Source organism: Bolinopsis microptera, chromosome 7 (genome assembly GCF_026151205.1).
Source record: "Bolinopsis microptera isolate Bmic1 chromosome 7, MBARI_Bmic_1.0, whole genome shotgun sequence".
Classification (NCBI taxonomy): Eukaryota; Metazoa; Ctenophora; class Tentaculata; order Lobata; family Bolinopsidae; genus Bolinopsis; species Bolinopsis microptera.
Genome location: NC_087078.1, coordinates 19,481,745 through 19,702,828, shown reverse-complemented (window position 1 = coordinate 19,702,828; position 221,084 = coordinate 19,481,745). Strand labels below are relative to the sequence as shown.

Genomic DNA, 221,084 nt, shown 5'->3' with positions numbered 1-221,084 from the left:
AGATTCGCAAGATAAGCCTGTTTTAGGACTAGTACATGAATTTCCATCCAGATTGGTCAAAAATTGGCTGAGCTATAAGCTTAAAAAATATGCCCATATTTGGGCATACGCTTTTGCCCAAATTCGCTTTTGCCCAAATTCGATAAAATTTCAATATTTTTTAATGAGACTAACTCTATGTGAAAGATATATCTCAGTGTTTGTTGAATATAGTGGATACTAAGTAAAAAGACCTCCATGAACAAAATTGGGAAAATTGCACATAATATCTCGGTTCGGAATACTAGCCAAAATGACTTCATTAAAATTGAAATAACTCCATCAGTTTTCAATATTTTTTCAAGAACTTTTTGGAATCGATTAAGAATTGCATTGCAAGCTTATTTTGGGCAACAATTTTTGATGTAGGCCTCCAAGGAGATAGGGATATATTAAAGTATATTGTAGGTATATTAAAGTATATTAAAGTATATCCCCGGGTCAAAATCGGGAAAAATCCTACATTTTAATATACTTTAATATGGTTGCCCCCCCCAGAGTTAGTCGGGAATATGTAATAAACATTTGTAGTTCCGTGAGAGGATTACTTACTTGAATGTAGTTATTTTCATTGTTAACATACTTACGAAACCTTCTTCCAACCATTTGATTTGTTTACTTTGAAATGCTAATGGATGTAGTAAGTGGGATATAAAACTTTTAATTAGACCTAGATGGCCCACGACAGGATGACATGAGGATTGAGGATGCTCCTGAAGGAGGTTGCCGGAGTTATCTGTGTGGAGATGATGGAGGTAAAGTGGAGTAAGGGGAAATGAGTAGATGTTGAAATTATTGCCCTTTTAGTTGTGCACAAGCTGGGGCCTGGGCACTGTCCGAGAAGGTGCGAGACCGGAGACAGTCGTATCTTCATCGTCGTACATAGGACAAGCACTGGTGCTTGCTTTGCGTCTTACAAATGGTGTGGAGGTGTTTGTTTAGACCAAAGTGTCCCGTGACAATGTGCACACTGCACATCACTTCTGCAGTTTTGTCTGTTGTTATTGAGTGCAGTCTTAAGGTTTTTGATGATGTTGACATGCTTGGTGCCTTGTTCCATTTTGGTGTGTCTGGGACCATTAGTTGACCAGTCTTCCTGATTCAGTCTGGTGTCTTAGTCGTTGATCAGGCGTTTGATATAGGATTGTGGAATGGGACACTTCAAAGTGTCATGTGTTCGTTGGAGGTGCTGCCGTGCTGTCCAAGGTCACTCCTAGAAATTTAGCTGATTTGGACAGATAACACCTATAGTAATGTTGCCCACTATTATATGTTTTAGAGTCCACTTTCTATTCCAGGTAAAATTTGAGTTTTAAGGGCGCTGATAGATAGTTCTTTGGTTTGGCACTATTTCTCTATCGTGTTGATAGTTTTGCATGTTCTGTTCCAGATGATATCTAAATAATCTCTCTTTTCGATTTCACTCAATTATTTGAGCCAAAAAATCGTGAACATGTTCAAGACGTATAACATTTTTTCACTCAAATAATATGGTCGCTGCAGTCTGTAATTTAGCTTTGCCATACAGGACTCAGGAATTTTGTTCAGTCTCAAAACTCAAAAGTGGCTTGTCATAATATTGGCTGTGCACTACCCTGACTAATCTGATACGAGTATAAATACTGGGAGGTAAATTAATTGGCCGTGGAACAGGTTGCCCTGATGAATGTTTTCCAGAGAAAAAGTAGCAAAATTTATTTTTCTTCTTGTCCTACTTGGAACTTAAGGAGTTAAGGGTAATCCGCCCCCCTTATCTTGGTTACTACCTCTAAGAGTACTTACACAGTACACTGCACACGTCAGGCCAATAATCTGCCCTGTAGTTCACTCTTCATGTTAATCGGTTCAATTTTGTATGGATCTTCGAGGCAAAGTAGTACTAGTAGAAATATCAGATAACATGAATCTTCATCGAATCAAAAAATGTATTGTGAAGCCAATCTGGTGGCCGATCCTGAACAGCAAGCATCGCTCTAGGCAGTTGAGCCCGTAGAAGTATTAGGTATTAGCTGGAGGTTCTTTTTAGTTAGTGATTTGTTAGTAATTGGGATCGAGATCGGTCATGTTAGCGGGCGCGCACGCAGTGACACGTGGCGCCTCCCAATGAACTGTATCCCGGGATCAGCCAAAATGATTCTGAATCCTTCCCACACACCTGATGCTAACTCGATTCCCCAGAACCACTCAAACATCAGAACTACGTGACTTCCGGAATACTCCCTTCACTCTCTCGATATAAATATCCATTCTACATTATTTCTAACATGGCGGGAACCAAACAAAAGACGCCACAACGTCTCATCTAACCTTCAATACAACACTCGCACAATAGAGTTACTAGGATGTACTATAATATAGCAGAGTTCTGTGGATCCACCCCGCCATTGTGTCCGAGCTGGTGTCGAGGTAGCTGCTGCTTCGCACGCCTCCAACTTCACACTTGCTTCACGAATACTATAAATTGTAATTCTTGTACGATACGGCTTTGTGCGCTACGGTATTGTACAATGTAATAGGTTTATTGAATAAGATGTTTTTAGTTCTGTTGATAATTGGCTAGATGCGGCCTTGTGATTGTACAATGTACCTGTTATAGGTAAAATATTACACTATATAATATGTGTCTTCGTAATTCGTATGTGTTTTTATCGGTCGATTAAAGGATTGCTTGAAAAGTCTGTTAAAATATTAAACAAATAAAACCATATTTATTCCATGCAAGCTACGTTTTCTTTTTTAACTTTGCACTGCTATACGTACTGTTTAAATTGTTTTAACGGGAGATAATCCACAACTTGTATCGTGATTAAACTTTAAAGTATGATATTGTCCGATCGTCTTTTCCAACGATTTTAAGCCAATCTTCAAATCTACCAATAGAGATAAAATTACACAAGTGTGCTAGTTACCGTTAATTATTTTTCATTTCGTGATCTGTCTCTGTCTGTCAGACAGGTCCCTCTAAATTGGATTACAACTTTTGTTCAGGCTCACTTCCGGGTGTAATCTTTACACCAGCTCAGGATATAAATAAATATTCCACGTTTGTTCGGAGCTGGAGGTTAAAAAATAAATTCCTATTTGATGGAGGTTCTTAGTTTCGCATGCAATTACAAATGGAGTTGAGGAATGAACTAGCCACCTAATCCCCCCATAATTCCGCCTAATCAGATTTGGAGACCGAACCAAGCCAGAGGTAACGTAAAATACTTTACAATTAAGAACATGCCCCTTTTCCACCTCACCATGTGACGGTCTCATCGTCTCGTGACATCACTAAATACTCCGATCCAGCCTCACGTGTTATACCACGTGGTGATGACGTCACGCCACGTGGTCGCAACATTTGTCGGTAACTCATTACATTACATTTCTTCTTCCGCTTTATGGCAACTTCTCCTCGCTCTTAGACACATGCCAGTTTCTGTGTTATTTAACTCCAATTTGTGTTCTTTTAATCCGCTCCTTCGGACAGGTCTGCGTTCTTAAATTCCAACCTTAGCTCTTCCGACTCTTCTAATGTTACAAGTTACATTCACAGCAACATTTATTGTATCGTTGCTATTATATGACTATGCTTTTGAATGTTGCCGCTTCAGTTATGATTTTGAGAAGTCTGTTCCGGTTCAGCGTACACTTTGTGCGCTTTACAAGTATTTTAGTCCGGAAATTGTTCAGTTTTATGTTTATTTTGTCGACTAATATTTTAAGTGTTCAGCTTCAGATAGCTATGATTTGCGTTTCCCACCTTTCAGTTCCATCTGCTTGGAAATATGGGCGCGATTGTAAGAACATTAGCTAGCCAGCAATCCCTGGAAATGTAAAAATAGAATTTTCTGTTAGCTTTACCTTTGTGTGATTATGTGGGCTGTGTTCTGATATTGGTTGTGTTAATAAGATTCCTTGCTCGGTCCCCTCAGTGTGTTGGTTATCATGGTGATGAATATTGTTGAGTGTAGTGTTTTCAATTCTTAAAAGCCGGTGGTTGATTTAAATTTGTGGTCATTGTTGTTTTGGTGACGCTTTTTTAGAAAAATATTGGGGAAATGTGTGACGAATTGGGGTCTACTCATCACCAGCCACCACAGTCCACATTCAACCCAAACTCTCCACGTTTGCTGTTAATAACAAAACAACTACTTTACCTTTCTCCATGGTAACCCCTCTTAGTCTTCAGCCGTTTCCATGGAAATAAAATTTGTTACATAGCCTTACTGTCTGCTGATTTGATTGTGGTCCCACTCTGCAGTAAGTCCTTTTCTTTAAACATTCGATTATTCCAAAATGCTAATTCTATTGAAGAGACAACTACTTTAAAGCTAAGCATGGTCATTTCATAGGTCTTTAGTCAATACTATATAACATGATGGCCTCGTTTTGATTTGTATCGAAAAGCCTTAATACATGAGTATGAGATCAAAGATCCAGAAGACTGCCGGTAAATACTGAAAATCTAGTTTTCAGCCCATTTCAACCGGTCAAACAGACCTTAATGTTGCAGAAAATAAGATCGCTCTGCCCTGGAATTCCAAAATTAGATGTTTCAATTTGTCATCTAAAGGCATTTGCATTGTAAAAGATTCTAATTATGTCCAGGATTTGCTTGCTTGGGTTTAAGCGGTCCAACTTACGAAGTTATCATATTCATAGCAATCTTAGGAAAATTACAATTTTTGCGTTTCCAATTAACGTACATATCCTCAAAATGTTATATAAAATGTATATCGCTTAAAATCCTGGTTTATTCATCTTTTAAACCAGAAATGAGAAATCTAGAGTGGGTACTAGATTCCAGTCTGGAATACTAGATTAAACTCGTGATTTCCCTAACCTAAAAAAGATTATCTGTATCACTATCAGTATCAGCGATAATCTGGACGGTAGTTATTTGCGAAAGATAATGGTCGCAAATTGTATTTCTACCGTTCAGTATTTATACTCAAATGAGCCAAACATCCCTTTCGGTGCATGGTTGACTAAAGGCGTTCATATTTTTACTTTTAACCATACATTCGCTAAGTCCGTCATTAAATCCTCTCACTATTTAAACTGCCCAAATTATCACTCCAATTAGTATTCACGATCACTTCCCTATATCAGCATAGACGCAGAGGTAGCAGACAATATGTGTGAATACCACAGTGGTAGACGCAGGGGTAGCAGATAATATGTGTGAATACCACAGTGGTAGTGCTTCAACCGGTTCTCATATAATTTTCAATATTCCTGATCACTTTTGGCGAATAATGGTAGTGGCCACCAATGTTGTCTTAAGAAACTTTCACCACTGTATTGCCAGACGTTGCGAATAATGGTAGTGGCCACCAATGTTGTCTTAAGAAACTTTCACCACTGTATTGCCAGACGTTGCGAATAATGGTAGTGGCCACCAATGTTGTCTTAAGAAACTTTCACCACTGTATTGCCAGACGTTGCGAATAATGGTAGTGGCCACCAATGTTGTCTTAAGAAACTTTCACCACTGTATTGCCAGACGTTGCGAATAATGGTAGTGGCCACCAATGTTGTCTTAAGAAACTTTCACCACTGTATTGCCAGACGTTGCGAATAATGGTAGTGGCCACCAATGTTGTCTTAAGAAACTTTCACCACTGTATTGCCAGACGTTGCGAATAATGGTAGTGGCCACCAATGTTGTCTTAAGTAACTTTCACCACTGTATTGCCAGACGTTGCGAATAATGGTAGTGGCCACCAATGTTGTCTTAAGAAACTTTCACCACTGTATTGCCAGACGTTGCGAATAATGGTAGTGGCCACCAATGTTGTCTTAAGAAACTTTCACCACTGTATTGCCAGACGTTGCGAATAATGGTAGTGGCCACCAATGTTGTCTTAAACTTTCACCACTGTATTGCCAGACGTTGCGAATAATGGTAGTGGCCACCAATGTTGTCTTAAACTTTCACCACTGTATTGCCAGACGTTGCGAATAATGGTAGTGGCCACCAATGTTGTCTTAAGAAACTTTCACCACTGTATTGCCAGACGTTGCGAATAATGGTAGTGGCCACCAATGTTGTCTTAAGTAACTTTCACCACTGTATTGCCAGACGTTGCGAATAATGGTAGTGGCCACCAATGTTGTCTTAAGAAACTTTCACCACTGTATTGCCAGACGTTGCGAATAATGGTAGTGGCCACCAATGTTGTCTTAAGAAACTTTCACCACTGTATTGCCAATCGTTGCGAATAATGGTAGTGGCCACCAATGTTGTCTTAAGAAACTTTCACCACTGTATTGCCAATCGTTGCGAATAATGGTAGTGGCCACCAATGTTGTCTTAAGAAACTTTCACCACTGTATTGCCAGACGTTGCGAATAATGGTAGTGGCCACCAATGTTGTCTTAAGAAACTTTCACCACTGTATTGCCAGACGTTGCGAATAATGGTAGTGGCCACCAATGTTGTCTTAAGAAACTTTCACCACTGTATTGCCAGACGTTGCGAATAATGGTAGTGGCCACCAATGTTGTCTTAAGAAACTTTCACCACTGTATTGCCAGTACCACGTGTGTTACCATGGTTACCGCGCCAGACGTTAAGTTTATTTTAAGAACGTTAACCTTGTTATCTTCTAAGCTAGGTTATTACGAACTTTTAGGTTTTAAACTGACAATACGTAGAAACAGACCAGATTACAATAATAATTAAATGTTTTTATGTTTTAAAAGTTGTTTCACTCGAAATGGTACAGGGGACCAGTGTTACAAGGTTTATATAGCTTGAATTTCTTGGAGCACTGCACATATGCTCGATGTTGGACGTTTCATGACTATTTTCATCGGCTAACGATCGTAACTAATATCTCTGATAATATCGTAATTATCCTACCCTGTCGGCATAATCAACATGATGACGAAGTAGCAATTTATTTGATAACTACTTGAATGTATGCCGTAATGTGAGGATATCGGAAAATTCCCCACATACCGGTGATCGGAGCCATTAGTAATACTTATATGGCATCAGTAATTTTCAATGTTTATCTACACCGAGCAGTTTGTATACTCCGTCTATGTTTGGACACTGCTGCAGGTTCAGCTGCGGTTTAAGCTTGAACTTTATAAGTCCGACTTAAATATTTTGACTTTGTTGTGTTGTTGTACGCCTACTATTAGTATTATTATCCCCATTATATTACTAGACTTAATTACCACAGCCGCGCTGCGTGTATTGATCAAGATGATTGCCGGCCAGCAGCTCGTGCTTTCTAATGAACCAGCAATTATCAGCTATAATTGATAACGGTGTGTGTAAGTACAGATATCGGCAGCTATGCAAGTTAGTGTCTACGCAACCGGCAGCTGATCATTATTATCCGACGTTCGTTCTAGTTGTGCTACGTACTACATCGTTGTAAGCAGCCACCGATCGACAAGACTCGTTATGTTAGACTTGTAATGGCGTACAAAAAGATAAGGTTAACTGTGGTTCCTTGCTCTAGACGGGTTGGTGGCTTGTTTTTTAGTGCGCTCTGTCGTCAAATCATCTCATCACTCTGGGATTGTGAGAGACCACCAGAATTTCGCTAAAAGATTGATCCTAGTAATCCGTCTACCTTCTATTCGAACATTACATGGTAATTCTACTGTTAAAGTTTCTGATGTAATATGTATGAATATTTATATTATGTATGAATATTTATTACATCAATGATTACAATTCATTACTGTTTTTGTGCTAACCATGTCCTATCCCGACCGGGGTATCTTTTATCTTTCGCTTCCCGTACAGTTTTTAATAGAAATCCTTCCTCGGCTGTCATTGATTTTACTATTTATACGGTTTTTCTTAAGAATTATTTATTATATTTATTACCTTTGTGTCCGTACCGATATTTTGTTTTAGATTAGGTTTTTAGATTGCGTAAATGAAAGCTATATTGTGGCTATGACTACAAATTGTTCTTACAAATTAATATTTTTTATTAAGTTCTTAAACAGTAACACGATTTGATTCCAGTAGTTAATTTTATCACATTGAATAGTCCGACTGAGCATTGATGAAAGATTATTATATGTGACAATAATAATGACCAAAATATCAGACTCTCTTCTTTATCTTAGCTGTAAAATTAGTAAAATTTATCGAATATTTCACATATGTAACAGAGTCGATATATTTTAATGTTGCCATGGGTTGGCAAGTGCCACCTGAAGTTGTTTAAACTTGTAGGTTTTCACAAACTATCCCTGTCAAATAAACACCTAACAGTAAACCTTGTCTTATGTAGTAGTGGGTAGGTAAACCTTGTCTGGACTCTTGAGACATGATAATGTCAAACCTCTCGCGGCTAGTGCCTTATAGTAATAACTGTCACTTTGTCATTGTGACCTTGTTGTAGCATCAGTTTTACTACCTTTCTTGTAAGCAGCTGCATCACGCAAATATTGGCCCGATTTGCCAAAAAACAACAGGTTTTTCTTCAAAGACTGCCAGTTCACAATTTATCACAGTGTTTCGTCCGGTAAAATTGTAATTTCAAGCCGTGTTGGCCTGCACCGTGCACACCTACAGTATCTTTTCGTGACCTCTTAATGACGTGAAATTCTCTGAATTGGTCCGTTAACAGCTCAGGATCACATGAGGTGGAGTTTACTTTCAATGATTACTGATGAACTGCAACAGTAAAGAGTAGTCTCACTGGTAGGATTGACGGGTACTTGGAGTGAACCAGCAGATTGATTACAGTGCGGTGTAATTATGTACTCATCCATACGTAGCTAGCAGCTAGTTAGCAACTAACTAGGTGTCACTTATTCTTTCCTTTCCCCTGTTTATTCTACACGTGTACACAGTGATTTCTACTCACAGTGTTTTGAAGTGGCCGCTGCTGGACAGGTAATACATCCTTGGTTTCCCTTGATTTAGTGCGAGGGAAATGTTTCATGCTGGCTGTTGGGTTCAAATGTCACTTTGGAATCATAATCATAACAAAGGTTGCCTGATGATAGATCTATAACAACAATTTTACTCACTACCGTTTTCCCATTACCCAGCACTATTAGTGTTTTAATCAAATTGTTGGTAATTTGTGACGCACGGAGGAAAATGATGGAATATGTATTGTAAAATCCGGATTGGAGTATTATTTATGAGTCGCATTGTTGTAATGTATTCTGGGTAAAATTATCTTTATCCCGGTTGTTGCGACAAGTAAAAATGCTCTTATTAGGGAAAGGAGATTACTCAATATGTATTGATATATTCGCACGGTCTCGGTTTCAATTTAAATGCGAGTAGAAGTGTGAAACTGCATTATTTCTTGAAAACATGCTAATTAGTAAAAACCAAACCACGTTGGCTGCCAAATGACATGTTACGCTACTGTGCAAAGGCTGAATTTTATGCTTTTTATCTTAACCATGATTTCAGCTGTCCCTCATCAAATTCTTAGTGGAATGTATTGTTATATAATGAGTAATGTGATTATCGTTGTTTACCTTCAAAGATCACTCCAATCCAGCGCCAGCGATACTAACATTTGTCACTTTTTCACCACCAAAATTTCTCCGGAAATTATGTTAAAAAATTTAAAACACTGTTGTTACAACTTTTGAGACAGAATCTGAATACTTTGTTCATTTTCAGAAGTGGCCAAACCCACAAAAATCTTTCCGTCTCAGTGATTTCAGACTTATTGAAAAGTGGCCCACAACTTTTATTTGTCACGTCCGGTTTTTGCTTTTGCTTTTTTATGTTGCCGTACAAATTTATACGGTCATTATTTTAGTAAAAAACTGTACCTACTTAACGTCAATGGAATTAATATTAATGGACCGTTATTATTACAGCGGTTATTATTACCACAGTAACGGTAGTTTCTCCAAGATATCGTCTTAATAATGGTCGACTAACCTTCGGAACCCTATGGAACCCTATGGAACCCTACGAAAACCCTTCCGTTTCATATTAGCGCTGTGATCGCCTAATATTTTAAGTGACATCACCGTCTACCCGAAACTTGTTAAATCTCATTTTTATACAAGCGTCTAGTGGGGAAAAGAACTAAAGAATGTTTCTTCGTGACCACTCGAACAATCACGTATATCTGTACTGAGTAGTCTCACTAGTCAGTACTGACGTATCATAGAGTATTCCCATTTCTCATACTTTTTCTCCCTTTTCTCTTTTTCTCTTTCAGGCATACATATATATTATGCATTACATAAACATACATATTATGCATTACATAAACATACATATTATGCATTACATAAACATTCACTAGTTTTTATGAATGACGAATATTCAATATAATCGTTTGTTTGATATAGCCTGCATCGTTGTTAAGGGGTCGTTCACATATAACGTAATCAGCCGAGGGGATGGGGATTGGGGGGGGGGGGGGGGGGGTTCCAAATGCTTACGGTTGATTAGGGGGGGGGGGGGTTTGGTCGTTGATTACGTAATCAACATTTTCTTTTTTACCCTCTAGAATAATAACAATTTGACAATATTTTAATTCAAATTCCACTCAATTTCACTCTAATACTAATAATGATAAAATTTAGAAATTGATCGAATATCTGGCTATAATAGTAAGTAGTTTAGAAGGTGCTTGGCTCGATATCATAATAGCAAGATCAGGGTAGCATGAAACGTAGAGAAAATTGTTTTTTACAAGTAGTAGTACGCGAGTACTTAGTACATAAGCTGCCACGCCACACGCGCCGCACATCTGACATCATAATCTGCCTAATCAGTAATCGGCATCATAATCTGCTTGAATACAAATTGCTACCAAAATGGTCATACTCATTTTAATGAATCTATGTTATCTACCTTACAAGACATATTTATTTGGATCATAATTCTGGGGATCAAAATTATTGGGGAACGAAAATATGGGGATTTTTTTTCAGAAATACAGTAATTCAGTACGAAATTTCAGGAATTCAGTACGAAAATATGGGGATTTTTTCCCATTTTTTCCAAAAATCCCCAAATTTCGTACCATACAAATATGTCTCGTAAGGTATGTCGTATGGTTGAAATGACAGATTTGAACGAAATACGCAAAACACTCTTGAGAAATACGTATTCGTATGCCGTACGTTTATAAGATACGCTACGTACTTAACATCCTTGATAGCCTGTCCATATTACCGACTATAATGACTAACCGTAACAGCAACAATGAGTGACGATTAGGCGACTTTGGAAAGCGAACAGTCTGTAAAAAATCATCAATAGTGCCATTCCGCCGTGGTTTACGTTTAGAACTTACGATAGCGGAATATGGATAATTCATTTGCTGAGAATGATCCTTTCTGCCGAAAATATTTGAGCTTTAATGAGAAAATTGTTCTAAAATTTAGCATAGATCTCGCAAGGCCGGGCGTGAGTTATTAACGTATTGTTGGGATTATTTCATTTTGTTTTACCAGTTTGCACTGGTTCGCATTGTCAAGAGCCGTGATGTTCCCTACAGATCATTAAAATGTCTAAGTACTCAGCTCACAGCTGAAGACGATTTACACATGTTTTTTGAAAGCTCCTGCTAAAACAAACTCTTCGTATCACTTACATGTTTTAAATAATCCCCTCCAAAATGTCTAGAATTTAGACAAGAAACTTAAAGATTTATCAATTTTATCGATGGGCCGTGGTACGCGAGTACGACAGTTAAAAAGAACAATGGATGCTACATTTAATGTATAAACGATCTCGTTGATTTGCAGGATAGCACATTCTTGGTGTCCAGCAATTTAGAATAGTCTATTTCTTGCGCTCATGCTCTTAAAACTAATTATTTATAGACGTTTTTAATTTTAGTTTGCAGGCGATGCAAATATAAAAAGATCGCCGTTGACGAGTATAATCACCAATTATAGCATTTGTCAATCATCGCTTACCGTGGTGTATTAATTAATAACACAAATCATGGCATTTTACTAATTTCATCCAAATCTCTTATTTCTCTGATCTCTCAATTACTGGGATACTTGCCAAGTTATTTATTTATAGTAAAAGTGATAAGTACATTAATTAAGCTATAACACTCAGTAAGGCTGTAAGTGAGTGTCATTAGTATTCCATTTACCGTTCAGAATGAACTTGGAGTGAGGTGGAGTGAAGCACGCCTGAATTGGATATTACGTAATCAGCCGAGGGGGAGGGGGGGGTCTCCAAATGATTACGCTAGTGTAATTTTGATACAATAGCTATGACTATGTGCAAAAATGATTACGGAGGGGGAGCTGGGGGTTAAATTCATTACGTAATATCTGAAAGACCCCTAAGAATGCTAGGAATCTTACAGTTACAGCTGTCTGTTATGATACGGATATTGCTATTCGAAACTTGGAAAACACCCAATATCATATAATCATGACATTCTTTTGTTTTATGCCCATATCTTGCTGTTTAAAAATAACCTCGTACGTTTTTTTTTTCAAGAACATTCTTAGATTATTTCTTCAGACAGTAGTCCAATTAAGAAATCAGTTCGAGAGTAAAATTACCGTGAAGAAAATATTTGTTTATGTTTTGAACTTTCATGTTTTATTTCACATTCCCATCTAAAATATAATTCAGTTAACCAGACTGCATGTTGTGTTGTGACTGTCCAACCCTGATATACTCTATTAGTGCTTGTGAGGATATTAATATTTGTTTCAAATAATTGAAGCCCACCCGACCATGTATCATTGACAAATAATAGTGCAATTATGATCGTAAAATTGGATATTAATTGAAGTATTTTACAATCAATTAATCATTCTACACGACCCTATAATTGGATAAATATTCTGAAATATTGGAGATTTTCAGCTAGTATTATGATTATGCGCCATTGGAAATATGTGACCAACCTGAAAATTTGTACATTTGGGGATATCGTGAAATATTCATTTACCGCAATAATTCGTTTTACCGGCTCAAACTGGCATTAAAATGTGCAAATAGTTTTATATTTTCGTCACAACTAATAATAAATCTGTGTTGCCACCCTATTACTGATTTCAAGATATGAGCTTTTTTGACAGGTCGAAAACTTGATGCTTTCGTTTTGCCCTTTTGTTTCTTGAACAAAACCCTCTGAAGGACTTCTATTTTTCGGACAGAACTTAATTATTTTCTAGCCTTTTTGATATTTCCTCAAGCACAGTGGCGTAACGACCGCCCCTACCTTGGAAAAGCGAGTAGAGTAAGATGCACAAAATACATAACAAATTACAATTACAATGAAATAGACGATACTTAATTGTAAAAGTTATAGATTTCATGACTAAACAGTCTTTGATCGAATAGTCATTAATTGTATCCGGTTAAAACAACTACAAGTAATTGAGGATATAAGTAGCGTTACAAATACAATAATCTCACTTTAGTGATCATAATGGCCATTCAGAAATTAAGTTACGAATTAGTGTAATTTGCAGGTCGACCCTAGTCTCTAAATGATTCTTTAAGAAAAGCATTATTTATGTTACATAAATCGGTCCTTGCTCTCGAAATTTACTCTAAAATAAGAAGCAACCTTGGGAGGTTTGTCTGTATCATCTTGTGCTTAGTATACCTCTGTTCTACAATGTTTTCACTATGGTAAAAATTTCGATATTAAACTTGAATAAAATTTATTAAAGCTTTTTAATTTCTGGCATATAAACACTGCCCACAATTATATGCCTTAATTTTAAAAGTCAATGTTTTGCTGATAATTCGTTTTCGGTTAAATATATTACAGAGAGAATATGTTTTGTTTGGGAATACTTAATACTTGGTGTTTACGTGATTGAATCGATTAACGAAAGATCACGATATCTTACAAAACATGACAATATTCGTTATATTTGCATGTGATATGCGGAGCCCACAGGTCTAGCGTTTAGCACGAGCAGACGTAGAGGAGCTCAGTTCTTTGTCTGGTTTTTCGTTTTGCATTACTAGATTTGTAGATTCCGCCGCCGTCTGTTCCTGGAATTTCTTACTGTGATTAAAAGAGAACCGAGAAGTTGTTAATTGAATAATTAGCGAGTTCACAACAATATTATAATGGTATTAAAGCTCAAACTCACAACGTCAGGTCACTTTAAATATTAAACACTGAGTAATCATTTTAGTACTTTTTCCACAAGTTGGAATCTCTTGCCATTTTCTGACACTGATCGAATCTAAAATCAACGTTTCTCTCGGCTAACTGCTTTGTAATATTGTACCAGATTAGGCTGTGAAAAGAAATGGACTGAAGTGTCACCTCAGATTATTTGTTAAATAGTAGTGTTGATAGAATAAATTACTGAACAATTTAATCTTTCATCACAACAATATAACTACAAATAATTTTAGGTGGCCCTACATTCTATGTTCTTTGCGGCTGTGGGCTGAAACTTTAGTGGGTATCACAGAATGGGCAAGCTTAGAGTTAGAGATGTTGATTCAGATATCAGATATTTTTTCCTGAGACTGGCTTATAACAGCAGTGCTAGTCAGTCATTGTTCCGTGCTAGTCAGTCATTGTTCCGTGCTAGTCACTCATTGTTCTTTCCTAACGTAAAAGATTATGCTTAAGAACAGCTACCTAGAATATGTACTGAATCTTATGACACATGGGTTAATTTTTGAAAGTTTGATCTGTCATCCTGAAAATTACCAATCTTACCGCTGTCATAACTGCTGGGACATTTTGAAATTCTTACGGATTGCACTTACAGTTTTTTCCACGAAGATTGGGTTAGACTTAGAGATTTAACCACAAGGTACGTTTATGATCATTTTCACCTTATTTCATCAACTTTTTAATGAAATAAGGGATGCTATCTGATTTCAGTCATAACTCACATAGCGGTGGGGCCTTTTAGGGTGCTTAGTTCCACTCTTTAGCATTTTTCACGTACGATTAAATTGTTGTCTTGGTTGTTGAGCGATTTTGTTCCGAGTCTTGGTGTAGAGTTAAGTAGACCTAGGCCTTTCTCGGCCTGGGACTTGGTATTAGACCTCCATCAAATGACATAGTACTCGGACTCTGCCGCAGTGATTCAGAGGAAGGACTATTTTGCTGCGGTAAAAAAATCAGTGCTTGGTTCGCCTTCTTTTTGATACAGTTTGATGTTTCACTCTCTGCTCTTTAATCGATTAATCTATGGTATACGGCCATCTACAATCTACATGGGACATCAGCTCTGTCAAATTTTCAATTCACCGAATATAAATATAATGTATAGTTTAGAATAATGTATAATGTACTATTCGCTGTGTACGATATACATTATGTGATACTCTTTGGATTATAAGTCATTACATTCTTTTAACACTTTTTATTGATTACTGATTGTGAAATAAGATTCTTGACTCCCTTTAGTTATACTATAGCTATAAAATCACATCACAACGTTGATAAGTTAGTCGTAAATAGTCTCTGAATTTTTATTCCAACGATCCCGCGTTCCTTCCACAATGATCACATAATGCGGCATTTTTCAATATATACTCTATTGATTTAATTTCAATATTTTGCAGTTGTACTCTATACATTTTCCCGTTTTTGCGATCACCTTTAACACAGCTTTATCTTTTAAGGCTTCAAAGGGTTGACTTCATTCTACATTTATTTCATTAACTGCATACTCCGTTATTTTGCTTGATGACAACTAATAACACACAATCATTAACTGCATACTCCGTTATTTTGCTTGATGACAACTAATAACACACAATCATTAACTGCATACTCCGTTATTTTGCTTGATGACAACTAATAACACACAATCATTAACTGCATACTCCGTTATTTTGCTTGATGACAACTAATAACACACAATCATTAACTGCATACTCCGTTATTTTGCTTGATAACAACTAATAACACACAATCATTAACTGCATACTCCGTTATTTTGCTTGATGACAACTAATAACACACAATCATTAACTGCATACTCCGTTATTTTGCTTGATGACAACTAATAACACACAATCATTAACTGCATACTCCGTTATTTTGTCTGATGACAACTAATAACACACAATCATTAACTGCATACTCCGTTATTTTGCTTGATGACAACTAATAACACACAATCATTAACTGCATACTCCTTTATTTTGTTTGATGACAACTAATAATACACAATCATTAACTGCATACTCCGTTATTTTGTTTGATGACAACTAATAACACACAATCATTAACTGCATACTCCATTATTTTGCTTGATGACAACTAATAACACACAATCATTAACTGCATACTCCGTTATTTTGTTTGATGACAACTAATAACACACAATCATTAACTACATACTCCGTTATTTTGCTTGATAACAACTAATAACACACAATCCCGTCAAGATTATGAGCAGGCCCCGTAATCGCCTCCGCAAACAATCCACCAGACCGGGACTCCTGCAGTGACCGGTCCCCATAGTAACAACATCGCCTTCTCAACCACTTGTCGTCAGCAAGTCACGTGACAATTCCGTCATCAGGTCCCATGGGGCGCCCTAGTCTAGAGTGGTCAACCCTCTTGTGGGAGGGCCTGCGGTCTCAGTTCAACAAACCTAAGTTCAGCGACCTTAAAGTCAATGTTCAGGTATGAATTTTATTTCGACCATTAGTGCATTTATTTTTGTCGATTCAAAACATCTGGCACAATAATTCATAAAAGAAATTATAGCCGAGAAAATGTTCCTAACTTTCAACTTTGTTTCGAAGGAACCGGAACCGCCATATTAGCATTCTGTGCCCTGTGGTCATAATCATATAACATATCGGCACTGACAGTAACTACTAAGAATGCACAGACCTCTAGTAGAAATAAAATTATTGAACGTTCTGGTCTATTTTGTCATGGCACACTATTTTAATAATCGATAGTTCGGGATTTGATTTAAAGGATACAAATATTCTTTCATCGGATGCATATTGATCGCACGCATAAAATTGTACTAATTATGTACTAATTATGTACTAATTATGTACTAATTATGTACCGATTATTTACTAATTATGTACTAATTATTTACTAATTGTGTACTAATTATGTACTAATTGTGTACTAATTATGTATTAATTATGTACTAATTGTTTACTAATTGTGTACTAATTATGTACTAATTATGTACTAATTGTGTACTAATTATGTACTAATTATGTACTAATTGTGTACTAATTAATTACTAATTATGTACTAATTATGTACTAATTGTGTACTAATTATGTACTAATTATGTAATAATTATGTACTAATTATGTACTAATTATGTACCGATTATTTACTAATTGTGTACTAATTATGTACTAATTGTGTACTAATTATGTATTAATTATGTACCAATTATGTACGAATTGTGTACTAATTATGTACTAATTGTGTACTAATTATGTACTAATTATGTACTAATTATGTACTAATTATGTACTAATTATGTACTAATTGTGTACTAATTATGTAATAATTATGTACTAATTATGTACTAATTATGTACCGATTATTTACTAATTGTGTACTAATTATGTACTAATTGTGTACTAATTATGTATTAATTATGTACTAATTATGTACTAATTGTGTACTAATTATGTACTAATTGTGTACTAATTATGTACTAATTGTGTACTAATTATGTACTAATTATGTACTAATTATGTACTAATTATGTACTAATTATGTACTAATTATGTACTAATTATGTACTAATTATTTACTAGTTGTGTACTAATTGTGTACTAATTATGTACTAATTATTTACTAGTTGTGTACTAATTGTGTACTAATTGTGTACTAATTGTGTACTAATATGCTCATTCAGGGGGACGCGGTGCACGTGCACAGAGTAGTTTTAGCGACGCAGAGCGACGCGCTTTCTGAGCTGCTACCCACTACTCCCTGATAACGGTATTATGAACTGGAGTGCGCACTGCAACGATATCAACGATGCTAAGGTTTGGCTTTTAAATTTTGGTCCTTGTAAATAAGTGTTTCAAATGTATCAGATTTAGCAAAATTAACCGCTCGACTTTTAAATTTATTTTACAATTTGTCTCTCCAAACTTAATCAAATCTCTTGTTAGGATTTTCTAAGGAGTTTGTACTACGGATATGCTCACGTGCACCAAGATAACGTTCTCGGCCTTCTCAAACTTGCTAAGATATACAATGTTAAGTGGCTCGTCGAAGAAACTGAAACGTAAGTTCGCAGATCATGAGATCATGTCACTATTTTAAATTTGTCGAATAACTTGACACAAAAGTTTTACTAGTACTACAACCTGTAATGTTGGGCTTTATACCTTTCTACTATTAACAGTTTTCTAATCTACTAATAACAGTTTTCTAATCCACTAATAGGTACTAATTACAATTCTACCCCTCAGTTTTGCTCAGAATCATCTGAACCATTCCAATGTTTTGGAGTATCTAGACTTTGCAGTATTCTACGAGTGCACTGAGCTTCAAGAGGCTTGTAGCAACAAACTCTTTAAGTTCAACAAGAAATATTCGCTAACAAGAATAGCGCAGCCGCTGGTCAAGACCTGGTTACACATCACCGCTAAGACTCTCAGTTACATCATCTCAAATGATAGGTTTGATAATGTTGGAGTGAGTTGTAGGTTTTGTTACATCATCTCAAATGATAGGTTTGATAATGTTGGAGTGAGTTGCAGGTTTTGTCCAGAATCTACTTTTTAAGGTTTTGGCATCTGCGAATATCAAGTTATATCAAAATCAATATATACGTCGCACAATCAACTGATTAAATAATGAGGTGATGAAGTTAGCAATAAAATAATGAATCAGTCAATGTTTCAATAGGTTGTGTGTAGAGGACGAAGTAGAAGTGTTCCAGTATGTTATGTGTTGGATTGAGGCTGGACAGCGCGAGATAACATCACCTCTTACTCTTGTTCGGTACATTTCATATGTTGACTATATATGTTGACTATATACTAGTATATATAATAGTATATATACTAGTTCAACACTTAGTTTCAACGATCAATCAGTTTAACACTAAGGGATTTCCTATCTCTGATTTATGGCTTTTGCATTTTATAGTTCTTAAAATTAACTTAGCAAGGACACGAGTTACAATCTCCAGAACCAGAACCCTGACCACTAAATTTGCAGGTACGGATACCTACCAGCTAACTTCTACGCACTGTTTGCTCTACCTTATGTTATGAAAGTAGACCCTCCTCTTGGTACCTACTTATCCGAGTCGGAGATATCCTGTCCTGTATTTAATGCTGACGATCTTAGAAAAACTTCACCCGGTGCCATGGCAAGGTTAGTTGAAAATTTACCAAACCTCGACCTACTCTTAAGAGTATAGGTAGTAACTTAGTAATCAGTCATTGTTAGAAACCGTATAGTAACTTAGTATTGGACTTTACTGTAAATCAAAATGTGATATTTTTCCTCAATCAGGTTCAAGATACCCCGTACATATCGGTACTTTAGAAACGATCCTTCTCAGTACAAAGAAGCCGTTATCCAGATATCTGAAGATTTTCTAGCCAGGGAGAAGTAAATCTTTTTACCGACTTTGAATTTCATTAGAATACATTCCTTTCCTAAACCCTACAGAGTGATACAAAGAATAGATCCGTTGCATCACATTGTAGCGATTGTAAATTAGTTTACAAGTGCACTTTGTTGAAGAAAAACCTTACAGATCAGTAAATTCCTCTACCTAAATTCCTCTACCTAATTTATCCACTGATTCCAATCACCCTAAATTGTGTAATTTTTTCCTTGACTCGGCTCTCATACCACAATCCTATTTACCTTATATCATATATGATCCAAATAATCGTTCTCAACAGGTTCAGAAAGACTTTCCCGATGTCGAACTTTACCCTCTGTATAGACGTTGACGAGCGAGTAACGATATCAGTAATACTACCCAAGAGGTCAAGTTCCTCGCGGAGTGATACAAGCAGTGCCGGAAGCAGAGCTAGAAGCAAAATATCTTCCACAATTCTCAGCAATCTAGACGAAGAAACTCTCGATGTTAGTTAGCGATATTTTATTTCAATTAAATTTAAATCTCCCCCAAATCTCCATACCTTTGTCATTTGTACTGCCTGCCTACCTGCCTGCCTGCCTGTCACACTACATTTGCACCTCCACATCTGTTTTACTGTTAAGTCACGCCCTACATATTGCCCCCTCCCCCGGCCCCCTACATAGTGTATTGTGTAACTACGCCCATTTTGTGTGTTCTGCCAGGCCCCCTGCCCCTATCCCCCTGCCCCTATCCCCCCTGCCCCTATCCCCCTGCCCCTATCCCCTGCCCCTATCCCCCCTGCCCCATATCCCCCCTCCGCTTCCTCCACCCCTGTGTTCTGACAGGCCCCCTATCCCCCTGCCCCCTATCCCCCCTCCGCTTCCTCCACCCCTGTGTTCTGCAGGTACCACAAGTAACAGAAAGTTCCCACAACCAGCTCGGAGCCTGTGCCACAGTGGACAACAACACGACGGCACCGCACGGAGTGTCCTCAGAGGGGGAGGCCACAACCAGTCTGGATAGCAGCGAGCTGAAACTACTCCTGGCTAAACAAGAGTCTCTGTCAGACGGGGCTCACTGTTTGGAGATAACTTCTCCCATCAGTCAGACTAGTACAGTGGATACTCCTTTGACTCCTATGAGCGCAGATAACGGGTAAGATAACGAAATATACAGTACAGATTATCTATATACTAGTGTAATACTTATATACTAGTGTAACCCGGCCTTCGACCGGGGTTTCACTGCCGCAGTTAAAAAGGGTAGGAGTATTTACCCACTGAGTCAAAACCCGCATTAGGTGAGCAATTCTATTCGGAGTGCCCCTCGGATCCAATAGTATTTAACATAATCGCATAATCAGTTCTTTCTCGTGGATAATTAAGTCATTATTAGGCCTCATCACTCCAGTATTGAACCGCTTTAAATCGTTTTAGAAATTAACCCTTATTAACTCCGCACCACACCCGCCTATTATATTTGAAAACATGCATTACATTGTCGTATGAAAGTATGAAAGTATGAAATTACACGCGGACAGACAGACACACACACATTCTGAGATTATTGTTTAAGATATACCGTCTTATCACAGTGCTGGTCTTCTGACGTATGCTGGCCTGATTAGACGGCCCATCATGGAATATTATTATATATATATTTTACTTTATGAATGTCATACTCTCTATAATTTGCCCCTCGCACCTGCAGTAGAACGCGCCGTTTTTTCTTTTAAATGAAACAACCCGAAACAAGCGCGTCACGCAGTACGTGAGTGGCTAGATTATAGATTGTTTTATTATAATATTATTTAATTATGTTATTTTGTTGTTATGTCGTGTAAGTTTGTGGAGTAGTAGCAAGAAGGTATCGTATACATTTAAATTTGTTCTCTTGATTATTTATTAATGATTTTATGTAGGGTCGGCACCAATGTTATTATGGTCTTACCACCGTGTTTTGGTTCAGCCGAAATAAATTTTACCTTGATGTTTTTACATATAATTGTTTCTCACTCCAGCTGAGTCTGGTAGTGTTGAGTATCATGAATATTTTTCTAGCTCTCTTTTTCCATGTTTTTGCTTCACAGGAGATATTGTGGTCTTTTTATTGAATATAACTGTAATACATTGATGTAAAGTTTATTTGAATTTTGAAATAAAAAAAATGACCCTTGCCATTATACTCACTATACTATTTACCCCCTTTTTCAGGCATTAAGACTCCCCCAAATTAGTCCAGCAGGCATATTTTAAGTTTGCGCAAAATAAGTTTGCGCAAAATACGCGCCAGCACTTACATACGAAATTCGGTAAAAAAACCCAAAATCGCTATATTCAGGTGCCTTAGAAACCATGTTAAAATTGAGTTAGAGATCTGGAATTTTGCAGGGCGTCTAGATGTTGCCCGATTCGACGGTAAAAAAGTTTCAAGTTTCAGGAGTACCGGGAAGTGGGTTTTCTGGAACCCCTGTTTTACAACAGATTGTCGTGAAGTATATATATATTTGACCAAAGTCCAAAACCCATAATCATGGGTAGAGTGGACCCATAATCATGGGTAGAGTGGACCGCTGCCAGTGTCTCTCTTTCCCAAACAAAAGGAAATCTTACTATATATAAAGCGAGGCGATATATATATATATCTATATATATCCGTAACATTTTACTGACACCACGGCATCAACTTTAACACGACGTTCCGCAAAAACCGTAAAAGATATAAAACTGAAACTTTTTTGACTGGGTCAAATGTCGCAATGGCCTTCAAATCAGCATGAAAAAAAAAAAAATAGGCCAAGGAATAAGAATTTTAGTGCCCAGAATTAGGACCCCAAATATCACCTCTTTTTGATTATAATGTCAGTGTACTTTACAAAGTCGAAATGTAAACTGATAACTTCATTAATAAGGAGCTAATTTCAACGATTTGGAAATTTGACCTTTGAAAATATTTCGTTGTGTTTAGATAAGCATATCTGTCGATCACTGACTGAATATGAAACTTTTTACTCATTCAAGTTGGCATTAAATTCATATATAATGCCATCTAACTGTCGTGGGCGGTGGGAAAGCAGAATTTATTCGAAATCACGAATGAGCAAAATTCTCACCTTTCGCACGTGCAAACTTTGAGCGGACGTTGCGTCCGCATACAATATTGAATCACCATAAATTTTTGAATATTGGTATTTTATATATAGTTTATTAAGCATGCAAAGTTTCAAAAGATTTCAAAAAGAACTTGCATCACAACGGGCCTCAAAAGTGATAAAAATGGTGAAAATAGCAATTTTCAGTGATTTTAGCAATTTTCTATCAATTTGGGTGTGTCCCCGCGTGTGCAAATTTTCGATTTTCAACTTTAAAACTAGCCTAGTGCATAATGTAGACCTATAGAAAGCAGAACTGAGGTCCACAAACCAAGGGATGGCCCAACACCATAGAATACTAAATCACAACTTTTGTATTTTTATAAAATTATTCTTTAAAAAAGCACTAACTTCAATAGCGAATATCTTTATGAAGGAGCAAGGTAGGAAAACGTTCCGGTAAATTTTTAGAATGCCTGAACAATTATCTAAATTCAATGTGTCTTCAAATTTTGAATACATTTATTTGGCGTCATCATAACTACTTGATGACGTCATCGAGTTGACCGTTTTTTGTAACTTGATTTTTGACAAAGTGATAACTTCAAATCGATGTTACGCCATCAAGGAGTTATTTTATTCAAAATTTGAGGACATATTGAAGTTAGATAATTGTTCAAGCATTCTGAAAATTTGCCGAAAGTTTTTCTTAGTTGTGATTTAGTATTCTCTGGTGTAGAGATGATATTTTACCAAAACCCAGAATTGGGTAGAGAGGACCGCTGCCAGTGTCTCTCTTTCCCAAACAAAGGTAAATGATATTAATTTGAATGACCGTCCGTAAATGCAAAATGATACCGATAATGAAATCGGTCGCTCGCTTTTCCCATTAATTTACAATTACAATTGTAATATATTAAGAAGAACAACCTGAAGGCAGCTGTACTCGGAAAAGCGAGCGATCGATTTCATTCTTGGTATCATTTTGCATTTACGGACGGTTATTCAAATTAATATCATTTACCTTTGTTTGGGAAAGAGAGACACTGGAAGCGGTCCTCTCTACCCGATTCTGGGTTTTGGTCAAATATACTATCATGTAAATATCATGTTGCTGGGTTTGAATTTGATGCTTTTTGGCGAAGTTCAGTGAACTTCATTTAGATGTTTTACGTTTGTACACAACTTAACATCTTCACTTATCAGTATAATTGCCCACAGGCAGAAGCCCCCGATTCCGAAGACCGACAGTGGTGGCAGTTCGAGTGGAGGTGGAAAAGACACACTGTTTTACTGTTACTGTCTCTCCCCGTCGACCAGACAACCCCTCGCTCTGTTCCGGTGGTGGAATTCCGGGGGCTGGCATAGGACTAACTTTGACATGTTAATCAAACAGGCTAGTGGGACGTTGGCACTAGGGGTGATTGTAGTGAGGTGATCTCCAGATCACCTCCACTGGGTGGCTTCAGTTTTAGATCAGATCGTGTCCTGTCAAGACAAGCATTGTCATGTGTGGTGCAAGTTCAGTGATGATATGACCGGATATTTAATATTAATGCATGATCAAGCTTACGATTACGACTGTTAATGGCAGTGTTGAAATAGATATGTTTTGACAAAGGTGCGCACTACTGTAACGAAACGATGAGAAACGATATAACACTGCCAGGATATCTTTGATGTTGTTCGAAAATATCAAAACAATGAAAGAACTTTATGTAGGACTGCTTTATGGACATCGACTATACTCACTTTTCCATTTCTACTAACCATGGGGCAGTTTTCTTAATTAACTTAGACAACAGATGAATATTCAACTGGACGATATTGAATCTGATTATCCTCGAGATTGTGGTTAGAGGGCCTCAATGAACTGTTTCTACGATACTAAATATTCGCTAATTTTATTTGTTCTACTTTTAGATTTAGCCTTGAATAAACGGTTATATTTTTTGTTTCTCTTACCTCAATCAACATTTTAGTTTATGGTTTATCTCCCGTAACAAATTAAGTTTAGAGTGTGGCTAACAATTATCCATTTTCTTTAGAAGAACTCAAACTGAGTCAATTGTGTTATGTCTAATTCCGCGAACTAAACTTATTCCACAATTGAAGATTCGTTAGAAAGACTAGAAATTGTTTACGTAGTATGCACAGTAAATGCAAACATATGTTTATTGTTCGTGGACAGTAACTTAAAAAACGACAGGAAATTTGAACAAGCTGCAGTAAGAGTTGTAAATGAAGTTAAAGAATTTGGTGAATCACGTTGCGACCCCCACGGTCGTTTCACTATGGTCGTTCTGACGGTACAGGGGGAGCCGCGCACTTTGTGCGCGGCGGGTCATACGTATGACAAAGAATTTGATGAATAGACAATGAGTATCAGTATCATCACGTTAAACTTGAATAAAATTTATTGTAAAAATCCTCTAGTTTTTGACGTTGTGATTTTTTTCGAGGATTGCCACACTCGAATTGGTAATATATCCACCAGCGGGCTATAAGTATAAGTATAATTATACTTATAGTATAGCAGCAGTGAGCATAGGGGCGCGCGCGCGACAGCAGCAGTGAGCAGCAGTTAGTAGCAGTGAGCAGCAGTGAGCAGCAGTGAGCAGCAGTTAGTAGCAGTGAGCAGCAGTGAGCAGCAGTGAGCAGCAGTGAGCAGCAGTTTCTTTGCACTTAGCCCCTCCTGTGAGCAGGCCCGCGCAGCCCGCTAGTTATAAAACCTGATATATCCCGGGCCGCTGTCACAGCCCGCTGATATTCAACAAGTGAGGTGATGAAGCTACTTGTCAGAGAGGAGTACCTCCCTGCTGATCTGGAATGCAAATATAATAGGTACGGAACTTAGATCATAGTTTTACTTTTAGTTTGGATATGTTAGAGTGTAGAGACAGATTAAAAATGTAATACTAATAGTTGTTCCTTCCTTGGGCACGGCGCGGTCGGAACTTTTATTGCATTTTGAATTTAGAAGATGAATAAATATGTTCACTCGAAACGTAAATTGATATAATTTTTATAATTTCATTAACCAACAATCCTCAATTTTGACATCAAGACTCAAGATATCCAGAAATAGAATTAAGGAGAGACTAGAGAGGTGATGATAACTTCTAGAATATCAGTGAACATTCATGTTTACGGATTAACTATTTAGTATTTTGGGTACTTTTCAAGCAGAATATAGGCTAAATTGATGTAGACTTTGGACGAAGATGTCACCGAAGAATTCACAAGAAAACAATTGATATTAAACAATAAACATTTGGCAAAAAAACTCACATAAAGAAGCTCAAGCAAATAAAGAAGCAAACATAGAAAAAATATATGAAGAAAGAGTATAATCTAAAAAAATTACTCTTTTCTAAATGAACAGATAGTAAAACGTTTTGGAAATAAATTCTTGGCCCTATTATAATTATTTAATTTCTAAATAATGTCTGTTTTCTCATAGATATTAAATAACCCTTTAAATATTAAATAACCCTTTAACACTTTAACACTTTAAAATAAACCATTATTAGACTGACTCGATCAAAACTAGAGTTAATTATTTATTATGAGTGCAGTTGTAAAACTCAGACCATTCAGTCATTGCTTTCAAGGTACGTATAAGGAAACTCGATATGAATTTCAGAGATGCTAGTTTAGAAACTCGAGATGAAGTTCAGAGATGATATAATTATGAAGAGCGCAGTTGCTAAACTGCATCGACCAATACTGGCCCTGTCCCTTGGTTGGTTATAGTATTCTCAATCTGCGAGAGAAATCATTGCGTTTATGATTTTATTGAGCTTGAAGTCTACCAACTTTAAGATATTTACCATGGTTACCATGGTTACGGAGTTATGAATTGCAATTTTATAGTTAAATAGTAACAGTTGTCACAAACCTGAAAGAGCTCAACTTGACCAAGTGATGTGGTGGTTATTCGCCGGTCCTTGCCTTCACGGTCACCAGCATTTACGTTCGTTTTAACCACGGTACCTGAAATATTCAATTCTATGATGGAATAATCATCATAGAATTAGAAAGACAAACAAATATTGCCTGGTTCATTGGAGGCCGAATCAATAACAAATAAAAAAAATCAAACGCTAAAAAGTGTTCGAACTAAGTTTACTAATTACTATTAGTCATGCAATAATCGGATAAGTTAAAAAGGTCCTAAAAAAGAGTTCAACGATTGAAAATAACCTCCCTAAAGACAGAATGAGTGTGAAAATCTGTCTGTGCGGAATGCTTCAACTTACCCTTAACTTTATACTTGGTACACTTATCATGCTTCGTCTTTACTCCTACATCCTTCTTATCATTGTCACTGATCAATCTACCAGGTCTTATTTTGACGATTTTCTTCTTTTTGCATTCTTTTAATTTTGTGTGCTTCTCTCGGACACAGCCTACACAAAACTCGTCAAACCTGAATTTGGAACCATTATTTTAGCAGTCCGGTTTCAGGTGCTCCATGAAAAGGCTCATGATATAGAACGACTTCTTATTTCTACACATTTAGATCCCAGACTCCCAAAGCGATATCTTTAAGCCCCGTCTCAGTAGTTATTACATGTATTACATGTATTAGGTGTGGCTCATTAACAATATTTCAACTCTCATTTTCACTCATATTAGATAAAATTATATTGTTATGTATCATATGATTTTGTTAACATTGGCGGGTGTACCAAAAACCGGTCCCCAAACAAAAAACAGGGAGGCTGATAGGTTTGCATTCTGTCAATAAAGTACCCTTTTTGGCTGTTTGATCACGGTCAGAATATTAGCATAAATATTTTTTAAATAAAATAAAACAAAGGTAAATTTGAAATCTTACGTGGTATGCAGCTGATGAAGGTCTATCTTGAGACAGGACAAATCAATAGCAGGGGCATTACAATCCGCCATTCGAGCAACGCTATTCACATGATCAGTATAATCAGTCGTGTAGTCACAATCCAGGGGGATCTTCACCAACTCCAGGCTACTTTTCACAAGACAAGACTGATTTGGCAGACACTCCTGCTGGAATAGGGGTGTTTATTCATTGTTTTTGAATACCTTATCGGACCTTATTTGGACGGACATTACTTGAACGGACATAATTATGAACGGACATTAATATGAACGCTAGAAGGCGTTTAAAACCATCAAAAATCCGAATTTTTTTCATCTTTTTTTTGACGTTTTTTAAATTTTAGCAAATGATTTTTAAATCCATTTTTCATACAGTAAGCAAGAAAAATACCTTGTTTTTATTGATTCAACGATATAGTTTAGTTTAATGATAGTTATTGAAATTGACTGAAATTAAAAAGTTGTCATATTCTGGACAAAAAGTTCGAAATGGAAAAATTTTTGAAAAAATTTCAACGGACTTTAACTTGGACAAACATTAATTGAACGGACTTTATTTGAACGGACATTAAGATGAACGTTAGGGCCTCCAGCGTTCAAGTAATGTCCGTCCAAATAAGGTCCGATAAGGTATTTCATCGTAAACCATGAAATCGAATCATATTAGAATTACAAGATACAGTGTCACACATCATATTAGAATTACAAGATACAGTGTCACACATCATATTAGAATTACAAGATAAAGTGTCACACATCACTGCAGAACCGATGGACTGATGTATGGTAGGTAAGGATAATGATAAATTGTGGACTGGTAGTCATAAAATTTTATAATCCGCCCATCTTACTATATATAAAGTGAGACGATATATAATTATATATATATATTTATCCGTACCATTTTACTGACACCACGGCATCAACTTTAACGCGAATTTCCGCAAAAACCTTAAAAGATATACAACTGAAACTTTTTTGACTTGGTCAAATGTTTTAATGGCCTCCAAATCAGCATGAAAAAATAAAAAATAGGCCAAGAAATAGGAGTTTTAGAGCCCAAAATTAACCATTTTAGGGTTATACGGGTTCCTACTATAGTATTAGTAAATATAATCCACACTTCATTGGTCCATTGGAGTACATTCTTGAAATTATTTCACGAATGAAAAATATTTCCTTGTGTTCCCATTCAGTGACCAACCTGGAAATCAGCACGAAGTTCATTCAACTCGTGAGCGTGTAGACAGAGGTGGTGTTCGTTAATGACAACAGAGAAGGACCGTTGAGCACCGCCGGCAGATGTCACGGAAATAACAGAGCTCCTTTTGCCAGCTTCAGCCCTTATAGCAGACACAACGTTAATTTGTAAATAATTGAAACGTGGGATTAAACGATGAGTGTCACGGTCGTGGACGAGTAGAAATTCGAGGAAATGGTTGAGTTGAAACCATCTTACAAAATGTCAAGAAATAATTCTGACTACGGACAAATTTAAGATATTACTTTAAAATATGCCATCGCCCACGCTTGTAACTAGACGCCTGGTTAAAAATATTAAACTTGCTTTTAATAAAGAATTCGATATTTGAAACTCACTTGAGAATCCGGGAAATACGTTTCACAAGAAACTCTCTTTTTCTGTAAGCCTCAACTGCTAGAAGGGCTCTGAACTGTTTCGACACCAACAAGAATAATGGGAACAAGCCTGGGTGGAATAATATTTTAAAAAGATGCTTAATTGATCAATTAATTGTATCTACCATCCGCGTCAAAAATCTTAATTTTAGTTGATCGTTCGGTTTGGATAAAAGGTGCTAAAACGTACTTGATTATAAAACAAGTTTCAAAATGAACCACCAAGTATTTTGTCAATAAACTACAAGTTGCTTATAAGTTATTTTTAATCAACAATCAGTCTCACCAACAAAGATATACTTGAAGATATCTGAAATCATCTTCAAGTTTTCTGACAGTAACAACTTGTGTAGTGCTTCTGTGTCACTGGAGGATTACGTTTGTAAATCAATAGAACTGAAACATGAAATGAACATAGTCCCTGATTATAATTTATCAATAAAATTGTCCCATTTAAATATTTCACTGATACCAAAAAACAATTTCTACCTCTGATCCGCCCACTTGAGGTTGGGCAGTATTTGCAGTCGGTAGAGGAGCTGGAGCATGTGGATGAAGTCTGAGGGCAGGTAGGTGCAGATGATGAGGAGGCACACGCTTGAGATGCAGGTTCTGCTGTAGATCGGGGTCCGGTCACTGTAAGTTTGTTATATTGTAAATTATCTGGTTAGGTTATTTAAAAAAAATAGATTAGAGCTTATTTAACTTTTAGGGCAGCACTACTTGACGAGTACTAGAGAAATACAGATACCAACATATTTCCTCGTTCAGTGTAATATTTTTAACAGAACAAATATTAGTCTAGAATTAACAGTAATTTTGTTTCAGTACGCATTATTAACATGAATTACCAAAATGAGGGTTACCTATTAGAGTTGACCTGACGACGCCATCTCATCAGGAACTTCCAGACAATGAGGGATATTGGAGCGACAGTACAGAGGTTGCAATACAGTGAGACAAGCACCAACTCTGACTGGGAACTGAAAAATGCGTTAATTAAGTTTTCATATTTAGTTAAATAACTAAAGATTATGACATCGATTTTGCATGAACGATATTTGTATGTGCCTAGGGCTCGTTCATATCAATACTAATATTCTCAAGATGTGTGTGTGTGTACTGTGTGTGTGTTCGTTCGTTTGCGTGTGATTTCCGAGCGGCCTAATCAAGAAAACAATAAGAGTTACGGGGCTGGTGTTTTCGATATAGTGCCGACAGAACTCTGAAGGAGCCGAATCATTAAGTTTTTTAAAATCGGCTGATCGGAAGTGGTTTTATTAATGGTTTTTTGTGTGTGTGTGTGGTGTGTGTGTGTGTGTGCGTGCGTGCGTGCGTGCGTGCGTGCGTGCGTGCGTGCGTGCGTGCGTGCGTGCGTGCGTGCGTGCGTGTGTACACTTTTGCCTTTTTTATGTATGGTGTAAAAAAGTGTAGTGTACCTCCCCCCCCCCACGCACACGTTTCAAAGCTTTTAAATTTCTTTTAACAAAATACTTTTAATAAAACATAAAATTGACCTCTCTGTTCGCTGTGATTTCTTAGGTACGTGGCTTATATAATACTTTAGTTATATCCATAGGTTTTTGTGACCATGAAGCCCCAAACTTTCCCAGCCGGCGCAAAAGGGATATGCATCATGCAACATGTAACAAAATTTGATTTTGTATGCTAAATTGAGCGACATGACTTATTACCATATTAATGCGTCAATAAACTTTTACTGCACATTTCTATTAGTAAAACAACGTTATTTTACAACTTAACTACTACTAGCCTGTGGTAAAAGAGACGCTACAGCTTCGACCAGTTACTCTGCATCTAATAGCCCTTAAAAACCTCCTGGACGACACGGGGGCGTTCACCATTGACGTTATTCCTAGACTTTAATTCTAGTAGTAGTATAACTAGCAGCTTATTAAGCTGGTGCGTAGAGCTACCATTGGTTATCAGGTTAGCTCGCACAACATGCCACAGTTATGAACATGTTGAACAGTCACCACTCCTGGAGCTGACAACATTGAAAATATAAATTCACTTCAAAACACCATCGACAACATCTCCATTGAGACGATCACCTGCTATAAGTATACAGACGGGTCACGCACATACTCAGGTAGCGGGGCTGGCTATATCATCACCACTGACAACAACAACACTACATTTATAGAGGAAAGATCATTCAAGCTTCCTGATTATTGCACTGTTTATCAAATAGAGCTCACCGCCATCTTCGAAGATTGCGAATATCTCTCAACTTATGCCAACAAGAGGAGTAGAACTACTAGAGACTGTTATGACCCCCTCAATGCACTCGAATCCACCAACAATCTAGAGATCCGATGGATAGCTGCACACATCAGATTGTGGGGTTATGAAAAAGCAGATGAGCTGGCCAAGACTTTGAAGTGCCCATCACTTCCCATCAACGTAGGGCACTAGGACCGTCGGGCCACTTCATATATCCAAACCTACACTAATGTCTACCCTAATTTCTTTCCTAATGTCTACCCTAATGTCTACCCTAATGTCTACCTTTATCACAGTGCTGGCAAGCACGACCGTTGCATTTATTGTGGGAATACTATGTTCCCCATTTACTATTATACCCCTTTTACTATTATACCCCCTTTGGTACACGTTACAAGCCTCTTTTGTGCACGCGAAGCGTGCACTCCGGCCGGAGGCGGCGGCCGAAGGCCGCCGCCTCCGGCAGGAGTTTTCCAGGCATTAAGACTCATCGGAAGTCGTTCAGACAGATTTATTTTTAGTTCAAAACATTCTAATTTGATGTCAAAGATGACAGGAATAAAAATTAGTTATGTTCAGATTTTTAAGAAATTGCATAAAATACTCACCAGCACTGTTATACGAAATTCGGTTAAAAAACCCAAAATCGCCATATTCAGGTGTCCTAAAAACCATGTTAAAATTGAGTTAGAGATTTGAAATTTTTCAGGGCGTCTAGACGTTGACCAAATTGACTGCAAAAAAAGTTTCAGGTTTCAGGAGCATCGGGAAATTGGGTTTTCTAGAACCCCTGTTTTACGACAGATTGTCGGGTCATAGATAGATATACATATATATTCAGGCGATAGCGCTTTGCAGTCAATTGTAGCCATATATTTAAGTGTCCATAAATTCAAAAGTATAAAAGATACAGCCATTTCCGACCACAGGTCTTGCAAATAATTGTTTACACTTTAGTTTACATTGTATAAAAAATTTATTTGACGTCATAAACCACCCTTGATGACGTCCATCAAGTTAACCGTTTTAAAACTTGATTTTTGACAAAAGTAATAACTTTTAAAATTAATTTAACCATTAAGGAGTAATTTTATTCAAAATCTGAGGGAAATTATCACCTTAGATAATTGTTCAAGCATTCTGAAAATCTACCGGAAAGTTTTTCTAGCTTGCCTCCTTCATAAAGATATTTGTCATTGAAGTTTGTGCTTTTTTTGAAGAATTATTTTATAAAAAACGTCAATTTTGCGATTTAGTATTCTTTGGTGTTGGGCCATGCCTTGGGTTGTGGAGCTCAGTTCTGCTTCTATAGGTATAAATTGTGCATTAGGCTAGTTTTAAAAGTTGAAAATCGAAAAGTTGCACACGTGGGGACACGCCCAAATTGATAGAAAATTGCTAAAATCACTGAAAATTGCTGTTTTCGTCATTTTCTGTCAACTTTAGAGTGCCGTTGTGATTACAGTTCTTCTTGAAATACTTTGAAACTTTGCATGCTTATCAAACTATATATAAAACAATTACATGCAAAAATTTACGGACGATTCAATGTTGGATGCGCATGCAACGTCCGCTCAAAGTTTGCACGTGCGAAAGGTGGAGAGATTTTGCTCCATTCGTGATTCCAACAAATTCTGCTTTGCCACGACAAGTTTAATGTCAATATATATGAATTTTAATGTCAACTTGCAAATGAGTATTAAGTTGGTATATTCAGAGTCAGTGGATGGACCGATATGCTTACATAAACACATGAAATGTTTTTAAGGAAAAATTCGAAATCGTTGAAACTTCCTCCTTATTATCATGGAGATCTCAGTTTATATTCGACTTTATAAAGTACCCAGGACATGATAATCAAAAAGAGAGATATTTTTACCAAAACCCATAATTCATGGTAGACGGGCCGCTGCCCAGTGTCTCTCCTTTCCCAAACAAAAGGAAATGATATTAATTTGATTGACCGTTCTCAAATGCAAAATGATACCGAGAATGAAATCGGTCGCTCGCTTTTTCCATTCATATTTACATTGTAATAGATTAAAGGGGGAAGGAACTAACCTAAGGGCAGCAGTACCTCGGCAATAAAGATTCAATTAACTTCAGCTAATGCAATAATGATAACTACCACCCTTACCCCGAAATACTAGGTACGACCCCCGAACGCCAACCCAAAGAGATTTTTACAAGCATCTGATATGCATGTAATCAAATCGAAATTATTACAAATCGTAAGCCGTGAATGATGGAAAAGCGAGCGACCGATTTCCATTCTCGGTATCATTTTGCATTTGAGAACGGTCAATCAAATTAATATCTTTCCTTTGGTTTGGGAAATGAGAGACACTGGCAGCGGTCCACTCTACCCATGATTATGGGTTTTGGTAAAATGTATACTATAATGTTTACCCTAATGTCTACCCTAATGTCTACTCTAATGTCTTCCCTAATGTCTACCCTAATTTCTACCCTAAAGTCTACCCTAATGTCGACCATAATGTCTACCCTAATTTCTACCCTAATGTTTATCTCTAATGTCTACCCTAATTTCTACCTTACATGTTTACCCTAATGTCTACCCTAAATGTTTACTCTAATGTCTTCCCTAATGTATACCCTAATGTTTACTCTAATGGTCTTCCCTAATGTCTAACCTATTGTCTACTCTAATGTCCACCCTAATGTTTACTCTAATGACTTCCCTAATGTCTACCCTAATGTCTACTCTAATGTCTACCCTAATGTCTACCCTAATGTCTACTCTAATTGTCTACCCTAATGTGTACCCTAATGTCTTCCCAAATGTCTTACCCTAATGTCTACCCTAATGTCTACCAAAATGTCTACCCTTAGTAGTCAGGCTTCTTGGTAAATGGTGCCATTAAAGGTAGTGCCCCTTGTATACGTTGAGAGAAAGTAAATGGTTCCATTATTCTCTTAGAAACAATATGTTTGTGCACCTGTAATAATTGTCGTTAATGCTTTTAAGTTTTACGTCAGTATAATAACTTTATCGCCAAAATATTCCCAGTACAGCATCGCTAATAGTATACCCGGTTTATTGGCATAATAATGTGGTGCTCGTGAGAGTGCCTGAGTTGCGGACTACGGTGGTCATCCTATTCTTAAGAGCAGCCTTGACCTTGTAGTAGACGCCAGTATACCATTATTGAAACTGTATTATCCATTTTATAGATAAATAATGGCGAGCGGTTATAAATAAAAGGTAGAACAAACCAAGAATGTCTGTTTGTTATAATGAACACTTAAATCTAAGACAGAATATTCTGAGAAATATATAGAATATCGTTTTGAAATAGTTGGGCAATGAACCATAGTCAATTCATTGAGTATGTATTAGTGTACCAGTTAACAACATAATATAGGTACTGGTAGTGGGTGAGTATTGAAATGACGAATTCTTCCTAAGCCTTATATCACTACCATACCTTTATTAATATTACTATTATTAGACTTGTCCTGGTTCAAGATTGCTTTAGGGAAGTTCCGTGATTATAACATATTAAAGTTTGGCATGGGCAATAAGTATCAGAAAGGAAAAATTCCACGTGCCATAAATAACTACCCAGGAGACGTGTTGACGATTCCAATAGAAGACAGAAGGTGACGCTAAATGAGAGTGACATCTGAAGAAGGACAATCTTGTAACTCAATCGCTTTACGTTCTGTGTCGAACAGTATATCATCCACGGTAGCACACCCAATATCTAGAAATGGTGGTTTAGCACACCCAATATCTAGAAAATGGTGGTGTTAGCACACCCAATATCTAGAAAAAGGTGGTGTTAGCACACCCAATATCTAGAAAATGGTGGTGTTAGCACACCCAATATCTGAGAAATGGTGGTGTTAGCACACCCAATATCTAGAAAATGGTGGTGTTAGCACACCCAATATCTAGAAAATGGTGGTGTTAGCACACCCCAATATCTAGAAAATGGTGGTGTTAGCACACCCAATATCTAGAAAATGTGGTGTTAGCACACCCAATATCTAGAAAATGGTGGTGTTAGCACACCCAATATCTAGAAAATGGTGGTGTTAGCACACCCAATATCTGAGAAATGGTGGTGTTAGCACACCCAATATCTAGAAAATGGTTGGTGTAGCACACCCAATATCTAGAAAAATGTGGTGTTAGCACACCCAATCTATAGAAAATGGTGGTGTTAGCACCACCCAATATCTGAGAAATGGTGGTATTAGCACACCCAATATCTAGAAAATGGAGGTTTTCGGACTATTTATTGAGTTTTATTCAGTCACTGGATTTAACAAGGTTACGTTACTCAAGTCAATTTATACGTTTTGATATAATAAAAATCTCGTTGAACAAACAAACAATTATCATTTTTAACCTTACAAATTTATATTTATAAACAATTTAGAATTATTTCCAAGTAGAATCTGAGCACCTAATAATTTATATTTATCCTACTTACTATGTACTTGAGAGCACCTAAAGTTATAATTTATCCTACTTACTATGTACTTGAGAGCACCGAGGACCTGGAAAATCAGAATCCCGGATTAACTGTGCTGTCATCTCTAAACGTCAAAACATCGCCTGAAAAAGTAAAACGTTTTTTACCATTAGGTTGAGATAAGTATGAGATAGGATTGTTTCAGCGAATATCATCAATGAGATTATGTTTTTATCTAATATGGAACACTACATACCAGCTTTTCTTTCAGAAGAAAGTTCCAATAAAGTGCAGGAAGACACACAGTAACCACAGCAACACATCCTCTTTTAACCGTCCAAATAAACAAATTACCTGTAAATGTCAAGTTTAAGGATTGTAAGATCACAAATCACGTGACCACCTTTAAGTGGAGTTACGTGGTTTATTATAATCTTTAAGTTAAACAATCAGTCAAGTTTCGCTGTGACGTGAGTTTCGTAGTTATGTCATCTGACAACCCTAATAGGGAAATTCTTTGACACAAAAACAAGAAAACAAATCGAATGTTCCCACAAAATATAAGTACACGTGACTTGGTCTGTTGAGTTTGGAGACATTCCGACTGAGTATGCCAGGTGAAGTAGTTGGGCACAACTGAAAATCCCAACAGGCAGAGACAGAAGTGAAACAGGTTGTCGAGGGACCACCATATTGGCAAGTTGCTGTTCATCAATTGTTCATGTGGGCTCCTGGAGTAAGTGGATAGTTAGGATGTAAGATATTGTGAAGTGGTACAGTAGCAATAATATCAGTAGCAATAATATCAGTATAAATAAAATCAGTAGCAATAATATCAGTAGCGATAATATCAGTAGCAATAATATCAGTAGCAATAATATCAGTATCAATAATATCAGTATCGATAATATCAGTATCAATAATATCAGTATCAATATATCAGTATCAATAATATCAGTAGCAATAATATCAGTAGCGATAATATCAGTATCAATAATATCATAGCAATAATATCAGTAGCGATAATATCAGTATCAATAATATCAGTAGCAATAATATCAGTATCAAAATATCATAGCAATAATATCAGTATCAAAAATATCAGTAGCAATAATATCAGTAGCAATAATATCAGTAGCAATAATATCAGTAGCAATAATATCAGTAGCAATAATATCAGTATCAATAATATCAGTAGCAATAATATCAGTATCAATAATATCAGTAGCAATAATATCAGTAGCAATAATATCAGTAGCGATAATATCATATCAATAATATCAGTAATCAATAATACAGTAGCAATAATATCAGTATCAAAAAATACAGTAGCAATAATATCAGTATCAAAAATATCAGTAGCAATAATATCAGTATCAAAAATATCAGTAGCAATAATAACAGTAGCAATAATATCAGTAGCAATAATATCAGTACAAAAATTTAACATTAGCAATAAATCAGAAATCAAAAAAAACCGAAGCAAAATATCATGGGCAATAAAAACCCTTAGCAAAAAAACAGTACAAAAATATCAAAACAAAAATAAAAAAGGGGTCAATAAAAACAGAGCAATAATAACCTAGCAATAATTCAGTATCAAAAATATCAGTAGCAAAAAAAATTCAAAACCCAAAAAAAAACCAAAAAAATTAAAAAAAATTAAAGGCGAAAAAACAGTATCAATAATATCATACCAATAATTTTCAGAAACAAAAAAAACATCCCAATTTAAAAACATACCAAAAATACAAAAGGGCAATAAAATCAGTAGAAAAAAATAAAAAGTTACAAAAAACTGTATCAATAATTCAGGGGGCGTTAAAAATTAAATTAAAAAATAAAAACAGTACAAAAATATCAGTAGCAAAAAATTTTCAGTATCAAAAAAATCATTACGATAATATCAGTTTCAATAATATCAGTAGCGATAATATCAGTATCAATAATATCAGTAGCAATAATATCCAGTAGCGATAATATCAGTATCAATAATATCAGTAGCAATAATATCAGTATCAATAATATCAGTAACAATAATATCAGTAGCAATAATATCAGTATCAATAATATCAGTAGCGATAATATCAGATCAATAATATCAGTAGCAATAATATCAGTAGCGATAATATCAGTAGCGATAATATCAGTATCAATAATATCAGTAGCAATAATATCAGTAGCGATAATATCAGTATCAATAATATCAGTAGCGATAATATCAGTATCAATAATATCAGTAGCAATAAATCAGTAGCGATAATATCAGTATCAATAATATCAGTAGCAATAATATTAGTATTAATAATATCAGTAGCAATAATATCAGTAGCAATAATACCAGTATTAATAATATTAGTAGCGATAATATCAGTATCAATAATATCAGTAGCGATAATATCAGTAGCAATAATATCAGTAGCAATAATATCAGTATCAATAATATCAGTAGCAATAATATCAGTAGCAATAATACCAGTATTAATAATATTAGTAGCGATAATATCAGTATCAATAATATCAGTAGCGATAATATCAGTAGCAATAATATCAGTATTAATAATATCAGTAGCAATAATATCAGTATCAATAATATCAGTAGCGATAATATCAGTATCAATAATATCAGTATCAATAATATCAGTAGCAATAATATCAGTATCAAAAATATCAGTAGCAATAATATCAGTATCAAAAATATCAGTAGCATTAATATCAGTAGCAATAATATCAGTAGCAATAATATCATTAGCAATAATATCAGTAGCGATAATATCAGTATCAATAATATCAGTAGCAATAATATCAGTAACCAAAAAAAATCAGTGGGGCGATGATATCATTAAAAATAATACCCAGAAGCGAAAAAAACTTTAAACAAAACAAAAGGAAATAAAACATTGCGATAATATCAGAAAAAAATAAAAACAGTGGGCAATAATATAAAAATTAATAATACAGTACGATAAATACAGTATCAATAAAACAGTAGCAATAATATAATAGCAATAATATCAGTACAATAATATCAGAAGCAATAAAAACAGAAACAATAATTCAGTCCCAATAAAAAATCAGTGCAATAATACCTTAAAAAAAAAATTTTCAGTACCCAAATAATATCTTTGGGCAATAAAAACGGGTAGAAATTAATACCCATTGGGAACCAATAAAACAAAGCGATAAAAACAAAACAAAAATTTATAAAGTCAATAAAACAGTAGGCAAAAAAAACAGTAGGGATTAACAGAAACAATAATATCACACATAATATCATAATCAATAATACATATAGAAAGGGGGGAAAAGGGTCGTTTTTAAAGGGGTTTCCGTTGGATTTAAATGTTCAAAAAGGATTTAGAAACCGGGAAATAAGTTAGAAAACCCCCTGCAACAAAAAATTAGACTTGTCACCAATTTTGTATCTCGACAGAAACACCACTTTTTACCACTTTTTACCACCTTTGGTACCACCTTTCTAGTTTGCCAAATATCTTTAGTTGTGAACGACGTGAAGGCTGGAAAATAACCTAAAATGTTTATCTTATCAAGGAGTAAAACTTTTTGTACAAAAAAGTTTTAACATCGACAATCACTATTGGATAATTACTAATTAGGTAATTACCAAAAAAAGTGAAAAATTTTTATTGCTCAAAATGACTAAAATCGTTTGAAACACGGAGAAATGTAGTTTTTAGAAAATTTCAAAACTTTTTCACTTACAATTTTTTTCGAGACTTGAAAATTTCGAAAATTTGAAGAAAAACAAGAATTTCGCCGCGGTTAGTGTTACACCACGCACGATTAATTTCCCTGCTTAAACCGTTAACATTTGCAACTAAACGAAAAGAATATTTTAATCGATTAATTAAAAATTAGATATTGGATTAATTTTGTTGTTAAAAAGTTGCAATTTTTCATCGTAATTTGTCATTGCGCGCGTGCAGGATAATCGAATATTTGATACGCCGCGCACAAACTTTTGGGGCTAATTTAATTTGAACGGCATCGTTTGACAATTGAAATTCGCGTTGGATACTGCAATAACTAACACATGCTGAGCGTCGCGCGCAGCATAACAGACGCTTCCTATACTCATAATTATAGGGATGTGGTCTATATTGCGAAGGAGCAGACTTTTGTCGTCAACGTAGGACCGTCGGGCCACCTCATATATCCATACCCGATTACTTATTCCCTACGATCTTTTTGCCTTCGGCAAGAGCAGGGAAAAAAATTTCCGCCAAAAGTGATCGAATTGCATGAAACGTGGATAAAAATGCTTTGCAGAAAAACTTCGAACCTTTTTAGATTGGGGAATACTAAAATCATCAATATTTGAAGTTGGAGTTCAGTAAATCTCGGCATATTTTAGTAATTAGGATAGCTTAGCGGAAAGGGCTGAACCTGAAAAACGTTAACCACACAATATTAGAGTTTCATAACTAATTACCAATACAGCTTTATCAATTTCCACATAAAGAAACAGCACAAAAGGACCGTTTAAGATCGAACCGATTTTACCTGCTGTATACTATCATTTTATTGATTTCAATGATCAAACCTCTCTGTACCGTCAATCTTGCCAATCTATACAGGGTATCTGAATGTACCGGACCTCTTCTTTGCCTTATAATAATTAGACCCAGTTGTGCAAGAAATGCGATTTCTCACAGGGGCTTCTTTTAACTGTGCACCTTTTGTCACTCTCGTGGCTTTTTTGTGTTGTGAATGCACATTGCACATGCCGCTTCGTTTGCTATGCAAGATACCTCGAATAACCCGCATATGTCATTGCCAGGGTCGGGATAGAGCTGGAGATAGCATTGGAGAGGTTGCTAGAAATAACTAGACTTAGAATAAAGGTCTAGCTATCAGATATTATGAACAGGCTGTTAAGCTTAGGGGTGGGGCCTGGCGACAATTGACCCCCGACAGTTAACCTCCGACAATTGACCCCCGGAAATATAATTTAATACAATTAATCCTGACCCTGACCCTGACCCTGACCCTGACTCTGACCCTGACCCTGACCCTGACCCTGACCCTGACCCTGACCCTGACCCTGACCCTGAAACAGGACCCTAACCCTAACCCTAACCCTAACCCTAACCCTAACCCTAACCCTGACCCAGGACCCTGACCCTAACCCATCAATTGACTCCAGTGTAATTACATGGGGGGTCAATTGTCGGGGGGGTCAATTGTTAGGGGGGTCAATTGTAGCGGTACAAGGCTCAGGACGTGATCATGATAGGTCGGATAGCTGTACCTGATTGGTTCCAGCCCACCGTGTCGCTTGGAATTAAGTTCTCACCCCACCTCTTCCAAAAATGCAGTTACCAGAGCAGAAACTCTTCTTCCCTCCTCTTCTTTCAACCCAAACACAATCAGGTTCCTGCTCCTCTCCTCCTCTGCAGCCACAATCTTATCTCCTTCTTCGGCGTTTTACTGTTGCAGACTGTATCACTTGCACTGTTCTTTTGCAGTACTCCTGCACTGTTACACTGTAGCTCTGTGTCCCTGACTCCACCGTGGTTTGCACTGCCCCTAAACTGCAATCTTAAGTAACTTTAGTTCCGGCACTCTTTGGCCATTAAAATAACCAACTCCAATGAAACCCCCGTGTAGCTACGTTCTGGCTACCATCCATGCTAGCACCACCCAGCTACCACCAGTTTATTCTAAGTCTAGCTATTTCTAGCAACCTCTCAATGCTATCTCCAGCTCTATCCCGACCCTGGCAATGACATATGGGGGTTATTCGAGGTATCTTGTATAGCAAACGAAGCGGCATGTCATTCACAACACAAAAAAAGCCACAGTGGATGATGGAAGTTATATTTACACTTCCTATACCCCCCTATAATACCGGGCCTCTTGCGAGAGTGACAAAAGGTGCACAGTTAAAAGAAGCCCCTGTGAGAAATCGCATTTCTTGCACAACCTGGGTCTAATTATTATAAGGCAAAGAAGAGGTCCGGTACATTCAGATACCCTGTATAGATTGGCAAGGATTGACGGTACAGAGAGGTTTTGATCATTGAAATCAATAAAATGATAGTATACAGCAGGTAAAATTGGTTCGATCTTAAACGTCCTTTTGGTGCTGTTTCTTTATGTGGAATTTGATAAAGCTGTATTGTAAATTAGTTATGAACTCTAATATTGTGTGCTTTTTCAGGTTCAGCCCTTTCCGCTAAGCTATTCCTAATTACTAAAATATGCCGAGATTTACTGAACTCCAACTTAAAATATTGATGATTTTAGTATTCCCCAATCTAAAAAGGTTCGAAGTTTTTCTGCAAAGCATTTTTATCCACGTTTCATGCAATTCGATCACTTTTGGCGGAATTTTTTTTTTTCAAATTTTCGAAATTTTTCCAAGTCTCGAAAAAAATTTGTAAGTGAAAAAGTTTTAAGTTTTTCTAAAAACTACATTTCTCCGTGTTTAAAACGATTTTAATCATTTTGAGCCAATAAAAATTTTTCACTTTTTTTGGTAATTAACTAATTGGTAATTATCCAATTAGCTGATTGTCCGATGTAAAAATTTTTCTGATAAAAGTTTTACTCCTTGCTAAGATAAACATTCTAGGTTAATTTCCAGCCTTCTACGACGTTCACAACTAAAGATATTTGGCAAACCAGAAAGGTGGTACAAAGGTGGTAAAAAGTGGTAAAAAGTGGTGTTTCTGTCGAGATACAAAATTGGTGACAAGTCTAATTATGTTCGTAGGGGTTCTAACTACCATATTCCGTTGCTAAATCCTTGTGAACATTTAAATCCAACGGAATGCCACTTTTCCCCTTACTAGTAGCGATAATATCAGTATCAATAATATCAGTAGCAATAATATCAGTATCAATAATATCAGTAGCAATAATATCAGTAGCAATAATATTAGTATTAATAATATCAGTAGCGATAATATCAGTATCAATAATATCAGTAGCAATAATATCAGTAGCAATAATATCAGTATCAATAATATCAGTAGCAATAATATCAGTATCAATAATATCAGTAGCAATAATATCAGTAGCAATAATATCAGTATCAATAATATCAGTAGCGATAATATCAGTATCAATAATATCAGTAGCAATAATATCAGTATCAATAATATCAGAGTTGAAGCGTGTGAAACTGGGTGCACGAACAGACAAGCTCCGGTTTACTGATTTACCCAATACCCCATCAGTTAAAGACGATTAACACAAGTTTTAAGATTTTTAAAGCTCCTTCTAATAAGACTTTCGAATCACTTATATGTGTCCAGCCCCCGGCAGTGTCCATATCACTTATATGTTTCCAGCCCCCGGCAGTGTCCATATCACTTATATGTTTCCAGCCCCCGGCAGTGTCCATATCACTTATATGTTTCCAGCCCCCGGCAGTGTCCATATCACTTATATGTTTCCAGCCCCCGGCAGTGTCCATATCACTTATATGTTTCCAGCCCCCGGCAGTGTCCATATCACTTATATGTTTCCAGCCCCCGGCAGTGTCCATATCACTTATATGTGTCCAGCCCCCGGCAGTGTCCATATCACTTATATGTTTCCAGCCCCCGGTCCATATCTTTGTTCATTTTTGATGTGCCAGGAAATTGTGCCTCAATTTGGACTCCATAAGAAAAGACGAAATTACACGATAAACAGAATATTTAACAAAGCAATCCACGACACACTGACACAGTTCAATCGGCATGCTTTTGAGCAGTGAGCTTCATCTTGCCAGAAACTGCGAGATCAGACACGCATAATATAATTGTGCTGCGAAATAGATGAGGTCGCAACAACATTATTTATAATGATATTTGTTTGAAAATTTGACAGCGCCGTTATCTCATTAATTTAAAAAATGTCTCAAGAATATGCTAAATTCTAAATTTACCCGATTACTGCTAGTGCTAATGTTGTTGATAGCCTTACCATCGATAGCATAAGCGCACGTATTCCAATTCACAAAGAATTAAGACTAAGAGGGTACTTACATATTGGCGAATCAGTATCATGTACCAATCACCGATATCAGCGAATCTTATATTACTTGGATATGGTCTGATTAAGACTTCAAATCATAGTGCCAGTATTTTTGTTAAAATGGGTATGTGCTAGCAAAGTGTGAGAACTCAAAAACTGTGTAATATCCAGACAAGTCTCCTTTGCCGCCTACATGAAGTGTGTACTCTATGTTATGAAGTACAGTTCGTTATAGTGTAGTGTTGTTTGCTTTGTCTACTTCTGCTGCTGGCTTAATTTAAAGATTTCGCTGTTGTTCAAGGACAATTAACATTTCTGCAATTAAATATATTAAATTGTCATTGGTTTATCAAACTTTAAGTTTCCTGTCCTTTTTGGGCTGACATAATACAGCATTAGGGAATTGATCTGGAAGTGGAAATTAAAAACTAAGAAGTGCGCATAATTCGGAATTTTTATTCTTTCATCACAATGCTGGCAAGCATAACCGTTGCCCTTATATTCACAACACTATGTACCCCCTATACTATTATATCCCCTTTATTGTTTTCCAGGCATTAAGACTCATCGAAAGTAGTTCAGCAGGTATATTTAAGTTCAAAACATTCTAATTCAATGTTAATGATGACAGGAATAAGAAATAGTTATGTGGAGGTTTTTAAGAAATTTGCGCAAAATACGCGCCAGCATGTTATACGAAATTAGGTAAAAAACCCAAAATCGCCATATTCAGGTGCCTTAAAAACCATGTTAAAATTGAGTTAGAGATCTGAAACTTTGCAGAGCGTCTAGACCTTGTCCAAATCGACTGTAAAAAAAATTTCATGTTGCAGGAGTATCGGGAAGTGGGTTTTCTGGAACCCCTGTTTTACAACAGATTGTCGTGAAGCTATATATGTATATATATATGTATATATGTATAGACGCTTTTGCAGTAAATTGTAGCCTACATTTAAGTGTCCGTAGATTCAAAAGTATAAAAGATACAGTCATTTCGAACCACAGGTTTTAAAGATAATTGTTTATACTTTAGTTTACATTATATCGAAAAATAATTTATCGTCATCATCATCACTTGATGACGTCATCAATTTAAGTGTTTTTAAAACTTGATTTTTGACAAAATAACAACTTTTCAAATCGATTTTAAAGCATTAAGGAGTAATTTTATTCAAAATCTGAGGACATTTTCACCTTAGATAATTGTTCAAGCATTCTGAAAATCTACCGGAAAGTTTTCCTACCTTGCTCCTTCATAAAGATATTCGCTATTGAAGTTTGTGCTTTTTTGAAGAATAATTTTATAAAAACACAAAAGTTGTGAATTAGTATTCTCTGGTGTTGGGCCATCCCTTGGGTTGTGGAGCTCAATTTTGCTTCCTAAAGGTCTAAATTGTGTTATAGGCTAGTTTTAAAAGTTGAAAATCGAAAAGTTGCACACGTGGGGACACGCCCAAATTGATTTAAAATAGCTAAAATCACTAAAAATTTGATTTTCACGATTTTATCAACTTTGGAGTCCCCTTGTGATCCAAGTTCTTTTGAAATCTTCTGAAACTTTTCATGCTTATCAAACTATATATTAAATAACACTATGCAAAAATTTATGGTGATTCAATATTTTATGCGCACGCAACGTCCGCTCAAAGTTTGCACGTGCGAAAGGTGAGAATTTTGCTCATTCGTGATTTCGAATATATTCTGCTTTCCCACGATATTAAAATGGCATTATATATGAATTTTAATGCCAACTTGAATGAGTAAAAAGTGCTATATTCAGTCTGTTATTGACAGATATGCCTACCTAAACACAAGGAAATGTTTTCAAAGGTTAAATTCCGAAATCGTTGAAATTACCTCCTTATTAAGTTTCGACTGTGTAAATTATCCTGACATTATAATCAAAAAGAGATGATATTTGACCAAAACCCATAATCATGGGTAGAGTGAACCGCTGCCAGTGTCTCTCTTTTCCAAACAAAAGAAATGATATTAATTTGAGGAACCGTCCGCAAATGCAAATTGATACCGAGAATGAAATCGGTCGCTCGCTTTCCCATTCATTCACGGCTTACGTATTGTAATAAAGCTTATTGAATGGGAAAAGCGAGCGACCGATTTCATTCTCGGTATCAATTTGCATTTGCGGACGGTTCCTCAAATTAATATCATTTTCTTTTGTTTGGAAAAGAGAGACACTGGCAGCGGTTCACTCTACCCATGATTATGGGTTTTGGTCAAATTTATATTAATGCTTTTCAAACAATGTTACAATGAATTCTTCATGTAGTGCAGTGGCGTAACGAAAGGCCCTGCTGACCCCGCTGTGCAGGGGGGCGCCGTCTTAGGGGGGCGCCAAATCGTCGTTTGAATGTGGGACAATTTAGAAAACTTAACTAAAGTACTAGCAAAACTGCGCGTTTTGCTCTAGATACACACTTTTTTAGAGATTTTACCGGCGTATTCTTTAAAATCACCTAATTTGTTCAATTTTAGGGAGGGGCACCAAAAGGGGAGGGGGCGCCAGCAGGGGGGGCGCTTTTTTCGGCAGGGGGCGCCAACAGGCAACGTTACGCCACTGATGTAGTGCATCCTGGGTTTGGACAGGATATGCTCGTTATGTTAAACCTGTATTTTTGAAATGCTTTGGAAACAAAATAAACATCAATTCAATCAAAGTTACACACAACAACAACAACGTAACTCAAATCAAAATAATGTGACGTAAATCAAAGGAAACAATCTAGATCATGCTGACCATGATTTGTAAGTTTGGTGGAAATATAAAAGACAATAATTGTAAAACCATTTTGAATAAAATCATAAAGTAGTTTTTGGACGCTCAATGATCATGAACGAACATTAATGATAATATGAAACGCGTGTACAAGTGACAATCTTGGAGCGCAGTTGATTGATATTTTGAATGTCTCCTGTTGTTGAATGAGGTCGTTGTTGACATTATATGCTAACTTGAACACGTACGTTATATTCTAAATTATTAAATTCGTAGCGGAATGCCGACTCAAAGGTGTACTGAGCTACGTGACGTTTATTCAAATGGAAATGTTTTAGTTCTTATACATATTAATGGATGGTTTCCTTAGATCACAAATCATCAAATTCAACGTAATACAGACACAGCCAACAGTTTCATGTTTTGGTAAGCTTCTGTCAAGTTTCAACGCATGAGCAACGTCAATTAAATGAGTGGTGATTCAATAGAATTCATACAGTTTTTCGGCAAAAAATTTCATAAATTTTTCGCACTATTTTTCTCAAATGTCTGTAGATGAAAATGGTTTTTTGAGAGAATAATCACTGATGCAATGCGAATTGGATAATTTGACATTTAAAGAGTGCCTATCAGCAATCAAACGAGATGGAGGATTTTTGATTTATGCACAATTCATAATAGATCACAAATTTTTAACAATCTGTTGAAAAATAAGAGAACCATACATTGCATGGTAGTGTGTCCCATCGTCATGACGGTACAAAAAATGTTGCTCTTGTCAGAAGAAAAAACAAGCATATTTCTGCAAATCAGAGAAACTTTATAGTCGCTGATTAAATTCACTTTGAAAGAACGCTGTTTCTCCCGACTAATCATAAAGATTGGACGCCTTTCATAGGACGGAATGAACCATCCCCATAAATACGGCCGCATATAAGCAAATGAGATATCGTCAGCAGAACTACTCGGTACCATAAGCACTCATACAGGCATAATAATGAAACCTTTTGGTTGAAAAGCATGTCCCCTTGATTGATATGAGACGCATAACAACGCGGTGTTCTTTATTAAACCCCAAAACGCGCAACTGCTATCACAAATAATGAGACACGCGACGGTACAGTGACTCACGCTCTCTCTCTCTCTCTCTCTCTCTCTCTCTCTCTCTCTCTCTCTCTCTCTCTCTCTCTCTCTCTCTCTCTCTCTCTCTCTCTCTCTCTCTCTCTCTCTCTCTCTCTCTCTCTCTCTCTCTCTCTCTCTCTCTCTCTCTCTCTCTCTCTCTCTCTCTCTCTCTCTCTCTCTCTCTCTCTCTCTCTCTTTCTCTCTCTCTCTCTCCCTCCCTCCCTCTCTTACTCTCTCCCTCTCTCTCTGAGATGGACCAGGTAACCTGTATCATTTCAGCCAATCGACGTCGAGTTTTTTGTACAGGATATCGAGCTAAGTGGGAGGTTTGGGGAGCAGGTTGCAACGTTACCAGACTATAATAACGCAACGCGCCCAGCTCCATTAAGTTAGTTTGCTGGTTCAAAACTTGAAACATGGACGATTCCTAGTTTGTGGTACCTGAGATTCGGAGCCGAGAGCAATCTACCGTATATTGTGCTGGGTAACTGCCAAACTAGCACAATTAATGTTTCCGTGATGATTTCTTTAAAATGGAGCTTTTATAATAGGATCGGTATTTAGAGGCTGTATAGACTTAGAGAGGATTAGATCACTACATTACTCCCGGTTCCAAATATAAGAGTCCCGAGACGGTTCACCATATAGAAACCAAGGTGCATGCTGGACCAGATATAATTATAACTTGCGACGAGCGCAGCAATATACATTTTACCGATAACACATGTTTTGAAGAAACAAAAAGACAATATCATTTTCAGTTGACATGACGCTCGTAGTCTAGATCTACTAAGCTTAATTAAAAACTATCTGGTGAGACATCAGAAAACTTGCGAAATATCTAGCTAATATTTAAAGCTTGGCATGCATTTTGACAATAGGGTACAAATTTTAACCAGAAATTTACCTAAAGTATAAGTTTTTCTACCCTCACCAGTGCATTCTTACATTCTACATCCGGAAATTTCATGGTTCCTCAAGTAACTATATAAATTTACTGTGGCTCGAGGCACCTAATAAGACGTGATGTTAGACTTAGAGACAGGGTCTTAGAGACAGGGTCTCAGAGACAAGCTGTGTCATTACTCATTTCAAGATACTTTCATGATTAAGGAGACAAATTTTCAAAACTTAGGATGACATAAAAAATAACAGTGTTCACTGCAACATTCTCATATCGCTGTGAATCATGTGAATATGTGTCTGCTATCAGATAATTCGCAAGGTTAACTCATTTGAAAATGCACTTTCAGCGTGGACAACATTTTCTGACGCAGTCTTTATATCTTGTCAACTATTGTTCATAACCTAGGTAAACATGCGAAAATGGATTGATTTATTCCATTTGGCTGAGTCTCAGAAATGATGGCCATTTAAAATCCCAAAATTATTTTTGCATAAAACCCTGCATATAATTTTGAATTCTTTAAACCGGTGAGGATTGATGAGTTTACCCGGTATTAATGTGTTAACATTTTACATAGTTTGACAACTTTGACAGAACATGTGGCGTGAGTACCCACTACTACAGTCACTAGTAGTTACTACTATTTGCCTGCTTATTGGACTGGTGTCTTGTGGAGACGATGACTGTGAACTTAATAAATTATTCACCACTAAAAGCATGTAAGTTATTGTAAGACTAGACATTCATTGAATCACACCAAACAAATCGCATTAAACTAAAGGTCAATATATTTGTTTCTATCAAACTTTGTAATGATGCAACTTTTCTTCATTTCAGGTTCTCGAAATTGAACTTGAAAATTGAGACAGAAGCAACTTATACCGAAAAGGATGGTAAGTACAAGAATTTTAACTATTTCAGTTTCTTTTTTCACTAAATCATGCTGTTCGAGCAAATCTAACTCATCTAACTTTTAAATATCTGAGTGGTGGTCTCCAGAAGCTACTAATCATTACTTTCCAGTGCAATGACATCAATTCTCAAATATATAAACATATATGACTATGTATATTGTATAATATGATGCGTTTGAAACAGTCATCAAATTAAGATGCAAAGACTTCTTTAATCAAACGAGGTAACAACTGAAAGTAACGATAATTTATCACCACCTTCCGAGAAACGTACGATCGCGCATTGTGGAGGTGTTTTCGAAGAATGAACCGGTTAAATCATAATTTGTGAAACATTCTTACTCTTTAGACATAAAACTGTTAAGATACAGTTTAATATGTTTCAATTTTTAACTCTCCCCATGACTAGATTTGCTTTTATTAGTCATTTCAGAATGATCAAAGACTTTAAAGAATTTGCGCATTTTCTGGATAGTGTAAATTTTTCAGGTTTTGCAAGTTTAATTTAAGGGGTTTAGCAAATTGGGGGTGGGTTAATCCATGATGACAGATTTTTACAAATAGTTTATAATTGGGGGATTTTATAAAACAATTCATCAGGAATGGCCAGATCTTACCGGTACCTTAATTCTGTATTATATTGAGAACTAATCTACGGCGATTCATTCAACACTTAGAGCTACAAATAATCACATTTATTGAGTACACTATGAAGTAGACTTAGTATAGTCATTATGGGCCTACCGACAGTTGTGTCCCCTTGGATCCAGTTCCCACACATTAACAAGTTCCCAATCAGATCACGTAGGATCTGATTGGGAAGAATCTCTTTCACTTGTTGATTGTTGAATATCTCATAGTATTGACACGGCACCGCAACTGAGCGATGTTGTAATTTACACCCTTGTATTATCACAAACACACCACTCAACCTTTCAGCCAGGTATTCAGGGCCTGTTATGGTACCACTTAAGCTGTAATACGAGTAAACAGCAGTTCCGTCATTTCAACTCCACAAGCACATTACTACACATTACACATTACTACTACACAACCAAAAACACAATACACATTATCACGCTCTAGAGCTGCTATGTTATCCCACTATTACCACTACTACCCACTATTACCACTACCCACTACTACCCACTACTACCCACTACTACCCACTACTACCCACTACTACCCACTACTACCCACTACTACCCACTACTACCACACCTACAAGAATCAAGATGTTCCAAAACTCATGTCCAAATTTAATATAATGACTATGAAACCACAACACCATGTCACTATCAACCACCTTACCATCCAAAATTCTTGACTGAGGTAAACTGCAGCTTGTCGCTGACACGGCAAACGGCAGTTAGGCAGTTAACTGATACATCTCGAGTAAATATTTTGATAATTCGTTTATATTGGGGGAACCAGCTGACAGTGGTTTTAAACCACTTTCCAACTGTAGGTTACCTGGAGGGAACCAGCTGACAGCGGTTTTAAAAAACACTTTCCAACTGTAGGTTACCTGGAGGGAACCAGCTGACAGCGGTTTTAAAAAACACTTTCCAACTGTAGGTTACCTGGAGGGAACAACTTTGACAATATTTTGTGCCCGACCCGGAGAAGTGTTTGTCAACAGCGTACGAAATATTCAAGGTTAGTGTTAGATATTTAAAACAATTGGTGGACAGATTTACAACTTAATTTCGTTTCCAACGAAGATCTTTAATTTCGGTTTCATTTAGATTTCCCCATTTGCTTTCACTCACAAATTGTCATATGACGTCGAACAGTATCTGCAGATTCAGTGATTTAGCATTAGTTTCAAGTAACAAGTTACAACTGTTGTAACAAATTGAAACGAACATTTATATTATCATCTTACTTTGATCATGAGATATCATAATTGTTAAAATATTTCTTGAGCATATTATTTGACAATGTCTTGAACCTTCGACTATTATGCAGCTAGCGTGCCCCAATCAATGAGACTAGACATTGTCAAACGTAAAGGTCCAATCGCAATAAACATAATCGCGGAAGCAAAGCACAAGATATCAAATTAAATTTTGTTTAAAGTTGAAGCATGTAATATGATCAGACTGACTGACTTTTAATTTTATCATACTAGCTAGCCTTCGAGAAAAGGTACGTTATTAACAACAACCAGACCATAGAGCTCCATTATCACGTGACACTCGTATATTCTGGTGGCTTAATCATGGTTACAAAGAAACTGAAATGGGTGATCCTTCAGGAGTTAACATAACGTTTATAGACGAAGATTATCAAATACCAACGATCTGCAGAAAGGGAAGTTTCTACCCAGACCTATTTAAAATTGGGGTAAGCCATCGATTCAATATAATTTTAAATTGGATTTAACACCGCTATCACATATAAAAAACGTATCTTAAATGGAGGATCTTGCCAGATGTGGACACAAAAGTGACAAACTAGAAGAAATCGAGCCGAAAGCAGTACAGAGGTCTATTGAGAACTCAGGAAATCCAACCAGAGACACCGAGCCTTGTATTCTCCGTACAACAGTCTCTTGATAACATTGGTCTTAAAAAGTTGGTTAAAGAACTTAATTCGGACATTAAGAGGTTATGTGGGGATGTACGGATAGTATCGCCACTAGGAAACACCCTTCAATCGGTAATACACTAGTGAAGAATCGACAACTGGGACAACTGGAAACCCTTGTAGTGTAACTATGGTAACTACCCAGTAGTACCCACTACTTGATGTAGAACAACAGAGGTGTAATGGACATAATTGGACCTGGCTGCAAAACTTGCCCCGTACTATTTGACAAGGACTCAAAGATCGTGGTCAACAACATAGAACTGGTGCTAGACGGAACTCTATCATGCAAGGACAAGCATGTTATCTATGTTGCCCAGTGTCAGCTATGTTGCACACAAAGCGAACGCGAAGACACTTATTTCGGAAAGATAGTAGACATTTACCCCATTTTACATCCGTCTTAATGGCTACCCTGGTAAATTTATTTTAGATGACCAAAAAATTTATGAACATTCTGCCTCAATGCTGTGAAATTCGCACTAAACGTATTATTCGAATTAAATTCGCATACGAATTTTTCTCTGAAAATTTCCGCATTTAAAAAATACGGCAGTTGTTTCACGATAGTTGGTTTTGTATGGTGAAATATTGCCAAAACATGTTCTTCCCGCAACGAAGAATCAAGATTAGATCGCAAGGGGTTAAATTTAGCTCATACCCAAAGACATTATGGAGTAAACTAACTTCTCTCCGCTGCATTTCACGAGCAGATTATGCTGGGCCTTCCTTGGTACACCAACATCTCTAATCTTCTCACCAAATATAACTTCCCCCACTCATCCTCTTCAAAATCCAAGCTCTCTACCCAAATCAGTCACAACATGAGGGAAGAATTTGTGGATACCTGGAAATCTGCCAAGGCATCCTCACCTAAATTAGAATTCTACAATCAAATTAAACATGATTTTGAACCAGAAACATACTTAGGAGTGGTTAAGATCCCCGATGCTCGGAAAAGCTTAACAAGGTTTCGTATTAGCTGCCACAATCTTTACATTGAGAGGGGCCGTTACGAAACCCCCCTAGTACCAAGAGAACGTCGATGGTGCACTTTTTGCTTTTTCAGCAAGGGGCTTAAGCCTATTGAGGACGAAATTCATGTTCTAACTGACTGTTTACTCTACTCCTTAGTTGGAGAAAAATTTAACTTCCATCCCAAAAACATTACTGACCTAGCCGGTTTGCTATCCGATAAAACACTAGACCCTACAAAATTTACTGCCACAGCAAGAGCAATCCATTCAATTCTCTCTGTGAACGAAAATTTTACAGCCTACTATAAGAGCCCAGATTTCCACTCAAATACTGGCCAATGCATAATGCTATAGGACCTCAAAAATAGTATTATATTAAACATTTCTATTTTATCCCTACACACCTGTAAATAACTAGAATTGTGTAACCTTAAATTATTTCAGAATTATAACTATTGTGAATTCAATAAAATAATTATCACTTTTGTATCCTTGTATCCTTGTATCCTTGTATCCTAACAGTAACTTCTCATAATAAACTTGAAATAACTCAGTTTCTCTCCACAGTCTACTTGTCGAGATTTGTAAGTTTGAGACTTGAAGTATAACGTCACATATCCAACTAGATTACAGATTATAGACTCGAGAATGTTACACGTTCCCACAGCCGCATTTTTACCAAATTTTTCTCGCATTTCTTGGCGAATTTAACAGCCCTAAAAATTAAAACTTGAAGTAGTAAATTGGCGAATGATTCGCTTATTTTTTGAGATCTCTAAATGCGCCGTATTTTTTGACGAACATTTGGCCTTGTTATCTATGCACTGTTATATTGAGCACAAAAATATTTTAATTTTGAAAATTTTAGATTTGGGATCGTAAAAAGAACAAAACCAATTTTATTAGACAGGGAATAAGCAAGATTTTGTTCAAAATTTAAAACTAACGTTTGGGGACTTAATAGAATAGAATGGAGATACAACGGTAATTTTTAAATTTGTAGACTTTTTATTTATTTCACACAGTGCATTTTAACAATTTTGTAATCTATACTTGCCGTATAATTATAAATAAAGCTGGTATGTAGAAGATATAATATTATGCTTTTAGTGTTTATCGTCACTACTTTAATAAGAATTCTTAACGTTATCAATTTACAGTAATGGGACACAGCAGTTTTAAGACCGATTAGTGCATTTTTGTTTGATAAGTAGTTCTAGTCACTGCTTATCAGTTTTACTAAAGTGTTTAGTTTGTTTCATACTATACTATAATTTTACGAGTGGAGTTGTACCCCAACCATAATTACTTACAGTTACATGCTACGAATTTTGACTGATTAAATTTTGCTTTTGATAACAATTTTACGTTCGAGTTAATAAAATATGATAATTATGTATGATGTGTACCTATGTCCTATGTGTGGTAAAAATGTGTGTGTGGTAAAAATGTTTCGGTGGCATATCCCCAAGGCTCCATGCTGCAAATTTCACGATTTATATTCAGCGCTTGATGCATATTGCCAGTGGGAAGCAGTAAAAGTTTATAAAATAGTTATAACGATATATTTCGTTATAATTATAATTTTACATTATCATTAATCAATTTGATAACCGGTGGGAAAGTAACCAATAAAAGTAACCCCCGAATCACTGTCGCAACACTGAACACATGCACCTTCACCACCATTACCCACATCAATTTATCGTAATATTACTGCGAGTACGGGTGAGGACTATTCTAGCTTCCCGGAGTTTAGGAGTTAACACTCTCCAAAGACTCTCCAGTTGTCGTGGCATTGATTAGAGTCAAAACTTGTGTCGGAGTTTCCATACATCTACAAAAGAGTGGAAACCTCACCGTTCATCATGCGGTATTTCACGTTGGACAATAGTTTGACAATAATACACATTTTGCCGACGAATTACTGAATCCAAGTTTGAAATGATTACAGCGCTAAGGAGTATAAACGTCTTGAGTTTGGAATTTTGTCATGACTTTAGTGCATCGTTATAAAATGGGCGTCGCTGAAAGTAAAGCATGGACTGTGTGAGCAAAGATGTCAAAGAATCTCTGCTGTCCAAAATTGAGCTGATATATGGGAGTATTTTCCGAGAATTTATAATGATACTATAGTAGCATAGTGTAACCCGTGCCTACGGCCGGGACTTAACTATCGCAGTTGAAATGCAAAAGTATAAACCCGCATATTATATTCTAAAAACCCATTTCATTTTCGTAGTTAAAACGGTGCGAAAGTATGAACTCGCTCAATCCAAACACACCGCAATTTAATTCTGAATGCCCTCATGTATCTAATAGTAGGTAATACTTGATAGGCAATCTTGAGGTCCCTTGCCAAATTACCTAATTATATAGCAAATCTGTTATAATTGGGGAGAGAGAGCGAGAGTGGGAGAGAGGGAGAGTAAGTGAGACACTTTAGTATCACATTTGGGTCACAAAATGATCAATTAAATCACTTACCACCGGCCGATTTAAAAAACCTTAATTATTTGGCTTGGTTCGGCACTGCCACTATACCGAAAAAATCAGCCGCGTAACTCTTACTGTTTTCTTGATTAAGCCATTCGGAAATTACACGAGAACGAACGAACGAACACACATCTTGAAATTATTAGTATAGATAACTTTAAATACTATAATATCTTTAAATTTGTTATCTTCCAATTCGCAACCGGACGGATAGTTGACGTATAGTTAACGGTTTTAATCCCGTCTGGTTACCAAAAAAACCGGATATCAAAACCGGAATTTAAAATTTAAAATTATTTCCAAAATTTGGCAATTTTAGCCTTTTTAGTATGAAGTCCAGTGACTCCTTGAAACAAAAGGTATAGCACTACCAACAAAGGTATAAAATAGACAAAAAGGGTATAAAAAATACAAATAGGGTATCAAATGGACAAAAAGGGTATAAAAAGACAAATAGGGTATCAAATGGACAAATAGGGTATAAAATTAAAAAAGACAAATAGGGTACCTATCAAATAGACGGAATGCAAAACTTTAAACTTACGGTGCTTGTCATGAGGTTTTTCTGAACTTGCTCAACTTTTCGGCAGAGTTCAACTTTTCGACTTTTAGTTGCCCTCTATTGATATCAGACGTGGGCGCCGCCGCCGGTACGCCGCCGCCGCCGATAAATTCGACACGCCGCCGCCGATAAATTTCGATCGGCGCGCCGAATGTCAAAATTTTGCCTAAACACTTAAACAGTTAAAAAATCGTAGCCAAATATCTGCTTGGTGCTGAACAGAGTATAAATGGTTGCTCTTTCAAATCGTCATTCAATTTTGAAATGAACCTTAGCATACAAAGTGTACATTAGCTTATAAGATGTCAGTCAGTGGTACAATGACTATGTTGCCAAAAAATTGGTTCCAGCCGCCGATACGCCGCCGCCGCCGAGTGAAATACGGCCTCACGCCGCCGCTGCAGCATTTTCGGCGGCGCCCACGTCTGATTGATATGACGAAAATTTTTCGGAATTAATGTATGTATCACTATCGCATATAGTAGTGTTGAAACTGATGAGAAATCAATGATTATTTTATTTTTTTCAGTATCAAAGCAGCAAAATGTTGAAAGGTTATCGGCACATCTACTGTCAACGTAAGTAACATTCGTTTTGTTTTTTATTTGTTAATATTGATAATACTGGGCGCTGAGTAAACTAGCTTATTTCAACGACAGAACGTTGAAGAGCCACCACAGCTGCGTCAAAACCGATGCAGCAATCTGGAATATTATTACCCGCTCAAGGATTTGCAACTTTACTGCAGAGTTACAAGAGTAGTCTGTAGTTATCCAACTTGACAGTCTCAGACGTAAGAAATGGTTTCTGTTTCTCATGAGTGAACTGTCGCAATCCGACATTTCCCGCTAAATAGTGTTAGTTGTCACACACTGACATTCTCCGCTATCCGGCTATCTAGCGCTTATAGATGTCGGCGCGTCAGATGTCGTCACGACATATAGCCCTAGATGGCGCTAGATGGCGCTCGATGTCGCCCACAAAATGAAATTTTATGCAAATGCGCTAGCTGTCGCCTGGCGACAGTGTCGCGTAATTAGCATTATATGACGCTAGATCGATAGCGTCATCTAGCGTCATCTAGCGTCATCTAACGTCATGTAGCGTCATTTAGCCTCATTTAGCGTCATTTAGCGTAATCTATCATCATCAGGCGACATCTCACGCTATATGACGCTATATGACGCTATATGACGCTATATGACGCTATATGACGCTATATGACGCTATATGACGCTAGATGACGCTAAATGACGCTATATGACGCTATATGACGCTATATGACGCTAGATGACGCTAGATGACGCTATATGACGCTATAAGTATATGACGCTAGATGTCGAATTTCAACTATCGGTAAAGGTCCAGTCTATAAATTCACTTGAACTTCAGTTGCCATTAAATTGAATATTTCATCTATATATATATACTACCATTTCTCAACACATAACTTGTATTGTTCATATTACAGCATATTAATTACAGCTGGATGCGACAGAGCAGTGGAGTATTCCCACAAGGTGAACTATCCAGAAGGGACCCTGACTGTTGAGAGGAACTCGCCCCCCGTTTTATTCTCCATCACCGAGGTAAAGTGTCATTTTGTGGTAAACTTGACACCTAGTAGTTGCATTCCATTCCAATGATTAAAGTTATTAGATTTTTAAATTAGGGTTTTTAACTCAAAATACTGAAAATGAAAACACTTAGTGCACAGTACTCAACTCCTCCCTGCTACTGGAGTATAGTGCTCTCCCCTTCCAAACATCATAATAACACAATCCACCATATCATGAAGCTCAGTTATTGGAGCCGAGGTAAGACTAAGATACCACATACTCGTAACTTTTAAGTGGTTGGGGAACTGTTAAGTGATTGGGGTAGAGTTCCAACTTTCGACACCTATCGCATTCTCGTTTAAATAATAAATACAGCGCAAGAATATCAGATTAAAGTGTCAATTTTCGTGGTAAACCTGTTTTCTGATAGAAAACTGCTCAGCCAATGATTCCAGTTGCAGTCAGCTTCAAATTCCCCCAGTGATCAATAATCAATATAATATGATAATATGCCTTCATCATTAATAAAAACACAAATTTATAGAAACACAAATTCTAATATCGCTTGCGCTTCAGCCCACCCACGTTGCAGTTATTGAGGTCTGACTCACATCGGAACTACCAGATCATCAGATCACCAGGTGACCATGAGAAGGATTAGGTCGGTTCCTAAGAAGGATTATTAACAAACTTCCAGACAGAGCAAACCGCTCTAGCTATCCAGTTGGTCTATTCAGCACGTGAGAATTGAGTACGAATGCATTAGAATCTCCATATTTAGTGCTGATATTTCGGTTCAGAGTTAAATATTTGAATATACGTCAGCAGCAAGAAGGAGTAGTTATAAGTTCCCAGTTTGAGGAGTTCTAAGTTCTAACTGGCCCATACCCTCGTCAAGGGGGGTACGGTTAAATCTTGTGATGGTTAAGTAACCTCTCTACTAGTAGAGCTGTAAATGAAGAGTTGCACGGTTACCACGGTTACTATTTAGTATTCACTGGTCTTGTAGGCTAAATCACCTGAGTTACACAGACTGTGTACCTGCCATTTTAAACGAGTCTCATGCACACGAACGGTGGAGAACTTGTTAAACACCGTTATACCATTACTGAACTTACTTGCATGACAATTGGCCACCAATATTGATGAAATACTGATTTTAATCATTAACAAGATTTCAAATCAATTGATTCACATTGATTTTTATCTTCGAAGAATTACTTGAGATAAGTGATCAAGCCGAAATTGACTACGGAGAAAAATCAAAATCTGAACACAATTGCAAATCGCAAAATCTAGATTTTCACCCCAATTATCTTTATTGCAGATACCACTAACTTGCAAAAACGGTTTTGTAAGAGCTAATGCTGACCTGATGTCGGCAGAGATTGTTTGTGGCGTGGAGGAGAAAGGCTGGGATCTCAACATGGGGGAGAGGATGACGTGTCTCCGTAAGTCTTAAATAGTTTTGTAAAATAATTTGTTTTCTAATTCCAAAGTAAACGAAATTAAAAATACACCAACATGCAGTATGAAAACAAAAACGACAAGGATAAAGAGTATGCGAGTATCAATATCATCAAAGACCTGCTAAAATTCCGAAAAGTTGGCTATAATTCTTGAATTCTACTAATCGTTTAATCTCGTGAGAACAAGAATTTTGTTTCTTTTATCATTCTCTTGTCTCGTTTAGGTGGGTGTAAAGATATAAGAGAAGCAGTTTCAAACGGGAAAACAGCAATGAAAGCTAATACCAAGCCAGAGATGCCACCTTTCATAGCAGGTTGAACTTTCAATTATAACCTTATAAGTTATAACTTACGTTATACTCATAATAATAAAGTTGAGACGCAATTTAAAAGTTAAATTAAGGTGTTTATAAGAAGCTAAGATGCAAATTATATTAGAATTGCAGCTAATGCATAATATAATGGTATTGGGTTCACTGGGTAATTTTAACCTTGACAGCAGAGTTAAGAGAGTAGGCCCTGTCATCTCGATGTAATGATAATAACGCAGAGTTAAGACTTTAGACACAATTAATAACTTTAGAATGCCTATTAAAGCTCGAAATTTGCAACAGGTTACGTGAATGGATCCTCTAGAATCTAGATGTTTAGTGAATCTCATAACTTTTAAACACCTTTTATATCCCACTCCTTCTTCCTCGACAACATGAATAGATCCAACAGTGAATTACTTCCTTTCTACTTCTTCAGTTCCTCCCTTTAAAATCAATCATCTTAGCATCTTATAGTTCTTATAACAATAATCTCTCTTACTCCGACCTTACAGCAAAACTAAGGCAGAACCGTCCTATTACCTATGATTGAAGACTGTTTTTACGGTCTAGTTTCAGTTTGTTCCCATGAGATTGCGCGATCCATTCTTTAGAGGAAACTGTTACCTCCCACCACAACAATTTCTTAACAATCTGAGTTTCCACATTTCACTTGGAAACTTATGCTATCCTTTAGACCGGATAAAACCACCAAATTTCCACTCAGAATACCCTGAGGGTAAGTAAGTAAGAAGGAGGGTATTACCCTCCTTCTTACTTACTTACTACTTCAGTTCTCTCCACTCTCCAGTCTTCACATATTCCGCTCTGCATCTCCATTCCCTCTTATCCTTTATCTTAACGGTAAAACCTTAATCGAAACGGCTAAAGTCCAATAATTACTAAACACTACTTAAAGACGTTCGGAGTTACGTATTTCCGAACGTTTTTGGGCGTGGAATGAACAATAGCAATTCGGAAACTATAGGAACAAAGGAGTGATTTAATATATACTGCATCTCTAAAAAGCAAACATATCCTTTGTGTTCTATTTATCGGATGCCTTTGAGCTTGTAAGGGGGATAATGGAATTTGATATGCTTCATATGGGGTCGTTCACATATTACGTAATCAGCTGAGGGGGGGGGGGGTTCTAAATGGTAGTGATGATGATCTGGTGTCTGTGACTAAGAAGTATGAAGAACACCTCTCAAGAACAAGGAGTTTCAGTGAAAGTGACACTGTTGAAACATCCCAAGAGACCTCCTCAACAGCTTCCACACCTAGAAAGAAAATATTCAGTTACACCAAGAAAACAGGGCCAAGCCTAGAATATCGCCTCGTCAAATTGAAAGAACTTGCTTTAGGAGCTAAACATGGTCCAAGTTCCAACCAGCAAATGCCATATGCCAAGATGCAAATGCTGCGAACTTGTCAAAGGCAGCCATGAATTCAAAGTGAACGGCAAGAAGGTTAAAGCTTCCCCTGGAAACTGCCTGAGTTACAACATCATTTATCTGTTCCAATGTAGTTTCTGTGGAAAGGCTTACGTCGGTCGCACTACTCGCTCTCTACGGGTTAGGACTGGAGAACATAGGGTCAAATATTATAAACTTTTAAATGGTGATAAGGTAGATGAAACAAGTGATGAATATAGTTTGGGCTTACATTTGTTGGATCAGGGTTTTAGACAAAGGGACGATTTTAACAAAAAAATTTATGTGTCAATTATTGATAATTCTAGTCCTAAAACTTTAGAAGTTCGTGAACATAAATATACTCAACAACTCAAGACTTTAAAACCTTTAGGAATAAACACTATAAATCCTTTTGGCCTTCCCTAATTACTCCTAACATCTTTATTTTAATTATATAACCGTTTTAAGAGTGTTCAGATTTTAAAAGGAATTTTGGGTTTACTAACTTTTTACAATTTTTAGGATTATGTCACCGAAAATGACGCCTTGCAACATGTTTGACGATAGCCTGTAAATTGATAGTTTGATCTCAGTATTTACAACAAATAATCTAGCTTGATTGATTCAAAGGGAGAATTAAATTCCTCAATCGGGTTTGGATATATGAGGTGGCCGGATGGACCTACGTTGTCGACAAAAGTCTGCTCCTTCGCAATATAGACCACTCCCCTATAATTAAGTGTATAGGAAGGGTATGTTATGCTGCGCGCGACGCTAGCCATGTGTTAATTAATTACAATGAAATTCCTCCTTCGCAGAGTTATTTTCCGCAATTTTCTGGATTTATTAAATGTTGATGCGCGGCGCTGCATTGGTGAAATAAATCGTCAATTTTTACCATGCACAAATCCTACTCATTTATAAAAAAACATTGCATAGTATGTAAATATGTTGCACTTTTTTCCAGTCACACTTTTCATTCAAAAGAATTGATGGTACAAGTACATCGTAGGGAAAATTGATCGTGTGTGGTTTAACCGCGGCGAAATTCTTGTTTTTACTGAACTTCCATATTAACTCCTATGACTCGTAATACGAGGGCCTCTCTATATTAAGGATTAATTGGTTGAGCAATAGATGACCAAGTAACAATCCGATTAAGTCTGAGTGAGTAAGAATTATGATTTTTGCCGACAAAATTGTAAATACTACCAATAGAAGATCATGGACAAGTTTTTTCAGCCGGATTTCTTGGAATTATAAAGTCATTTGCGGGAATAATCATAAACGGCTGTGTGGTGTAAAGGTGGATAATACCGCACTGCTTGTGCCTACTAGTAACGGTGTTACCAACTATAGAGCAAGGAGAACGCGAATAATAGGTGCTTGCACGGGGAAATTCCATAAATAGCTAAGTTATACTTATTATGGTCGATTAAAAAACTGAGGTATATTTGGAACAATATTCTCAATGTTACTACTACTAGTAGTAGTAGTAGTAGTAGTAGTTATATTTGGAACAATATTCTCAATGTTACTAATAGTAGTAGTAGTAGTAGTAGTAGTACTAGTTATATTTGGAACAATATTCTCAATGTTACTAGTAGTAGTAGTAGTAGTAGTAGGTATATTTTGAACAATATTCTCAATGTTACTACTAGTAGTAGTAGTAGTAGTAGTAGTTATATTTGGAACAATATACTCAATGTTACTACTAGTAGTAGTAGTAGTAGTGGTAGTTATATTTGGAACAATATACTCAATGTTACTACTAGTAGCAGTAGTAGTAGTAGTAGTTATATTTGGAACAATATTCTCAATGTTACTACTAGTAGTAGTAGTAGTAGTGGTAGTTATATTTGGAACAATATACTCAATGTTACTACTAGTAGCAGTAGTAGTAGTAGTAGTTAGATTTGGAACAATATTCTCAATGTTACTACTAGTAGTAGTAGTAGTAGTAGTAGTTATATTTGGAACAATATTCTCAATGTTACTGCTAGTAGTAGTAGTACACTAGTAGTAGTAGTAGTAGTAGTTATATTTGGAACAATATTCTCAATGTTACTACTAGTAGTAGTAGTAGTAGTAGTAGTTATATTTGGAACAATATTCTCAATGTTACTACTAGTAGTAGTAGTACACTAGTAGTAGTAGTAGTAGTAGTTATATTTGGAACAATATTCTCAATGTTACTACTAGTAATAGTAGTAGTAGTAGTAGTTATATTTGGAACAATATTCTCAATGTTACTACTAGTAGTAGTAGTACACTAGTAGTAGTAGTAGTAGTAGTTATATTTGGAACAATATTCTCAATGTTACTACTAGTAATAGTAGTAGTAGTAGTAGTTATATTTGGAACAATATTCTCAATGTTACTACTAGTAGTAGTAGTACACTAGTAGTAGTAGTAGTAGTAGTTATATTTGGAACAATATTCTCAATGTTACTACTAGTAATAGTAGCAGTAGTAGTAGTAGTAGTTATATTTGGAACAAAATACTCAATGTTACGATGGTTTTAGTGGGGCGGCGTGCAGCACTGTTTGGTGCCCTGCTGTGAATGCCTTTTTACTTAGAGATATTTGAATAGTGATAGTTAAGGCTGTTCTTAAGTCTTGGGTTAATTGAGTACAGTAATGCTAAAAATAAAAAATAGCTAAGAATGATAATGGTTAAAATCAATAATGGTTCAGTGAACTCCAAAATTCTAAAATACTGATTATAAATTGATTTAAACTGCTACGACCGCAATGGTTGATATAGAACTTAAGGCGAGAGTCTCGCCGCGAGACTTACTAGTATTTTATTCGCCCGTAAAGAGCAAGCGAGAAACCGAATAACTGACTGAAGGTCAGTCAGGCATAGCTCTTTTGCACGATAAATAGATAGGTACGATTTGAAAGACTGGCCAGCAGTAATGCATTTTAGAGCCATAAAGTGAAACTACTTAAAATCCATGCCAGCAACAAAGCTCTACAGTCTACAAGAATCTTATACAATAAAGCAAATCCACAGTTGGAATTGTATGTTATATAGCGGAGCTCCAAAATAATAGATAGAGAAACAGAAATTAACAATAGCATCGGTTTAAGATTTATAAGCTATAAGTTAAAATTTTAAATGGGCTAATTTCTATTCTATGGTTAATTTCAAGTAATTCAAATTTTAAATAGGTTACTGAGATTAGTGTTTGCAGGTTAACGGTCCTGGTAGGTTATGAACCTACAATTTGCAGGTGACATCGTAGCGTTCACATGTGACGGAAACAGAGCAATCAACGGCTACTCGACTGTCACGTGTAACTCCATCAACAAATGGAGCAGCGAGCTACCTTCCTGTGTAATCACGTGAACAGTTTCGTTACCACCTTATTTTGTGTTAATTTTCAGATTTCCAATTTGTTTTCAATGTATGTATTAACTTATTAATCGCATTAATTAATATTTATACCTTACCACTGGTATTGTCTTTTCTTTCAGTTTACATATTATCCTTATGAGTGATATTAATTTAGTCATTAGTATTGATAATTCTTAGACTCTTATTTATTTTAAGTCAATATAGTATATTCGACCTTTTGGTGCAGCCAGTCCAGGCTTGTCCGCCGTGGCTAAATGGATCGGCGGCGGCGTTTCACTAAAATTACAACGGCGGCGGCGGCGTACGCCGGCGTGAGCCGTGAAATCAAGGCCAACTAAATTGAGGTCTATGAAATATGAATATGATCATGTACTTAATTTGGGTAATTTAGACTTAACTTCAACAAATAATGTTGGTATATTGTTATGGTATTATCTGCTATCAAATAAAAGTTGAGACAAATTGATACAATTATTTAATTTAAGGTAAAATACATAAACAATAAATTATTGCTGAAATCAATGGATCTCTCAATCTTTTTTGTTGGAAACAAAATCATAGTTTTTAGAACAAAACAGTGTATATTTGAAATTCTTAACATTCATCCTAGATCGCTGACTAGAAAGAATTAAACCTGCAGCCGACCAGGTTCTTTCAATTTCCGCACTACTGGCAGGTATACAATGCACTATTCTTACTATGTTTGAGAGTATTGGGAAAGTTTTTTGCCTATCGGCCCAAAATCTTAAAAGTTCGAATTGTAAAATTTCTTCTTCAGTCAAACTTATGAGTAGGTATCTGCTCAGTTCTTCTGATAATCAATATTGTTAAGTTAGCTAAAGGTGTGTATCATGTGTGTGTTGCCCCTAGCCGCTAATCGCTATCAGTAACACTGATATCTTCAAATGAAGACAGAATTATTTTGAAGTCAGAAAATGCTCGCCGTACGCTGATGTACTCCGGGGTGTATCGGCGGCGTTCGGCGTGGCAAAATCACCCGGCGGCGGCGGCGTTCGGCGGCGGCGGACAGTGGACAAGCGTGAGCCAGTCCCCTACCGTAATATCTAGAGGCTGGAACAACTACAAGTTTGTCATGTTGGCGGGGACTAGCTCATGAACTATGTTGTTGAGTGCCATAATTTCGGTGACTTTTTCCGCCAAGTGACCAGCTTGAAAACATCATATACTAGTTGCTAGTAGAGTTTTCTGTGCCTCCGGCAGACCAAGGAGAACCTTGCCGTCGCTAACTTACGGCACAATAAAGTTCTCGTAGTTGTCAAATTCTGGACAAAAAGTTCGAAGTGGAAAAATCTTTGAAAAAAAATTCAACGAACTTTAACTTGGACGGACCTTAAATGAACGGACTTTATTTGAACGGACATTAAGATGAACGTTAGGGCCTCCAGCGTTCAATTAATGTCCGTCCGCGGCGCGTCCAAATAAGGTCCGATAAGGTAGTCATAGCGTGACTCGTGAGCCTAAATGTGGGCTAGAGTCATGACGTATCATAAAGCATGAGTGATGAGTCATGTAATGACCAATGTCCAATGACAACGCGTGTTGCTAATATAATCTGTTCGCGCACGTACAATTTCTTGATGTTGCTAAGCAACGGCGCCGTTTACCTTTGATAAAATAATGCCATTATTCTAACATTAATTTTACCTCACTTCCTTACTTTAGGTACTTTAGGTTGGTTTGGCAGGGATTGCTTCTGGACAACAGTAACTAGTACGTCCTCCATTCATTCCTTGTTCAGATCTTTCTGTAGATTCCATTCCAGGAGTGAGTTGTTGGTGATGGCGGTGTATCCTTTGGTTGGCAGGGTATCGGGAAACGTCTCCAAAAATCGAGCAAGTGATACCTTGAAGAGTCCTAGAGCAGTTAAACTGTTCACTTGTCGTGGGAGGAGGTTCCATAGTCTCGCTGCATTCACTCCAAAGGAATTCTCGTAATGAGTGGCCACTGATCGTTGCGATTTGTTGTTCAGTGGTGGGACTATGGCTTCTATGCCATGTCGAGCGTTTTCCTTGAATACCATGTTGATGTCATTTGGAGCAAGGTCGTTTGCCATCTTCCATGTATGGATCAGGATGTATCGCTCTCTCCGCCTCTGCAGGGAGAGCAGGTCCAGCTTCTTAAGACGGTCCCAATAGTCCAATTGCTGACAACCTTAGATACGGCGAGTGTAGTTCCTCTGGACATTTTCAATTGCTTCTATATCGGTGATTTTGCTGGGGTTCCAGACCGGGCAACAGTATTCTAGCCTGCTCCTCACCATTGTTTTGAAAAGGGTGAGCATCAGGAAAGGTGATCTGTCACTGAAGACACTGAAGACCCACGATGCTATTTTCTTAGCAGTTTTCAGCATCTGATGGATATGGGGCGTCCATGAGCAGTCATTTGAGAGGAGTACTCCAAGGTCTCTGACTGTTTGCGTTGGTTCGATAATTTCCCCGTTTGTTGAGCTGTAGCTGTAGTCTTCGTTGGAGAAGGGGAGTTCTCTCAATAGCAGGGATTTATTCAGCTTGTAGTTGATAACTTCAAATTTGGTTTCGTTTAGCTGCATGTTATTTTGCAGGGCCCATTTGATGACATTAAACAGATCTTCTTGAAGCAAACACCTTGCTACTAAATCAGTAATTTTGCTTATAAGCTTCGTGTCATCAGCAAAGACCTTTCCAAGAGCAGTTAATAACGTGTCCAGTTGGTCATCTATATACAGAATAAACAAGATTGGACCTAACACAGTTCCCTGTGGGACACCACTTATCACAATCTGGAAGGACGACTTTTCTCCTTCGAAATTCTCTCGAAATTCTCTCTCGAAATTCTCCTTCCGACGTTAATTATAGAAAAATCTGAAGCCTTAATCAAAATTCTAAAAATCTGAAGCCTTAATCAAAATTCTAAAAATGCTATCTCCTATTCGGCTTTTACTAATATAATTCGCTCGCCCAAAAATTATCACGTGAGTTTGGTTTTTATGGTCATACAGCCGAACAAAATGGTTTGACATAAACCCTAATCCCAACCCTAATCCTAACCATTAACCCCGAAGCTATCCATAAATCTAACCACAACCCTAACCCGAGCCCTAAACAATCGAATTCGTGTTTTACTAGCCTGTCACGTGACCAAAACAGTTTTTGCCCATAACTCTCCAGGGAAGCATTTTTACCCTCATAGGTGTGATTCTGAATCAGCGTCCAAAAATACACCCACTCAGATTACTTTCATACCCTCAGGGCCTTTTCACAAGAATTTTCTTAAAATTTGGGCGAACGATTTGGTGGGAGCGCTCCTACTCCTAGTCCTGTTCCTATTTCCTATCCCTTTTTTACAACCCTGCTAAAAATGGCGAGGTTCCAACTCCATTTGCGAGCTGAAATTGGTCACGCCAGAGGGTAATTTTTTGGTCAATTTTCAGTGTTTCTTTTTCTATGTCCCCGTTGCCGGGGGGATTTCGTCAAGTTTAAAATATAATATAGGTGTATTACTATTATAGAACTATATATCGATTCGAAAGCTACTCATTCACTGATTCACACAGACTATAATGAAGTCTATACATCTATAATAGTCCAAACCTTATTTTATAATAATACAGGGTCATACCAATTTGCCACAAGTAACTAGTAAGTAATACGAGGATCATGTCTTTTTATTACACTGTTAATCAGCTCTGGCTGCAATGTTTATATATCCAATCGATATTACCCATAGATCGTTATACATATTAGCACAAACAACTGTTAATTTTCATATATAATATAATATGTACATCTCAGCCGTGTTAAGTTCCCAGTTCCCAGTTTCCAGTTCCCAGTTTCCAGTTCCCAGTTCCCAGTTCCCAGTTCCCAGTTTCCAGTTCCCAGTTTCCAGTTCCCAGTTCCCAGTTCCCAGTTCCCAGTTCCCAGTTCCCAGTTTCCAGTTCCCAGTTTCCAGTTCCCAGTTCCCAGTTCCCAGTTCCCAGTTCCCAGTTCCCAGTATCCAGTTTCCAGTTCCCAGTTCCCAGTTCCCAGTTCCCAGCTCCCAGTTTCCAGTTCCCAGTTTCCAGTTCCCAGTTCCCAGTTCCCAGTTCCCAGTTCCCAGTTCCCAGTTCCCAGTTCCCAGTATCCAGTTTCCAGTTCCCAGTTTCCAGTTCCCAGTTTCCAGTTCCCAGTTTCCAGTTCCCAGTTTCCAGTTCCCAGTTCCCAGTTCCCAGTTTCCAGTTCCCAGCTCCCAGTTTCCAGTTCCCAGTTTCCAGTTCCCAGTTCCCAGTTCCCAGTTCCCAGTTCCCAGCTCCCAGTTTCCAGTTCCCAGTTTCCAGTTCCCAGTTTCCAGTTCCCAGTTTCCAGTTCCCAGTTCCCAGTTAAACAGTTTCCATTTTATAGCACCATTTAATTCAGCCGCTATCACAAAGAAAATCACAAAGAAACAACCGAGATTACTGGAGCACGGAACTGTGAAGTTGGAACTGTGTGTCTATCTCTTTGTGTATGAACCAAATTGCGTTTTTTAAGTGGCAAATTGAATATCGTCAACAAATATTCAAGATTTTATGATGCAATTGTGCTTCACGACTATTGCTCTATTGGGAGCTGAGAAAACCAGAAACTTAAGTTCGTTTAATTTCTGGGAAACCATATTTAAAAGCTTTGGGTATTTATCAAAGTGTATGAGCATCAACAACAACAATCGACAGTAAAATGTCATTGCGATTGAAAAAAGTGCGAGATTACAACAATGGCCAACTAAAAGCTATACTGATACATTGCAGTTTAACCATTCCCGTTCAACATCATGAGCGATGGCAAACCGGCTATGACAGTTAAGTGACATTTGTAGATAAGAAACGAATTATGAGATATAATTGCAGTTGCAAAATCTCACCATAATCAAATCATGATAATAAATGAGTTACAGCACAACAATCATAGTTTACCCCCGGTCAATTTCAGTTATATCCCTGAATTGCAGCTAAATCCCACGTACTACGTAGATAACTATCAGCCATTGGTCCAGACTAATTTAACGAGGTGAGGTGAGCTATCAGCACTGGCCTGGGTTCTTCGTCGCCAGACATTCATTTAGCAAATTAATGAACGAGGCCTGCGCTTCGCACTGTGAATATGAGATATCAATTTTAAGAATGAATGCTCTTGAAGCCTGTAAGTTAACATAAAACCAACCCTTCTGAATATTGGCCACTCCAGGTCTAATGAGATGTTACCCGTTAGATCAGCTATATTCACTCTCACATATATCTACCCAAACGAAAAGGGTCTTCGTTGAAAACGTCATATTATCATACTTTTTCAACCAGAGGATTCGCTAACAGCAATCAGTGAATCACTATCATCTTTATTCTTTAGTGGTGTTTGGTGATCTTTACCCTAAAGATTGATCGAAACCGTTCATTAATAAAAGATGTATAGTAGTACTAATTAATATAATTATGTCTGGTTTATGACGGTACACGAGCTTACAGCGGGTTCCTGAAAGGTGCTGCTTTGCGCCTGCATATTAACGTTGCAAGATCAAGTTTACAGAACGATTAAAATACGCTAAACGGTCTAGACCTTTAAATTTTGGTCCCAAGTTTAAAGCAAAAATGTACTTCTGTCACATTTATCGTTAACTGGTAGAGGTGATCACCAACTTTTGTCTCTGATGTTCTAGTAGGATGGGGTCCTTTTTTGCTCCATTCATTTGATGTGAGCATAAGTGCCCATAAAAAATACAATCTGAAAACTGAATCTTATAATCACTGTCATTAACAGACGAGTGAAAATCTTTACGGTTGACAATCTTAAAATCAGCCATACTTGTGGGTTATTAAGCTGGAACCTATTAAGTATCATAAACGAGTAACAACTGTATTATTTGCATATTGTGGTTTGAAGGTTTGAAGAGATTTGAAGAGGTTTGAAATGCCGAAGGCCACTGCTTATCTTAGGATTTGAGAGTGACCTGTGCTTGAAACCCCCTCAACTTAACCATCCACTACGTCAATATACTTATTATACAAATATAAAAAATATAATAATCTAAAATTACTTATTGGTATAGTTTGGTGACACAGGAGAGCCCAGTTGAGTTTTAGTTTAGGTTGAAGTTTTAAATCACAGTTTAAAAGGTTAGCCATGTTTCATGGCAGAGAGAGATATCATGTGTGCAGAGCCGTACCGGATGTAGAATTTGAGATATAATATAGATTAGTTACCATGTATTAGGGTCATCTCGATTTTGGAGGGATAGAAAGTGCTTTTAAAGGTTGGATTTAATAATACCTGACGAGGCTGAATTTTTGGAAGAACCCGGGATTATTATCCCATCTTCATTAGCATCACATATTTCGAATAAATAGGGGCTGAGATCATTCCAAATTTCCGTAGAGGTGTACAAAAAGTTCTGTTGGGAGATATCTAACCTCAGTAATGGGACGATCAGACGAAGTTTTTCATTTCTAGGACAGAACTTGAAAAGATCTTTAATCGACTGGGGGACATCAAATTTAAGAATTTTGAATAGTTCCATAAATGTATGGTACATGTGCAGATTCTCCAGGTTCATAATTTTCTGCTCAGTGAACAGCGGTTTAGTGTGTTCAAGACAGTAGTTCTTGCTAGCCATATGTTCATTATGAGTTCTTGAAGCTTTGATGAATATCATTTTAGATTCAATCGAATGAGTGACGATATAGCAAGTTATATCACATTATCAGATAGTCTTTCTGAGAAAGATCAATCTCAATTGGGCACTCGCCACTCATTGATTGAGTTATAATGGCCCCCTGATTAATATCATATGATTTTTAAGTGAGTGAGTACTCTAATTGTACTCGAGTGCCCAATACTGGAGTATTTCTTTTCATGCTGTCACGCTGTAGAAGTAAAATTGTTTCGCCAAGTTCCAACCGATTCGCCCAATCAAAATAGTGCCACTGTCATCGAAGTGATCACAATCTATCATATTCATAATGACTAAACATTAGTCTAAAATATTGCTATAAAAGGATGCGGTTTTAATGAAGATCGCACGTCACGCACGACTGGAGCCATCCATTTTCAACCAGTAAACCACTTCCTCGAACATGCAGTTTAAATAAATCTAAACTCTGTAACCATCTGCATCAGTACGGTGGAAATTGCAGAAATATAATTGTTAATGATATCAAAATTTGTGCGCCACGTCAATGTAAATCTAAATTTAGATTAATGATATTAAAATGCTAAAATTTAAATCAAAGTATGTCGACATCTCCAACCAATTTATAATTGTGAGTCGGGCAACTTGACCGGTAACCAGACAGATTCTAGGAAGGTTATAGTTTAAAATAGATGTTGATTATCAGGGGTGTAGACTGTAGGGGGCACCCCTGATTATTATGTTCATGGTTCATAAACTAGGCCATATCCATTTTCTAATGCCACTAGAGTATACCGTATAGTAACAACTTACAAAATAGTCAAGTAATAGAACATGCAATATATTAGAATACACCTAAAAGTGAAGGCTAAAATTATCATGATTATAAAGATATAAACGAATCGTACAATACGATTACCCGATTACGGATTACTTTTTTTTCATCACAAATCTATTGCTAATTAAAGTTTAATAACAAATTTATTACTTTAAGTTTTATGACTTACCTCAACCCTTAAGTTCCAATTCTGGGTAGGATGAGAGTGGACCCGAAGCCGAGTAAATCTTGTGAGCATGGCTTCATATTCCTGTTCTGGCAAGGGTTGGGGGTGCTGGGTGGCATTGCAATGTTCCTTTGGGTGGACAATGATATTGAATCCTGGTGAGATGTTATATTTAACTAATATAATATTGATTATATGATATTGAATCCTGGTGAGATGTTATATTTAACTAATATAATATTGATTATATGATATTGATTATATAATATTGATTATATGATATTGATTATATGATATTGATTATATGATATTGATTATATGATATTGATTATATGATATTGATTATATGATATTGATTATATGATATTGATTATATGATATTGATTATATGATATTGATTATATGATATTGATTATATGATATTGATTATATGATATTGATTATATTAATGCTTTTCATACAAAGTTACAACGAATTCTTCATGTTATGCATCCTGGGTTTGGACAGGATATGATCCGTTTAAAATATTTCCATCTCGCTACATCACATAATTCTGAAACAGATTATATTTACAATAAATAATGCAATCACAACATTATAATCAACCAAAAAAATGTAATCACAAATAATAAAATAATCAATTGATAAAAGGTAACTTTATAACTGAAAAACGATATATCGTTTTTCAGTTATAAAGTTATATATATGTCGATACAAATTACAAAATAATATGTTGTTATTTTGATAAACTAAGTTTAATCAGTGATAATAAGGTTAATTATATTATAATAAGTATAGCAGATCTAAATGCGACAACCTGCTAGGTACAAGAAATTAAAGACAGACAACTGGTTCCCTGTGGTGGACTTCTTCCTTCCGGCACATATTATCGGTGCAACTTTCTCAGGTAAACACCAAGGTAGAGGCCAGTAGTAGTAGTAGTAGTAGAGTATAGAGGCCATATTATAATCTGCAGTTCGTCAGATAAACAAGATTATTTAGTTTCGGTGACCAAAACAGAAATATTATATTGTTGCGAATTTCGATCATACATTAGTCATACTAGTTCCACAATAAGTCATACTATCACTATTCACTAATACTAATAGTAATGACACAAGAAACTCATATAATATTACTGACCTGTATACGCTGGTCAGGGGCAGCAGCTTACGGAGTTTGGAGGTATGGAGGGTTCCAGAAGCAGATAGTTAGACTTACTATTCATCTGTTCCAAACAGTACTTGCTATATGCTGGGTTCCCATCATCTTCAAATCTAGGGACCTTCTAGTGGTGGGTTTAGTTATTGTTCGTTAGATGGTACATAATGTACATTGTACTACACATTTCACTTTGATATCACGATTACTAAAACATTACCATGCAATATTACTTTTTTGAATATTAATGATCTGGTCTACTATCTAACCGTTGAAATTTGCCTGATCCCTAATTGACCCATCAGTTATTGTAATAGCATTTAACCTCTAAAAACCCAGGGTTTTGTGATCACGTTCCTAATACTAGCGATTAGTGTGGTCCGGACAGCGCTGTACTTCAACCTGAACGCCGCACTGGGCGGCCTGTGTCTACCCAGTGATATTTGGTACGGCTACTTATCAGCAGTAGTGTTGCAGCTCTGGAACCTCAACACTGAGTAGGAACACTGAGTAGAACCTCAACACTGAGTAGGAACACTGAGTAGAACCTCAACACTGAGTAGGGACACTAGTAGAGTTTTTACCTATCCTGCTAGTCTTATATTGCTCGCTTCTCTCACAGAAGCTTGTGCATGATGCTTGAAAAGAGCGCCACGCACAGGGATTGGCGTGCCAAGTAACTATGTAACTAACTATTAGTTCCCAAATCCCACTATACATGTACTTATTCCATTCAATGTGGCAAGTACTGAGTTCGGTAGGGACTGGTAAGACATTTTGGCATTTGCTTAAGACGATGAGGCCTGAGTAAGTCGTAAATTCTGATTGGAGAATGCATATTGCTGTTGTGAAGTTACCAAATTTACGTGAGTACTTGATTCTTTTCAGTCCCAGTTTATTGCTGTCCTACAAATTCCTTTAATGCCAAATGTCGTCTAAAACACCCTATTTCTCAAAATGTTTCCGGGGGCTGCGCCCTCCTAGCCCCGGCCCCCCGCCCAAGGCCCCTGCCGCAGCTTGCTCGCTGCGCAGCTGGGTTGGACGTGTCGCAGCTCGCCGAGGGCCCCTCCCAAAGAAAATTCCTGGCTACGTGCCTGTGTGTAACTATGGTAACTATGGTAACTATGGTGACTATGTGATCGCACGCAAAACTCACGCGTCCACGTAGTCTGATCCTTCGATATTTACTGTTTAAATGGGTCCAATCAGAAGCGAAGATCTCTGATAACTGACAGTGACACTACAACGTAAACAGCCCTTTTTAAGAGGTAAAGACTTCTCAGCGGGCCGGCTCCGAATATCGAAAGAACAATATTAGATTCAGTAATATGTGAACTACTTAATCCCATTGTATTTTTAATTGTATTGGCATTACTTATCAGCATGACAGTGTTCATGCATCACGATTAAGTCGTCTTAAAGATAATGTGGAAGAACATATGGAAATAATAACGCGGAGCCCCCTACACTCCCCTACACTCAACCCGAGTTAGGGACCGATTTTAAGGGGTTGTTCACATATATAATATTACGTAATCATTTCGTTTATTTTCGCAGATATGAAATTGAATTCACATAGCCATGTGTATACTGTATACGCGTACTGCGTGACGCGCTTGTTTCACTACTACTGCAAGCGAGAGGGCTCTGGTTAGAGCAAGAAATTGAATTCAGATCAACTTCATTCCAAAATATCAAATATGTGTTAGGACTTAGGAGCCATCTACTTAGGACGTCCGGCAAATAGGGAGGGGGTGCAGGTGGTTTTGGAATTTCGGACAAATCCGGACATGGGGAGGGGGGTGGTTTCTGAAAATCCGGAAATTTTGTCAGAATTAACGAAAAAGTTCCATTTATTTCAACTCTTCGACACTAATTACTTTGTAAGTTAAGATCCCTGTATTTTGAACGAGAAGTCGATTCCCAGAGCAGCTCATGAGAGCCGAGTTTTATTCGTACCCTTAAAAGTCGCTCCCACTAAATCGCTCGCCCAAATTTCAAGAGAATTCTTGTGAAAAGGCCCTGAAGGTATAAATGAAATCTGTCCCGGTGTATTTTTGGACGCTGATAGTGATTCCGAATCACCCCTCATGACGTATACTCTAGTAGCAGGGAGGAATTGAGTGTGCACTTCGATGTACAGAGTTTTTTGCTGCTGAATCGGGTTAAATAGGCCATTGGTAACTCAAATCACCGAGGGGCAAATATTGTCTCGCTAGTCCCAACCCTGTGGAGCCACGCCCATATTTCATATTAGGCGCTTATTTGGGAAATTCCTATCTCAGCTTCTGAAGTGCTTAGAGACTTGAAATTGGGCTTAAAATGACCGCAATACACATGTTTATATTAGCACTATGAAGGTATTAAAGCTCTCAGGGACTTACTTTTTGAGAAAAATGAAAAAAACTAAATTTTCACTGAGGCGCGATGGCAATGCCAGGCTTTAAGCTACTAAAATTCACGAAGTTGAGTATATAATATTGTGAAAGTTAAATATTTATTTATATTTTAAATAGTTCTGGGGTTTCCATGTAAGATTTGATGGTGCCAGGTTTGTTCAGGCGTACATGGAAATTATGCGATGAATATATAGGTATATAAAAATCATATCAATATAAAAATAGATCAAAAAATAGATCTAAAGATTCACACGGCAGTCAGGGAACTTCCAGACAGGATGCTTTTGAAACAGGTATAATTAGCGCTTTTGTAATACAAAGTAGAAATACCTACTTTGTTGCTGTCGTATTATATTCCACTGTGAAACATTGTTTCTTGATTGTACCGTGCTTACTACTAAATTACAATTTTTGAGTTATCTTTCACAACCTTTGAGATTAACCTACGTAACTGGATACCCTGCCTCTGGAATTCTCAACAGTACTCGACAGTTATTTTGAAACGTGTACCAATTTCGCCTACTTCTTGGTTCAGCAGTGAAACCTTGTCGTGAATATGAATGCTTGGTTTGTTGTCATTCCAGTTGTTACTCTTTGGGGTCTTTGTGTGATACTTGGTAAGTTTCAGACGTTACTTTAGCGATTATATTGTTGCTTGAAGTTAGTTCCTATAATCATCAGTGTATTTATTGATAAGTTATTGCTATCTACGCAGTTTGTATAATAAAGCAATATCGAAGAGCTAAGAGCATCGACTTTCAGGTTGTTTTGTGTTGATATTGTGGTCACGCAAACAGTGGCTTTTGAGAAGGCAGAGTGCTAGGAGGGTGACATATCATCGTGTTTCAATCAATGCTTTAGATGGTGTAAGTTTGATGGTCGACTCAGTTATTTCGAATTTCCTTAAATATTAAGTTCAGTATTGCACTTACTATGAATATCTCTTTCGTGAATATGATATTTTTGTATTTAATTACTTCGTGATGATGGGTCTAATAAATTTAGGACCTAGAGATTAGTATATCAGAAGATGCTGTTCCCAGAGTGTCTTCTCCACCTCCTGTTGACGATGAAATTCCAGGACCATCAGGAATAAATGTAGGTTAAAACAGTCTTCATTAATTACCTAATCAGTTGAGTAGGCTAACCATTTCAAAAATTCTATTCTGGAATTAATTAAATCACTATGACGTAGCTTTTAGACTCCTATAATTTACTCATTCGTGCTATTCGGATTTTGTAACAAAAAAAGGGTCCTTCAATGTCATTATTTTTTAGATTAGTGAAACGGGTCCTGAATCCAAATTCAAAGGAATAAGCCTCTTAAAAGAAAGAGCAAAACTTGCAGAAGGCACGAATGCAAACCGAGTATGTGTTTTATGTGAAAAAGAAGAAAAATATCCAGAGCGTGATTTACGAGGTAAAATAAATTTACTAAATTCTTACAGTAAAATTATAGTAAAGATAGTTACATTTTAGTTAAATACGAATCGAATCACGTTTAATTGATCTATGTTTGTTACTAACAGAGTAACTTAAAAGTAGTATTGAGCTTTACTACTGTTTTAAAACGTGACGATACTTAATTCTACAGGAGATGACGATAAACGAAAGCTAGTATACGAAGCTGCCATAAAAATGGGAGATAGTAAAGTTCTAAACAACATTGCTAAATGTCCTGACACTTTTCGCTTCCACAACCAGTCTAAGTCCAATAAAATGAAAAGTCCAAAGCAGTGTTTTAAGAATTATATGAGAACAACCAAACGATTTAAACCAAAATCAACACCGAAAGATCAATCTCCAGAAGAAGAAGGAAGTTCCTGTGAAACTACAAAGAGAAAACGTGAAAGCACCAGATCTAGATCAGCAAGCGGAGAGATACCTGACCAACTGAGTAAAAGATCAAAAGCAACAAAATGTTCCATCTGCCAAAAGCATCAAGCAGGATCATGGCCAAATCAAACCTCACATCTATACAGAGTTTCTGAGATGAAAATGGGAACCACACGGGCTTCAAAATTTTTGAGTGCAATGGCCTTTAACGAAGATCATCTCTACAGGCAATATATTTATTGCCAATCCATAGGTGACATCCTTGCAGCTGACATTTACTATCACAGTGCATGCATGTGCTCATACCTGCTTTCTTATGAGAGACAGGTTGAAAAACTTATGAACAATTTTCTTAGAGAAAGTGAAGAGAATATTCACGACGACGGATTGAAGGAGGTATTCGAAAAGCTTGATTTCCAAACTCAAGCTTACAAGCTGACTGATATCACAGACAGTATAAACAATGTTCTAGATCTTAATTTCAATAATCGAGCTACAAAATTCAATCTAATTAAATACTTTGGAGATGATATATCATTTTCCTATCCTAAAGACAGATCTGTGTCTCAGATAGTGTTCAAGTCATCAGTTCCAGTATCTGGAATTATTGAACATAACCTTAGAGATCGTGATGCAATTACGGAATGTGCAAAAATCTTGTCAGCTGAGATCAGTTCATACAAGTTTGAATTGGAGGACAGTCTGTGCTTGCCTAGTGATCTGGCTATATCTTTAGAGCGATTCAAAGATGCAAGACCGCCTCAATGGTTTAAGTTTATCTCAAAACTTTTCTCTGGCAGAAAAGTGACGCAGGGAGATTCGTGGTTTCTGAAATTTGATGCATCATTTCAGTTCTTTTCTTGTTGGATCTCTGGTCTTAAGACACCGATGCATTGTGGCATAACACAAGCTGTTCACTGTCTGACTAAGTCAAGAGAACTTATTGATATCATCAACAGGTTCGGCTTTGGAACAGGCTACGATTCAATGAAGAGAGACGATATTGAAATGGCTCAGACAGATATCGATACTGCGGGGAAGGATCGATGCCCAGTCAATAATTCCATAAAACGTGGAATTCCAATCCAAGGAGCTGTGGATAATTTCAACCACAGAGAAAGAACTGATAGAGGAGGAGATGTCAGCAACGACACCGTTCTTGTCATATGGCAGAATGCAAATGGAAAAGATGAAGATATGGAACCAAGGACTATGAGTAAGCGTGACACGACCAAATACGCTGTGGACAGAAAGCGGAGTTTGCAGCACACATTACCTTGCCAGCAGCTAATGACGTCGCAGCTTGCTAAAAATTCAGGAGAAATAAACGAGGAGTTCTCGCCAATAACTGATCACATACACAAGTACTCAATGTTGACTGAAGTGAACGACGATTTCTTTGCATGGTTTGTTTCCAGACTCAAAGGTGCAAATGATATTCCCAATTTTACTGCTTTGCTCAGTAAACTAACATCTAGGGAAGTTAGGATGATGACAGCGAAATCATTTATCCCGATACTGCCATATCCCGCAACCTTAATGGACAGCATCTACACTTCTATGAAACTTTTGGAGCACTATGGTGTGATGAAGGGGTGTACTGTCTCGCAAAAGACATACAACTACTAAAACCGGAAGTTTTCGGGTCAATATTTTTAGGTCTTGGCCCGTTCCATTGGAGTAAGATAATCATGGGTGCAATCGGAAAGTGGCTAATTCCCTCAGGAATTGGAGAAGCCCTAAAAAAGTGTGGAGTCTTTGCAGCTGATGTTGCACTGTCAAGTGTTCTGAAAGGAGGTGATTACATCAAAGCAAAAGATGGTATTAATATGATTGCGGAGTCTATTTTACGCCTCCAATATGAAGCTTTTCTCGAAAGCGATGAATTTATTTTATGCAAGGAGGAAATTAATCTTGACGATATAGAGTTTGACATTGAACAAGTATTAAAAAAAGTCTATGATAACTCTGACGAAAACGACTTTGAAAGCTGTTGGGAAAGTTACAAGGTTTCATTGGACAGACTACACAAGGCATTTCTTCAGTTTAAAGGATCTAATAGCGGAAATGAAAACTTTCTCTACTGGGAAATTTTTCTGAGAGACATGTTCCCATGTGCAAGAGACTTTGAGGTATCCGTCCGGACTGGAAACTGGGAGCTGTTTCTCTCTGCAGTGGAAAGGAGCTTAGGAATCTTCTTTGGCACAGGAAAGCCAAATTACAGTAGATATGGAGCCCTCTTTTATCAAGATTGTTTGGATATACAGAGAAAATTCCCAGCTCTACACAAGCACTTCAAAGACGGGAACTTTGTCTGTTACTTATCAGAGCGCAAAGGAAGTGCAATAGGATTTGACCAGGCCCTTGAAAAGGCATACAATTTCACGGCTAAGGCATCTGGTGGTATCATTGGATCAACTCGTCAGAAAGAAACAGTGGCTCTCTGGAATATCATCAAACATCACAAAGACTTGTTCGTCTCTTTCCTGAAAGAAACAGCAAGCATTGGTGAACACCAGGGAGAGCTGAACAATCTGCACCACGAGTTCAATCCAAAGTCAGCAGAGAAGGGTAAGTCCCGAGCAGATAAACTGGTTGCTTACATCAAAACTGTTGGCAATCCGTTTAAAGTTGATAGCCCTGATCAGCTGATTAATCTGACAAGTCGTGAAGTCGTGGCGAATCGAGAATACCTACTAGACTGTGTCGAATTTGGACGAGCAAACTATGGCGAATTCGTCCAAGACCGTTTATTTGATAAAAGCAAGAGCTTGCATGCCTCCATAAGCTTCAAGTATCAGTCTTCTTATATGTCCATTGAATCCAATGTAATGGCTAAAGAGAAGAAGGTTAAGGTGCTCACAGACGACCAACTAAATACATCTGCAGTGAACTTTATCGAGTATGCAGCATCCAGGGGATGGGGATTGGAGGAACTGATCATTTATCCTTTAACTTCACGTCCAGTTTATCTACTAGAGAAAGATTCACTGAAGCAAAAGAAAGCCCCCAAATCAGATCTTGCCAAGCAATTGTTACAATTACTTGACAAGGAATCGATTGTGGTTAACGAGACCAATCAGTTACCTCATGTAAAAACGACAGCAGTTGTAATTGATTTTATGGCGATTATCAGGAAATGGACATCAGTCAAGTTAACAGGTGTCAAAACCTTCGGCTCGTTCTGTGAGAAAATTCTGAATAACGTGACTTCATATGGGCAGCAAAGTGAGCAGATACATATTATTCTAGAAAACTATAAAGACATGTCTATCAAAGGAGCAGCACGAGTAACCAGGGCAACCAAAGACGGCAATTTGAATGTAGGTGCTGTTTGTGAGGTGGTGTCCGAGGAACAGTCCTTACCATCTCCTTTGGATGATTTCTTTGACAGACAGTCCAACAAAATCAGTTATCAGAACTTTTTTGTAGAATATTGCTCTTCTCACTACACATCAGAAAAGCCACTATACTTGGCAGGAGGCATAAAATCGGACCCAGATAAATGCACAGTGATTTCAGATGGTGTTATAAATGAAGCGATAGAATTTAGGGCATCTCACGAAGAGGCTGATGATCGTATTATGTTTTCGATCAGTAAGATTCATGCTTTGTCAACAGAAAGTTGCTGTGTCTCTGTTGTGTCACCTGACACAGACATTTTCGTAAACCTTCTTTACTATCTCCAAAGTGCATGGCATGGTCTTAATCTTTACTTGCTCAGAAAGGGTGATTTTAAAGTAAAGACAATACAGCAAAAAGAATTACATCCTTTACACTTGCTACTGAGCAAAGTCGATTCTAGTCTAGTGAGAAGCCTGCCAGCAGGACACGCATTGACAGGTTGTGACACTGTCTCAAAAGTTGGCACAAAGTTGGCTTTGTTGAAAGCTCTTAAGCAGTACAGCCATTTCATTACGGATTTTGGATTGGATGTACTTGACGAGGACATGTTTGAAAAGGCAGAACAATTTTTGGTAAAAGTAGTAGCTAACAAGGCATTCATGAACTGTGCAACTTTTGACGAACTTAGACTAAGAATGCGGCAGCAAACAAGAAACGTAAGGTTTGTGGATCTTCCATGCTCGTCTAATGAAATAAGGCAGCATATTCGAAGGGCATACTTCCAAGCAAGGTTGTGGCTCGAAGCTGCAACAGGGGATGCATCTAAAATCCTTGATGTTACAGAATACGGATACGACATCAACTTATCTCCCACTTGGTTTGTGCCTCCACAAAGACCAATTGATATACCTGAACCATGTAAATGTAAATCCTGTGTCAGGATCACCTGCCCATGCAGACAGAAACAATATGCATGCTCTAATTATTGCAAATGTGGTGAAATGTGCAAAAACCCAATCAATAATGTGGAATAGGAGATTGAACTTATTTTGAGTTATATGGGCAGATATTGTAATGTCTCTTTGTAAAAGTTCAGGTAAAAGATGTGTGTGTTTCAGTTAATCAGTTATTTTCATTTGTAAGCTTTTGTTAATGTTGTTGCTCTTCTGGCAGATTAAATCAGCACATTGGTTTCTTTTCACAATATTATGTACTCAACTTTATGAATTTTAGTAGCTTAAAGCATGTCATCCTCATCGCGCCCCAGTGAAAATTAGTTTTTTCCATTTTTCTCAAAAAGTAAGTCCCTGAGAGCTTTAATACCTTCATAGTGCTAATATAAACATGTGTATTGCGGTCATTTTAAGCCCAATTTCAAGTCTCTAAGCACTTCAGAAGCTGAGATAGGAATTTCCCAAATAAGCGCCTAATATGAAATATGGGCGTGGCTCCACAGGGTTGGGACTAGCGAGACAATATTTGCCCCTCGGTGATTTGAGTTACCAATGGCCTATTTAACCCGATTCAGCAGAAAAAAACTCTGTACATCGAAGTGCACACTCAATTCCTCCCTGCTACTAGAGTAGTAGGACAAAAATAACTTCCCTGGAAAGTTATGGGCAAAAAACTGTTTTGGTCACGTGACACGCTAGTAGAACACGAATTTGATTGTTTAGGGCTCAGGTTACCGTTAGGGTTAGGGTAGTGGTTATGGTTATGGATAGCTTTGGGTTTATGGTTAAGGTTAGGATTAGGGTTTATGTAAAACCGTTTTGTTCGGCTGCAAAACAATAAAAACCAAAGTCACGTAATAATTTTTGGGCGAGCGAATTAGTAAGAGCCCTTAAAAGTAGCTGGAAATCCGGACGTCCGGGGGAGGAAGGGGGTGGTTTTGAAATTTCGGACACACCCGGACAGGGGGAGGGGGTGGTCTGAAATTCTGCGATTTTGGCAAACGTCCTAAGTAGATGGCCCCTTATAATTTAAGTGTGTCATATTTTCGTAAAATGGTCTAGCACTTTTGTATTGGCTGTTGAAATATCATTTACAAACGAAGATTTCAAATTTATGTGATATTCATGTGATCGATCGATTTGAAAAACTAGTAATCAATAATACACATTCATCAAGGTGCTTATAATAAAATACCATATATATACTATACTTGTACAAAGTTATCATGGTTAAATAATGAATAAACGACCTTTATTGACTCAGGTGTTTTTAATGTGGACAATAAGTACCATAACCTAGCTGGATACTTGTAGGAAACGGTGACAATCTTAGTAGTTACCCGCTTTTCCAGTGGTACCATGAAATATGGTTCTGGTTGAGAAATCTCGTGGAAAAGTTTAAAATCTTTAGTTAATCTCTAAAATATCCATTCTGCAGGAAATAAAAAGAAACGTGCAAAATAAAGGTGAAATCTGCACGTTTATCATCCTATTATTTTGGGAAAATTGTTAGCTGTTTTAAATCAAGAAAACACAGGGGGGGAGCCAAGTGGATATTTGTAGATATTTGTAGATTAATGTAGAGTGGATAATCCACGAAAAAAGTGGATGACATTCTACAAATTTATACATTTATCTCCAAAATTTCAGTAGAATTTCTGGGCACATATTTGAGATTACATTTTTGTAGATAAATGTAGATATTTGTAGATTATTGTCAATGGATAATTCACGAAAATTCTACAAATTCTACAAATTTATACATTTATCTCCAAAAATTCAGTAGAATTTCTGGGCACATATTTGAGATATACATTTTTTGTAGATAAATGTAGATATTTGTAGATTATTGTAATGGATAATTCACGAAAAAAGTGGATGACATTATCCAAATATCTACAAATATCCACTTGGCCCCCCCCCCCCAACACAGCAACTAGTTTAGTGTACCTCCCCCCCCTCCCCAGCAACTAGTTTAGTGTACCCCCCCCCCCCCCCCCCAGCAAGTGTACCCCCCCCCCCCCCCCCCCCAGCAACTAGTTTAGTGTACCCCCCCCCCCCCCCCCCCAGCAAGTGTAGCCCCCCCCCCAGCAACTAGTTTAGTGTACCCCCCCCCCCCCCCCCAGCAACTAGTTTAGTGTACCCCCTCCCCCCAACAACTAGTTTAGCCACTGACAAACATCTCACTAACACGATTATTCAAGCTTTCCCATATTTTACTCTATTTGGACACACATTACAAAAATCATCTCACATAAACAACAAAGGTACCTTTAATATCAATTAAATGCTTGTTTAACTTTAACATATAGGTTACTGCTTCAGTAATATCATAATTTAGAAAACCCTATATTTTCTGGAAGTTATGTTATTGTTAATGACTAATTTCTTTGACCGCTTGTAACAGTACTGCATTATTAAAGAGAGATGAATGGCATGGTTACAATCCTGTCAGTTTAGTGGTATTATATGCTGTATTCGGAAACGAGCACTGCAATAATTCTGTTGCACATGTTTCACAGTGAATGCCCACGTATGTGTGGGTAGTAAGTAGTTATTATATAGCTTATTAAATTTGAGATTTATAGGAAATATTTTATAAGTCATTTTATAAGCCGAGTGTGAGAGGGTTAGAACAGTTAATGGTAACTAGTGGTAACTAGTGGTAACTAGTGGTCACTAGTGGTAACTATGGTAACTCTTTCGTTACTCTTCGTTAACAGCTCAATAACAAAAACAGGGAAAAAACGTAACTACACAGCACTGATATCTTTTTCAAATTAAAGTTAACAAAGTTTAAGTAAAAGCATGTAACATGCAATATCATATATATTGGTCTATCAATTTTATAAATTTCTCATAAAGCATAAACATTTCCACAAAATTTAAGAAGTTGAGCTGTTATCCTTGGGTGCCTCGCAGAAATCACGTCGAGTTTGCGCTCATGGGGCGGACGTAACAAGCGCCGCGCAGTGACGCAAGAGTAACCATGGTAACAAGCGCCGCGCAGTGACGCAAGAGAGTGACACGAATCCGGTTCCAACACCAGTACAACACGTGACTTAATATTGAGGCTTTTTGCAACATCTTCAGTAAATATCTTCGAATTGTGATCAAAACAGTAGACTAATTGCATACCACACATACAATGCAGTAACAGAGGATGACATATCGTAACTGATAGTCCGGAATCGGTGAGAAGCACCTTGTTTTTAAGTCCGAGGATAAATTGAGAGACATCACATTACAACCGATCACGAAAAGCATGACGAGTCATTATTACAGTAGCCAGATCATTTGAATTATGAATTTGAACCAGCCAAATTAATAGTACAGGAAGTGGAAATAAGTCTGAAACGGCCGATCACAACAGACAGCTGGTCTCCGTAGTGTCACCCGTCACAACAGAGCCAGAAAGAGGAGCCGCGCGTTACAGAGATTTGTGGAGGAAGCGAGGAGTTAGGTGGCTATGTGTTCTTCGTTTGACCCGCCTAAACCTATGAGAATGCTTTTGTTACGGTCAAATAATATATTAGATAATGTTTATGTCGGTATTATGAATGTGTGATTAAAATTTTGGATTTTCGAAGAATCGAAATATTAAATGATTACATTTATACATGTACCTGAGTCCTGTCTCGATTGAGGCTGATGTTTTCTGACTGCTAGCCCCTGTTCTGATGCTCCAGCAAGGTTTGGTTTGAAGGACTCTTGTAAGCTGAAAACAATATTGTAAGATTAGTGTATTGAACCATATATATATAAGTTTGACGATATAAATTTAAGGAATTATTCTGCGTTTTGTTAAACCGAGCAAGCACTGATCTGACTCATTTCAATTTAAATTTAAATAAAATGTTTCAAAATTTCGACTAAAACAACTAAACAGGCTGCGTTTTCAAGATCAAGAAAACAACAAATTTTTTCAAGAAAACAACAGATTTTTATTTAAATCAATTATAGCAACAATTTGAAAAACTTTAAAGTTATTCTATTACCAAGGAAAATACTACGGGTATGGTGACTTGGACTATTGAGTTTTTAAGTAGATTAAGATTAGTAAACATGCGCTTGCATTGTATTGAAAAAAACTAGAAATTAGGCTTCACGGTAAAATGGAGAAGCAGGCTGATCTTGGAGAGAGCAGACCGTAAAGTTTACGCACCCACCAGGGCTACCTTCCCCAGTTGTTCTTTTTGGTTTATCAGCTTGTATTGTTATATTTATGGACCCCAAGTCACCACACTAAGAAGAAGTTGTAATAAAATAAGTTAAGTTAATGTCATCATATCAGTTTAAAACAGTAAAAGTTAAGTTGAGGATTGAATTTCCTAGTTAATAAAACGGTTCAAACGGTTGGGAATGTAATAATGTTGGTATTTGTATCTGCTGCATTTGTCTACTATACACAATCTTCGCCACTTCAATAGATATTGGGTCGGCAATTTGGTGAGTGAGTGATGAACTGGTTTGGTCTGTGACTGAGTGAGGGGCGATGTGAAAGTTGTGGTAAGTCCAGGTATTATTATTGTTGATGGATTGGGATCCTAGGATGATAGTTTTACAGCGTAATTTAACCAAAGATACAGAAATAGTGAGGATTTCCCCATTCTCATTTAGAATCCGTTTATATATGTTATTCCAAAATTTGGAAGCTATGTAAAGAAACGTGTTGGTTTTTCTTGGGAGGATTATGACATTGCTTGTAGCACGTTTTGATGAGTCTATAGTACTATACAACGAGTATGGAGTGCGAAAATTCATAATTCGAAATATCTCAGATATACAGTGGTATTTGTACAAGTTTTGAACAGTAAGCAATTTTAGTCGATTAAAAATGGGATAAGATATTAACCAAATTGATTTTGTGAGCAATGGTCACTGTTCAGGCACAACATAGCGCAAATTTGTAAACACACGTGAATCTAGTTAAGTGATATAAATACGACAATGCACGATTTGAATACCATCCCAAGATATGGCCAGTGAAAATGCCTGCCAGTCCAATCTGCCAGCTGCCTCAAAGATCAGATCATAAATGTATTCTCTTCAGTTGAGTGACCATGGTTTTCATGTTAAGTACGATTATCTTGTTAAGCTGCATTTTTTATCCCGGTAAGTTAAAGATGCTTGTAAATTTAATTTTTCAGTGAATTTCAAATGTACCAATGTTCAATTTAATTTGGAGCGATAACAATACCATTTTGACAACGTAGAAAAACTTTAAACGTCTCTTTTTCAGGCTATTCCAGTTTTCTTTATACTGCTACTGCATGGACCTCAACCCCAGTTACAAGAACTAGTGGGTATACAATACGACCAACAGACTTACATTCTGCGCGAGAGTATACCTCAGCGGCCCCCTCAGCGGCCCCCTCACCCAGTCCTCAGGCAGTTAACTTTGCAATCAGGAACATTAGAAAACATACAGGGATTCTAATGTTAAATGTCAACGAGCGGAGCTGGGGTGCTGTTTGTTTTTGTGGAGATAGAGCCAAGGAAAGATTTCCTAGCATGTCAACAGCACAGTACATTTGTGAAAGCATGAATTTTAAAATGGTGAAGGAAGTTCGGCCAGTGAGAAAATATTTCAAACTTTCAGGGCAGTTAAATTCCAGGCGATCGAACATTCACAGGCTTCGATGCTCAAACGAGAATCCAAAAGGCTGTACATTCCAATTTGGTAGAGGTTGCCACCAAGCAAATAACAATCAGTACTACTACACAAGAATCTCGTGCTCAGGGTGTAAAGTAGGATTCTACCAGTCAGGCCAGACTTGCAAACCCTGCCCTAGTGGTTCATGCTCTTCTGGGAGTAATTCTTCCCGGTGCAGCTGCCCTAGAGGGTACTTTTGGTCTGGCGAGGATTGCACAGAGTGCCCCAGAAATTTCTTTAGTCAACCAGATAGCACTGTCTGTATTAGCTGTACAGAAAACAGCACTTCAACTAAAGGGTCCCACTCCTGTGTTTGTCCTGAAGGGTATTACTTCAACATGTCTCACTCATTCGGACAATGTGAGAGATGCTCTGAAGAAGAGTATGACAGCTCAGACTTTACAACCTGTAGTGTTACCATGGTAACAGTTAACAGTAACCTAGCAACTAACATTCCCTTTACAACCTGTAACAGTCCGACTGAAGAAACACATTCCCTGACACAGGTACAACTCAATGAGACAATGTTGACGTTGAGGAACGAAACTTCGCCACATGTGACTAGGCTAACCAATGCCATTACAAGGTTAACAACTAATTTTCAGGTTGTAATTCTCTCTGTTGCCATATTTATTTTTATTGTAACCTTCCTGTCAGTCATAAAGTGGAGATGTTTTAAAAACAACCAAGAAGGCGCGCAAGAACCTGTTGAAATGGGAGACATGGACAAAGAGGAGAAAACAAAAGAAGGACCACAACGTAAAGGAAACCCTGGCCCTGGTTCATCCTGCAGCTGCCCAAGTGATGAGTCCAACATTTACGCAGACCCAAACACCCCCCCCCCCCCCAACAATAAAGCAGGAATGTCCCTGTCCCAGTTTTAAATCATTACACGGTAAAACCTGCACTATTCCATAAAATGTGTATAGTGTACTTATTAACTGTTGTTGTACCCCCCCCCCCCCCCCTGTACTACAGTACATGGGTGTGTGAGTATACAAGTAAACTGTGTGTTGAGACGTTTTGAGGTATCATGTACAAATGGCTATACAAAAACTATTTGTACACTTAAATAGTAGGTTGCTACAAGGCTGCCTACGCAATTATAATAGGCTCCTTGCTATGATTATCTAATGTTCGTATTTATGATCACCAGATATATAATATGAAAATAGCTCTTAAATAATAGATTCCCTCCAAGTGGTCCGCGTGATCAGTAACATCAGGCCCTTCGCATGATCGACATGTGAAACTGTACCATCAACTCCCGGTGCTGGTACTGGTATTGCCGCCCTTTACCCGGGGGTCTAATTCCTCAACGGCTAAAATAATGTAATGTAGCTAGCGAGCTCTTAGTCGGATCCCAACCGTTCTAAAAGGCTATCTCGTTAGCTTTTCGTGTTAAAATCGATTTCTCAACGGTTATCACCTCTCTAGATGATTCTTAAAACATTTGGACACTATTGCATTTTTGAAAAAAATGCAATAGGGGTGTTTTCGGCCACACCCTTTTTCAGGGTTTCGCGGTAAGTCGAATTTTTGTATTTCAGCCCAGGAAGGTCTTAAAGACTATTCCGATACACCAAAATGTGCCTAATAGCCACATTTATATACAACTTATGAAGCAACATATACCTTAAAATGCTTCGTTTCGGACATATGGCCGAAAAACGGTTTTTGGCTAGACGCAGTTCATAATTTCCGTGATTTTTGGCATTTCCGCCTAGGAAGGTCGTAGAGACTATTCTGATACACTAAAATGTACACAATGGCCACATTAATATACAACTTATGAAGCAACATATACCCTAAAAGGCTTATTTTCCGAAATGTGGCTGAAAAACGGATTTTTGCCGAGGGAAAAATGACAATATTCACAAATGGGCTATTGGACTGTTAACTAGAAAAGTCTTAAAGACTCATGAGCAACATAACATAACATTTGTAACAAGATGTAAGATGACTCACTTTGTGTCCAGAAACACCTAAAAAAATTGGAGAATGATCTACTTTATTGGGCATCTCTCTTAATGGGCCAGGCCAGCAGCATATAATTTGTCTTACGAAAGGGTAATTTTTTCAAAATTACGGTTTCTTAAGGTCAAAGGGTCGGCTGCTAACAGCAAACTGTTTGCAATTGCCGACCCATGCACATCATATAGTTCTACTGAAAAACGCTCACTTTAGGAGTCATCAGTAAATAAGATTAACTACTGCATGATTTGTGAAAACTCCAACAATTAATTTTCATTGGCACCAATTTAAAAAGAATGTGTGCCAGACCAAAATTCAACTACAAACTTTTTATTTATTCATGCCATGAAACCATGATATATGTACCATAATAAATCGGCACTGGATCCGGGCCAGACTGTTGCTTGACCGCTGACCAGTACCCCACTTTATAATTATGATTGATTTCGCTGCCTCGACCAATATTGGTCTGTAATCCCTGGATTGAGATCTGTTGGCTGCAGTTTAATTTATCTAATTTCCTATAATACCGCAGTGGTTTGGTTCCCACTTCAGAATGACCCCATATTCTTTTTTTCAGTCGCATAGATTTTCCGGGAAGTTGGTCGTTTAGCTCCGGACAGTCTATGCAACGTCTATGCAACGTCCGTGCAACAACAAAAGAACCGTCTATGCAACGTCTATGCAACGTCCCTGCACAATGAACACTCTATGCACACTCCCTGCACGGTCAGTCTATGCAACGTCTATGCAACGTCTATGCAACGTCCCTGCACAGTACCATATGAACACCGGCTACTAGCCGGCTACTAGCCGGCTAGTAGCCACTTTTGTAATAACAGCTCCTCAACTTCACATTAACAACCGGCTACTAACCGGCACTTGAAAAGTGGTCACTAGCCGGCTACTAACCGGCTACTAGCCGGCTAGTGACCACAAAGTGGCTACTAACCGGCTACTAAGCGGTCACTAGCCGGCTATTAGCCGAGCTCTAAAGCAGACCTATTAGTAGCCGGTTCTAAACCGGCTACTAGCCGGCACTTGAAAAGCGGTCACTAGCCGGCTACTAACCGGCTACTAACCGGCTAGTAACCACCAAGTGGCTACTAACCGGCTACTAACCGGTCACTAGCCGGCTCTAAAGCAGACCTATTAGTAGCCGGTTAGTAGCCACTTGGTGGTTACTAGCCGGTTAGTAGCCGGTTAGTAGCCGGCTAGTGACCGCTTTCTAAGTGCCGGCTAGTAGCCGGTTTGGAACCGGCTACTAGTAGGTCTGCTTTAGAGCTCGGCTAATAGCCGGCTAGTGACCGCTTAGTAGCCGGTTAGTAGCCACTTTGTGGTCACTAGCCGGCTAGTAGCCGGTTAGTAGCCGGCTAGTGACCACTTTTCAAGTGCCGGTTAGTAGCCGGTTGGTAATGTGAAGTTGAGGAGCTGTTATTACAAAAGTGGCTACTAGCCGGCTAGTAGCCGGCTAGTAGCCGGTGTTCATATGGTACTGTGCAGGGACGTTGCATAGACGTTGCATAGACGTTGCATAGACGTTGCATAGACTGACCGTGCAGGGAGTGTGCATAGAGTGTTCATTGTGCAGGGACGTTGCATAGACGTTGCATAGACGGTTCTTTTGTTGTTGCATGGACGTTGCATAGACGTTGCATAGACTGTCCGGAGCTAAACGACCAAGTTGCCGATTTTCCCATAGTATGATATTGCGTGTCATTCCCTCGTTTTTAATCAAATGGTGACTGGTTAGTTCTTCTGTTATTACAGCTGTGAGCTGCCTCGAGATCTTTTCTGGGGCATGGGTTATATATATATATATATAATAGAAGGTCTCGAGATACTGATTTAGCTATTTAGGTTACACATGTGAAATTTTTCCAGCTTTGGGTAAAGTGGACTTTAGAGCGGGGAGGGGATCTTAATGACCAAAATCTGAACGATCTCTTACTTACGGGACACTACGGATCTCGGGCTTAATAGCTGGTTTTTAATGAGAGGCTGGAGTCTGGACCTAGATGGACAACGTGAGGATAGCATGAGGATTCAGCATGCTCTGCCTGCCTTTCATGGGGTTTTGTAACCCCGAAAGCTGGTATATCTTATCTCAATTAACCTTGGTTACATCCTGTGCTGTTTCGAATATATAATTAGATTTATAGGTCCAATATCAAGCAAAAAATTCTGATCTCCGGTAGTGATGTTACACTTACATGATTTCCGACGCGAGGATCTCCGAAGTCCGATCTTAAAGTTGGATCTCAGAGCCAAAAAGAAGAACCTAAGCCTTGGTTCCTCTCTTTGAGAGTCAAACAGGACGGTGTTATCAAATCAAACTCGGATTCGTAGCACAATTGAAAAACCAAAGAATTAAATTCTTAATGAATTTCCCGACATCCTAAAATTAATATCAGGTCGTATTCATCTCAAGACTGAGTTTTTTGAGGGTGTTCAGAAAGAAGTCAGTTCAGTTAAACAAAGTTTTAGCGATGTGGTGAAATCCGGTAGTATCGAGAACTCAGCTGCGATTTCTACAGAATCCATTAAATCAGTTGCCAAGCAAATTGCTTTGGAGGAGGAGTTGGGTAGGAACATCATGGTCTTTGGGCTATGCGAGGAGGTCAATGAGGAGATCAATACAAAAGTCGCTGAAGTATTGGAATCATTGGGAGAGAAACCCCGAGTTGAGGCTTGTAGAATCGGCAAGAAATCACCGTCAGCTGCAAGACCGGTTAAAGTTTCCTTTTCCAGTTCTTCGATTGTGCAACAAATACTGAAGAAGTCGAGTAAACTGTGTGGAACAGAGAGATTTAAGAGGGTGTTCCTAGCTCCAGATCGTACAGCAGAAGAGAGAGCTCAGCGTAAAGAACTTGTCCTAGAGCTAAAAAGAAGAGCTGGTATTGAGAAGGACAAAAAACTCTTCATTCGTGAAGGGAAGATTTGTAGCCTTGAGAGGCAAAAATGAGTTTCTAAATATTTTTCGTGTTGTGAGCAAATCAAAAAGTTTAGCTCTATGAGTATTTGTCTTCTGTGTGCTTAGTTTTTGTCGAAGGATCTAACCATTTTATTTCACTTATACAAAACTGTATAGTTTTCAAGGGATTAATCTGGTTTTAGGCGAATCTTGTTCAGAGATCGCTGTTTCATTACTCTTAGTCAGCTGGTGCAGCCTTTATACATACTTTTATATGTATATTTACAATTTTAAATTGCTGTTCAATATCTATTTTTAGTAAACATTAACTGGGGTAGTAAAACCCAGTTCCCAATCAATCAATCAAAAATTCGATTTAGTTGCCCAAACTCCAGTAGGTTACAAGACTTAAGTTCAAGTCGAAGAACACTTTGATTCAGCGTGATCTTTGACTAGTTGGATTTTCCCATATCATGCAGTTGTTATCTACTAATCACTCCTAAACTGAGCGTTTTAAAGTCGAATCTCGAACCCTGCCATTCGGCCTAGAAATCTTAATCTGAAGTTCTAGAATTACAGTTCTAATGTTCTAGTACTAATGTATTAGCGCCCTAGATAAGATGTCGAGGCAGCTGTAATAACAAAAGAGACAGTCAGTAACCAATTGATAAAAAAACGAGGGAATGACACACATTTTCATACGATGGGAAAATCTATGCGAACCAAACCACTGCAGCTGCGGTATTATTATTATGGTAAATGAGCTAAATTAAACTGCAGCCAACAGATCTCAATCCAGGGATTACAGACCAATGGTTGATGGACTAGACAGACCAATATTGGTCGAGGCAGTGAAGTCAATTATAATTATAAAGTGGGGTACTGGTCAGTGGTCAATCGACAGTCTGGCCCGGATCCAGTGCCGAATTATTTTAGGTCCGGTATTCTTAGTATTTCATGGTTTCATGGAATTAGGAATAAATAAATCAAAAGTTGAACTTTTGTCATTACATTTTGGCTAAATTGGTGCCAATGAAAATTAATTGTTGGAGTTTTCACAAATCATGCAGTAGTTAAACTTATTTACTGATGACTCCTAAAGTGAGCGTTTTTCAGTGTAACTATATGATGTGCATGAGTCGGCAATTGCAAACAATTTGCTGTTAGCAGCCGACCCTTTGACCTTGTGAAACCGTAATTTTGAAAAATTGCCCTTTCGTAAGACACAAATATGCTGGCCTGGCCCATTAAGAGATATGCCCAATAAAGTAGATCATTCTCCAATTTTTTTAGGTGTTTCTGGACACAAAGTGATTCATCTTACATCTTGTGACAAATGCTATGTTGCTCATGAGTCTTTAAGACCTTTCTAGTTAACAGTCCAATAGCCCATTTGTGAATACTGTCATTGTTCGCTCAGCAAAAATCCGTTTTTCAGCCACATTTCCGAAAATAAGCCTTTTAGGGTATATGTTGCTTCATAAGTTGTATATCAATGTGGCCATTGTGTACATTTTAGTGTATCAGAATAGTCTCTACGACCTTCTTAGGCGGAAATGCCAAAAATCACGGAAATTATGAACTGCGTCTAGCCAAAAACCGTTTTTCGGCCATATTTCCGAAACGAAGCATTTTAAGGTATATGTTGCTTCATAAGTTGTATATAAATGTGGCTATTAGGCACATTTTGGTGTATCGGAATAGTCTTTAAGACCCTCCTGGGCTGAAATACAGAAATTCGACTTACCGGGAAACCCTGAAAAAGGGTGTGGCCGAAAACACCACTATTGGATTTTTTTCAAAAATGCAATAGTGTCCAAATGTTTTAAGAATCATCTAGAGAGGTGATAACCGTTGAGAAATCGCTTTTAACACGAAAAGCTAACGAGATTCCGTTTCGTCTCTGACTATCTATCCAGCTAGCTATCCTGTTATGTTAAAATAATATAAAGCGCGCGCATTTACTGCGATAAGCTGATTAGCTTTAATTTTTCGCGCAATCCGTCGAAATCTTTAGTAGACCCTTTTAAAGTTTTAAAAGTTTGACTAAATTCCGCGATACGTCATTTATAATTTGAACTGTTGATAACTGACCTAACACTACTAATGCTGCCACTGGCGCTTTTTGCTCGAAGATTCTTGATAAGAACCGAGCTGGGCTGCTTCCCTCTATGTCGTCTGTCTAAACTTTGCGTCGTGAAGTTAGGATCATTCCTGAAAGTTGTGTTTGTTAATTGTATTTACTTAGTTATATTATATTATATATATATTATATTACTTAGTTATATTAGGTTATGTAATATCCGGATAGGAACATTATTGTGATATTTCTGATGAAAATTTTTGATAATTCCGTATATGTGACAAAGGGACAATGCTATTTTCCTAAGTTAGATTAGTTAACAGTTTAAGTTTCGATTTTACAGCGATTTATTTTACAGTCAAATATGAAATCTTGTTTAAATGTTCTATATAACAACTAATTTCTGAAAAATACCGTGTCAATTATTGAATTTTTGTTAGAAGGAACCAAATCTATTAAACGTCACTTAACAAGGAAATATCGGATGATAAATCTGCCAAATAGCATGATGATGAAATGAAATAATCTGATTATAAACCGCCCATATGGTTAGCAACTGACACAATTTTCAGGTACTTACCATGCCAGAGCGGCTCTAAAAGGTGAGGTGAAAATATTTAGCAACAAACAATTAGATCATCTCAAAAACAAATCTATTCAGAATATTATATAATAAATATTTTGTTATCTTGACAGAAAACCCACGTACGTGTCCGGAGGGGAGTCTGCGGTAGGAACACAGTCTAGACTGTGTGCAGGACTTTTCGTGAGACCTCTGCTACTCGACCCTATTGAGGCAACTGAAACAAACCCTGTTGAGGCAACTGAAACAAACGATAATTTACTTATGAGGCTTAACTAATTGTCATTGATGTTTTGGGACAAAATGAGAGTCTCCACTCAGTTTTTCAAGCAAATAGTTGAAAAACTAATTACAACACTACAAATCTTAAATCTATTACATTTAGTAGTGTTGTAATTAGTTTTTCAACTATTTGTTAGAAAACCTGAGTGGAGACTCTCATTTTGCACAAAACATCAATTATATGATCGACCCACTCAAAAGAGCGAAAACAGATTGTTAGTTACTAATTGCATTCAAAGCTTTGAAACCAATAAAGTAAGTGCACAGTGTGTATTGTAGATCACCAGCGTGCTACAGACTAGTGTCATATTGTAATGCTAATTAATTGTTTCATTAAGATCAGGAAAAAGGAGTGGTGCACTTATTGTTGTAATTAAATTAAACCAGATTAAGTATACACTATACAATAGTGTACAATGCTAGCATTGTATGCTGAGTGTAGCGTTGGTACAATTACTGTTGTATTTCATATGATAAGGCGGTCTAATTTCATCAGGTGTTTAGTGTTACATAAATATTGAAACAAAACCCGACCTAATCTTGTAATCTTTTACTTAAGTGTCAGCGCTCATCTACCATATCTGATAAAGTGAATCAGTATAAAATTCTTAAAACATGCCGTTTTTCTCAAATTACAGCAATTAAATGTTGTGTGGAACAAGCAGGGGAATAAAATTTTATCCGACTTTTAATCTAGTCAACACAATCCTCCTAAACTGAACATTAAATAAGTAATAAGCTTTAAAAATGTTCGACCGTAGTTAAAGAAGAATAATATATCGTGAATAACTTCCGGGAGTTAGCTTTAGAAACATATATTTGCTCCCAGTTTCATTTAGATTTTAGAGCATGAAGTCAGATTGCTCAAATTGCAATAAAGTTTTTGGATATTGATTCTTTGTGGTTACCATCACTTAAATGTAGGATGTACCATAATAACAGATTTAATAATTAGCCTTGAAACTTTTGAAAAATGACTGTTCTGATAAATGTAAATAAGAATCCACTAATAGTAATAATCCTACATATAATAATAAACATGAGACAAAAACTTACAACATCATGACACGAGTGAGCACATGACGATTGAACAAACTAAATCACCGCCTGCCACGATAGTAAAGTTCAGATTAGTTATATATAATATATAAGTTAAATAAAGCTAACTTACTCTCACTTTCATCTCCATCCGAGGAAGCCCCCGCACCCTCCGCCAGATTGATATCCACGATATTATCTTGTGCTAACGACTTTATCTGGTTATCTGCAGCCCTGTAAACGTCATAGGTTTTATTATGATGATTAAAACCTAAATAATTGATGTTCTTTCAATAATGATTCAATCTATTATGATGTGAAGAATGTACGGTAAATACAAATGAATTTCATATGTCAAAACTATGCCCGGAATCACTTAGTGTATGAACTTCTTGAATCAGACAAATAGAATGGAAATCTTATTGTTTAGATGAGTATTGTTTTCAATACAGATGACTAAGTCACTAGGTTACTGTGATGAAAACAATGATAGTGGCTAGACTTAGTACCAGCACATAGTACGTGTATAATAATAATCAATATCTTTGTACTTTCTAGATCCAAGCTAGCCGCAGGTATTTTATTTTGATTTAACATCACGAAAACAGTGCCATATAACGGTTATAACGGTTATATGGCGGCGCACGTTCTATTGCGCACAGTATATCTTACATTCTCACCGGGGGTTTATTCAGAGTGTGTTTTAATTAAGGCCGGCTATATATTATGCAGACAAACATCATAATTAGCAATATTCATGTGGAAATCATGCCATCTAAATCTTATTAACGTGCCAAAATATGAAATTCGTGGAATTTGCTTTCATCACCAGGTATGTCAATGATTGCCAAACTGACAAACTAATGATACACCTACAACAGTTGAGGGAGCGTGATACCTGGGTGTAATCACCAGTCAACACCACATAGTTACAATCATTGATTATGTAATTAGACAGTTACTTGGTTAATTAGACAGAGCGTGTTGTAATAATATAATATAATAACTCACGTTTTGAAGATGGGATCTCCCATCACGCGTACCATCGAGGTTGTTACCTGGCAAACAGTTATTACCTGATTAGCTAATTAAGTAACTAGTTACCTGGCAAACAGTAATTACCTGATTAGCTAATTAAGTAACTAGTTACCTGGCAAACAGTAATTACCTGATTAGCTAATTAAGTAACTAGTTACCTGGCAAACAGTAATTACCTGATTAGCTAATTAAGTAACTAGTTACCTGGCAAACAGTAATTACCTGATTAGCTAATTAAGTAACTAGTTACCTGGCAAACAGTAATTACCTGATTAGCTAATTAAGTAACTAGTTACCTGGCAAACAGTAATTACCTGATTAGCTAATTAAGTAACTAGTTACCTGGCAAACAGTAATTACCTGATTAGCTAATTAAGTAACTAGTTACCTGGCAAACAGTAATTACCTGATTAGCTAATTAAGTAACTAGTTACCTGGCAAACAGTAATTACCTGATTAGCTAATTAAGTAACTCATTTTTTCAATTAATTAGTCAATCAATAAATGCCATGCAGGTCTCTATAATTTATGAATAGATAGTACTGGATTTGAGTGACGATAATATGTCCATACTTTGGAAGCTTTCATTCACTCACATCCCATGCCGTGGAGGAAAACTTAAATAGTACGAAAAATATTAACAATAAGTTGTACAACTTATTGTTGTACACTCCGCTAGTCAGTCACCCTGCAGGTACAACTTACCACTACGATAGAGTTTCCAGCGAGACCTTTAGACTTTTTGTTCACTTTGAGGATGTACCGGCCTTGACAAGGAGTATTGTAGGAGGCTCGCTCCGCTAGGTTTATGTCGAAATATCCCAACTGTGTAGTGTTGGTTTGAAGCTTGTTAAATAAGAGAGGTCGTTCAATCTGGCTGACGTTATATGTGACGTTATATTATGTGAACCATCTCTTTTTGGGTTTGGGTTAGGGAGCTAACTTGCCACATATGTCCAGGGTTCAGATCCAAAAAGAGATTGTTCACATATCACGTCAGCCAGATTGAACGATCTCTTACTGATATGATCCTATAATTATAGACCATTTACATTTTACACATAGTACATAGCTATTGTCTAAAAATTACACGCAAGCTTTTCCAAGCGCCATCATCTTACTAGGCGACATATCACATACGTAAAATGCGACTGATCCCTCAGCGTAGATCAACACTGCACCTTTAATGAACTTAGATCGACCTTTTATTTATAAACAATAAAGCAGAATATATTCAGTAACTGTTCATCAGCAGTTAAACTGAACTATTTAACTTACCTTTTCAGAATCTTTTCCACCGTTTACTTCCTGAAATACAAATTTTAAGCATAACGATAATTGCATTGTACGTGTTTTATTCATATTTGCAGTGATGCTGCGTATGTAGTTGTAGTAGTGATGCTACTAGTAGTAGTAGTAGTATAGTAGTGATGCAGATGGACACAAAAATGAATTCATGTGCTCTGTGCATGAAAAGTACATGAAAGTGCCTCGAAATTTAAGCTACTATCACCAGACTTCAATAGAATTCCTCCGATTCGCGGTAATGAAAACCAATTACCGCATGTAATGACAACCAATTACCGCACGTAATGACAACCAATTACCGCACGTAATGACAACCAATTACCGCACGTAATTTGCACACAGTACAAGGAGGATTCCAAAAAGCTGCACACGCGTGATAAACGTGAGACAGGCTATCAGATTACAGAGGAGTCCTACAACTCATGAACTAGTTGTGCACTGATTTAAATTCTGGATCTCTCTCCAGCGTGTTCGAGTATGATGGTTTTCTTATCTTATCGCTGTATAAAATATAAGTAAATTTACTGGAAGAACTAGCAGATGAATCGTTAACTTGGGAGATCGTAATATGTTTTTTTGGACAATCCTATGTTTTGAACTTTCACTTTAGATTACATTGATGAAAGGTCATCGTTTCACACTTCGATCTGGAGTATTACTACAATTAACAATATACAATATCAATACTAACTTGCAGTTTCAACTGTGACTCAAAGCTCCATTTATGTGTAAATTACTGGTTGTGTAAAACTTGAGTCTAGAAGATTTAAACTACACCTCATTAAAGAAGCTTTGAAGTGGGAGTCGAACTCTGCCAGAGAAAGAAATAGCTCCTTGATCATGAGTATGACACTGCCTATACAATATTAGAGTGTGCAAGTATTGATGTAGCACAATATCTAGCAGTTCACCACAGAGCTACGAGCTTACAGTGTGACTGTAACACAGAGCTACGAGCTTACATTGTGACTGTAAGATGTAAGATGTAAGATGCAGAGTAAGATGTAAGATGTAAGATGCAGAGTAAGATGTAAGATGCAGGGTAAGATGTAAGATGCAGGGTAAGATGTAAGATGTAAGATGCAGGGTAAGATGTAAGATGCAGAGTAAGATGTAAGATGCAGGGTAAGATGTAAGATGTAAGATGCAGAGTAAGATGTAAGATGCAGGGTAAGATGTAAGATGTAAGATGCAGAGTAAGATGTAAGATGCAGGGTAAGATGTAAGATGTAAGATGCAGAGTAAGATGTAAGATGCAGAGTAAGATGTAAGATGCAGAGTAAGATGTAAGATGCAGGGTAAGATGTAAGATGTAAGATGCAGGGTAAGATGTAAGATGCAGGGTAAGATGTAAGATGTAAGATGCAGAGTAAGATGTAAGTTGCAGAGTAAGATGTAAGATGCAGTGTAAGATGTAAGATGCAGAGTAAGATGTAAGATGCAGGGTAAGATGTAAGATGTAAGATGCAGAGTAAGATGCAGGGTAAGATGTAAGATGTAAGATGCATGGTAAGATGTAAGATGTAAGATGCAGGGTAAGATGTAAGATGTAAGATGCAGAGTAAGATGTAAGATGTAAGATGTAAGATGTAAGATGTAAGATGCAGAGTAAGATGCAGGGTAAGATGTAAGATGTAAGATGCAGGGTAAGATGTAAGATGTAAGATGCAGGGTAAGATGTAAGATGTAAGATGCAGGGTAAGATGTAAGATGCAGAGTAAGATGTAAGATGCAGGGTAAGATGTAAGATGTAAGATGCAGGGTAAGATGTAAGATGCAGGGTAAGATGTAAGATGTAAGATGCAGGGTGAGATGTAAGATGCAGAGTAAGATGTAAGATGCAGGGTAAGATGTAAGATGTAAGATGCAGGGTAAGATGTAAGATGCAGGGTAAGATGTAAGATGTAAGATGCAGGGTAAGATGTAAGATGCAGGGTAAGATGTAAGATGCAGGGTAAGATGTAAGATGCAGGGTAAGATGTAAGATGCAGGGTAAGATGTAAGATGCAGCGTAAGATGTAAGATGTAAGATGCAGAGTAAGATGTAAGATGCAGGGTAAGATGTAAGATGCAGGGTAAGATGTAAGATGCAGGGTAAGATGTAAGATGTAAGATGCAGGGTAAGATGTAAGATGTAAGATGCAGAGTAAGATGTAAGATGCAGGGTAAGAAGTAAGATGCAGGGTAAGATGAAAGATGCAGGGTAAGATGTAAGATGCAGGGTAAGATGTAAGATGTAAGATGCAGGGTAAGAAGTAAGATGCAGGGTAAGATGAAAGATGCAGGGTAAGATGAAAGATGCAGGGTAAGATGTAAGATGTAAGATGCAGGGTAAGATGTAAGATGCAGGGTAAGAAGTAAGATGCAGGGTAAGATGAAAGATGCAGGGTAAGATGAAAGATGCAGGGTAAGATGTAAGATGTAAGATGCAGGGTAAGATGTAAGATGTAAGATGTAAGATGCAGGGTAAGATGTAAGATGTAAGATGCAGGGTAAGATGTAAGATGCAGAGTAAGATGTAAGATGTAAGATGCAGAGTAAGATGTAAGATGCAGGGTAAGAAGTAACACTTCCCAAGGTGAGAACTGCAATATTTTTAACAGCACTCTACAGTCTACCTGTTAAAATATGCGCCACACAGCAGATTAACCATGTGCTGAATTGAAAATTCCCTCCTAAAATGTCGAATTTATAATGAAGAATGTGGACGAATGCCACAGAATGTAGTTATTAAATGTGTGTATTAGTGTGACTCAACTATTTCTGAAATACTCAACTATTTCTGAAATGTGTGACATTATTTGTGCAGATTAAGTTACTTTTCACAGTTGTTTGGATTTCAACAGTGAACACGTCACTACCAGACACGTAGGATAAAACATATTATAACTAACACTATACGTGTTAAACTGTACTGGCAACTAGCCAGGAATATTATAACTAACACTATACGTGTTAAACTGTACTGGCAACTAGCCAGGAATATTATAACTAACACTATACGTGTTAAACTGTACTGGCAACTAGCCAGGAATATTATAACTAACACTATACGTGTTAAACTGTACTGGCAACTAGCCAGGAATGGCTCAGTACAATCACAGCTCTAGGTGATGCAAATATTTGCAGTTTTAAATTGTGTGCAATTTACGGTTCTTATGTTGGAGTACAGTACATCCAACAACCCCAGTTGCAACAGTAACTAAATAACTGGTTACTAGGTACATCCACCCAACAAGTTGCAACAGTAACTAAATAACTGGTTACTACCCAACAAGTTGCAACAGTAACTAAATAACTGGTTACTACCCAACAAGTTGCAACAGTAACTAAATAACTGGTTACTACCCAACAAGTTGCAACAGTAACTAAATAACTGGTTACTACCCAACAAGTTGCAACAGTAACTAAATAACTGGTTACTACCCAACAAGTTGCAACAGTAACTAAATAACTGGTTACTAGGTACATCCACCCAACAACCCCAGTTGCAACAGTAACTAAATAACTGGTTACTAGGTACATCCACCCAACAAGTTGCAACAGTAACTAAATAACTGGTTACTACCCAACAAGTTGCAACAGTAACTAAATAACTGGTTACTACCCAACAAGTTGCAACAGTAACTAAATAACTGGTTACTACCCAACAAGTTGCAACAGTAACTAAATAACTGGTTACTACCCAACAAGTTGCAACAGTAACTAAATAACTGGTTACTACCCAACAAGTTGCAACAGTAACTAAATAACTGGTTACTAGGTACATCCACCCAACAAGTTGCAACAGTAACTAAATAACTGGTTACTACCCAACAAGTTGCAACAGTAACTAAATAACTGGTTACTACCCAACAAGTTGCAACAGTAACTAAATAACTGGTTACTACCCAACAAGTTGCAACAGTAACTAAATAACTGGTTATTACCCAACAAGTTGCAACAGTAACTAAATAACTGGTTACTAGGTACATCCACCCAACAACCCCAGTTGCAACAGTAACTAAATAACTGGTTACTAGGTACATCCACCCAACAAGTTGCAACAGTAACTAAATAACTGGTTACTACCCAACAAGTTGCAACAGTAACTAAATAACTGGTTACTAGGTACATCCACCCAACAACCCCAGTTGCAACAGTAACTAAATAACTGGTTACTACCCAACAAGTTGCAACAGTAACTAAATAACTGGTTACTAGGTACATCCACCCAACAACCCCAGTTGCAACAGTAACTAAATAACTGGTTACTAGTTGCAACAGTAACTAAATAACTGGTTACTACCCAACAAGTTGCAACAGCAACTAAATAACTGGTTACTACCCAACAAGTTGCAACAGTAACTAAATAACTGGTTACTACTCAACAAGTTGCAACAGTAACTAAATAACTGGTTACTACCCAACAAGTTGCAACAGTAACTAAATAACTGGTTACTAGTTGCAACAGTAACTAAATAACTGGTTACTACCCAACAAGTTGCAACAGTAACTAAATAACTGGTTACTACCCAACAAGTTGCAACAGTAACTAAATAACTGGTTACTACTCAACAAGTTGCAACAGTAACTAAATAACTGGTTACTAGTTGCAACAGCAACTAAATAACTGGTTACTACCCAACAAGTTGCAACAGTAACTAAATAACTGGTTACTACTCAACAAGTTGCAACAGTAACTAAATAACTGGTTACTACCCAACAAGTTGCAACAGTAACTAAATAACTGGTTACTAGTTGCAACAGTAACTAAATAACTGGTTACTACCCAACAAGTTGCAACAGTAACTAAATAACTGGTTACTACCCAACAAGTTGCAACAGTAACTAAATAACTGGTTACTACTCAACAAGTTGCAACAGTAACTAAATAACTGGTTACTACCCAACAAGTTGCAACAGTAACTAAATAACTGGTTACTACCCAACAAGTTGCAACAGTAACTAAATAACTGGTTACTACCCAACAAGTTGCAACAGTAACTAAATAACTGGTTACTACCCAACAAGTTGCAACAGTAACTAAATAACTGGTTACTACATCCACCCAACAACCCCAGTTGCAACAGTAACTAAATAACTGGTTACTAGGTAGAAATCATTGCTTTTTGCTGTTAAGTTCTTCGTCCTCACAGGGGTAGAGCCAATATATTTTCTACTAGGTAGTAGGGTGAAAGACGAAAGTTCACTAAGAATTTCACCAAATAAATATGTATTGATATAAATGTTTCCCACAACTATCTACAAATGAATCTAAGGCACATTGATATTTAGTACACTGATGTAATTTCTTAATTTATACAATCCTGATTTTTAGGTTCCAGATGAAACGAAAAGAAGACTTCGTTTGTGATTATATGTGATATGTGATATGCTTAGATCATAGTAAAATTGATCGGAAAATGTCCGGGTATGACATGTATAAAAATGATAACTGACAGTTTGAAACAGTGATACAAACCTCCACAGAGTTTGTCTTGTCCACGACAGTTGTTGTCTTGACAAGTAGTTCTCAAAACTCTGTACAGTATTGAGTATTCTAAGCCAAACGAGAAATGATTCTTACAGTTCCTTTACATAATACATTATGCATATGATTTAACGATTTAATTGCTGAACATTTGCCATGAATACCCGGAATAATAAGAGACTTCTCACTTAATTGCGGAATGTATGTGGAATTGCGGAATGTATGTTCAGTGTCCACAACTCCTCATCAGTCTTCATGAATAATGAATATTGCATCAATTACCAAGTATAGAAATATAAATGTAGACACTACAATTAAATTGTTCAGTGTAAACAATAGCAACTACTTATAACTAATTATTAAACGTGGTATTTAAAGAGTTAAAGCTATCGAACCTTTCTGACTGAAATAGTAAGATTCTTGTCTGTTAACCGGCCATTATCGCTCCTAATTGAACACTGCAGTTCAAATGTCTCGTGCCAGTCTACCTTGTGATTTACAATCTTTTTCCTGTAAGGTTACGTAAATTGTATCTAGATAAATGTATTGCGGGGTAGGGAGCCGGGAGGGGAAGAGAGAGAGAGGGGGGAGAGGGGGTTCATTTTACTTTATCTGGTTTATTAATAGTCCTATCCTAAAATCATCGTTAATAAATAACTTACGTAGCTGTCTGACCCCGGAATTTCCCGTTTGACAGCTTCAATTTCGCAAATAAATATCCGCTGAAAGGTTTTTAATAAGTTAAATAGATATAATATGAGATTTGATACGAGATATTATGATATAAGATATGATTAATTTCATTATATAATAATATTATGACTGCGTAACTACGCTCTGCCACTAAGAAGCCACAATTTCTTCACGTTCAGTAGATCAATACTCAATACATTTTCAGTTCACATTTCTTGATTAAAAGAATAAAGACTGTGTAACTCTCTACAGTACACTCTATTAACCTCCCTATGGGTAGCAGGAACACGGTGTTTTCAAGCTAAGCAAGTTAAAAACACGTGCCGGAGGGGACAAGAAGGTATTCTATCATACACTTTTACACGTGATACACTTTTACACGTGATACACTTTTACACGTGATACACTTTTACACGTGATACACTTTTACACGTGATACACTTTTACACGTGATACACTTTTACACGTGATACACTTTTACACGTGATACACTTTTACACGTGATACACTTTTACACGTGATACACTTTTACACGTGATGTTGTCGTGATTGTCCTTCCTATGAACGATTAGGAGGATGCAAGCAGTTTTTGTTCAAGCATTTGGGGGTTTAAAAACAAGAAACATACTCTGCGGTAACACGGGGAGGGGGGATCATACACCTATACACTAAGTACCGTACGTGACGTTGGGGGGGGGGGGGGGGGTGGGTCATATTTTCTTCCAAAACACAGTTAGTACATGGTACATTTCCCAGAAAAACAGTTAGTACATGGTACTAAGGGGGGTGTCCAACCCCAAAAAAACCCATTCTACCTCAAACTCTCAAATTTCAATTTTGGGAATGGGTTTTGAGGTTTTTTTGAGTTTTTTTGAATTTTTCCTGTTTTTGTAACTTTTTATCTAATTCGACTACATTGAAAACAAAACCCCTATTAAATAATGGGTATAATTTGCCCATTTCCCAATGTTTAATGAGCTGTTTAAAGCAATTTACGGGTGGGTATCTTATTTTAAATACCAAAACACAGTTAGTACCGTTGTCTATTGACAAAATTTCAAAATTACACTTAGTCGACATCACGTACAGAACTTAGTACCTGATCCCCCCCGGGTAACAATACGGTAACAATATATACGGTAACTGCGGTAACAAAAACATTTGAAAGATTCAAGACGGTTGAAATTTACGGAATGCTTTGTTGTGGTAGGATCAGCTATTCAATACCACCAACAACATGACAAAGTACATGGTGGCCATGTTTGAACAGTCGCTCCGACCTTTAGCCTTTAAAATCAAAAATCTTATAATTTATATTACGATTTAAAAAGCTGGTTGCCGGTGACGAACCTGTTGGAAGGCACATCTTGGATGTGCTCGATGGTAATGGTCGTGTCGAACTGGTTCTTAAGGGTCATGTTGGGAGAACCACCATAGCTATACCTCCTTCCATCCTACTTTTAGTTGTACAATAATTAGTTAAATAACAGTATATATATATGTACTTATCGAGTTGAAATTGTTAATATTCTAATGATGAAGGATTTTCAGTTTTAGGTGGTGGTTCCTAAAGTTCTGAAATGAAATGCTTACAACTCTAGCTCTCTCTGCTCAGACATTCGAATGAACAATAATACCATGATCTTAGAAGTACGAAATAATATTATTACAAACTTGAACAAAAATAAATCACATAATTAGAAGGTATTCATATCTGACAAACAATAATTCAATTCTTCATAAAAATATTTTTTACATCAACTGTCTTTTTCTTTAAAAAGGCAATAGATGTATAGAAGTGGAAGGATTTGAGAATGGGTATAGTGGGTAGGTAGCTTTTTCGTGTCACGTGAGTCATGAATCGTGTCACAAAGGAAAACATGCATAACCCTCCGCATACGTTATTTTAATGCATATTCTCTGCCCGCAGAGCAGTTATGGTGTAGTCGCCATGGTTACCCTCCGCATACGTTTGTACGATTTGACGATTGATCGAATTACACTTTCGATTGCGCGGCGCCAATTGATTTAGATTACAAGCGATTTCCCGGATGTGTTAAGTAGCTCACGCTTTTCTTTACTTGATCATTGATCATGATGCGGAACAACGTACTAACTTCTCGTTTTGTTGTGAGTGCTTGATTTGTTATACGAAATGGACCATAAATGTTATTATGAGTTGCATTACCTACTACGGATTTCACGACTTTTAACTGCATATCACCACACAGGCGCAGGCTACGGTGTCCGGTCATTAAACTTTTTAAATTTGACTAATTGACAATGGAAACCCTTCCATTTTGTGTTCCGTAGCGCCCCAAGAATGGTAAACAAAGAACCATTATTTAATATTTTGACCAACATGAAACTATCGCGATCGTTAATTTTAATTTTAAATTTTGAAAGGCATAGCAATCACTACGGTTGATGGAAATCTAGCGTCCGCTAACCGGCGCAATTCTTGTTATTGACAAAAACTTTAAAATTATCATTCAATATGTATAGAAGTAAAATAAAAAATACACTAATAATAACATGATGTACTCTAGTAGCCGGGAGCTACTAGTAACTAGAGTAATGAGTAAACTACTAGTGGGAGCTACTAGAGTAATGAGTAAACTACTAGTAGTGGGATATAAGAAACAACTGTTCGACATTTCAGTCACTTTGCTTTTTATTTAGCGGTTAAGCTTAATAAAATGCATATCAAATTTCGGTTTGGCGGATGTCCAAAGACAAATGAAGGTAATGACTATTACTACTTTCAGGCTCATCAAGGTAATGACTACTATTACTTTAAGGCTCACAACTTATTAATTATCTAAAATTGGTGCCGTCGTGCCGATCGGTCTTTACCCCGAAGATAAATAAACGAAATAAACGGCAACATCTGGAAAGTAAACAAAAGCTACTAAAGACTATCTAATCTGTTAAAATATTCTCAGGTAAACAAATTGCTTGATCAAATTTAAAATTGGATTATTATTGTACTTCTAGTAACTTTGATAGTCCTTCATCAATAATTCAGTTACTAGAGGATAAAGAATCAAATAAGATTAAGGGGACAAATAACCTTTAACACACGTTAATCAAAAGGGTAGAATTGTAGCACTCATCTACTGGATTTATCTTCGAGGCTCATAAACTTAATTTCAGCGAATTAAAAGAACAGGAAATTTTTACTGATTTAAAAAATATGTCTGAACCTTGAATTTTATAAATACTGTACAGATCAAAAATTATTGATGTTATGACCTTTTACTAGCAAGCACTAGAACACCAAGACATATTTCCAAATTTATATTATGTTTGTTTAAAATATAACATTACAGTTACGATAAAAACTCATGAAGAAAAATATGTAAAATAATTGGTATTATAAAGATAAAACTCTTGAACTCAGATCTGATCATAAAAATTAAAAAACAACTAATTATCATTATTTAACTTTTGTGTTAGTTTAATTTAAACTGTTCAACACAATATTATATCATAATGTAGGGAATGTATGATAACTGCAAAGTTCCATCCAGCTGATCCCAGTTCTAATGTACCGTCACAATAGTGACTTTAATATACAATAAATTAAATCGAGTGATGCAATTGGCAGAGCACAATTGTAAATCATGAGCAATAAATATCATCTATCCCTCGTAGCTCTTCTTCTCAGGTATCAGGTTGAAGGAGACATTGGATATAGGGGCAGTCCATGCCTTCTTTGCCTTCCCACATACGCCTCTAACTGCTACTAGCACACTCCTCATTATATCCATGCTCAGGCGTGTCCTGATGTTCCACATCACCTGGCTGTAGTCCTCCTTGGTCTTGGTGGCTATCAACAGTCAACACAGCAAGTCTCCTTATGAAACGCTTGGGCTCAGGAGCCATTCCTCCTGCGGGTCATACAACGTATGACAAGGCTTTCTGGCTTTAAATGAAATAACAATGAGGGTCAGGGCGTTCACATAGCCATGTGTATATATGCGTACTGCGCTTGTTTCACAAGTAGAATACCTTCGGCGGTCGCGCGCTACTGCAGCAAGCGAGAGGGCTCTGGTTAGAGCAAGTCAAGACGTGATACTTACCGGGCCGCGCGGCGCTCAGCCTGTCATCCCGCCTAATCTCTATTCTATTATGCATGGCTACCGATGAGTAATCCGTTGGAGTAAAGTCTGCCGGTGTCCTGGGTGTGATGGATCTGAGTTAGATGGCAGGTTGTGGAGGTGGTAATCGTTTCTTCCTATTGCCCTGGCCTGGTAGTCTTGTACTGCCAGGGCTCCTGCGGTCTGGTACGAGGTTAGTTTAATGGTTAGAGATCTAGTGATGTTTGAAATTTGTTAACTCCTTTTAGCTACTTCTCCCTTAGATAAGTATTGCATTCTTTTTTCTGCTATACAGTTCTTTACGACAACTCTGTTCATTATAATTCAAATTTTTTCACTCTGAACTATAAATCTCTGGCCTATTGACTGTTTCAGATCCAGATTGCTAGGGTTTATAACGGTGCCACTGAAACATCCTGCTGTTGATCTCTTATCCGGATCACCCAGTCTCCTCCCGATCCTCCCACACTTCACAACAAGATGCCAACACTGCCCGCCAACTTCCTCGCCTTACTGCAAAACTTATCTCTTGAAGTAAAGCAACACATGCATACCCTCCTCACTAAGAGTATCCTGGACAGTCTGAAAGAGGAAAAGCTTGCTTCAAAAATAGAACGGTTAGATGAAAAGAAGAAGGAAAAGAAAACGAAGAAGGAAACTACTGTCCAAAATGTCTCGTATAGCCCACATGCGCTCGTAGAGCACGTTCCAGTCCTCCCTGGAATGAACGAAAATCTATTCAAGAAAATCACAGAAGAATTAGATTCAATGAATCTTGAAGGCAAATCTAAAAAAGTCCTTATGGCTAAGCCCTTCATCAGAAGACTACTGCTTTGGTAACATTGTTAACAAGCCACATCCCATCAACAACTTCCCTAGCATCTTTAAGTTGATGGGACTTATTAATGACCTCCCCTCCACCACCAACAACATGGATGCTTGCCTTGTTACTAGGTACGACACTCAGCAAGCTAAGTTAAGCCTCCATAAAGACGATGGAGACCTAATAATATCACAGTCCAGCTCCATTTGCACTTACTCAATAGGGGCTCCACGGTCACTTGAGTTTGTACTGGATACAACCCAAGTAGAACAACGCACAACTAGGGCCTCTAGGTCAAGGCCAGCCAAAGAGTTGATTAACACAGACTTCACCCTCCCTGCCACCAATGGCACACTGAACATCATGAAGCCTGGTGCACAGCAAGTCATAAGGCACAGGATTGCCCCAGGAGTTGCACCTTCTGACAATGAAACTTGTTGGAGGTATAGTCTCTCCTTCAGAAAGTTAACCACACCTTCCTCTTCCTCTTCCCCTTCATCTCCTATTCTTCCCTCTCCTACATCCGACAGTCCTAATAAAGTATCCCCAAAAGCCCCCACAGACTCTCAAAAACACCAGAAGTCTATCATTCTCATTGCTGGTGACTCCTTTGCTGCTCGATTGGACGCTGATCGCCTCAGTAGAGGTAAAGAAACTGTCACCAACATAGCTAAGGGTGGGCTTAAGATCTCAGCTATACAGAAATCTATTGAGGCCTTTCATACAAAAAACCCTCTTGTGCAGGTAAAGAAACTGTTCTTAAGCTTCGGTGCCAACGACATCCGGTACTGTACCCAGGGTGTCAATCATCTCAAGACCCCTGTGAGTGACCTTATGAAGACAGCAAGAAAACTTTATCCAAATGCACGTGTTTTTGTACAAGCTATTCCACCAGTCCACCCCAATGGACAAGAGAAAATCCCTGGTAATGTTACGTTTGTGCTATGAATAATTTGATCTTTGATCGCTGCTCTAGGCATAAACTGTTTTACCTTGATGTTTTTTGGGCATTCTTAGACCGCTATGGAAACAGAAACGAGAGATTATTTCCTAAATGTGACAATAGGGGCTTTTATGATATTCATCCCAGCCCCAAGGCTGGGATGCCAGTGTTGGCAAAGATCTATCTCAGAATCATACACTCAAAGTGATTTAATCCAATGGGATACTGATGTGGTAATCCAATTCAATATTTCAATTTTTCATTGTCTGCATCAGTATCCTATTGGATCTGATCATTTGGATGTTATTTATATGTATTCAAACGAAGTGATAGCATAATGTATGTTACTTCATATTATAGCACAATACCTAACAAAACACAACGGCGAGACACAATTCTGTTAATAATATACAATAAAGCCGTTTCAGGAAACTGTAAACTCTGCAGCAAACAAGGGACACTTAATCATATCCTCACGTTCTGCAAGGTTGCACTAAGACAGGGACGTTTCAACTGGCGCCATGATCAGGTCCTACGTGAAATCATGAAGACTGTTTCATCACAGATTGACGAGTTTAATTCCGACATCGCCAAGGAATCGAAGAGGGCACCGTCGGTCTTTCACAAGGCAGGCAATAAGCGCGAGAAGGTTACCTTAGCTGACCCAACTCATCATAAGACCCAAAGATATTTCTTTTCAGATGCCAACGACTGGAAGATAATATTTGATGAGGATGAGAGACAGAGGAACTTCCCGCAGCACATTCCAGCTACACCACTAAGACCTGATGTAGTGATCTATTCAGATAAAGCAAAGAAGGTTTATCTAATGGAGCTGACTTGTGGAAATGAGCAGAACTTTGCTGATCAAGAGAAGCGAAAGATGAAGAGATATCAGCAGCTGACAGAAGAGATAGAAGCCAACGGATGGGCTTGCAAGCTCCAGACAGTAGAAGTGGGAGCTCGAGGCATTTACAACTATAGCCTCCCAACATTTATGAACCACCTGAACGTAAAGAACAAAGAGAAGAAGAAGGCCTGCATGAAGATCGCTGAGATCAGCCTGAGGGCATCGTATACCATCTATTTGTCCAGAAACACTACCATATGGACAGATGATTGGGAGTTAGTCAAGAGACCAGTAATAGCATAGTAGGAGCGTAGAATGTTTGGGCCCAGAAAAACATGTTTAATACCGCTATGAACCCGTCATAAGCCGGGGACTACTATGAAAATGATGATGCTGTGTTGTTGAAAGACCTTCGACCAATCAAAGATGTACCTCATCACGCCAAGCAGTTATGCTTGTAGGTGAATATACACTTATAGAGTACAACAACTTTATAACACTCCTTATGATTGGAAATTGACCCGAGTGAGGAGGGTTATCCTCACATTGATTAACGGATTTGAATCTCCTTGGAGATATGGCGTTTACTCGTCAAAGGGAAGTTGTATGGTTTGATGGTTATGCCAGTAGAGTGACACGACTTCCCCTCTCACTCTGCGCCTACCTGACTTCTAACTGAGGGTGACGTTTCTACGTCGGGCACCCTCACGAAAACAAATGACCGGGAAGTCCCTTGGGTGTGAACCCCAGCTCCCCTGCTACTATTTCACCCACAGCAACTAATAGCCAGCAAGATGATAGTGGAAACAACACAGGGCGGAGTGTTACACACGACCAACAGTGTGATAAGTGTAAAAGGTGGTTTAAGCACGTGAAGAAACACGCGAGATTTTGTAAGCAGACACCGGACAAGAGCCTGGAAGAGGATGCCGTAGGCATTATCGGTCAGGAAGGAGGTAACACGGAGACGGAACCCAGCCAGGATACAAACCACAGTGCAAAATGGAGGACGTCTACGTCTGCAAACTTTAGATCTCACGCAGATCCACCAGAACCGGTAGTTATTAAAACTCGATTAAAACTACCTAAGGCCAATGATATTAGGTGGGACAAGATTGATCAAGACCTCGGTCTAATTGGTCTCCAGTTCACTACACACAGCGACCCTAGTAAGGGTTTGGAGTTACTTGAGAACACCACCTATGATTACCTCGAGTTGATATGCGAAGTTGGTTCAACAAACATTATACCATCGAAGAAAAAACCGAGACTTGATGCTGAGTGCAGACAGTTGAGGGAAATGAAGAAAGAGAGTAGGAAGGAATGGAAGAGAGTATGTGACTCGAATGATGATGAACAGGTTAAAAGACAGAAGATTTCTTACCTGAAACTAGTACGACTTCATAACAAAGCAAGAAAGACCGCCCAGAAGAAAGAAAGGAAAAAGATGAAAGAGAATAGCTCCAAACTCTTTAGAAGAAACCCTTATGAGTATGGTAAGAAACTGCTCACGAAGGAAGAGACTAAAGATAAAGAGCCTGAGTTCGACAGTGAAGAAGCATCTAAGTTCTTTGAAAAGGAGTACAAAGATGATGACCGAGAGCGTGACTATGTAAACCCCACAGGACTGAAAGACCTTGACAAACCTAATTGGATCTGCAGTACAGCGCCACCCACATGGGATGAATTCCACCTAAAGCTTAAGTCAAGGAGAAATAAGTCAGCACCTGGGTCAAATGGTGTCAACTACCTGATCTACAAGAAGTGTCAAACTTTCAGTCACCATCTACACCATCTGATATGCAGGATTTGGAAAACAGGAGTTGTCCCCCCACAGTGGAATGTGGGAGTGAGTACATTAATTCCTAAAACGGATGATCTGAAAGATCCTGGAAAGTTCCGTAACATCACACTCCAAAACTGTAGTGGAAAGCTGTTCTTTGCCATCTGGGGAGACCGTGTACTTGAGCACATGACACGAAATCTGTTCATTGACACCTCAGTACAGAAAGGTTTCATGAAGAAAACCCCTGGGTGCCTAGAACACACTCAAGCCCTCCTTGAAGAGATTAAAGATGCTAAAAGCCACAGAAGACAAGTCCACGTGATCTGGATTGACCTTATGAATGCGTATGGGAGAGTCCCGCACAGCCTTATTATTTATGCCCTACGCCGGTACCACCTACCTGAAAGCTTCATTAAGCTTATAATTGAGTATTATGGAAGCCTCAGTGTCCTAGTTAAGTGCAGGAAATGGACATCCAGAACATTCTGGTATGAGCTAGGCCTGTTCCAGGGAGACCCACTGTCCGTGATCCTGTTCCTTATAGTATTCAACATCCTACTGGAACTTCTAGCTGTACTGTGCAGTCAAGTTGGGTATGAGCCAAGCTTCAGTGATAGCAAGACCTCAAAGAAAGCATTTGCTGATGACCTAACCCTGTTGTCGAAGAGCGAGAAGGAGATGAAGAAGATGTTGAAGGTAGTAGAAGAGTTCCTGGACTGGTCGAAGAAAATGAAGGCTAAACCATCGAAGTGCCTGTCTATGTCTATGAAGTGTACTGGAGGAAAGTACAATGATGCAGAGTTTGTACTAAGCGAACAACAGGTGCCGTCCATTATCCAAGCACCAATGAAGTTCCTAGGAATGTACATGTATGTAGATCTTGAGGTGAAGGAAATTCGGTCCATGATTAAGAAGAAGTTAGAGGACCTTTTGGAAACTACGTCTAATGATGAAATCACCGGTCCAATGAAGGCGTGGGTGTATAACCACCTCATCATTAGTAAGATGTCATGGGGGTTTACTGTTTATAACCTACCCATCACATTTGTGAGAGAGCTTGAGGCACTGTGTAACAGATACCTTAAGAAGTGGCTAGGGATTGCGCATCCTTGCACCACCACCGTCCTCTACAGGAGTAGAGACCAGAAAGGATTGCAGCTGAAAAACATCTGCACTGAGTACAAAGTCATCCAACTTATTAAGGGACACCAACTTTGTAACTCTAGTGACCCCTACATCAAAAAAGTGTACTCTAACCATAAGGCTATTGCAGACACACAGAAGATGTGGTCTTATCCCAAAGAGCTGAAAGACCGTCAGCGCCAACTTTACTTCCAAGAGTTAGTTGGAAAACCTGCAGTTGGTACAACTGGCCTCGGTTATGGGACAAGATATGAGGACACATCAGAGAGGAAACTGCTAACCAACATGGTGAGGACCTTTGATGAAGAGACACTTATTTGTTCACTTTTTGACAAAAAGCGGCAAAACCTCTTTCTCACATGGGAAAATACAATGACATTCGACACCACATGGAATAACCTGATCTATCAACTTAGTCCGGAACTGTTAAAGTTTCATGTCAATGCTATCCATGACACTGCGTCAACACCTAGCAACCGAAAGCTTTGGAATAAAGCCGTTTCAGGAAACTGTAAACTCTGCAGCAAACAAGGGACACTTAATCATATCCTCACGTTCTGCAAGGTTGCACTAAGACAGGGACGTTTCAACTGGCGCCATGATCAGGTCCTACGTGAAATCATGAAGACTGTTTCATCACAGATTGACGAGTTTAATTCCGACATCGCCAAGGAATCGAAGAGGGCACCGTCGGTCTTTCACAAGGCAGGCAATAAGCGCGAGAAGGTTACCTTAGCTGACCCAACTCATCATAAGACCCAAAGATATTTCTTTTCAGATGCCAACGACTGGAAGATAATATTTGATGAGGATGAGAGACAGAGGAACTTCCCGCAGCACATTCCAGCTACACCACTAAGACCTGATGTAGTGATCTATTCAGATAAAGCAAAGAAGGTTTATCTAATGGAGCTGACTTGTGGAAATGAGCAGAACTTTGCTGATCAAGAGAAGCGAAAGATGAAGAGATATCAGCAGCTGACAGAAGAGATAGAAGCCAACGGATGGGCTTGCAAGCTCCAGACAGTAGAAGTGGGAGCTCGAGGCATTTACAACTATAGCCTCCCAACATTTATGAACCACCTGAACGTAAAGAACAAAGAGAAGAAGAAGGCCTGCATGAAGATCGCTGAGATCAGCCTGAGGGCATCGTATACCATCTATTTGTCCAGAAACACTACCATATGGACAGATGATTGGGAGTTAGTCAAGAGACCAGTAATAGCATAGTAGGAGCGTAGAATGTTTGGGCCCAGAAAAACATGTTTAATACCGCTATGAACCCGTCATAAGCCGGGGACTACTATGAAAATGATGATGCTGTGTTGTTGAAAGACCTTCGACCAATCAAAGATGTACCTCATCACGCCAAGCAGTTATGCTTGTAGGTGAATATACACTTATAGAGTACAACAACTTTATAACACTCCAAAAGTTCCATGGGAATATCGGCTCAACAACACCGTGTTGCAACTGGTATGTTTTGATTGAAGTAAATTTTCGTGCACATACAGAATGAATGGTTAATAATTTAATATATATTATGTAGACCAAGGTCTGTGCACGGGATGCTTCCTGGAAGAATCCAGTTCTTTTAGCGGGGCACCCTACCTAAAGCCAAATTGAGATATAATAATCATATTCCTAAGAAATAATCAGAAATCGAATACCAATCAAATAATATGATATATAGGAGTAGTAACCATATTTACTATCAGATCGTACATCAAATAAGTTGTGGAGTGATTTTTTCGAAAGCCATATTGATGCCGGATGAAAAGTTTGTTCTCTTCCATGTAATCAGTGAGTTGCTTGCCGACAAAGTATTCTATAAGTTTTCCTATAAGTGGAAGGATGGATATTGGCCTGTAATTATTAGGATCATCTTTCATTCCTGCCTTATGGATGGGAGTTACTCTAGCTTTTTTACAAAGGGTTGGTACAACACCTGTATTAAGGCTCAAATTGACAATATGGGTCAGTGGTTCAACTATGTGTGGTACAGCTTGCTTAAGTAAAAATAGAGGCACATCGTCATATGAGGCCTTGTCATTCTTGAGTGTTTCGACATACATTAGGATATCAGTTTCATTTATTTCTTGGAATCTATCAAATGAGATGTTAGAAGTTCTAGGAGGTAAAAAATCAGTAAAACTAACTCTTTCAATATTGGGGGCCTGATTTTGTAATCTTGATCCAACATTTGCAAAATGAAAGTTAAATAGCTCAGGATCATTCTCATTGATAGTTTGACAATTAGTTGTACCAGGGGTCATATTTGATGCCAGTTTGATAGTTTTCCATATCCCTTTAAGATCATTCTTGGCACTTTTAACTTGTAGATCATCGATTACATTAGCCTTTTTGCAGGTTTTAGCTAATTTATTTCTAATATTTCTCTGAATCTTGTAGCAATCCCAGGCCTCATTACACTTTATACATTTGCTACATGTACCACATTTATTGCAATTTCCATTGTCTCTCTTATCCTTCTTTTTACGGAATTTCTTTAGAAGAAAATGTGTATGATTAATGGCATTTAAAAGTTCAGTAGAAGGTTTATGTATGAACTTTTCATGCCTTTCTATGGTCTTGCAAGGGAAGAAGGTTGCATATGCCTGTTCAATATGATGACAAAGGCCAGCAGTGATAGCTTCAACATCTGTACTTTCCAATAGTGGACTGTAATCAGAACAGGTATCTAGATAGTCTAAGAATTGTTTAACATTACGTTTACAATGATTTCTGATTTCAACCTTTTCAAATTTAGGAGCTATAGGTACTTTACAATCTATCTCACACATAATAGCTTGATGATCCCTAATACGTTCATCAAGAACAGAAGATTGAACAAAATCTGCATAACAGTTAGTGAATATTACATAAATAGTAGTCTGGGTAAAATTGTCTCCACGTTTAGCAACTCTAGTTATCCCTTGAATGGTTTGAACTAGATTGTAACATCTCAAGGTCATATCTAATTTTTTGTACTGGGTGGATGAGATATTATTCTGGTCAATGTTTATATCCCCAATCCAGATAACCTTTTTCCCATTCAATTTTTTCATGCAAAAATGAATGTTATCATCTATGATTATTCAAGTTCCAAACTCACTAATTTTGTTAATGAACTCGAGGTGAAGGTGAATGACTTAACTCCCTCGGTAAACTTCAATGAGTTCTTGGACTGCTTCAATGAAACACTTGATAAACACTGTAAGCTTGATGTACCAAAAGTTACCAAAAGGACTCCCAAACTCAACCCGTGGATTACCGATGGAATCATTGTCTCAGTTGAAAGAAAACATGAACTTTGTAGAGACTGGTCAAGCACTGTAACAAATAGAAACCCTGAGGGTAATGTACTGCTCTATAAAGTCTTCAGTGACTACCGAAGAATGCTTAAAAGTATTATCAAGGTCGCCAAACGATCGTACTACTGCAATGAAATCCATAAAAATATAGAAAACAGCAAAAAAACGTGGCAGATAATCAATGAGCTCAGGGGCAAGAAAAAGAAGCAAACTAAGCCTCCCTTTATCATAAACAACGAACGAATCATGAATCGTAGAGTCATAGCCAATGGATTCAACTCTTACTTTGTTTCTATTGCCCCTAAGCTCAATGAAACACTTAGTAGCAGTGAGGCCTCTGGTTTACCAATTCTCCCTATAAAAACATTCTATGATTTCCTTGGAAAGACTAATGAAAAATCGATTATGTTAGAAGACTGTACACCTTATGAGATAACGGAAATAATAAAAGGATTTGAAAATGGAAAAGCAAGTGATATTCCTGTTAGTGTAATCAAAAGATCATCTCACGTAATTACACCGATCCTTAGTCGATACATCAACATCTTAATGTCTAATGGCACGTTCCCCGACGTTTTAAAGACTGGTAGAATAACTCCTGTATTTAAGAAGGGAAACCCTGAAGAGATAGAAAACTACCGCCCAATCTCTACTCTCTCTATATTTGGTAAAATCTTTGAAAAGATCATTTACTCAAGAATATATTCGTTTGCTAGCTCACAGGGTATAATATCTAAAACACAATTTGGCTTCAGGCAGTCACACTCTACTTCACATGCAGTTAATCACTCAGTAAACCTTATAACTGAATCTCTAAAACTTAAGCATCATGTCTTAGGCATATTCATAGACCTTAGCAAAGCTTTTGATACAATAGATCATGGTACATTACTTGTCAAATTACAGGGCTATGGGATACGTGGGGTGGCAAATGATCTTATAAAAAGTTACTTAACAAATAGATCACAATATACTGAAGTTGTTGGTGAGAAATCTGACGCCTTGAAAATACAGTTTGGAGTCCCTCAGGGTTCGATTCTTGGACCTCTCTTATTTCTCCTATATATTAATGATATCGCCAACAGCTCCAGTTTGGGATCATTTGTCACCTTCGCTGATGACACCAATATATTTGTGACTGGGAAATCTAAAAAGGAGGCATATATGCGTGGTAATTCTCTTTTAGCTAGTTTATATTCCTACATGCGAGCAAACAAACTCCATGTCAACTTGTCTAAATGCTGTTTCATTCACTTTAAACCAGCATCGTCCTCCCAGACTGACAATAATTCTGAATATACTCTAACCATTGATAACTTTCCAATAAAACAAGTTGCATCTGCTAAGTTTCTGGGAGTCGTCATCGATGAAAAGCTAACCTGGGAAGAACATATAAAATCACTTAGGCGTTCTCTCAGCCATGCAACATCAACTCTCTGCCGCCTACGCTGCTCCCTCCCAGATTTCTTACACCGCCAGTTGTATTACACTCTATTTGAATCACACCTCTCCTATTGTATCACGGTTTGGGGTGGGGCAGCCAAAACTCGTATAAGTTCTGTATTCAAAGCACAAAAATATTGTCTCAGGGTACTGTTTGGCGACAGGGAGGCATACCTAGATAAATTTAAGACCTGTGCTCGTGCTCGACCGTTTGGCAACCAAAATCTGAACAAAAAATTTTTCTTGAAAGAGCACACGAAACCTTTGTTCAAGGAACACGGAATACTTGCCGTCCAAAACCTGTACACTTACCATTGTTTCCTTGAGCTCTATAAAATCATGAAATTCCGTGCTCCGATTTCCCTCCATGAAAATTTCACCTGCTCAAGTAGGAAACCCACCCTTATACTAAGCCAAGCAGACCCCCCTGACAACTTCAATAGCAGAACGACTCGTATTTGGAACGTAATTGTGCCTAAGCTTGGTATACGTGACTACTGTCTAAGTGTGGCCTGCCTGAAGTCTAGGATGAAGCAATCACTGCTCGTCAACCAGCATAACCATGCTGATCTTGATTGGACAAACAAAGATTTCGAATGCTCTAATCTAAATTTTGACATTAAGTCTACCCTAGGGTCCACACATCCAAAATGATTATCTTGAAATTGAAAATTAGCTGGGTGTGCATTTTCCTTTGTCTTACTAACGTGTGTGAGCGCAGTGTAGTGAGAAAGTGTTTTTAACAGATTTATTATTAGACTTAGGATTATGATTTTTAATATATTACATTGATATAAGATTTATTTTTGATAGGTACTTAATAAAGTTGATGAATTTCCCTCCCTATTAAAATTTTAAACCCATTTAGTGAAAATTGATAAACGAAGATCTAGATATTGATACATATTATAACCAACATTGCTTATATTCTGCCTTGTAAACAAAGAGCAAATTTTCTTAATGCCTTCTTCCTGTCCTAAAACTAAAACTTCATCCTATTAAAGTAAAGGCCAGTTGTTACCACAAGCTATTATACCGTCCCTCTCAAAAACATGCCTCAGCCTCCATCAAAAACAATTTTAGTTTTCAGTCCTTCTAGTTTCCAAAAATCTACCGAGCTAGTGTTCTGGTGTGCACAAAAGCCCCTAAGCCCGTGCATTCCTTGCCCCCGCTAGCTGCCAGTCCTTGACAAACTTCCAATAGCAAAGATCAACTAGTCATTTACAAATTGAGCACTATACAATTTTAATTGTTTTAAATATTTGACTTTGTAAAATGAGCTAAAACATTGATTTATTAGTTTCATTGATTTATTAGTTTCATTGAGTAAAAGTAATAGAGGTAACGGGGAAAATTTGTTGTCCTGTCTTCTGTCTCGTCATATGTTATGTGCTCTATTGGGTATATTTTATTTTTATGTTATTTTGTATACATTTTCTTTGACTATCGATTGTTCTATTTGGCGTTAATTAGGTCTATATTTGAACATTGTTCTGTCATATGGTCCCCTCAATCTGCAACTCATCTTCAACAGTTTATTGCTATCCAAAAGAGGGCTATTAAATGGATCAATGGTGAACCCTACTCCAGTTATAATGACGATAAACTTGCTACAGAGCAAAAGAAGCTAAATATTCTCCCTGTCATGCAGAAGTTTATTTATAACGATCTTATGACCTTCTATAAAATAGTGAATAGCATAATCCCAGTTTCGCTTCCTACTTATATAGTCCTATGCCGTCCAGAGGGCACCCGATACGTACTAGGCACAATGCTCAAATAATTGATAGGTCGGATACTTCAACTTACATGAGTACCACTGTGCCCTGCTCAGATGCCTTCCGAAATAGCTTCTTTTATAGATCTATGCTGAAATGGAATAGTCTACCAGTATGTATCCGGCAGTCAGAGCGGATTTCTACTTTTAAGGCCAATCTGATCAAGTACCTCGGGGCTGCCGATACAGTCTGGCCAGACTAGTCTCAGAAATGTGTTTTTGTTGGTTACAATTCTCTCCGTCCAATTTCCTATCTGCTTGTCCTTCTTTTTCTTCTATCAGTTGTGACGGAATTGTAATGAACAAAATCCATATCTAATTATTTATGATATGTTTAATTTCTTGTTTTTGTATGTCATTCAAATTTGGTAGACGGCCCCAACGTTAATGTGGCTTTTGCTATGTGTTGGTTCAGCTGAATTAATTAGTATGTAATCAAGTTTATTTTTTTCTTTTAGTTAGTTGTCATCCGGCCAAACATTAAGCAACTTATATTGCAGCACCATTTTTCAATTAGAATATTAAAATATGTCATTGTAATTTTGCATGGCTGAAATGTAACGCTTGATTTGTATATATAATAATTAATTGAATTTTCAAATAAAAAAATGTTTATAAACATGATAGCCTGAGGTCCCCAGGTAACGTGATACAAGTATAAATCTTGCTCTATCCAGTGGCGCGCACCCAGAAGTGCATCGCGCTACAAAGTTGATTAATATGACGATGCAAACACGTGCAAGCTTTTTGCCATCTCTTTGCGACGATATTTTAAGCAAAACAATTGCATTATAATAATTGATAATGCGCGCGGCGCGTCGAAGCCCTTCAATTTTTAGCTTAGATCATAGATTGAGTCACATTTTTAAAGTAATATACTGATTTATTCGAGTGCCACGCTTGTAGCGCGATGCACTACTGGGTCGCGCGCGCATCAAATAATGCTTCTCGCAACCACCACCGTATGCAGATCGGCGAGATGCGAAGGATTGACATCGTGAATCAAGTGCCACGCACGCATGTGTAGTGTTTACCTAGCTTGTTAGTTTATTTACTGTTGTTCGCTCCTTTCGCGTATCCTGTTCACTTGTTCAGGCAGCTTGAAAAAAGCGCCACCGCGACCGCACATTCACATAGCCATGTGTCTACTGTTATGGATGGTCATGGTTTTCACTGTGTCAACTATCGAGGCGAACATTGCGAATTTCATTTAGATTCTTTATTCACCAATTGTAGTGTAATTGTATTTGCTCTAACCAGAGCCCTCTCGCTTGCAGTAGCGCGCGACCGGCAAAGGATATTTGTGAAACAAGCGCGTCACGCAGTACGTATACACATCACAATGCTGGTAAGCATAACCGTTGCCCTTATATTCACAACACTATTTACCCCCTATACTATTATATCCCCTTTATTGTTTTCCAGGCAATAAGACTCATCGAAAGTAGTTCAGCAGGTATATTTAAGTTCAAAACATTCCAATTCAATGTTAAAGATGACAGGAATAAAAAATAGTTATGTGGAGGTTCTTAAGAAATTTGCGCAAAATACGCGCCAGCATGTTATACGAAATTAGGTAAAAAAACCCAACATCGCCATATTCAGGTGCCTTAAAAACCATGTTAAAATTAAGTTAGAGATCTGAAACTTTGCAGGGCGTCTAGACCTTGTCCAAATCGACTGTAAAAAAGTTTCAAGTTTCAGGAGTACCGGGAAGTGGGTTTTCTGGAACCCCTGTTTTACAACAGATTGTCGTGAAGCATATGTATAGACGCTTTGGCAGACGCTTTGGCAGTCAATTGTAGCCTACATTTAAGTGTCCGTAGATTCAAAAGTATAAAAGATACAGTCATTTCGAACCACAGGTTTTAAAGATAATTGTTTATACTTTAGTTTACATTATATTTATAACAAAAAATAATTTATCTTCATCATCATCACTTGATGACGTCATCAAATTAAGTGTTTTTAAAACTTGATTTTTGACAAAGTAACAACTTTTAAAATTGATTTTAAACCATTAAGGAGTAATTTTATTCAAAATCTGAGGACAAAATCTGAGGATAATTGTTCAAGCATTCTGAAAATCTACCGGAAAAGTTTCTTACTTTGCTCCTTCATAAAGATATTCTCTATTGAACTTGAAGTTAGTGCTTTTTTGAAGAATAATTTTATAAAAACACAAAAGTTGTGAATTAGTATTCTCTGGTGTTGGACCATCCCTTGGGTTGTGGAGCTCAATTTTGCTTCTTAAAGGTCTAAATTGTGTTATAGGCTAGTTTTAAAGTTGAAAATCTAAAAGTTGCACACGTGGGGACACGCCCAAATTGATTTAAAATAGCTTATATCACTGAAAATTGTTATTTTCACGATTTTTTATCAACTTTGGAGTCCCGTTGTGTTTCAAGTTCTTTTTGAAATCTTCTGAACTTTGCATGCTTATCAAACTATATATTAAATACCACTATGCAAAAATGTACGGTGATTCAATATTGTATGCGCACGCAACGCCCGCTCAAAGTTTGCACGTGCGAAAGGTGAGAATTTTGCTCATTCGTGATTTCGAATATATTCTGCTTTCCCACGATATTTAAATGGCATTATGTATGAACTAAATGCCAACTTGAATGAGTAAAAAGTGCCATATTCAGTCTGTTATCGACAGATATACCTACCTAAACACAAGGAAATGTTTTCAAAGGTAAAATTTCGAAATCGTTGAAATTAACTCCTTATTAATGAAGTTTCGACTGTGTAAATTATCCTCACATTATAATCAAAAAGAGATGATATTTGACCAAAACCCATAATCATACCTAAGCTTTATTACAATTCGTAAGCCGTGAATGAATGGGAAAAGCGAGCGACCGATTTCATTCTCGGTATCAACTATCAATTAGCATTTGCGGACGGTTCCTCAAATTAATATCATTTCCTTTTGTTCGGAAAAGAGAGACACTGGCAGCGGTTCACTCTACCCATGATTATGGGTTTTGGTCAAATACGTTACGCAGTATACGCGTCACGCAGTATACACTTGTAGGTTTACAACCTACCAGGACTCGTCGACGGTCCTGCTGACGGGAACACTGCTGTATTAGTATACGGTATCAACCATTAGTATTACATGCCACACGGCCACACGGATTCATCCATAGTCGACACACGACAGGTCTACCTAAAGATAATCAATCTGCCATTTAGGCCTTTATCTGCTTGCTAGCCTATGAGTCTCTTCAAATGGGGCGGCCTGTCAAGCTCTTTAAAATGCAACACGGCGTGACAAGTGAACTTAGTACACTCATCCATTCACACCTACTTATTGTTATCACCTCACACATGTATAGTTACTGGGCCGCGCTCAGCCTGTCATTCCGCCTAATCTCTATTTATAAACATGATAGCCTGAGGTCCCCAGGTAAATGTATAGCTTCTTGCTGACATTGAAAATAGCACCCTGCAAATTCATCCTGTGCCCCACTTAAAAAGACCTATAGTTCTCCCATTATATGACAGCTGGTAACGGCTGTTATTAAATTAAGTATCAAAATCAAGATCCTTATCGTTATCCCAATCCACAATTGAAGCGGTTCAACCACCTCATAAGACATTGACAGCCCTGGTACAGGCGAGCAGTCTTCGAGGCGGAGACCTGCGAGATATCACCACTCTCAAATTATCACGTACCTCGTAGCCGCTTCAGTTACATTATCACAAAATCACTGTCACATGATCACTCAAGCACGTGTGTCAAATGATCACTCACGCGACTATTTAAAGCGACTTAACTTCCAAAACAGCGGGGTCTTTTAGCAGCAGAGTTTAGCAGAGTTTAGCAGAGTTCAGCAGCACAATCACGATGTGGATTGACTGTCATAACCTTAGTTAGGAAAGGGATTGATATATATTATTCATTGTAGTTCACTCTCTCTGTAACTAAGAGTGTCTACCGTATTTGTTTTACGGGTTACTTTAACCAACAATTTTAGTGTCATCATTTTGTATTTTGTAACCCTTAGCATTAGGAATGGCCGTTTTTTTGCTCATGGCTTAGAATCAAGTAATAGTAATTAAATGATGTCAAAAATATTCACTAACCTAGGTTACAGTTCTAAGTATATCATAATCACTAAAGTATATAGACGTGATCAGCATTAATAATCGCACTACGTATGAGCATCCAGTATCAATTATCCTAGTACGGCTCCCTCCCTAGCGTATTGATGAGGTTAGCTCGAACCCGGAGTCATTTACACCAACAGCAGTCTTTAACATGTATGTCCCCTTAAGAACAGATTGGCATCGTCAATCAACTGAATGGTCGAATCAGTCGCTTACAAACAAAACAATTTTTGACTATAAATAAATTCCGGAATGCCCATCTTCCAGCAAATGTATTTTTATAATTCAATATTTAGCGTCCACAAATACATCGAAATAATATTTAAATTTGCGATTCCTTGTGTGTTTTCAGCACAGCACTTCTGAAATATGAAAAATGAGTTGCATCTCAAAATGGAGTTAAATAAAAGGCAAGATGCCGATAAACTTTAAAATTGTAATGTATGGTCTTAAATATCGCAAGAATTAACTTTCTTGTAATTTTATCGTTCTTTCTATCATAAAGGTGTTTTCAGTTATATGGTCATCGTTCATCTAACTTCAATGGCTATCATTACAAATCACAGCCTTCACGAATATAAATTAAAACTTAACAAGTCATGTCAAATTCAATACAAGCACATAAACCATCAAACCAGGGCACAAGAAAATTCAAACTATTCTCATTCTCGATAAGATTGTAAAAATTAATGGCGTCAAATTTTAACACATTTGAACTCATTATACAATAAAAAGTTCCGTGCCCTAATCTCTAGAATATGTTGACAAGCCCATAGTTGTCAAGTTTGCAACGTTCTATTCCAAAATCTAATCCCTAAATTATAGAGAAAAAAGGACTAAAAACAGTTGCAGTAAGCGGCCAATTCTATTTACGATTATTTAAAGCTTGTAACAGATAAAAATGGATAAAAAAGAAACAGCCTAGGACTACAAGATGTAGTCACTATATGTTATCGTAACTTTATACAGAGACAGCCCAAAAATAATACTTTATTGTTGATGACTCCTCAAAATCGTAACACGGCACTTCAAAAATGCCAACCACAATTTCCCCACAACAACTTCTTGAAGCTAAATTAAAAAATGGATGAGAGTCCCCGATACCTCAATCTGATGACACGCGATCCTCACACGTGATCTGCTCAAACACACCCGTACTCATAGTACGAGCTGTTCCTGGGATCCTCATCGTGAATTCCCCGCTGCGAGTAACCCTCCGAAACGGAACTAGCTGACGACCTCGGCCTAAACTCCGAGTCTGAGCAGTAGTTGCTAGAGTCTTGTAGTTGTTGTCTGGATGAGGTAGAGGAGGTGTCGTGGTGTCGTGACGACATGTCGTGGTGTCGTGACGACATGTCGTGGTGGCGGTGGTTGCGCGGCGGCAGGGTTGGTGCAGCTGCAGGATTGTTGTTGTATTGCCGAAATGCACTTGGTGGGTCTGATAACACCTGAGGGTGGGTTTTGGTGTTAGAAATATCTTAAAATCATATACACGGAAAATATATTAAGTTATTAGTATGTACTAATGTATGTACTAATGTATGTACTAATGTATGTACTATGTAATATAATTTTTTTTTTGATTATAAGAAAATGTTATGAAAATTACAAGAAAATAGGGCATGATGAGAACACATTATATCACCAGAAGGCAGAAATCGGAAAACTTACCTCATGTGCTCGATTTGCGGTCGTGGAGTTTAATAACGACTGTGCGCTGAGGCTCGATGAGGTACCTAACATGCTCGGGGGTGGTCGGTGATCTGCTCGGAGTTCGGACCGGTGATCTGGCGTCCCGTGAGTACCCGGGGGAAGGGGCCGTGCCATGCTCCTTGCTTCCACCCTGAGGAGACCTTCATTGCAAACTTAATGTCTCGTCGAGAGGTTATGTCATGTTTTTTATTGAGAAAACAGCAGAGTACGTGAAAAATGCTAAGTTTTAAAAAGTGGATCAATTCAAATATGCTGTGTACTCATCACTATGTCCGTTACCTGGGGGTGAGATCGAAAGATTCGCTTTTGTTTTTCAGGCGGAGACTACCGTGCCTCTTTGGAGTTAGGTCTCTGTCGGCGGATTGTGTCCTCCTCTCGCTGTCCGTTGAAAGTGTTCTACTGATTCCCGCAGCTGCAGAGTATTGGTTTATTTGGACACATGGTTTTATACAAACCTGGACCAGGCATGGCTCCACCTGGACGTCGTAGCAAAACAGGGAAATAATACAGGCTTGTTTACAGTTAAGAGTCTGAAAGTTTGTTTAAATATCCCCAATGTTAATAATATGGTAATTGAGTAATTGCAATTACAAACGAATTTAAAAAAATATTACAGAGCTTATAATGCATTAAGTGTAACTTACATTTAAAGCCGGAAGCGGAAGAGGAACTGATGTGAGATGTGTCAGGTATTCTTCCCAGAGAGTTCACACTGCCCAACTCCAGACGACCGTCACCGGACATAGTTCTGGAGCTGTTATCTGAGTCGCTGAGGAGGAGGAGGAGGGGGTTAATATTTATAATCTTACAATTTGCTCCTAACACTAATTATCAAAAATCAAAGCGTTGTGATTCATGTGTAACGAGCTATTAGATAGCGAACTCAGCAATTTTATCCTATGAAAACCCATGAAAATTGATGAGCATTAACTCAATGCAAATAAATAGATGCGTAGAGACAGCCTCAAGAATGAATAAACTTGGTGGGCCTTCTACAACTAGCTGACTGCTGAGATTTAAGTTTAGATTATTTTCTTCTAGCGAGTACTATTTTACACAGGGTTAACGTTTCTTAACATTCAAGGCTTTGTTGGGTTTGTTAAAGGAGAAACTAAGACTGTAGCAGCCCCCCCCCCCCGTAGCAGCTGGAACCCTCCCCCCCCCCCCGTAGCAGCTGGAACCCCCCCCCCGTAGCAGCTGGAACCCCCCCCCGTAGCAGCTGGAACCCCCTCCCCCCCCCCCCGTAGCAGCTGGAACACCCCCCCCCCCGTAGCAGCTGGAACCCCCCCGTAGCAGCTGGAACACCCCCCCCCCGTAGCAGCTGGAACCCCCCCCCCCCCCCCGTATCACCTGGAACCCCCCCCCCCCCCCCCGTAGCAGCTAGAACACCCCCCCCCCCCGTAGCAGCTGGAACACCCCCCCCCCCCCCCGTAGCAGCTGGAACCCCCCCCCCTCCCCCCGTAGCAGCTGGAACCCCCCTCCCCCCCGTAGCAGCTGGAACCCCCCCCCCCCCGTAGCAGCTGGAACCCCCCCCCCCCCCCCCCCCCCGTAGCAGCTGGAACCCAAGCTGGGAAAACCCACAAACTGCGGATAGAACAGCGGAGAGGGTACTTGGCTGGAAGGAACACACGTTCGTGCCTGCAACCCTACCTGTGATGCGCGCAGCTGCGCGTCACGTAGGGCTCATCCTCGGAAACGAACGACGTGACGTCATCTTCTACGCCAGTGACGTCATTACCACATGACGTGACGTCACACACACGGGACGAGGAGTTAAAGCCTTGAGACTTGTCTCGGCGAGCACTAGAGCGAGGGAACCACGATATATTTTAGAATTTGATGTCTTAACACGAGAAACTATTTTATAAACCAGAGCTGCTGGATAGTCCTGTGAACATAAATTTTAAAACTTTTAAACAACACTAGAATCTATAATTTACTTACAGGAATGTTTCGCGAAGGAAATATCCATTGCTATCGTATTCAGGAGGAGTCAGTCTTTCAGCGCTATCTAGACTCAGCTGCTCTATATACTCGTCTATATTGGGGGTACCACCTGCCATCTCTTCTTTCGTCTGTGGGATGGAACGTTTGAGCTTTCTTTTAAAGATATTACAATTATTATTCACTTAACACATGGATTTGAAGAGAAATCTCCTATAAATGTAATGGTATTAAGCAGAGATAAGATCTTACTTTTGCTTTCTTCGATTTGAACAGGGCTTTGTAGAATGGTTTCTTTTTAGAGCTCTCAGAAGTTTGTGATTTAAGAGCGATACTCATCGCTAATGCCTGGTTGTCTTGTTTCATACTCATAATCTGTGGGGAATTATTTTCGTATTAGCACATCATTGATATAAATAGCAAATCGGTGTTGCATACTTAAGCAATTCAATGTTGATATATTTCTGACGAATCGAAATACATAAACGTATGGAGGGAATAATTACCTGATCCTGGAAGGGAATAATTACCTGATCCTGTAAGGGAATAATTACCTGATCCTGGAAGGGAATAATTGCCTGATCCTGGAAGGGAATAATTACCTGATCCTGGAAGGGAATAATTACCTGATCCTGGAAGGGAATAATTGCCTGATCCTGGAAGGGAATAATTACCTGATCCTGGAAGGGAATAATTGCCTGATCCTGGAATGGAATAATTACCTGATCCTGGAAGGGAATAATTACCTGATCCTGGAAGGGAATAATTACCTGATCCTGGAAGGGAATAATTACCTAATTACCCTAATTGCCTGATCATGGAAGGAAGGGACTATTTACATGATTCTGCTAATTACCTAATTACCTGATCCTGGTAATAACCTAATTAACCTTATTACCTGATCCTGGAAGGGTATAATTACCTAATTACCTGATCTTGGTAATTATCTAATTACCGTAATTACCTGATCCTGAAAGACCCTTGTCTCTTCTCTATTCTTCTCCTGGTCCTCAATAGTTTTTATCAATAGTTCTTGATTCTGAGCAAAATAAGATCTGTTATTGAAAGGAATCCACCGTTACATGACTGAAATATAATAATGGCTGAACTGAGTTCTGGTAAGTTTTAAAACTAGAATGACAACCCCCCCCCCCCTGATAAATACACCCCCCCCTGATAAATACCCCCCCCCCTGATAAATACCCCCCCCCCCCTGATAAATACAACCCCCCCCCCTGATAAATACCCCCCCCTGACAAATAAACCCGGAAACTGTCCCTACAAAATCACCCAAATGCTGAGACCTGTGTGGAGAGGAACGTAAAATATTTGGGAACTTCTGATCTCAGTTTCTCTCTCAAACCGTCAGTGTTAAGATCAGGCGATGGTATTTTGAAGTACAGGGGAGATTTGTCAAATGGAGAGGGTATCTCTTGGTAGACCGGGGATGTGGCGTCGTTGCAAGGCGAGAGATCGTGATAGTAAGGTGAAGCCACGTGGTGTTGTGATGACGTCACGTGGTGTTGTGATGACGTCACGTGGTGTTGTGTTGACGTCATATTGTGACATGGCACGTGGTAGTAATTGTCATTTAAGCTGTAGTTTATCCTGAGATTGTAGTGTCCCCGCGTCATGCTGCCAGCTGCGATTTATGTGGAGAGTTACAAAAAAGTGATGTCCAGAGGGAATCAAAATACAAATATTTGACGAAAACAAAGCAAGTAAAATTCTGAACAAACAGGACAAGAGGAGAATGAAACAACCAGAATTCTGAGCAGCAATGATATGGCTCAATGGCTGCTCTTTTTACAAGATGTCAACAGACAACATTAGATTAATGACATTTACCGTTAAGAGACAGAGTCATTTGAAGGTTTTTAAAGAAAACATAAATATTCCGGAATATCAAGCTCAATAATTTGTCTACGGGGAACAAACCAAAGCCAAAACAAGGAGAAAAGTTGACACAAGACAATATGACATAACTTACTAAATTACCAAACTTCCTCAAAACAAGGTGTTGAGAGTCCACAAGGCAAACCAATATAATATAACGGTAAACGAAGCTAGAATAACGGCCCTAACAATTACAGTTGCAATAGAGGGCTTGGCAGACAAATTAAACCGGTTTCAAATGTCGACAGTTATACGATGCTAAGCTGAGATCAGGTTAAACCTAGTTAGGTAGTCTGTAGTGGTGTGACCCGTGATACGGGTCTAATGAATGTGAGGTTCTAATATGACGTCACGTAACATCTACTTCCCTTTTATATTGCAACATCGTCACTTATCAGTCTAATCGGAACCAATGAGACGATATGAATCATCAAATAATACTCGACAAAAATACTCAATTAAATCAGTCTAATGCCATATTGATATTAAGGGATGCGAAAGCGCTGGAAATACTATTGCATGTTAGTATGTATTATATATATTAGTATGTATCGATCTCGCTGGATATTTTCTAATCGTTTTCGATAAGAATCAGTGATCACGATGTTGTAAGTAAGATGATATCATGATAAGGACCTAATGGATATGACGTTTAGTTGTAATATGTCGTCACATAACATCTTATCGTCTTACTCAATATCATAACATTGTCATCAAACAGTATAATCGGAAATGATCAGAAATTTCCCAGAAATAAGATAATAGTCGATAATATCAGTACTCGATTAAATCGGTCTTACGTCAAGTACAAGAAATATATTTTGCTGAACATCTGTTACACTGTGTTTCAACCGTTACCAGCCCAAACCAATTAACTGAAATACAGGACCAGCACAGTACATGCAGGGTAAGGTGTAAGATGAGAAGGTATTACCCAAATAATTAACCCTATCAGGGGTGGTTGACACGAGGAAATACACACACACCCACACACACACACACACACACACACACACACACACACACACACACACACACACACACACACACAATATATAACACATCACCTCTCATACAAAGTGGGTCGTGGCAGATATCAGATATGAGAATTGAAAGGGGTAAGCAGGAACCTTTCATATAAAACGTCACAAGATTTTATGAATTTTCAGACCCACGTCATAATTCCAGTCAATTTCGTAAACCCCCTCACCCCAGATGCTGACGTAACCCCCTCACCCCAGATGCTGACGTAACCCCCTCACCTGACGTAACATGTGAAGCATATTAACCTCAGGGACAACAAATCAGCAAGACTGTGACTATCTAATATATAATATTCTGTCTAGATGTAACCAGTCGAATCTTCATAGCGGTGGGTTTGTAAATATTATAATCTACTGATTAATTTCATACTTTTTTCCTACTGTATTTCACATCAATTTCAACAGGTCTAGGTCAGCATATCATCAGTTTAACAGTAAAGTGCTGACCTGTTCGAATATCACTACTGTTAACTGTAAGAGAGACAAGCAGACGGCAGTAAACGCAGCAGACAAATTAACAACCAAACAATGTCCAACAATCTGCCAATGAGAAGAAGGAAGAGACAGCTGACTACTCAGGCAATATAGCTGACTACTCACAATGACTACTCACGATATTACTGAACAAGAACAAGCTAATATACGGAGTAACTGCTACGTTAACCGTACTGAGCAAGCTAGTAATACAGCATCAGCTAAGCAGATATGAGAAGGTAATTGCAGCAGTGCACGGAGCGGTGGGGAGATTGCTTGCGGAGATTGAGCAAGGGAGACCCGGATATGAGGTGTGTGTGTGTCCGTGTGGTTGGGCGATTGTTTGTACTGTGTAATGTTTTGTGTGTTGTTGTGTGCCTGTCACGTGGTGTTTGTGATGACGTCACGTGGTGTTTGTGATGACGTCACGTGATGTTGTGATGACGTCACGTGGTGTTTGTGATGACGTCACGTGGTGTTTGTGATGACGTCACGTGGTGTTTGTGGAACGGCGCATGTGTGTAAACACGCCCCTGGGAAATGATGATATATTCAGTATTAGGCCTAGGGCTAATGACTATAATTAATATTAATATGAGTGGGGAGGGAAGGAAAATGCTAAAATGACGTAATTATAAAACTTACCAGGCCACTTCGTACCCCAATTAAGTTGATTAAATGCACAATTATCTAATTTATTAACAACTAAATTAGTTACCCCAATTAGTACAATTAGTATAATTAGTATAATGACCTGTATGAGTAGCTTATTACACTGTGCATTCATGTAATTCTTCTCATTCTCCAGCTCCTCGCACGCCCTCTTCAGTTTCTCGTTCATGTCCTCCAAAGCAGTGCACGCTATCTCGAACTCTTCCAACTTCATGGACTTCTTCTTATTCTCACGATCTAGGTCTGATACCTGGGAATAGTTACCATAGTTACCATACCTGATACCTGGGAATAGTTACCATAGTTACTGGGAATATCCACAGTGGAAGACACAAAGATAAACACGATAGAGATTCTAGAAATGTCCAGTGTTGCATCTAGAAATAGATAAATATAAAAAAGAAAAAACGTGTCTTTCGCAACACTTACATCGCTCTTTGAGTCAATGTGTTTCTCTCGAAGATTCTGTATTTCTGTCAGGTGAGACTTGCGTTCTAATTGCAGTTCCTGCACTTCTTGCTGTAAATACAACGATCAGTGATCAAGTTAGCGCTTATCTTAATGCTAGAAGTTTGAGCTTCCAATTCTAAAAAACAGGACAACTAATTGATTTCACTCTGAAGTGTTGTCCCACTTAGTGTTCACTTTAACATTTACAATAAGATTAAATATTAATTAATTAAATATTACAATGAAACTAAATATTAACTTATTACAATTAAATTGCAGTTACCTCTAATCGCTCCCTGTCAAGGAAGAGCTGATCATTCTCCTCCTTCAGATCTACACAGTCCTGTCTGAGTAGCTCTAACGCTGCTCTACTCTCCGACAGAGACACACTGAAAATATAGTGTTGTCACTATATAGTGCGACACACTGAAAATATAGTGTTGTCACTATATAGTGTTGTCACTATATAGTGTTGTCACTATATAGTGCGACACACTGGAAATATAGTGTTGTCACTATATAGTGCGACACACTGAAAATATAGTGTTGTCACTATATAGTGTTGTCACTATATAGTGCGACACACTGAAAATATAGTGTTGTCACTATATAGTGTTGTCACTATATAGTGTTGTCACTATATAGTGTTGTCACTGTATAGTGTTGTCACTATATAGTGTTGTCACTATATAGTGTTGTCACTATATAGTGCGACACACTGAAAATATAGTGTTGTCACTATATAGTGCGACACACTGAAAATATAGTGTTGTCACTATATAGTGCGACACACTGAAAATATAGTGTTGTCACTATATAGTGTTGTCACTATATAGTGTTGTCACTATATAGTGTTGTCACTATATAGTGTTGTCACTATATAGTGTTGTCACTATATAGTGTTGTCACTATATAGTGTTGTCACTATATAGTGTTGTCACTATATAGTGTTGTCACTATATAGTGTTGTCACTATATAGTGTTGTCACTATATAGTGTTGTCACTATATATAGTGTTGTCACTATATAGTGTTGTCACTATATAGTGTTGTCACTATATAGTGTTGTCACTATATAGTGTTGTCACTATATAGTGTTGTCACTATATAGTGTTGTCACTATATAGTGTTGTCACTATATAGTGTTGTCACTATATAGTGTTGTCACTATATAGTGTTGTCACTATATAGTGTTGTCACTATATAGTGTTGTCACTATATATAGTGTTGTCACTATATATAGTGTTGTCACTATATAGTGTTGTCACTATATAGTGTTGTCACTATATAGTGTTGTCACTATATAGTGTTGTCACTATATAGTGTTGTCACTATATAGTGTTGTCACTATATAGTGTTGTCACTATATAGTGTTGTCACTATATAGTGTTGTCACTATATAGTGCGACACACTGAAACGAGCAACTGATTAGTGATAATGTTCCTTCTCAGCTGAATTACTCGCGACATTATCCAACTACTCATTAATATGTCATGGTGAAATTCTAGAAATTATCAATTTCTTCCGTAACTGAATATGTCGGGGAAATAGAACATATCGATTGAGGATAGCGGAAATAATAACGCATTTGCACGCTTGTCGCTAATTAGGAAGACAAATGATAAATGGGTAGTATTATTTTCTTTTAAACCGTTTTGCATCAGCTAGTGCTACTCGTGTACTAGTTTTACTTCGTTTCTGAGAGCACGACATCAAAACATTGAACCTGCTCGCACTGCCGTTTGTGAAACACAAGGATTTGTTTTTAGAATCGCCGACCAGATCCACCGCGATGCCAAACTGCGGGAACAAAGGAGGACGGCCTCTGCGGCTGAACATGTCAGGAACTACGATGAGGCTGGGAACCATGTAAACAGTGCTTTGACTTAGGTCTTCAGATTGAAACTGCAATGCTCACGGAAAATTCGCATTCCCTTATGGAATAATATGGAAAATAACAAAGTGAAATACTATTTCCTTCATTTAAGTGCAAGTTGAAATGTTTTTTCTGAAAACAACATCAAGAGCGCAATTATAAGAATAAAACCAAAGAACTGTGCAATAAAAGCGGACAAATTGGAGTCAATTGTAATCCACGCCTTGCACGGGTTACAACCGACATGGAAACAAAGAGAATCGAGATTACTAAATTGTTTAAACCCTAAATTAGGCTCTCTAACACGTCGGATATGGGTTTCAATCGCATTCGTCGACAAGAAACGTTCATTATTTCTCATGAGTCATCATCTCTTAGATAACATATACAAAACATAATAATATGTTTAAATAAAGCTGCTGATTCCGTTATAACAATCATCATGCCATCCTATACCGCATGCAGATACCGGACTTGCTGGGGTTAAAATTGTGGCCAGGTGGTTCTCTAGTGTTCTCTGTAGTATGTGTATGTTGTGTAGTATCCCTCTCTAAACGGTCGGAATCTCAATAGTTCTCAGTGTATTGTGTATGTTGTGTAGTATCCCTCTCTAAACGGTCGGAATCTCAATAGTTCTCAGTGTATTGTGTATGTAGTTCTCAGGAAACCAAAAACCGCGCAGACTTCCTAAGTGTTCCAACAAAAATTATGTGGCCAAACTTATAAACATTCTCTAAATTACACCACTCATTTCTCCCATTTCTTATAAGTTTACAGGTGCACCCAGACTATTGGGTTGGATTTTATTGATATTTTTATTGTTTCTCGATACATGCTGGCTAGGAAGTAGGAGCTGGTGTTCCTAGTTCCGATGCTCAACAATTAGTAGAAAAGTAGAATTATTAATATAATTATTACATTCGTGTAGATCCCACGCTGATACCGCTACTCCATACACTGATACACTGTAATTAAAGAATTTGCACGTTCAGCGTGTCTAACCTGTGACAGTCCGGCGAAAATAAAAGACACAACCAACTATCATATTAACGTAACATCGTTTAAAATCAAGTCCTAAAGCTCTGTTGACCAGATAGACCTAAAACTAGGCTAAGATACACATCATGATTCAGACTTCTTACCTTTTACTGTTAGAAACACCAATCTAATCATGCTTCATAGTAACTGAATGGATACAGAATACAAAGATATATCTATTATATTATATTGATTTGGTCATTTGTAAGATATAATATATACATACAAATGAACAAATCACACGACATTTATACTTAAGTCAAGGCAAAAATTTGACTTTTAATGTTGTAGGGCTAAGATAACAGTGGACATCTAATGACAGGTAGTAACTCGGTTTGGATCCTATACAGTATACACTGGTAATATCCATACCCTCTGCATGTGGCGGGAGTAGCCATGATGACAGTGGCATTTTATATATTTGAGCTGAGGGGTCGTTAACATGTTACATTTAAAACACTTTTTGGTCCATTTTTAACCCCATCAGTAATCACTTTTACATGTAGCTATTGTGTTAAAATTAAACTAGTTTGGAAATTAACAGAACTTTGCTGATCAAGAGAAAAGAAAGCTGAAAAGATATCAGCAGCTGACAGAAGAGATAGAAGCCAACGGATAAGCTTGCAAGCTCCAGAGACAGTAGAAGTGGGAGCACGACTACAGCCTCCAAACCTTTATGAACCATCTGAACCTAAAGACTAAAGAGAAAACGAAGGCCTGTATGAAGATTGCTGAAATCAGCCTGAGGAATTCGTATATCATCTATCTGTCCAGAAACACCACCGTATGGACAGATGATTGGGAGTTAGTCAAGAGACCAGTCATAGCATAGTAGGAGCGTAGAATATTTGGACCCAGAAAAACATGTTTAATACCGCTATAAACCCGTCATAAGCCGGGGACTACTATGAAAGTGATGATGCTGTGTCCTACAAAGTTGTACCTCATCACGCCAAGTTGAACTATTGCATAATATAATCTCCCTCAAGGTACTCACTCCTTAGAAGCCCGTTCCCACCCCTAATAATATGTAACGACCCCCTAAGGAGGGGACTATTGTTTTTAAGTGAGCACGATGTGGAAATAGGGGTAATACTCTAGTAGCAGGGAGGGGTAATACTCTAGTAGCAGAGAGGGGTAAGTTCAATTAAGATTAGCCTGAATCCCACCCATCCATGTTTTTATGGAAATTTGTAGACCTACTTCGGTCATACAACAAAAGGACCCTTGCGGCTTGCACTCATTAAGGATGCAAAATGATGTTTGTTTCACAAAAACACAAGTAAAGGGTAAAAGTGAATAAGTGATGTCGTCATCTTTCGTCTTAGAACCTTTGCAACATCTTCCGTAAATTTAAAACCGATTTTTGTATTAGCAAATAAACAGAGGAGTGAGGAAATGAGGACATTTTAAGATTTTAATGGCAATTTTGTACTGACTGCTGATAAAACACACTACAGGCTACAGAGGATGAAGATATAGCAGTTGTAATCTGAACAATGCATTCAACTGTTTCACTACGTAGCAAGTCCTCGCATTTAATGTTTCGCCGAGTAAAGCGTAAGTCTGAACATTATAAAAATCATAGACATTCACGAAGAAGAGAGCGTCATATTTCATCGATAACCGTTGGGAAAAATAAATCCAGACGTCTGTCTCCGATGGAATAAATTAAAAAACGTGGCTGTGACGTCAGAACATGAGACGTGGATAGGAAATAGTCGGTAATGATTACCATCAACTCGAACAAAATCACATAATTCGGCAGTATAAGAGCTTGAAACATGGTGCATTCATAATTTATATGGTGGTGGTATGTGTACCCTAGTAGTGGTACACTTAACACTAGTAGTGAGACGATATAATACAGAATCTAGTATTTAAATAACCAACCTAAAATGAACGGAATGCGAATCGAAACAGTCTGAAACTCTTATTATAAATGCTCGATTGGTTATCAGTTTTCTATTTTAAATGACAGCAGCAAGAATTAGTTAGCCTCATAGCCTGACAGGTCTAACTAAATCTTGAAACTTAGCTGCGGAAATTTAAACATCGCGACGCGCCGACTAGCTGCAAGCAAAGTTAAATTTTTTAGAAAGACTGAACGAGTTCATTATAAATCATTTTATTATTAATTGAACTTAAGGAAGTGATTACAGTGATTTTGATTAACAAAAACCAGCTCATTAGCTATTGGGCCTTAATTTCAATTACCCGCTGATGAGATGTCTATGAGATGTCGTCAAAAATAAAATTCTGTAGAATTCACTAATGGAATGAAAAAATAGACTCACGATTCATAGCTGACATCAAGGATTTCTGATTTGTTGGGCGACTTATTCTCGTCTGAAATTATCAAATAATTAAAGTAATTAGCAGCAAATAATTAAAGTAATTAGTTGAGCAGCTCTGATAAATGATGATTAGTATTTACAATAATTACTCATCAGCTGGCAAGGTGGGGTAATTAATTGTCAAAGCAGGTCGTGGTTAGATAATGGATATACGGACTAAAATTATCACGTGAAAAATAGCACACAATAGTGGAATTCATACTGCATTCTGGTATTTCTGCAGATGAAAATTGGGTTTAATCGAGCGAGTTGCACAGTTTTACCATTAAGAATGTGCGCTTCATTAACAAGCGTGCATTTCAAATATAAATTCATATGTGCGATAGATATGCGTTATGCAACCAAGCACTGAAGGCAGGTTTAACCACGCACACATTTATTCGGCGCAAAGATTTCTGAACTTTTAGAAAAAACGCCCTATGCTACTAAGTATTTTGTCACGTAATATATAGTATTATGTAGTATATGGTCTATGATAAGGTTGGAGAGGTGTACCACTACTTAATACTTACTGTTTTCTTTAATAGATGAGATATTGCTGATGGGAGTCAGGGCGAGGGAGGCGGAGAGCCTCTGTTTTATTGGAGTAGAGGAGAGAGAGACGTGATGTTCCTGTTTTATTGGAGTAGAGGAGAGAGAGACGTGATGTTCGTATTGGCTTCCTTTACTTATACGACGCGATGGAGACGTGCTGATGCTGTGGGATATGGTTATATTGCTCGTGTTGTTGTGTTTAGCCAACAGAACTTTAGTTGTCAGTAGAATACGGAGTTCGAAAATAAAAATTACTCCAGCAGTTTTCAAACATTCAAACGAACAGGATAACTTGGTCATTAGTGCTTTTTACCTGGTGACACTTTCGTCAAGACTCTGTTGTAAACTCTTGTTTTGTTTCTGGTAACTCTTGTTCTGCCGCTTTATTATTGACAACTCCTGTTGAGACAAGAACAACATAATACATCAACTTACAGTGTTCTAAAGTTAAATCTACTTAAATCAGAAGAAATTAACGGAATTTGACAGACAGCAGGGGCCATGTTTAAACCTGTCTAAGACTGTCATTTTGGTTGGTATTTTCTTTAACTCGATCTTCTAAAACTGAAATGCGTTCTTCTTTCATCTTTAGAGAATGATTTAGACTTTGTTTCAACCTTTCTTCATACTTGAGGAACTTCCTGGAAAGGAAAGCATGTTGCAGTTTTCCAAAACATTGTGTGCAACAATAAGTTTCAAGGGTGAAACCAATTTTGTCTTCAAGCTCCATTGAATTTATATGTTATTATCAAAAACCGCTTAAATATAGCTTACTCTCTGTCGCTGATAACGTTCACTTCGTTTAGTTTTTCAGTATCGTAACCAATCTCTTTCAAGATGATATGTGCTTCTGATAGCTTCTGTTGAAAACCTTCCACTCTTGTTTTCTATGGAGATGATTAATATGAATTTACCCGCCAAAGGATAGCCACGATAATTAGAAAGAAGTGAAGTTACAAATCAAAGAAAATTACAAATTAGAATTAAGCTAAAAAACCTCGAGATTGATCTGTTCCTGGAGTCTGACAAGCTCTGCTTTGTTCGTGTCGAGTTGAAGCTTATCTTTTTCAGTGTTCTGTTCCAGCATTTGCAGCTAAATGGTGGAAAAATTCTTTTAGTAAATCAACTTAAATACGGTAAAAAGTATGAAACCATTTTTTCTAGCAACTGTTGACAAGCAAGCTACTCTGCAGGGGTGTAGGTACCACGTGATGCCCATATAAGGAGTGTATACTATTACTACACGTGATGTCCATATAAGGGCACTACTCTGCTTTCACATCCCCGGCCCAAATTGTCTAAGTATTTAACGAGCTATTTCCAAACATTAACGCGAATAATAAAGGGAACATGTGCAGTAAATGGTGTTATGATAATATGGTGGTTTGACAATAAATAGACGACTTATTTATGATACATATTATGTGGTTTCATGCAATATCTGTATGAGGGAACCTTGCACTTTATAACATGGGGGATATTGTACAAACAACAAAAGTTTACTTTATTACTTTATTCAATACTTCAATATCCTGAAGATAATAAAATTAATGCTTATCATTTACATATATCGTTAAGTAAAACCCCGATTTACCGCGGAGTTTTGGGGAAGGAAACAGCCGTGGTAAATCGGGGATCTCGGTAAATCGGGTTACATACCTTAGCGTTAGAATTCCTCAAGTTTTCTGTTTGAGTTTTGAGATGCAAGTTATCCATTTCGAGTCGCTTTATCTTGCTGTTCTGTACTTCTGTGCTCATAGACTCATCTTTGCTTCCTTCCCAAACGGTGCCTGTGATTTAAGATAAACCATTCAGACTTCAGATGTCATGAAGTGAAAACATGAATAGGAAATGATGAAAAGATGTTTAAATCAGAAGATCTAAGTATTATCTTGGATGTTGCAGAGCTTTTAAGAGGATTCTGACAATTTGGACAAAAGTCGGGGTTAACTTTTTCCTTTGTTGAAATGCAATCATGCATTTCACCCGTTTTCTCAGGAAAAAAATAGATAAGAGAATCGGGCTCAAGTGCGCCCAACTAAAAAACATGGAGCTCTGGGCAGAGCCCATATCTCCTAAATAAGAAAAACTAAACGGAAAAGCTGCTATTCAAAGAGATCACATTTCGCATGTGACTTGTTATCCACTCTGACAGAATAATCACTCAAATCATTGGTCACCTCACAATAAATTCACTCACTGCCACCTTTTAGAGGATTGGGAGGCTATTTTGAGGCAATCTCCTAAGGACAATTCGGAAAGTTAATGTTAATTATCACAATCTCACCTCACATTCTAGTATTCATTATCTTTTGATTCTAAATTTTTGACGGATATATATTACGGGTATAGTAAATCATAAATAAATAACAATAAACAACAAAACATGGATGGCATCTGGTTCTCAGTAACCCACCCCTCTCTCAGTAGTAACCAACCCCTCTCTCAGTAGTAACCCACCCCTCTCTCAGCAGTAACCCACCCCTCTCTCAGTAGTAACCCACCCCTCTCTCAGTAGTAACCCACCCCTCTCTCAGTAGTAACCCACCCCTCTCTCAGTAGTAACCCACCCCTCTCTCAGCAGTAACCCACCCCTCTCTCAGTAGTAACCCACCCCTCTCTCAGCAGTAACCCATCCCTCTCTCAGCAGTAACCCACCCCTCTCTCAGCAGTAACCCACCCCTCTCTCAGCAGTAACCCACCCCTCTCTCAGTAGTAACCCACCCCTCTCTCAGCAGTAACCCACCCCTCTCTCAGTAGTAACCCACCCCTCTTTCAGCAGTAACCCACCCCTCTCTCAGCAGTAACCCATCCCTCTCTCAGCAGTAACCCACCCCTCTCCCAGCAGTAACCCATCCCTCTCTCAGTAGTAACCCACCCCTCTCTCAGTAGTAACCCATCCCTCTCTCAGTAGTAACCCACCCCTCTCTCAGCAGTAACACACCCCTCTCTCAGTAGTAACCCACCCCTCCCTCAGTAGTAACCCACCACTCTCCCAGCAGTAACCCACCCCTCTCTCAGTAGTAACCCACCCCTCTCTCAGTAGTAACCCATCCCTCTCTCAGTAGTAACCCACATCTCTCTCAGTAGTAACCCACCCCTCTCTCAGTAGTAACCCATCCCTCTCTCAGTAGTAACCCACCCCTCTCTCAGCAGTAACCCACCCCTCTCTCAGCAGTAACCCACCCCTCTCCCAGCAGTAACCCACCCCTCTCTCAGCAGTAACCCACCCCTCTCTCAGTAGTAACCCACCCCTCTCTCAGCAGTAACCCACCCCTCTCTCAGTAGTAACCCACCCCTCTCTCAGTAGTAACCCACCCCTCTCTCAGCAGTAACCCGCCCCTCTCTCAGCAGTAACCCACCCCTCTCTCAGCAGTAACCCAACCCTCTCTCAGTAGTAACCCACCCCTCTCTCAGTAGTAACCCACCCCTCTCTCAGCAGTAACCCACCCCTCTCTCAGTAGTAACCCACCCCTCTCTCAACAGTAACCCACCCCTCTCTCAGCAGTAACCCGCCCCTCTCTCAGCAGTGACCCACCCCTCTCTCAGCAGTAACCTGCCCCTCTCTCAGCAGTAACACACCCATCTCTCTGCAGTAACCCACCCCTCTCTCAGTAGTAACCCACCCTCTCTCAGTAGTAACCTACCCCTCTCTCAGTAGTAACCCACCCCTCTCTCAGTAGTAACCCACCCCTCTCTCAGCAGTAACCCACCCCTCTCTCAGTAGTAACCCACCCCTCTCTCAGTAGTAACCCACCCCTCTCTCAGTAGTAACCCACCCCTCTCTCAGCAGTAACCCACCCCTCTCTCAGTAGTAACCCACCCCTCTCTCAGCAGTAACTCACCCCTCTCTCAGTAGTAACCCACCCCTCTCTCAGTAGTAACCCACCCCTCTCTCAGTAGTAACCCACCCCTCTCTCAGTAGTAACCCACCCCTCTCTCAGCAGTAACCCACCCCTCTCTCAGCAGTAACCCACCCCTCTCTCAGCAGTAACCCACCCCTCTCTCAGCAGTAACTCACCCCTCTCTCAACAGTAACCCACCCCTCTCTCAGTAGTAACCCACCCCTCTCTCAGCAGTAACCCACCCCTCTCTCAGTAGTAACCCACCCCTCTCTCAGTAGTAGCCCACCCCTCTCCCTGCAGTAACCCACCCCTCTCTCAGTAGTAACCCACCCCTCTCTCAGTAGTAACCCACCCCTCTCTCAGTAGTAACCCACCCCTCTCTCAGCAGTAACCCACCCCTCTCTCAGCAGTAACCCACCCCTCTCTCAGCAGTAACCCACCCCTCTCTCAGTAGTAAACCACCCCTCTCTCAGTAGTAACCCACCCCTCTCTCAGTAGTAACCCACCCCTCTCTCAGCAGTAACCCACCCCTCTCTCAGCAGTAACCCACCCCTCTCTCAGTAGTAAACCACCCCTCTCTCAGTAGTAACCCACCCCTCTCTCAGTAGTAACCCACCCCTCTCTCAGTAGTAACCCACCCCTCTCTCAGTAGTAACCCACCCCTCTCTCAGCAGTAACCCAACCCTCTCTCAGTAGTAACCCACCCTCTCTCAGCAGTTACCCACCCTCTCTCAGCAGTAACCCACCCTCTCTCAGTAGTAACCCACCCCTCTCTCAGTAGTAACCCACCCTCTCTCAGCAGTAACCCACCCTCTCTCAGCAGTAACCCACCCCTCTCTCAGCAGTAACCCACCCCTCTCTCAGTAGTAACCCACCCCTCTCTCAGCAGTAACCCACCCCTCTCTCAGCAGTAACCCACCCCTCTCTCAGCAGTAACCCACCCCTCTCTCAGCAGTAACCCACCCCTCTCTCAGTAGTAACCCATCCCTCTCTCAGTAGTAACCCACCCCTCTCTCAGCAGTAACCCACCCCTCTCTCAGTAGTAACCCACCCCTCTCTCAGTAGTAACCCACCCCTCTCTCAGCAGTAACCCACCCCTCTCTCAGCAGTAACCCACCCTTTTCTCAGCAGTAACCCACCCCTCTCTCAGCAGTAACCCACCCCTCTCTCAGCAGTAACCCACCCCTCTCTCAGCAGTAACCCACCCCTCTCTCAGTAGTAGCCCACCCCTCTCCCAGCAGTAACCCACCCCTCTCTCAGTAGTAACCCACCCCTCTCTCAGTAGTAACCCACCCCTCTCTCCGCGTCCGTAGTATCCCACCCCTCTCTCAGCAGTAACCCACCCCTCTCTCAGCAGTAACCCACCCCTCTCTCAGCAGTAACCCACCCCTCTCTCAGTAGTAAACCACCCCTCTCTCAGTAGTAACCCACCCCTCTCTCAGTAGTAACCCACCCCTCTCTCAGTAGTAACCCACCCCTCTCTCAGTAGTAACCCACCCCTCTCTCAGCAGTAACCCAACCCTCTCTCAGTAGTAACCCACCCTCTCTCAGCAGTAACCCACCCTCTCTCAGCAGTAACCCACCCCTCTCTCAGCAGTAACCCACCCCTCTCTCAGCAGTAACCCACCCCTCTCTCAGCAGTAACCCACCCCTCTCTCAGCAGTAACCCACCCCTCTCTCAGCAGTAACCCACCCCTCTCTCAGTAGTAACCCACCCCTCTCTCAGTAGTAACCCACCTCTCTCTCAGTAGTAACCCACCCCTCTCTCAGCAGTAACCCACCCCTCTCTCAGCAGTAACCCACCCCTCTCTCAGCAGTAACCCACCCCTCTCTCAGTAGTAACCCACCCCTCTCTCAGTAGTAACCCACCCCTCTCTCAGTAGTAACCCACCCCTCTCTCAGTAGTAACCCACCCCTCTCTCAGTAGTAACCCACCCCTCTCTCAGCAGTAACCCACCCCTCTCTCAGCAGTAACCCAACCCTCTCTCAGTAGTAGCCCACCCCTCTCCCAGCAGTAACCCACCCCTCTCTCAGTAGTAACCCACCCCTCTCTCAGTAGTAACCCACCCCTCTCTCAGTAGTAACCCACCCCTCTCTCACTAGTAACCCACCCCTCTCTCAGTAGTAACCCACCCCTCTCTCAGCAGTAACCCACCCCTCTCTCAGTAGTAACCCACCCCTCTCTCAGTAGTAACCCACCCCTCTCTCAGTAGTAACCCACCCCTCTCTCAGCAGTAACCCACCCCTCTCTCAGCAGTAACCCACCCCTCTCTCAGTAGTAACCCACCCCTCTCTCAGTAGTAACCCACCCCTCTCTCAGCAGTAACCCACCCCTCTCTCAGCAGCGATATAAAACTTACTGCGGCGTCTGTTGATGATGGGAGTTTGTCCGTTATCATCGAGAGACAGTTCCTTCTCGATTGTCACGTACTTGTGTGAGTCAGTTACACCGTCCCGTTCCAACATGGCCATCCTGGGGGGAGGTATATTATCATTTCTTTAAAAGGAGGTTTTATTCAAGCGATTAATACAATTGATTATTATATGTCCTAAAAATTGTGTTTGAATGAGGCTGTGTTGTACGTAGTACCAAAACGGAGCATTGAGTGTTGAACGCAAATTTTCGTTTGCGTTCAAGAGCGAGTGGTCTAGACATTTTCTTTGAATTGAAACAGATTTTAAAATAGCAGATATCAAACCAACTGAATTAATTGTAAACTGCCCTTGAAGTCATTAAGACTAGTGAGTAATTGTAAGCGATCGTTAAGAAAACAGCAAAGCAACAGAACACCAGCCGAATTGCTGATCACACAGCTACAGTGCTCTTTTATTACTTACTTCCAATTTTTAGAAGCCGCTCTGGGACAAAATCAATCAGAATCGGATAAGAAATCTTATAAATAATTTGAAATTTGAACCTTGAGTTGATCAGGTACGCCGATACGAAATGATGAGGCATATTGTGATGATTATTGATTAGATCTTATTTTACCTTATTTCGTTGTTGGATGCTGTGAGTTCATCTATTTCCTTCTGCATTTGTGATATCATATTGGCACTGAAAATTGAAGTGAAGCCCAAGCGTATGTACCTCAAGAAGGCTTAAAATCGTTGTGACACGACATCTACTTCTCTAGAGATATTATAAAGGAGCAGTAGGGTAATCAATAATCATTAGATCTCATCACATAGAAACCTTGCACTTACTACACCAGCTAAGGTAAGGCGTGGCGACAAAAGTACATTAATCAAGTAGCATGGGTATTTGTTGCAAAAATCTAAAGACCTATTTCTTGTGCATACAAATCCAAACAGAAACTAACCTGTGTTTGAGTTCAAGTTCGACCTGTTTCTTCTTATTGGTCATGTCCTGTATAACCCTATCACCGTACTCCTTTTGTGCACTGAGTTCTTCTAACATTGCGCGTAATTTTATGTTCTTTTCTTCCTCAGCTGAGAAACGTTAGGATTAGTAGGTTTAATGCCTCTGGGTAGTGCTCCTTGATCAGTACGATATAGGGGGCCCTGTCTGAAACATGACTTTAAACTAGACCACAAATCATGACGTGGGTATCAAATTGTCATGCACGTTAGTCGACAATCATAAGATATGCCGATTATTTCATGCCTATAAAACAGCGACCGGCAAAAGAAGTTCGGCGACTTAAAACTATGATTTAAGTTAATTTTATACATAATTAATTAGTTCAGTGGTATATAATGAGTGATTATCATTCACCTATCATAGCTTTATTGATCTGCTCTGAACTGACAAGCTCCTCCTTCAGCAGCTCGTTCATTTCCATGAGCTGATCGTTGTGATTCTTCAGTTCCTTGACTCTGTTCTTTAGATACTCCATATCCTCTAGCTTATCTCGGTATTTGGCGATATCCGCTTCGTATTTATCCAACTTCTCGGCCTTGGCAATGGCTTATTATTTGTTGTGCGAAAGACAACGGATTGATAACCAATTCAAGACTTCAATAGTGTCTATTTTAATAGCTTTAAAAAGCAATCCGTCTATTTTATGAGCTCTCATGTATGACCACGTCAAGCAATTCGTCTAGAAAAAACGTCATGTGGTTCTGAGAACGGCATACATAGTTTAAATATCACGTGAGTGTTAAAATATTTGTGGTGTGTTTACTAGAAGATGCGTAACATGTATGTATGTGTTTACTAACCAACCTTAGTTCTCAGAGAGTCTATCTCGTCTCTGTAAATTCTAGCAGCTTGAGCATCATCGTACAGAGTCCGATACTGCGATGAAATGTTATTATTAAGAGGAATGCAGATTATGTAATTGAGATGGTCTCTGTTTTTCTTATGAAACTCTACAGCGGAGTCTGTATTTTAATGGCTTGCTGACTAAATTACAACATTCCTGACATGGCATGCAACGAAACAAATAATGATAAATAAAGGTCTATTTTATTGACCAACAATGAATCTGTAACAATTTTATCAAGGGCGACTTTTAATTGATATGTCCCTCACCTCATTTTTTAGACGTGATATTTGTTCATTAGTTGCAGCACTTTCCTCCTTCAGTCGGGTGATGAGATCAGTCTTGGTTTCGCTGAAACAGATGGAATTCAAGATATTTTACATGTCTCTCAAGACCAACAGTAATGAGTCTGTGATATTATGTGAGTTACTCCACCTTGTCAGCATTGCTGTAATGTAACTTGTAAATGAATAATTATGCAGCAAATCGATAGTAATCGACAGTTCAGGATTACGACACACAAGAAAATCATTATAGGAGTCAATTTGCAATACTTGCGAAGTTAACAGTTAGGTTGCTACAAGTCTAGATAGATTGTGACGCGGAGACCAGAGATAAATCATAAAAGTTGTGATCACACGACAACAAGTATACACAGGTACTACTATACACACTACTATACACACTACTATACACAGGTATACACAGGTACTACTATACACACTACTATACACAGGTACTACTAAACACACTACTATACACATTACTATACACAGGTACTACTATACACTACTATACACAGGTACTACTATACACAGGTACTACTAAACACACTACTATACACATTACTATACACAGGTACTACTATACATTACTATACACAGGTACTACTATACACTACTATACACAGGTACTACTATACACTACTATACACTACTATACACAGGTACTACTATACATTACTATACACAGGTACTACTATACACTACTATACACAGGTACTACTAAACACACTACTATACACTACTATACACAGGTACTACTATACACACTACTATACACTACTATACACAGGTACTACTATACACACTACTATACACAGGTACTACTATACACAGGTACTACTATACACAGGTACTACTATACACACTACTATACACAGATGAGCACATTATTAGTTATTACATAGAGTTTACTATCTGGTCTCGAAGCAGATCCCTAGTGATATCCCAGATGGCACATATCCAGTAAACATAAGTCATACAATAGGCGGGTAATGAGTTGCCTTAGTGTTGAGTAATAGAAATGGTACACTGCGAGCCATGTGGTGTAATGATTAAGTTGTAATGGGTTCAAATTTTTAGCGGCAAATGTTATTACAGACGGGTCCGAAAGAAATTTGTATTCCTGCCGTGTGGAAGTGAAGTTTTGTAACTCATTAGTTACTTTTACTGGCTTGAAGAGGAATAAGGATGTCTGGTTGAAAGTTAGGCTAGAGGCTGGAGTACCTCATTTTTAGTTTATCTTAAGTCCGAATGTTTATTGTGAAGAACGTGCGTGCAAACGAATTTGAAATTTTGCGCGAGGTTAATTGGCCTTTATAGAAATGAAATGTTTTCGCGCGTTACGTTAACAACATCACACGTTTGGTAAAATTCATCGTGATCAACACTGCCTAATATTTTGTAACATTAAAATGTTTAATTTTATACTAGAACATGACACGGTATTTAACTTAACTCGTTTCTATATTTGTCAGACAGATCACGTAAGAATAGGGTTTTATTTAACGTTTGTGTCGAGGCAGGTGCCTCTAAATTTAGTGGAAGATGACCATATTATGTTTTTATCGGTATTAACCGCAGCTGTAATTTTAACTGGTCAAATTATTAATTGAGCTTCATTATCTTTAACCATAAAATAAAAAAGCTACCAAGCTTCCGATAAATTAGCAGGCTATATTTTTAATTATTAGAAACATCGGGTGCGTGGTTTCATTTCATCAAGGGTAAACATAAATAGATAAATGATAAATCACATGACAATAGTGGCAATTAATCAAAAAAAGCCACGAAAACCTAAAAACACACAACAAAATTATATTTCAACAAACAAGCAAAAAAAAGGAGACTAACATTTCATCCTCATATTTGAGTAGTTTAGCTCGGAGTTCTGCTATCTCAGTGTTGTAAGCCGGAGTATTGGGTCTGGAGCTATCACGTGAGTCTGTAAACGACTCGTTCAGACTGATTGTGCTTCTCCGGCCGCTTCTGTTGCTCTGAAAAAATATACAATTATAAGTGGATAATTGAGGTCATTGTTATTTACTCGGATAGTTAGAGTTGTTGTTATATAATTGCATTATAACGGAAAACAACAATTTCTGGATGTATTATAAGTTTTGTTAAGGAAACAACCTAGCTCCACTGATAGAATCTGCCCGAAACTTCAATAAGAACCGGATAGTATAACTAACCGGCTCACATATAGCAATATATATTGTAGAGCCTGTTTTAGTAGGTAAATGGTTAACGACAAAAAGGGAAGTTTACCAAACCATTACAATTAGAGGTAGTGTACACTCTATACTATTACAGTTAGAGGTAGTGTACACTCTATACTATTACAATTACATTATTATATAAGGTAGAGAGCGAAAGGAAATCTCATCTATTTCACTGTTTCGTCAGAAATCAGAATATCATCTCTCACTGTTTGTCCACTTACAGTTCAAATAGTACCAGAGCTCCCACTTTCGTGAGGACGTAATCTGGTTTAAAACCAAATTACCTAGATTTTAACTGCAAATCCACGATATACATCTGTAAACTGTAACATGTGTAAACTGTAACTGCTACATCTGTCTCAACCCGCAGCTCAGTATAGTAGTAGTACCAGTATTATAGTAACCAGCTCTAATAACCTTGCAATTCACATTTTACAATAATTTATCTATTACCGCACTAACAGTCATCATATTGAATGACATACACAGGCGCTGGTAACTGTTACCATGGCAACATACAGTCTCCCTGCTGAGCACTCACTAACAATACTAGCTGCAACAATACAGGAATGTAGTGATATCATTTCCTGGGTAAAATCTAGATTGTAACTCTGATCCTCCAGTAGCCATGATGGAGACAAATGTACATGAATAACACTCGTACATTAAGTAATAAGTTAGAATATCGTGTGAATGTCAGAGCCAGAAAATGCATGTACTTTATTGTGTGCATTAAGAGTATAATAGCAGAGTATTGGTAGATTAGAGTATAATAGCAGAGTATTGGTAGATTAGAGTATAATAGCAGAGTATTGGTAGATTAGAGTATAATAGCAGAGTATTGGTAGATTAGAGTATAATAGCAGAGTATTGGTAGATTAGAGTATAATAGCTGAGTATAATGTAGAGTATAATGTAATTGGTGAAATGACAGAAGAGGAGATCTGGTACATTTTACTCTGTTACAGGGCTGAGAAGTGTATATTGTGATACACCTAGTATACCTACCTGGCTAGTATCTCTGTGAGTCTGTAACTAGAGTCATAATGGTATTCTAGTGCTGTAAACAGGTCTGAACACCATGTTACTGATAACACTCTACACTGAGAGATGTGTGAGGTTCACACCTTAACGTGCAATACACACTGTCACGTGCAATACACACTGTCACGTGCAATACACACTGTCACGTGCAATACACACTGTCACGTGCAATACACACTGTCACGTGACGCCACAAACTTGGCACAGAACCATGCAACATTATGCATGGTACCCAGTGTTGGCACAGAACATTGCAACATTATGCATGGTACCCAGTGTTGGCACAGAACATTGCAACATTATGCATGGTACCCAGTGTTGGCACAGAACATTGCAACATTATGCATGGTACCCAGTGTTGGGGGGGGTGTGTGTGTTATACAGAACATTGCAACATTATGCATGGTACCCAGTGTTGGCACAGAACATTGCAACATTATGCATGGTACCCAGTGTTGGGGGGGTGTGTGTGTTATACAGAACATTGCAACATTATGCATGGTACCCAGTGTTGGGTGGGTGTGTGTGTTATACAGAACATTGCAACATTATGCATGGTACCCAGTGTTGGCACAGAACATTGCAACATTATGCATGGTACCCAGTGTTGGGGGGGTGTGTGTGTTATACAGAACATTGCAACATTATGCATGGTACCCAGTGTTGGCACAGAACATTGCAACATTATGCATGGTACCCAGTGTTGGGGGGGTGTGTGTGTTATACAGAACATTGCAACATTATGCATGGTACCCAGTGTTGGGGGGGTGTGTGTGTTATACAGAACATTGCAACATTATGCATGGTACCCAGTGTTGGCACAGAACATTGCAACATTATGCATGGTACCCAGTGTTGGGTGGGTGTGTGTGTTATACAGAACATTGCAACATTATGCATGGTACCCAGTGTTGGCACAGAACATTGCAACATTATGCATGGTACCCAGTGTTGGGTGGGTGTGTGTGTTATACAGAACATTGCAACATTATGCATGGTACCCAGTGTTGGGTGGGTGTGTGTGTTATACAGAACATTGCAACATTATGCATGGTACCCAGTGTTGGGGGGGTGTGTGTGTTATACAGAACATTGCAACATTATGCATGGTACCCAGTGTTGGGTGGGTGTGTGTGTTATACAGAACATTGCAACATTATGCATGGTACCCAGTGTTGGGTGGGTGTGTGTGTTATACAGAACATTGCAACATTATGCATGGTACCCAGTGTTGGGGGGGTGTGTGTGTTATACAGAACATTGCAACATTATGCATGGTACCCAGTGTTGGGTGGGTGTGTGTGGTATACAGAACATTGCAACATTATGCATGGTACCCAGTGTTGGGTGGGTGTGTGTGTTATACAGAACATTGCAACATTATGCATGGTACCCAGTGTTGGGTGGGTGTGTGTGTTATACAGAACATTGCAACATTATGCATGGTACCCAGTGTTGGGGGGGTGTGTGTGTTATACAGAACATTGCAACATTATGCATGGTACCCAGTGTTGGCACAGAACATTGCAACATTATGCATGGTACCCAGTGTTGGGGGGGTGTGTGTGTTATACAGAACATTGCAACATTATGCATGGTACCCAGTGTTGGGTGGGTGTGTGTGTTATACAGAACATTGCAACATTATGCATGGTACCCAGTGTTGGGGGGGTGTGTGTGTTATACAGAACATTGCAACATTATGCATGGTACCCAGTGTTGGGTGTGTGAGTGGTACGTTATACATAATATACCACGTGTCACGTGGTACACCTTGTACAGGTACCACTAATGGTTCTTAATATCTGCCAGTGCTATTAACTGATTACACTAGATCTAGTGTATCTAGTGTATGTTACCATGGTAACGGTACTAGGTGCACCAATACAGTGGGCAGGTGTAACATTTGTACCGTTTAGCGAGTATTTTTCTTATTTTTCTAATGAGTTTACAACATGCAACATCGATAAAATGGTGATCAGTTCATGTACTCTCAAATCAACTGTCAGTTTCGTATATTACCTTAGTATTGCTGTACAACTACTATATTTTAGTAACATACTAGTGATGATGGGCTAACGTGCATAATTTATAGATTAAAACCAGTCTAGCCAGAGCACCGATGTAAAAGTACAATATTAATCTCATCTCTTTAATCTGCGTCGAAATTTGAGTGGTCGATGAATGATGAATCATAATTTCAGTTTGAATGGAAAATTTCCATTCAAACTGACGTTCTACCTGTTCATTTCAGAACAAGTAGAACGCAGAACTGTCGTCCAATCCAATAACCGGTCAAATCAAAATCAGACGGTAAAATTATTAAATGATATCACAATTATTGTCAATTTAGTGTAGATGTAGGTACTAGGTAGATCTGGTATGTACCATATCCTAGTTTACAATTTCGCTGGGTGTCAAGAAATGAGATATGAAATTGTGTGAGCAACAAAGTGAAATTGAATAACTGATAAGATCAAATTAACAAAGGTGGTAATTTTTATCTTACACAAAAACTGTCATTTTCTTGATATCTGTTAAAGTGTCTTGAAGTCGGTGTTTTAACGGATAAAACCGTAACATCAATTTTTATGTTACATTTCCCACTAGGAATGATAAAAACCATTTCCCACTAGGAATGATAAATATCATTTTTCATAGTTGGAATAAGAATGAACGGAACACGCTTCAGTACTGCACTGGAGTACATTTTACGGCGTGGGTGGTAAGCGGGAGAGAGATGTACAACATAGTCGTATAATATGTGGCTTTAAAACGGCTCTTGCCTTACCGGGAATAAATCTCTCCCTGCTGAGAAGATTATTGCAATAAACTTGACTTGTACTACAGAGTGGAGTGTTTGATAAATATTGTAATTTATAGTGAAGTGGACGTGTTATTATACATTGGTGTTTTTACATTTTGTTTTAATTAATCAATGTATTTTTAGACTGCGAGTTTGGTAAGATTGTTTTATCAGTATGTAAAATTTGCCCAAAACCATATTTAATGATCGAACGTCTAGTCTCAAATATAGCTGCAATCTCACTCTCTAATCTTGTATCTGTCAGGCGTCTTACTCTCCCACTCTTCCGCCCCTAAGGATTGATCGATTCCGGAATCCGGCCTAGTTAACATTTAGTCGAGAGACTGTCTTATTATCTTCCTCTCTTCCACTGTCCACCTCTAACCTTTAGTCGAGAGACTGTCTTATTATCTTCCTCTCTTCCACTGTCCACCTCTAACCTTTAATCGAGAGACTGTCTTATTATCTTCCTCTCTTCCACTGTCCACCTCTAACCTTTAGTCGAGAGACTGTCTTATTATCTTCCTCTCTTCCACTGTCCACCTCTAACCTTTAATCGAGAGACTGTCTTATTATCTTCCTCTCTTCCACTGTCCACCTCTAACCTTTAGTCGAGAGACTGTCTTATTATCTTCCTCTCTTCCACTGTCCACCTCTAACCTTTAGTCGAGAGACTGTCTTATTATCTTCCTCTCTTCCACTGTCCACCTCTAACCTTTAATCGAGAGACTGTCTTATTATCTTCCTCTCTTCCACTGTCCACCTCTTTAATCCTTTAGTCGAGAGACTGTCTTATTATCTTCCTCTCTTCCACTGTCCACCTCTAACCTTTAGTCGAGAGACTGTCTTATTATCTTCCTCTCTTCCACTGTCCACCTCTTTAATCCTTTAGTCGAGAGACTGTCTTATTATCTTCCTCTCTTCCACTGTCCACCTCTAACCTTTAATCGAGGGACTGTCTTATTATCTTCCTCTCTTCCACTGTCCACCTCTAACCTTTAATCGAGAGACTGTCTTATTATCTTCCTCTCTTCCACTGTCCACCTCTAACCTTTAGTCGAGAGACTGTCTTATTATCTTCCTCTCTTCCACTGTCCACCTCTAACCTTTAATCGAGAGACTGTCTTATTATCTTCCTCTCTTCCACTGTCCACCTCTTTAATCCTTTAGTCGAGAGACTGTCTTATTATCTTCCTCTCTTCCACTGTCCACCTCTAACCTTTAGTCGAGAGACTGTCTTATTATCTTCCTCTCTTCCACTGTCCACCTCTTTAATCCTTTAGTCGAGAGACTGTCTTATTATCTTCCTCTCTTCCACTGTCCACCTCTAACCTTTAATCGAGGGACTGTCTTATTATCTTCCTCTCTTCCACTGTCCACCTCTAACCTTTAATCGAGAGACTGTCTTTAAGGTTTTTTTTTAAAGGGTGCCAAGGGTGCCAGCACCCTTGCCTCAAATTTTTTCATCGAAAAATTAAAATTGTCTGAAACGAAAAAAAAAACATATTTTCTTGGGGGGGGGGGGGGGGGGGGGGGTGAGGTTAGGATTGAATTGACCATGGTTAATGAGGGTCTGTACATGCTCAAATAGTGGGCCTGTGGATAGCTTGGATGTGTTTTATTACAGTGTAGACTTACTTACATGGGTCTATAAGGTGGAATAGTGGGTCTGTTGATATTGATAGTGGGTCTGTTGTTATTAAGTGTGTGTCTACTCGCTTAATAGTGGGTCTTTGTGGAATAGTGGGTCTGTTGATATTGATAGTGGGTCTGTTGTTATTAAGTGTGTGTTTACTCGCTTAATAGTGGGTCTTTGCTACTCTGAAATGGGTCTGTAGATTGACTTGTGGGTCTGTAAGATGAAATAGTGGGCCTGTTGATATTGATAGTGCGTCTGTTGTTATTAAGTGTGTGTCTACTCGCTTAATAGTGGGTCTTTGCTACTCTGAAATGGGTCTGTAGATTGACTTGTGGGTCTGTAAGATAGAATAGTGGGTCTGTTGATATTGATAGTGGGTCTGTTGTTATTAAGTGTGTGTCTACTCGCTTGATAGTGGGTCTTTGCTACTCTGAAATGGGTCTGTAGATTGACTTGTGGGTCTGTAAGATGAAATAGTGGGCCTGTTGATATTGATAGTGGGTCTGTTGTTATTAAGTGTGTGTCTACTCGCTTAATACTTTAATAGTGGGTCTTTGCTGCTCTGAAATGGGTCTGTAGATTGACTTGTGGGTCTGTAAGATGAAATAGTGGGCCTGTTGATATCGATAGTGGGTCTGTTGTTATTAAGTGTGTGTCTACTCGCTTAATAGTGGGCCTTTGCTACTCTGAAATGGGTCTGTGGATTGACTTGTGGGTCTTTAAGATGAAATAGTGGGTCTGTTGATATTGATAGTGGGTCTGTTGAATTATCAACTGTGTGTCTACTCCCCCATTATCTGTCATAACATCCAAGCAAACATTCTAGAAGACTTCTATAAATAGTCAATAGTGTCCCCTAGACCGTAGGAAATGTAAAAATCTTAAGACGATGAGGCCTGAGTAAGTCGTAAATTCTGATTGGAGAATGCAGATTGCTGTTGTGAAGTTACCAAATTTACGTGAGTACTTGATTCTTTTCAATCCCAGTTTATTGCTGTCCTACAAATTTCTTTAATGCCAAATGTCGTCTAAAACACCCTGTTTCGCAAAAATTTCCCGGGGGGCTGCGCTCCCCTAGCCCCCACCAAGGGGCTGCGCCCCTGGACCCCGCTGGGGGCTGCGCCCCCAGACCCCTGCCACAGCTTGCTCGCTTCGCTCGATGCGCAGCTGGATTGAACACGTCTGCTCGCTTCGCTCGCTGACAGCCCCCAACAAAGAAAAATTCTGGCTACGTCCCTGTACGTAAGTACTTGATTCTTACAATCCCAGTTTATTGCTATCCTACAAATTTCTTTAATGCCAAATGTCGTCTCAAACACCCTGTTTCACAAAAATTTTCCAGGGGGCTGCGCACCCCCGACCCCTGCCACAGCTTGCTCGCTTCGCAGCTGGATTGGACGCCCCCCTCAAATAAAAATCCTGGCTACGTCCCTGACGATACCTACATCTTTATACTATAAGTATAAAGCCAGTATTTTGAGGGGTATTTGTAAGTTTTCCACATATGTATGAGTAGACATTGGAAATCAAATTTTCAACCAAAATGTGGTGGAATATCGCATATATTATTAAATCAAAGTTCTAAACAAGGGATAGTTTAAAAAACAACGCCCAAGTCTAATCTTTCCCTAAAACAAAAACTAAAAATTAAAAACTTCATTGCAATTTCCGCCAATATCTCTTGTCATAACTCAAATTACGGAGATAATGCAGGTCAAAGATATTATTTAAATAAAGATTTCTTTTACATAAATCATGCACAATCAGCGAGAATAGATTGCTTTGGGGTCTTCCTCTTCTCCCTGGTAAGTCCAGTGTATTGATGGCAAAAATGAGGGAAGAAAACGCTGGTCCGTCAATAGGACCCCGCAAAACATGTCCTAACATTCTCCATCGACTACGGGCCACTTTTTCTGACAATGGTTCAGCATTGCAGCGTTTATACAAGTTTTTGTTGGAGATGACTCCTGGGTACTTTATATTCAAAATAGTGCGAAGATGTCTGCGGTGTACAACATCTAGTTTTTCAAGGAATATTTTGGGGACGGCCCAACAGGATGAGTTGTACATAAGAACCGATACGACTAAAGCATTATACAGTATTAGACGTTTGTTTAGGGGCAGTTTATCACTCCAGGCCTTCTTGTAATTGTTAAAGGCAGCATATCCCAGGTTTATGCGACGCTGAATATCAGCTTTGCTACACAAGACGGACCCTAGAGTGATACTTTTCCTCCATGCTTCATTCCCCGACACTAATTTTCCATCACTGTCGACTTCACCCGTACTAGCTAAATAAACATGAGTGAAGTCCGTTTTGTCTTCATTGACAAAGAGGTTCCATTTCTCGAGTATAGCTGTTGCCTGGGGCAAAATAGCTCTCAAGTTGTCTTCCTCTTCATCATTGAAGTCAACATCATCAGCATATTCAGTGTCAAGTGGAAGGCCAGCAATAGTAATCGGGGGGATCGGCCTATCTAAACTGATTGTTATAGTCCATCTAAGTTCATTCAAAGCACCAGCCAAGACAAGGGTGAACAGACAGCCGGATAGACAGTCACCTTGGAAAGCTCCAAGGAGACTTAAAAACTCGGCTGAAAGAACTCCATTTACCTTCACCCGTAGCTTTGTGTTGGACAACAACAACCGGACAATCCTCAGCTCATCCTCAGTACAGCCACACAGTTTCAGGAGTTCAAGAATCGTAGTGCGTTTGATCGTGTCAAATGCACTAGACATATCAATGCCCATGCGATGATACTCCCATTTCTTTCTTTGGACAACTGACAGTAGAACTCGCTGACACCAAACAATATCAGCACAAGAACGAGCGCGTTTATATGCGCACTGCCATGGACCAGTGAAGGCGTTCACTTTTTCTTCTATCCTTTTAAGAGTAGCCATAGACAGAATTTTTCTGGCTGCATTGGACAAGGTGAGTGGACGTAAATTCTTCAGAGGACCAATAGGTTTTTTTGGCTTCTGTAAGGGTGTTATAGTAGCCTCTCCAATGGAAATGGGGAAAGTATGTGTCTCGAAACAACTGTTGATGATTCCAGCATAATGTTCATGGACTGTACTATTAGAGTACTTAATTAGCTCGTTGGGTATTCCATCGGGACCATTTGCCCTCCCATTTTTCAAGCTAGAGGTGGCTGCATGTATTTCAACTCCAGTAAAAGGGACATTGAGAGCACGTGGTAGTCCCTCAAAAGGCTCGAGAGGTTGCTCATTGCGAGTCAGCTGTTTTTCGAGATAGTCTCTAACAACAGAAGCTTTCATGTCGTCAGATGCAATCAAACAGCCATTTTCATCATGAACACCAATCGAGTTATTAGGTGGTTTACTTTTCTGAAGATGTCTTACTGCTTCAAACATTTTCCTTGAATCGTTTGTGTTAGTAATATCACTATAGGTCTGATCAGCTTGAGCAGACCTCACTTCAACTAATCTTTTCTGGATACTATTAGTGAGGTGGTTGATGGATGACCTCAATGTAGTTCGATCAAGAGATTGATTATTGTTAAGTAGCTGTCGGAGATCGTGACGCTTTTCAACAAGCTCTTTGAGAGTGTCATCACTGCTGTGATGTTTCAAGCGAGCTTTAGGTTTTGGGCCGATGGAAACATTGGCAGCATCACGAATATGAGACATAAGATTTTGAAGGTCGGCATTTGGATCGTTGCTGGTCACAAAATTTGAGAACTTGCCTTCAAGGGCCAAGTGATATTTATGTTGCATATCTTTGTTGCTTACAAGTTCTGATATATTATAAGAAGGAACACGACGTTGTTTAGGTTTGAAACAAAGATGAATGTTGCTGAAATTGATGCGAGCAATGACAAGTCTATGATCTGAAAATGTTTTAGTACCAGCATAAGTTCTTGATTGAGTCAAAAGACACTTAGATCTATTTCGGCATAGTATGTAATCTATTTGAGAGTATACAGGCAGTGTCTTCTTACTGTACCGACCAGCCGACCAATCCTTCCGCCAACCAGTAAATGATGTAACACGTCTGCTAGGTTGTATAAAACTAGTGTTCACAGCAAACAGATTATTTTCTGAGATAAAATCCAGTAATCTAGAACCATTTTCGTTCCTTACTCCCATTCCGTATTTCCCCATATATCTACCAAAACCCTGTTCAATATCAGAAGGAGATAATTTACCCAGTTTTGAATTAAAGTCACCCAGAAATTGCAACTCCACATTAGAGGGTACATTCTTAGCCTCTCTTAGCTGCCCATAAAAGTTATCCAAAACAACTGGATTTTTACGGACTAGCCCCTGATGTGGACAGTAGGCATTGATCACCCTGCAACGTAGGGGTGTACCGCTACGTGAGGGGATGCAAATATCGACATAGCATACCCGGTCACTGATGTACTTCCAGCAAACCACATAGTTCATCATGCGAGGACTGATTATAAAACCCAAGCCTCCATGGCGACTTTCCAACTGCTCGAACAGAAACAAGTTAAAACCGTTGCGCAAAACAAGGCTGTCTGATTCGGTGACTTTAGTTTCCTGCAGAGCGCAGATGTCGACATTGTACTTTTCACAGTCTAATCCTAGTAACTCACGTTTACTATGTAGGCTATCATCTTGCTGAACACCGAGCCCACGGATGTTAAATGTGGCGAAGCTGATCATTAATGCAATGGTTGTTGATACAAATGATTTCTTCTTCGGGTTAAATATGTTGGAGTTGGCGTCACCACCGTCTCCACCGCTGACATTACTCGAACGGACCATCTAAAAATATACCATATATGAATAGTAAATATAATTATTCTGACGGAAGAAGGTCATCAACTTCAAGTCCTAAATTATGGAATGTAATATTTAGTCCAATCTCTAAGATTGTTGATAGGGAAAGTTCAAAAAATTGGATTAAAAAATTTGGTGGTGAACTGTTACTGCGAGCGCAGCTCAGCCAGCGAGCCACATTCAATGGAAAAGTGGGTCTTTAACCCAAAAAAGTCAGCACCATTGGGTGGGTCTGTGGCACCCAGAAAAAAAAACCTTAACTGTCTTATTATCTTCCTCTCTTCCACTGTTCACCTCTTTAATCCTTTAATCGAGAGACTGTCTTATTATCTTCCTCTCTTCCACTGTCCACCTCTTTACGAGGTCGGAAAATTCACAGCACAACTTAATTGTGTTATTGCGTCATATGAAGTTAAGCTTGGAAGTGAAGGACAACAATCAAAATGGCAAACATCAGACACAACCCGTCCGACTATCTTGTAATTGTCCCCAGTTTTGTGTTGTTGTTGTTACACTTATCCTCTCACTCTCTCAACATTCCACGTCCAACACTTTATTCTCCACCACACAATTAGAAAAACAAATGAGCTTGAGGTTATCGTGTTTTAAAGTTTATCACCTTTATCCAAAGAAAATATGTTTAAAACCAACGATGTAACGCGTACATGATGTGGTTTATCTCGGACTAACCGTCACACTTGCACGTGACCGAGCGTGAAGTTGCTTGGTTACAGTATTTTTACCTCAACTGCTTCTACACTAATGTTCCTTCCTCTTTTCACATTAATTCAGAAACATATGAAATGTCAGCCATGTAAGTCAAACCTTTTTCTAATGATATAATACCAAATTTATCGAAGTTTCATTGGCAATTCTAGCCTCAATCAGTAACGGAAGATGGATTGTAGCCTTTCCGTTTCGACTAATAAATTTTCCTTATATCAATTGTATATATATATATTATACAATAAATGTTTGGCAACCCCCCGGTCCCCCCCCCCCCCCCTAGTTTGGCAACCCCCCCCCCCCCCCCCCCTAGTTTGGTAACCCCCCCCCCCCCCCGCTAGTTTGGCCCCCCCCCCCCTAGTTTGGATCAGTCTACAGAAATAAAGTATCCAGAGACGACCGTGTACTAACTTTAATAAGATTGCGATGAATTATTGAGGTATTACAACTTACATCTGCTAGATCGCTTAGTAGAATCCCAAGAATTGAAACCTTGTGAAGCTGATAGTTGACGTGGAATGAGACTTTGTCAAACTCTAATTCAAACTAGTAAAATTAGTTTTTTATCTTTAAAACATGTCAGTTAGAGCATAACAGAACGATATCGCATAAACTAAATCTTCGAAATTTTTCGACAGAGTTATTTCCCTAAAATACCGAACTTTAGCAATTTTGTCCAATGCACAAAACAACTAAGAGAATTGTGCCAGAAATATTGATAACACGTTGAATAAAGTTGAAAGTACCTCAAGAAACTGATTTAACTTTTTAAGAGCATTGCACGATGAAGAATTTCAGGTATTTTAAGACACCAAGCCAATGTGTGCTAAGGTGAACCGGAAAAGGAAAATCCAAGACTATTTTACAGGTTGGAATTTGAAGATTTTTGGTCGGGAATATAATATTATCTATGGCTTTAAAGAATCGCACATATAGTGCGATAGTAGTGAAGATTTAGAGATTGCTCAGCAGTTTCCCTCCCTGCTAGAGTACTAGCACAAGATACGTCATCTCCTGGTATAGCTTATAACTAGAGTACTAGCACAAGATACGTCATCTCCTGGTATAGCTTATAACTTGATAGTTAGTTTCAACTAAATTATAGTTCAAAAGCCTCGATAGCTGAATTAAGTATGACCAGCTGTGTGCATCTCAATTATCATTACTATTGTTTAAGTTTATTTCACGCCTCCTCTCCAAACGTTTTATTTATGAAGGAGCAAACGACTAATCAACTTTTAAGAAAGTGACGTATTGCACGTTGAAGATCATAAAAAGGACTTGAGTATATAGGTATTACTTGAGTGGCAATCGTAAATTTGAGCAACTTTAAAATTGCCACTCCCCATGCTCCTTCCTTCCTTCAGTTTTCGCACGTACACAATAACGAGCTTTTAAAAGTACAACACCCGTGGTGAAGTAACACATGATTAAAAAGATTAGCGATTGTAATATTTACCGCAAAATTACTAGTTTTAAATGTTATGCATTTTCCGCACAGACGCATTGCGAACAATAGAATTAGACTCGTTGCGAGCAGTACTACTACGAATTTATTTATTCTTTATTAAACGCTGGGAAATTTGGAGCCTACACATTTACAGTTGCGAGACTACTCTGCACTGTTCTGCACCATGCTGTTCTGCGCTGTATCTGCGCTTTACAGATCGTGACGTTCGATTATCAGTTAGTTCTACCATGTACAAACTCTCAACAAGACATCAACTTATCTAGGAGTTATAAACTTAATGAGTCGAAGGGCTACAAGGCTTCTTTTCAGAGTGCTGTCATTCAGAAGTTTTTCTCATGTTTGACAAACAAAACGAATTGTATCATAACCTTGAATAGTAGAAACGACCGTGAGAATTAAGATATTATTTATGGATACTGTACTTGGACAACTTATTATTATTCGCAACAACTCGGTCAAATAAACTTTATCTTTAGATAAAAGTAAATTCCACAGCATAACTTGTAGATAGCTATCAGAATTCCACAGCAAGACTTTAATACAGCCTTCATGCCACGGTATAGCTTTTAGATAGCTATCAGATATATCCATACATGCGGCAATGAGTAATACATATTATAATAGTGATAATGTGTTACTTTGACTTCTTATTAGGTGTCTGACATGGGCAGCTATGCTATTGGCAGCTTTACAGGTTGCTATCGACACTTAAAACTTTGTAATAAGAGTTAGAAGGTTTTCTTTCTAGCTTTCTAGGCGTGAGAACGGAAAGTTTGCAGCCTTGTAAGAATTTTAGTGCATCTTGTTTGAGATAAAAATGAACGTAAGCCGTTTAATCTGTTACAAATTAATTAAAAAATCTGTTAATTTGTTGACTCGTGGATCTGATATTAATTTCATGTTATAATGAGAGTTATTTCTATTTAAAGCTAATAAATAAATTAATTAATTAAGTTTAAAAGTCACCTGTTGAGCGAGGTAATCGTCTCTTTCGTTAGCAACTCGAATATATTTCTCGTGTATCTCGTTCCTCTCCAGAACCACGTTTTGTAGTGACGTCAACATCACGTGACATAGCCCGTCCACTTCACTGAAAAAACGGTTAATGACCATTAATAACCATTAATGACCATCAATAACCATTAATGACCATCAATGACAATGTCAGTACTGGCAAAATACAAAATACTGACATTAATGGTCGTTGCATTTCCCCCAGAAACATTTAGATACGGAAAATCTTCCCAAATTATACGACTCTGCATATTATATTCTGATGTTTACTGCAAAATAACGCATACATTTCCATGAATGTACGACAAATTGTGCGATTCCGCACCCACCGAACCCAACTATTCCCTCTGCCTTAGTCAAACTCTCTCAACACACACAGTACACACGTGTCTCCTCCTGATTACACACGTGTCTCCTCCTGATTACCTCTCATTAGGGGAGCACAGTGGAAGTAGTGGCCAGCTCGGGCACGACACACAGGACAAACATAATAACACCGCCAATATCATTCTCTCAAAACGGAGTCCGAGTAGCAGGTGGGGGGGGGGAGTAGCAGGTTACAAGTGTGTCAACATATTTTGGCACTTTGCCAATTCATGTTTTATGGAGCTCATTTCATATTATTTTACAAAATATTGTTTTTCTTTATATGTGGAGTTGTAGGACAGGTCCAGGTGGCCCAATGATCGGTAAAGTTTAATTGTGCTAACTCGAGACTCCCGCACTTTAGCCCACATTTTGGCTGTTGTTCATGAGTGGGGATGCTTCAGATGTCCCTTCTAAAATGACATTCATTTTATATGATTAAATTCCATAGTACAATCTTTGTATTCCATAGTACATGTACATAGTATTCCATAGTACAATCTTTGTATTCCATATAATATAGCTATTCAGTTACTGTTCTAAGACACAAGAATAACCGGTTTCCTCAAAGCTTAAAAGATAAAGGGCGGTAGATTGTATTTGGGCGTGGACCATGGTTATAGAATATAGATGGTTCTAGTCATGAGTGAGAAAGTTTCAGCAATCAGTGACTCAATCTCGTTTAGAGCAGGTTTAGGTTGCTTCACACGTATGTAATGTAATGTAGTGTCATGCTGTTTGTAACTACACTCTGCAACTCTAGTAATGTAACTATTTAGTTATCGAAGGTTCTTATACTTGAGAGAGAATTCAATTTTTCATTTCTGCAAAATGTTTCCTTTTAAATAACTAGTGATCTGTACAATAATAATTGCAACATCTCTTAAAACACACACATATTGGGAAGAAGAATAACATTCTCAATGATCCCGACATGTAAAACATTGTCTCCCAACTCGTAGTAACATGATAGCTACAGTGTCTAGGAGACGTGCAGCTCAACATATTTTAACAAATAGACGAAAACTTGGCACACCTAACGAGCTGTACAAATCCAGTGTTTGTGGTATAGTAGTATTTATAGTAGTATTTATAGTAGCCAATAGTGGCTCGGGGCTAAAGAACTGATTGGAGATTCACAGGGGGGGGGGGGGTGACTTGTTACAGTTGATAGCGATATATTTGTAGCGACAGTCGACACCCTCATATTAAACATACCATTACAATTATTAATTGTACCTTGATAATAATGAGCTGGCTGATGAAATTGTGCCTGCTCGAAGTAGTTCTCGAAATTATATTTAAATATATAGGAGGTCCAGAATTACAAAATAAACTAAATTTTATTCTGAGGAATGTACTTGGCAGCTCTGATGAGAACTGATTCAGAACCATAACAGCCTACTCCTTAGTCGCTTAATTTTTTCGACTGATGAGTGATGACAAGGTCATGTTTTAGCAGTTCGAATAAACGCTGTCCTTGCGTGCAGTTTGAAAAATACTATGCATAATATTAAAGAAATGAGGTCATGGTATTCCCAGAAATAAGGTCCTAGTAATTCGAATAAATGCATATCCAACAGATGCTGAGCTGTCCTCCTCCTAGCACGACGAAGAGGCGCTACGCTCTAACCAATGTGTCCGGACTGAAACCTGCGCAGTGTCCGCAGTGAAACCAGCGCTGTGTCCGCAGTGAAATCAGTGCTGTGTCCGCAGTGTCCGCAATGAAACCAGTGCTGTGTCCGCAGTGAAATCAGTGCTGTGTCCGCAGTGTCCGCAGTGAAATCAGTGCTGTGTCCGCAGTGTCCACAGTGAAACCAGCGCTGTGTCCGCAGTGAAATCAGTGCTGTGTCCGCAGTGTCCGCAATGAAACCAGTGCTGTGTCCGCAGTGAAATCAGTGCTGTGTCCGCAGTGTCCGCAGTGAAATCAGTGCTGTGTCCGCAGTGTCCGCAGTGAAATCAGTGCTGTGTCCGCAGTGTCCGCAGTGAAATCAGCGCAGTGTCCGCCGTGTCCGCAGTAGAGTGTACCACAGAGAGAACATATTGTTTAACCACCTTATCTATGGTGTACTGGGTGTCCTCTACTTATATGTTACGTTTAACAGTTGTTTGAAAAATAAGGAGGGTTGGAATGTAGACGATACGAGCTGTGGGCCGTCAGCTGTCAAACTTTTAACTTTAATTTTATAAGGAGGAGGAGGAAGGTTACTTGGTATCAGCGGTGTAAGGTTACGATATGTCGCTCCAGCCACTGCTTTATAAGGAGGAGGAGGAGGAGGAGGAGGAGGAGGAGGAGGAGGAGGAGGAGGAGGAGGAGGAGGAGGAGGAGGAGGAGGAGGAGGAGGAGGAGGAGGAGGAGGAGGAAGGTTACTTGGTATCAGCGGTGTAAGGTTACGATATGTCGCTCCAGCCACTGCTATCAAAAGTCGCATCAGTCTGATTATAATGTTATGACACACTCTACTGTCTCCGACCTCCCCCCTCCCGCTCTTTTCTCCCCCCCCCCCCCCTCCCCCCATTCCCTCTCTCTACAGGATATACTGGGTCGAACATAACATCACTGTTCTATGTCAACCCTTCTAACTTCTAAGTAATACTGGACTAATCCAAATGTACGACAACATAATCCCATTTCTATTACACAAACAGTGACCCGCACTTATATCACTAGCAGGAACCCGTATAACCCTAAAACATATAGACGGTACAGTACGTATATAATTTCCGGTGGGAACAATAAAAGTTTCCGCAGGCTTGTGAACAATATGGGAGAGAGAGGCCAACAAAGCGCCACCACTTCACGGGCCAACTATTCTCATCATAACACAAAGCGTTAAAAGGTTTTACGGACAAAGCAAGTGTTTGTCAAAAATCTAGGGGTATGCTACGATAGTTTTAAAAACAGGCCTTACAGACTTGGACATCAGTGATTCATCTTACTATATCCTGCTAGTAGTATACACTAGTAACACTACCAGTAGTGTGTTTCTTATCCAGGTGCATGAGACGCTTCTTTATTTCTAAAAGTACATAAATTGCTCAACTTGTATCATTTAATTTACATAAAATGTCAGGCAATACGTTTATGATTAAATACAAGAAGGAGCAGTAATGTGACTGTAAAAATAAACAATTTCACTTTTGTGAGGGGGTAGACACAGGAATGTTGTTGTGACAGTTGAAAGCAGCACACACTTTGTACTATTACGGCAATCGCCACTCTTGTTGGTCAGGGGGTGATGAATGTTATAACACACATAACCCCGGCATGCGCAGGGATTATATTTCAATTTTTCCCGCGACGCGCGGGAAAAATTTATAATAATTTCGAGTGCGAAGCACGAGGGATTATTATGAAAATAACCCCGACGTGCTTTAGCACGAGGGGTTATTTTAATATAACTTAAGCGTGCCGGTGTTATGTGTTATAAACCCCTCCGGGTTAGTGCTAGGACCAACAAATTTGACATTTTACTCTTAATTCTAGCTATATGAGATCATTATGGAAAATATGAAATGGAATTGGGGACTTCCAAATAAATACAACTAAGGTACTATGACTTTTGAAATTGGCGTTATATCTAAACATTATTCCTCAGTCAGAACGTTGAATGAATATGAATATCGATAAGGGGCGTCGAGTTAAGCCTGGCAAGCGATAAAAGCTAATAATGATATCGTGTCATGAAGTTCATCAAAGTAGACGACTATAATACATGGCTCATATCAAACTCGACAAAATTAACCGAACCGGACAAAATCAAATGTAACCGTCGAGACAAGTTTTGGAACTGGTCCAATTAATGTAAGAGTTTAAGTAATGTAGTGTGCTGGAGTTTTGCCAGCGCCTGCAATTAGACCGATACGTAGATCGAGTGTATTTATAGTTCTTACGTTAAGCCATAGGTCACGTGACATTTTTTACCAATGCGCGTCGTAGTAGTTAGTCACGTGATACACGTCATCAAAACACGTGACAGTACGCGGTTGAAATTCTCATGGAATATCAAAACAAAACAAATCTTGTTGAGCCAAATTAGCGGGGCGGGATTATAAAAGCTGTGCCGGGGTTATTTATTCAGCGGGAAAAAACTAACAGCGGGAGCCGGGATTATCAGAATCTATTTAGCGGGAGCCGGGATTATCAGAATCTTATTCTATCCCGGAGGGGTTTATAATATGTTACTGTGCGTAAAAAAAGTGTCAATAATAAACTGCTCCACTAATAATATGGTCGTGTACGAGTTGGTCCGGTATTTTGTACTTGCTGATTATATACTGTTTAGCTCTAAACATCTATACTATATAATATTATATCGTAAGAATGATACCAGTGCAATCATGATGCTACTTTAGTGTGAGTCTTTAAAAGGCAAATATGAGCATCACATCACAAAATGCCCTTTTACAGACAGACTGTCACGTGACCGAACATGATCACATGTGATGAGCGGATGTGTATCCTGGCTGTATATACCCGCTAAATGCTGATAATAAACATTATGTGGAACTGAAAGTGTATCTTCTGAAGTTATTAATACTGTAGTTTGTAGTTTGTATGGGATATATGTATATATACCCGTAGTATATTATAGTTAAAACATGTGACGTAGATCAGGTAATATTCATGATTTAAAATGCAGATTATTTTAATATATAGTCAACTGTCAAGGTATTACGTGTGCCGGGTGGTATTTAGATATTTGCTAGTAGAGAGAGCCTGGTAGTTAGAGATCGGGATCTATTTAAAGAAAAGGTGTGGGGATATTCTGTGTTCATTTTCTTAGGTGTAAGTGTTCGTATTCTTTTACTTAATAAGCTGGTTTAATGTACTCACGGCTTTTGAAGAGATTCCGGTTCAATATAGCTTGACATGACCACATCGTTCGTTTCTGTGAGCTGCAATAAAATATGAATTAATTGGTCTGAGTGAAATTGTTAATTTATTGGTTAATCAAAGTTAAGTTTCAAAGAATTATAATGACTCATATTAAGAGTTTACAGATGTAAAATAACATTGTGAAATAAATATTGTTAAATGATATAAGAATGAGAATCAGAAATGATATAAACATGAAGCGATGTAACAGAGCCAATATATTTGATGTTGCCATATAACCTACCACCAATGAGTAAGTGTAATGAATGTAACAAAAGTTTATTTGTGTTTAACACCATCATGTATATTGTGTGTGTGTGTGTGTGTGTGTTTTACACTATAGAATTAGTCGCTACAACTACCAGATTACCAGTGTAGTAGTCGCTACAACTACCTCCCCCCCCATTATCTTACTACTCTCAGTGGACTAACCTCCTGCAGCTTGGTCATCAGTTCCTTCTGGACCACCTCAGGAAGGTGCTGTACCCGCTCTATGTACATGTTCTTGTTATCACACTGAAACAGCAACAATTCTTATCATCATAGTAATAAACTGAAATTTAATAATGGTTCACTACTATTAAGATAAAACTCAGCAGTGTTTAATCTTATCATACCGTACTTTTCTTAATAAACTTCTTAATAAACTTTTCTTGAGATAATTTATAATCTTGACGTGTGGATTAAAAAAATGCTTAGTGAACATTTGAGAATGTTCGATTACAAGTTAAACATAACCTTGTTTAATGTTTTTGTTACATTTGACCAAGTTTCTAAGCTTTGATCTCTCAGACTAGTTTTCCCAAATTCCAGACAAAACGAGAACTTGCCGAAGTCTGAACTATCATAATCACGACGATTAGAACAAGATTTTAAAATTATTCTTTAAAATACCCAGAAATACTGAGATAATAAACGGCCACGTTTAACAAACTCCGTCACACAACTCCCACTGGGATGTGACATGCGTGAATCACATCTGAATAACACCATATATGGCCATGTCACGTGATTTAAGTTTGGATATACATTACATAATATGGCATTAAAACAATATTTTCTCATATATAATGAACCCGACAACCTTCTATAATTCCTAGAATCACAGCGTATGAGCTCCCTTGAATGATGTCCATTTGAAACCGTGTGACTATTTTAATCAGTTCAGTACAAAGTGACAAAGGTCACGTGACCTCCTGAGCTCTTGTATTACCTGGAATGCGACTCCTAGGATAAGCGTAAACAGCTTCTCCAGTTCCACTACCGTCAAATCTGAAAAATCGTTGTAAAAAGTTGGACTCTGGAAGAATTATCAAGTATTGTAAGATAGTTAATTAAACCGTTAGTTACGTAGCTAGTTTGATTTTCGGATGTTTTCCTCATCGGACAATGTTTCCAGGAGAAAGTATTCTGAGCACTGAGCAGCCTAATGTAGCCCCCTACACATGATGTTGGGTGACACCCTCTCCCTCCTAATGTAGCCCCCCCCCCCTACACATGATGTTGGGTGACACCTGCACCCCCCCCCCAATGTAGCCCCCTACACATGATGTTGGGTGACACCCTCTCCCCAATGTAGCCCCCTACACATGATGTTGGGTGACACCCCCTCCCCCTAATGTAGCCCCCTACACATGATGATGGGTGACATCCCCCCCCCCCAATGTAGCCCCCTACACATGATGTTGTGTGACCCCCCCCCCCCCCCCCCCAATGTAGCCCCCTACACATGATGTTGGGTGACACCCCCCAATGTAGCCCCCTACACATGATGTTTGGTGACACCCCCCCCCCCCCCCAATGTAGCCCCCTACACATGTTGTTGAGTGACAACCCCCCCCCCCCCCCAATGTAGCCCCCTACACATGATGTTGGGTGACACCCTCTCCCCAATGTAGCCCCCCTACACATGATGTTGGGTGACACCCTCTCCCCAATGTAGCCCCCTACACATGATGTTGGGTGACACCCCCTCCCCTAATGTAGCCCCCTACACATGATGATGGGTGACATCCCCCCCCAATGTAGCCCCCTACACATGATGTTGGGTGACACCCCTCAATGTAGCCCCCTACACATGATGTTTGGTGACACCCCCCCCCCCCCAATGTAGCCCCCTACACATGTTGTTGAGTGACAACCCCCCCCCCCAATGTAGCCCCCTAAACATGATGTTGGGTGACACCCCCTCCTCCCAATGTAGCACCCCTTAACATGATGTTGGGTGACACCCCCTCCTCCCAATGTAGCCCCCTACACATGATGTTGGGTGACTACCCCCCCCCCAATGTAGCCCCCTAAACATGATGTTGGGTGACACCCCCCCCCCCAATGTAGCCCCCCTACACATGATGTTGGGTGACACCCCCCCCCCTACATATGATGTTGGGTGACACCCCCTCCTCTCAATGTAGCCCCCCTACACATGATGTTGGGTGACACCCCCCCTAATGTAGCCCCCTAAACATGATGTTGGGTGACACCCCCCCTACACATGATGTTGGGTGACACCCCCACTAGCCCCCCCCCCCCCTACACATGATGTTGGGTGACACCCCCCCCAATGTAGCCCCCCCCCCACTACACATGATGTTGGGTGACACCCCCCCCCCCCCCCCCCAATGTAGCCCCCCCCCCCTACACATGATGTTGTGTGACATGTCCACCCCCCCCCCACTAGACCCCCCCCTACACATGATGTTGTGTGACATCCCCCCCCCATGTAGCCCCCCCACTAGCCCCCCCCCCTAAACATGATGTTGTGTGACATGTCCGCCAATGTAGCCCCCCCCCCTACACATGATGTTGTGTGACACCCCCCCATGTAGCCCCCCCTACACATTATGTTGTGTGACACCCCCCCCCCCCCAATGTAGCCCCCCCCCCTACACATGATGTTGTGTGACATGTCCACCCCCCCCCACTAGACCCCCCCCCTACACATGATGTTGTGTGACATCCCCCCCCCCCCATGTAGCCCCCCCCCCCCTAAACATGATGTTGTGTGACACCCCCCCATGTAGCCCCCTACACATTATGTTGTGTGACATCCCCCCCCCCCCCCAATGTAGCCCCCCCCCCCCCCACTAGCCCCCCCCCCTAAACATGATGTTGTGTGACATGTCCGCCAATGTAGCCCCCCCCCCCCTACACATTATGTTGTGTGACACCCCCCCCCCCCCCCCAAATGTAGCCCCCCCCCACTAGCCCCCCCCCCCCCTAAACATGATGTTGTGTGACATGTCCGCCAATGTAGCCCCCCCCCACTACACATGATGTTGTGTGACACCCCCCCATGTAGCCCCCTACACATTATGTTGTGTGACACCCCCCCCCCCCCCCAATGTAGCCCCCCCCCCCCCCACTAGCCCCCCCCCCTAAACATGATGTTGTGTGACATGTCCGCCAATGTAGCCCCCCCCCCCTACACATTATGTTGTGTGACACCCCCCCCCCCCCCCCAATGTAGCCCCCCCCCCTACACACGATGTTGTGTGACACCCCCCCCCACTAGCCCCCCCCCCTACACATGATGTTGTGTGACACCCCCCCACTAGCCCCCCCCCCCCCCCCCCAATGTAGCCCCCCCCCCTACACAATGTATGATTTGGAAATTTTATCGAGTGGTTCAGAAGTCTAGCAGATAGTGAGCTAGTTTTATGTTGTCGTCAAAGTTGCGCAGCAACATAATGGATTGAACATCACGATACATCTATTTTAGGAAATAAATAGCCATCCAGTATCATCTTTTTGCTTTATGATCTCATTCCATTTTCAAGCATCACTACGTCAAATATTGATAATGGAAACATGCCAAAGACAGCATGACTCGGATATAGCTTGATTTGAATTTTAAGTTAAACGGTTATCAGTTATGGAAAAACCAGGTATTTTATATTTTATTGGCTGGCACCAAGTGCTTATCGAAATAATGACTGGTTATTGAGGTGTTTTGAGACCACACAGGATTCATTTTTGAATATCTTATTGCAATAATGCATACCAATATCTATTTATAGTAACGGAATGCCTTCAAATAGCCCAAAATGTTTAGAAACTAAACTGTTAGTACTAAAATATATTTCCCAGATCATAATAGCTAATTGGAATGGGAATGTTATTAAAACATAGGATATCAGTAGTGAGAGGCTATGTAAATATAGATAATATAACTTACATGATTGAGGCTGAGAACCGACCAACCGTACATCTGGTAGTTTTGAGATCAAAATACTGTTTAATATCTCCTGAAGATATGGGATAAGTTATGGTAACCGCACTATGACTAAGGCTGAGGGTTAGGGTTAAAGTGCTGTCGTAATGTTATGGTGTTTTCGTAATATTATGGTGTTTTCGTAATATTATAGCGTTTTCGAAATATAGTGGTTTCGTAATATTATAGTGTTTTCGTAATATAGCGTTTTCGTAATATAGTGTTTTCGTAAGAGATACCTGTGTCGTAATATAGTGCGTGAACCTGAGTTATTGTTAAATGCAGCTAGATATAAGATATTTTACAGGAATGTTTTAATTGTTCAGCTGTCTTAAGCAACTGTATCAGTAAAATTACAAGATTCTTTGTAATTTTATGAAACCTAACCAAAATGCAGTTTAGTGGTAGTGTTTAGTGTTATTCATGTTGTTACATTATAGCCTAGTAGATTATAATAATAAGTTTTCAACATTAATAAATCTATCAAAATATAATTTACTTCGTAATAAAATATGAGATTTTTCAGGAGGGAGTTGAGGTTTTCGATTCGTTGTTTAGGATCATCTCCAACATCTTTATTTATCCGGGACATGGTGAATCTTGCTGGAGATCTGTAACAGTTCAAATGTTACTCCTGCAGTTTGAGTTACGAAACAGTTCAAATGTTACTCCTGCAGTTTGAGTTAAGAAACAGTTCAAATGTTACTCCTGCAGTTTGAGTTAAGAAACAGTTCAAATGTTACTCCTGCAGTTTGAGTTACGAAACAGTTCAAATGTTACTCCTGCAGTTTGAGTTACGAAACAGTTCAAATGTTACTCCTGCAGTTTGAGTTACGAAACAGTTCAAATGTTACTCCTGCAGTTTGAGTTAAGAAACAGTTCAAATGTTACTCCTGCAGTTTGAGTTACGAAACAGTTCAAATTTTACTTCCACATTTCTGAACATTGTTATTGTTATATAAAACGTTGCTGTTGGGCCGGAAAGCTGGGAAGTAAGCTAACCACCGGCTAGGAACCGTCCAAGAACAATTTTCCCGGCTAATTAGGGAAAGTTAGTCAAAAACTTATTAATTTATCTTTAGTCTAGCTACTTTTCAAACAGTTCCTTTATTCCTGCCCTTACAAAGAACCACACGGCCGCAGTTAAGCCCTGTCTCCCCGTGTCAAAGAACGCACAACAATAGTGTACAGACATTTGAAGCGTTTCTCCAAAACAACGAGCAACTCTCAATGCCAAGTTGTGTTTCACGGGTCGGCGTTCCTTTAAACGGAAGGTTACAGCCTAAAGGGGGGGAGCCTAAAGCAGTGCACACTTGCAGGGCTCTAAAGCAGTGCACACTTGCAGTGCACACTAAAGCAGTGCACACTTGCAGGGAGGTTACAGCCTAAAGCAGTGCACACTTGCAGGGCTCTAAAGCAGTGCACACTTGCAGTGCACACTAAAGCAGTGCACACTTGCAGTGCACACTAAAGCATTGCACACTTGCAGGGAGGCTACAGCCTAAAGCAGTGCACACTAAAGCAGTGCACACTTGCAGGGCTGCTCTAGTCTACCAGAGCAGGGTCGGTGCTAGCTGGGTCGGTGCTAGCTGGGTCGGTGCTAGCTGGGTCGGTGCTAGCTGGGTCGGTGCTAGCTGGGTCGGTGCTAGGCAGGGGTCGGGTGCTAGCTGGGTCGGTGCTAGCTGGGTCGGTGCTAGCTGGGTCGGTGCTAGCTGGGTCGGTGCTAGCTGGGTCGGTGCTAGCTGGGTCGGTGCTAGCTGGGTCGGTGCTAGCTGGGTCGGAGCAGCTGGGTCGGTGCTAGCTGGTCGGGTGCTAGCTGGGTCGGTGCTAGCTGGGTCGGTGCTAGCTGGGTCGGTGCTAGCTGGGTCGGGTGCTAGCTGGGTCGGTGCTAGCTGGGTCGGTGCTAGCTGGGTCGGTGCTAGCGGGTCGGTGCTAGCTGGGTCGGTGCTAGCTGGGTCGGTGCTAGCTGGGTCGGTGCTAGCTGGGGTCGGTGCTAGCTGGGTCGGTGCTAGCTGGGTCGGGTGCTAGCTGGGTCGGTGCTAGCTGGGTCGGTGCTAGCTGGGTCGGTTGCTAGCTGGGTCGGTGCTAGCTGGGTCGGTGCTAGCTGGGTCCGGTGCTAGCTGGGTCGGTGCTAGCTGGGTCGGTGCTAGCTGGGTCGGTGCTAGCTGGGTCGGTGCTAGCTGGGTTAAGGCTAGCTGGGTTAAGCAGATAACTATTTCATTGTAACTTGTAAGCAGATTATCTATTCATTATAATTAGTGCAGCAGTGCTGATGTTATCTTTGCCAATTAATTAATAATTTATACTTTCTTACAATTATACTGATAACGAATTATGTTTATTGTTTATTTCATCTGCATGCCATCTTCAGAGAAGTAGAGAGATAGCAGTATCCAACAACTGTGTCTAACTGTACAGTGTACACTACAAACAGTAAATAGTAATCAGTAGAAAGCAGCAGAAAACAGAGCTGATTGGTGGTAATTAGTTCCCCTCGCACGTCGGCAAAACTTCAGTTTCTGTAACTAGCACGTGACTGGCACGTGTAAATTACGTGACTGGTACGTGACTGGTACGTGACTGGCACGTGTAAATTACGTGACTGGTACGTGACTGGTACGTGACTGGTACTTCAGACAGGTCGAAGTTAACTAAATACAAGGAATTATCACTTTGCTGTACAAATTTTTCCCTTTAATTAACATTGGTTGGGTTTGGTGGTAAAATTCACTTTATAATTCGTCGAACTCTCTCGAATTACAGTGTGCATTTTGCACTTCCCAGTAATAACGAATGTGATGATGAACCATGTCTCATGCTCACCGGCTTTAATGTGTGTCAATCCAACTTGGAAACTGGAACTGGAATGGTTTATTAGGCCCCCCCCCCCTATTAACACAAAACCAAAAGATGACCAAATGGAGGGCTCATTGCTCACCCTTACAGTAACCATGACAACCACTCTTATATCTAATTAGAACTGGTCTTATACCCCCTGGCATTCGTCCCATCATGTACAGGTAAGAGAGTTGGTTTTCTCTTCTCTTAGCAGAACTAACTAAGTTAATTATAACTAACCTGACCTGGAACTAATCTAGTTTTGTCTAGTAGTTCAGCCACCTACCTGCATGATCCTTTATGAGAATGGGACATAGTACAATGTCTATCGCATTGTTTGTAATAATTGCCAATGCAGTGAACAGCGTTTTATACACGGACGTTAAGTCCCGCCCCTACTCCCCCCGGCCCCTGCATGGCTGTCAGTCCTCAGCACTCAGCACTCAGCAGGTCCCGCCCCTACTCCCCCCGGCCCCTAGGTGCCTGGTGGATGGCTGTCAGTCCTCAGCACTCAGCAGGTGATAAGGGAAAGTTGTACAGGTCCCAGGTCCCAATTCCCTTGAGCATTCTCATTAAAGCCTCGTGGGTATTTCTAGATTGTACACAACACGCCTTTCATAATCTAATCATATCAATATTACTATTAGGTGATCAGTGCAATAACGGTAATTAACAAGACTATTAACATGTTTATTAAGTGTTACTTTAATTTACAGCTCGGTATAGACGGCCAGGTAGCGCAGTTATAGACCACGTGCACGGTAATGTATTTCTAAGAAAACAAGTTATACGGTGATCTTAGCATGGTGTTTAATGCTTATCACACGACAATCACTGAGGCATTGAAGGTTATTTAGTTATCAGTTATTTCGGTTATCTTGGCACTGTTCATATTCCTAATATCAAATATGATAAGTAATCATAACCTTAAAATAGACAACGATTTAGAAATCAACCTGAAAACTTCATAAACAATAAACATGGATCGGCTTCCCTCAACAAATTCTGATTCATAAAGTAGCACCGTTGCCAGATATTGTGTGTAGTGTACCCCCCCCCCCCCCCCCCCCCCCCCCCGGCCCCCCAGATATTGTAGCTAACCAACCCACAACTCAAGTGCTGCACTTGATAAAGTTACAGAGCACTTGGTATCGTATTTCTAGAGGTAAGCCAGCTAGCTACTCTTAATTCCGTTACATTGATTGGTTGATGTGGTCAGGGCTAAATTGTAGCATGCTGGATTCAGTTAGCGGGGTATTTTCGCGAATATTAGAAATTACATCGCTATCTCCCACAAATACTAGATTACATCGCTATCTCCCACAAATACTAGATTACATCGCTATCTCCCACAAATACTAGATTACATCGCTATCTCCCACAAATACTAGATTACATCGCTATCTCCCACAAATACTAGATTACATCGCTATCTCCCACAAATACTAGATTACAGCGCTATCCTCCACAAATATTAGATTACATCGCTAATCTCCCACAAATACTAGATTACATCGCTATCTCCCACAAATACTAGATTACATCTCTATCTCCCACAAATACTAGATTACATCGCTATCTCCCACAAATACTAGATTACAGCGCTATCTCCCACAAATACTAGATTACATCGCTATCTCCCACAAATACTAGATTACATCGCTATCTCCCACAAATACTAGATTACATCGCTATCTCCCACAAATACTAGATTACATCGCTATCTCCCACAAATACTAGATTACATCGCTATCTCCCACAAATACTAGATTACATCGCTATCTCCCACAAATACTAGATTACATCGCTATCTCCCACAAATACTAGATTACAGCGCTATCTCCACAAATACTAGATTACATCGCTATCTCCCACAAAATACTAGATTACATCGCTATCTCACACAAATTATTAGATTACATCTCTATCTCCCACAAATACTAGATTACATCGCTATCTCCCACAAATACTAGATTACATCACTATCTCCCACAAATATTAGATTACATCTCTATCTCCCACAAATACTAGATTACATCGCTATCTCCCACAAATACTAGATTACATCGCTATCTCCCACAAATACTAGATTACATCGCTATCTCCCACAAATACTAGATTACATCTCTATCTCCCACAAATACTAGATTACATCGCTATCTCCCACAAATACTAGATTACATCTCTATCTCCCACAAATACTAGATACATCGCTATCTCCCACAAATACTAGATTACATCGCTATCTCCCACAAATACTAGATTACAATCGCTATCTCCCACAAATACTAGGATTACATCGCTATCATCCCATTACAATACACTAGATTACATCGCTATCTCCCACATTACTAGATTACAGCGCTATTCGTCCACTAATACTAGATTACATCGCTATCTCCCACAAATACTTGATTACAAGCGCTATCTCCCACAAAGACGAGATTACAGCGCTATCTCCTCACAAATACTAGAGTTACATCGCCTATCTACCACAAATCTAGATTGACAGCGCTATCGTCCCACAAAGTACGAGATTTCAGCGCGATCTGCCCACAATTACTAGATTACAGTCGGCGATCTCCCACAAATACTAGATTACATCGCTATCGTCCCAAAAATACTAGATTACATCGCTATCTCCCACAGCAAGATACGTAGATTACATTTCGCTATCTCCCACAAATACTAGATTACATCGCTATCTCCCACAAATACTAGATTACATCGCTATCTCCCACAAATACTAGATTACCATCGCTATCTCCCACAATACTAGATTACATCGCTATCTCCCACAAATACTAGATTACATCGCTATCTCCCACAAATACTAGATTACATCGCTATCTCCCACAAATACTAGATTACATCGCTATCCCCACAAATACTAGATTACAGCGCTATCTCCCACAAATACTAGATTACATCGCTATCTCCCACAAATACTAGATTACATCGCTATCTCCCACAAATACTAGATTACATCGCTATCTCCCACAAATACTAGATTACATCGCTATCTCCCACAAATACTAGATTACATCGCTATCTCCCACAAATACTAGATTACATCGCTATCTCCCACAAATACTAGATTACATCGCTATCTCCCACAAATACTAGATTACATCGCTATCTCCCACAAATACTAGATTACATCGCTATCTCCCACAAATACTAGATTACATCGCTATCTCCCACAAATACTAGATTACATCGCTATCTCCCACAAATACTAGATTACATCGCTATCTCCCACAAATACTAGATTACATCGCTATCTCCCACAAATACTAGATTACATCGCTATCTCCCACAAATACTAGATTACATCGCTATCTCCCCCAAATAATGATTACATCTCTATCTCCCACAAATACTAGATTACTCGCTATCTCCCACAAATACTAGATTACATCGCTATCTCCCACAAATACTAGATTACATCGCTATCTCCCACAAATACTAGATTACATCGCTATCTCCCACAAATACTAGATTACAGCGCTATCTCCCACAAATACTAGATTACATCGCTATCTCCCACAAATACTAGATTACAGCGCTATCTCCCACAAATACTAGATTACATCGCTATCTCCCACAAAACTAGATTACATCGCTATCTCCCACAAATACTAGATTACATCGCTATCCTCCCACAAATACTAGATTACATCGCTATCTCCCACAAATACTAGATTACATCGCTATCTCCCACAAATACTAGATTACATCGCTATCTCCCACAAATACTAGATTACATCGCTATCTCCCACAAATACTAGATTACAGCGCTATCTCCCACAAATACTAGATACATCGCTATCTCCACAATACTAGATTACATCGCTATCTCCCACAAATACTAGATTACATCGCTATCTCCCACAAATACTAGATTACAGATCTCCCAATACTTACATCGCTATCTCCCACAAATACTAGATTACATCGCTATCTCCACAAATACTAGATAACATCGCTATCTCCCACAAATATTAGATTACATCGCTATCTCCCACAAATACTAGATTACATCGCTATCTCCCACAAATACTAGATTACATCGCTATCTCCCACAAATATTAGATTACATCGCTATCTCCCACAAATACTAGATTACATCGCTATCTCCACAAATACAAGATTACATCGCTATCTCCCACAAATACTAGATTTCATCGCTATCTCCCACAAATACTAGATTACATCGCTATCTCCCACAAATACTAGATTACAGCGCTATCTCCCACAAATACTAGATTACATCGCTATCTCCCACAAATACAAGATTACATCGCTATCTCCCACAGATACTAGATTACATCGCTATCTCCCACAAATACTAGATTACATCGCTATCTCCCACAAATACTAGATTACATCGCTATCTCCCACAAATACTAGATTACATCGCTATCTCCCACAAATAAGTTAGATTACATCGCTATCTCCCACAAATACTAGATTACATCGCTATCTCCCACAAATACTAGATTACATCGCTATCTCCCACAAATACTAGATTACATCGCTATCTCCCACAAATACTAGATTACATCGCTATCTCCCACAAATACTAGATTACATCGCTATCTCCCACAAATACTAGATTACATCGCTATCTCCCACAAATACTAGATTACATCGCTATCTCCCACAGATACTAGATTACATCGCTATCTCCCACAAATACTAGATTACATCGCTATCTCCCACAAATACTAGATTACATCGCTATCTCCCACAAATACTAGATTACATCGCTATCTCCCACAAATACTAGATTACAGCGCTATCTCCCACAAATACTAGATTACATCGCTATCTCCCACAAATACTAGATTACATCGCTATCTCCCACAAATACTAGATTACATCGCTATCTCCCACAAATACTAGATTACATCGCTATCTCCCACAAATACTAGATTACATCGCTATCTCCCACAAATACTAGATTACATCGCTATCTCCCACAAATACTAGATTACATCGCTATCTCCCACAAATACTAGATTACATCGCTATCTCCCACAAATACTAGATTACATCGCTATCTCCCACAAATACTAGATTACATCGCTATCTCCCACAAATACTAGATTACATCGCTATCTCCACAAATACTAGATTACATCGCTATCTCCCACAAATACTAGATTACATCGCTATCTCCCACAAATACTAGATTACATCGCTATCTCCCACAAATACTAGATTACAGCGCTATCTCCCACAAATACTAGATTACATCGCTATCTCCCACAAATACTAGATTACATCGCTATCTCCCACAAATACTAGATTACAGCGCTATCTCCCACAAATACTAGATTACAGCGCTATCTCCCACAAATACTAGATTACATCGCTATCTCCCACAAATACTAGATTACATCGCTATCTCCCACAAATACTAGATAACATCGCTATCTCCCACAAATATTAGATTACATCGCTATCTCCCACAAATACTAGATTACATCGCTATCTCCCACAAATACTAGATTACATCGCTATCTCCCACAAATATTAGATTACATCGCTATCTCCCACAAATACTAGATTACATCGCTATCTCCCACAAATACTAGATTACATCGCTATCTCCCACAAATATTAGATTACATCGCTATCTCCCACAAATACTAGATTACATCGCTATCTCCCACAAATACTAGATTACATCGCTATCTCCCACAAATACTAGATTACATCGCTATCTCCCACAAATACTAGATTACATCGCTATCTCCCACAAATACTAGATTACATCGCTATCTCCCACAAATACTAGATTACATCGCTATCTCCCACAAATACTAGATTACAGCGCTATCTCCCACAAATACTAGATTACATCGCTATCTCCCACAAATACTAGATTACATCGCTATCTCCCACAGATGGACCGTATGGGTAACGCCAGCGGCGGAGAGACGACAACATCGCCCTCCGTAATGTTTACCTCAGCTACAGGACGATCCCTGTTTGCTACACTCCTCATCAGCTTCGCCACCTTTAACATACGTGGCCTCGGTTCTTGTGACGATCCAGACGACATCCACAGCAAACGGGAGCAACTGGGTACCGATTGTCTACGGTACGGCATAGATATCTGCGCTATTCAGGAGACTAAGGTTGTAAAACCGGATTCTTGCAGTCTTAGCAACGGATACAAACTCTTATTGTTTGAGCAGAAAAATGGCCGGCACTATGGACTCGGTTTTGTTATCAGTCCCCGATTTATTGACTATGTGGTATGCTGGAACAGTATCAGTGATCGAGTAAGCTTTTTGGACCTAGAACTCCCTACAAAATCAGGAAAATTTATCAAATGTAGGGTGGTCAATGTATATGGGCCACACAAGAAACTTGCAGAAAATGATCAACAACTGTTGATTAATTTCTACGGCCAAGTTAGGGACGCTCTAAATGTCCCTGCTAATGTTGAGATATTTGTTTTGGGGGATTTTAATTCAAAGTTGGGAAAAATGACTACTTCAGATAAGGACTTTGGTTTTGGTCGTTTCATGGGTAAACATGGTATGGGTTTGCGCAACGATATGGGGGAAAACTTGTTAGACTTGTTATCAGAATTTGACCTCTTTGCCTCCAACACTGGTTTTTATCATCCTGCTCGACATACGACCACCTACACTGGCTGGAGGAAGGACTGGAGTGCCGGGCGAAATAGTAAAAAGACGATCCCGGTCTATTCTCAGATCGATTTCATCCTGTGTCGGAGTAGGTCGAAGCCAATGCTACAAGATTCTAGATCTTATGCAGGCACTTTGACATACTCTGATCACAGATTTGTTGTCACTAGAGTAGACTTTAAGGACATCTGTCTTTGCTATAAACGCCACTCCAAGTCATCCTTAAAGTTCAACACCTCTGAACTCACCTCGAACCCCACCATTCAGGTGAAATATCGTCAATCCTTAGATGATAACTTAAGTAACACTGTTTCTGCTCTGGATCCAAATTCAGACTTGAATGGCTTACTTGAGTCCATAAAGGATGCTGCAAAATCGTCAATTGGTGTCATCAGACACAGGAAACGTAATCGCAGCGACGATGATGAGGTGAAAAACTTATCTAGCCAGCGTTACTTGTTGAGACAGCAGCTTAATGATAACCAGTCTTTAGACAGAACCTCACTTAGATCATCTATTAACTGCCTCACCAATCAGATCAAGCAGAGACTTTCTAACAAACGATCAGCTGCTGCTGATGCTATCTGTAATACCATCAGTTCAACAACAGATAGTAAGAAAATGTTTGAAGCTGTTCGAACCCTGAACTTACCTAAAGCCCCTTCTAGTATTGGTGTTCATGATGAGAAAGGGTGCAATATTGCAACAGACACTGGTAAAGCTGCCGTAGTTGCTAAGTACCTTGAGCAACAACTTACTCGTGATGAAGCACCTTTAGAACCTTTTGTAGGACCTCCTCGCCCACTAGTTAAGCCATTCACTAGTGAAGAAATCGGATCAGCTGCCAGAAGTCTCAAAAATGGTCGAGCTAACGGCCCAGATGGAATTCCTAACGAGCTTCTCAAGTATTCTACTGGATCAGTACACAGACGTTTTGCAGACATTATCAATAGAAGCTTCGAGACCAATTCCTACCTTGACCCCATTGGACAGGCAAACATTACCCCCTTACAGAAGCCAAATAAGCCCATTGGTCCAGTGAAGAATCTACGACCCCTCACTCTCTCAAATGCTGTTAGAAAGATTCTTTCAATGGCAACCTTGAAGAGAATTGAGAATAAAGTCAATGCCTTCACTGGTCCATGGCAATGTGCTTACAAGCAGGGTAGATCATGTGCTGACATTGTATGGTGCCAGCGTGTGATGTTATCAGTTGTCCAGAGGAAGAGGTGGGAATACCATCGTATGGGGATCGATATGTCTAGTGCCTTTGACACTATACGACGATCTACCATCCTCGATCTTCTTGTTGAGTGTGGCTGTGATGATGACGAAGTCCGTTTGGTAAGACTTTTGCTTTCCAACACCAAGCTCAAAGTCAACATCAACGGTACACTGTCTGCTGAATTCCAGAGTTTTCTCGGTGCATTCCAAGGTGACTGTCTGTCTGGATGTTTGTTCACACTTGTCTTAGCGGGTGCCTTGCGTGACCTCCGTAACAGGCTTGAAACTGAAATGAATAGGCCTAACCCACCTATCACCGATATCGGTCTTCCACTTGACAGTGAGTATGCTGATGATATCGACTTCAATGATGAAGATGAGGACAATTTGAGGGAGCTGTTGCCTATTGCAACAGAAGTCCTTAAAGATTGGAATCTCTTCGTTAACGAAGACAAAACTGATTTCACTCATGTGTACTTAGCTGAAAAGGGAGCTAAAGACGATCAGGGTAAGCCAATTGCAGGGAACGAGCTCTGGAGAAAGAGTATCACGCTTGGCTCCATGCTTTGTAGCAAGGAGGACATCTCTAGAAGGATATGTCTGGGATATGCCGCGTTTAACAAATACAAGAAAGCTTGGAACCATAAGATCCCTCTGAGCAAGAGGCTTCTATTGTATGAGGCTCTGGTAGTATCCGTTTTAATGTACAATTCATCTTGCTGGGCTGCCCCTAAATCAGTATTGGAAAAACTAGATATTGCTCACAGACGTCATCTGCGATCAATTTTGAATTACAAATACCCTCACATCATTTCCAACAAGAACTTGTATAAACGCTGCAATAGCGAACCATTGTCAGCTAAAGTGGCTCGTAGTCGGTGGAGGATGCTCGGACATGTACTGCGTGGGCCTACAGATGGTCCAGCCTATTCGTCGCTTGTTTTTGCTGTTAACACCTTACAGCTTCAAGGGCGGCGTGGAAGACCGCAGTCAAACCTTTTCTCACTGATTCTACACGACCTTAGTGTTCGAAAATTATCGTTAAATAATTTATGTGATTTAAACTATTTAACTTTAATCGCTCAAAATAGAGTTAAATGGAGAAGTATGCAAATTGCATGACTTTTGTGTGAGAAAGATTAGGGGACAGAAATGTTTACTTTGTTTACCATCTGTTTCTTAGAGCTTTTGTTTATATCTCCCACAAATACTAGATTACATCGCTATCTCCCACAAATAAGTTAGATTACATCGCTATCTCCCACAAATACTAGATTACATCGCTATCTCCCACAAATACTAGATTACATCGCTATCTCCCACAAATACTAGATTACATCGCTATCTCCCACAAATACTAGATTACATCGCTATCTCCCACAAATACTAGATTACATCGCTATCTCCCACAAATACTAGATTACATCGCTATCTCCCACAAATACTAGATTACATCGCTATCTCCCACAAATACTAGATTACATCGCTATCTCCCACAAATACTAGATTACAGCGCTATCTCCCACAAATACTAGATTACATCGCTATCTCCCACAAATACTAGATTACATCGCTATCTCCCACAAATACTAGATTACAGCGCTATCTCCCACAAATACTAGATTACAGCGCTATCTCCCACAAATACTAGATAACATCGCTATCTCCCACAAATACTAGATTACATCGCTATCTCCCACAAATACTAGATTACATCGCTATCTCCCACAAATACTAGATTACATCGCTATCTCCCACAAATACTAGATTACATCGCTATCTCCCACAAATACTAGATTACATCGCTATCTCCCACAAATACTAGATTACATCGCTATCTCCCACAAATACTAGATTACATCGCTATCTCCCACAAATACTAGATTACATCGCTATCTCCCACAAATACTAGATTACATCGCTATCTCCCACAAATACTAGATTACAGCGCTATCTCCCACAAATACTAGATTACATCGCTATCTCCCACAAATACTAGATTACATCGCTATCTCCCACAAATACTAGATTACATCGCTATCTCCCACAAATACTAGATTACATCGCTATCTCCCACAAATACTAGATTACATCGCTATCTCCCACAAATACTAGATTACATCGCTATCTCCCACAAATACTAGATTACATCGCTATCTCCCACAAATACTAGATTACATCGCTATCTCCCACAAATACTAGATTACATCGCTATCTCCCACAAATACTAGATTACATCGCTATCTCCCACAAATACTAGATTACATCGCTATCTCCCACAAATACTAGATTACATCGCTATCTCCCACAAATACTAGATTACATCGCTATCTCCCACAAATACTAGATTACAGCGCTATCTCCCACAAATACTAGATTACATCGCTATCTCCCACAAATACTAGATTACATCGCTATCTCCCACAAATACTAGATTACATCGCTATCTCCCACAAATACTAGATTACATCGCTATCTCCCACAAATACTAGATTACATCGCTATCTCCCACAAATACTAGATTACATCGCTATCTCCCACAAATACTAGATTACATCGCTATCTCCCACAAATACTAGATTACATCGCTATCTCCCACAAATACTAGATTACATCGCTATCTCCCACAAATACTAGATTACATCGCTATCTCCCACAAATACTAGATTACATCGCTATCTCCCACAAATACTAGATTACATCGCTATCTCCCACAAATACTAGATTACATCGCTATCTCCCACAAATACTAGATTACATCGCTATCTCCCACAAATACTAGATTACATCGCTATCTCCCACAAATACTAGATTACAGCGCTATCTCCCACAAATACTAGATTACAGCGCTATCTCCCACAAATACTAGATTACAGCGCTATCTCCCACAAATACTAGATTACATCGCTATCTCCCACAAATACTAGATTACAGCATTATCTGTCGGGACAAGAAGATTTAACCACACAGTGGGTTTGAAAACATTTTCCTTGGTCTCTGGCAGTCATATTATTCAAATATTAGTTGATATCCAATGGTTCTCGTGGTTACAAAATTGGCACTTACATATTTGCCATGATTTTGTTGAGGAATTCTCCATCTGACAAGTGGAAGAGGTTGGTGGGTGGCTGGAGCTGCTCAAATGTCCGTGTTAACTGAAAAAGAACACCAGGTGGTAAAGGTAGTAAAGGTGAGAGGTTGTAAAGGTAGCAAAGGTGGTTAAGGTGGTAAAGGTAGTAAAGGTGGTAAAGGTGGTAAAGGTGGTTAAGGTGGTTAAGGTGTTAAAGGTGGTTAAGGTGGTAAAGGTAGTAAAGGTGATAGAGGTAGTAACTTAGTAAAGGTGGTGAAGGTAGTAAAGGTAGTAAAGGTGGTAGAGGTGGTAAAGATGGTAAAGGTGGTAAATAGAGAAATAGGGGGGCTCGCTACATTTTTTACACCATACATAAAAAAAAGGCAAAAGTGTAGTGTAAAAAGTGTAAAACCAAAGTTATGTTCTACCTTTGGAAATGTACTATGTGAAGATTGGAAAATAATATATAATAGGAAAAAAGAAGATTTTTAGAAGTTAATTTGGTTAAGTGTAATTAAAAGTGTAAAATAGTGTAAAATAGTGAAAAATAGTGTAAAATAATGTAAGATAGTGTAAAATAGCGTAAAATAGTGTAAAACAGTGTAATATCTGTCAATATCTGTCTTCAACTCTGAAAATCAGCTAGTTGCAAGTGACGATGAGAAAGCAAGTATCATTAGAGAGTGGTTTAAAAATCACTACAACAGCTCAGACCCTCCTTTGGTACCTTTCACTGGACCCCCACGTCCTCTGAATACTCCTATAACTTCCTTAGAAGTCCAATATGCTGCTTCAAAGTTGAAAAATGGGAAAGCAGTAGGTCCTGATGAGATTCCTAACGAGCTGCTGAAGTACGCACCACCTGTATTCTTCCAGCAATATGCATGTCTCATTAATCGATCATTTGAAGTACATGAGCATGTACCCTCTTTTACGGAAGGGTTTCTAACCCCTCTTCAGAAGCCAGGGAAACCAAAAGGACCTCTAAAGAGCCTCAGACCTCTTTGCCTTCTGAATGGAACTAGGAAACTGCTCTCCTTGATTACCCTACACAGAATTCAAAGGCAAATTGCAGAGTACACAGGACCATGGCAAAATGCCTACAAGGCTGGTCATAGTTGTGCCAATATTGTCTGGACTCAACGAATTCTGATTTCTGTTGTTAAAGAGAAGAGATGGGAGTTCCACAAGATGGGAATCGACATGAGCTCGGCCTTCGATACCATCAAGAGATCAGTTATCCTGGAACTTTTGGCTGATGCTGGTTGTTGTGAGGACGACATTCGTTTGGCGAGATACTTGCTCTCCAACACCAAATTGAGGATAAAAATCAACAACACCATTTCCTTAGAGTTTGAAACATCCGAGGGTTCGTTTCAAGGTGATGCTGCATCTGGTGCATTCTTCACACTGTACTTTGCTGAAGCTTTATACCACTTCCGTGCAGTAGTGATTACCATTCGGCCTAACCCACCGTTCAACCCCGAGACCCTCATGCCTATTGAATGGGAATACGCCGACGATGGCGATTTTGCAGACGAGGATGAGGAAACTCTTAAAGAAATGCTGCCCATATGTAAGGAGATCCTTGAAGAATGGAACCTGTTTGTGAACGAGGACAAAACAGAACATGTCCACTTCTACATTGCAGATAAGGACGAGGTAGACGCCAAGGGTGAACCCGTGAAGAACAGAGAGCCCTGGCGCAACACTATTTCTCTTGGATCCAAGCTCTGCAGTAAGGCTGATATCTCTCGCCGATGCATCCTTGCTTACGTTGCCTTTGAGAAATACAGCAAGGTATGGGCAGAGAAATCCCGCATTTCTCTTCCTGTAAAAATCAAGCTGTATGAAGCATTTGTTACCCCTGTTTTATTATACAACTGTAACAGCTGGGCAGCTCCACAGAACATTATCAATAAAGTTGATGTGTGTCAACGCAAACATCTAAGGCGTATCATCAACATGACCTATCCCCGCATCATCAGCAACAAGGACTTGTATGCTCGTTGCAATGTAACTCCACTCTCAGAGAGAGTTCATAAATCCCGCTGGAAAATGTTTGGGCACATTCTTCGTAGCGACTGCAACTCACCACCACAACTAGCTCTAAATTTTGCTGTTGATAGTATGTCAAATATGAGGGGAAGGATTGGTAGACATCAATGTAATACTTTTAAAACTATTTTAGACGATTTGAATAAAAGAAATATTAATTTGAATAATAGTGACGACTTGACAGACTTAAGGTATTTAGCCTCGAACCGCCAATTGTGGAGAAATTTATTTTAAATTTGATTAGTTCGATAATTTCAGTTTTAAGTTCAATTTTTTGCATAATTTTTGATTTTGATAAGTTCAGTTTTAAGTTCCATTTTTTGTATTTATAGTAAGTTTTCAGTTCTACAAGTCTTTTAAGTAGACTTATCAGGTCTTTAGGATGTTCTCAGTAACTACTTTGGATTTGTGTAAAGTTTGATAATAAAAACAGTGTAAAATAGTGTAAAATAGTGTAAAATAGTGTAAAATAGTAAGACTGCACCATGGCCATACACAAAAAGTGTTCGAGAGTACAATGAATTAAAGATGACAGATTAATAAAGATCTAAGAAAGTGAACAGTTGTCCGCTACTTGTAGAGAATTATTCATGTGGAATGTAGATCAAAGCTAATCTGTACTCAATTAACTCACCCAGATACACAGAGATGAATTGAGGAAGTCGTCACCCATGTTAGAAGCCACTTCTCATGGGGATCCTATCGCTTTAAGTAAACATTTTAACGTTAATGCAGTTATAAGTTCTCGATTCTGGTATCAAGTTGACCGTACAAATTTAATTTAGTTGCTGGAAATTACATTTTAATACTGGGATTGTAGAGATTAAGAAGGAAACTTCGTTTTTTGTTGACTGTTATAAAAAACACGAGTTATTTATAAAACACGAGTTACCAATCTTATAATAAAAGACAATAATCATTTACATCAAAGAAAATACGTTTTACAAATTTAAACACAAATTGAACTCCATACCTGCAACCTCAGGCAGAAATATAAGAGATATTAGAAATAATTAGATCGTACACCTAGAACTTATCATTATACCTAAAGACCTAAACGACTTTAACAAATAATTCAATGTTGAAAATCGCAGAAGATTTAATAACAAATAAGTGGTTTATCGTCGCTATGAATTCTTGGCACCAGAGCGAATTGTAGCTAAAATACATACAGTTAGTGAAATTATCGACATATACCACTTACCAGTCTTGAATGTTTAATAAACTTAACCCTGCACAATGCATCAGAATACTTTGTTTTAAATCTCATTAAAAATCTCTGATCTATATAACTTCACCTTACTCAATAGTTAGAAAAAGAATTGCATCATTAAGGGAAAATACGGGTAATGACCAGAATATGTATCTTTACACACTATACAGTTTATAAAGTTTAAAAAAGATGTTTAAATCGTATTATCATATTAAGAATATAACATAATTTTTGGTTAGTATTTGTATGACTTTTAACTAAAAACGAATAATTTGATCCAATAAATCGTATTGTACATTATACATTAACTTACATAGCTATAGTTTGCGTTAATAACAGTATGATAAAGCACCTAATAAATTCAATTATCAATGATTCCAATTACTTCTCTATAATTTCAAACATAATAATGTATTCACAGTTTTATCAAAATTTTGCAAAATTTACAAAACCCTAACTAAATGAAGTGGTATTTGGTTGGAGCAGCATAGTTGGCAAAACACAAGTCGATGAATTGCTTCAATGCCAGATATCGGAGCTCATCAGGAAACTTTCTTACTGCCAAAGTTAACACCAGTCTATAAAATGAGAGGAATGATAAACATTTCTGGCTGCTTTGATCGCTCTGTTGAATGATACTGATGTAAAGTAAGTCCATGTCTGCATTTGTAACACCTGGTATTATTCTGAGTATTTTACAAGACCGCACAAATGACCTGAATCCGGATGAACCCAACATGGAACCCTTGCGTAGTGTTGACTTCTTCAGGAAGAGAGTGAACAGCTTTCGACAATCTTCAAAGATCAAATAAGGTTTTCTGTCATCCGATATTTCTGGGCCAACAACGGGACAGTACGATTCATCAACTTTATTTTTGAACAGTATATGAAGAGCTCCTTTTAGAGCAGTTTTCTTAACTTTTTCATCAACAGGACTGGGAACAGTCGTTTTCTGCATCAGATCATCATAAATTTCTGAGTCAGTTCTCATGCTTGGAAAACCATTGATTTCTAGTAGAAATGGATTCAAATTTTCATCCAGCAAAATATCAAAGCCTAGCAAGTGAAAGTGTTGGGTGGTGCTAGGCTTGAAATTGTCCATGTTGAGTTGCTCTACTTTTGTTAGAGGTGCAATACAAATCAAAGTCTTGAACACTATGTCTTTGATTGATGTCCATATTTTCTCAGTGTCATGGCCCAATGCCTCCAATGTTTTCATAACTGAGGTCACAGTTCGTTTAGAACCCTCTGATACTTCTTCTGCCCGGTTGAAGTCAGAGCTATATTTGTTCACGGAGTAGTTAGTGAGATGCATGTATGATTTTGCAAGATTTTTTGTGCTTGGTTTTTCATACTTCTCTGTACAAAATCTTGCCAGACCCTCTTTGCACAAATAAGCTTCAAGTGGATCAAGTTTAGAAATGAGGACATACAGTCTCAGATCAAACTTATAGTTTTCAATCAGGAGAGGATTGTGTATATAATTCTGAACTACACAATTACGAGACATTGTTCCTTGGGTAATGTCCATTGGAGATTTGAAGAGATATATGCCATCACCTTGTGATCCTTCATCAGGTTTCAAAATAAAAAACTGAGGATTCTTCGGATCCTTTTGAGTAAAAGCATAATGACAGAAAGCAGCATACTGACTGGGAATAGGCCATGACATTGGTAAGAATGTGAAATGCCCAGGAAAGAGCTCATGCATTAGATTAACCAACTGGCACATGGGACCTTTTCTACAAGCAAACTTCATGGCCGGTATCCTATTTTGCAGTTTAGCTGGAACAGCCTCATCATGTTCACAACCACACCAAAGAAGATCGCATTTTAACTTGCTGTGGGCAGCTAGCAAAAAAGAAGATTCTATTAAATCAACTCTGAATCCTAGCTCTTTCAGAGAATCTGTCAGTAAATAGGAAGGAAGGCTGGTACGGGTCAAGTAAACACGAACCTTCTTCTTCTTAGGTTTTATTGTAGTTGATCGAACCTTAACAGTTCCATTTGTTGAAATAATGTCAACCTCTGCAACTTCTTGAACTTCTTGGACTTGGATTACTGACAATGTCATCAAATTTCTGGAGTGAAAAATTTGTTGAGAACTTAATTGGTTTTAATAACAGCTTACAATTACGAAAACAACAGGCCAACAAATAAACAGTGTTAAAATTACATTATTCGCAGTAAAATTAGTTGAAATCATAGACTATAAACACATAGAGCATGTGTCTGTCATATTCATAAGCCTGAAGTAACCATGGTAACACTAACAGAAGCACTCTAAGAGCCAGAAATTTAAGACATTTTGGTCTGTTAAGTAAATCAATTTTTTAGGGTAGGATCTTGAAAGCGTACAACTTTTGTTACAACACTTTCTCTACAACTCCCTGTTCCAAATCGATTTGATGTAACTGTTTGAAACATTTCAAAATAAGTAAATTAAATACCTAGTTACTACTGATCTTTAAACTTGAGTAACCTGCAGTATCATGGCCAGAGGTTGGAGGCCAAGGAGGTTGTTTTAACCTCTTATTACATAAGAATTGTATTCAAATAAATCTTCAGTGAGGGAAGAAATGTTGTGAGAGTCTCAATATCCCGATTTGGCACCCAGTTATAGTCGGTCATCTACTAATTAGATCACTAAGGGCTAAGATTTGGATAGATGGCTTCTTTAAAGGACTTGGTTGAATAGTGGTCACTGGTATAACTTTTAACTGGAAAATTCAAGGTTGCAGCTTGAGTCCGCCATGTACCATAGATTTATATGGTCTATGCTGTTACAACCTATCTATACACTGAAATTAGGGATAATAATATACAAAATAAAACGCGGTATTATGAAATAAAATGTGTTATTAAAATAACACCCGCACATGGCTCCATCGACTCAGCCAAACAATCAGGATAACATAATTGAAGATTGGATAAAGAGACGCCCTATAAACGTAGGATCCAGAATGTTCATTGGTCCTAAGAGACAACAAAATATATCCAATTATATCAAATGCCATGCAGCAAAAATGAAAGAATAACATCGGAAAGTCAAAAGTCTTCTATGTCAGCATATCACAAGTGATAAAAAGAAAAATTGTCCATTTCATACGACGAAAGCGAAAGACATCAGTATGATTTTCGGCAAACTGCAAACAGTTGACAGTGCTTCAAGAAAATTGCTAACAGTCCAACATAACAGCTGAACAGCAATTCTTATCTGATGAAGAGAGTTTTGATTAATTAGCGAAATAAGTAAAACATGAAACCTTTAAGTAAAGGCTATGGATCAAGGCCAGGTAAATCGACTACTGAGGAGTGCAACAACGTCGTAACAGTGCTGTCGTTCGTTACAATGTCGGACAATTTCTTGTATGGTAAGGCGAGCGCTCGATCTTACCATACACCAAAAAATATTTATACGACAGTATATTATTACCAGATTTCTGACTAAACGAAGGTTGAAAAAAGTATTATTGGATGTGCGACGCGGCCCAGAAGTGCATCGCGCTACAAATTTCTGAAACATGATTAATTGTATAACTTTGCATATGCACCCGGCCATAGCCAGCCCGATGACATAATGTTTTTATGATGGCCGAAGCACGATCAGTATCACTTTTAAATTTTTTTAAATTGCCTTTCAAAAATTAACACTCCTCGGCTATCTTACCTCACGTTGTAGGCCCGCCGCGGCTGCATATCGTTATCATACGTTGTATGACCCGCAGCGCACAAAGTGCACGGCTCCCCCTGTATCGTCGACAGTGGGAGTCACCACGTGGGGGTCACCACGTGATACAAGCATATCACGACTACGTGAAAAGACAACGAGGATCAGTGATCACGACGTGAAACCAAAGTTAAAGGTTTCACCTACTGGATAGTTTGCTCTATCCAGAGCCCTTGCGCTTGCAGTAGCGCGCGCCCGCCCGCCCGGCCTCGAGAAAGCACATGGTTAGGTGAAAAAGCAATTATAGGGTTAAAATATTCCCCTGACGAGATATTGGCAAAAAATTATCTTGATCACGTGATATGACCTTAAAAGCAAGGTTGTCGAATTTCTCTATTAGGGTTAGGATTGACCATTGTTAATGATCTGGCCCGGCGCGCGCTACTTCGTAGCACTTGCCATCGGGCCAACATTTCGAGAAGAAAGCGGCGCGCGCTACTTCGAAGAAATTTAGACCAGTAACATCCGTCAAGGTTAGAATTTTAGCATAGGCTCATGCTTTTGTGATCAGAGGTTGGGAAAGGGTTATGGTTGGGATCAGATACAATTAAAAAAGGTTTTAACATTTAAATAGTCGTTCAGAGCCAGTAGAGAACAGATTGAAAAAGTTCCGTGACAGTGTATAGTGATTAGAGAAAAGACAATTTTTTGAGAAAAGACAATTTTATTATTTATCACCAATTCAATACATAATCAATAAATATATATCCGAATAAATTTGATTTAAAATTAAATGAAACAAGTATGCTAGCAGCTAGCGCGCTTGTATTTAATAAATATTCACGCTGTTAAAAATGGGTCTTACCACACCGCCACTCACATTAGCACAGTTGGTGAACGGACCCAGGCGCTGTTAAGCTTTTATGAGCCCTGGTTGACTGCTGAGAGTGGCGACGGGTCTGACATTAATTTTATTTTAGTTTTTCCTATATTCCAATAAAATTTTAGTTTTGAGTTAAATGATTTTTATGCGATATTTAAGTTGAAGCTGCTTGCAATACATTATTGCTTGAAAATTGTTTAAATATGCTCGCTATACGCTTAATTTTTAGATACCGTATGTATATGTACACATCAGCTCATAATACTAAATAACAATAATAAATAAATTAAAAGCATGAAGAGGTCCAAAACCAGTTCAAGCATGCGACACCAGGATGAATACATTGACATCGGAAGCTGCAAGCTTATTAACGTTTGATTCCACGATGATCCGTTATTATGCAGTCACCTTCAGGCGGTGTCGACGGATCATCCGAAAAGGGTTTTTGACAGGCTGTGCCCTTACCATAATTAAACTGAACCATTGCCTGGTACGATGTAAACATGAGTGGTGGACAAGAGAGCCGCGCAAGCGCTCGCGCCGCGCGTATTTGTGTCGCTCTGACAAATAGCGCTTGAATAATTTAGCTACCAAGACGTAAATCGCGCGTTACGTAAAGTATCATTTTTCCCTTCGGATAAAGCGAACGGTACACTTGACCATTGTTAATGATCTGGCCCGGCGCGCGCTACTTCGTAGCTCTTGCCATCGGGCCAGACCATAGAAAAACGAGGAGTTTTACGGCAGATTTGTGCCGTAGAATGACATTGGCTACGAGATACGTCACGTGACGTGCGCGCGCAACCAATTACAAGGCCAGAATTTGATCACGCTGAAAGTGAGCGCTGTACTCCAAGCGTGACCAAGACGCGCGGTTACGATTGGCCGAAAACTGTGTCACGTGATGCAGCGCGTGATATATTTCAATCAATTGCGACGTCAGATTTGAATCATCTGACATTGTCACATGGTATATCTTAGCACGCGTTGGATCCGTTCTAGAAGAATGTGGATTATTCTAGAAGCTATGTTTCAATCGCTCTGTACTTGGTACGTGTTGTATGCTCGTTATTTTTCCGACGCTACATGTTATTCGCTTGCTGCTCATTGTTGATTCATTCCTCGAAGGACTTCTTATCTATCACTTCTAATCTATCACTTCTTATCTATTACTTCTTATCTATCACTTCTTATCTATCATTTCTTATCTATAATCTTATCTATAATCAGTATCACTCTCAGATCTTGGAGAGCTTGTAATATCAAGCAGCAGTTTATCTAGTTTGTGTTATCTAATCAATTATTATAAATTAAATAATCAATTAAATCCAATGCTTGAATCAATGCAAGTTAGTTTGATGTTAGGTTTTTGTACCGTTGTCAATTGTGTTATACTATTTTAAGCTTCTCTGTGGTTTCATGTGTTTCTTTTGCCCTACCAGCTGTGTCATGACATTAATGCGATGTGATCAGTGATCTCATATTGCAGGAGGTATTTGTGGAGTCTGTTAGCTGGTATTTACTTACATAAGTAAATACCGTAGTTTATCATATGAGCTTCTCTTTTTATTGCATTGCCTGAAGAAGATAATTTACAGTGGTCTTTTGATATTTGTTTTTCGAGCTGGCTTGATACGTTTTGATAATTGTAACACCAATTTGATAATGCTCAAATTTTAAGCGTGAGAACTGAGGGTCCATGATTGGTAATTTGTTGCTGCTTATCAGCTTGCAGAACTGCAGCCTGTTGCTCTTTTGGTATTTAAATCATCAACTTTATTCTTGCCTAATTATTTTCTGCATCAGAATGAAATGGCAACCCAATTTAGATATGGTTTAACTAAAACAGTGTTTCATATTTACGCTTCGAAATTAGAACATTTCGTATAATCAGTGAAAAATTGCTTTGTGTGACTGGTACATTAGCTTTTGAAGAAATACATTTGCATCGATCGCGGGGCCTAATTGTTTTAATGAGCTGTCATAACAAGTTTGATCATTCTAAATCGAAATAACATAGATTCGAAGCGTGAGAAAACTTTAAAATATAGTGTTTAACTCGATTTCTTCGTTTAACATAATGATTGTGACTTAGGCGTAATTACTATTTGGATTTATTTAATTACGTTAAATAAGAGATATGTGAGATTTGCAACCTGGCCGGTCCGTGTAAGTTATTATACTTACACAGACTAATTTTGACGAGCTATATTTGGACATTATTAAGCTTTATATTTTTCTTAGTCTAGTCAAAGTTAATTTCGTCTGTATCATTAGCCCATACTCCTGCAATGCGTGGAAACTAATCAGATACTGTTAACAAGTATAATATGTTAATGGTACCAAATGGTGAGTCAGAGAAAGTTTTATCAACTGAATATGTTTTAATCTAAATATCGAGATTTTGTCAGCGCTGATCAGCTTATTTAGGCCAAAATATAATAGAAATTATTTCAGGCAGTGGAGTAGTCAGATCTTGATGGTGTTAACAGTTACGACCAGGCAACCTTTGGACCAGAAATGTATCTGGGGACTTGATTATCAACGACCTCCCGGTTGGTTATGTCAGAAACAAAAATCAAAATATCAAGTTGTCTACTCATACTTATTAATTTAACGAATCTTGTCACTGATAAACAAATTAATATCTACTAATAGTAATTTTATGCTGCAATTTAAAATAAATGGTAGATTCTCTATGTTTCTGCAAGATCAATAGTGTCAATATGGAATTTCATTAACAGAATCTGTAAAATAAAATTTAGCAAAACCAAGTCCCTATTATATGTATATAGTTGTTACATGGTACTTCACCAAGGCTAATGAGAAATAAAGAAGATTTAAAAATCAAAAAGGTCTTTAACAATCGAGATTATATCCTTTACTACGATTTCACTTAAGCCCGGCACTAATTGATGAATATCGTCTCTGCTGGCTATTTTGTTGACATGTGCAACGAGCAAAGCAACGATACCGTCCGTTAAGCCAATATCAACGAACGGCATCTCGTTGGTGTAGAACGTTTGTTGGTATTCCAGAGCTTTTTTGAAGTCTTCTTTGTCTTTATCTGCTACTCTTCTGCATAAAACCAACTCTGAAAAGTATGTTTTTGTCAAAGTGATGATGTTTTTAATAATTTTAGATCCACTAAACAATTAAAACATCTTTATAACGCGAAGTTTTGTGAAATTAAGCCAATATCAAACGATATCCAACCTCGAATCTGTGCAATATCAAAGATAAAATCTTACACCAACAGTTGTAGAATTGGTGTAACTATTTCATGTTCTCCAAAATAGTGATTAATTAGTTATTACCTTTGTAACTTGAGGTTGATGACGGTTTGTCTTTTGACAAATTCCTAAGTAAGTTGTCACTCACAACTGGGTCACAGATATCGCAGCAGCCATCGTTTTCCACATTGTCGTGTGGCTCGCATTCCCCTAACAAGTGTCGTTGTCAATTAAAAAAGGAGTGCGAATTTTCAGTTATTAATCGTCTAATATCTTTTTATCTAGCAATCTAGACTGTATAATCTTTCCCCTCGATAAATTTCGAGTTTTTTTCTAAAGTTTTGTCTAAAGTTAAACTTTTAGTCTTAGTTAAGTTTAAACTAATTATAACACTACAAATCTATTACATTTTTTGAGTATTATGTAACAAGATGGAAATGTTTAAGCGGGTAATATCCTATCTAAACCCAGGATACATAATTATAATATGAAGACTTAGTTGTAACCCGTTTGTAACTTTGTATAAAAAGCATTAATAAGTGTCACCCTGAATTTTTAATTCGTCCAACTCTGCAGGTGAAAAAGATACCATATGAGTCATGAACGATTACTTAGAAGATGACTCTGGAGCACGGCCATGCAAAGCGTGGATGTGGTAAGTTTTTGAATTTGTATTTTAAGTTTTAGTCTGCTTGATAATACCTATTCGCTGTACCCACACGCCGTAAAACGCTTTAATTTACTCATTGCACTAATATAATTATTGTCTAACTTACCATCAAAGTACAAAGACTGAAACATTCTTCGACATTGATCCATTTGTTTGCGATACAGATCGCAGCACTTCTCCATGTCACGTGTTTTGTCATCTGTAAAGAGAAGGCAGCACGCTTTGAAATGCTCTTTCCGTCCTGCTCGGCCTGTACGGGAATCTGAATTTAAAACCTCAAAGATGTACTTGTAGCTTTTATATGTAAGCGGATGGTTCCAAAAAAATATTCGACGGATCATATATTGCTAAAGTTTTGTGGTAGCGTAGTTGGTTGGAAGCATTTCTAAGGTCGTGTTAAATCAAAATGCGTACGCAAGCACAAAGAATGATTTAAAAACCGTCAAAGCTTAGCTCACCGGACATCTGTAGAAAATCTTCGAGGGTTTTTGTCATTTGTACATGAATGACGTACTGAACTCCTGTGAGGTAGAACATTTATTTTAATCATTCATTGCAGATGTCATCTTATTAAATCATGCTAATTGTTTTGCATAATTTGTTTGATTTTTTTCTGTATCTTATTCTATTTTTTGTTTTGTTTTTAGTCTTAAGATAGTAACAATTACCTATTGCATCGAACCCCATACTTAGGGCACTTGTAGCGATAACAATTCTCACCATCCCATTCTCTGTCATCAAGCTTGAGGCTATCTCGTTTTGTTTTATGTCGGGTATTTGGGAGTGAAATACCTCAACTGTTTCCACCAGGTCGGGTCTCTCAGCATCACATAGGGCCTGAAGTTTTTATTGTCACATTGTCGGTTTTGAAATATTAAAAGTTTTATAATTAGTTATTGAAAATGTGTACTTCAATATAATTTTAGATCGGATGTATTGCTGACTGAGCCTCATGGAATATTTATAAAACAAATTATTAGAAAACCTCTTTCATTTCAAGATATCGTTCTCCGCACTTCACCAAGCTACTTTCAAATATGATCACTCTTGGGCAGGTTCCCGCACAAAGAAGTTCGATCAGTGGCTGTATATTGAGGCATCCCTTACTGTTATGATAACTGATGCGTCTGTTCACTGGGTTCTTTACTATTTTGGTTACAGTTTTCGGATCGATACCCAGGCTTTTCATCGTCACTTTCTCAGAAATTTCGCTCATCGTTGCAGTGAGGCAAAGAATAACTGGTCTATTCTGATAAAAATAAACACAAAGTTAGCTTACAAAGTACAAACACTTTGAAGCACTGTAAAGTGTCCGGAATTTGAAGAGTTTCAATGATCATCTATTTAATTTTTGATGATTTGCTTACTCTTTAATAGGAAAACGGTGTGGTGGGTGACGGATCATAGATGATTTGAAACCTTAAGATATGAATCATGACTCAAACAAAAATTTAACAGGTATTTTTTAGTGCTGATTACTAGACCAACCGAATTTTGCTACAAAGTTGCTGATTCAAATTAAGACTTACCTTTAATTTTGCGATTGTCTGCGAGAGATCTTTAAAATTCTTTCTAAATGGCCGTTCTCCTCCTCCCCAAGTTTTTAAACAATGAGCTTCATCTATCACATACAGCGTACACCTTTCTCCAACAGCGTCTAATATCTGCAGTAAGTTAACGATACAAAAATTGTACGGTCATTTCAGAGCTAACGAAGGGGTTTCAAGGTATTTTAAGTCATAAGTGTACAAGGTATTATCACATTAAGTCCTAAGAATCTGTCCTACATCACTCTTAAATAATTTTGTTTCCAATCTGGCATAATCAACGACTGTCACTCACTAATTTTCCTTTAGAGCTGACAAGTAGCTCAGGCTGAACCACCAACGCATTGTAATCATTTCCTTTGAATGCCTCCACATCATCAATTGCCGCATCCAAGCATCGGACCCTAAACTGCAATTAGTTTTGTAATTTTGTGAGTGCTTCCGCTTACGGAGAGATGAATACTGTTTTTAATCATGGGTACCCTGAGTTTTAAAAGTCACATAGAACGATTGCTTTTAAATTGAATAAAGGAAATTGTCGAACCATGGCTGATAATAGCTGATAATAGCTGATAATAGCTGGTAATAGCTATAAAAATCAGCACTGCTAAAAATAAGAATATGTCCGATAAAGATACTTCACCAACCTTTTCTTTGAATGTGGTAACGTGAGTATATGAAATTGCTTTTAATGGTGTTATTATCAATGTTATGCAGTTCAGTCCTCGCTTGACCGCCGAGTAGGTAATACTTTGGAAGATAAGCGACTTCCCGCTGCCAGTCGGCATTGCTGCCACGACATCCTTTCCCGACAGAACATTTGCTACCCCAGTTTTTTGCTCTTCTGTCATCGTTATTGCGAAATCTCCCCAAAGGTCAGACTGGACATCTGAAAAACACTTTTATTACTCTCGGACTATGACTTTTCAAAATTAACTTAAACCGCTGATTAGTGATTATATGAATGATATTATTAGTGGATTAAGTTAATATCATCAAACTCTATTTAAGTGTCAGAATATACATTAATTTGCAAGTCGAACTTTTTATTTTAGTTTTACAAGAAACAAGGATTAAAACTGGTTTACTTGTAGATCAAATTTAAATCTTGTATTACGTTTAAATATCAAATTCTCACCAGATAAGTTCAGTTGGGCGAGGGAGCTTTCTATCTCAAACATAGCTGTACAATTTGTTAGATCAATTGTTGGTAAGTTTCCAACTTACAAATATAGATAATCAACGGTTACGGATATATATTTACCAGATATGGATTTCGGCGTAAAATAGTTTCTTGTATTTCAATTGTAAATTAGTTCATTCTCTGATTCTTAGCAGATTGAATAAAACAGTGTAATTAAGTATGTTGTGGAAAGTTGTTAAACATTGATGTATTTACATGAGTCTGGATTATGTACCATTTACACAGACAATATAACAAAACCAAGAAGGTGTGTACATTTCATATTATTGAGGCACCCTGATATTTACGAAAAAGTAACACAACTGATTAAGACAAAAGTCAATATCAAAACGCTACCAGTTTCTGCAATCATCCACCATAAGTGCATGAGCGGGAGACACAATTGTCAACTCTCGAGGAGTTTTCCACCTTTTGTACAGCTATAATTCTATTCCAATTGGATCATATCTACTCAATTTCTAATTAAATACGATCCTTAATAAAAATATTTTCTGGCTATTCTTGGTCTTTGTAATAGTTTGTAAAGTTAACTATAAGCTGGTGTTTAAGAAGGAGGTCGTCTTCTTCACACTCATCTTCTTCCTCTGCGAGCTCTTCATCATCAGCTTCCTCCTCATCTTCCTCATCATCCAACATTGTACCGTCAGCCAGATCCTCAATTGTCACCATATTCTTTCTGGCGTGTCCTTTTATAGCGTTTTTTAAACCTGTGAACACAAAATAATAAATTAAACCAGTGCAGTCGTGTGATAGTTTTCAGTTTTTTAAAATCTCCCACTTAATTTTACTTCGGACTTTCCAACAGCCACATTGTGATACAAGTGTAACTACCCATTACAGGAAGCCAAAGGATTCAATGATATAATAATGAGCTAACGGCTGGTAGCTCAGTTTAGTTTATGTCTCGATATGCACTGCTGTATGGCCTGTCTCTTATTTGTAACCTTTTGTTTAGCTTTCTCGTAAGGATACAGCGTAGCTTAATAGCTACGCCAGTTCATAAAGAATTGCCACAATTGTCACTTATTGATCACAGATAATTGTTAATGTTATTGTATTGATAAAAGCTATGTAACTTACTGTCCGCGAGATAGAGATTGAATGTCTTGGTGTGTCTGCTGTCCTTGTGCAGGTTCCTAGCAGTGTTGAGTCCAGGAAAAGGCTTTCTTCCTGCGGTTGTACCGGAAGAGGTCTTTTCCCTTTATGACTGTCATAAGTTTTCTGTGGACCTCCACGTCTTTCTCCGCCTTGCTCTTTTTTCTACTAATACCTGTATGTGAATAAGTCAGAAATTTCGTTTAATTCATTTAGTTTAAATTATTCTCATGAAAGAGGATAAAGCAATAAAGCACATGTTGAGCCAAGTTACTAAATTTAGGTAAATCATTAATAACAGAATAATAATATTAATTGATCTTTGAAATAGTTTACCTCTTATTTCATTTTCGACTTCCTTTTTCAAACCGTCAAGATAGTTGATGGCTCTTGCAGACACACCAATGCTGTCCTTTGTGAAAGATTGGCCCATCAGCTGCGAGAGGATGAGGTTGGCTAACTCCATCACATAGTCCATGGACTTCCTCTTACCGGGTCGATTCCCATACCTGGAGAATCCGGGAATATTACACTGTTTCGTTCGGTTAACATGTTTGCAGCAACGAAGACTTAAGAAAATCTATGAACTTTCATAGCTTTAAAAAATGTTGATGAAACTTACCGATTGTTGTGTTGTGAACGTACTCATAGGCCGCAGCTTCTGGGAGAATGCTCTTGGTGGTTATCTGCCTTTTCACCATCAGGTACGCATATTTGTTGTGCCCCAGCGACCGAAAGATGGAGGTTGTGAACTTGAGGCACAACGTTTCTCTTTCCCCGTCCCCGTAGCTGATGGCCTTTATCAAATTGTGGTTGAGCAGACCTAGATAGAGAACCTGTCTTCCGTAGTTAAACCTGATAAGTTCAAGTTAAGTTATGGAGCAGTGTATTCTGAATATTTTAATTTAATCATCTGCTAATAGACCAGCGAATAAAGATTCATACGATCCCTGATAAAGATTGGGCTACAACTATGGTCCTTTTAATTGTAGATGTATGATACGTTTTATGAACACTCCCTCCGTCAATATAATCATAGTACATCATTTGTGGAATTACAAAATTGACGCTTAAATCAAACTTACAATGGGTCATCGGATTTCAAATGTCCGTATCTGTCCTCCACATTTCTCTCCGCGACCTCTGGTTTCTTCTTGTGATCTTTCTCTAGGTGCCGCACCAGAAGTGCCCGGTTAGTTTTCTCAGCCCTGCATAATTATAATGGTCCAGGTCAGTATCAAATTTCAATAGATATATTTTTTAGAGTTCATTTGTAAATTGAGATTAGGATGCTTTATTGCAATAAATCAGACGAGAGTTTTTCCTATTTAAGCAGCTTTGTCAGTCGTTAAATTTCAGGCTGTTTAAAACTTGGATTATAAAAGATTGAGACAGTTTTCATTTAAAAACTAATGATCGAGGAATTTTACTTTAAAGGTACGGTACGACTGTCAGGTATCAAATGTCAATAGTGTGATAAATTTTACCTGGCAATCAATCACAGGACACTGAAACACGGGAAAGTTCGTTCTCCAGTCACTAACTTTAAACTGGAGTATCCTGTCCATTAACCTCGTAACCACTGCACCTTGAAAATAAATGACGTCAGCTAAAAATTAAACGTGTTAACTAACTCAATACCCAATACACCGCGTCTTTTATTCTCAAAAAGTTGTACAGTACTGTATGAGAAACTAATAATAATTTGTTTTACTCGTGGCAGATAACGATTATAAATATGAGATCTGATTATGATTATAACTCGATGTTGATGCAAACCTTAGCTCTGTCATAAATGCCTCTTTTCCCTGTGATTGAGATAACAATTCCATCGTCTCGGGGTGGTCTTCCTTCATATTATCCCAAGCACTGAGTAGCATTGCTTTCCAGTAATGCGTCCAGGCGTTTAAACACTTCTGGTACGCCTTTTTGACATTAGAGATGGCCGCCTTGGGATTACCTAATGCGTAGCAGCTTCCTGTAAAAGAGGCCTTCTCTAGTTTGGATTCTTCGGAGTGGACCAGCTTCATTATTGCCTGATATGTTGATATTTTTTTAAAAAAATGTATTGTTACTCTTGTTACTCTTGTTACTCTTGTAACTCATGCTAATCACATACTAACTATTAGCTTTTAAATAAAATATATTTTAAAATGAACACATAAAGTTTTAGAAGGTCAAGAGTTAAATGTCAGAATTGATAATCTTTAGTTAAGTAACTTGTAACTGTGAGGTTGGTTATCAGCGCGTTCTCGTGGAACAACTCCAAAGGATTTATAACATCGGAAACAATTCTGTGTGGTCTTACATTTAATAACAACACGATCTGAATAAGTTAATTTTTCATTAGAACGCATACCGTGAGGAGTGTCATGAGGGTGTGAAAGTTCCCGTCGTACTCGTGTGCTTGTGTACTGGGTCGTTGACACTTGCCATGGCGATCTTGGCATTCTGCACTTTCTCTTGTGTCATCTGGTCGCCAAAAAACCATGTGATCTGAATATTTTATTCTTCGTCAACTTTGTTGTTTAGTTAATTAAGTTATCACAACACACCTATTAAAGCCCAGAGTTAAGTTTACGAAAATCAGTCTCGAAACCGAAGGAATGATCAATGAAGTTACACACACACAAATTCGTAAAGACTTACCCCATCCAGATTGCAATATTTTGCTGCGGTTTTCAGGATGTTTAATGGTTCCCGCGGTTGACACCTGGTTTTCGTCCACTATTCCCAGGTTGCGACGACAGAGGCGAGATCCATGGTCTTCCTCAGTTTGTGCTGAAGATGAGGATTAAACCATTCCTTCGCGAAGGTTAGATCCGGATCTTTGTCCACGATCTCAATCATAGCCTCCTCGACGAACTGGCTCTGGAGCAACTCGCACTCGGCCGACGAGGGTCTGAGATCAGCTTCTGAAATAGCTTAGTTTTAGTTTGTATAATTTTACGTGAATAATTTTTTTTATTAGATATGTAATAATTACAATAAATATTAGCGCTCTTACGAGAAGTTCGTAGTTGTGGATCTTCATAGTTCATAATATAAGTACTAATGCTAGTATAGAGCAATTTTCATGTTATAATACCTACAATACCTGTGAGGTTCTTGATCGGTATCTCAGGTTTTGTCCACGACATGGATATAGGAGCACGCACACCCTGAATCACAATCATGAGGTGAAATATATCTATCCGGGTCTCCTTGCCCCAGCTCTGCGTCTTTATTACCCTGTTGAAATTGTCCCCACCAAGCACTCCACGAGGAACAAGAATACGAGTAGGGATAGGATAATCAACATTAGCGTATCCTATTGATATACCCCCTGACTCTGAAATAACAGTACAAGTGATTAGTGGTTGACGATCGTTAAATTTTATCTCGGAAGAAATAAAAGTAAATTTAAATATGATATGTTAGTGATTTGGTCACAATCTTTGAACGTGATCTTACCTGGAGGGGGTTTATTTAAAACATATAAGTGATACGAAAAGATTTTATTTGCAAGAGCTTTCAAAATACGTGTGTAAATAGTCTTCAGCTAATCTTACCGTTTAGCACAAACTTATGAGGAAACCGGTTTCTTCCAAAGTAAAGGTACGGGGCCTTCATCAGCTCGTCCAGCAGGTCTGCGAGCGAACTTAAAGTGATATCTGGTAGAGTGATAGCTTTCTTCTGGAATTCCAGGATTATCATTGCCATTTCGTCACATTTATTTCCCGCAAGCTTAATAATTCCCCTGGCAGTTTTGCTGGAACAAGTGATCCCCATTGACCCCAACACGTCAATAGATCTGTTCGACAAACCTAAGAAGTTTTACTTATAACCATTTAGAGCCTATTTTTTCTATGGAAGACATTAAATACAAGGGTATAAGATGCACAGACTCAGACGGGCGCGGGCGGGCGAGGTAAACATATACGATACGATAAGAAAATGAAAATTGAAAAATTACAAGTATATATATACTAGAAGGTGGAATATTAAAGTAGAATACGGGGTTTGCCAGGCAGGCCACTCTTGCATAATGTTACTGAAATATTACATGGGTTACCTGAAGCAACCAGTGTGACACCCAGCTTCGTAGCATACACACTCATTTTCTGGCTCATTAAATTCATGATAACTCCGGTCGCGATGCCAATTCGCTTTTGTAAAGCATCGTCTTTGTCGTCTACTTTCCGGAGGAGTGTTGACATTATCTTGTATGTTACCGATGCTCGATCGCATAACTCCTCAGCTATCAGCTGAGGAGTCCACCATCTCAAGACATCTGTAGTCTGATATCTCTGAAATAGTAGTCATGATTTCCACATCGAACGAATCATTATATCCCTACCAGTTATTTCAATTAGACACCAGTTGTTAGCAATCAGATTATCAGGCGAAAAATAACCTACCACTTTTTGTCCCATCACTTGCAATTATCTCCGTATTTTTCATTCGCAAAATCGATGGATTTTCTAATGCGAGTAGCTGCCGTCGTTCTTTTGTCAGCAAGCGTACCAAGGTGTCAAGGAGGGCAGAACTCGACTGTTCCTGATACAGAGAAGGAATTACAAATTAAGATAGCAGTGGCTTTGGCCTTTGGCATTTGAAGAGTTTTCAATATTAGATTTCATGGAAGTAATAACAGTTGACCCAGGTTAAAATTGAGAAATTAAGTTATCTTAATTCGAAATCTGTTTTCTTTGACTGTGTGTAGATTAGTTTTTATAGTCAAGTTTTAATATAATAGACATACTATAAACTTTTTTAAACATGATTGTTGCTTTAAATTGTATTAAATTTGGCAAATTTCACTAATTCACTTACATCTTGATCGAGATGAACTAACTGCTGTTCTCGTGGTCGAGGACGCTTTGGGCTGTCTGCTTGTCCCCAATATGTTAATACGAAACTGGTCGACTTGGCCCTGAACGTCTTCAATCTGGCAAAAGAAACAGTTATAAAGTAAATTAGGTTAATTATTATGATAAAACAAAATATGTCTCGCCTAACTAACATTTAATATTCAATAATCATATTATATGGAAAGTTTTTGTCGACTTGAGACCACTCATAAAGTGGCTGGCTTCAAAATTTTTCTTGATACAGGATAATTTTCATATTGCCCATTTTACTTGACTTTGAATACTTGACTTTGAAACCTGCCACTAATATAATCGCTCACAGAACTAGTATAGAACCGTCCTTAAATCCTACTGTTTCTAACTATTGAACGATTTAACGGTATTAACAGTAATGTAATTTTAACGGTATTAACAGTAATGCAATGTGGCCGATTTCAAGGAGACAAGTTTAGTTTCCGAGGGAACTACAATTACTCCAGATCAGGTATTGAAACAAGACTTGATGCGTCACAATTACCTATTGTGACATTTTCAGAAGTGTAACACTTTAATAATTTAACATGACTAGAAATGTAACACTTAAATATTGTAATTTACACCGGATCGGTTAGTTATATATCGTATGTTCTTACTACACGAATGAGATTTGGTGGCACGCGCTAAATGCTAATGTAATATGGTGAATAAAATACAAAAACATACAACAATTCTGAATTCACAACTCACAATTTTCCAGCCTTTACAATAAGAAAGCTTTAGCTCATATCATGTTATCCTAAACGTCAGAAGAGCCTCCGGCTAGCACCTTATTGTAATAAGACTAGAAGTGTCACGCTTCACTAATATATTGTAACACATCTGGTGTTTTTCACACTTCACAGGACCTATTTTACTTGACTTTGAAACCTGCTAGTACTAATATAATCGCTCACATAGCGGTCCTTAAATCCTACTGTTTCTAACTATTGAACGATTTAACGGTATTGACAGTAATGTAATTTGTCTGTGGAAGGAGGAGTTTTGATTTTAAGCTGAACTTTAGAACTGTAATGATTACTGTATCAGTCAACTTATCGCAGGAACTGATTCACAGCACAACATTTTGAAGAGACTGATTTCAAGGAGACAAGTTTAGTTTGCGAGGGAACTACAATTACTCCAGATCAGGTATTGAAACAAGACTTGATGCGTCACAATTATCTATTGTGACATTTTCAGAAGTGTAACACTTTGATAATGTAACATGACTAGAAATGTAACACTTAAAATTGTAACAAGATTAGAAGTGGGACACTTAAATATTATGATACGATTAGAAGTGTAACACTTAAATATTGTGATTTGATTAGAAGTAACATTAGTTCATGTAACCAATAGCTTGTTCAGTTAATACATGAATCTGACCGTACTCACAGTTGTTATGGGATATTCCTTTATAACACGGTTACACGAGGTACACTGTGCAATTTTAATTTAGTATAAGTAATGTGCCATGGTGTAATTTACACCGGATCGGTTAGTATATCGTATGTTCTTACTACACGAATGAGATTTGGTGGCACACGCCAATGTAATATGGTGAATAAAATACAAAAACATACAACAATTTTGAATTCACAACTCACACTTTTCCAGCCTTTACAATAACAAAGCTTTAGCTCATATCATGTTATCCTAAACGTCAGAAGAGCCTCCGGCTAGCACCTTATTGTAATAAGACTAGAAGTGTCACGCTTCACTGATATATTGTAACACATCTGGTGTTTTCACACTTCACAGGACCTATTTTACTTGACTTTGAAACCTGCTAGTACTAATATAATCGCTCACCATAGCTGTCCTTAAATCCTACTGTTTCTAACTATTGAACGATTTAACGGTATTGACAGTAATGTATTTGTCTGTAGAAGGAGGAGTTTTGATTTTAAGCTGAACTTTAGAACTGTAATGATTACTGTATCAGTCAACTTATCGCAGGAACTGATTCACAGCACAACATTTTGAAGAGACTGATTTCAAGGAGACAAGTTTAGTTTGCGAGGGAACTACAATTACTCCAGATCAGGTATTGAAACAAGACTTGATGCGTCACAATTATCTATTGTGACATTTTCAGAAGTGTAACACTTTGATAATGTAACATGACTAGAAATGTAACACTTAAATATTGTAACAAGATTAGAAGTGGGACACTTAAATATTATGATACGATTAGAAGTGTAACACTTAAATATTGTGATTTGATTAGAAGTAACATTAGTTCATGTAACCAATAGCTTGTTCAGTTAATACATGAATCTGACCGTACTCACAGTTAAGTTATGGGATATTCCTTTATAACACGGTTACACGAGGTACACTGTGCAATTTTAATTTAGTATAGTAATGTGCCATGGTGTAATTTACACCGGATCGGTTAGTATATCGTATGTTCTTACTACACGAATGAGATTTGGTGGCACACGCCAATGTAATATGGTGAATAAAATACAAAAACATACAACAATTTTGAATTCACAACTCAAACTTTTCCAGCCTTTACAATAACAAAGCTTTAGCTCATATCATGTTATCCTAAACGTCAGAAGAGCCTCCGGCTAGCACCTTATTGTAATAAGACTAGAAGTGTCACGCTTCACTGATATATTGTAACACATCTGGTGTTTTCACACTTCACAGGACCTATTTTACTTGACTTTGAAACCTGCTAGTACTAATATAATCGCTCACATAGCTGTCCTTAAATTCTACTGTTTCTAACTATTGAACGATTTAACGGTATTGACAGTAATGTAATTTGTCTGTAGAAGGAGGAGTTTTGATTTTAAGCTGAACTTTAGAACTGTAATGATTACTGTATCAGTCAACTTATCGCAGGAACTGATTCACAGCACAACATTTTGAAGAGACTGATTTCAAGGAGACAAGTTTAGTTTGCGAGGGAACTACAATTACTCCAGATCAGGTATTGAAACAAGACTTGATGCGTCACAATTATCTATTGTGACATTTTCAGAAGTGTAACACTTTGATAATGTAACATGACTAGAAATGTAACACTTAAATATTGTAACAAGATTAGAAGTGGGACACTTAAATATTATGATACGATTAGAAGTGTAACACTTAAATATTGTGATTTGATTAGAAGTAACATTAGTTCATGTAACCAATAGCTTGTTCAGTTAATACATGAATCTGACCGTACTCACAGTTAAGTTATGGGATATTCCTTTATAACACGGTTACACGAGGTAGACTGTGCAATTTTAATTTAGTATAAGTAATGCGCCATGGTGTAATTTACACCGGATCGGTTAGTTATATATCGTATGTTCTTACTACACAAATGAGATTTGGTGGCACGCGCTAATGCAATATGGTGAATAAAATACAAAAACATACAACAATTCTGAATTCACAACTCACACTTTTCCAGCCTTTACAATAAGAAAGCTTTAGCTCATATCATGTTATCCTAAACGTCAGAAGAGCCTCCGGCTAGCACCTTATTGTAATAAGACTAGAAGTGTCAAGCTTCACTAATATATTGTAACACATCTGGTGTTTTCACACTTCACAGGACCTATTTTACTTGACTTTGAACCTGCTAGTACTAATATAATCGCTCACATAGCGGTCCTTAAATCCTACTGTTTCTAACTATTGAACGATTTAACGGTATTGACAGTAATGTAATTTGTCTGTGGAAGGAGGAGTTTTGATTTTAAGCTGAACTTTAGAACTGTAATGATTACTGTATCAGTCAACTTATCGCAGGAACTGATTCACAGCACAACATTTTGAAGAGACTGATTTCAAGGAGACAAGTTTAGTTGCGAGGGAACTACAATTACTCCAGATCAGGTATTGAAACAAGACTTGATGCGTCACAATTATCTATTGTGACATTTTCAGAAGTGTAACACTTTGATAATGTAACATGACTAGAAATGTAACACTTAAATATTGTAACAAGATTAGAAGTGGGACACTTAAATATTATGATACGATTAGAAGTGTACACTTAAATATTGTGATTTGATTAGAAGTAACATTAGTTCATGTAACCAATAGCTTGTTCAGTTAATACATGAATCTGACCGTACTCACAGTTGTTATGGGATATTCCTTTATAACACGGTTACACGAGGTACACTGTGCAATTTTAATTTAGTATAAGTAATGTGCCATGGTGTAATTTACACCGGATCGGTTAGTATATCGTATGTTCTTACTACACGAATGAGATTGGTGGCACACGCCAATGTAATATGGTGAATAAAATACAAAAACATACAACAATTTTGAATTCACAACTCACACTTTTCCAGCCTTTACAATAACAAAGCTTTAGCTCATATCATGTTATCCTAAACGTCAGAAGAGCCTCCGGCTAGCACCTTATTGTAATAAGACTAGAAGTGTCACGCTTCACATAATATATTGTAACACATCTGGTGTTTTCACACTTCACAGGACCTATTTTACTTGACTCTGAACCTGCTAGTACTAATATAATCGCTCACATAGCTGTCCTTAAATCCTACTGTTTCTAACTATTGAACGATTTAACGGTATTGACAGTAATGTAATTTGTCTGTGGAAGGAGGAGTTTTGATTTTAAGCTGAACTTTAGAACTGTAATGATTACTGTATCAGTCAACTTATCGCAGGAACTGATTCACAGCACAACATTTTGAAGAGACAATGTGGCCGATTTCAAGGAGACAAGTTTAGTTTGCGAGGGAACTACAATTACTCCAGATCAGGTATTGAAACAAGACTTGGTGCGTCACAATTATCTATTGTGACATTTTCAGAAGTGTAACACTTTGATAATGTAACATGACTAGAAATGTAACACTTAAATATTGTAACAAGATTAGAAGTGGGACACTTAAATATTATGATACGATTAGAAGTGTAACACTTAAATATTGTGATTTGATTAGAAGTAACATTAGTTCATGTAACCAATAGCTTGTTCAGTTAATACATGAATCTGACCGTACTCACAGTTAAGTTATGGGATATTCCTTTATAACACGGTTACACGAGGTACACTGTGCAATTTTAATTTAGTATAAGTAATGCGCCATGGTGTAATTTACACCGGATCGGTTAGTTATATATCGTATGTTCTTACTACACAAATGAGATTTGGTGGCACGCGCTAATGCAATATGGTGAATAAAATACAAAAAACATACAACAATTCTGAATTCACAACTCACACTTTTCCAGCCTTTACAATAAGAAAGCTTTAGCTCATATCATGTTATCCTAAACGTCAAAAGAGCCTCCGGCTAGCACCTTATTGTAATAAGACTAGAAGTGTCACGCTTCACTAATATATTGTAACACATCTGGTGTTTTCACACTTCACAGGACCTATTTTACTTTACTTTGAAACCTGCTAGTACTAATATAATCGCTCACATAGCTGTCCTTAAATCCTACTGTTTCTAACTATTGAACGATTTAACGGTATTGACAGTAATGTAATTTGTCTGTGGAAGGAGGAGTTTTGATTTTAAGCTGAACTTTAGAACTGTAATGATTACTGTATCAGTCAACTTATCGCAGGACTGATTCACAGCACAACATTTTGAAGAGACAATGTGGCCGATTTCAAGGAGACAAGTTTAGTTTGCGAGGGAACTACAATTACTCCAGATCAGGTATTGAAACAAGACTTGATGCGTCACAATTATCTATTGTGACATTTTCAGAAGTGTAACACTTTGATAATGTAACATGACTAGAAATGTAACACTTAAATATTGTAACAAGATTAGAAGTGGGACACTTAAATATTATGATACGATTAGAAGTGTAACACTTAAATATTGTGATTTGATTAGAAGTAACATTAGTTCATGTAACAAATAGCTTGTTCAGTTAATACATGAATCTGACCGTACTCACAGTTGTTATGGGATATTCCTTTATAACACGGTTACACGAGGTACACTGTGCAATTTTAATTTAGTATTAGTAATGCGCCATGGTGTAATTTACACCGGATCGGTTAGTTATATATCGTATGTTCTTACTACACGAATGAGATTTGGTGGCACGCGCTAATGTAATATGGTGAATAAAATACAAAAACATACAACAATTCTGAATTCACAACTCACACTTTTCCAGCCTTTACAATAAGAAAGCTTTAGCTCATATCATGTTATCCTAAACGTCAGAAGAGCCTCCGGCTAGCACCTTATTGTAATAAGACTAGAAGTGTCACGCTTCACTAATATATTGTAACACATCTGGTGTTTTCACACTTCACAGGACCTATTTTACTTGACTTTGAAACTTGCTAGTACTAATATAATCTAGCTAACTAATATAATCACATAGCTGTCCTTAAATCCTACTGTTTCTAACTATTGAACGATTTAACGGTATTGACAGTAATGTAATTTGTCTGTGGAAGGAGGAGTTTTGATTTTAAGCTGAACTTTAGAACTGTAATGATTACTGTATCAGTCAACTTATCGCAGGAACTGATTCACAGCACAACATTTTGAAGAGACAATGTGGCCGATTTCAAGGAGACAAGTTTAGTTTGCGAGGGAACTACAATTACTCCAGATCAGGTATTGAAACAAGACTTGATGCGTCACAATTATCTATTGTGACATTTTCAGAAGTGTAACACTTTGATAATGTAACATGACTAGAAATGTAACACTTAAATATTGTAACAAGATTAGAAGTGGGACACTTAAATATTATGATACGATTAGAAGTGTAACACTTAAATATTGTGATTTGATTAGAAGTAACATTTATAGTTCATGTAACAAATAGCTTGTTCAGTTAATACATGAATCTGACCGTACTCACAGTTGTTATGGGATATTCCTTTATAACACGGTTACACGAGGTACACTGTGCAATTTTAATTTAGCATTAGTTATGCGCCATGGTGTAATTTACACCGGATCGGTTGGTATATCGTATGTTCTTACTACTTTACTACACGAATGAGATTTGGTGGCACGCGCCAATGTAATATGGTGAATTAATTACAATATGTTGGCGAATAAAAATACAACAATTCTGAATTCACAACTCGCACTTTTCCAGGCATTGTAAAGAGACTTGATGCGTCAAAATTGTGTAATACTTCACTATTGTAACTAGATTAGAACTTAGAAGTATAAAACGCCAGTCATAATACTGAAATATTAGAATCAAAGTAACAATATGATTGCGATCGGATACTAGAATATTGGGCAGCACGTTTAATGAAATGAAGGCCATCCTGATAAATCATATTCAAATCTGAGTCAAGTTTTGTAGACGACTCAAAAAACAACTTTTAGTTCATCGACTAAACGTCTTATATTAGTTTATTAATTGTAACTCTAGAATATTGATATTAATGAACGAACGGTAGGTTTCGAAAAGAAGTGGAGGAGCGTACTATTACTTTACTCTGAATGCAATAATTTGGTATGTTAAATTATAACATTGATTAAAGACGGGCCTGTTTTTTTACTTGTTACGTAGTATAAACGAGATGACGCTATCAGAAAAACGAATGCTCGGAACGATCTCTATATTAATAAATCAACTAACAATTCAAGTGAGTATTCTTTAAATAACCTTGTTCAGTTCCTTAGCTAAATGAATCACATAACGCCAACAGTGTGATCTGCACAGCACCAGCTCTTTAAAAGGGAAAACCCCGCCTAACAAAGTAACGATGCTGGTGAACGCTTGGCTAGCTGTTTCCGAAGTTGCATCCGGGGCAACCCGGGTGTAACCTCGCTCCTGCTTCCCACATAAATCACAAGCTGTAGATGCTACCTTAGGTCTTGGCATAACTTATTAAAGATTTAAACTAAAAATGCGAGATTTGGTCACTGATTGATTTGAGTCGGGCTTTTATATTCTAGGGCCCCTCCCATATGATCAAGTGATCAGCAAATTGTAGCAGTCACATAGTTTTTTTTGTTTAAGTATTAATTACAATTCCGTATATCACTTATGTGTCTGCCTCCACCGCCCTAAATTGCCGATGCAAAATTGAAATATAATATATCGTTTTTATGCATATGGGTGTGTGAAAGTCAACATGTGACGTACAGTTTGATAAAGTTTTTTATGGCCTGCAGACTTGGGGGAGCACAAATTTCGCAAATTTGTAGTCCACTTGTATCCGAAATTTCCCATGGCCCCACGTGCACACCGCGCACCAAACGGTCACGTGGACAAATTATCAACTTCGTGATCCTGTAGCTTACACCATACGCCCCTATTTTTGTAATGAGGAATGTTCTCGATCTGGGAACATTGCAACGGCGAGCCAACATTACATACATTAGTTACATATCATAACGGGTGATGAATAAAAAATGGGACTACATGTTTTTTAGCCCTCAGCTTCCACCTGAACAACATTTTGATATTTTACCACAACCACCAGTTACTCTGAACGATACTCGAACAGTCTCCGCCCCCATTTGATCAAATTGGTTGATCTTTGTCCCCGATAATGGTCTCGAACTAGGGGAGGGGTCCTATAAAATTTTTACAGTAAAGCACTGTTCACAGAAGTCGCCTCACAGGTAGTTCAAGCTTCCATACCAAAAACTTTTTAGCAGAGAGTATGCCTAAACTTCCCATCTATCACATCCTAAAGCGATTTTAGCAGCAGAGGTCGGTAGCCAGAGCTACAGAGACAAAAATGCCATCCTGTATTATGGCACTTACGAAAATGACCCAGTAGGAACTGCTGGTGAGCCACATAACCGGCTCCCTGGTGATCCGTTTTGGCTGTACTCTCGGTTATATTTCCAGGGCAGTCACATGACTAAATGTTTGTTGTTTGAAAGATGTCAAAGCCTTTAGGATTAGAGATAAGACCTAAAAATGAGAAGTCGTGAGCAAATTCAAAAATATGTAGGGTTAATTTCGTCCAAAAAGTGATCGACCAAAGTAAATTTTGACAATCTCAACCCATAGAGGACTTTTTTGGAGTCCTGGCAACACATGTACATGCCCGAAATATGGCTAGAAAGCCTACATGAGCCCTAGGGCACAAAAGAAGAGACTGCGCCAACACGATTTTAGGCCCAACTGTACAGACGGATTTTTGAGCTTGAAGAAAGAAGCCCTCCTGAACCAATCAAAATGGGCTCATGGGCGCTTGTCATTGACCATACTTGTTCAAAATTGCCCGCTTTACAACGCTGTTTCATTGGTTTGAACCAAAAATAGTTTTATCGACACTAAAAAGACCCTTGAAAAAAGTCCCATTTTTTAGTCATCACCCGTTAGCATACAATTTCTTATTTATACACGCAGTAGGGACCTGTGTACAGTTAGCGATATTTAACTGTTATCTTAAACATATGATAAAGAATTTAGGCTCAATAAAATTTAATTCGTACTAAAATTTTGGTCTACTTCAAAATTAATCGCCGAAAAATTTAGTCACATGAAATTTGGTTAACAACAATTTTAGTCACATGGTCAAAAGTTTGACTAAATTTATGGTAGACTAAATTTGTCGTTCTTAAGGTACAGTGATACTGACGACTCAATCAGAGAAAGGTTATGATACATGCAGTGACTTGGAATCTTAACTGACCAACTCCTACGCAGTACTTCAGACGGGCCCGTATCTCCGTACAACGTGGTGATCAGATATTTGAAGGACAAGCTGGAGCAGGCGGAAAACCAACATTCTGGACACCCCCTTCCTCAGTCGCAAGTGAGATGACTTTCAAGGGGGGAAAACATTGTAGGGATAATTCAAACTGAGCCTACGGCCGGAAACGTAAGCTAACAGCTAAATGAATTTAATTATTAAATACAACGAAGAAAAATCGAATTCAAAATATATTAGCTCAAGTCCCAACTTGATGGTTATCTGGCCTCAAACAGTCTGAACAGAGACTATATTGATGACTACGAGAGCACTAAGGAGGTAGTTAGAACTTAGATTCACTGATGGTAAGGTAACATGCGTTGAATTAATTAACTCTGACATTGCAACCTTGGTATCCTTTACCGATTTCAAGCACCTGCCTAGTTCCTACCTGCCTAGGTCGATCCAGATGAAATCTGGAAGGATTTTCGTCTTCTAGTAGAACGTCCGTGAAGGTCTTATGTGGTCTAGCTAGTATCAAATACTATATCAGGTACTGTAATACGTGCCGTCTAGTTAGAATCAAATACAGGATCACGTACTACCGTCTAGCTAGAACAAAAACTCCATTACGTAATCTACTACGCAACGCGTAACGTACTGTCTAGCTAGGGTCTAAGTTACGGGTTGCTTTGGATCATCCTGTGAGTCTGCATTGCCGCCAAATTGATGGTGCGGAATCTTAGCCGCTATCAATCTTAGTCCTACCTTCATCTCTTCCTCCCTAGTCTTACACGTTGAAATCTAATTAATAACATAATCAATTATTTCTAGATCTGTCTTAAATGTTAGAAAAGAGTAATACACTAGTGAGTAGTGAGACTTTAAGACACAATGCACTGAGCCGCAGAGCCAATAAAGGTACATTTTTGGACCTTGGGGTACAAGAGAAATTGTGAGAGAGGAGGCAACAATGTGGCCGTATTTCATGTATAGTTTCTAAACTTTCTGCAAGATTTTAATATAACGTTGATTAAAATTCATTCTTTACAGGTACCTAGATTTTCAGTGTCTCAAGTCCCTAAAACCTGCTCTTGCCCTCATTCAGACTGCTGTTCAAACTAAGACAAGTTCTAGAAGTTTAAGATCGAGATTTAACTATTGAAGTATATATAAATTGTATAATGTATAAATTGCATGTATAAATTAAAGAATATTCTGTTCCTTGAATGACTTGAAAACATTTGAACATCCAATTGTGTTAGTGAGATACAAGAGGGATCTTACTACTATTAGTGCTATCAATAATATTCCGATTTTGTCGCAGGTCGACTGCAGGCAACGACAGGCAACCGGAGATCAGAAATTCAGCTTGATCAGCCTTAAGTATATGCTTCATGATGAACAACGTAAGACATCAATCTTGGTTAAATGTTATACAGATCAACGATTGGACATTCCTTCTACTTAATGCTACATCAACATGTAATACTTGATAGACAATACCCTTCAATTATTTTGTGACTGAACTGTGAAATGTGAACACAATCCCAACCCTTGAATTATGATCATAGGATTTACTTCGACCAGTATACATACTATATAACATATTATATATTATAACTATGACAGTGGGTTGCATACGTACGATGTTTCAGGAAGCCTGTGAACCCGGCTTGTAATATGCAATTTTTTAGCATTATCTGTGATAGCTGCACTGAAAGTATTTTGGGGTCTTGTATTTCTACTTGTAAACTTAACTCTTTACTGGTTTTATGTCATATGTTATTTATCATATTTGGCTTTTGTAATTGATCGCGGGTGCAATTAAACTTAACTTATAACTGTTGTGCATGTTGGCAAATGGCATACTTATATTGACTGAAACGAGTTATTGATGGTATGAAATGTATTCGAATTCTTGTGACTTGTCTTGCTTAGATAGACCACTTCAAATTGACCAAGCCTATTTATTGAATGCCAACATAATGAAGAACTCAATCGATATAGCGAACTTACCAGATTACGTTCATATCAATTCTGTCCAGTATCCGTGCTGTCACAGTGTCACAATATTATGCAGAAATGATATAATGTGCTCGCGGTAACGCGCGATATTAGTCAAGTTTGCGCTAAGTTGAGCGCTCGATCTTTCGTTTCTCTCCCGTCTAACGTTTCGAGAAGAAAGCGGCGCGCGCTACTTCGAAGAAACTTAGACGAGTAACATCCGTCAAACGGTACACCCGCGTGTAACCTTATTCAATGGGTTGTGTGCGTGTTTGGTGGAGTGAGTGTATAATGTAATGATTGAATGAATCTTTTTCTTTTGTGGTGTATATATGATGTGAGTGACAGGTGTAAAATGTAAAAGATATAAATATAAATGGGGGTCTTTTCATAGGAAAGTGTTGAAGTTTAAGTCCTGCCAGTTAATATTGTTAGGTTGGTGTTGAGCCTTCATGATAGAATACTTCAATTGGGATTTAATTGAGCCTAGAGAACCTATTTTACCACGTGCATTTGACTGTTCAAGAAACGTATTCCATAGATTTGCCCCTTTATATGCGAAATTGTGAGATGAGTGTGGTGTCACAAATCTGTCATCTCTGAGCTGAGACTTTTTAAATAGAGAATACATGGATATGGGCTGATGACTCTTCACTATCTTCATTGTTTCAGTAATGCATCTGTATCTATATATGTTATGTACTGTCATTAGTTCCTTAGATTGGAAAATCGGTTTTGTTGATTCTCTAGAGTGGAATTCTGCCCCAAGTATTTGGCAGCGATGTGGCCTTACTTGTCTATCACCAGTCTTCCTCAAGCTGATACATATAGAACACGGTTTAATGTGAGGTATAGTTGATTCATTGGATATTTGACCTTTCTTGTTTATACTGCACTGGATTGGCCTGCTACGAGAACAAGTTTTAAACTTGTCGCTAAATGCTTCCGAGTCCCCAAATAAGATTCGGACACATTTCTTCTGTGCAAGGAATAGCGGTGAAAGCTTATTAATTGATACACCACCCCATACAGTTATACCGTATCCTAGATGAGATTCAAAAAGAGTGTGGTATATCTGTTTGTACAGCTGGCTGGGGAGGGAGTTTTTTATTCGATAAATACGGCCACATATACTGTTTAATTTCTTAGTTAGTTTCTCGATATGAGGTGTCCAACTCAGTTTGTCATCTATAATAACACCTAGAAATTTCGTTTCAGTAACCTGTTTGATCGGGATTCCATCAATTTCTAGATTCAAGTCATTTTCAGTATTATCAATGGTCTTACGTTTAGTAGGCGAGAAGTACATGTAACAAGATTTTTTAACATTAATGTGCAGTAGATTATGGCGCATATATTGGCACACAGAGTCAAGAATTTCATTCGCTATTTTGTATGCTAGTTCCTTAGTTTCAGCAGCTACAAAGATGTTTGTGTCATCTGCAAATAGTACAAACTTTCCTAATGTACTACATCTATAGATGTCATTTATATAGATAAGAAAGAGCAAGGGGCCCAAAACGGATCCTTGTGGTACGCCTAGTTTAACTGGGAGAGGCTCTGATTCTTCACCAAGTACACTAACATACTGGTATCTATTATTTAGATAGCTGGAGAGCAGCTTTAGTGCGTTTCCTCTAACTCCGTAATTACTAAGTTTCTTAAGTAGCATATCAAATGGTAAGGTATCAAATGCTTTAGAGAGATCGATAAATATTCCTAATACGTGGTTTTTATTATTCCGTTTTTCTTCGACATGATTTACGGAGTAATTAAGAGCATGACTTGTCGAGTGGTTTTTTCGAAAGCCGAACTGATTTTCAAATATTATTCCTCGAGATAAGAAAAAGTTGTATAATCTACTGTAAATAATTTTTTCAAATATTTTGCCAAATACTGGTAATGTTGATACTGGCCTGTAATTCTCGAGTAATTCCTCATCTTCTTTTTTATATATCGGGGTTATCTTACCCGTTTTCAGTTGATCAGGGAAGACACCTTCATTCATGCAGTTGTTATAAATTCTGGCAAGATGTTCTGATATAGTTTGACTACACTGCTTCATTACATGTGCCGGTATGTCGCTAGCTTTACCGTTATTAAATTCACTTATAATTTGTATTATTTCAGAGCTTGTACATTCAGCGAGATAAATACTTGACGGACAGGACTGTGGCAAGTAGTCAGTGAATGATTTAGCAATTATAGGATCTTCATCAATCCTCCTCTCATAGACCTCGTTCAGATTGGAGGCGATTGACACAAAGTACTTGTTAAATTCATGAGCAATAACTCGTCGACAAATAACACGCTCATTGTTTATCATGAATGACGGTTTCATTTGCTTATTTTGCTTTCCTCGCACTTTATTAATTAACTGCCAGGTTTTTTTACTGTCACCCTGACACTCCTCAATTTTGTTGCACGTGTAGTGGCGTTGAGCTAGTCGTATTACGTGTTTAAGTCTCCTACGTTTGTCAGTAAACTTAGCATGCTTTTCCCTGGCATCATTGGAACAATTGGAACAAATTAACGTATACGCTAATCATCACCCTAGCGTATACGTTAATTTGTTCCAATTGGTAATTCGACCATTGTTAATGATTTGGCCCGGCGCGCTCTACTTCGTAGCACTTGCCGTCGGGTATTTCGAGAAGAAAGCGGCGCGCGCTACTTCGAAGAAATTTAGACGAGTAACATCCGTCAATTGGTAATCAGCGCTTAATTGACGATGTCAATTCATTGCAGCGCGGCGCGGCACAGTAACGCATCGCGCTACAATGTACAACGCCCAGTAATACTAGAACGCGCATCAAATAGTATTTTTGATC

General features: G+C 38.4%; 5 protein-coding genes and 2 long non-coding RNA genes across 10 annotated transcripts; 3 read left to right on the top strand and 4 right to left on the bottom strand.

Moving 5' to 3' along the window:
• The first annotated feature begins 16,358 nt into the window (after positions 1 to 16,358).
• On the top strand, positions 16,359 to 25,045 carry LOC134818237 (uncharacterized). 2 transcript variants are annotated; one of them, XM_063827716.1, is made up of 10 exons: positions 16,359 to 16,601; positions 17,821 to 17,953; positions 18,083 to 18,198; positions 18,386 to 18,595; positions 18,825 to 18,920; positions 19,140 to 19,298; positions 19,440 to 19,538; positions 19,838 to 20,024; positions 20,459 to 20,676; positions 23,834 to 25,045. In XM_063827716.1, exons 2-10 carry the CDS (start codon positions 17,912 to 17,914, stop codon positions 24,048 to 24,050), a joined length of 1,344 nt encoding a protein of 447 aa, XP_063683786.1. In that variant the 5' UTR covers positions 16,359 to 16,601; positions 17,821 to 17,911; the 3' UTR covers positions 24,051 to 25,045. The 2 variants fall into 2 exon arrangements, with proteins under 2 accessions (XP_063683786.1, XP_063683785.1); XM_063827715.1 differs by having other exon boundaries at positions 20,426 to 20,676; positions 23,834 to 24,775.
• Positions 25,046 to 26,238: 1,193 nt separating this feature from the next.
• On the bottom strand, positions 26,239 to 34,957 carry LOC134818531 (uncharacterized). The gene is made up of 10 exons (XM_063828145.1): positions 34,947 to 34,957; positions 29,980 to 30,096; positions 29,603 to 29,749; positions 29,400 to 29,479; positions 29,075 to 29,183; positions 28,680 to 28,818; positions 27,456 to 27,643; positions 26,875 to 27,044; positions 26,514 to 26,608; positions 26,239 to 26,378 (listed from the first exon to the last, which is right to left on the bottom strand). The coding sequence occupies exons 2-10, from the start codon at positions 30,009 to 30,011 to the stop codon at positions 26,322 to 26,324; spliced, it is 1,017 nt and encodes a 338-aa protein (XP_063684215.1). The 5' UTR covers positions 30,012 to 30,096; positions 34,947 to 34,957; the 3' UTR covers positions 26,239 to 26,321.
• Positions 34,958 to 83,824: 48,867 nt separating this feature from the next.
• LOC134817896 (early estrogen-induced gene 1 protein-like) lies at positions 83,825 to 106,048 on the bottom strand. Of its 2 annotated transcripts, none has more exons than XM_063827264.1 (11): positions 105,946 to 106,048; positions 104,565 to 104,624; positions 104,298 to 104,412; positions 98,400 to 98,429; positions 97,827 to 97,946; positions 97,095 to 97,141; positions 96,217 to 96,317; positions 94,890 to 95,004; positions 94,192 to 94,311; positions 85,180 to 85,271; positions 83,825 to 85,050 (listed from the first exon to the last, which is right to left on the bottom strand). In XM_063827264.1, the coding sequence occupies exons 1-11, from the start codon at positions 106,011 to 106,013 to the stop codon at positions 85,013 to 85,015; spliced, it is 906 nt and encodes a 301-aa protein (XP_063683334.1). In that variant the 5' UTR covers positions 106,014 to 106,048; the 3' UTR covers positions 83,825 to 85,012. The 2 variants fall into 2 exon arrangements, with proteins under 2 accessions (XP_063683334.1, XP_063683335.1); XM_063827265.1 differs by having other exon boundaries at positions 84,131 to 85,050; positions 94,890 to 94,980.
• Positions 106,049 to 125,126: 19,078 nt separating this feature from the next.
• Positions 125,127 to 188,979, bottom strand: LOC134818235 (girdin-like). Of its 2 annotated transcripts, XM_063827711.1 has the most exons (33): positions 188,900 to 188,979; positions 186,204 to 186,292; positions 172,907 to 173,018; positions 172,372 to 172,441; positions 169,408 to 169,466; positions 168,627 to 168,710; positions 168,153 to 168,214; positions 162,902 to 163,025; positions 149,106 to 149,248; positions 147,240 to 147,321; positions 146,931 to 147,002; positions 146,481 to 146,661; positions 146,065 to 146,194; positions 145,734 to 145,799; positions 145,580 to 145,600; positions 145,102 to 145,214; positions 140,556 to 140,686; positions 139,894 to 139,989; positions 139,671 to 139,783; positions 139,408 to 139,537; positions 139,210 to 139,295; positions 138,875 to 139,059; positions 138,303 to 138,354; positions 133,375 to 133,480; positions 133,071 to 133,160; positions 132,724 to 132,891; positions 129,521 to 129,595; positions 128,809 to 128,931; positions 128,557 to 128,687; positions 127,257 to 127,381; positions 126,892 to 127,024; positions 126,571 to 126,742; positions 125,127 to 126,347 (listed from the first exon to the last, which is right to left on the bottom strand). In XM_063827711.1, the coding sequence occupies exons 1-33, from the start codon at positions 188,936 to 188,938 to the stop codon at positions 126,042 to 126,044; spliced, it is 3,669 nt and encodes a 1,222-aa protein (XP_063683781.1). In that variant the 5' UTR covers positions 188,939 to 188,979; the 3' UTR covers positions 125,127 to 126,041. The 2 variants fall into 2 exon arrangements, with proteins under 2 accessions (XP_063683781.1, XP_063683782.1); XM_063827712.1 differs by lacking the exon at positions 145,580 to 145,600.
• A 137-nt stretch (positions 188,980 to 189,116) lies between these two features.
• LOC134818236 (tubulin polyglutamylase TTLL11-like) lies at positions 189,117 to 191,622 on the bottom strand. The gene has a single exon (XM_063827713.1). It carries the CDS (start codon positions 191,550 to 191,552, stop codon positions 189,936 to 189,938), a length of 1,617 nt encoding a protein of 538 aa, XP_063683783.1. The 5' UTR covers positions 191,553 to 191,622; the 3' UTR covers positions 189,117 to 189,935.
• A 4,877-nt stretch (positions 191,623 to 196,499) lies between these two features.
• On the top strand, positions 196,500 to 210,463 carry LOC134819038 (uncharacterized). Its single transcript, XR_010160719.1, has 6 exons — positions 196,500 to 196,586; positions 197,841 to 197,919; positions 207,713 to 207,800; positions 208,611 to 208,698; positions 209,511 to 209,598; positions 210,414 to 210,463. It is a non-coding gene; the product is annotated as an uncharacterized LOC134819038 (long non-coding RNA).
• A 1,766-nt stretch (positions 210,464 to 212,229) lies between these two features.
• On the top strand, positions 212,230 to 218,194 carry LOC134818327 (uncharacterized). The gene is made up of 5 exons (XR_010160636.1): positions 212,230 to 212,317; positions 213,146 to 213,241; positions 216,177 to 216,369; positions 217,300 to 217,412; positions 217,574 to 218,194. It is a non-coding gene; the product is annotated as an uncharacterized LOC134818327 (long non-coding RNA).
• The last annotated feature ends 2,890 nt before the right edge of the window (positions 218,195 to 221,084 follow it).

Bases quoted from the DNA above. Each gene is read 5' to 3' on its own strand.
- LOC134818235 (XM_063827711.1), bottom strand. From the start codon at position 188,938: ATGGGTGACGACTTCCTCAATTCATCTCTGTGTATCTGG. The intron at 173,019-186,203 runs GTAAGTGCCAAT...GAACTGTTACAG, and splicing joins AACAAAATCATGGCAAATAT to ATCTCCAGCAAGATTCACCA. The intron at 133,161-133,374 runs GTAACTGCAATT...TTGTATTTACAG, and splicing joins TTGACAGGGAGCGATTAGAG to CAAGAAGTGCAGGAACTGCA.
- LOC134817896 (XM_063827264.1), bottom strand. From the start codon at position 106,013: ATGACCCTTAAGAACCAGTTCGACACGACCATTACCATCGAGCACATC. The intron at 97,142-97,826 runs GTAAGTTGTACC...ACTGTTTGCCAG, and splicing joins CTGGAAACTCTATCGTAGTG to GTAACAACCTCGATGGTACG. The intron at 85,051-85,179 runs GTACATGTATAA...GCATTCTCATAG, and splicing joins TCAATCGAGACAGGACTCAG to GTTTAGGCGGGTCAAACGAA.
- LOC134818237 (XM_063827715.1), top strand. From the start codon at position 17,912: ATGAACTGGAGTGCGCACTGCAACGATATCAACGATGCTAAG. The intron at 18,921-19,139 runs GTACATTTCATA...CTAAATTTGCAG, and splicing joins TCACCTCTTACTCTTGTTCG to GTACGGATACCTACCAGCTA. The intron at 19,299-19,439 runs GTTAGTTGAAAA...TTCCTCAATCAG, and splicing joins TCACCCGGTGCCATGGCAAG to GTTCAAGATACCCCGTACAT.
- LOC134818531 (XM_063828145.1), bottom strand. From the start codon at position 30,011: ATGAGATGGCGTCGTCAGGTCAACTCTAATAG. The intron at 29,750-29,979 runs GTAACCCTCATT...ACAAACTTACAG, and splicing joins CGTCAGGTCAACTCTAATAG to TGACCGGACCCCGATCTACA. The intron at 29,480-29,602 runs GTAGAAATTGTT...GTAATCCTCCAG, and splicing joins CTCAAGTGGGCGGATCAGAG to TGACACAGAAGCACTACACA.
- LOC134818236 (XM_063827713.1), bottom strand. From the start codon at position 191,552: ATGACATTGTCAGTAATCCAAGTCCAAGAAGTTCAAGAAGTTGCAGAG.